Source organism: Alligator mississippiensis, chromosome 1 (genome assembly GCF_030867095.1).
Source record: "Alligator mississippiensis isolate rAllMis1 chromosome 1, rAllMis1, whole genome shotgun sequence".
In the NCBI taxonomy this organism is placed as follows: Eukaryota; Metazoa; Chordata; order Crocodylia; family Alligatoridae; genus Alligator; species Alligator mississippiensis.
The window spans coordinates 432992749-433255459 of NC_081824.1; the positions used below are offsets into that span (position 1 = coordinate 432992749).

At 42.6% G+C, this 262711-nt stretch overlaps 1 protein-coding gene across 1 annotated transcript; it reads left to right on the forward strand.

Moving 5' to 3' along the window:
- The first annotated feature begins 3686 nt into the window (after window positions 1-3686).
- On the forward strand, window positions 3687-243512 carry MICU2 (mitochondrial calcium uptake 2). Its single transcript, XM_059720513.1, has 12 exons — window positions 3687-3953; window positions 119841-119988; window positions 169217-169248; window positions 169366-169441; window positions 175617-175664; window positions 180775-180857; window positions 201716-201781; window positions 215605-215702; window positions 228122-228293; window positions 228575-228683; window positions 239840-239997; window positions 241017-243512. Exons 1-12 carry the CDS (start codon window positions 3708-3710, stop codon window positions 241119-241121), a joined length of 1341 nt encoding a protein of 446 aa, XP_059576496.1. The 5' UTR covers window positions 3687-3707; the 3' UTR covers window positions 241122-243512.
- Window positions 243513-262711: the final 19199 nt, after the last annotated feature.

Here is a 262711-nt window from a genome sequence, read left to right on the forward strand (position 1 = left end):
AGGTAGCACCTGGGCCAGGTGGAACCAAGGGACCCACCACAGGCCAGACAAAGCCCCTCCATAGGCTGGATCTCCCTACCAGGCTGTATTTTGCCCACCCTTGCTTTAAGGGATCCAGAGCAGGCTAATCTGGCTGTTGGGGGCCTGGCAGCTAGGAAGCAAGGTATCTGCTAGAGAGCTAGCTAGCAGAAAGCAGGTAGACCAATAACAAGAGGGTAGGAGTTACCAATTGGGAAGTGGCTGTCCTGGAGTTAGTTGCTTCAAAGCAAGCAGTTAAGAGGCAGACATTTAGGTAGCCCAGGAGTAGAAGTTACAGGCGGGTCATCAGGCCAAAATGGAACCCCCTGAGAGAAGCTGGAGAGCCACCTGACAGGAAGGGGTGGGGCTTTGGAGGTACATAAGGCCAGCATCAGAGACCAGGAATTCAGTCTGGCCCTGCAGGCAGTAGAGCTCCTGAGCAAGATGGCTGTAGGAGAGGGACTGACTGCGCATCCAAGCTGTCCTAAAAAACTTCAAGGATAAGAGCTATGGGGTCTTATAACTTGTGGGGAAATTATGACCCAGTCAGGGGGAAAGTTCTTGTTATGCCAGTGGACTGTTGTCTATGGTCTGATTAAGAAACGTAAGACCTGATTGTGGCTACAGGGGAGATGTGGAGGTCAGGCAGGGGTGCCTGGTGGGGGACTTGGAAGTAAGGAGCCTAGCCTGGAGTCAGGGACCTAGAGGGCTGGTGCAGGCTGAGGCTAGGCAAGCCAAGACCAGTGGAAGCAGCCCAGCCTGGGGTTGAGGACCCAAAAGGTTGGGGCCTGGGATAGGAGTATAGCAACTTTACAAGGGCCAGGGTCCCAGAGAACAGAGGGCTGAGGCCAGAGCAGGTTTAAGCTGAGAGAGCCAAAGCCTGGGGAGGGATTAGGGCCATGGGGCCCAGAGAAAAGACCCTTGCCAGGGCCAGGGGACCAGCAGGCTGACTGGAGTGTGAGAGACAGGCCAGAGGGCCTAGTGGACAACGTAAAGTACCAACTGCAAGGCATGGGTATGGCTACAAGAGTAGAAGGCAAGTGGCACCCTGAGGCACTGATGGGGCCAGGAGGGCCCCGACTTAGCGCTTCATGGGCAGGATGAGTGTCAGGATGAGGGTCAGCTGGGACCTGCTAGCCAAATAGGCTCTGAGACCCAAGACAGCCTCTTTTTTTCAGTGAAATACATCCATTAGGATGTGCAGATGAGAGAAGAAGTGAGGATACCCAAGGAGCAGAAGTGGGGAGGCAGGAATCATATGACCACCAAGAGGTGCCACAGCCACCCCTGAAGCCTGATCCTGCTACAAGAACACCTGAGATATGTTAGGGCCCTACTACACATTCAACTTAAAACTGGATAGGAATGAGCAATAAAATGGTTTATTTATGCTTGCACTTTCAAGCATTAACTTTATAGCTAGATCACCATTTTTATTGTGTGATAGTTACTTTGCACATGTGGGTGGTCTAAATTTATTGTATGATTAACCAGTCAATTGAATAATATACATAATGTGTAGCAAGGACCTTAGTCTTAACACATTACTAGACATTACCTAACACATTACTAGAAAGCATTCTAGATACTCTAGTAATGAGGACAATATAAGAACCTACATAAAATAGAGTAGGAGCATTACCAGAATTGGTATCACTCATGTTTAAAGGACATACCACTTCTACATCATATCCATTGATCATGCAGCTAATTAATACAATAATTAGCATAAAGGTATTTTTATATCTAAGCATACAAGAAACAGGTGTGAATGTTAAATGTTCTGCCTCAAAAACAGGGACACCTTGCTTTGGCGCGGAGAGTTGAATCAAACTAACCCTCTTCTCTGTGGCATTGCCCAATGAATGCGACCCACAAAGCAGAACGCTGCTTACTCACTGATGTTACTCATTCTGCCTCAGGGAGGAATTGAGGCCTACTCCTAATCAATCGATGCATCTCCAGTAAAACCAGGGAGGTGATTCTTCTGCGCTACTCAGCACTGGTGAGACTGCAGCTGGAGTACTGCCTCCAGTTCTGGGCACCACACTTTAACAAGGACGTGGACAGGCTTGAGAGAGTCCAAAGAGCCATCCATGTGATCAGGGTCTTAAAAGGCAAGTCATACAAGGACAGGCTGAGGGATCTGGGACTTCTTAGCCTGAGGAAAAGAAGGCTGAGAGGGGACCTGGTAGCAGCTTTCCACTACGCTAGAGGGGTATATCAATGGCTCAGTGAGCAACTGTTTGCTAGGGCAGCCAAGGGGAAAAACAGGAGTAATGGCCACAAACTCTGGAAGATCAATTCAGCCTCAACATTAGGAAAATCTTCTTCACAGTCAGGGTGTCCAGACTGTGGAATAAGCTCCCTTCAGAGGTGGTGCAATCACCTACCCTGGAAATCTTCAAGAGGAGACTAGACAGTCACCTTGCTGAGGTCATCTGACCCCCACTTATCTTTCCTTCTTGTAAGGTCCCTTCCGGCCTTACAATCTATGAATTTATGAATCTATGAATAAACAACAGGCCGAAGTGACCAACTATTAACATATATCTTCAACCAAAGGAGGCCGCAGTGACAGTGAACTCTTTGATATGTGCTTCTCCATCCACAAGGAGAACATCAGAACCTCTGCTCTGCTTGGATTCAGTACATGTGTTTTACACAGCTTTAGTATATGGAGCTGGTATCCTTCACACATAGGCCATCTTGGGTGTAGTGGCATTGTTTTGGGCTGTTGCTGGCTCTTGAAAAAGTAGTTGTGGGTTACCTGTAACACAGCAGGCGATGCCCACACTTACAACAGCCCTTTTGCTACGCACTGGGAAAGCTGTCTGGAATGCCACAGGGAGGCCCGCTGCCTTGCAGGTTTCACAACCTAAGGCCAGTGCAGCTTGAAAGCCCAGGATCCCCCTTTTCTGAAGAGGGTGAAGCCTGCGACCAGGACTGCCCACGGCCAGGATGGCACCAGGCCTGGTGCACACAGAAAGGCAAACCCCGACACCCAGCCCTTCCCCTGCGCCCAGCATTGCTAGGTCTTAATAATGAAATTATTGTATTGGAAGCTCATAATTATCCTATTTGCTGAAAAACTATTGTACACTGAAAAAATATGCAAATAAATCTTTTTATTTACTATATATTGCTCAATGTAACGTACCAGCAAATGAGTGAGAACTGCTGACAGCAGACCCAAAAGTCAGTTAAGACTCTTTGAGGGCTACCTGAGTTTTGCATATGCTGCATCAATTAGCTGCCTCAAAAATTATTGTACGTTTTGGGGTGTACTTAGTAGCTGTGTTGGTCTGAGACAAAAAGACATACAAAAAACTAGAACTCTTGGTTCCAAAATGATATCTTTTATTAGACCAACTGGGAAATCGCAAGAAAATTGTCCTTTTCACTTCTATTATTATTGATTGTCCATGGCACAGCACAATCATTGGTACAGTTCATTATCCTACACCTGGCAACGCTGCCTGTCTTCCCTCCTCCTTGTGCTCGCCAAAACACGAAAGCACTCCCTCCTGCCAACTGAGGGCAAAGGGCAGGATAAGGGCATAAGCTTCACTCCGCCACAGCGCATGCTCGCATGCACTCGCTCAGAAGGGCGAACCCTGGCGCCCCGCCCTCCTCCTCTCCCCTCCCAACTGAGGGCAAAGGGCAAAAGTTTCACTCTGCTATGGTGCATGCTCGCTAGTGGGCCGAGGGCAGCGGGTTTGACGTCCGCAGCCGTTTCCGGGAAGATGGCGGCGTGGAGAGCGGCGCTGGCTGCGGCAGCCCGGCGCTGCCGGGTGTCCGGCCTGAAGGCGCCCCGGGCGCGGCAGCGTGGTCCTCGCCCTTGGACGGCTGCGGCGGCGGTGGCGGGCGGCGGCTGGCTGGCGGCGGGCGGCGCCTGGCGCGGGGCGAACGGACTCTTGGCGGTGGTGGCTCAGGTGAGTGAGGGGCGGCCGCGGTGCAGGTGCCGGTGGCGCCTGGCCCGGTGCGGCCTCGGCGCTGGGGCTCGGCTCGGCGTCCCTTGGTTCCAGCAGGTGCGCCCGGGCTGGGTCCTGACGGGCGGGACCGCCGCGAGGAAGGCATGGCGGGTCCCAGCCCCTGACTCGGGGCGGTCACGCCCGGGGGCAACACGGGCATCCCCCACGTGCGGACCCCTCCAGCTGCGCCGCTTCCCCGCCACCACCGAGGCTTTCTTTGCTGGGCACTGGCTCTGGCTGGCCTTGGAGGGTGGCGGGGTCAGGCAACCTCTCACCTGGTGTGTGAATGGCAGGGCACCACTGGTGACACGTGCCTTCCTCCTTGGCCCTGCCTTCACACCTGAGCAGCAGCTTCTTTCACTGAGTCTTGGCGCGGTGGCAGTCCCTCGATTCGTGGATGATCTCTGCCCGGCTTATTGATGGGTCTTGAGGCAACTGAAGAGCCACAGACCCATCTGCAGAAGTTTTTACAGGGGAGAGTAGGTCAAAGGCTGGGATTTCCCTCTTCTTTCCTTCCTCTTTTTTCCCTTTGAAAGCATCACCCCTGGGCATCAGAGGTTATCATCAGGATACTACTAACAACAATAAAGCCTTCTCCAAGCTCCAAAATCCCACTTTCCATATTTGTTCTTTTCAGTTTGTCAATGGCTCTTTTTTTTCCCCTCTGCTTTCCTTCGGAGAGGAAATTGACCTGTCAATTTAAGCATGTTTTTATTTAAACAGCTATTTCAAGGGCAGTAAATCTCAATGGAGCCTACTGGTGTTAAAGTATATTGATAAAAACTCCTGTGGATTTCAGTGAGATCAGACTCTTAACGCTCTAACTGGGGGGGGGGGGGAACTACAAATAATTCTTCAAGTATGATAGGGTCCTCCCCTTACAAATTTGTATTTACCTTGGAACACTACGATACCACAGTGATGTGGAAAACCTTACCACTTTATATAATATATGCCTTGTGTACACAGTGTGCATGTGTGTGCATGTCTGTGTGCATCAATATAGATACATATATTTGTAAATGTTTCTGTACATGCACCAATGTGAGTAAATTCAGGGAGATAAAAGGCATACTTGGAAATACAGCCCTTGGGTGAAATTCTTTAACCAAGTGGACAACCATCTCCTCAGGTCACTCTGAAATCAACCTATGTCAATTGTTTTGAAAATTGCCATAGGTACCTGCATCCAGATAACTTTAGAAATCTCACAAGTCCCATTTCTTCCAAAAGCGCTATAGTCTTTTTGCAATCTTGTTTGTTGGGGGTACATATCTACTCTTATGTCCCTCCATTCTGTGTTCTTGAGTGTCAGAAATGCCTGAGAGTTCTGACCTGGGAGCAATTCAAGAACAAAAAAATTGTAGCCCTCTAACTTCTTCTGTTAAATACTAAATATACTGATTTGTAGACAGCTGTGTAAAGCTCAGGTTTTTTGGCTTTTTCTTGAGTACAGAGAGATTAGCATTTTGTAAGTGTTGCAGTTCTTATTGTGGAGAAATGATTTGTTTTCTTCCATTTTTTATGTTGAGGTTCTGGGAGAAAATTTTATAAATTGTTAATTGTGAAGAAGGGAAATTGCTGAGATCTGCTAGCATTCAATAATTTAGCTTGGGTTAATTTGAACATTTTTTAATTGCTGAAAATGAAAGAGTTTTCTGTAAATTTAGACAAAATTCTGTACCACTTATGGGTAAGATTTCTGCACCCAACCTGTAGTGATTTCTGCCCAGATGGGTTTATAGATCTCTCTGAAGCCATAGGAACTGACTTTGGAAATTGTGACTGTGAGGCTTAGAAAGGACTAAAATAAAAAAAAAAAATGGGTTTATAAATCTCTGGACTGAAGACAGAAATGGATTTGAGCATTGCATGTTTCCTTCCTATACTACATCATTAGATTCTAGGTCTTTAGAAATGAAAATTGAAAATATTCAGAAACAAAAATTTGCATGGAGACAACAGTTACAGATTTATTTGTGTTGCGGAACTACGTTTGTAGTAGTCTGTCAACCAGTTGATCAATAATTTAAAAATCAGGCTTGTAATGAAAAAGTATGTTGTTGAATGAAATGTAAACTAGAATTTATTTAAATGTTTCATAGTTCTTCCAGACACCTTTTATGAAAACCTTGCACTTAATACATTTCCTGGTTTTCTTCCACATTTTTTCCTTTTTTCATTCCTTCTGCAGCTCTGCATCTGTTCAAGTTGTAGCACGTGAATTAACTGGTAAAGAATAGTGATGGCTACTTGAGGTACCTCTGTTAGTGACACTATTTAAGAATGACCTGATCTAATCATTAAAATTACATACTGCAAACATAGCTTTGTTAATTGTAAGATTATACAGTACAGTGTCAATGGACGCTCACAATAGCTAATGTTAGGCATGTGCATCGGTCTTTGTAGGATCAGGGCCTAATGTTTTGTCAACTGTACCCTATTCAAGAGCTGTAGAAAGAAGATTTCAATAAATAAACATTTGGCAAATGCAGTCTTTCCGTGGAAAGTACAATATGTGCTCAAAGCTAGTTCTAAAAAATCTCAGCTCTATTACAGATACCTCATTGGTCTTTCTCTGGAAACTGCTCCTTTATCATTTTGTTAAAGTGAACAAAAATAACTCTGGAGCCTATGTTATTCCTTCATCTCAACTGAAATTTACTGTTAACAGATTTGCAAAACAGCCCTGATCCTGACTTTAGTGGGGTTATTACTCAGTCTGTAAAATAAAGAATACTCACAAGTGTTTGCAGGGTCAGGGTCACTAACTTTCTGTTTCTCTTCTGTGAGCTGTGTTCCACATTCTAGCATTTTACACTCTTTATTGTGTTCTAAGCTACAGTTTCCAATCTTCTTTGAGCTATGACCCTACTTGAGGTCAGTTTGTAAACCCACTTCCTGTCTGAGCCTATCCACAATAATGGACTTTCTGTGAGCCCTATAAACCCACTTGCAAGTGCTGTAGCCCCTAGTTTGAGAACTGTTGTTCTAATTCAGCAGGAGTGAGGGAGGGGTTCTTACAATGAGATCTGTTTTCTTCATAGAGACACTTTTTTGTTTTTCTTCTTTTGCTTCTGTCTGTTTTAATCTCTTTTAGTCACACTACACAACTATCTTGGTTTGCTAGGCAGTGATAGATTTGTCATGGACCTTTGCCTCTGCAGTTAGTGGCATTAAAGTGCCTGATACACATTGAAAATCCTAAGCTAGAGTAACTTGCTTATTAGTCACCAGGGTTCATGGTTTCCTCTGATTTAAAAAAAAGAAAATGCAAATTTTCTGATTAAAACCACAAAATTTGCAATTAAAATGAAACGCCACACATACACACACTCTTTTTATCAGTTAAACACAATGTTTTATTGATATTTACAATTTTAATGCAACTTGGAAACCTACCAGTGCCTCAGTCACTTTAATAAAATAAATTGTAAGTACAGTAAAAGTTCCATTAACCGGCACCTTACAAGCCGGCGTGCTCTATTAACCGGCATGCCGGCTTGTAAGGTAAAGTGAAACCAGAAGTGCGCACAGTGGCACTTCTGGTTTCGCCAAGCCCCCACAGCCTGGGGCAAAGCAGCCTGCGCTGCTGAGCCCCCATGGCCTGGGGGCATAACAGGCTGTGCAGGGCCCGCCTCCCTGTCCCGCAGTGCCCACAGGGCCCCGCGGAAGGGTCAGTGATACCACAGGAGGGGCAGTGACGCCCCAGACGTGGAGGGAGAAGCGGCGGTCCAAATAGGCAAGGATGTCTGTTTGGGTCGCTCACTTACCTGGCATATTTTGTTATCTGGCATCCCCCATTCTCGGGGGATGCCGGATAACAGAGCTTTTACTGTACCTATAAATTTTGGTATTTGATTTTTGGGTTTTTTATCATGGAAAATCAGAGCACCCCCTGCACACTTCACTCATAGAAAGCAGGTCCAGGCCCTTCACTCCCAAGCCACAGCCCCCCGGCCCTGCTGGTGCCCCCCACAGCCCCTCTGCCCTTTATTTCCCACCCCAGCCCTGCCAGAGGGGGCCTCCAGCTGTCAGGGCTGCAGGGCCAGGGACCTGGTTCTGCAGCCCCCTGCCCCCGACAGCATTGCCTGAGCAGGAGGTGGTGACTGCTGCAGCATAGTGGAACACAGCCTGGCTTCCCCCCTCCTGCATCCCCCACCCCCATGGGCAGCAAGGCTGGCAGAGCAGAGCCCATGGAGGACGGGTGTGGGCTGCCTGCTTTGGTTTCAGGAACAGGGAGAGGGAGGGGTAGGGGGAGGCAGCTCCCTACTGCTGTGCACTTGTGTGCCCCTTGCCCATCTTGCAGCCATGAGGGGCACAACCCCACACTGCCACTCCCACTGCTGCCAGACGGTTAGGGGCTATGTTGTCAGGGCAGCACAGAGCTCACTGCAGGAAGGAGCTTCCCTGCTCTGCCCTGCCACACTGGATTCCAGCCGCTAGACCACCAAGGCCTCAGGGGAGGGCAGCAGAGTGTGGAGCCCAGGTCCACAGTAGGTAGCCCACCCTTGGCCCATGCACAGATCTGGGGGGCAGGGGTCCTCCCTTACCCCTCAGGAGTGCATGTGGTGGTGGGGAGCTGGCCGCATCCCCCCGCACCCTGGACAAGCTGCCCACAGCCCTGTCTCACTCCACGCCAGGGCCCTGAGGCTGCACATTCCGGCCCTGGGCCCTCGGTCCCACGTACTGCCCATCTGGGCAATAGCCCCAGCCCTGCCGAACTCCTTCCTTCCCTGTGGATGCCTCAATTCTTGCCCCCTGCCGCCCCCAGCCGACTTACCTGCAGGAGCTGCTCTCCAGGCTGCCTGGGAGCCACATGCATATGCATGCACATGGTGCCCCGTACCTGACCACCCTCCTCCCATTCTCCCCAGCCCTTGCAGGCTGGAACTCTGCCAGCCTGCAGAGCACTCTTTGCAAAAGTGCAAAGTCCACATGATTCTCTGTTAAAATAAAAAATCCACGTTTTCCTCAGGTAAAACAGGAAATCTGTGTTTTTTTCCATTTTTCCATGGGAAATGAAAAACCTGGATCCCTGCTTATCACCAATAAGCCCTGCAGCCAGCCATTTCTACTATATGGCTATACTTTTCACAGCGAGTCTAATTACAGCTTCCAAATAAGATGCACTAAACTTTTATCAGTATGTATCTAGTGATAAAAGATGCATAGTGCCTTTTTCTATACTTTTTGGTGTAGGGCTATATCATTTGTTGCAACCCCTTTCTTTGGAGAAACGTAATAGTACGCATTGGGTATGTCTACGTGATACCCTACAGCAACGTAGTGATGTTATAGTAAGGTGTTAGCAGTAAGGTGTGCTACAGTGACATAGCAGTCACGTGGGTCTAGATCTCCAGCTACGTCGGGTCGCTGTAGAGGCATGCTCACCTGGAATGGCATCTGCTATGGCGACAGCAGCGAAATCTACCCATGCACCATACACATGGCACAGTAAATGCCTGTACTGCACCGTGCTTTAGTACTTCCAAAAGGAAGTACTAAAGTATGGCGCCATAGCAACAGTGCTGTGTGGTGACACATAAACGTATCTATTGACTTTCAAATTTTGATCCTGAGATGAAGTAGAACCTAAAGGCAATTCTGGTTTTTTTTGTTTGCTCTTAACATAGTCTGCTACATGATTGTATTCTAATTGTTGCTCTTTGTCTTTCTACTTTCAGTTTTCTATACATAATGAGCAGTGTGCTAGGTTTCTTTCAAATTAAAGAAGAAAAGATCCCTACCCTGGACTGCTTACACTAAGAACATATAACAATGATTGCCTGTAATGAAGAATTTTAAATGAGGTTATGCTGATCTGATAACAGTGTCCGACTCTCAGTGCCACTTATTTACATTGTCATCTAATATTTATATCCTCCTAATTATTAATAAAAATGTACACTTCTTCCCTAAAACAAAGTGGTGACTTATTTTTTTAACAAGCTAAACAACGGGGGGGAAATGCCAAATAATATGGGTTCTCATATCCTTGAGATTCTAGTGAATACTTTGTTTCACTTCAAAATGTATGGAAAGCCTCACTTCTGTCCTTTTATGCTGTTTGAAAAAGACAAGATGAGTAGAAGCCACATTTTTACCATAGCAGGCTTCTTCTGGGGCAAGCCTTACAGGAAACATCTGTAAAACTGACCTCTGAGGATTCCTTGAAAAGCCATGGAACGGCAGGAATTCCAGAAAGTATTGTAATCCATAGGGTAGTCACAGGGAGACTGGCATAAATTAGGCTCCAAATTTATCTAGGTTATGCCAGGCACCCTGAAGTACCCAGGATTGGGAGGATGGGAAAATGGTTTAAAGCTTTTGTTTCCTTTTTTTCCTCCTCTCAGGCTGTGCATATTCTATGTTGTGCTTCTGAGAGGTGCAGCCCAGAGTCGAAACATTCGGTGTCGGGTGGGTGTGAAGCAAGTACTTTTGCTGTGTGAATGCGAAATGTTCTTTGTGTGTTTAAAGTAAAACAGTTCCTTTGTATTGTTTAACACTTAAATTGATATGTTCAATCAGTAGGACTCAAATGTGTGTGAAAGTTGTAGTTTAAACCAATAGGAATTTTTTTCTGGTTAAGGTCCATGAGAATGGTACCTTTTTTATTCTATATTTTGTTTTTAACTTTGCATTGTCCCTGCAGTGTTAACCTGTATTTTGGATGTTGTTATGCCAAACCACCTGAGAAAAAATAACTTTGATAATTGACGGCAAAAATTTGTAAAATATTTTTTTTAATTGGCTGACAGATTTTTTTTTTTTTAATAGTATGATAAAAAAAATCTGAGAGATTAATTATTCTAACCTGTCGTACACTTGGACCCAGTTGGTGGCCTCAGTTATGCTCATGAAGCTTCCAAGCCACATTTTCTCCTATAGTGCACTTAATAATGGCTAATAATAATAATAATTATTATTATTAGCCAATTGCCCATCAAGAATGACGGGAGTGGGGGGAGCGGGCGGGTATGGAGCCCCATGTTCCCCCCCCCATCCCGTCCGGGCTTGTTCCCCCCTTCTCCGCTGTGGTGGCAGGGGAGGAGAGGAGCAGGCCCGATGCTGGGGGTGTAGGGGAGGACCAAGCCCAAGTGAGAAGCCGGGGAGGGGGGGAGCAGTAGGCCCAGGCTGACACGGTGGCAGTGGGAGGCCGAGAGGAGCGGGCTTGGGACCAACGTGGGAGAGAGGGCATGGGGGAAGAGTGGGCTTGGGACCAAAGTGAGGAGGGGAGGCCTGCTCCTCCCCTCCCCTCCCCCTGCCACTACCGCATCGGGCTGTGCCCACTGCTTCCCCCCCCCACCACCTCCACTGGCATGGTGGGCCAGCTTCTCCCCCGCCCTTGGGCCCATTTTCCCCCCCGCCCCCACAGTGGGCCCAGGCCCACTCCTCCCCTCCCCTCCCCTCCCCACACTGCTGTCATGACAGCCGGAGCTCATTCTTTACCACCCCCGCGGTGCACCCGTTTTCCCCCCCCCCGTGTCAGCCCTGCAGGAAGCGATGGCAGAGGTGTGGAGGGGCAGGGTGAGGCCAGCAATGGTGGCCTTGCCCCACACCTCTGCTGATACCTCCAAGGAGCAAGGGGAGGGAGGGGGATAAGGCCGGCTCTGGTGGCCTCACCCCCCCCCCCCCCCGGCTCCATCGTCACTGCCTGCAGGGAGCAGTGCAGCCCTGTGTCCCTGTCATCATGGTGATGCTCCGCCGTGCTGCCACCTTCTGTCCCAACACTGTATATTCATACTGTGATTGGTTGTTTCAGTCAGCCAATCAGAGTGCGAATAAAGTATTATGGACAGACAGACAAGCAGATTAAGGCTTTTATAATATTAGATTATTAAATAAAAATGGATATGTGTAGAATATACACAGATGAGAATAATTGTATGCAAGGTGCTTTATCCTCTTAGTGTGTAAACTCTTATGCATGTGAGAAGTCTGTGTGTTCAGTTAAAATTTTCACTTGTGTAAACTTAAGCACATGACTAAATCTTGCAAGACCCAGCACTTACTCTGTAATTCAGTAAGCATTTGTTTAGAATTTAGAGACTTGTTGGACCATACTGCAATATTTAATATGGAAGAGGAAAGTCTTTATCAATTTGCTCTTGCTTTTAATGTATGGTTTCTGCTGAGGTGTCAGTTGATAAATATAGAATCCTGGATAAAATGGCGTAAGCTAGTCTAAACAGGCACCAAAATCTTCAAGTTTATTACCCTATCATGAAATAATAGTAATACATTTTGCTGATTTTGGTTCTTTATCAAGAATTGTAAAACTCTTTCTTTGTGTTTTGGAATTTTTTTAAATTGTATCTGCATTAAATTAAATTTAAAGCTTTATTTCTGGGCAAAATATTCCATGTAATAGAAACAGTTTTCAGTGAAAATGCAGTTTTATTTTATAAGATGCCTGGAACTCTTGTCAACACGTTACTTCCTTGCTGCAATCACAAATATATTCAAGTATCTGCCTTAAATCTGTACTTCTATTTTAACAGGCTTTTGAAGTCTGGTTCGGTTCGATTCTGATATAATCCCTTCCCCCACCCGGCCAAATCAGAAATGACAGTTGGAGAAGCTTGTAGGTCTTGGGTGAACCTCATGTCTGGATGTGACTTGTACTTAAACTTTACCAACCATGCAGATCGGGTATAATAAGAATCTGATTTGTAAAATAGAATCAAGTACAAATAATTGAATTACTGGTATTTTGACAGGATTGTGGCCATTTAAAGTAAGGGCTGGTTTCCTTTGGTGCCACCTGATCATTTTTGTCCCTACCTGAAAGCAAATATTGGGGCCCTCACATCATCCACTGGTGCTTTTAAATCTTCTTTCCACATAAGAATCCCAAAAAATCAGGTCAGGGAGGCAGATTCTGGATTTAATTCCAGATTTGTTAGTAGTAGATTACTTTAGAAATGCCACAAGTCACACTTCAGCACAATGCTGACAGGCTCATGGTTGACATCCAGCGCTCTGTAGAAGTTATTTCTTGCCAGCCTGTGGTAGCAGCCTTCTAGTAACTAGCTACAGGTTTCCCTCACTTTATGCTGTACACGCATTCCTGGAAAACAGTGCATAACTCAAATTCACATAAAGGGAACCCACTTTACAGTGTAACAAATAGGGATACGTTCCAAGGCCTCAGCTGTACTGACCCCCAGACCCATTTTGAATACTTTTACAAGACAGTTTTGGTGCTCACCAACAGCAGACAGTACACACAAACACAGGGCATCATCATAATGGAGATGGCAACTACAGACACACGTGCCACAGACAATGAGGGAGGAGCACAGATCCACGCAGGAGACTATTTGGGTGCATGTCACTCCCACGGTGCACCGCACAAAGCAGCTGACTGCAGGCTTCCACCACACTGATCACATAAGAGTGAATTTACCTTGCATATAACACATTTTTGGTATGAAAAGGGTCCTTGTATAAAAGTGAATTCACACATACAGAACCCGCATAAGGCAAGGGAAACCTGTACTTTGTTTTACTCTCAGGAGTTTATTGCTGCTATGCTTCTTGTTCATTTTCAAATGTAATGAAATATATATTGCAAAACATGTCTTAGATAATGGCAAGGCAGTTGGTGTCCTGGACCAAGGGACACCGTATTTTCAAGTGGTTGGGCTGGAATGACTTGGCTGTGATTGAAGGTAGGCTGCTGCTACTCCTTGCCGCTTAGCCACAACACAGCATGGGTGAAGTACCCAGCCACCCAGATCCGGCTGCTGTGCAGCATGGTATGGCACAAGTGAAGCTGCCTGCTGCTGAATGCTGCTGGAGCCCCTGGCTTTGCTACGTGGGCTGTAGGTTGCTGACCTGTCCTGCACAAAATAAGTACTTTTCGTTTTCTTACCAAATAGTTACTAGAATGTGTTTCAGTGAAACATCCATATCGTAGCAATCTGAAAATATGTGAGATGTGTATTATGCAAAAAAAAATGCCTTAAAATTGTGTTCTTACCTCTGTTGATGGTAGAGAAGCAAAGTTTGTATATGACAACAGTGTTAATTATGGCATATAATTAATAGTAACAATATTAAATTGATTTAATACTTTGTGAGAAAGGGGAAGGATTGTAATGCACATGGAAGATAACTAGTCGATGTATTTTCACATTTTTCAGATAAGTATAGTCTATGACTATATTTGATACAAATTTTTAATAAAAACCATTTGTATTCTTTGCAACTAAGACTTACTGATTAAATATATTACCCCATGAAATTTTTTTTTTTGCATGTTAGGTTTGAATGACCATAATTTTTTTAAAATGACAAAGGAACCAACCTTCCAAGCAGCTAAACTTCTTGATAGTATTATGGCCTCCTCGTTATTTTGTATTTCAATTAATAGTACTCCAAAGTTAGGGAAATATATTCCTTACAGTGTAAAGTAGCTGTTCTACCTTTCTTCAGTAAATATAAATGTCCCTGTTAAATAGAGACCCCTGGAATGAGATTCTCAGTTAGCTCTTAATCCTTTTTTAGGAACTTATATCTTTCTGAAATTTTCTTTTGTGCAGCTAACCAGGGTAACCCTAGCTACCTCTTGTTTAATTCTGTATTTCAGCATGTTTTGGAAATATTGCATGTATCAGATATCCACTAAGTCTAAATCAATAACCAGGAAATTAAATATATCACAAACATCATACTCTGCATTAGTGACATACAGACATTGTCATGCTGTGTGCTCAAAATAGAATGTAGAGTAGTAAGTATGGAATCTGTAGGGCAATGATGTTGTAATTAATTATAGACTCAAATATTACTTATGGGTGTGCATTTGTTTCACAACTTTAAATACATGGTATCCATTTCAGCTTTTTGAGTGTGAGATATTTATATCCTAAAGTTTTGGCTTTGAAAATATTTACATTTACTCCCCTCTCTGGGTGCAGAGAGATTCTTTGTACAGGTGTTTTCATTGATTTTAAAGCAACATGATGTCAAGTCTAATCTTAGAGGTCAGGGTTAAATTTGAACTATCTTTAGTTTGATCTGTAACCTTCTCCTCGAGATTTTCACTGTTCCTGTATGACCTGCATAGCAAAATAATTCAATTAAATGTTCTTTCTGGACAGACTGATCTCTGTGGACAAACCTGTTAATTGGGGACTAATTTGTATGCCTTTAGAGTTTTTAAATCATTTTTCCCCCTTCATTTTTCCCATTCCAATATATACAATATGGCTTTTGGTTTCATACTCTTGTGAACAGGTAGGTCAACAAATTTTCAGGATTCTTTCTTTTGCAAGGACCTGCAGAAGAAAGAAAGTTCTTTGATTCCCATGTGAACTGTTTGCTAATCTCCTGTTTTAAGAAAATGAGGAGATGCATATAAATAAAATACTTAGTATGAGGGACCCAAAGACTTGCTGCGGCAATGCTAAAATTTTCCTCAACAAACTATTTCAGGTACTTTTGAAGTATGCATCATGGCAAAAGATGCGTAAAACCTGCTTCCTTTCTGGTTACTGTACTAGAATGAAGCATTGCTCAACCCCTACTAGATTCACCAACACTAACAAAACAGGAGGATTTCCTTTATGATCTTAAAGTAGGTTTCTGTCTGTATTGCAAAAGCAAAATAGTTTCTGGGCCCAGAAATAGTCCGTTTTCCTGACAAGCGGATTAAATCAAAATTTATTAGATGACATTGTAAACTTTCAGGCCTCAACTTTCTGTATGCAAAGCATAATCAACTAAAGGATATAACTTTTTTTTTCTTTTCCTGTGTCATTAGTTATAAACTGTGTGAGTTGTTACCCATCCTGCCTGAAAACTTTGGTTAGGTAGGGTTGGCATTAACTTTTCAACAAAAAAGGTCAGTTGTGCATACACAGTAGCATCAATTTTCAGGTCATTATTGCGATGTGACTGTATGGATCCAGCACAGTGACACTGCACCACTGCTTCCTGCAGTTCTTGGCGTAAAGGATTAGTCCAGGGATAACGAGGCTTTCCCAGCAGCTGGAATAACTGCTTGAACAGCTGGTAACCAGGTGTAGGCTACTGAGGTAGTTCAGAAGTGGCACAAATTTGTATTAAGTGAACCAGTGAATCCCACAGATGGTACTGCAGATGTGGGTTCTCTTTTTTGCTTTCTACATGAGCATGACTGAAGACTGATGCTGATCCTCTGAGAGAGCCTTTTTCTTCTTTCCCTCCAATTGACCTGGATCAAGAATAAAACTGGAAATATTTTCTACGCTGTTTTCCTAGCTCTTCTCTAAAAATGAAGAAGGAAGTATTCTTTAATAACAGGAATCAGTGTCTTCCCCACTAGATTATACCTGATCTTATATTGAATTTTGCATAGTGTTTTAGCAAGACACTGGCAAAAGCAATCAACTGGAACTGCTGCCTAAGATAGATGAGTGAAGTCTGCACACAGGCTGTACCTTCTTGCCATTGCTCTTGCAAGCATTAATTACACACTGAACCAGAAAACAAAGAGTAGAGCCTTGGACTACTGATACATCAGACAGACTTTGGGGCAGAAAAGCAGTTCCCAGGACTGCTTTCTTGGCTCTTTCGGAAAGAGGCTTGGAGGCCTTAGAATGACGCCATCTAATCATGGCCGAGCCTATGGCTATTAGAGGTAGCTGATGGTTGTAATAAATCAGTATGAACAATTACATTTTTTTTGTTGTTTTTTTTTTTCTTCAGCAGAGGAGCTCCTTAATTCTTCTTCAGGGAAAAAAAACCCTGTAGTCTTTATCTAGACTGTGGTCTAAAAGCCAATTAACCCAGATCAAGAAAGTAAATATTTCCGGTTTCAACAGTTTTCCCAGGAAGTGTTCTCTAATAATGGGAGTCTGAATCTTCCTCGCTAAATTATACCTATCAGAATGTTCTAAGCATGCTTATGTTCAATTATTCTGAAACTCCTTGTTTCAGGGAGCAATACTGATACATTCAACACAGCGGTTCAACTTCTGTCTGTTCTGGTATACACAACTGTTTCTGAGTCCTGAAAAATCAGCCTGGATTTGAAACTGACCTTATCTGCACATGGAAATGAAAACTTGCAACAGGAAATTTGGCTGATTTAAAGTTCTGGAACGTGAAATTTCCTGTAAACAAATGTTGTCAGTGGGTGCATCTACATGAGACGCTAACTGCTCAGTAGCCTAATAATACTGCGCAATAGTGCATCATGGTGTAAATAGTGTTAATATATTACTACAGTATTATTAGGCCGCTGCACAGTGGTGCGCTATAGTAGTGTCACTATAAAGGTGTTCACCGGTGCTACTGCACAGTAACTTGGGTTACTGTGCATTTATATAGTACTTCATTATACATGTACTAATTAAATGCACAGTAATCACTGTGCATTATTGAATGTGTAGGTGCGCTTAGTGTGTCTGGTCCTTCATGTTTTCTAGTTTAATTAAGGGTTTTATATAAACTTATGTTTACCTGTCTCATGTTAACTTTGTTCCACTCTCATTTTTCTTTCTTCATCTGTTCATTGTGTATTGCATTTCTTTTTCTTTGTCAGTTTTAGGCCAAAATAAAAAGGATAAGCTGTCATAGCATATCTGTATGACTTCTGATCACTGTCTGATGAAAAATGACTTGGAAATAGCATCTATTATCTACTAGAGTTGTCAAGGTGAGCACTTATTTTTTTCAGTGCCCAGTTCCAAAGTCCTTTTTGTTATTTAGTCTGTTTGGCTACATGAACCCTTTTCTAAAACTTTTTAAGAATTATAAACAGATACCAAAACTATAAAAAGCCCACAATGGAAAGGAGATTGGTAGACAGCTGTAGCGTAGCTGATGTAAGAGTTTTTCTTTAGTTGTGCTTCTGAGACTCCCTTATAATAGTCCATAGATTTTCATCTGTTCTTTAAGAAGGCAGAGTCAAGCTGGTAACTGGGGAGGGGTGGTTTATAATGCTTCACTGTTCTAAATTGTTTGCAGGCATGCAATGCCCTCCTAATTAGCACAGTATGTTAGAATGTTTTCTTAAGATCATGTGAACTAAGGAAGGTACTGGGATAATGGTGTCATGCTGGAATTATCTGCCTATCTTTATGGTACCTTGCATACTTTGCACACTGAATAGCATCCACTATGGTGCTAAACTGATGAGGAGAATACAACTTTACAGGTGATATATTTGTAGGTAACTGATTCTGAATGGCAGACCCAGGCAGGCACACCATGGTATTTCAGTAAAGATGGGAATAGGAGCAGGCGCAACGACCTCTCAAGAGCAAAAAGAATTAACTCGGATATAATATAGTCTGTGTAGTAAACATGTTTTACAATCGGAACTTCCAGCAGCAATAGAAATTCTGTTATGGAAGTTATTGAGAAGCAAAGGCTTTAATTTTCAATTAGGAAGCTTGACTGCAAATACCAAGAAAGATTGGCCTTCATGGCTACAATTGGAGGTAAAAGGCAAGGGACAGTTGGTGCTGGATATGAAACTGTTCACCAAATTATTTTCAGTTACTTAATAGGTTCCTCCCCTGCTCCTTTAGAAATAGTTCTTCTTGTCTACACTAAAAAACTGTGGGTGTAATTTTAACACTGTTTGCAGTTCCATGACTTTTCTTAATGGTTTGTGCACCAATATAGATCAGAAACAGTTTCTCAAAATGATTCAGAGAAACATGACTTCAAATATGCTGGAAGTATCTTCCTGAAACTGTGTTGAAAACTCTTTGTACTTTACTAACTTTTTTTTAATGTGAAGCTGCAATAGCTGCTTAGAAAATGTTTGATATATTTTTAGCAAGAAACTTGGATTGGGAAAGGAATATTCCATATTATGATGTTTTTCTACAGAAATCATTCTTGTAGGCCTTGGATGTTTAAATGCACCTCAAAAGCAATGAATAATGTAAATAGTCACTGAGGGAATCTGTGAATATGCAGGACATCTGCTTCAATGCGCTGTAATTACAGCGCATCATAGCAGACTCAATCTAATTAGCTAATTAGCACACTCCAGCAGCCTTGGCATCTTGTGTTCAGTGTCCCCATGCTTCCAGATGGTGGCAGGAGCTCATCAAATGAACTTCAGTTAAAGTACCCCTTCCATTCCATCCTTTTGAAGCACAGGACACTGAATACATGAGACATTGCGGGCGCTTTAATTAGAGCAGCTCCAGAGCCACTCTAATTAGAGTGCCCTCCCTCCCACACCCAGAGAACATATAAAGACGCCCTTAAGGATTTCACAAATTCCATTTGTGCACAGCTGAGTTGGCTCTACAACAGCAGTTCCCAAACCTGGGCTGCGACTCAAATGAGGGTCGCGGGGGCAATGCTGGTGGCGCCGCACACAAGACAAGCCGTGCCATGTGCTGGGAGCTTCCCCGCCCCCGCTGAACTTTGCTCCCAGCAGTGGGTCGTAGAAAAAGAAAAGGTTGGAAACCACTGCTCTACAGCATGAAGATGCTTTGCCTTACCCTAATTTGAATTTCACTTGAAATAGTTTTCTTAGAACCACACCTCCAAATTAGTAGGCTGTGCAAGCTGCTAATTTGTCCTATTTAAGTAAAAAAAAATAAATAAATAAACCTTGGAAATTTACTTAAATCTGACAGTCTTCCATGTTACAGCTCACAATGGCTTTTAAGGTTTGATTTACATATTTATCTAATAACTTGGTTTCTTGCAGCTTGTGGTTATAGAAACAAATATTTAAATTGTATGACAAATTAAAATAGTCAAATATCTGATTTTTAATTCATGATTGTTATTCTGTATAGTTGTTACTACAGTGTTTTTTTTCCTTTTCAGCTAAAATACCTGCTCCTTTTTCCCATAGGTTGCTAGGTATGCTGTATTATCCACATAAAACTAGTCACCAGTCTCTCCACCTATCCTCTAGAAACTTGCCCAAGAAGAGTATTAAATGATGTAATAAACCTTAATATGAGTATTTGTATTTGAATATCGAGGCCTGCAGAAAATGAATTGGCAAAAAAAGTAATGCTTCCGTTTCTAATTAAGAAAACTCCCAAACTTTTTTTTTTCTGCTCCGTTGAACTATCATGGGTAGTCCGCAGTATCAAGTGTGCAAAATGAATTTTTTTAAAACAGAGTTCAGAGTTGCTTTTTCTCTTATTCTGAATATGCCTGTTGTATGGAATGTCCTTACTCCAACTTGCATAAAAATCTTGTAGGAAATTATTAACGTATTTTTTCTCAGCTGCTGTTAAATTTGAAAAGCTGACAATATCTTAATGCCAAATAGTATTTGCACTGTTTTTCTTTTAATTCTGAGCTTCATTCTTATTCTCATTTACAAGCCAAAATGCAAAAAAATTAAAATTGTAATTTCTATGTATCAAAAATGGTTCAGAAATTACACTTAGATATACAACTGATAATACAGAAAGTTCCAGGTAGTAGGTTCACATAAAAGCAGGTGGGGCACACGATGGAGCTACAAGCGGCTTGTCCAGGGGAGGAGGGGGTGCCTCCTGCTGCTACGTGCACCCCTGGGGGAGGAATGGTGAGCATGTGTGCCCTTCCCCCCCCCCCGATCTGTGCAAAGGGTGAGGATGGGTTGCCATTACAGGCTGAGGCTCTGTGCTGGCTTCTTCCTGGCGAGGGGCAGGGGTTGGGCCACAGTTGTGCTCAGGGTGGATGGGCGATAGCACTGGGAGAGGGGCTACAGGAGGGGCTATGGCAAACTTTGGGGCGGTTGTAGCACCCTCCCTCCTGTAACCCCTCTTCTCAGCACTGCTGCCACCCACCCCGAGCACAGTCCCTATTCACCCCCCCACCCCCACTAGGAAGAGCCTGGTACCACCCAAGCCTGCAGCAGGAACCCACCTTTGCCCTGTGTGCAAATCTGGGGGCACAGCCCGTGCTGTACACAGTGGCAGGAGCCACCCCCCCCTTTCCTGTCCCCCTAGATGAGCCACTTGCAGCTCTATCCCATGCCCTTCCCCACCCCAGTTGTGTAGTGCCTGCCCCTGCCCCACTCCCTCCCTCACTGCAGGGGGCCTCCATCTGCCCCTAATGCCCCTTTCTCCCACAGACTTACAAGATAGACACTGCTCTTCATGCTGCCAGCATTGAGAGCAGTGTCTCCTGGCCGTGTGCAAGCTGCAGGTGTGCCCATGCACACTGCATTTATCAGCGACATTATTGATCACATCAGCCAAAAAAAAAGCCAATTGCCGATAATGTTAATTTACCTTTTATCAGTGGCAATATGGTATGGACTGATGTATCGGTGCTCCTCTGCCATTTTAACCATTGGGAACTTTGTCTTCATATTGTACATTTACATATAGAAACATATATGTGATTAGGGAGAACAAGTATCACTATCCATTTCTGCCAGACAAGGGTATATACTATTAACTAAGCCAACAGACATCACATAGGTTCCATTCAATCTAAAATTGCTGCAAAATGGAACCCATTTCAGTTTTCCCTCTGCAACAATCATGGAATGGTCTGCCTTTCTGTATTAGTTAAGAGTTGAGTCAAGTAGTGGTGCTCAACCTAAACAGCCTTGCAGGCTGCTGGACTGGTGCAGGGCCAGTCCATGAAGCAAATCCTTAGTTGTGGGGTTGCTCCTTGGGTCTGATTCAACTCAGACTTGGCACACCCTCAGAGTTGGGTCAGTCTGACGGTGTGATCCTACACACCAGATCTGACTGGAAAGTGATCTCGTATGCTTGCCCCTGACCCTGCACACTGGATCTGTACATGGAGTAACCCACCGGGCCATGTTATCTGGTCCACAGGGCTCCTTGTGGTTCTGGAAATTTGACAGCAGAGGAGCAATAACATTGTTAATTGCCACAGTTCTGGCTTTGAGAGCTGTGGCAATTAACCCTGCTATTGCTTCTCTGCTGCCAAATCTTCAGCCCTGTGGGGATCCTCAGGTATGGTCTGCAGGCTCTGGCTGAGCACTAGTGGTAATGTAATGATACAAGTCATTGAGACTGATTTACAGTATGTTCTGGTAGTTGTGGAGCTGCTGGACCCTGGTGCACATTTTCGTACATGGTAGGATGTGATCTTAGAACCCACAAGTTTGTAAATGGCAGAGTACTCAAACATTCTGAGGACACAGTAGGTGATGGATTTAATAGCAGGCATATCATTTATAACCTGCTTAATTCCTCTTTTCTCACATCTGGTTGATGACTGAATAAATTTAGGTAGTACATGGTGGAAAAATCACTTGGAAAATGTAGCTTTTTTATTACATGAAAATGATTCATGCAGTGGATATGACAGTCCTTTGTAACCTCCCTAATATAGGCTCCTACCATTATGTGGTGTTTTGTATAGTTCCTGGCAGAGTGTTGCCCTAAACAATACTAGGGTCTTCCAAACACTATAACAAGACAAATAATGTAATCTCTCTTTCCAAGAGCCATTAATATCTAGATACATGGTGACAGGTAATGAAAAAACTAGGTGGAGCCTTCGATACAGATCTACAAGCAGTCAGAATAGGAATATCTGCTTATGTATTTGGCATGTGGATTTAAGAATAGTATTTTTGACTGTGCAGTGTTAACAATAACCAAACCATGTCTAGACCTTACTGTACCTTATTAGGAACTTGCAGACAATTACATTTTCATGCAGGATTTTTATCAGAATGGTATCAAACAGAAAGGTCAATTTGGATAGATCAGGAATCAACAGTTTTACAGTCTGAGAGCCAGATTTGGCCCATGAAAAGATCCAGTTTGGCCCAGGTGGTTGGTGGTGCTGAGTTATGCTGGTATGACCATCTACTCCAGCACTTCCGTCTGTTGCAGAGGGGTTGGGGATCAGCTGCAAGGGTAATTGCTGGTAGTTATCTGCTTCAAGGGGCAGGAGACTTGCAGTCTGCAGAGAGACCAGGTTGCAAAGGACAGCTCTGTTGGCAAAAAATTGATGACACCTAGGACAGATGGACAAAAAAATGTGACGAAACTTTGAAAAATACCATTACAATGAAATAACAGCATTTTGTGGAAATGTATCAGTGTTGACCAGATGTTGAGTAGGAAGGCTTCCCAAGTCTGGGATGGGGTCGGGGGAGGAAAGAGTTGGGGTGGGGGGGACAGGACACAGAGAATATTCCTCAGAACTTTGAATGTGCTGGTGATTAAGGCATTTTCATTTGGGTTGAGACATGTTTCGTTTCCCTGTTCCAATAAAACATAGAAGTAAGTTGACCTCCATTTCCTACAGGTGAATTCTGTACTATGGGTATTGTGTAGTATGGTGGAAGTCTAGTCAAGCATATCAAATTCTGCAAAATATTTGAAAGGCCTTTTGGTGTTGAATCTAAAAAATACTGATCTTTTATTTTTATTTATTTTGGAAAGCAGAATACTTTTTCCTGTCTCTCTCTGTCTTGCTTTAGAACCTGTATTCAACTTCAGGTATAAGATTAAGACATTTTTATAGAAAGAAAAGCTTTTAGAATTTGTTAAATAGTCTATTTTACAAAACAAAATTGAAAATATTATTATAGATTTGGGCATTGACGAAGTACAATTCTTCTGGAGCCTTTGAAAAAAAGATAGGTGTGGCATTTTATGGATATGTAATTTTAATTCAGGATGAAGTCTTCATCACTTAAAGCAAATGTTCAGTACTCAGAAGACAAATTTTCTTCAAAAAATGTGTTAACTTTTTCTGTACCAGTTTGGAGAGAACTTTCTGAAAACAAAGTAAGTTTGTCCTGAGATTGGTAATTAACAGAATTTCTTTTAAAGAACATTCTGAAGACAGTTTTGTTTGAATCAGTTTCCTACAGTGAGGCACAACAGCTCAAATGTATTCTGCTATGTGAACTGTTTAGCAAATAAGTAAATGTAATGTGTCTGTATCTTTATACATGACTTTTAAACAACATATAGGTGCAAAACAAGGCTTTGAATCCTAATGGTGCCCCCCAAAGTATGTCTCTTAAGATACTAAAGTTAAAAATACAGGGGAGGATGGAAGACATATCTGTTGTGTCAGCAAGGCATGTGGTAGGTTGATGTATAGAAGGAATGTAATGGATATTTTTGGATTCCATTCAATATTCCTGGGCACAAGTATTCTATCTAGGCATTCCAGAGTGCTAAGAGCAATCTTTCCAAAAATGCATAGTTATTCTTTTGTGTAATCTCCCTTGCAGCAACTAGAAACTAGACAATATAGTTTACTTGATTTCATGATCACTGCAACCTCCATATTAGTCACCTTTATCATTCATAATAGAAGAAGGTACTTGACTTCTAAATATTTATGAGAGTCTTTTTTGCATATAATATGGAGACACTGGTGATTCCATATTTATAGTGAGATGTACACTCAGTGTAAGGATTAAACTTTTTTGGTCTTTAGAATGAATAATAAATGGATTTATTAGAGAATTTACAAGTGAATCTGTTCATTTGCTATATTTTAAAGTAATCCTTTTTAAGATTTTTTTTTACTTTATTTTCCTCTACCAAAGACATTTCTGAAGAAAATTTAACTCTTGTAGATTTTTGGAACAGTTTATTGATCTACAGTTCTTAATAAATATATATACGCTATGAGTAGCATGTCCTACACTGCAAAGTTTTTTTTAATTCTCCATCAAAATAATCACTTATTTTAATACCACAGTATTTAATTGATTTCATACTAGCATTAGAAAATTGTACATAAATAAGTTTATCACTATTCAGAAAGATGGGAGGAGGAGAGAGGGGTTCTGTTTCACAGGGCAGTGATTTTAAAGCCTGTGGGGCTGGAAGCAGGCTTGGAAAAAAGCTTCCCAGGCCCTGGTTCCCAACCCTGCCATTACAGCCCCCACAGCCCAGCTGGCACTCCCCAGTTTGGGGAAGGGATAGGAGAGCAGGGGCTGCTGCTCCCCTGCCCTCTCCTCCTTGGCCAATCTGGATGGGGAGGAAAGCAAAGTCCCTAACCTATTCCCCAAACTGGAGGGAGGGGTATGATAGGATGTGGGGGGGGTGTGGGGTGGAGGTTTGTGGGATGGGTACACACACACGCACACATGCACACACACGCACTATACAAAACTAAAAATTTATTTTTGAGTTGTTATGCAGTCACCTCTAAATACAATACGCAACACAAATCATGACAAAAATATTTTTTGTAAAAAAAAAATACGTTATAGTAGGTGTTTGACTTTGTAAATTACTTGGGTTTTTTTCTGGTTCTAAGATGGCAACCCCCCTCTCCCAAAAGGAGCATGTCCAGGGGGCAAGGGGAGGGACTTCCAGTAGCAAAGGTCAGGGGTTAGGGGTGGGACTTCCAGTCCCAAGATGGCGACAAGGGGGCAGGCCAGCTGCCAAGGGACAGGACTACTCATGTGGCCCTCAACAACCTACCAAAACTCATTCAGCGGCCCTCCAACCAAAATAATTGCTTGTCCCCCTGTTCCAGGGGGTTCCACTGACTTGAGTTCTTGGTGAGCATCAAATTGACACAATCCCTCCTTACTGCAGTGCTGGCCATCCCCTTGGCCAGATGATGCACCTTCAGGCTACTCCAACCCTGGGCTAGGACTAGGGCTAATGTAAAAACAACACCAAAGACGCAGCTTCCTTTTTCTGTGAGAGCTTCCACTTGTGGTTTCTTTCCTTTACTTTTTTAATTACTTTTTCTGCTGCATTTTGTTACATTGGGAAAAATTCTGTGGAGCAGAATTGTGGAGTATGTTACAATATGTAAAGAATATGTTAGTCTACTTTACCAAAAAGAATCATATTGCATAAGCCATAAATCCTGTGTAGTAAGTTTTTTTTGAGAGATGAAGCACTGTAGCTTACTAGACATTAGCAATTGCAGTATGTGAGTACAGAGGGCATTTTTCTGTCCTAACAGCAAGAATGCAGTGCTAAGAATTTTCTCCAAAGAAATTGCATTGAATTTGACTCTGTCATTTAACATTCTCTGTGCTTCTTTAACTAAGCTATTTAAGCCCTAGACCTAAATAGCTGTTCACAGCTGTTGCCAGCTGATGATGGTTAGAGCTGCTCACCAAAACAAGCGAAACGATTTTTTTAAATATAGTATTTTGACTAACTTTAACTACTTTGTTTCTTGGTAAGGTTCTTGGTATCGCTGCTGTAGAACTTTTGTCTTCCCCTACCCTTGAAGCTCCATATGAATGCACCTGTGAGAACTGGGACTCAGCTTCATGTTTTAATAAACATAATGAGCCACAAGAAGCTTACTATGATATTACACTTCTGGTCTTTTTGTTTTGGTGCAAATGGGATAGGTTTTGCAGCACTGGTGTAGTCTGGTATAAAGTGCGCCCTGTACTAGGTAGAGCATTCCAGGAAAGAATAGAAATAGACAGTGTTTCATCAACTCTTATTGTCTGGGTTTTGGGAATGAATTATTGCTGAAATATTCTGAATATACTTCTTGCCTGCATTGTTCCCACCAGACTTTATTTGTACCATCTCAAGCATTTATGGTGCCATATACCAAAAGGAAAACAAATGTGAAACTGAAAGGCATAGAATTAAAATATACAAACTCTTCCTGGCCCTCCTTCCACTTCCCTCAGCCCTCCATATCATACAGTTCTATCAGCTGAAAAAGAAATGCAGATATCTTCCATTTTGCATTATATGTGTTTTTGTGTACATGGGAGCAGTGGCCATCTAGAGCTACTGACCTACATTTCTGATGATACATGCCCATGTAACATTCTCCCGTGCTTTTCCATTTTCCATCTCCGCTACTTTGTAGCTTTTGCCACACCTACTCAAGCTGAGAGACTTTCTAAGCTTGCTTTCTTTGTTCTCATATTACATTCCAGTCCAATTTTTTTACAGAAGTTTTGTGCTTACCAGTATAAAATGTTCAAAAATGGCATTTTTTTCCTGCGGGTGAAAAACATTTATAGAAATTAGCAGTTGTATGTGGCCAGTAGCTGTTAGAGGTGCTACAGATGTAGTCGAATAATAAAACTGTCTTCCAGTCCCAAGATGGCGACAAGGGGATGAGCCAACTGTCAAGGGACGGGACTACCCATGAGGCCCTCAACAGCCTACCAAAACTCATTAAGTGGCCCTCAACCCAAAATAATTGCCTTCAGACACTAGTACAGATTTTTTAATGATTTGAATAGCCAGAAAATTCCCTTCCTCACCCCCCGTGAAATAACTAAAATGGTTTATAAAGTTTCAGTAATTAAAATGAAGCTCCAATGTAGCTTTCTTTATAGCATATAAAGTAACATAGCTTGCAGCTGCCAAAGTTTGCACCCCTGAAAAGGTTTATAATTAAATGGATGACAGTAGATTTTGTGCATCTATAAAATGTGCAAGTATGTGCATACAAAATATTATTTTGGAGGATCTTCCATTTTAATGGCTGATTTTCAGTGTGTTGACACTGAAAAGATATTCTACAATTCCTTTTTTTTTTTTTTTTTTTAGGATGCCTCCTGTTAATGCATTCTTTTTTTCTAAACTACTGTATTAATGATGAGGGCTTTTTTTTCCCAACAACCTTTAATCACTAGCTTGAAGCCATTTTCTTTCAAAGGATTAGTTTAATATTTAGACAGATAAAATTAGCTACATGGATAATTAACAGTTTAGAATAATGAATGAATAAAGCTGTTAGTGTAATTTACATGGCATAATCTCTGTTTTCAAACCTGTTCTCTTTAAAAGCATAGCTAATTGAAATATTAAGTTAAATTTAGCTGCATTAGCAAAGAATGCTGAAAGAATGGATTTTGACTGGTTCTCCTTGTAGAGTGTCTTGAATAAGGTCAGGAAGCTTGTAATTCTAACATATAATTATTGTGATCGATTAAAAGAAAGGAAATGGTTCTAGAGCACTGATTTGGGTATTTTTTTAATAAGATTTTAAAAATATTTGCATTTCAGAAGGGAAACTTTTTTTTTTTTTTTTTTTTTTTAAACCAAAATTATTCTTGTCCTTTTGGTGTTATCCTGGGTAAGAGATAGAGAATGCTTGTTTGGAAAAATTTGTATTAATAAAACATACTAGTAATGTCTTCCTAGAGATGAACAGCAAGTATTTTTATCTGCATCTAATATGGTACAATATATTTCTTCAATCAGATTGCATCCTTTTAGTGCCTGTACCATCTATATAGAAATGATAATAAAATGCATGTAATTAAGCAATCTAATGTTTCATCAGGTTTGAAAATTCTCTTTTGATGTTTCTAGATTCTTGCTGAAGTTCTATATGATGTAAAAACCAAGAACAAAGAAGCCATTATATTGGAAGTGGCTCTTGTGTTAGTCATGATTTATGGTTACTTGTGTTTTTCTGGATGTAGTTTTGTGCTCCAAACAAGGTCTTCTCAAGAGGGGCCTTTTTAATCATGACATCAAACAACTTCATCTTGGTTAACATGCTCCATTGATGCTTGAGTTGAGGGAAGCTGATAACATTTATACCAGAGCAAAGCCTAAAGCACAATAAATATTTAAATATGGTACATTATACTCAACTTCCTGTAGCTTGGTATGCCTCCAAATTCATAATTACACCCATGAAGTTTCTTCTGGACTTTGAAATCATCATGAAAAATGGACATTGCTAAATAATATGTGAATGGCATCTGAAAGCTTCTGATCTCCAGTGTTAACTCTTTTGAAGTGAAAAATAATAGCCTAGAAAAATTTGATTCAAGATTACTTTAAGAAAAATTGATTTAATAAGTGGCTGCCTAATTTGCCTGTGACCTGTAGGGCTAGAGGTGCTGGACAGCATAAGCATGGTAAAACAGTGGGGCTAAATTCAAATCATGCTTTTTTTTTTAAACATCTTTCAAATCTATTATGTAGATTGTAATCAAAATTACTCTTGTTTTATCATAAGCTCCAGTAGATAGCATAAGAATTGCTACTTAAAAATTAACAATAAATTACGCCGATTATCATTTGACCTGGCTACTTCTCCGTTCCGTGCTTCCTGCAGTTCAGAGGGGAAAACAAATCTTTACGTCGGCTAATAAATTGGATTGGGTCAACGTACAGCATTTGAAAAATTCCATCCGATGTTACTCTTCATGCCTACTGGTGAATCACCAATACAAGTGTATTTTGTGCTTCTTGTGAGAGTGTATAACAAAGAAGGCTTGACGCTGGATATTGTTGAATGTAAGGTAACTGTTCCTTGAACACTGCTGGGCATAAAGAGGCCGTTGAAATTTATTTGGAGATGCCTGTCATTCTCATTCATGATTATTTCATGATAAATATGCCTTTTCAATTGTCTGTTAGTATCCTTTCCACCTCTCTGTTTAAATGAAGTAAATTGCTATGGCTGTTTTGAATTTCCTAATTATTCTTAGGATATATATTTTAAGAAATTGCTGAAGTTAAATTTACTAGTTTTAATGGTAAGGTATACAAAGAGTCCTTGCTTTTGAATGTTTTGTGTATGATACCTAATGCTTGAAAAAGCTAAGACTAGATAAGGATAAACATTTATTTGTACTGATGTATATGATGTGATGGAGGGATAGCAGTTTTAGGAAGAGATACTGTTATCTCTGACACTTTAATCCTCTGATATATTTGGTTCCTTTTAGTCCAGTCACATACTCATTATTGATCATTAATCTCTTATGCCATACCATGTTCCTATCTGCTGCCTGCATTCCCTGCTTGGGGAATCTCCCATACTTAAAAATATAAAAAGTTTTGTGGATACCATTTGCCCATGAACCAAGAAGCACTGTAAATGCCTGCCCTATTCTATAAATTGTTTCTTAACAACTGCTCTGCGTGTCTTCACAATTTTTGCTATGTATTCAAATGGTTAAATGTATTTCAGAAATGCATGGAGCTCACCTTAAAGACAGTACTTCTTGTCAGATCTGTGTAAAATACTTGGATTTATCTTTAAAAACACACTGACTGCTCACCAAGTTAACAGGCATCACTGGAAGCCACAGAATTATTCCTGATTTCTCTAAATTTGTTTCCATATTAGTAGCTAAGACCTTAACAGATGGAACAGAACATTTTGAATTTGCTCTTATGAGCTAATACAAGAGAATTTGAGGGGACAGTTCTGCTAGGTGGGCTAGACATACAGTAATGTGGTGTATAAAACTGATACTTAACGCTGAGATTTTCTGTTGTTCTCTACTCAAAATCCTCTTTACCATGTTAGTACTAAGAAAAGATTCCTTCATTATAGTGTTTTATAATAATGTTGATTCCTGTGATAGTGGCTGTTTTTCTTTACTCTATTTTGAAACTCAATTCAAACAATTTCCAAAGTGTTTTAAATGTTTATATGTAGGACGAGGGCTAATTTTTAAATGGGGATTTCAGTGTCAGTTAGAAGCATAGAATCTTTTTCTTTTTTTTTTTAAGGGTTGGAGGGGACCTCAGGAGGTCATCTAGTCCAACGTCCTGCTGAAAGTAGGACCAGCCCCAACTAATCATCCCAGCCAGGTCTTAACTTCCAAGGATGGAAATTCCATAACCTTTCTGGGTAACCTGTTCCAGTGTTTTACTACCCTCCTAGAAAGAGTTTTTCCTAATATCTAACCTAAACTTCCATTGCTGTAACTTGAAACCCTTGCTTCTTGTTCTGTCATCTGCCACTGCTGAGAACAGTCCAGCTCCATCCTCTTGGGAACCCCCCTTCAGGTAGTTGAAGGCTGCTATCAGATCCTACCTCAGTCTTCTCTTCTCCAGACTAAATAAGCCCCATTCCCTCAGCCTCTCCTCAGAAGTTGTTACCCAGCCCCCTCACCATTTTCATTCCCCTCTGCTGGACTCTCTCCATTTTGTCCACATCCTTTCTGTAGTGGAGGTTCCAAAATATATCAGGAATCAAATACTTGTGGTGTAATTGTATAAAATGTGTGACTCTACCTTTGTCAGAAAAGATAGCCTGAAATCAGTGAAGCCATGTCATTTGTTCTTACAAAGTACAGGAAAAGACACTAACAACAAATATTTGGACTCCTTTCTTGAAAATTATAGGTTGTTTTAATTTGAAACTAATGGAGTCTATTCAGTGGTAAAACTAGTACTTTGGAGTAGCTGTACAAGAGTTATTGGTTGATATCGTGACTCGTATGGCAGAACTCTCATTGATTTCAATAAGGTCAGGATATTACCCATGACTTTGTGAAAACGTATATTTGGCCTTTGTTTTGTATATGCTATTGACTATCAAGTCAAAGTGACCTTAAATTACTTTGGCATATTGTTCCACTCCTAGAATAATGTGCAAAAAAAAAAGCAATATCTGTTACTTGTATTTTGGTTCACAATTGAGACAAAAGACTGCAGCTAATAGGCAACTATACAAATTAATTAAAGGAATGAGTCTTATGGAAAATTTTGAGTCTCTTGGTTCCAGTGGCAATATTTTTATTTCACCAATAGCATTTAAAAGTTTTAGCACATGTACAATGACAATAAAATATTTGGCTTATTTCAGAATTGGGAAACAATACAATATACACAACAGTACAATGAGGAGTGAATTATAAGTGGTAAAGAAAAGTGTTATTGGTGAATAAGTATGAACAATTACTGAAACAGATCAAAATGTAAGTGGTATGGCTAATAAAATAATAGCAGTTTTGAGGTCTGTAATTCTTTCTTGGATTAGATACATGATATTTTGCTGGCACTGAGTTCAAACACCTATTTCCTTACTACTTGTAATTTGACTTCAGTCATGCATAGGCTTGTTGACAACTACTCACTAGAAGTCTCTTGTGAAATTGCAAGGCAGAGTAGTGCTCTACTGTGTAGCAAAAAAAGTATCATCATACAAGTTTCTATAACTAGTTTTTAACTTTATTTATATATACACATGAGAGAACTGGGAACACAGCTTTGTTCAGAAGTACATAGATGCATCTTTTGGGGCGGGTTTAGTTAACATAATTTGGTAGCCACACAAAATATTTGCATTACAATTGTATCTAATTTGTAAGGTTGACACTGCTCGATACCAGTGTTCAAGCAACTTATTATTTTAAAAGTGTTGTAACAAAATAAAAATATTTTGTATGAAAATTTATTTTTTGGCTAACTTGCCAAAAACTAGATTTAGAGATGGAGCTGCATCTCATCACTTGTTACATACATACATTTTTGTAATGTAGCTTGAAAAATTTTACACTTTATTCTGCAGATGTCATGAGAGAGGGGGTATATTTGATACAATTTAAGTTTGTGGTAGGTGCAAAATGCTGAAATTCAGCAGAGCAAAATGACACAATTCTTGATGTTAGCATACATCTGATATTATGGCTTGTCATGGTGGCAGGACAAATGCTTTTAAACCCCTTTTAGTCTCTCCGAAGTACATCCTTGAAAGGGCGGGTTTCACTGTCTTCACCCCTCACTGGGTAAAACCACTCAGTCCTACCACAATTATCACCTTGTTGCACATTATACTTAGGATGTTTTATTTATATTGTAGTAAGCATTACTATGAGTTAGAAAGTTTTTCTGAGAGTTACATGGTAATGCTTACTTCAACCTAAATAAAACATGTCCTAAGTACCAGAGCTGTTGAAGATTGCAGAGTGCTGTGGAGGCTGAGACCTTGTTGGGCCCAGCATCCAGCACCTACACTGGAGTCTCCTGGTCACATTGCTTCCATGGAGCAGTCAGACATTAGCTCAACACGTTAGATAATGATTTGGAGATACTTTTTGCCAGAAAAGTCCTAACTGTGCTATAGTGGCACTTAGCATGTGTTTTACTGCTTGAATGGTTGGATTTTAGTGATTTAAATACCGTTAACATGTGCTAGATGTTATGTGTGGCAAGGCTTTTAGCCTGAATGTCTGTACTTCAGCTTTCTCTTGCTCATCCCTGTTAATGCAACAAGCCCAACTGTGGTTTGTACTTGGCGGCTTGTGATTTCCCTTTTCCTGTGGGAATCTGTGACATCAACTGATTTGAAGTTATTTAATCCATCTTTTTTTCAAAAGAAAGCATTATTTATGCATTCAAATGTTCATAGATCTTAAGAGCAAAAGGTGAAGAACAATACAAGCCTATATGCATATTTTTTTTCCTGATAACCTTAATCTTTCCTCTTAAATTTCAGTAAAAATAATGTAGCCTGTGACCTGCATTACTGTGCATAGAGTGACACTCTTGTTGCTTCATTATTTGCATCTGCATCTTATGGAGCTTAGTTTATCTGCTGTAAACCAATATCTTTAATCCTAGACTCAGGACTAAGAATATCAAATCTTCCTAGTCTAACTCGCCTATTGCTTCCTTAAGGACCTCTTATATTTGTCATTGTTTTGTTTCCTGTCTACTTCTTCTCAATAACCTTTTTTTTTTTACATCCATGTAGCCTGGGTGACACTGAACAGGTAAACTGAGATGTATATCGTACTTAAAAAAAAATACCGTCATTCTCCATCCTTCATGTCCACATTTTAAACTCTGATCAATTTAAAATTGATAGATCTATGCAACGTCTGATGGTGATATCACACCATTCCTTTCTCCTGTCCTTAAACTTTTGTAAGATGTAATAGCTCTGAAAAGTTGTTGTTTGTTGCATACTATCTACTGTGTTCTCCATAATGAAGGTTTTGTTTTTTATGGGTATGAAGATGCTAAAAAAAAAAAAAAAAGCCAACCAAAAACCCCTCTATTAAAATTCACTTTTTATGTTTGTTTGAATGTTTTTGCCATTGTCTAGAAGGAACTTTTCTCTAACTTTAAGTTGTCAGCTAACAGATTTAAACGCCAACTAAAAATAAATGATGCCAAAGATTATTTTAAATTGTTTAAATTTGTTTCATATGGTTGTATTGTTATGAGCACGTGTAGTAAGGTGCTGACAATTTTAAGCACTTGAGACTTTTGTGGATGAGAATATACTCACTTGTATTACAGTAGTAATAATTAGATGGTGGTTATAGCACAGCAGCTACCTAAATATATTTGAGGTTTTTGTAAGTGTCATGGCAGAGGAAGACTCGGAACAATGTAGTTTTATGGATATTTACAAGGATTTCCTGTCTGGATGGCTTGTTCAGTGAGCTTGGAGATGAATTGGGGAAGAGAAAAAGGCCAATGGGATGAAAGATCATGGATTTTACTAAGATGGTAACAAGTGTTCTACATATAAAATAGTTTCATTATAACTAATGCATCTGTACAATAACTTATATGTATTTTATTAGTATACCTGAGGAAGAACTTGCTAGAATAGTCAGAAAAATGCACACAGCATAGAATTTAATAAGCCTAGACTCCAAAAAAAGGTTCTTTTTAAACAGACCGCACTTTAGTCCATATCTGTTTTGTTTGCCTTGTACATGTAGAGCGCCAGAACAGTGGTTAAGATTTCATATTTCACTGCTACAAAAGAAAATACAAATCTCTCCAAAATGTATCCAGTTGTGTCTGATCTTGACAAATTATGTGTATATGTAATACGTCATACCTTTTTTGGTACTTATTTGATCATCATTAAAGCTGACACAAGCATTGACACCCTCACTTAAGGTTCTGTGATGTTTACAGGTATAAGACCTGGTTTTAAGAAGTTAAACTTTGTGTGGCTGAAGAATCAGCCTTACATTGACAGATGGATGGATGTGTTTGTTTGTATATTTTTGAGTGGAACAATTTCTCAGACCGAGGTTGAGGAAAATATTTTGTACAAATAATTTTTTTCATGAACAAAATCACCATTTTAGTGAGGCTCTAGTGTAGTGATCTCTGATGGGCAGCAGTGCCAAGTAAGTTGTGTGCTTCAGATACATTATTCCTTTGTTCTCACTGGGCACATCTACACAATACGTTTACTGAGTAGATTAATTAGCTTCGTAGTAAACATCTCCTCTCTATACATGCGGCCCTAGTAGGCCACAGGAAACTAATTCACTCCACAGCAGGGTGTGTGTTACTTGTAGTATTTACAAGTACCGCCCTGCTGCGGTTTTTTTTACTGTATCAGGAGGCTTTGTGTCCTCTTCCTTGGATCTCTCAAGCGATGGATTTAACAACCTTTCTGCTTTCTGTTCTTTACTGAATACACGATTCACTTAGAATATTGTTAAGGTGCCAATTAAATCTATGTAAAATTGAAGTAATGTTCTAAGAGGAAAAGCTTTGAGGTGCTGATCTCTATTAAAATTGCACTAAGCCTTGGGGTTCTCATGGTCTCGTTACTGATTGTGGATGTCCAGATAGTGACAATCTGAGAAACTACATTTCTTAATTTAAGAGATTTCCATTCACCATAAATATGGCCCTAGTATTACCTTCATCATCCTGTTTGTAGCCAGCAATACATCTTGTCCATAAATTTGAATGTGCAAAGCGTTAGGGCTGTGCGAAGCTTTGATCCCTAGTTCAATTCGGTGGAGATTCAGCCCAATTCGGTGGCCGAATCTCCAAATCTGAATCAAATCGGAGGACCCTTTAATCTCTCCGAATCTAATCAGGAACCCTCCAAATAGGTTCTAAAAGATTTGGCGATTCAGACACAGCTTTAAATGTTTTTTCTACATACCTCTAGGTAGCAGGCGACTCGTGAATGCTGTGATGCTGGGGCACATGGCATGTCCCACAGAAGCGCAGGGGGCTCCCCAGCGTGCTTGGCAGCAGACCTGGAAGTGGACTAGAAGCACTTCTGGTCCACTTCTGGGTCCGCCAGGGAGCATGTGGGGGACCACCCCCCAGCACCCCCTGGCTTGGTGACTGATGCCTTCTAGGTCTGGGGGGGCGGGGGGGCCACCTGGGTTCCCCCCGCAGTCAATCGCTGAGCTGGGGGCTTGGGGCGGGGGGGCTAGTGTGCTCCCCAGTGGACCCAGAAGTGGACTGGAAGTACTTCCATGGAGTACTTGGAAGTGCTTCCAAGTTCGCTGCCGAGCATGTGGAGGGCCCCGCCCACACTCCTGTGGGACGCTCCATCCCCCCTAGCATCACAGCATTCACAAGATGCGCTGGTACCTCAAGGTATATAGAAAAAAATGTAAATCTGTGTCCAAATTGAATCTTCAGATTCGGATTCGGTCGAATCTAATCATTCGAATCAACAATTCAAATCGTCATCCCTGATTCAGGCCAAATCCGAATCAAATAGGGCCCACTTCACACACCCCTACAGAGCATGAGCTATGAGTTTGTTACTGGAATTGCCTTTGACTGTTAGTGAGTTGGTCAGGTATCTGGCAATGGGGATTAACAGGGGGGATACATTAATTCCAAAACTATATATTTTATGGGTATTATAACTCTTCCTTTGGATCATTCATAAATGATCCAAGCTCACAAAGGCTCACTTAGGGGCATTCTTTTGATTAAACAAGCAAATATAGATTGTGTATATCTACATTTAAAAAAATCATATTTCAGTATTTTCTTTTATTGTACCAAATGCAAGACTTTAGGTTCTGTTCACTTAGTTCTGTTAGGTAAATCATCCTCCCAGTTAGTCAGTTAGCTTGTTCATTCCATTCTTGAAGTAGTTCTTTTTCATTCCTTTAGGACTTCGTACTACTCACTTTGATTATGTCAAGCAAAACATACCATGTTTTTGGCAAGGGTATTAGGCTGGCTTTATCATAACTCGTGGGATCTGGCAATGAATATGGAAGCAGTAAAAGAAATCCTGATTGTGTTGTCTTTCATCTGCATATCATATTTGTCTTTGCCTTTCTCATGTGGAAATGATTTACAGGTCAGAATAATGCCATGAGCTCCCAAAGACAGAAGAATTGGGCCTAGAATTTACCTTGAAGAGAGTACAACAGTGCACAGTCCAAGCGGGTCAAAGAGCTACAAATTGGTTCCTGTGATTTGCACCTTTGAAGAATTCCCTCTTAGCTTCTGCTTTCAAGACACTGATGTACTCTGTTATCATACACAGCATATAGTGCATGGTATATAATTAGTGAGGCCTACAAAGTACTTGCTAATTTTTTATTATAGCAATATCTTTTTTACTTAATGTGCATGAGATATACTGTAATTTCTTTCTATGTTAAGTTCTAATTTTATGATATGTTGGGATGTTCTTTTACAGTAGAGACATGGTCAGCAGTTTTACATGGTCAACAGTTATAGAACTCTTAATTCTTTTGATAATTTGTTTTGAATTGTTTGTGTTCTTGGCTAAAAAAAAAAAAGAGAGAGACCAGTAGAAATTTTCTGGAATCTTAATCAAAGTGAGGTCAAATGAAAGAACACCCACAAGTCTTGTTATAGAGTTAGTTGTGCTAGTTTGTGGTCTTAAGGTTTTATAGATGGATGGAAAGCAGTTCTGAAATGGTATGGCTCTTTTTGATGGTCCAAGACAGGAGGGGTTCTTTTCAACCTTGGTAGTTACTTACTATAACTGGAAAAAAAACCTCTTACTACTCTTGATTCTCATGCTGCTTAGGCCATGGCATGGTCTGCCATCACAAGTGCACAACAAAAAAATCTTGAAACACAATTTAGAAAAAACAGGAAGAGGTTTTACACTTGTATTTACCTCAAGAACTTTACCTGAAAAGTGTGCAAGCGTGTGTCTGCATGAGAGAGATGCAAAATATCACTTGTTCTTATATGATTGTGTTTCATAAAGAGTATGCTCTATCGAGTCCATGATAAAAGTCCTCAAAAATAGAACTGAGAGACTGCTTGTAGATTGTTTTATTTGCTGTTTGTGTATATCTCCCATGATTGCTTATAGTAGTAATTCCATTTCAGAGTCTTCAAAGGGTATGTAAAATGTTTACCAATAAAAAATAATAATAACCATGAAGGGTTAACTGATTGCATATTAGACTCTGTTACAAATCAATATTTGACAGAACCGTGTACATTTGCTTTATGCTTGTCCTAGTTTAGGGCTGTTTTCATTGTTGCAGCCAAATATGATATACATATTCCTGTTTCTATAAAGTGAATGTGGATGTTTTCTAGTCCTAAAAGTTGAGTATAAATGAGATGATGATGTACTAAATCTGAATTATTTCCTTATTTGGAGGGACTTGTCTTGAGAATTGTAACGTCTGTAGCAACTTTCTGATGTCAGTAGGATTCTGTTAATCTTCAGTGCATAGAAAGGCAACTAGAAATAGTATGCCATCTTAACTGGTCACTTATAGAATACGAGTGCTGTAATTTTCCATGTTGAGTATGTTGTCAGAAAAATCTGTTTCTTATGATTTAAGTTTCCATTTGTTTGTCTAGATGAATGTTTCCTATAGTATGTACAGTAGCTTGGTTTCATTTAATCTAAAGAAAAAGAAAAGTTTTATGAAGTATTAACTATACTGAAATAATCTTACAGAGATAAATTGAAAAAAAAACTTGTATGACTAGCAGGGGTTGAATAGTTTTCCCAAATGTAGATGGCACCTTGATCAGACATTATTTTAACTGACTGCCATATGTATCCCCATAAAATATAGATATAAAAAATGGATTTAGTTTATAACATGCCTAATGTCTATAGGATTAATAACTGAAGTCATTTCCTCTGGAATTTATGTATGCATGAGTTTAGGAATCCTTAAGTAAAGGACTGAGTATAGCTCCTCCTGACAGAAGAGAAGTATGAATAGACTGCAGGGCTCTGTCCATCAGCAGTGCCAAGCACTGTCTGGTAATCTCTACCTATCAAATTGATACCTATAGGAAATAATATTTCAGGTTTAATTTGTTGCTTATTTTTCCTTGATGTATGTATGTTCATCAAATTGCCATATGAGAATACTGATAAAAGGAATACATCAGCCTTTAGTATCTATAATAGTGTTTTCCACTGCAATGAGAGAGAAATTTGCATACAGGATAGGTTGCTTTTATGAGAGTGCGCTGATTCCTAAATTTTGTGCTGAACCCCGTCTTGTAGGAGGATGATTTCATTCCCGAGTAAGCAAGTTGGTGGTTTTTATTTTGACTAGGTTCTGAAAGTCCTGAAGATCCTCCCCATCATATTTCAGCTATAATAGTATACAGTGTGTTACCATATACTAGGGGTTTCTGTCTGCACAGCTGTGTGTATCAGGAATCATCTCTCTCCACCCACACCCCACAAACATAGACCTACATGTAGGCAGTATGTTTCTTTGGAAGAATCCCTACTCTCCCAATAGAAACTATGAGTGTACAAGCATTTATGCAGTTTATCCTGGAAGAAGCATTGCCCCTCCAGGAAAAGATCTTCCAGGTCAGTGCTTGGAAGATCTCCTCTATGAGATTAACCTCTCTAGTAAGAATAAATGCCTGTATGCTCCCCTCCCAGTCTAGTCCAGGAGGGAAGTAGAACAGTGAGAGTATAGCTCCCCTTGTTTCCCCAGATCAGAGACTGCTCAATCTGGGCAATGGATGGGGGGTTCTCCCAGTCCAGTCTGGGATGCGAGTGGAGCAGCTGCTGAAGGCCCAGTCCCCTGTTCCCTCCCAGCTGGGAATCCCCATTCTGGGGTGCAGGCTGGAGTTTGCCCTGATGCTGTAGTCCCTTCCTGGACTGGAAGGAGTGGGGCAACTAATTAGTCATCCCTTTGAACAAGAAATAAAATGTCCCTCAGCTCCAGAATGCTCAAAATATATGCTTAAGGTCAAATGTTTTATATTCAGTTAGTCTAACTTAGTCCCATTTGAAGTAACTAAGCCATGATTATAACTTCTTGTCATGTCTTCCTTTTGGCAAGTAAATTATATAAACTTTGAATCACAGGTTGAATTTTTTTTCTGTCTTCATGGTATAAGGAGTTTCTGGGAATACTTCAGGGATAAATTTGACTGAATTAAATTTAATGGGATTTAATTTAACTTTTTTGTAAGGGGGGTAGAAGGGAATGGTTAATTTTTTATGGTGGTTTAATAGATGGTAGGTTCTTCAGCTGCTGTCTGAAGAACTATTAATTTGGTTAAACAGTACATGCTTCTTTCTAATGCTAAAATTGATACTCTTGGAAGCATGTTGGAAAGATCCTTTTATAACAGCAGTGCTTTATTTATAAAGTGATAATCAGCAGAAACATCTCTGTAAGGATCAGGCTCCCATTGTGCTGGATAAGGTATACATGTAGCCAAAAGATTTCTCCTGAAGACTTTTGCATACCAAAAAAACCTTTTTTTTCTTTGTAGTTATGAAATAAGACCAATGTACTTTGGGGGGAGGTTGTTATTGGGGTGGGGGGTCATTTTTTAATACTTTCAAGAAATCCCTTGATTCAGATTTATTTTCCTGCATATTGTGCTTACTATCTTCTGCTAATTTCTCAAGATACTATTTTTTTTCCCATGTCTTGGAATCTGTCTTTGTGTCTGCTGGATTTCCTCTCTTAGTGACTAAGTGATCATTGGCAGGTTTTAAATTAGTCACAACTTTCATGGCAGGAGGCAGAGAGGATGGGGAATATTCAAACCTCCTCCCCACCAGGTTGCTGTTTATGTGCATCTTGTTCTACAATTTCAATTGCTGAGCTTTCCTGTTCCTTTCCATTGGCACTTAAGGACATGTTATAAATGACACTATCAATTTTATTTAGCATCAGACCTGTAAGGCTACTACTGCCATATCTTCTCTTGAGCTTATGATCAAAATTAGGATTCTTGTTGATATTGTAAAATCCTATTTTGTTTCAGTAAGCTGTTGTTGATAATGTTGATTTTATCAGAACAATAGGGAAAGGAGCCAGAGTTGACTGGAAAGGCAACAGCTAAGTAGGTCTGCTTCAAATGATCCAATTAAACTTCCTCTCCATAAAAATGTTACCAAACAGTATTTGTACTGCCGTATGCCATTCTCCCTCTAAGGAGAGCCTGAATTACTTCTCATCATTGTGCAGTGCTTTGACACACTTTATAATCTGTACCTGTAATTGTATAATTCCTTTTTGTTTCCTTTGAATTCACTGACTTTTTTTTTCCCATTCACTTTCCTCCTTGAACTGCCTACATTTAGTTAAATAATTCTGAACTTCTAATAGTTATCTAGCAGTTTGTATTATCGGCGCCCCCTAGTGCAATTTTTCTTTTATTCCTTGTTTTTGGTTTTTTTGTGCTGTTTGGAATATGTCACTTTTTACTTTATACTCTTTATAATCTATCCATTTAACACTGGGTTCTGTTGCACTAGCTTATTTCTGCTGAGTGAATTTTACTTTTTGGCAGCTTTTTTGTTTGATGACATGTTTAGTTTATCTCATGCTATCAAATGTTTTGTATTTCCTCTTTGTAACTTTTAACTCTGCTATTTTACATATTCAAGTTTCAACCAGCCTTTAATAATTTCTGTTAAAAGTTTAAATGCTGAGATTAAATCTCTATTTTCAAACATTGCAATTTTACTGGAGCTTGAGTTACTAGATTCTAATTTTTGAAGGTGGAATCCTTCCTTTCTGTGTCCTTCTGGCAAAGTATTTAGCAGAATTCACGGGTTCATTGGAATCTGATATGACCGACCGACTTCTGCTCTGGCCTTGAGCTTACAACCTCTGGGCTGTCAACCATGAGGCTTAGTGCCCGTGCCATGCCAGCCCCTGAAGGTGGAATGATACCTACACATCTTCAATCACACTCTTTGATCATAAGTCTAAGTAGTACATAGAAAATACTTCTAGAAAATACTTTTTCCCAATCTTTTTCCCAATGATATTGTATAATATTTCATACAATTAGTGTGCCCTAGTTTGCCTAAATAACTTTAAATAATTCAGTGCTTCAATTTTTTTACCAACGTTTATTTCAGCTCTTTCTGCTGTTTCTTCTTTGGTTCTCTATGTCACTCTTTATTATTTTAGTACCTTTATTGTCTTTAGTTCTTCCTGTTTGTGTGTCCTCCAGGGTCTGGTTATTTCTGGAAGGCCTACTTTAGTGTAGTGTGTTCCTCAAGATTTTTGTTTTCACTGCCTTCTCTTCTAGTATTTTTTGGTCTGGTGTACAGCTTTTCTTTATAGCTTTTAGAATTCCAATTGCTATCATTAATTTTGCGTACTAACAGTTCTGTCTCGACAGTGACTACAGTTTAATCCAGCTGAAGTAGATCAAACAAATAAATTCTTTCCCATTTGAGAAGAAGCAAAAAATATATTTTATAGTTTCACTGCAGAAGTTCCTTTGCAGTCCCTGGTTACCTCAATATATTTAGTCTATCAAAAGCATTCATCATTTTATTACTGAAGCTGAAGTTCTTCTGGAATAAGATGTCATTGTCGGTAGGGCCAGAAGGTACCTGAACAGATCATCAAGTTCTACCCCCTGCCATGGGCAGGAAAGAGTGCTGGGGTCAAATGACCCCGGCTAGGTGATCGTTTAGCCTCCTATTGAATACGTCAGCAATAAGTGATTTCTTTCAAATTTAACTTTTTTCACATGCCGCTTTTAGTGTATTTAACTTTTTTTTCCACATGCTGCTTTTAGTGTAGTATACCACAGCAGAAAGTGGGCAGTTGTTAAATGAGAATTTCATTTGATTATTTTGATACCTTTTTAAACAATTTCCATTGCTTGATCCTCTAGCCAAGCACCACAGAGAAGGAAATATAAGGTGAGTGCTGTTCAAAACTAAGTGGTGTTTAGAGGAGACAGGGGGAAATTTAATTGGGCTTTGGAATTGTGTTGCTGTTTTCAGAATTGTACCTGTAACCCAGCATTTGAAGCTTGTATTGAAAATATGGCACTATCTGAAGAAAAAGGAAGCCCCAATCAAGCAAAGATGGATGTTTGTTTTGTACTATTGTGTTTTTTAATGAGACTAGCTTGTTCCCTTTCTGCTGCCTGCTCAAATTGGCTTGTCTTTCATGCAAGAGATTTATTTTAGAAAACTGGTTTTCACTGCTTTTGACAGTGGAAAAAATCTATTGTATGGAAAGCATGGTAAATATGGTACGTTGTATTGCATAAACAAATTGTTTATATCAATACCATTATTTTCCAGTTAAGATAGTGTCAGTTGGATAGTAATTATAGCAGCTTGTAATTCCCAGAAAATTGTCTCATTGTGGTTTTTATCATGAAAAAAGACCAATCACTATACATTTATTTGCCGTTAATATTCATGTGATTTTAGTTTTGAATTGACATAGTACAACATATAATTTATTTTGTCTATTGCTTATGAGAACACTTGTGGAGTGGAGGCCAGTGGGTCATATATATTATGGATATATAACAGTCAATCAGACTGTTACATAAAATTATGAATATAAGGGTTGTTGGTTTGGGCATTCAGGAACTTTCAGTAGGGCTTGCTGTTCAGGTTATTTAATTCTGTTATACTTGGTCTTTAAAAGAAAATCCACAACTAGAATGCAACATGGGGTTCTTCCCTTCTTGGTCAGACAGGATGGACTGATAAATATAATTTTGACACTCTCCAGGATCTCTACCCAAGGTTCTCTGATTTGATTCCTTTCTCAAAGCATTCAGAAGCAGGGCAGGGAACTTTTAGCCAATTATTAAGTTGCCATCTTAGACCCACCATGGATTTTATCTTCTCTACAGTGAAGACTGGGAGAGATACTATTTTTTCTTTTACATATATGCACCTTCGTTCATCTGTTCAGTATTCCTCTGTCTAGATGCATAGATTTCAGTTTAAGAAGTCTGTAAGGGTGAAACAATTTGGAAATAAAACAATGGTTAAAAAAAAATACTGTGGTACAAGAGAATGCCAGTAGTCCCTGAGGAAATGAGTGAGCTAGTAATTGGAAAATGTCTTTGCCTACCTCTAACCAGGTTGGCAGGGCTTATTCTTCTTAGAACTGAGCCTAGTAGCAGAGGGATACTAAACTTCAACAGATGTTAAGTTACAGGAGAAGGGGGCTTGAGGGTGCTGTCAGCAGCAGAAAACAATCTCTGACGCACAAACTTCAAAACAGAGATTGAAGTATGTGATCTGAGTAAAACTTACTAAAGCTTGCAAGGGAAATTTAAGGTATATAGGTAAAAGACAATGTGCATAATAGACTTCTGCCCTTTGCTTGGCATGCTGTGTATCTTTGGGTGAATGAAGAATGCTTTCTTTTGAAGAAAGTGTGTTTGAGTGACTCTAATCATATGCTGGCACATGCTCCTACAAGGAAAAGGCTTGTGCTTGCTGTCTGTTTTTAGACTTATTGAGTTAACATAGCTGGTAAACAGCTGTAGCCCAGAGATCCAGCATAAGGGTGGTAGGATGACCTGATTCCATCCAGAAATTTGGAAGATAGTAACAAACTAACACTCTCAAACAGTGTATCAAATTGAAAGAGCTACTCACCATTTGACACCCATCTTAATGGATTTTGTAATGCCCATGTTGTATCTAGGCAGACAAGGTTCCTTGGGTGAATTTGATATCTTTTATTAGACCAACCCAAATGGTTGGAGAATAGTTATTAAGCAAGCTTTCGGGTTCAAAAACCCTTCGTCAGGCTAAGGAAGTTTCAGCAGTTGGTGTGTGCTCTTCCTGGATGGAATGAAAAGTAAACAAGCCAGAGGCTGGGCTGGGGAGTCAGTTGCCAGGCAGATTATAACCGCTGGTTATGACCTATCACCCCTCCCTTGAACCTGTACGGAAAATCCTCAAAAAATTGCAACCCATACTAGGCAGAGACCCTATTCTTAAAAAGATCTTCCCAGAGCCACCCATCCTAGCCTTCAAACAAGCACCGAACCTCACCAACCTCATCACCAGAAGCAAACTTCCTCAAGCCCAGAACACACCAAAAGGATCCAGACCATGCCATGACAAGAAATGCAAAACCTGCCAACACATCTCCACCACCCCCACTATTACTACACCCCACAACAGAGCCATCAGCATCCCAGGATCTTACAGCTGCACCTCCAGAAATGTAATATACCTCATCCAATGCACCAAATGCCCTGATGGAAGATATGTAGGAGAAACCAAAGAATAACTGCGCACCAGAATGAATGCACACCGGAAATCCATCAAAGACAGAAACACCCAATTACCGGTGGGGGCACATTTCTCACAGGAGGGCCAGTCTCTCAGTCCTGATCCTCAAGGGAAACTTACACAACACTTCCCAGAGATGAGCCTATGAGCTCCATTTCATCAACCTGCTGGATACTAGAGATCAGGGACTAAACATAGACATTGGATTTTTGATACATTACAGTCTGCCTGGCAACTGACTCCCCAGCCCTGCCCAGCCCCTGGCTTCTTTACTTTTCATTCCATCCAGGAAGAGCACGCACCAACTACTGCAGCTTCCTTAGCCTGACAAAGGGTTTTTGAACCTGAAAGCTTGCTTAATAACTATTCTCCAACCATTTGCGTTAATCTAATAAAAGATATCAAATTCACCCAAGGAATCTTATCTGCCTATGTCCTTAGACCAACACGGCTACAACCTAAACCGCTGCATATTGTATCTAAGCACTTTTCAAGTTTACGCTGACTCGGTTTCACTGGATGAAGGTTTCTCTGTTCTCTGCACTGTCTATAGTAGTTTTGACTTAAGAGAGCCCTGCAATTTTATTTGAAAAGCCTTCCTTCTCTTCCAGCTGAGAGATGGACTAGAGGACATGGCTCAGAAAGAAAGAAGGATTTAGCAATTAGGCATAAGGGAATGGGCTATACCACAAAGCAAGGAGGGGAAAGTTGCTCCCCTTTTGGGACAGAGGGCTCTAAAGTCCATTAAATTTTTATTTTTTTATGTATTTGTGTGTGTTTGGCAGCGTTTCTAGATCTAACTTCTTGGTTATTCTGTTGCACTAATTGTTTATGCCAAAAGAATCCGTCAGGTCAGGAATACTTAGGCTGTATATCCCCTAGCAAGCTCTTTAAAAATGGTGCTACATGACAGTCATAGATTTATAGATAACATTTTTTTCTTTAAGCCTGAAGGGAGTATTATGTTAATATAGTCAGACCTACGTAACAGCAGTTTTTGAAGTTCACCCAGTGACTTTTGCAATGAGCATAATAACTTGTGGTTGAGCTTAGAGAGTATCATTTAGGAAAACATACTCTTTTGATTTGGAGATACGCAAGTGAGGAAGAAGCTACTACATTTCTTAACAGTGTTTTCCTATAACCTCCACTGTGGAAGACTTTGCAATTTTTTTCTCAGTTTCAGATTTATTAGCTTTCATATTTCATTATAGAATCCTCTTATGCTTTTGTTGCTTGATTTGAAAAACCTTTAATATCTTTCCATGTAGTTACTCACAGGTTATGATCTTATCTTTTTGAATAGGTAATTAAATTGAACTTGACCTAGCAGGGTGGTTTTGATGTAAATCAGGGTGATTTAAATCATGATTTAAATCACTGGTCAGAAAGCCTTGATTTAATCGCTGTTTTCTACAAAAAATGCATTTTTGTTGTTTGGTTTAACCTTAAAACATATTATTCACAATTCCAAGATAGATGTAGGTTTCATTTTTAAAAGGTACACACTGTACATTTTAAAGCAGTGATTTATTTTGATATTTTTTCAGATTGATTTTGGAGCTACATCAGAAAACTGAATTATGATTTGGTTATTTTATTTACCAAAGCTAATTGAAGCAGATATTTGTGAAGTAAGTGGGGGTGGAGAACATCAAATGAGCACTGAAGCCATATGTTACTCGCTTGGAGCTTTCTTAACTTTCTTCTAGATTTCTTCTCATCTTTTATTTCTTCTCTCTTTTATGGCCTAGCAAGCAAGCCTGCTGCCACGATAGGTTTTCCCTTCTACCATACCATTCCCTCACTAAATCTCAAATCAGTGGAGAGGCTGTACTCAAACTTCTCTCTCAAGACTTATGGAATATTTTGTTCAAAATGGTTCTCTTGTTTCTACTGCTCCTCCCTCTCTGCACTTGCCTCCAGACCCTGCCGCTGCGCAACCCCCCCTCCTCCCCTGGGGAGGCATGCGCCCCCCAGATTTGTGCTCAGGGCAGGTGTGGGCTGCTAGCTGTGGGCTCAGGGCTCTCCGCTCTGTTGCTTTTGCCTTGGGAGCTCCACATCAGCTGCACATCCCCTGCTCTCCCAGCAATTGTGGGGGCAGCGAGTTGTGCCTCCCACTGCACTGCTGGGCAGGCAAGGGACACGCAGCTGATGCAGGGCCCCGGGGCAAAGGCAGGAGAGCGGAGAGCCCCAATCCCACAGCAGGCAGCCCGCATCTGCCGTCAGTTCCGCTCCTGTTAAAAGCATCCCAGCATTTAAAATGGTGGCAGTGGCACTTGACTAAATCTCATTTAATGAGCTTTAGTTCAAACACCCCCGCCACCATTTTTAAGTGCCAAGATGGTGATCCCCTGGACGAGCCACCTGTGGCTCCATCCCATTCACCACCCTGACTGGGCAGCACCCTCAGCCCCTACCCCACTCCCTCCCTCACCATGGAAGCCTTAATCAGCCCCCCCACACCCCTTTCTTCCCCCCATGCCCATCCCCCTCCACAGACTTAACTGCAGAGTTCTGCTCTCCATACTGCCTGGATGCATCCCTGTAAATCAGTTGATCGGTATTGGTCATATGGCCGGTTAATAATTGGCTATAGTTATTGGCCAAGGAGATAGTTATCAGTGCACCCCTAATGTTTACCTAGTCAAGACTATGAATTATTTAATTGGAAAGTCATATTTAGTTGGCTACTTGCAAAGACCTTTGTGTCCTTCTCAGAGTTGCTGCTTTCCAGCATAAAAATCTATATGTATGACCTTGTACAAGAACAAGGAGTCCTTGGGGAAAATTCTTCCTCAAAATTTTCGGAGTTCTGGAGATCAAGAATAAAGGGAAAGCATTTCAGTGAAAGCTTGTGGGAAAGGGATTTATAAATTTATAAATTCTCCATATATAGAATCTAATTATTGCAGGGTTGTTTTATAATCAGGGTTGGCTATTATTCAAGTAAATATTTTATTTTGTTGGGGTTGGCCCTGCCCTTCTGCTGCTGATTGGTGGAGGGAGCTATGTTGTATGGCCCCGCCCCTCACTGCTGATTGGCCAAGGGCTGTCCATCATGTAACCCCACGCCTTACTGCTGATTAGTAGAGAGGGCAGGGCCACATGACAGGCAGCCAACCCTTTCCACCATCCTGCCTGCTCACCTTTCCACTGGTGGCCTCCCTAGTAATTTTTTTTTTAATTATGTTTTTGTTTTTGGGGGTTTTTTTTCCCCTTGGATTTTGTAGAGATTACCCAATTGGAGTAGGTCCCTATTTATATAATTTTCTGATGACCTGGTCAATAGGCATCAAATGCAACAAAGGACCTGAATATAATATTAAAAAATTGGACGCCCAGTGTAAAATAAAGTAAATAAACATTAATTATACAAAATATAAGGTCACTAGCATAATGACTTCTATCAGGATTTTCCTCTTGTTAAGCTCCCAACTGATTGCAGAAATGGCTAACAAAGTTTCCATCCAGGAAGAGCACACACCAACTGCTGAAACTTCCTTAGCCTGATGAAGGGTTTTTGAACCCGAAAGCTTGCTTAATAACTTTTCTCCAACTATTTGGGTTGGTCTAATAAAAGATATCAAATTCACCCAAGGAACCTTGTCTGCCTGTGTCCTTAGACCAACACGGCTACAACCTAAACCCCTAAAGAAGCTAACACACCTAAGCCTACATAAGGCAAATGTGATCCTGGGGTGAGAGGCAAGGATGTTTGTGGGTGATATCTTTTGCCAACTGTGCATTTGGGAAGGATATAGACAACTTTGGGGGTATGAAGTACCTTTCTCCAGATCTCTGTTTAAAGAAAAGAAAAAGGGGGGGCAGGGGAGGGAATAAAAATCAGACACACCAGGAGCTAGAATGCTAGTAAATAAAGTAAAGAATAATGCTGGCACAATAACAAATTAATTGGGCATGAATATATATTTAGACTAGAAATATAGAAGATTTCTAATGATCAGAGAAGAGAAGTTCTGTAACAGCCTTACAGTAGGAATATAAAGGGAGCAAGAAAATTATTTGTTTTTAAGATGGAGCCTTATCAGCTTCTCGAGAGGAGTGTATGCCATGATTGCCTGTGGTAGAAAGAGGGCTGGACTCGGTGACTTAGGGGGTTCCTTCCAGTCCTATGTTCCTGTGAATAAACTAACTACTAGGTGGAACAGGTCCTCAAGGAATCCGTTTCTAAGCACTTGGAAGAGAAGATGATTAGGAACAGTCAGCACGGGTTCACCAAGGACAAGTCATAACTGATCAACCTGATTGCCTTCTATGATATGACTAGCTCTGTGGATACAGGTAGTGAAAGTATTATATTATAACTTAATGATTTTCATAGATTTCATAGAGATTAGGGCTAGGAAGGACCTTGTAAGATCATACGGTCCAGCCCCCCACCCAAGGGGCAGGACGTCATCGAGGGTCAAAGGATCCTGGCAAGATAAGCATCAAAATGTTTCTTAAAAGTGTCCAGAGTAGGTGCTTGCACCACCTCTGGGCAGAGTCTGTTCCAGGCCTTGGGGGCTCAGACAATAAACAAGTTTTTCCTTATGTCCAGCCTAAAATTAGTCTTGCAGGAGTTTGTGACCGTTGGACCTTGTCATCCCTTGGGGTGCTCTGGTGAACAGGTGTTCCCCCAGATCCTGATGCCCCCTTATGTACTTATAGGCTGCCACCCAGTCACCCCTGAGCCTACACTTTTCCAGACTGAAGAGTCCCGTAGCTCTCAACCTTTCTTCATAAGGTCTGTTCTCTTGCCCTGTGATCATGCGCGTGGTTCTCCTCTGGACTCTTTCAAGCTTCTCCACGTCCTTCCTAATTGTGGAGCCCAGAATTGGATGCGGTACTCCAGCTGCAGCCTAACCAAGACTGAGTACAGCAGGAGGATGACATCCAGGGTCTTGCTCGAGATGCATCGGTAGATGCAATCCAGAGTTTTGTTCGCTTTGCCAGCTGTGGCATCACATTGATGGCCCACGTTCATCTTGTGGTCAATCACGACTCCGAAGTCTCTTTCGGTCATGGTGCTAGTGAGTGTAGCACTGCCAAGCCTATTAGTGTGATGCGGGTTTTTATTCCCAAGGTGGAGCACCTTGCATTTCTCTGTATTGAATGCCATCAGATTTTCATCTGCCCACCTTGCAAGCCTATCGAGGTCATCCTGGATTACCAGCCTATCCTCAAGTGTATACACTCTTCCCCAGAGTTTGGTGTTGTCAGTGAATTTAGCCAGTTCACTTCTGACACCAGTGTCCAGATCGTTTATGAAGACACTAAAGAGTACAGGTCCGAGAATGGAGCCTTGGGGGACACCTCTAGTCATTGAGTGCCATGTTGATTTGGTTCCATCAGCTACCACCCTCTGAATCCAACCTTAGAGCCAGTTCCCCAGCCATCAGACTGTTGAGTAGTCAAGGCTGCAATTTCCCAATTTTTCCATGAGGACATACGTCCTTCCATGAGGACATAATGGGACACCAGGACATTAGGAGACACAAGGTTAAAGTTAAAGTTCAAATAAATGATATCAACCTCTTCCCTTTTGTCCAGGTGGTCATAGAAGGAAATGAGGTTGGTCTGGCAAGACCTACCCGCAACAAACCCATGCTGGCTATCCCTCAGAATGTTGCCTTCTGCTAGCCTGTCAAAAAATTGGATATAGTCTCCTACAGCATTTTTGCCAAGCAAGCTAAAGAAGTATGGGTGGGATGAATGGACTGTAAGGTGGAGAGAGAACTTGCTGGATCATCAGGCTCAGAAGGTAGTAGTCAATGGCTCAATGATTAGTTGGCAACTGGTATAAAGTGGAGTGCCCCGGGGTCAGCCCTGGGGCCAGTTTTGTTCAATATTTTTATCAGTGACCTGGAAGATGGAATGGCGTTACGCCCTCAACAAGTTTGCAGATAACACCAGCGGGGGTGAGGGATAGTAGAATGGTGAAGGGTGAAGCTAGGATTCAGAGTGACCTCGAAAAATTAGAGGATTGCACCAAAGGAAATCTCAAGATGTTCAATATGGAGAAATGCAAAGTCCTGTACTTAGGATAGAGCAATCCCATGCCCCAGTACAGGCTGGGGACTGACTGACTAAGCAGCAGCTATGTAGAAAAAGAACTTGAGGGTTACAGTGGACAATAAGATGAATATTAGCCTTGCCAAGAAGGCTAATGGTGTACTGAACTGGATTAGTAGGAGTGTTGTCAACAGATTGAGAAAAGTAATTATTCCCCTCTATTTGGTACTGGTGAGGCCATATCTGGAGTAGTGTATCCAGTTTTGGGGCCCCCCCACTACAGAAAGAACGTGGACAAGTTGAAGGGAGTCCAGCAGAGGACAATGAAAATGGGTAGAGGGCTGGGGCACATGACTTCTGAGGCGAAGCGGATGGAACTGGCCTTAGTCTGCAGAAGAGAAGACTCAGTTGGGATTTAATAGCAGCCTTCAAGTACCTGAATGGTGATTCCAAGGAGGATGAAGCTAGACTGTTTTCAGTGGTATCACATGACAGAGCAAGGAGCAATGGTCTCAAGTTGCAGTAAGGGAAGTTTAGGTTAGACGTCAGTGACAACTTTCTCGCTAGGAGAGTAGTAAAGCACTGGAACAAGTTACTCAGAGAGGTTGTGGAGTCTCTGTCCTTGGAGGTTTTTAAGACCCAGGTAGACAAAGCCTTGTCTGAGATGATCTAGTTGGTGATGGTCCTACTTTGAGCAGGGAGTTGAACTAGATGACCTCCTGAGGTCCTTTCCAATCCAAACTTTCTATGTTAGTAAATACTCTTAACTAGTAGATTCATTCTTGTTTTTCCATCAAGACATCTCTGAATTTTACTTCAGCCATCTACTGTTCCTTTTTCAGCATCCACCTGCCTATTCTACAGAAGGTCTTTTAAATATTCAAAGTTAACAAGTGTATTCTGAGTCCTACTTGGAATTGAATAAAACCGTTAGAAACTCCAGTCTTTTTACTGGATACAAATTCAGTGGACAGTGTGGATATTTAGAGTACCAGATATGACAGCATCGTGCATTGCTATGGCCTGCCTAATCTACAATCAAAAAGCAGGATACAGGTTCACCTTCTAGACTAACTGAATCAGAGATGAATAAGTTTTAGTGAGCCACAGCTCATTTGATGAAGTGCTAGTTTATTTCAGGGTTCATTCAGATTGAAGCAGAGTAACCTCTGGGATATTTCTAGAATTTGCGTTATGCAATATAGTCTTGCTTGGATTCAGCTTCTTGGGGGAAGAGGGGAATCCAATCCAGTATCTCAAAGTTGTAGAATTGGTTTCCAGTGCAAAAAAATCCAAACTTAAGGTCTTGATTTCTGTCAGGAAATCCCTTATGTAAGATGGCCAGTTTAACTGGAAGGCTTTTCTCTTGATTCGTTAGGACTTCCCTAATGCAAATTATGCTTCCAGGAGTTAGAATTCTAGTAGATACTGTCTTCAGAAATGAGACAACAATTTATGTACAAATGTTTATCTGAAGGATATAGTCATACAGGATTCTCTCTAGCCCATCTTCTTTTATTGAGAATTAGGGAAAATTCTCTTTTTGAGGGGTTAGAAAAGAGAATCTTGATCACCATGTTAACTTTCTAATGCTTTTAACTTCCCTTCTTCATCAAAGATGGTCCTCTGCAACTTTTTTCTGTTGTAATCTATAAATATAAAATCTTATTGCCATTTCATTTTTGACAAAACCCTAAATTAATAAAACTAAACTATCCACTCCATTTTGAAGACTGCATAATTACATTAAAAGTAGCATTAACAATAAGAACCAAATATATCACAGTATAGCGCTAATGTGTTTATATGCAATGAGGGTAGGTTTAATTATAGTGCATTTACAATTGGTATGCCAAGGGCAATAAACTTTACAACAACTCACAAAAGTTTTAATAAGCATGAAACATCATAAGAACAATGCAGACTAAACCTTTCTTGCATCCAAAAAGCTGAAATGCAAAGAAGTTTTTATTCTGTATTGCCTCAGGTAAAAAGGTCTGTAGAAAGAGATAAATGATGACAAAGCTTTGATGTTAATAAACCCAAATGGAAGTCAAAAATCAAAGTGTGTAAATGGCTAGGTTATAAAAAGAAAGATGACAGAGTTATACCCTGTAATTAGCTGTAATTTGTGCTTTTGGCGCAGCTATTTGTTCTGCATGAATCAGAGGTTGTCTTATGTCTTCTTGTCCCTATATAATAGAATCACAGTATTGGAACATCCCACTTTAAACCTACACAGGTATTTTCAAAAATGTGTTTGTTTGTTTTTTTGAGATGGGTTTGCTCACATGACCTTTAGTAATATTTTAATCCAAGCATATACTTCAGAGCTTCAAACATTTAATAGAATAACAACATTTTTTATTATTGTAGTAGTTTTTAGTAAAATTCAGGAAAACCACAAATTTTAGGTTTCTGGCCAAAATCTAAACCTCAGAGGGTACTGTGTGTTGTGAAGGCAGACGACATCAAAACTAGCAGCTGGACAACCCAGTTAAATTATTTAAAGATTTTTTTTCTGTAAATGGCTCTCATCTATATTTTAAAATGTCATAAATTGTGATTGGATAAATAAGTTCATTCAGTTGGTTTCTTTCTTTGTGTAACATAAGATTAGTTTTTCATGGATGGGATTCCACCCTCCCCACCCCATATATAAAGCAGGCCAGTTTTGTACTGTTTCTCCTTCATATGAACTGTGAAGACTTAAAAGGCATCTTTTTTCTTTATCTTCAAAAGAAAGTGCAAAAGATTACAGATGCAAAGAATACAACAGGTTTTACTAATGGATAGTTAATATCCTATAGTTGCAGTTAGTATCTGTATGGGTGTCATGGTTTATAAAATTGTTTTCTTTCAATTGGAAACCATGAAAATAGATATTTGGCCATAGAATCAAGGATGGGAGGGGACCTGTCAGATTGTCAAGTCCATTCCCCTGCCATGGGCAGGAGGTAGTTGGGCTCAAACAAGCTCAATGAGGTGCTTGTCCAGCCTCCTCTTGAACACCTCCAGGGATGGCGACTGCACCACCTCTGCTGGGAGTGTTCTTGATTCTAGATACCCTTATGGGAAAGCAGTTTTTCCTTATGTCCAGCCTAAATTTTCCCTCGACTGCATGTCCAGCTGGTTAATTACCTGGTCATAGAAGGACACGAGGTTTGTTAGGTATGACCTCCCCTCAACAAAGCCATGCTGGTTGTTTCTTAATACCCTGCCAGTTACGAGCTTGCAGTTGATGGCTTCCTTGACAATTTTTCCAAAGATTTTTCCCAGGACTGAAGTCAGACTGACCGTTCTGTAGTTGACAGGGCCGTCCCCCTTTTCTTTCTTAAAGATGGGTATCACATTAGCCCTCTTCCAGTTGTTCAAGACCACTCCTGAAGTTCCACAACTCTTTGAACAGCCTTCCCAGAGGCACCACTATGAGGTCAGCCAGTTCTTTCAGGACTCTTGGATGCAGGTCGTCTGGCCCAGCAGACTTGAAAATGTCCAAATGTTCTAAGAGTATTTTCACCTGTTTGGGACTGATTTTATGTGGACTGCTGTCTTCCTCATATTCTCTGGGCCTCTGGACAGGTGATGAGTTTCCATCTGATTTCAAGAATAATGATGCAAAGGAAGTATTTAGAAGCTCTGCCTTTTCGTAGGGATCAACTTTGGGCTGCCCCTCCATGTTCAGTAAGGGTCCAACAGTGGAGCTTGATTTTTTTTTTTTTTCTTCTTGCTTCCTATGTACCTATAGAAGGATTTTTTTGATGTCTTTTAATTTGGTTGCCAGCTTGATCTCAATGCATGCCTTGGCTTTCCTTGTCTCATACCTGCAGACCCTGGCTGTATGTATGTATTCCTCTCTGGATGCTGCACCATTTTTCCCATTTCATATACACTTCTTTTTTCTTTTTGAGAAGTTCTCTAATGTCCCTGTTGAGCCAAGCGGGTCTCTTGGCCCCTTTCCCTCTTTTTGACTGTGGGAATGGCCTCTTTTTGAGCATTGAGAATTGCCTTCTTAAGGAAGGACCACCATTCCTGAACTCCCAAATCGTCCAGTTGCTGGTTGAGAAGGGCCTTTCTAACTAGACTCGTGAGTTTACCAGAGCCTGCCCTTCTGAAGTCTAGGACTTGTGTTCTGCTGGCAGAATTCCCAGCCTTTCAGTGGATGGTGAATCTGATCAAATTGTGATCATTGTTGCCCAGAGTACCTCCAATCTTCAGGTCGCCTACCATGTCTTCCCTTTTGGTCAGCACCAAGTCCAGAGTGGCTTTACCGCAATCAGTCCCTCCACAGCCTGTGTCAAGAACAGGTCGTCTATAGCTGCCAAGAAGTTGGTTGATCTACTGGAGCTGGCTGAATGGTCTTCCCAACAGGTGTCAGAGTATTTGCAGCCAGCACTAAAGACTTGATAGTCATGGGTCACCTCCTCAGTCAGTTCCCTGGAGAATTTTTCTTGGTAGGGAGTTCTATAGTAGACTCCCACCATCGGGTCCCCTTCTTCTGAGCCCCCTTGTATCTTGACCCAGAGGGTTTCAGGGGACCTCTCCATACAATCAAACGTAACCTGCGGGGATGGGTATCACTTTTTCACATAGAGGGCTACCCCTCCACCCTTCTTCCCTACCCGATCCTTTCTGTAGAGCCTCTAGCCCTCAATATCCCCTGCTCAATCATATGTATTGTCCCAGCAAGTCTCTGGCAGCTCAGTGACATCAAATTCCTTGTCTGCCTGAAGGAGACCCAGTTCATCCTGTTTATTGCCCGTGCTTCAGGTGTTCCCATAAAGACAGCTGAGTTCACCCCTAGTCTTCTCAGGTTTTCTGCCCCTCTGCAGTTCTCTCAGAGCATTGGTACTCATCTGGATGCCCCCTACTTAAATATCCTCCCCTGGGTCATCTCAGCTAGAGGATTTATGCCCAGTAGTGGAATCTACCCCCACTCCCCCGGGCTTGCCTAGTTTAAAGCCCTCAGCAAGTTGGCAATTCTCGTAGAGAAGAGCTTCCCTCTGCCCGTGAAGTGGATACCACCTCTTGCATGCAGACTAGTGCTGTTGAACTGCATACCGAGGTCAAGGAATCCAAAACCAACATGGTGACACCATCTCCAAAGCCTTTGGTTTACTTCTTCAATGCATTCCTCCCTACAAAGTTCCATCATGATATCCGCATGTTATAAGCACAAGCTTTAGTACTGGAACATGCTTTTAGGCATGTTATTTGTAAAAATTAGAATTCTCATTTGATGCAGATGTTTAGGATACTGTCCCAAGGTGGCTTTCACTTAAGCTGTAGGAGACTTTTAAGGCAAACTACTGTACCTTAAAGGGGAATCATACCACCAAGCTGATAAACCCATGTTGGTGAAATCAGTGGAGTGGGTACATTATGCTGACAGAGCTTTTTGTCAGGTTAGCTTATCCTATTGCAGAGGTGGGTGTAACTACTTTGCTTAAATCTGAATGGATGTTAAAATAAACTTGTACTTTATGAAGTGAGCTGTGGCTCACTAAAACTTAATCATCCCCAATTCATTTAGTCTAGATTCTAGAAGGTGAGCCCTAGATAGTTCCTTTTCTCTGTGTGTATGCTGTGTCTTCACTTGAGGCATTTATCAACATAGCTATGCTGGCATAGCTATAGTGACAGAAAGACTGTCTATATGCATGCTTAGGTGTGGCGGTGGGAGCATTTTAATTAGAACAGTTCCCAAAGAGCTTCTCTAATTAAAATGCTTCATCATCATGTCTGTTAAGCCTTCGTGAATTTTAAAATGGCCATGGGATGCTTTAGCTAAACCTCATTTGATGAAGGTTGAATGATGAAACAATGCTAAAGCATTTAATTAGAACGTGGAACAGACCCAATTAATCAAGTCTGCTCCAATGCATTCTCGTGAACAAGCACGTGTATAGGCAGCCAAACTGTCTAGTGTAGGTTAAGTCTGACCGCCACAATCCCACAGCACAATGCATGAGTGCACTGCCTGCATTGATTCAGGCTGCTGCTTCCTTTAGGCAAGGGGTGTCAGAGACAGTCTGTGGGCTGGATCTGGCCCACAGAGTCTTATTTTCCAGTCCATAGTGCTGCCTGTGGCTTGCAGACCGTGTACCATGTGTAGCACATGCTGGCCCTGGCTCTGTACAGTGCATGTGGAGCCCATGTCATGCAGGCTGCACACGACATAAGGGCTGGAGCTGGTGTGCATGCTGCACACATCAAATAGGTCAGTCTCAAGTACATGTTGCATGCAGTGCCCATGCCAGATCCAGAGTGCAGGGTCAGTCCAGCGCAAGTACAACATGCATCCTGGAATGGACCTGTGGATGGGGTGTGCTGTCTGTGGGGCTAGATCTGGCATGCACGTTGCAAGCAGCATATGGGCAGGTCCAGGGCACATGCTGCCTGCAGTGCCTATGCTGTCCCAGCCCTGCACTCTAGATCTAGCACATGGGCTCAGTCTCTGTCCATTTTAGCCCACAGACCAGCTCTGTGCCCCTCTTCCAGCCCCCAAGCCCAGATGAGTTTGGCCCCCCATGCTGTAGGCTCTGGAAGGCCCACAATTTATCTTTAAAATGAAACACTGAGGCTGTTTCAGGCTCCTTTCCAGTGGCCACCTTCAGGCCCACTGGAGACGGTGCTTGAGAGCAGGCGCAGATTGATGCGGCTATGGCAGCCTTGCTGGCAGACTTCTGGGTCTGGAGCATGCTTACAGACTCAGGTGCCCGTGGCATGTTTAAGCTTACGAGTTCCAGGACAAATTACTGTTGTTGTATAGACACATCCTTTGTATAACTCAATTATTTTCTCTCTGTTCTGGGCAAGGTCAGCAAGCAGCAGTCCTTGCTTGCTGTAACTGGTGTCTCCCCTGTTATGAGGGAAGAGGCAAATTCTGACATCTCCTTCCCAGAGATGAGAAGAGAAGTGGTTGGATGGAAGAGGAGAGAGCCATGTGCCACTCTGCATTATCTATTTCCTGGGCCTGAGCTCTTTTCTCAATAAGCACTATTTCTGGATTATTTTGTTTTATTTATGTTAGTTGTTCAGTTTCTCTTACTTCAGGCTGCCCTGAGGCTTTGTTTCATATAAATAAATAACCTAATTGGCCAGAAAGCCTAAATGAAATAAAATTTTGTGTTGATTTTCATCAACTGTTAAACATTTAAATGGCAGGATAACTTCATTGAAAGCTGATAGCATATGAATACAATAATGCTTCTAAAAATAACTGTCTTGTTTGTCTTGGAATAGACTACCTAAGGAAGCTGTAGACTCTCTATCATTGGAGGTATTGAAGAACAGGTTGTACAACTGAGATGGAAAAGTACAGCCCAAGGGTCTTTGTTGGGCCTACGGTGGGTTCCTTTGTCCCACCTGCCCGTAGTACATCCTGCCAACCCCTGGGCACAAAGCAGGGCTTAGGAAGCTCTGCGGCTGGTCTGTCTTTCTAGGAAGCCCGGGTGGTGGCAACTCCTTCCAGCTGCTGCTGCCACTGGCCCCAGCCCCACGGTATCAGTGGGGACCTGCACACTCAGCCCTGACCCACCCTGCCCTGCGTCTGCTGTGGACTTGCCTGCGCAGGCTCAGTAGCAGCAGCAGTGGTGGCAGCCGGGCAGAAACTGTTGCTCAATGCAGGGGAAAAGCAGCCTCTCCCCTTCACTGCTGCTGGGCCCTTCCTGCTGCAGCTGCTTGCAGCCTGCACCCAGGTTGCCCTGTGTCTGCTCTGTGCTGCCACCACTGCCCCGCTGGGCAGCCCAGAGGCGGCGGTATCAGTGGTAGAGACTCAGGGTAGCCCAGCCTGGGCTCTGGGCAATTGCAGCAGGAAAAGCCTGGCATCAGTGAGGGAATGGGGCCACTTTTCCCCCACACTGAGCAAAAGTTTCTGCCTGACCACTGCTGCTGAGCCTGGCCAGGCGAGTCCAGAGCATAGATTCATAGATGCTAGGGTTGGAAGGGATCTCAATAGATCATCGAGTCCGACCCCCTGCATAAGCAGGAAAGAGTGCTGGGTCTAGATGACCCCAGCTAGATGCCTATCTAACCTCCTCTTGAAGACCCTCAGGGTAGGGGAGAGCACCACCTCCCTTGGGAGCCCGTTCCAGACCTTGGCCACTCTAACTGTGAAGAAGTTCTTCCTAATGTCCAATCTAAATCTGCTCTCTGCTAGCTTGTGGCCATTATTTCTTGTAACCCCCGGGGGCACCTTGGTGAACAAAACCTCACCAATTCCCTTCTGTGCCTCTGTGATGAACTTATAGGCAGCCACAAGGTCGCCTCTCAACCTTCTCTTGCAGAGGCTGAAGAGGTCCAGGTGCCCCAGTCTTTCCTCATAGGGCTTGGCCTGCAAGCCCTTAACCATACAAGTGGCCCTTCTCTGGACCCTCTCCAGGTTGTCCTCATCCCTCTTAAAGTGTAGTGCCCAAAATTGCACACAGTACTCCAACTGCGGTCTGACCAGCGCCCGATAGAGGGGAAGTATCACCTCCTTGGATCTGTTCGTCATGCATCTGCTGATGCACGATAAAGTGCCATTAGCTTTTCTGATGGCTTCGTCACACTGCCGACTTATGTTCCGATCCCTTTCCGCTTCCGTTCCACCAAGCAGGTCATTTCCTAGGTAGTAGGTATGCTGGACATTTTTCCTCCCTAGGTGCAGCACTTTGCATTTCTCCTTGTTGAATTGCATTCTGTTGTTTTCTGCCCATTTGTCCAACCTGTCCAGGTCTGCTTGTAGTTGTTCCCTGCCCTCCAGCGTGTCCACTTCTCCCCACAGTTTTGTGTCATCTGCAGACTTGGACAGAGTACACTTCACTCCCTCGTCCAAGTCGCTGATGAAGATATTAAAGAGTATCAGTCCAAGGACCGAGCCCTGCGGGACTCCACTGCCCTTCCAGGTCGATACCGACCCGTCCACTATGACTGTCTGGGTGTGACCCTCTAGCCAGTTCGCCACCCACCGGACTGTGTAGTCATCCAAGTCACAGCCTCTTAACTTGTTCACTAGTATGGTGTGGGATACCGTATCGAAGGCCTTCCTGAAGTCTAAGTAAACAACGTCAACCCCTACTCCTGAGTCCAGGTGTTTCGTAACCTGGTCATAAAAGGAGACCAGATTAGTCAGGCATGATCTGCCTGCTACGAACCCATGCTGGTTTCCCCTCAGCATAATTCTTCCTGCTGGGCTCTCGCAAATGTGAGCCTTGATAATTTTTTCAAAGACTTTGCCAAGGATGGAGGTGAGACTGACTGGCCTATAGTTGCCCGGGTCCTCCTTCCTCCCCTTCTTGAAAACAGGGACCACATTGGCCCTTTTCCAGTCCTCCGGGACCTGGCCCATGCACCACAAGTGTTCAGATATTCCCGCCAGTGCCTTCAGTACCCTCGGATGGAGCTCATCCGGGCCTGCCGACTTAAACGCATCCAGTTCCTCCAAGTGACTGCACCATCTCGGTCTATGTATGGTAGTCTGGTGCCCTGCTGCTGCCTCTCTACAATCCCAGTGAGAGACTTGTCTTGCCCCTCACTTAGGAACACTGAGGCAAAGAACTCATTGAGGAGTTCAGCCTTGTCCCCCCTGTCGGTCACCAATTGCTTCTGCCCATTTATTAGGGTCCTATTCCACCCTGGGCCTTTCTTTTACTCCCTATACATCTAAAAAAAAACCAATTTCTTGTTATCCTTAACTTGGGATGCCATCCTCAGCTCCATGGTAGCTCCGGCCCATCTAACTGCCTCCTTACAAGCACAAGCAGAGGAGGTATACTCCTCTTCGGTAATCTCTCCCTGTTTCCACTTTTTATATGCTCCCCTTTTAGCCCGTAGGCTGCTCTGGATTTCTCTGGTCAGCCAGGAAAGCTTTCTGGCCCCTTTCCCTCTTTTTCCTCGCATCGGGATCGTCTCCCTTTGTGCCCGAAGGATCATTTCCTTAAGGCACAGCCACCCTTCCTGGGCTCCCATCTCTTCAAAACTCCTACTCTGCAGTGCATCCTTGACTAATCGCCTGAGTTCATTGAAATCAGCTTTCCTAAAGTCTAGCACTTTTACCCTACTAGTTACCTTACCCACTTGATATCTTATGATGAATTCTATTATTTGGTGATCACTGTCCCCCAGGTGACCACCAATCTGTAGGTCCCCTACCATGTCATCCCCTGTTGCCAATACCAGGTCCAGTAAGGCGTTCCCCCTAGTGGGACCATGTATCTCCTGCGTCAGATGGAGATCCTGTACACCGGATAGGAACCTGTGTGAACGGTGGGACTTTGCCGTCTGCGTCTCCCAGCAGATGTCTGGGTAGTTTAGGTGCCCCATGACTACCGCCTCCTTAGTTTTTATGGTCTCCAAGAGCTGCCTCAGGAGCCCCAAATCTAGCTCTTCCCTTTGGTGTGAGGGTCTGTAGCAGACCCCTACCACCAAATCCCTTTCTCCTTGACTCCCATGTAACCTAACCCACAATCCTTCTACTTTCTCCTCCTTCGATTCTGTCTTAATAAGGGTCGATGTGTATTGCTCATTGACATAGAGCGCAACCCCTCCCCCTTTCTTCCCCACCCTGTCCTTTCTGTACAGCTTATAACCCTCAATATGTACCGCCCAGTCGTGGGACGAATCCCATCAGGTTTCTGTTACACCTACTAAGTCATAGGTGTTCTCTGCAAGCAGGAGTGCTAGTTCATCCTGCTTGCTCCCCATGCTCCTAGCATTAGTATATAGGCACTTGAGCCCTGTGACTGGCGCCTTTGCTGCCCCCCAGCTCTGATTCCCAAAGGGCCCCTTATTGCTTACCTGCTTATTGCTTACCTGTGCTGTTCTGCTGGCTGTCCCATGGATTGCAGGTTCCCGATGTTCTCCTTCTTCAGGCTGGGCTGTCCTTGTGGGTGCCACATGGTTTGGTGGCCCACGGCTTCCACCGCCCTCATCTTCCCCTCCCCCCGACGAACCTAGTTTAAAGCCCGCTGGAGGAGATCTGCCAACCTAGAAGAGAACACACTCTTACCTTTGAGGGACAGGTGAAGCCCATCCCAACTGAGCATGTCCCTTGTCATGATGTGCAGGTCATTGTCAAGGAAGCAGGCACAGGGCAGTCCGGGTCAGGGCTAGGTGCAGGTCCTCACCAGTGCCACAGGGGCTGGGACCAGCAGTGAAGGCCACTGGAAGGAGCCACCACTGGCTGGGCTTCCTAGAAAAGTAGTCCAGCTGCAGAGCACCCCCAGCCCTACTGCGTGCCCAGGGGCCAGCAGGACACGCCACAGGCAGATGGTGCAGAGCAGGCACAGGGCTGGCTGGGATCAGTGCTGTGTGCATGGGTTCCAGCTGGTCTGCTCCTGCCAGAGTGAGTCTAGAGCAGGTGTGGGGCAGGTCTGGGGCTGCACGTTGTTGGCAGTAGCAGGAGGGTGCCGCAGAGCGTGCGGGCTCCGGGCTGTTGTGGGGTGGGGGCAGATGCTGACCAGCTTGGGGGCATGCATGGGGGGGCTCTCACACACAAACACCCACACTCCCCCATACACACCTTACACCCACCCCACCACACACTCCACAACCTCCCACAAATGACATATCCACCTACACATCCCAACAAACACCCCCCACCTCCAATCCCCCATACCCACAGAAAAATTCAAAATTATGCACAGGGAAACTCATAATTATGTAAAATTAATTACTTTTCTTTTCCAAATTAAACTATACATAACACTGTTTGAACCTTCTTCAGAAATATATGCAGGTACTTTCTGTGGTTGGGGGTGGGTGCGAGGTGTGTGTGGTGGGGTTTGTGAGAAGGGTTGTGAAGGAGTATGGGGGGTATGTAGGTGGGTGTGGGGTTTGTGGTGCACAGTCTCCAATGCCAGTGGCTCAGCAGCAGCACATGGTGGGCCCTCAGGGTGCTCATGGCCACGGGAGGCAAAGCCCCCAGAGGCACATGCCTGTAGCTGAGTCTGGGGCCTGCTTATGCTGGCACAGAGCTGGCTCAGCCACCTTGTGCATGCCTCCATGCCAGCATGGGCAGATCATGGCACTGCAGACAGGAGCCACACACCATCAGGCTGGGCAGGCTCTGTACCTCCATGTGTGGCTTCCTGCTGGAGTGCTGGAAGCTCCATGTGGAGGCACGGAGCTGGCCAGCCTGGTCCAGTGGTGTGTGGACCAGGAGCCATGCGCCATCAGGCCGGGCGGGCTCCATGCCTCAACGTGGGGCTTCTAGCACTCCAGTGGGAAGCCACACATGGAGGCAAGCAGGAGGCCACGTGGCCTGATGACATGCGACTCCGTGCCTCCACATGTGGCTGCCACCTGTCCCAGTGCTGTGGGGCTCCTGGTTCACACATCGCCGGGCCGGGCCAGGCTGGCCCTCCATATAGGGCTTCCCACAGGCACCTCCCTGCTCCCTCAGCCCCCACCCACCCTTCTGGCTCTTCCCCCAGCCCTGGCAGTCACCCGCACCAGCCCTTCCAGCCCTGCCGGACAGGGCCCCCAGCTGGCTCCCAGCCCCCTGCAAGCCCCACTTACCTCAAAGACTCCAGGAGGGAAAGTGAGCCTGAGCCAAGTCCTGGTGCCTAAGAGTCTCAGGCCCTACCCCTTTTACCTCTCCTTCCCCCTCAGGACAGGGCTTAAGATTTGCCATGCCCCTTTTTGTAAGAAGCTCTTGCAGGCTGGAACTCTGCCATCCTGCAGAGAGCTGTTTGCAGAAGGTGAATTTCACAGGTATCCCAATTCAAATAAAAAATTTGCTTTCTGTTAAAAGGGAAAATCTACAGGCTTTATTTTGTTTTCTATGGGAAACAAAAAACCTGGATCCCTGGTGGTCACCCTGCTTTACCTGTGGCAGGGTGGTAAGGTCTTGTAGTTGTGTCTTGTGGTTGTGTCACAGTTGACTGTCGTTTTGCTAGTAGTTTAGACCAGGGGTCAGCAATGTTTTTGGGCCCTTCATGGCTACCCTGCTGTCTGCCCCAAAGCATGCTTGACAAGGAAAATACCTTCACATGCCACGCTCTAGCGCACGTACTGGGGGGTTGCCTACCCTGGGTTGGACGATACATTTGTATAGGATAGTTTAGATAGGGATGATTCTGCTTCAGGCATGGGGTTGGACTAGTTGACCTATGGAGGTCCATTCCAGCCTGACTTCTCTATTACTCTGATTACTTCAGTAGTAATCAAATAAAAAGATGGGTGGCTGTACAACAAGGTTTTAAACTCTTCTGAATCATTTAACTTGTATCTATAACCTATACTGAGAAGGCAAGTCAGAGCACTAAGAAAATCAAAGAAAACCAAGTGTTTATTACATGATTTCTATTTACTGAAGAACGTTTAACATGTATCAAAGATGCAGCTTTTTAGTCCTTTTCAATAACCCCCCTCCCATTTTTATTAGACATATTTTGATTTATTTCCTCCTAGCCTTTTTGTGCACGTTGCATTGTGTATTTGATCTTGCATACTGTTATCCAGTAAAATTCTAAAGCCAACTAATCCATGACAATCAGTACAGTGTCACCATTTACGGGAGCAGTTCAATTAGGCCAGAGTAAACTAATTAGTTCTTCTGTAGGATAGTACTGCCTGACATACTATCCTACGGCAGAAATATTTTACTGTAACACAAGTGTAGATGGAGACCAAGACTGGCCAGGTCACAAGGTTGCTACATTGTGGAGGCTGCCTGCCATCTAGTAGTACCGTCATGCCCTGCTCAGCCCCTGCACAGCATGTTGAGCCAGGGCCGAGTAGATCTGGGCTGGCAGGCTGACCCCCCAGCTGAAGGCTGCTATTAAATCCCCACTCGGGCTTCTCTTCTCCAGACTAAATACGCCCAATTCCACCAGCTTCTCCTCAAAAGTCATGTGTCCCAGCCCCCTAACCATTTTCGTTGCCCTCCACTGGATTCTCTCCTAACTTGTCCACATCCTCTCGGGGGGGGAACTAGACGCAGTACTCCAGATATGGCCTCACCAGTGCCGAAAAGAAGGTGATAATCACTCCCCTTGATCTGCTGGCAGCACTCCTCCTATTAATGCAGCCCAGTATGCTGTTAGCCTTCTTGACAGCAAGGGCACACTGTTGGCTTATATTCTGCTTATTGTCCACTATAACCCCTAGGTCCTTTTCTGCAGAGCTGCTGTTTAGCCAGTTAGTCACTGGCCTGTGCATGCACCAGCTTGGTGCATGGGATTGTTCCACTCTAAGTGCAGTTTGCACTTGTCCTTATTGAATATCCTGAGATTTCTTTTCGTGAAATCCTCCAATTTGTCAAGGTCTTTCTGAATCCTAGCCCTGCCCTTCACTGTATCTAGTACTCGCCCCAGTTTAGTGTCATCTGCAAACTTGCTGAGGGTGGACTCCATCCCATCTCAGGTTGTTAATGAAAATATTGAACAAAATTAGTTACTTTTTTGCTCTTTTTTGGCAAGCTATTTAATCAGGTTTTCATTTTAAAAAATTGACTTTTTTATATTATAGTTAAAATTTTGTTTTTTCTTAATTCAGCCTTCAGAGATACCACTTTGACTTGTGTTTTGATTGATTTTTGCTTTGACAATACCTTTTGTGCTACAAAACCATCAACAATCAGTTTTGGCGTAACAAACTAAAACATTAGAAGTCTGCATTATAGAATTGCAGTTCTCTTTGGTTCCACTTCCCTCACAACATCACAACAAAAATACTCTGGCTTTTTGTGGTCATTGAATCTCTGGAGGATAACTTAAAATCTACCTCAATGATTTTTAACAAATGAGGGTTACTTTTGACAAGCCAATAGTTGTCCTGTGCTTTTAATTTGGAGCAGGAATGTGGTGGGCTTAAGTTTAAATTTGAATTAAAAGCTATATGCCAAACCTTCTTATAAATCCCTGCAAATCCTACCACAATGGGAGCTATGGAGTAACAAAAAATATTGTAAAACAAATGCCTCCTGGGTGGCTAATTATTAACATTCTTTCATTTTTAGTCAAAGGAAACCTCTGTATCTTCTCTCAAAATGTTGTCTGACTTGTGAGAGCAAGAATGCTCTGTGGTGGTGAACTGGAAATTGTTAAATAAGAACCACTTATGCAGGAATTCTCATTTTTCTCATTATTTAATTGAAGAAAAATACCAGGTCTAAAAAAGAAGTGTTGCATAGATATGATTTAAGTCTTTACAGCCAAACTATACCAGGAATCTCCTGACCCTAATTAAAATATTATGTAAACAATTTTCTGTACTGCTTGTACTGGTTTATAGATGTTTTCCTTATAAATTCATCATTAATTCTACTTTGGTACTGTCACGTCTTGCTACTAATTTTAGTATATTTTGCTTAGACAAACTAATTAAATTAAATTACTTTTTAAAAATGAACTCCAAAGCTCTTCTACTCATTGTAATGGTGATCCATGCTACTAATGCATTGCTTTAAGGAAAAGCTTGCAAATTAAATTATGCCTTTACAATGATATGCAGTTTTCCTGTGTGTTGCATGGTAAAATATTTGATCATTTCCAATCAGTAGGCATTCATTGAACTAGAAGCTTATAATGTCATAATTGTAATGAGAATGGAAAATGTTAACTCTTTATAAAACCAGGGGAAAAAACAATAGTTTTAAACATGGAGAAGGGCTGCACAAACGTTCAGCCCAGTAGTTCTTTGCAGTATCTGTGTTTGCACAGAGGTAACCCTCCTGGATTCTACTATGTATAGTGTACTCCTCAATTACTTGGTACATTTTATATAAACTTCACAGTAAGATTCAAATTCTGGCACTCTGCTGCAGTTTGTTTTCTGCTATTTAAACCCCCGGAAATCACTCTTAAATCAGTGAAGTCCTGATACAGAAGATACAACAAGAGGCAAATAAGTTGTCTGTGTATATACAGGTTTCCCTTGCTTTATGCGGTACATGCATTCCCAGAAAACTGCACATAAGTCAAATTCGCATAAAGGGAACCCAGTTTATAAGGTAACAAATAGAGATACATTCCCATGGCCATGAGGAAGGGAGGCTGGGCCTAAGGAAGGGGCGTGAGACAAGGTGCAGTGCAGCCCAACAACTGCAGGCAGGTGGTGTTGGCTGCTTCTGGGGCTGCAGCAGGGAGAAAAGCAGAGGGAACTGCCAGTGGATGAAGGGGGCGGGGGGCACAGCTCCTGCTGCTATGTGCACCCTGGGAGGGCTGCGGGCTGGGCTCTTTGGGGGGGGGGGGAGGCATACCCCTGGATCTGCACACAGGAAGGAGCTTGGGGTGGGCAGTGGTGGTGCTGGGAGAGCAGGTTAGGGGGGCTATGGTGAATTTTGGCGTGGCTGCAGCCCCCCTCCCAGTACCACCACTGCCTGCCCCAAGCACAGGGAAGAGCCCGGTGCTGCTGCCAGCCCCAGCTAGCAGCAGCAGCCTGCTCTCATCTTGTGCACAGATCTGGGGGAGCACACCCTCCAGGAAGAGCCTGGTGTAGCCCCCCAGCCCACAACACTTCCGGGGTGCACATAGCAGCAAGATCCGTGCTGCCTTTTCCCTGCCCCGCACCCACTGACAGTTCTCTCCACTTTGCTCCCTGCTGCAGCCCTGGGAGCAACCAACACCACCTGCCTGCAGCTGCTGGGCTGTGCCACGCCTTTCCGAACCCCTCCCTAGCTATCCCCTACAGACCTACCTCGCATATAATGAATTTTGGGTGTAAAAAGGGTCATTGCGTAAGAGCGAATTCTCATATAGAGAGAGAACCTGCATAAAGCAAGGGAAACTTGTAGTTATCTGATCCCAAAAATATAACAGAAAAATTAGATCTAAAAAGTTCTGGTTTGCTAGTGTTGTAAAAATGCACTTAAGCTGAAGTTCAGAAGGCCTGTTAAGTTTACCCTAGCCATCTCTTGTTTACTTTGTCTATATACATAAACTGATCATTTCCTTACTTGTTAGTTTGAAAACAAAACAAGCCCTATTTTTTATTAAAAGTTTCACCTTTTGTGTTCCCTTTGGTCTCAATATTTTACAAATTCAAGGAAAGAAAGTGGAACAGTAGAGTGTTTGTTATATAAGTTTGGGGTTTTTTTTTTTCATTTGGGTTTCTTAAACTCCATTACATCTCTTAGGGGACAGATGCCTTGTAATATATCTCTATTCTTTTCTCCCTTAAAAGAGCTCAAAGCATGTTTATTTTAGTGAAGTAAATGATTTTGCTGGGGGGAGCTTTTAACCCTCCTGTGACCAGGTTTTGTTACTGATATTTCTGGTAATGCACACAACATTCCTGCTTTTCTTGATGATGTCCCGTGGGAAACCTAGAGACAGACCTCTATAGACCTGAACTTTGAAGGATTTTTAATGTGAAATTGTATGAGTTGATCATAGTTTGCAACTTGCTCTTCTGTTTTCAGGGAGCTATTTAGTACCATTTTTGCCAGTCATTACCCAAGGAGTTTGTTAATGCGCAGCAACAATTTTCTAAGTGTAGAATAATTGTCCCACTTTTGCACAACATGCCAGAAAAGTATAATGGTTACAAGTCAAATAATATTAGTAGCTTGAAAACAATTCAGTTGTAATTTCATTAAAATTAAAAATTTTCAGTTTGTCAGACACAAAATATGTAACTAGCAATAAGTTACAAGCTGTTGAAGTGTGTAGCGATTTGAATATTGAGAGATTTTGAGTTTGCCCTAGCTTTCCACTAATGCCCAAGAAACATGAAAAGTGATGGTAATGAATATAACGTTATGATGGGGCTATAAAAACTAAAGACATTTCCTTAATTAAGTCAAAGGTCTGCATTTGTCCAAAGATTCATCAAACTCCATACTTGATTTATAGTGTATTAACTTTTTCAAGAAAAACAGCATAAAATAATTTTCCTTGTAACTTGGTTATACATAAATTCAAAAGCAGGTTGACTTCCAAAAGAAGTTTTATGTGCTATACCTAAAACAATTGCATAGTAATTTCCCCATCAGTCCCCATTAATATTGTGACTTTATGTACTATCAAATTTAAGATCATATTCTTACCTTGTGGGTGTGTCTATATGAGACGCTTACTGCGGAGTAGCCTAATTAGCTCCTCTGTTTAAGTCAATGGAATGTAAATAGTTGCTTCAAGTTGAACTTAAGAGCAAAGGTGCTTTGTTGAATAGGTATGGACTGGAGCACATCTTGCAAGAGCAGACTTTTTTAAATTCAGTTGGATACTACCCATAGTTCTAGGTCAATTAAAATGCCATATGTTAAGTTAGAGGTGCAGTGTCATAGGGATGGTTCTTCTAACATGTTATGCTCAAATCCCATTTCTTAATAACATTAGAAATGGAAACATAGCAAACTAGATATATAGTGTTTCTGTAAATGGTTGCCTTTGACATCGCCCAACTTAATAGTTACCACCATACATCAGTATTTGCAGGACAAAGTGAATAGTGAGTTATCAAGTGACAGTGAAGAGGTAATGTTCTTCTTTCAGCCTTTTCAATACTTAAATCCAGTTCAATAAAAGTAAATTTAAAGGTGCAGCTAGTACATATCAAATTTTTTTTAAAAAGCTTCGATGAATCAATAGCCAGATTAGCTTGATTTTTTTTTTTTTTAAGTGAGTGGAAGAGTCTTGGTGTAGGCTAAGGGTTTTTAGAGAGAACTTTAAAAGAATAATTAAAAGTAATGGAAAAATAACTTCTATAAGATGATACAGTACAGCAGCCATAATATTCAAATACCAACTATATAATTAGAAGCTTAATGATTTTAACGTAGTACAGCATTACTCTTGATGAAGCGCTTATAAAAGTATTAATTTGCTAATTGGAGTTATAACTGGTTTATTTTTTTTCTCAAGATTTTTGAAAGATTCTTTTATTCAAACTAGTGCGCCTCTTCTTTTTAGCCCGTCTCCACCTCAAAAACATGTTTGAAGTGTTGTCAAATTAAAGAGCTTTTACTAAAGGATCTCCTCCAAAAATGGACAAGGAAGATTAGGACAGGCAGAGGTATGTAAACTTGCCTGTGAAAAGTGGTTTGTAAATTCCCTTTCAGGATCAGGCCTGAGAGACTGGAGACAAAGTGGGTTTTTTCTGAGAAATGTGCCCCTACAGGTAGTTGGGTATTATTGTCTTTGATAGATTCTGGTGTGCAGTTTGTGGGGGTTCTGGAGATTGTTGGCAGGTTTTGTCTTTTGAGCTGTAGGAAGTTGGCTTCAGTTCTGGTGATGAAGTTAGGTTAGCAAGGTTTGGTGCTTGTTTGAATTTACAAACCACTTTTCAGAGCCGGGCCTATGAACTTCACTTCATCAGCCTCCTAGGTAGCAGGTACAGAAATTCACTGACTCAATACAGACACTGGGTTTATGACACACTCCAACCTGCCGGACATCTGACTCCCCAGGTACCTCTCCACTTCTACCTGAGCTGCTACATCCCCCTCCCTCACTCCCTGATGCCTCCATTTCCATTTTCACTGGCTAGCTTTCTTGTCTGCATTGCATGCCAGCCTCTGGCTTCTTTACTATTCCTTCCATCCAGGAACAGCATACACACAAATCAACTGCAGGTGCTTTCTCAGCCTGATGAATCGTTTTTCACCGCAAAAGCTTGCTAAGATGTATTTCTGTAACTAACTGTCATTCAGTTGGTCTGCTAAAACATACCAGATTAGATTGAGCCAAAGGAAGGGACCTTGTCTGTCAGTGCCATGTCCTTAGACAAACACCCCTAGCACCTGACCGGAAGGATGCAGGGCTCTGGGCACATCTAAGCCCTAGGGCTGGGGCTGGCAGGAAGCCTTCTCTAGCAGCTGCTGGAAAAGAAGCTCCTGCAGGAAAGGAAAGAAAGGCTCTAGTCTGTGATGGTTTGGCTGCTTGAGATGCTGCCAGTGCTATTGTGCTGCTTACTAGGTTATTACCTGTTGTCGTTTAAAGTGGTGGACTGGATTGAGGCTGTAGGGGAGGAGGAGACCTCATTGGAGCACACTACTGTGTTATGTAGAGGCACCAGCGCCACTGAGGGTGAGCCTTAACACACACACAGTTTCACCCATGTCACGAGTTTTGTTTGTCAGCAGCCTGAGGTGCAGTTTCCCAGAAACCCCTGCACCTATCTCCTTGAAACCTGGCAGTCCTCATGGCCTCAGCAGGGCCTAGCATGCCTGTAGTTTTCACCCTTCTGTGCCTTAACACATACACATGACACAAGTTTTGCTTGTCAGCAGCTTGAGGTGCAGTCTCCCAGAAACCCTGCACCTGTCTCCTTGAAACTGTCCCTACAAGGTTCATCCAAATCAAGCAAGAAATGACAAAGTTAATAGGCAGTTTTGTGCTTTCCCATTATAGTCTATGGGTGAAACGTCAAAACAGCATTTAAACAGCAAAACAGTTTCGACAAAATGAAATGGAACAGTGGTCTCGAAACAAAACTTGAAACAAAACACTGTCCCATCGAAACGTCCCTAATGACCAGTTATAAAGTATGTTGAGGAAGGGTAAGGGATGCAACAGTATGGAGAGCTTTTGCCAAGTTTTAAGTGACTTGTTATAACATTTGTGCCTCTCCAATCTAAAGCAGTTTCCCTACAACATTTTGTTTTGCTGAGGCAATAAATTAGCTTGCCAGAACATTACATGCCCACATCTGTGGATTACTGCTTGATTTACTAGTGATTTAATGTTCTGTGCTTTATATCCATTCCAATACAAATATGAGTTGTATGCACTATTAGTACCTAGGTTGTTAAATTTTCATTTTCTGCCAGAACTGTATAAAATTTCTGGTGTTTATTTCCACTTTCTTGTTTTATCGAATTGTCATTTTCCTTTTACTACAGTAATTCTTTAGCCTATACATAAGTGGCAACTAAAACCTAATAACTATCCTATAATAAAAAAATTATATAACAATAGATTGTGTTTTTTAGTTTGTCCATCAGTTTGCATAGTATAGATCTTATAATCTGTTTAATAGTTAACTCTGTGAGGAAATGGCATCTGTTCAAAAAATTATCATAGTCCTAAAGTGTCATAAATGACATTTGATACTGGTGATGCTACTAATTTTGTTGATAGTTAAGTTTGCTTAGTGCTTTCCTCCATACAGGGGTGATGTGTAGGGGGTGCTGCAGGTGCACATGCACCCCCAGAGCATGGCGGTGCACCCTCTACAAAAAGGCCACCCCACCAGCGGCATCTGCTGGCAGTCCGCAATCCCCACTAGATGCTGCTGACACTGCTGGCGGCATCTGCAGGTGGTCGCTGACCCCTGGTCGGCACTCACCACCCCCCCCACCCGCCCCTGACAGCGCCGGCGGCATCTGTGGGAACTCCCCACTTACCGCTCCCACCACCACTGCCACACTCCCACCACCACCATGCCCCTCCAGCTGCCGGGGGCACGCATCGTTCATGCCTCTATATACCTCTGGTTTCAATTACTCATGTTCCAAAGTTTAACCACTGGGTTTGAAACTTTCCATGCCAAGTGCCTGCCTCAAGCTGAATGGTTTTGGAACACAAGGCTACATTGGGACACAATTAGAGGAGTCAACGAGCAGAAGTAGAAATAAGGATAGATTAAGGCCTGGGGCAGCAGCAGTCATGAAAATGGAAATAAGGACATGAGTAGAGGTGAGAAATGAAGGATTAAGGAAGGAAGAATCACAGGGATGGAAATCGGTTTTGGGGGAGTGAAACAGACTTGAGAAGAATAGGGGCATAAAGGGATAAATAGAAGCTGAAGACATTATATTTGCCTACAGACCTCAGAACAGAAACCTGGACTTCTGGGTCTCCACAGCCCCTGGCACATGTTACATTTGTGGTGCAGTTAACTTATTGATCACATCATAAATTGTCACAGTGCTACAAGTAAAGCCTGTTTTATGGTGCCATAAAGTGGCAAACCTGCCACAAAGATATTCCACAGAAGTATGCGGAACATTTTTGTGGCTTATTTGTATAGTCCCATAAATTGAACATGTAAGCCCCCACCCTTCTTCCTGAACCCATATGCAGGGCCTGGTTTTTAGACATTTGAGGGCACCAGGTCCTTGGGATCAGGGAGTCTCCCCAGTGTCCCTATGCAATGGGATGTTAGCAAACCACATGTGAAGCTGGGCTCCCATGACTTGACCTTTGCTCACATAACTTAAACATGTAATGGTAGTCTTTATCTTTTCATACCTTGGCTAATTATCTTGCTGTCTGCACAAGTAATATTTCCATTGATATGAAAATAACTTACAGTAAAAACATTTTGTTTAGGCATAAAGGCCACTTTGCACTATCCAATTGAATTGATTTCTGTTGAACTCAGTCAGTCTGTCACCCCCTGTGAGGTGTGGGGGTGGCAAACCCTGGTCCTATGCTCACTAGCAACACATTTTGAGGGTGGAGTGGGCGGGCAGGGGAGTTGGCAGGTTGCAGTCCCTTGGGACTCTGCTCAGTGACAGTTCACCTCACTCTCCCTCCTTTTCTCCCTCCTCTTGGAGGGAGGGGAGGGGGCAGAGCACTGTGAGATGCTGGAGTACTGAGACACCCCATAGTGTCTCCTGTCACAGGTAACCCCATAGTGTCTTCTGTGTGCTACAAAACGTAATACAACAGAATTCCTGTTCATCAATGCTATAGGTCACGTATAGTGCTATAAATGTAACATCTATTCATTGCCATAGATGCCTAAGTAGTGATTAGATGCCCAATAAGTATTTTCTGGGTATCTCAGTTTGTAATTGGCTTCGCTATTTGACAACATAGCAATATGTTCTTACTGATTTCCCCCTTGCCTTCCCTCTCCATCAAATATCTGTGTGTAGGTCAAGGATATCAAAGACTGAACTAATTTCTAAATCTGATCTGGTGGAAATTGTCTTGTGCAAAAGTGAGGTGTGATAGTTCCTGTTTGTCAGGAAGCTCTGGCTGTCTAAGAAACTGATACTGGCCTGTGACTGAGTCGCTTGGATTCTACTACAATGCAAATGAAAGCTTGCAGAAAAGGACAATTTTCTTGCCATTTTCCAGTTGGTCTAATAAAAGGTATCATTTTGGAACCAAGAGTTCTAGTTTTCTTTCAACTAGATCTTTGCTGAAAGGGGATAAAAACAGTGTGCTGTACAGTGGTTCTCTTTAATTAGCAAATAAAAAGTAAGGGCATTTTTTTGTTTTGTTTTTTTTTTTACTCTATATGGTGTGTTAAAAGTATGTTGTTTCCCCAAAAATGAGTATTGAATGAAACTATTGTCACTATCATATTTTCTTGATATATTCATTTTTAAATATGAAGTAATTTCTCTAAGACAGCTATGAAACTCAAAGCAAAGAGAATGTTATTGAAAATTACTTCAGTACTTTTCATATGTCATACAGAAATCAATCTAAGGCCTCAAATAAAAATTGTTAACCTGCTTTGTGCTGACTTTAGTTTGTAAATAGCAGTTGCAGTTTGGCTGTGGATTTGCATGTGTACCAATTAAGAACCACTGAATTTTTTTTTAAAATAACTGGTTGATTTATTTCTTGCAAGCTTTCTTTTGTAGATGGCTTTTGAAAGTATGCTGTATTTAAAACCTCAGCCTGGATTTAGAATGGCTTTGAAACTGTTTTCAAGGTGGTAGAATAGAAATAGTGTGACATGACCACTTAATCTCCAGCTGGTGCCAAGGGTTCTTTTTTAGATAATCCCACCATTCTTACAAGATGTTAATGCGATGTATCTAGTAACTGTCCAGCAGTTACAAGGGAACAAAATAAGCCAATTACTTCAAGGGGATCCATGGTACTCACTAAGTTGCTTCTGAAGATGATGGTCTATTATCAAAAACTGGCTCCCTCTCTATTTTCCTGGTGATACTTACACAAGCATAGTATTGTTTTGAAAGCGAGGTATCTAGATCATGCTTAATATAATTTAATCTGATTTTTTTTTTTATCTGTTCATGTAAACTGAAACGAGGGCTATAATGATCAGAAAACAAAGAAAAAACAAAGCACATTCTAATTATCAGAAAACAAAAGGATAAAAATTATCTTTAATTAGTAATAATTGCTCTTTGATTAGCAATAATTTATCAACAAAAATTAAGGAAATTTAAAAATGTAATTATGTCTCTGCTATTGGAATCTCACAGTTATAAATATAGGTGTCACTCTTGTAATTAGCCCACCATTTAGCTGTGTTTTAATAGAACTGATTCTTTCATTTTACCAAATCATTGTGTATAATTTTTCTGAAAACCTGTTAAGTTGATTGAGATCTAGTTAAAATTGCTAAAGAAAAAGGATTTCATTTAACCTTGAAAATTCATTTTGACTTGGTGCTCTTCTACAAATCATTCAAACTTCCTGCAATAATTCCTCTATAATTTCTGTGTAGTTAAATAGGTTCAGTATCCATAACAGGCATGACATGTTTGCAGTGTTAGTCCAAAAGTTTAAATCTTAATAACAGTAGGATCAAAGGACCTACACTGACAGGGGTTTTTTTGGTGGGTTTTTTTTAATGAAGCATGACACAGACATAAATGTTAACCTGGGTTAAAGGCTTTTATAACATGAGTTCTGGATTTTTTTTTTTACTGTACATTAAAATCAATTCTCCTTGTCACAGGCAGAGAGAGAAATCACACACCTTACATCGTTCTTAAACAAATGTTGTCATTTTGTTTGCTCACCAATTTATGAGTCCTTGCTGAGAAAACAGAGGCTACAGCTGTGACAAGCTGCTTGTGTTCTTGCATGCAAAACTGAAATACTTGCATATAGATTTTAAACACTGAAGTTTTAAAAATTAGCAAACGGATCATGTGTATCATGACATTTTAAAATATACAACTCGGAATATTCAACTTGCTTTGGAAGCACTTGTATTGCTTTAAGGTACCAGAAATACTGAAGCTACAACATCCTTTTATTAATTTGGATAAATTGTAAAAACAGCTCAGTGAGTTTTTAATCTTTGCTTACATTTGTCTTGAAAGACCCAGTTGTGTGGGCTTACTTGGTTGTTCTTTGTTCTTTAGATGATTCTTGCTAAGAGTCTGACTCAGGTTTTTTTCTTACTTTTCATTTGCTGTTAACGGTATAGGTTTAATATTGAAATTAAATACCTATATAACTGTGAAGGGTTTCGGATTTTTTATTGCTCATCATAGAAGCTGGTCACTGTGTGCTTGTGCAAAGATTCAAGGAGACACATATTAACTTTTGAAGAGCCGCATGCGACTCTGGAGCCTCAGGTTGGCAACCCCTGTCATGGAGGATAGAAACTTATTTCTAAGTCTGATAATGTGGTCTATTGTTGCTTTTTCTTCTGGTGGACGACTCGAGTGTAGATGCTCAGTTTCATCAAAAACTTGTTCAAATCTTACGCTCATTATAACATGTAAAATTCTAGATTTTGGGAAGGAGTAACTCTTTTGGTTCAAGATAATGGCTGCATCCACATAAGCGTGCACATGAATTTTGTGGCACCTCACAGGCTTTTGAGGCACCACAAAATGCACCCCCCATACATGATTTGGTTCTTGGTGCTGCATATTTGCAGCATGTAGCCAAATTTTAGATACCGGGAAATCCCAGTATCAAAAAAGCAAGAACAAAGCAACACATGGAAAAAAAGGTGCAGCAAACACATATGGCAGTTGCATATGCCTCCTGAAACTGGAGCCTAGCCAGTCAAAGCCACACTGGATCATTACTGCTGGAGCCCCAGGAGAGCCCCAGGACCCCATGTAAGGCTATTGGGGCCAGCCCAGATGGTGGCCCCAGTCTGCCCTACCCCACCTGGAACATTTTTTCCCATGATAACCCCATGTGCAGGAGCATACACCAGGGCAAAAAGCAGCAGCACAAATTTCACTTCTGCTTTTTTCCCCATAGCAACTTTGTGCCCCTGCTCATGGGGATGCAGCCAGTGGAGCTCCTTTTTCTAGTAACATGGGATATGCTGAGTGTTGTAACACGTACTAGTTCCTAGGCACAGTAGTATGGGGAAATCCAAATTGTACAGTGACATTCTGTTTTTTATATATCTTGTAAAATCTGTAAGTGCTCTTTCACTCTAAGGTGTTTTTTTTTCTTGGAATTAGTGTGGGTGGTGGGGGTGTCTGCTGCTGAACCTCAGTCATGTTTAGTTTGGTTTCCCAAAGTATCCAAAGGCAGTAGAACTTACTAGGTATAGTATTCCCAGCTAGTTACATTTTCACAATTATTTTTCAATTGTAGAAACTCAAATGTGTCCCAAATCCATTAGCTTATCTTTCCCCCACCCAACTGGTCCCGCACTCCTGTAACTCAGACTTCCTAATTGAAGGCTACATTGTGCCTTTAGGCTTTAGCTTTGAGTAAGGGATAGTACTGAGGTGCACGTGGAAGCCATATGCCTGAAAGATGAAATGCATGGCAGGACTTCCGTCTGGGGAGCCAGGGTGATCAGATTCATGTATTGCTTATGCCCTGCTCACTTACTTTCACAAAAGAGCATCTCGTGAATCTGCAATCCCTGGTTTCAAAAGCTGTAACATATGCTTGCAAGTATAGGGAACGTTTTCTTCCAGGGCTAGGGACAAGTTCCACATAAACTGGTTTAAGTGATCAAAAACTGGTTTAAACCTGTTATGCAGTATAAATTCAGTGCACATAAACCAGTTTCAAAATGGCCAAAACCAGTTTGAGATAAACCTAGTTGAATGTAGTATCAGACTTAACTGATTCAGCTCAAACCAGTTTATGGAACTTCTATCCCAGATCCCTTCCTGGTTTAAGTTAACCCAGACTCCCCCAGCATCCCAGCATGCTTTGCAGCCCTTGGCAGGGCTGTGCTGTCTGCTCCAGTGAAGCAGGGCTGGCCCCATCCCTCTGCTTCCTAGCCAGAGCATGAGTGGGCAGGGATGTAGCCACATGCCAGCCCCCCTAAGGCGAAGGGGACATGGAAGATGTTTATTCCCTGTTCCTCCCTGGCCCACCAGCATGGACCTGCCAGGTATTTCTCTGCTCACTGCTTCAGAGGTAGGGGCATGGCCAGCTGCGGCAGTAGCCTCAAGTGAACTGGCCAGGAAGGGGGTTTAATTCCCCCCTCCCTGTCCCACTGGCAAGGACCCAAGCCAGGGTCTGCCTGGCATTTCCCCCTTTTTATTCCTACCTCTGCTCCTGAGAGACTGCAGCCAGGGTCTGCCAGCCCCGACTGCTGCTGATCGCTCCCTGCCTGGGGCAAGCGGTGGGATAAGCTCTTTCCCTGCCTCTTCTGCCAGATGCCACATGGAGGGCGAAGATAACCCCCCTCCCTTCCCCGTCACCTAAGGGAACCATGTGAGCTGGCCTCTGGCTGTGCCCCCACCCTTGTCACTGGAGCAGTGAGGGGGCAGGGACCATGACAGGGCAGCACCCCTGTCATGGTTTCTCAGGGACCTCAAGCTTCTTCCCAGAGAGGGGCTGTGGTGTGGGTGGGAGCGGGGCAGTTAGAGCCTCAAGAACTAGACCTTACTGAAATATAATATATAATCTATTTATGTAACTGCTGTCATTTCAGCAATGAGAAATTCAATAAATTCTTTATATATTATAACTGCATTCAGAATTATATGTTCAAAATACAATATAACTGATTTTTAATGTCTGTGGAACTCTTAGTTTAAATGGTAACATGCATGACCTTTTTTGTGATTTGCTATTTTCTGCTGCTTTTTTCCTAAGAATGTAAGATTCCCCTGTATGACTCACTGTACACACTCCAGTTATGTTGTACGTTTCTTCTTGTACAGATGGAGCTAAAAATTATAGAACTTGAATAGCGGTAGAAGTATAGCTTTGGCTGTAAGATAAAGTCAATAAAAAGATTAATTAATTCCTTGTGAGATGGGAGTATATTATCTATACAGACAGACTGAGGTAACTTTGTATATTTACATCTTCTTTTTGAACTAATGATATATGCTGCATAAAGTTGTATTTGATTAACAAAACTACTATAGATCTTTACAAAATACTCTGTTAATATTAAAATTGTTGATTTATTTTTAAAGCTAATACTGTCATTTTGAGAATGTTCATCTGCATCATTCGCTTTTAGTTCTACATTATAGTGACATGTAACTTACACTGCAGTCAGCCCACGCCAATAAAAATTTTTTTAGATGCTTAATATATCAGTATTAAGAAAAATGGACTTTTTCAAGTTGGTCCTTGACAAGTTATAGTCATAATTTCCAAGCATAGTGTCAAATAACTCTACAGAACAAAGATTTCTCTGTTAATGTTGTATATTGTTTTTATGACCTATTTATATGCAATCTCGGAAAGGCCCATAATTTGCTTTGCTCCTGGTTTAGCCATAGAATTTATTCATTCATTCATAAAGCACCCTTTGAAATGTACTTTGTAAACAAATACCTTTTCTGTTCATAAATATTACACAAAACAATAATTGTTTGTATTTTTTTAGCCCTTAACCCAAGTGCTGTTTTAATCTTCCAAAAGAATCACTTAATTTGGCCAGACAACAGTTTGTTGTATTTACACTGAGTTATATTTTGTTAAGTGTTTAAGTTCATATTTTAAAAATTTCTTTCGTTTGCCTTTTTACATTTGTTAAATACAAAACCTTCTTAGTGAAAAGGTTTAGTAATTGCTATATATTGAGTGATCCATACCTGTACTAGCCGATGAACTGCCTTGAAGACTATTAAAATAAACTTTTTAACTATGGGTAGCTTTATAGCTTTACACTGTAGTCTCTTGCATATAATATAAACTATAATTCCTTTCCCAAAAGAACAAATTTATTAACAGATTAATATAGATATAGATTTTGTAGTTAGATTAATCTGTCTCTTCTGAATACCAACTGAATTTTGCATCCTCACTGAATCCTTACCACTCATTTACAGTACATCATGTTTTCTAGTCAGACTATTAGTACGTTAATTAATTTACTTTTAATCTATTCTAGATTTAAAACTTCCTTTTGATTTAGTATATTCTTGGTCAGAAATGGTAATTTTGGAAGCCTATTTCTGCAGAGATTAAATCTGATAACTCTACCACAGTAAACATGCTAAGGACTCCTTAGGAGACGGATAAATTCAGCTTAATTAACAGTTAACTATGCCCTATGCAGTGTCTCATTCTTAAAGTGTAGTATAAGATATAAACTACTTTAAAGAGCTTATAGTAAGTGTTTTGGTGTTTTTGTCTTGTTTGGGACTTTTTATTTGCATCTATATTGATACATTTAGGAAGAACTGCAGAATTTTACCGCTGAAAACATTACTAATATTGCATTAATACTCAGTAAATAACAGCTATAGCAGAAAAATCAATTAAGAATTAAGTCAACCATGGTGTAAAGCTTGAAATCTATACAGCTAATTCATTCATACTTACAGAACTATAGTGTGAAGCAGCTGGTATAATCCAGTTTCATAGCATTCTGTTTATGTAGTTTCTATGGTTTCTACCACAAGTGAAAAGAGGAAAAGTGCTTTTGTCCAATCAACACTGGTAACACCTGTCTATCAGCAGTTTTCTCTTCTCTTACCCTCTCCTACTTATGTTCTTGCAGCTAAAGTACTTAATGATGTCTGGTGATTTGGGGATGAAATAGCAGGCAACAACCCTATGTCATTTTGGTGTGGATTTCATGTTTTGGAGGGAAACAATCTTCTGAAAGTGTTCTTTACAGGTTTATATTTACAGTATGTATTATAGGTCACATTAATGTTCCATTACACATGGTAGGAAGTATACCAGCATATTGTTTACAGTTGTGGATTACTGTGTGTGCAAAGAATTAGAGTTACCCCATTTGACTAAAGGAGGAGCGGGCAAAATACAGCCTGTGGGTCGGATCTAGCCTGCCAGGCCATTCTGTCTGATCTGCGGGGGCCCTCCAAAAGGCAGTTCTTGACAGAATTCACCAAAAAAGATTAACAAAAAAAAGTGATATGCTATTTCAAGGTTGTGTAGAAAGTACATAGTATTTGACTTTAACAGTTGGAGGCATTACCCATTGTATAATACTTCTGTAGGCTAGCTATAGTAAGTGGTTTTGAAGTAATGATGCTCTGTTGAGCCCTGTCACTAAAATACTCCATATCCATATTGTTGTTGTTTGTTGCCAAGCCAGCACGATTTGATACCAGTTTTTAAGATTTCAAATGGATGTTAATACTTTTCCAATAAGTCACAGACTGACACGAGGTATAAATATATTTAGAGTTATTTAAAACATTTAAGTCTCAAGTGTTACATTAAAACACCAAAATCATTTTACAGCAAAGGCATTAATGGTAACGAGTGATGAAGACTGCATGAAAGAAATCATTGAAAGCAGGCAACTTCTGTTAAAACATTCCACTGGTTTATAGCCCTAAGACTAACAGGTGCTTCAACTTTGTTCTTTCACACTTGTGGAAAAGGACAATTACGATGTGGGGCTGCAGTCTTTAAGCTACCAGGTGAGTTCAGCAGTCCTGCCTGTTAGGTTCGAGCAGTGGTTCTCGACATTTTTAGACTCAAAGCACCCTTCAGAGATTGTCAGGTCTTAGTTTTCACTAGTCTCTTTGCAACAGAAGTATTCCATAGCCAAGAACTCAAAGACAACAATAGGTCAGAATGTTATTGACACTATGGCTATGTACATACAGTCAAAAAGCCCAAGGTTGAATCAATTCAGTCTTCGCTGTTTAGTCTAAATTGCACAGATTAAATTGAAGAAGAAATGAATGGACATTTACCTTTGATTCAGGAAATGTAGCCACATGCCTGCAGTGGCTCAGGCCAGAAGCCAGGGTGCACTAGAGCATGGCTCTCTGGCTGTGTGTTCACTTCCTCTTCCTGCTGCCCCCAGGGTCTCTGGGATTTACAGTCCAGAATTACAGCAGCAGGACTCTGCAGGGTTGCTCATTACTTCCTGTTCTTGCTTCCAGGTGCCTCTGGGATTTGTAGTCCACAGTCACAGCCAGCAGTAAGTTTGAGTGGGGGAAGGGGTGTTTAACCCTCCCCCACTCCCCAGGCCCCAGCCAGGGTTTGCCTGTGTTTGCAGTCCCTCCCTCCCCACCCCCCAAAATTGGACTGCATTCCCAGCTGGGTTTGTCCCTGCCCCTTGTCAGCCAGGCCTCACTGCTCCAGCTAGGGAGCAGAGGAGTGGGGCCAGCCCTGCTCTCTGAAGCAGACAGCACAGCCCTGCCCAAGGCTGCAAAATGCTGGGATGCTGGGGAACTGTGATTTAACCTGAACCAGGAAGAGCTCTGGGGCAGAAGTTTCATAAACCAGTTTGACACAAATCAGTTAAGTCTTATACTACATTCAACCAGGTTTATCTTAAACCAGTTTCAGCCATTTTGAAACAGGTTTATGTGCACTGAGCTTCTGTTCTGTTACGGGTTTAAACCAGTTTTTGATCACTTAAACTGGTTTATTTGCAACTTCTGTCCCTAGCCTATGGGTTCCCATTCGAAATCTGTGGATTTATCTTGTGAATCATGTGTAGATGTTTGCATACCTAACAATGTTTTAGTACCCTGCAGCATCTTTCAAAGGATTTCATGGCATCCTGGTTGAAAACTACTGAGAAGATAGAAGAGCTCTATTAAACCACTACATTTAACTTTACAGACTTTGTAATGAAAATCCTAAAGTACTTTTGAATATATGTGCAATTCACATTTTGCATTAATTTCCATCTTTTAAAAATTTATAATGAAGTGATAGTTCGTATTTCAAACTGTTTTGGGATTTTTTTAATTGTGAGGTTAGTATTGGCAGAATTTAAAACAGACTAGACAGAATGGTTAGTAATTTCTTGAAAGATGTTCTCTAAAAAGTTCAAATTTTACAAGAGAAATCACTAACCAATTTGCTTTTTTGCAAAATAGTGCTTTTACTCCCTTTTTTCTGATTTTATTTATAGTTGTGGCTTTGTTTTCAGGACTGATATTTCACCCATATTTTCTTCCCTTCAAGCAATGTGAAAGGCTTCCAGTAGCTTCTCTAATGCCAGTTAGTTCAGTCAGTATCCTGAATCACTTTTTGGGTGGAATGAGTGAATTCCCTTGATATATGCCAATGCTATTTTAATAAGCAAAATGATAATGTCTGCCTTTCAGAAATCTCTACAAATAACCTAATATAACTTTTCTATATTTAGTGTTATAACTTTAGTCTGACTGCTGCCAGAATTATAAACCAATTGTTATATCCTGAACAAAGGGAATACACAGATTTCTTATTGCTAAAATACATGTTTCTAGTCTTGCTGAGGTATGATAGGCCACAGATGTCAGGATTTCAGGGCTGACTATGGCTGGTTATGCAGCTGAAGGAAGCATAATTTGGGGCAGCAGGATTACATTTAGGGAGCAAAACATTTTTGTGGCTTTTTATGGCATCTGTTTTAAACTGTCTTCAGAAGCTTGGAGTGTTAGTAGTCCCAGTAGATAAGGATTAGTAGGAAAAAACAAGTGAGGTGTTCAAAGATGCATTGATAAATTGCAAAAACATACAATAAATTACATTGATCCCATGCATGTGACTACCTTATAAATAATATGTTTGCACATAGATCTCTCAAGATTTTGTGCTTTGAAAGTGGTAAAACTCAGTTCAGTGAGTTTAGGACCAATACAGTTAGCTATAAAAGGGTTTAGATCTGTTTAGGTGACTGGGCCAACAGCTGGTAAATGCAGTTCACTGTGGAAAAATATAAAATAATTAGTCTGGGAGCAAGAAATCAAAGGAAATGCAGTATGTGCTTAAATGGAATAATCATTCAGCACACTGCCTAGGAAAAGGATTTGAAGGTTATTGTGGAAAAATCATTGAAACCATGAGGCTTGTGCACAGCTGCAAGTGAGTGAGTTACTAGGTTGTATTAGCTGAGGGGACAGCATACAAAACAGGTGATATGGTTACAAGAGTGTTAGACTCCATCTGGAATGCTTCATACACTGTTGGCCACCATGCCATACAAGGAAGAGATTCTTGCCTCAGGAGAAAGTGCAATAAGAAGCATCAAAGATAACGTAATTTTTATGAATAAAGTTTAAGGGAGGTAGGCTAGTGAAATTCATATTAATTTTTCTTACACGATAAAAAATTAGGGGCAGTCCCAAGAATTGGAAAAGTAAATAAAAATGGGGAATCTAGGCAGAACTATTTAATGCAGTGTATAAGGAATAAGTTGCTTCAAAAATACTATTGATAATACAAAATACAGGCATATTTTGTAGAGTCCTACATATAGGATTAAAGGGAATGTCAAACAATCAGAAAGGTGTGATTGAGTTAGGCCTGTGAGCTAACTCTTATTTTTTCTAAAAATTCATGCCTTTTGCATGGCTATGTTCTTCAACATGATGAACTTACTATGGCTTGTAACCCAACTATATTTTCTGCCTATGAATTATGTTTCCACATCTGCTAACACTGCTTTTAAAAGCACGTGGGAGGAACCTCGAGCCTTTATGTCGCATGTTAAGAAAAGCATGTTTTTATTCTTCATATACTGTTCTAGATCTCCAAATCTAGCAGCTCAAAATGAGGAATGAACGTTTAGTAGTATACATTCATGGAAGGCATAAGAGTAGCATAGTAGGAATGGTGAACTTTTGCACAAATGTCAAAACTTTGTAAAAATGTTTTAGACAAAAATTTCTGTTTGTCACCTTTTTCCACCTGTGGGCTACAATGAGAAAGGTAAATTTAAAATAATTGTGTGTTCTATGGTTAGGGCTGGAAGGCATGTACTTGAAACGAAAAGAATGTATGCTAAAGCATGTGAACTATTTTAAGTAATAAAATATTACAATATTACAAATTTGGGAGAAACCCTTCACTATCCAGTACTTGGCTGTACAGGAAACTTAGCTCTTCTTTTTTTCTAATGACTACCTAACTTTTGTAGAAATAATAAAATAGTGTCAGTAACATGAATAATGTGTGAAATAACTAGTTAATCATTTGAATTTTGTTGGAGAGAATGTCATGCTCTTTTATGGATGAAAATTCTCTGCTTCAAGCTGTCTGCAGCCAAAGATCAGAACAAGATCTTGCAGAATAGTTGTGAAGTTTGTCAAACTCCAGTACATTTTAAACAGTGTTGTCCTCCTTATACTTGACTGAAGATCTCTCATATTTATCTTATAAATAACTATAAAACACATGATCAGTCCAGATTTCTGTATAACAGTGATTCTCAACCAGGGTGCCATGAGATCCTTTGAAGGGTACCTCAGGAAGTATGAGGAGATAAGCGAGGTGTGAGGAGAAGGTGAAGGCAGGCTTAGGCGTGAAAAAAGGGTAAGTACAGATGGTCAAAAAGCTGGAGGCTGAATCGATTCAGTCTTTGCAGGTTAGTCTAAGCTGCACAGATTGAACCGATAAGCAAATAGACATTCACTTTTGATTCAGGAAATGCAGCCACATGCCTGCAGTGGCTCAAGACAAAACCCAGGGGGTGCTAGAGCATGCCTGCCAGCCACTGCCAAAGGGAAGGGAAGAGGGAAGCCCTTCAAGGCTTCCCCCTACCCAGCTCCAGAGCAGGGGGCATGGACAGACGCCAGCCCAGGCTAGCCCACTGGAGGGTAGGGACCCCATCCAGGGGGGTGGGGGCAGTGCCTGCCAAACTTGTGCACCCCCTGACTCCCCACTCAAATGGGGGGAGGGGAGGAGGCAGCCACTGCCAGAATAAGGGGAGGGGGGGAGGGAAAAGGTAGTGGCATTGAATTTCTAAAAGCTTGAACAAGAACAGTGCTTTCTCTGAAGCAAGCATATATTAAACACAGCACTTTGCAACCTCAAGCACACGAAAGAACAACCAAAAACCTTTGCCTAAGCTAAGATACAGCCCAATAAAACACTGTGAAAGCACACACGGTGTAGTCTAACTTCAAATGTATGCAAGAAACCAAAATGACAAGAAAAAGCCTTGCATAATCCTGAGGGCAAAGTGTCTCCTTACAGCCAGGTGTTCAGCAAGTCCTTCTTTAGGTATTCTAGTCTCCCACCTTTTACAAGTTCCGCTTTATAAGTAAATGTAGTTCTCTGCTTTCTTTGGTCACACTAGCTCAAACTGCCTACAACCCTCTCCTGTTCCTCTGTTTCCAGCACATACATGTGATGATTGTGCCAGGTCTTTGCCAACACCTCCCACATCAGTCTGCTCCTGCAAGGCTTGGCTCTGTGCTCACAGGTAGCAGGGAAATTATGCCCCCTCCCCTTCTCAACTGCTTGTAGTTCTCTGCTTTCTTTGGTCACACCAGCCCAAGCAGTCGCACTCCTGTTTCCTTAGTTCTATCTCCAACACACACGTAATGATGGTCTTTGTCTTTGTCAACACCTCTTAGTCTGGTCCTCCAGGGCTTGGCGCCAGCACACTGAGCTGGGGAAGTGGGGATTAAAACTTCCAGGTCCCAGCCACAGCTTGCCTGAGAGGGGCTGTCCCTTTCAGGCTGTTGCCTGCCCACACCCTGCACTCTACTCCAACAGAGAGTAGGGGGTGTGGGCAGCACACGGAGCTGGGGAAGGGGGAATTAAGGCCCCTTCCAGACCTCAGTTGGTGTTTGCCTGGTGGGGGGCAGTCCCTCTAAGACTGTTGTCCTTTCCTATGCCCCTGCCCCCTCTGTTCCAGGGGGAAAAGGTCTGACAGGGGCTGCCACCTCCCTCCCCCCCCCCCCCCAGGCAAACCCGGCTGTGGTCCTCAGCCAGGTTTCTCAGTCCCCACCCTGTTGTCAGCCAGTCCTTACTGCTAGAGAGCAGAGGGGTGGGGCCAACCCTGCTCTCTGGAGTAGACGGCACAGCCCAGCCCAGGGCTGCAAAGCATGCTGGGGGACTCTGATTTAACTGAAAGAAGGAAGGGGTCTGGGACAGAAAGGGTTAAATCCCTTTTCTGACTGTCCACTTCTGCAGATCTTCTGGCCCTGTTCCAAATGCACTACTAAAATCACTTCTGGACAACAACTTCTTTATTTCCTTCCATCTCCAGAGTGACCGGAGAACTAAAGGAGATGGAAGAAGCAGTAATCTGGATGCACATGATGCCATATTATAGTATGAATACTGACCCACAGCATATTCCTCCCCGCTATACAGGTGGTATAATTACCACAGTTAATGCCAGTGTCCTCAAATATCCCCATAGAAGCAAAGCCTTACAGTGGACTGCCATAAACCAATAATAAACAAGCTTCTGCTCTAGTGAAGGAATAATTGTTTTACAGCTTGTGGTTAGGAAGAGATGTGCAGATCTTCTGTTGCCAAAACCAGGTGGACCATTCAGCAGATCTACTTTGCAAAATGGTTCTTTTCCTAATATTTCTGGAAGCAATGGAGCTTTATATGTATTATTATTAATCTTACTTCATCTTTTCTGCTTATTATTATACAAGGAAAATAAATTAATTTTTTTTAAGCATATACACTCAATCCTTAGTGCAGCATTTTCCTACCTGGCATACTGAGACTATTCAGATGTCTTTTGAAAGGATCATGAGAGGAAGGAATGGGAAAACAAAAGAAGGGAAAGGAGAAAGAACAAGTGCAAGGGAAGGAAGGAAAAAAAAGAACAATTGTAGAGTATCTTTTACGTTGTTAGACACGTAATTGTATGGTTGTCTTCATAGATTTCATAGACATTATGGCTGGAAGGGACCTCAGAAGATCGAGTCCAGCCCCCTGCCCTAGGGGCAGAAAGTCAGCTGGGGTCATAGGATCCCAGCAACATAAACATCCAATTTTCTCTTGAAAAAATTTTCAAAATAGGTGCTTGAACCACCTCTGATGGCAGGCTCTTCCAGACCTTGGGGGCTTGGACAGTAAAGAAATTCTTTCTTATGTATAGCCTGAAATGGTTTTGCAGGAGTTTATAACCATTAGACCTTGTCGTCTCTTGGGGCACTCTGGTGAACAAACGTTCCCCCAGATCCTGGTGGACACCCTTTACAAACTTCAGATCGCCCCTGAGCCTGCACTTTTCCAGGCTGAAGAGTCCCATAGCTCTCAGCCTGTCATCATAAGGTCTTTTCCTGACCTCTGATCATGCGCGTGGCTCTTCTCTGGACTCTCAAGCTTCGCCACATCCTTTTTGAATTGAGGAGCCCAAAACTGGATGCAGTGCTCCAGCTGCGGCCTCACCAAGGCTGAGTACAACAGGAGAATGACGTCCCAGAATTTGCTTGAGAAGCATCTATGGATGCAAGCTAGCATTTTGCACGCTTTACTAGCTGTAGCATGACATTGAAGGCTCATGTTCATCTTGTGGTCAATGATGACCCCTAAATCCCTTTCATCCATAGTGCTAGCTAGCATAGCACTGCCAAGCCTATAAGGATGCTGCAGGTTTTTCCTCCCAAGGTGGAGAACCTTGCATTTTTCAGTGTTAAACACCATCAGGTTCTTGTCCGCCCATTTCCTGAGCCTGTTGAGGTCAGCCCAAATCACCCTCCTGTCCTCAGGTGTGGATGCTTTACCCCAAAGTTTGGTATCATCGGCAAACTTGACCAGTCCGCTTCTGACTCCAGTGTCCACATCATTAATGAAGATGTTGAGCAATATGGGTCCAAGGACAGAGCCTTGGGGGACCCCACTGGTCACAGGGCACCATGTTGATTGACTTCCGTCAACCACCACCCTTTGGGTTCTACCACGGAGCCAGTTCCCCAGCCAGCGGATCGTGGTGGACCCGAAGCTGCAGTTGGCCAGTTTTGCCAAGAGGTTGATCATGGGATACCAGATCGAAGGCTTTTTTAAAGTCAAGATATACAACATCAATCCCCTCTCCCTTGTCCACGTGCTAGGTCACCTGGTCATAAAAGGGAATAATATTGGTCAAGCAAGACCTACCCGCAACAAACCCATGGTGGCTATCCCTCAGGATGTTGCCATCGGCAAGCCTGTTAGGAATGGCCTCTTTGATAATCTTTTCTAAGACCTTCCCCGGGATAGAGGTCAGGCTGATGGGCCTGTAGTTTGCCAGATCCACTTTCCTCCCTTTCTTGAAGATAGGCATGGCATTGGCCTTCCTCCAGTCTTCGGACACTTCACCAGAGCACCAGGAGTTCTTGAAGATCCGTGCCAGGAGCTGAGCTATGATGCTCGCCAGCTCTTTGAGTACCCTGGGGTGTAGATTGTCAGGGCTGGCTGACTTGAAGGTGTCCAGCTGTGTTGCTTTTATTATCTGTCACAGACGATCATAGGTATATAGCAGTACAGCAAACCTAAAAAGGTGTGTATAACCCAAAATATTTGAGAACCACTGCGTTAGTCTTTTAAACTTACCAGGTTATCACATGAGAAAATCAAGAAACAGCTTTTGTGACCAAAATTAATCAGTTGGGCCTTGAATGGCTAGTTGTAGGAAGATGGAGAGGGACTTCGCAAAGGTCATATTACAATAGCATCAGAATATGAGGCCCCTTAAACCAGTGCATGTACTTTTTAACAAGTTGTGAAGTAAAATCACAGGGCAAAAACTCGATTGTGTGCTCATATATGTGTATATGCACACACACACATATATCAATACTGTAATATAGGTTGTAGACTCACAAAGATGTTGCTTCTTCAAATTTGTAAGGATGACCCCAAGTTGACTAAGATCACAATTAACAGATTTTCTATAGTAATCTGTGTTCCTTTGACAAATAATGTCTTGATTCTTCCTCTCTCAAAATAAAATATTAGAAACCTTTACTTCAGTTCAAACTGGATAAAAATACTTTGGTGTTCATATTTTAAAAACTAAAAGACTGTGTGTATATCATTATTAGAGCCTAACTTCTAAGGATTTCATTTCAGCTGTCTGAAGTAAATGCCTGTTGAAGCAGGTGTCTCTTACAATAATTTTAATTGTTCTTAAGAGAAATGCTGGGCTCTTCTAACTGGTATCATTTCCTGGTAGTGGGGCCAGCAGATTTAAAATTTTTTACTCTACAAGAAGTCTGGCAATCATAAAAGCTGTATAGCTGTGTTTGAGATCAATGAAGTGTAAGAAAACATTTCAGTGTTAGAGTGCAAACATATAGTTTTAAATGCATGGCTGTACAGTTTTGAAAAAAGCAAAATATATAGCGAGCACAATGCTTTTATTCAACTTTAAAAATTTAACAGTCATTTTACCAAGTGTCAATTTACAGCTTAAGATAATGGATTTTGGCAGTGTGCACAGCTATTAAGTACAGTTTATTAAAATGGATTAAAAAAAACTGAGAAGGTAGCTTGTAAAAGAGAATTTTTTAAACACTGGCTGGTGGAGTTGTTGCGTGCAGATCTTCTGCTAGGTCTCTAGTGAAAATTAGTTCAGTAATCTCATCCTGTAAGTAGTTGTTAATACAGCTTTTCAGAGTTGTTGTGGAAATATACCAACCTAGCAGACTCATCCACCTTCACTGTACTGGTGTAATCTTCATGATATTATAGTGAAGTTATATAGGGAAATAAGCAATTGCAGCTTTTTAAGTTTTCATTTACTATCATAAAATCATCACACAACTTGGCATGATAGAATCTAAGCATCTGTTCAGAAAGGCACTTAAACTTAATTATATCCATCCCTAAAGCATTTAAATAAGCGTTCAACCTTAAGCATACAGTTAAGTCTTATTGACTTAAATGAGACTTAAGCATGTGCTTAAGGTTTGTTGGGGGGGTGGGGGGGGGGGTTGATTGGTTACCGGTTGGGCTTTTTGTTTTGTTTTTCCCCCTCCCCCCGCAAATAAGAAAGCTTTCTTGAATCTGGGTCTCTATTAGGAGGTCACAGGAATAGCTGACATTACAAGATATAGCTAGCATGTATTGCAGAGATTTGTGCATAGCCTGCATTATTATTTTGACATATAAAATGTTTTTTTATTATATATTTTAACTTAAGATGTAACAGAAAAGGTATGTAATAATAATTTGAGATCATTGTAGCCAAATCCAAATGTTTCTGATGGAAGCCCAGTTACTCGGCTGTCCTCAGTCTGGAGATTATTAGGGACATCAGGGAATATAGTGCGTATTATAAAATCTCAGCTTCTATACATTATATTTTTCTTTGTACATCTGAGCGGTTCCAAAATCCAGTTTTAACCTTGACATACAATACCAGGCATAAAAAAATACCATCTCTAAAAAGAGATATGCAATAGAAGAAATTTTCAAACATGCAAAATTCCAAAGTAAATCTACTATTTTTGGCAAGATCCTAGATATCAGAGATCAAACACTGAATTATATCGAAAGAAAAAGAAATAAGGATACTCAGTAGTCTCCTATGATACTTTTTCTCCTATGCTTAGAATTAAAGTTCTCAAACAAGAAAGAAAAGATATGTTGCAGTAATAGCTAAGAGTAATGCTAACGTTTATAGATACGTACTGACATATTTGAAAAATGTAGGAGTGCCTGGGCTCTTAGAATGTTTGATCAATTAATTTATTAAGCAAAGGAGATGGACCAATATAGACGTAACTTGACTCAACCTGTTTCATGCATAATTTTATCCCTCTTGAAATAAACATTCTAGTAAAACTATTTTAGGAAATGATAGTTGCTGAGTTGCAGGAGATGGAGAGAAGATTGTATCAGATTGAGTTCTGGACCTCCCAAGGAAACATAATGTTTGTACTGTCACCATGGTCGTCTTCCAGGAATACAGCAGCTCCTTGTAAATTAAACACCACTGATAGCCATGGAGGCCTGTGGCTAGGGGAGTCAGCAGATGCTTGACTACCTGAGTAGGTGATGTTACAGCCTAAAAACAGTCCATTGTGGTGTCAGCAGGATAACAGAAACCAGCTGCATCTTGGGTTTGAGAAAACATTTTAAAAAATTGTAATAAAGTTACATATTCAACTTATTGCTCTCCAATACTGTAGAGAAGGAAGAACCCTTCATTGCTCTGTTGCATCTTCCTGGCTGCTTAAATTGCAGTAGTTATGGGTTCTGAAGAGAGGACTAGGTGAAACAAATCTGACCTTTCTCTCTGGCAAGGAAGGTCACTACATAGGGATGAAAGTTTTGTGCATTGTAATAAAAACAAAAAGGTGGTAACTACCATGCACTAATCAAGAATGCACAGATTTCTTATTCTGTAATAACTCCAGCTACTATAACATTGCTAAATATTTATGGTGCCTACAAGGCTTCATGTTAAACCCTTTTGAAATCCTGACAGAATTATCCTTGAAGCTTCTAACTTTAGAAGTGATCATTTTAATTCCTGTAATTTGAACTGTGGCTATAAAGTCTTTTGATATCCAGATTTTTAGACATAATATTTGCTTGGTTAAACTTTAAAATGTATATATATTTTTTTTTACTTTGAGTTTGCAGACAGATCATTTCTTATCCTCTGTCAGTTTCTCTGTCATCCATGCTGTCTTCAACCTTTTTCCTTGTAGATGTTTTCAAAAACTGTTTAGTTATGGCCCAGCCATAATGCTTTGTGGAAATCATAAGATTTTTTTTTAAACTAGTTCTTATCATTGTCTTTTTACAGCATGTATGCAGCCTAGCCTTTTCCTTTAAATTTTTGAAAATTCTTTGAATAACTAATTAGTTAAATAGGATGTGCTTAAATAAAATCCATCTATTGTGGCAATTTGAACATGTTGCATTCTGGGGTTGGAGGGCAAAATGCTTTTCTTTCATACTTTGAAAATATGGCCCAAACTGTAAAATTAAGTATTATACCATTTGAAACAAGAACGGTGATAAAAGTGAATATCTATCCTAATAGATATTTAAAATTTTTCCACTGGTTTCCATTTTCACAGCAGAAGGCAGCAAAACTTTAAACTGAGCATCATACTGGTTTCTCAGCTGTCTTTCTTGATCTTGTCTTTCTGTTCCCTTAGTAATCTTTTTGTCACGTAAAATATGTTGGTAAGCATATAAAGGGAAAAAATTGTGTAGGTAAAAAGTTTAAAAAAATAATCAGCAAAGACCAGGGAAAACGTCCACTTATTGGCAAGTGTAATGCATTTTAAGACACATAAAAGTTTTACACCATGCATGCCCTAAGAACACTCACTCCCACATAAAACAAATCACTTACTTGAACGTGAAGTCAGCAGCTTTATGGGGAAATAAATATATTTTTACAGCCTAATTACAGTATAAACATTACTTACAACAAAGTCATTTCAATTGTAAGAGTTATTTTTGTACCAAGCTTATGAGACATTTCAATGTTTTTCCTGGTCGCTGTTGGGACCAATCTAAATCCTCTGAACACAACTCTGACCCACATACTGAAGATCTTAAATTGTTAGCTACTCATGGCTTTTATAACATGTTCAAACCTTTTTTTAACAAACAAACTTCCATTTGGTTCTGTTTTCCATTTGCTTTTACATGCTATTATACTCTGATTGATTTACCACTATAGACATTTTACCAATTAGTGACAGTTCGCTATCTTTAAAAGTGAAGGATTTCACACTTTGCAGATGGTGTTTAATGCTTTATATGAGAGGTAGTAGTACTCCTTTTTATGGCAACTGAATCAGTTCACTCCACATCAATTATACCAGCTTTATAAAGTACCAGACACTCTAAGTTGAGAAACTGTATTGTATGGTATGGCTAATAATGTAGTTTAACGTACAGTAGCCTAAATTCAGAAAAAACGTTCAGCAATCAACTTCTGTCAACAATTTCTTGGTCTTAGTTCCATAGTTTGAGAGCACACCATGAACAGACTATTTCCCCCCTAACAAATTTTTGTTATTTTAACTTGGAAGATATCAGACTTCTAAAAGAAGAAACATTTTGTGTCTCCTGACAATTAAAGAAAAGGTTTCAAACTTATGGAAAAAACATAAAAACAAAATTAAACGGACTTAATGAAGTGTTCCTTTTCAATTGACAGCAGCATATCCTAAAGCAAAAGTACCATTTGCCTCAGAAAAATGCAGTTTCTTCAAAAACAATAGGAAAAAAATACTTAAGTAATAATGTACCCCACTTTTCAATAATACATCAGCTATCATATATGAGATGAGCCTTTTGCATGTTCTTATGAATTAATATTTTTTTTAAGAATTGCATTCACCAGTGATGGGCACGCCATTTTTTAAATTTTTTATTCTAAACAGTGAATTTGCTGTTTCAAAACATTTGCAGCAAGCGGATGTTTTTGTCTACATCCAAATAAAATTGTCCATGGAGTTCTGTGTTTGTTTTGTTTCATTAAAAATATATATTGTCTTCACAAAAGATTTTTTTTAGCTGTCATCCTCACCTTCTTTACTGAGAGTTAGTCCAACGCTTGTAAAATAACTTTGTATTGCAAGACCATCTTGGTCACCTGTCACGAATACTGAGTTCTGGTATTGCTAAATGCAAAGCTGGATTTAAAGAAAAGGCCCTTGGAACATCAACGTCCAGGGTTTGTGGCTGAGAAGGCCGCTGCTCTTAGAAGTAAGCTCCATGCTTATTTTTCACAGACTTGAACACCAGCCAATGGGGCTTAGCTCAAAAGACTCAACAGCATTTTGGAGCCACCTGAGTTTCTCTTTCATGTGGGAAGCGTCAGGAAGAGAGGCCATGAAATTTGGGTTAATTCAGAGCAAGCCCTATTCTTAAACCACAGTTGCAGTCTGATTTGTCAATTAATACTGCTCCTTAAGGACTAACTGAAAACTAATAAAGGTGTGCGTGCTTTTTTCAGTTAAAAAATTCAAGATTATAAATATCTTTTATCTTTTTCAGGGTGATGGGGGGCCTTATTATTATGAGCCGTATTTCCTGTTTTCTTTATTTTGAGTTACATAGTCCATATGTTGGAACCAGTATGTAGATCACTTCTACTACAGTAAGACCACAAAAGATGCTCTGCCTTTTGGGATGCTTATTACTCATAGTGGAGAACCTATTGTCCCAAAGTCTACAGGTTTCAAAGACCAGGTAGTTATTTTGATCAGCAGATGTTGTATGTGTCAGTCTGCTCTGCAGCTAAAACTGAAGGTGTATTTCTTGTAATGCAATCCTGTCATTGTGCTGCAGAATAAATCCCTGGCACAGCAAGCACAAAGTACCTAGGTTAAAAATTGACAGATTAAAGGATATGCATTTTAATGTCTAATTATATTTGGCACACTGCATGTTTGTAAGAGCTGATATGGAAATCTAAGACTATTTCTACTTGTACCATTCTGAAAGGCACTGTGTATTAGTCACTGTTTAAAACATTATGAATGTGCAAACATGTTAACTATAGTGCTTATAAATGACAGGTATTCAGATAAGTATTTTGAAAATATGCAAACAGGCTTTTCTGAGAGCAGGCAAACAGTTCCTTTCAAAATGCTTCCCTCAAACTATGTAGATTGTAAAATAACATACCAATGTAATACCTCTTCAGAAATATTGTTGGCATATAGTAACGGCATGGTATATAGAGCAATTGGAAATGGAAATACAATTCACTGAAAACTCTGCTTATAAGGTTGATAAAGAATCTTTTTTCCCCCAAAAATCTTTCTACTATCAGCAGTCTCATCATTTCTGTTTCCAGATCTGTTTAATTACAAAAATATATTCATCATTTTCCTTGACACTGTTCTCTAGTTTCTTGCATGTTACTGCCTCAGAGTCAGGTTCCTACTCATCTCTTATCCACCTCTGTCTTTTAACAGTACTTTTACTTTCTCCTAATCCTGCTCTGTGCTTGCTTTTATTCCTTTAAATCACTTTCTTTGTCATCTTTCCCCATACTTGGTTTGTGAATGTATTCATTTAGATGTTGACCAGTCTCGCACTTTCTGTCCATCAACTAGGCACTACCTTCTCCTTCCTGTTTCCAGGATTAATTCCTATCTTCTGAACAATAGCCTTTTAAAGGGCTATCTCTCATTGAAGCCCATTAGAATTTTTTTTTTGATGTGCACTTCGACTAAGGACAGACAATCAAAGCCCAAGGCTGAATTGATTCAATCTTCACAGTTTAATCTAAACTGTGTAGGTTGCATTCATAAGCAAGTGAACAGACATTCACTTTTGATTCTGGAAATGCAGCCATATGTCTGCAGTCTCCTTGCTCAGCTGAAGCAGACAGCTTGAGCAAAGTGGCCCATCCACCCTGTGAGAGGAGGTTTGCAGGGGGGTACAAAGCATCCCAGGATGCTGGGGGACTGTGAGTTAACTTGAATCTGGAAAGGATCTGGGACAGAAGTTCAATAAGCCAATTTAACTTAAATCAATTAAGTCTGATTCTATATCCATGCAGATTTATCTCAAACTGGGTTCAGCCATTTGGAAAGTAGTTTGTGCGCTGGACTTCTGTTCTGTTACAGATTTGAACGAGTTTCTGATCATCTATACCAGCTTATGTGTAATTTCTGTCCCTAGCTTTTATGCAAAGAAAAGGGGAAAGAGCCCCTACAGTGAAGAGCTTGTAACCATATTAAACTGACATGACCAGGGATCCTGGTTTTCCCTGATTTAAAAAAAAAACACAACAAAAAAACCCCCACAAATCCGTTATTAAAATGAAAGGCTCCTCACTCCCCCACAGAACCCACCTGGCCCTGCTTGTGCCCTTTGCTCTCCCTCCTCCCCCCCCCCAAGCCTACTGCCACTTGCTCCCTACCCACAGCCTCTTGCCCCCCAGGCCTGCCAGAGGAGCCCCTAGATGCCAGGACTATGGGGTCAGGGACCTGGGTCCACAGCTCCCTTCCCCCAACAGGAGGTAGCAGCTGCTGCAGTGGAGCAGAGCTCAGCTCCCCACTCCACTGCCTACCTGCTGTGGGCTTGGTTTGCGGGGGGAAGGAGCCTGGCTCCATGACACTGCATACACTCCTGGGGATGCAGGGGGGACCCATGCCTTCCTATATCTGTGTGTAGGGTGGGGGCAGGCACAGGCTGCAGGCTTGGGCTCCAGCCCTGCTGCCCTCCCCTGGGGTCTCCACAGCCCAGCAGGTACAACCAGGCGCTGCAGGAAACAGCAGGGCTGCACAGGGAAGCTTGTTGCTGCTGCAAGCCTCGTGCTGCCCTGGTGACATGCCCCCTGCCCGTGCAGCGGCAGTGAGGGCCACAACCCCACACTGCTGCCACATGTGCAAGGGTTGCCTCGCCAGGGCAGCGCAGAGCTCACAGCAGTGCAGAGCTTCCCCTTGTGGCCCTGCTGTGCCCTACAGTGCTGGGCTGCACTCGCTGGGCTCTGGAGGCCCCTGGCAAGGGCAGCAGGGCTGGCAGCCTGCCCCGCACACAGATCTGGGGGGTATGGGTTCCCCCTTGCCTCCCTGGGAGTGCATGCAGCATCAGGGAGCCAGCCCCCCCCCCAACTCTCTGGTCAAGCTGCCCACAGCCCCGTCCCACTCCCCACCAGGACCCTGCGGCCACATGTTGCAGTCCCAGGTGCCAAGCCCTATGCACCACCCAGCTGGGCAACAGCCTCGACCCTGCCCAACTCCCTGCCTCCATATGCCATATGGGGGCCTCAATCCCCACTCCTCCTTACCTATGGGAGCTGCTGTCCAAGCTGCCTGGCAGCCATGTGCATATATATGCACATGGCGCCCCCTGCCTGACCACCCTCCTCCCATTCCCTCCCAGCCCCTTGCAGGCTGGAACTCTGCTAGTCTGCAGAGAGCTCTTTGCAAAACTGAAAAATCCATGGTTTTCTCTGTTAAAATGAGAAATCTGCATTTTCCTCAGGTAAAGGGGGAAATCCACATTTTTCTCCTTTTTTTTTCCTGGGAAAGGGAAAATCCAGATTCCTGGACATGACTGGCAGGCTGTATCTCAGTGTAGTGGGTCATATCTTCAGGCTTAACATTGTTTGGTCTGGACTGCTACAGTTTAGACAAATTAGAAAGCTGTTGGAAAAAGGCACCTTCTCGCACCAAAGCAAAGTGTTGTGTGGTGTAAACCACAGACTAACGTGTGCAAGCCCAAGATCATACAAGCACAATATCCATGGAAAAGTTCAGCTTTTCTCTTCCTAGGCCTCTGCCAGTTGCTCTTAAGTCAGCTGAAAAATTGTGGGGAAGAAAAGAATGGCTGCAGAAAATATTATCTTTTCCCCCAAAATCAGGGAAGCAAATAGGCAAGAATACCTTTTCTTGTTTCAAATACACCCACCCTTTCATTTTATATGTGGTACTGTAGTAAACATAAGAATTATGAAGCAAATAATATTGCTTACCATTTTAAATTTGTAGGAACAAAATAGTATGTAGTCTATATGGATACACCAGCAATACATTTGTCCACTTATATCAACTAGCAGATTATTAGGTATTAAGATTGTTTATTGAATTTTCTGAGAACTCTACAAACCTATTTCCTGGTACCTTTAAAGTGTTTATGTGACTTTCCCTTTTTTCTGTATATATTTAGTACTTCTAAAGAAGTGTGCACAAGCTGTGTATTATTGAAGTAGTGGATTTTATCAGCAGCACAGTGTGATAACTTGCAAGTTGAAGTGTAAATTTATGGTGTGTTAAATGAGTTAGTTCTGTGTCTTGTTAGAACTTGTGGACTCTGCCTGCTTTTGTTATGTTCTCTTTGTGAAAATGTGTTTTAACTTCATATTTTGACTTCACCTTGTGGCTAGGGACAGAAATTACACACAAACCGGTATAAGCGATCAGAAACTTGTTCAAATCTGTAACACAACAGAAGTTCAGTTCACATAACCTACTTTCAAAATGGCCAAAAGTGATTTAAGATAAGCCTGGATGGATGTAGTATCAGAGTTAACTGATTTAGGTTAAATTGGTTTGTTGAACTTTTGTCCCAGACCCCCTCCAGCTTCAAGTTAACTCACAGTCCCCCAGCATCCCAGGATGCTTTGCAGCTCCCCCACAAACCCCACCTCACAGGGTGGGCGGGCTGGCCTTGGCCCAAGCTGTCTACTCCAGCCAAGCAGGGAGGCATGCTCTAGTGCACTTCCTCCTTTCCCCCTGCCCATTCCCTTCTGTCTTTGGCCACTGCAGACGTGGCTGCATTTTTGCAATAAAAAATGAATGCCTGTTCACTTACATGTTGATCCAATCTATGCAGCCCAGACTAACCTGCAAAGATTGAATCTATTCCATCTCCAGCTTTTCTGTACTTAGCCTACGAGCGCAAAACAGCCAGAGATTGTGGGAATTGAGTGGTAAGAGTTAAAAAGTTTTAAACTATGACTAAATAACATGGTATTACCCCTACTGCAGTAGTGTACAAAAGCCCCAGTCAGGCTTTGGAGTCAGTGGGCTAGTCTCTGTAGAACACAAGTGAAATTTGCTCTCTGCAGCAGCGTACTTAATCCAAGACCTATCCACAAGTGAAAACAGAGCCAAAACAAAAAGCAGCAGTGCTGAGGCAGTACTGAGTGTCATCTTGCTCAAATCTTGGGTGTTTGCCTCCAGGATTGAAATTCAGATATCTGAGTTAGGTGCCCAGGGTTGCAGTGCTTTGAACAGAGAGCACTTGGAATATGGATTCACAACAGCCTGTGGGCTCATCAAGATGACAGCTAGATCAGTCAACAGTAAATATGGGAAAAGGGCACGCATCTTAAATCTCATCCTTTTCCCAAACTTAGGTTGTGGCTAGATGTTCCTCTAGAACCCTAAGTTAGTTAGTTTGGGATTCACAGCCTGAAACCCCACACAGACCTTGCCACATAATTGGAAGAAAAGGCTAACCTGTTGCTGACTATCGTAGTAGTTAAAGCACTCCCGAGTTCTAGATCCTCATTAGCCTCAGGGTTTAAACCCACATCAACCACTTTCCAGGTGAGTACTCTCACCACCAGGCTATGGGCTGGGCAAGGCTTAAGGCAACCTTAATGCTTCCTGTTGAAGTAAGGCAGCCAAGAGTTCAAAACTCTTAAAGCCAAATGAGAGCAAGGAAGAAGGAGCTTGACTCCATAAACCCAGTAAGGAGTGCAGTGTCCTTGGAGGGAGGGAGCCCTGGATTATAGCCCCTAGGGCTACTTACGCATTTTTGCATTGTTTAGATATTGGGTAAAAGGCATAAACAGTTCTTGAAGTGGGAGATGCAGGTTCAAACTTCCTTGAGCTAAGGAGGGTCTAAAACAGGTTCCATTTTCTGGGCAAGGGCTCTAACCACTGGACTATATGGCAAAAGGTGGGGTCCTTCCCCATTAAACATGCATATTAATCAGATCCCTTAGGAGATTTAGGTACAGGGATGCCTAGGTAGTGAATCCCAAAGAATCTTGGGTGTGATTAGAATGGTAGTGTGCACACATTCAAAATGACAGCTCTCATGGGCATGTGGGTAGCTGCACTTTAGACGTGCAAGTCAGTCTTATCCTGTATCCAAGTGTTTAGGTAGAGCTTTCCTGAATTGCTCAGTGGGACTTAAATGTATAAGTTCTTCCTAAGCCACAACTTAATCATCTAAATCTTTTTTTTTTCTTTAGCCCATAGCAGTGTCAACACATACATACTCAACTGCAGTCTCATCCTTAGCTATCATTATAATCATCATAGCAGAAGTGTCTTAAGTGACATTTTGAAGAAGGAAGAAGCTAGTGGTCATATGTTTTCTTTAATAAGAACTGATCCATCTAATTCAGGGGTGAGCAGTTATTTTGACTAGTGGGCCACTTAATGAGTTTTGGTGAATTGTCAAGGGCTGCACTCATATTCTTTCAGAAGACATCATTTTAACAAATTAGACATAAAAACAAATCGTATACTAAAAATCAAACATTTACTATAACATTTTAAAATTTTATTTCAAAAAATATTTTTGTCCTGATTTATGTTTTTTTGACTAGTGTATATAGAGGTGATTGCATAATAGCTCAAAATAAAGTCTTACTCTTGTATATTGTGTGTGTGTGTGGGCAGGGTTGGATGTGGGGGGTGTGCGTGGAGGTGGGTAGTTGTGTGTAGGCAGGGCTGGGGGGTAGTGAGTGCACATGTGTGGAGGGGGCTGCCCATGTGTTAGGCCCCAGGAGCCTGCCAGGGGTGGGCTCATGCAGCAGAGCTCACCCGGGGGGTGCAGTGCAGGTACAGTCCACCTCGCCCCTCATCTGGCCTGCGGCTGTCCCCACAACACTCCACATGGGGTCAAGCCCCACCTGGCCCCACTGTGCGTAGCCAGCACCACACTTTCCCTGCACCTGTTGCCAGCCCCAGCACCTGACCAGCATGCACAGGTCCCTGGCGGAGCTGTTTCTGCTGCTGCTGGGTACTAAGCGCCCTACGCCTCCAGCAACTCTTCTTCCTCCTGCCCCTTCTGCACCTCTGTGGCTGCCTCCCACTCACTTGGCTGCCCACAAGTGGTTGCTCATCGTGCCAATCAGGCAGAGTGGATGGAGGGGGGCCAGGAACTGGAACCAGAGCCCCATGCGCTGGGGCAGGAGCTACCCATCTGCAGTTTCCCCCGTCCCTGGCTGGTGGGCGTGTGATGCCTGGCACACATCCCCACAGCTGCTGTTTCCTTGCATTTCCTGACACTCCAGGTAGCAGGTAGAGTAGGAGCTGCTGGAGGCAGGGGGAGCCGAGCAGTACCCAGGTGGCTGTAACAGCAACCTTACTGGGAAGCTGTGCACACTGGCTGAGGCTGGGGCCAAGGCAAAGGCCATTAGTGGGTGTGGGCAGGAGGAGCACAGTGTAGGCTGCCCCAGGCTGGAGCAGGCAGGGCTTGGCCCCAAGCAGGGTGCCACAGGAGGAGTCGAGGGCCAGATGCAATCAATTGGTAGATCCAGCCCACAGGCTATGTTTTACCTACCCCGACTTAATTTCATTTTCTTTTACTTTGAGGTTCAGTAACTCAAGTACCCTACTATTTCATTCTTAGAATGATGAGTTGCATCAGCTTGCTTCGGTAATCTGTTCTAAACCTCAGGGTTTTTTCTGGGAAAGTTTTTATAACAATAGCATTTGGAACTGATATGGGTGATAGCACTACAGCATTAGTGCATTTAATTTTATGTTGCTAGACATAGTATTCTAAATGGATAGAACTTTTTTTTTTCAAATGGAAATCATTAACTTTTTTCTGGTTTGGTTTGTTTCCAAATTTGCAAGTTGATCTGTTGGGTTAAGCCAGAGAAATATAAAATGGAAATGAAATCAAGTAGACTAATTCACTTCAAAATAATATTTTACTTCTGATCTGGTCCCTTTGATTTGATATTGATTTTTAGTAGCTTTGTGAATTTGAGTAAATGTTTGTATAACATATGGCTCAGTCTTCATCATATAAAATACATAACTTAAATGCATACCTTTTATGTATTTCTTGTTAAATCTTTTTCACTTATGAAAGTTTTAAACTTTAAACCTGAGAACTCCAAGCTTTAATTTCTTGTTCTCTTTGTTCATCATGTACTAAATATGTTAACTTTTGAAGCATAGATTAAGGATGAGTTGGGCTTTCAGGTTAGTTTTAGATTTCTGTATCTTGTTAGATCCAAACTGGATTTGGTTGGAATTGATGTTACAATACTCACACAAGTTAAGTGCACAGTTTTCATAAGATTCATGGAAATCTAAGACAGACTTGCTTAATCCATCCCTGGATTTACAGTGAATTTATAGATTCAGACCCAGTGTTCCAGAGGATCTGGTGGCACCAGCTAGGTTTTTGATATTGCCCCTGCTTTAGTTGTGGCAGGGAGGCAGAGTTAGTGGAGCAATCAATACACTCTGTCAGATCTTGGGAGGTGGAAGAAAGGATTGCTCTTGCCTTTCTGTCTCTGAGGGGAGGAAGAAAACATCTTGTGTCCTTTTCTTATATCCAAAAGGAAAGAGGAGAAAAGAGGATCTCTCTCTTGTGTGCACGCACACACAAAAAACTTCAGCTAGAGAGAAGGCTGGGAGTAAAGAAAGAGGACGTAACATGGATTAAAACCCTAAGAAAAAAATAACAGGTTAAGAAAATGGGGAGGAGAGGGGGGAGACCTGGACAGAGGCCAAATGAGAAAAGTGTCAAAGGGAACAAAGAATAGAATAGGAAGAATAGTTTTTGAGAGGAAATCATTCAAAATTAGACATTACTGAAATTACAGAAAAACTGGACCAAGGAGAGAAATATATCAAAAAAGGTGATGAACATAACAAGACACTATGCTCTGTACAAAGGAAGAAAAAAGAAGGAACAATCGATATAACTTTATAATGATATGTTAAATGTAGTTAAATTTATTAATAATTATTTAGATTGAAATAGTCCACTTGTACAAATACTGAGTCTGTGTATGCATATGTTCCACATATTGAGTGCTTAAATCTTTCCTTAAATGCTGTACAGGATTTGTGTTGCTTAGCTACATTGTCATATAAACAAAACCCTGTTAACCCCTTCTAACTCTCCACTGTTAAACAGGTATTAGTTCATAAATAATATTCAAAAGATATAACTGATTTTTGTTTGCAGAAGAACACGTTCAAGCAAGGTCTATTCTTTGTATTTCTGTACAGTGAGCAAATGGGGGAAAAAGTGCTGGGAAGTGGGTCCCTGCTGGTGAGAGTATGCCTTTTATAGAGACCAAAATAAAAAAGGAAACCTCAAATATTCTTCACTAGCTTTCAAAATAAATGTCGAAGGTAAGCAAATTTAGCACGTAAATTCAAAAATGATCTTGAAGGACCAAAAGCATTAATGTAAAAAATTGCCTTAAGTATTTCTCAATGCAAGCAGCAGACCATGATCTTCAATAATGCTTACAGACGCCAGTAGTTACCTGAGAACTGATACTCTGCCACCTCAACAGTGGTGGGAAACACTTGCGTCATTAGAGGGCTCTTTTGATGTCATTCAAGTCTAATTCACCATTAACTATTATAGCTCTACCATTAACATTCTCAAATTAACATTCAAGGTCTGACTTAAAACCACAAAAGCAACTAAATTCCAAGTTAAGGCTGAAGCCCCATCCTTAATTCATTCAGTTGTGCCCTGTATTGTAGAGCATGTGGTATGTGGGAACACCCACTGTTTGAAACCCTTGCTGTATCTAGGCACAATAGAACAAGCTAAGGATGGAATTTCAGCCAGAGCCTTGACATTAATTTAACATAGCTTCTTGTGGTTTAATTTTTTCTTATGGGGGACTGTTAAGACAAAAGTAAGCCCAAATCCATCTAGCAGTCATTTTCAATTATGCATACAAGAGCATTTTGAAAAACTAGTATTAAGTCCTTCTTTCTTGTCTGAATAAATCTGAGTGAATTGGAATTTTGTATCCTACCAGTTATTAATTTGGGCTATTAAAATGTTCACTCATAGATGTTTTGAAATGCAAATTATATTCATAAAATATCTTTATACAAACACAAAAATATTTCCTGCAGTATGTTTGTAATTACTTGTTCACAGTCTGAGAATAACCTAAGAAGGGGGGGGGAAAAAATGTTCCCCTTTTTTGCTGTCAGCTGAACAATTTGTAGTTGTGGTGGTTGTTTTCAAGCAAAAGCGTTGCTGTGGTTGTTGCCTTTTTTTTTTTTTTTTTCTTAAAATTGTCATGAGTGGCCTGTCTTATTCTCTTCCTTTCTTTTCTTTTCTTTTCCTGGTTGAAGGGACACTTGGAAAACTCAGAAAAATGTGCTGGGGATCTTATTCATCCTTTAAACACAGTGGGAAAGGTGTTAGGAGAAAAGAACCCTTTTATAAAGTTTCAATGTATTTTAAGTGGTATTAACAAAAGCCAAACAAGGAATGTTTGATATAGTTAAATGTGATATCACCCTTTTATCCCCTGAAACCAAAATTTAATTTAGTCCTTGGTCACAAGTTTTTAATGCTTTTAATTATGCTAATTTTCCAGTCACCTATGATCTTGCAGATTAGAATAAGAGCCTAACTTTTAGTGTAGAAAAAGCAACAAAAAAAAAAGAATAAACCTTGTGTTTCTTTACAAAGCCATCTTTTATTATTCAAGAACCATCATTGGCCTAAGACATGCATCAAAAAGGACATATGCTGGATGTACAGTGAAAGAGTAAAGAGTAACTGAAAAGAGGGCAGCTTCAGTAAAGCTTCTAGGTTGCCACGCTTTACCCGGTAAAACTTAGCATGTACCCAGTGGCCTATACTACTTTAGGATATACCACTTCACTGCTTGTCTCCTCTGTTGCTCACCACAGCAGAACTATGTTTTCTGTTCTGACCTTTGCAACAAGGTATTCTGGATTGCTGGGCATAATAGCCCCAAAACTACAGACATAATTAATTGGAAAGAAACTGTTTAAACTAGGCAATCAAGGAAAATAATTCAGCAATCCTGATTTGAAATATAAAGGCCCACTCATAACGCAGAGTAGCTTGTCAGAGAAAATTTGTGGCAAACAGTATTCCCCATGTTGTTTACCAAGAGTGGATATGTTGGCTTCATATAGTAAGTTCAGGGAAGAAGACATAGTTTCTTCATTGCCTGGATAGAAAGAAATGGGATATTACCAAATATCTAATGGCTAGACTAAATACAGAAGACAGGCAAAAGGTAGGGCAGGAAGGCCCCTTAGAGACTAACTCTCTCAGAGTGGCATAAGCTTTTGTAGGCTACAATCTACTTTGTCATAGCATCTGACAAAATAGTCACTTGCGAAAGCTCACGTCTCTCTGAACAAGTTAGTGTCAAAGGGACCACCACCCTGTCCTTCCTTCTGCCTAACTTGAGATAATACAATTAACTACCATATTTATTCAAATATAGATGACCCTGAAGATGAGATTACTCCCCCCCCTCCCCCAATTGGATGCTGTACATGAAAAATGTATAAATTTGTTATAATTTTCCAGACAAGGCTCTTTGGGTGAATCTGATATCTTTTATTAGACCAACTTAAATAGTTGGGGAAAAAAAAATTAAGCAAGCTTTCGGGTTTAAAAACCCTTCATCAGGCTGAGGAAGTTTCTGCAGTTGGTATGTGCTCTTCCATCTTCCCTGGGGGTGATTTCAGTCTAAAAAGTTCAAGAACCACTGGTCTAGAAGGTGGCACCCTGCCCTAGGCTTCTTGACTAGTCTAGATATTAGTCTAGAATTCTCTTGCAAAGACCATTTTTTCTCATCTGTTCCACTTAACCAGGGTGTCCTTCATTACATCCTTCTACTGGCTCTCCCTTCTCTAAAGTGTCAAACATAAGCTGCTAACCTTCACTTTCAAAATGACCAAAGCAACCTTACATCATGAATTTGGGAGAGTGGACTACACACATACTAGATAGGTACAGATGGGGGTAATTCAAAAATCATATGAGAAAAGATATTGGAAAAAACATGTAATATCATCTTTGACACAAATCCTGAAGTTCTTTTTTTTTTTTTTAATTGCATGATTATTAGGACCTGACTTGATTTTTTGAACTGTTGGGGTTGGCAGTATTGATCGTGATTCAGCGGCAACTTCGGATGTCCTTTGGTTGTTGACCTTGTAAGTCAGGGGTGAGTAATTATTTGGGCTGGAGGGCCACTTAAGGAGTTTTGGTGAGCTGTTGAGGGCCAGCAGGGTGTGGGCACCGGAGAGTTGCCGACTGATCCTGTCTGGCCTGCCCAGAGCCTGAAGAAGGAGAGCTGTGCCCCACACATCTCTGCTGTGCTGGGCCCCCTTACATCCAGCCTGCCCTCCCCCCCCCCAGGTTTCCTGTTGGCACTGAAGCTGTTCAGTCCTGTCATCGTAACACCAGCAGCCGGGCCTTCAGGGACAGGGCTCAGTGCAGTGTACAAAGCAGTCTTTTCCCCTACCCACTGTGATGAGCAGCTGCTGCATCACACCAAGAAAGTCAGAGGCAGCTGCCCCAGGCTGATCCTCACCCTGCAGCCAGCACAGCCTAGCAGCAGTAGTGGCTTATCGCAACAGGCGGGCAGGAAACTCCTTAGCATACTGCATCACATCATGTTCCATGTGGGCTTGGCTCCTGGCAGCCAAAGGGCCAGGACTGGTCCTAACTATGGCAGAACAGAGTGATGTGGGGCACAGCCCTCCTCAGGCTCCCAGCAGTGGCCAGCAGATCAGATAGGATTGATTGGCAGGCTGGATGTGGCTCACAGGCTGTATTTTGCCCACCCCTGCTCTCAATTCACTATTTGGTGGGTCTTCAAAAGAACTCAGAGAAAGGCTAAAGTAAAATCAAAGTATTCTAGGGTTGGCAGAAAAGTGGGGTGCTAGAGCATGCTTGCAGTGGCTCAGGCTAGAAGCTGGAGGGTGCTAGAGCAGCCCTCCTTTTCTCCAAGGAGCTGAGCTGAGGGGGGCATGGCCAGGCCTCAGCATGACTATCTCATTAGGCATGTCTGCCTGCATGGTCCCAGGCTTTTCCCCGCTGGTTGCTCAAGGGACGGGAGTGTTGCTAGCCCCCAGCAACTAGCACTCCAAGGCAAACGGGGGAGGGGGGGCAGTGCATGCATCTGTTGATGATATGGAGCTTTTCAGTCTGTCTCCCTGCTTCCTTATACTAGCTGCAGCAAACTGACAGGCAAGCAAGCCATCTAGGGTATGATATTGATAACAGTCTTTATCACCCAATTAGCAAAACAATGACTTCTCTTCATTATTTCAAGCTTCTTAAATAGCTTACTGACTTACCGGTTGATTAGCTCCAAATAGCCCTAAGCAGACACACTTCTGTCTGCCTGTCCCAGTGAAATTGGAGAGGGAGACACACAGACATCTCTCAGCATTAGCTAGCATACCACATGCCTAGGGTCTGTGGGCTAGAGTCCATGATGTGGGAGATGGGAGGGAGCAGGGTGGGATTTCCTGCTTGAGCAGCAAGGGGCGGGGGGAGTAAGGCAGGGGGAAGCAAGGCAGACCCTGCTGTGTTTGCAGTCTCTGCTGGAGCCTTACACAGCAGTGACTAGCATACCACATGCTGGCTATGGTCCATGCTGTGGCAGAGAGGAAGAAGGGATCCCTGCTTAAGCAGTGAGTGGTGAGGGGTGGTGGGAGGGGACACAGAGAAGCCAGCAGACCCTGCTGTGCCTGCAAGTCTGCCAGAGCTCTGGCCAGGGGGCAGAGGGCAGGGGCCAGCTCTGCTGTGGAGCAGATAGCTCTGCCCAGTCCAGAGATCATGCTGGGAAACTGAGAGATTCTGATTTAACTTAAATCAGCAGGGGATCTAGAACAGACATTGCATAAACCGGTTTGACCCAAATCAGTTAAGTCTGATACTGCATTCAACCAGTTTTATCTCAAACTGGTTTCAGCCATTTTCAGACTGGTTTATGTACACTGAATATCTGTTCTGCTACGGGTTTAAACCAGTTTCTGATCACTTAAACTGGTTTATGTATAATTTATCTGTCCCTAGCCCAAGAGTCTTGCCTAGCTGCTCTCTGAACTGTTGTCAGAGGGTGGAGTTGAAGCCTCCTCCCATCTTTGTTGGGTCACTTGCAGGGAGGGAGAATTAGACCAAGTTTGCTGCTCAGCAGATGCATCAAATAAAATAATGGTACTCATTTAGCAGCATAAATACTAATCTAAAACACTTTGTCATTTAAAATTATAGCTTAAATAACATAACCATGAGAGTCCATACTTTTAAATTGATTTTTATTTTCCTAATACCTACGTTTGAGTTGTGGACTAGAGCCTAACTGTGCTGTATGCTATACAAAACAAAAATGTTCACTGCCCCACAGAGCTTACCACCTACGATGAGAGGAGTATTGGTTGATGCATAGGGAGTACTGGAAAGCAGTGACATATTGCTGTGCTGAGAACGCTCCTACCATGCTGACCAGCAACCCAACTGGTGTTGTGTTTTGTATGCATTTTGGTAAATGAGAGTAGAAAAGGTGGGGTTTGAAGGAGCAGAATGAGATAACTTGCAGATGTTTTAGGGAGAGCTTCTGCCAGAGAATGGGGGAGTATCAGAAAGCTGAGTAGTATGTTTCTTTTTTTGCTTATTCATGATGTATGAGAGGACTTGATAGATTTGATGCATAGGTTTTGGGGGGAAGAGTGTGGAGGGCTGTTCTTTTTTGTTAGTTTTTTTGGTTTTATGTTTTTTTTGCTTGCTGATATTCAGTGCTAAGGAAAAGAAACTTACCTAACTAAGAAAGTAACTTTTCCAGGCTGTTGACATGTCTCTGCTTGTTTAATGCCTAAAACATTCCAAGAGAAATGCTTATTTCTGGGGACACAAAAGTACAGTCTGGCACCTTGGAAAAGTAGAGATGGGTATAAAAAGCCCCTGCTGGACAGGTTAGACACTTCTTTAAATTTGTCACTGGGCAAGGATGAATTGAATTAGCATTTGTACAATATTTGGAATACCTTTGTTTTTAATTCTAGTTGTGCAGGGTCTTGGACTTTGTCTCTTCCAACAACAGTATGTTTTCAATAAATAAATGTGTACAGCAACACATCTCAAAAACAGTAAAGTGTAAGAAGATTCAGATGGATAAAAAATTCTGTTTAACCTTATCTGGTTGCATCAGTTAAGCGGTTAACTGATAGCTCATACCTAGTTTATTGATCTCTGGTAGGAGTGGTCCCAGCCCCTTATCTTTGCTGTGTGCCCGGCACTGTGGGCCCCAGGCCACTGGAGGGAAGCTGTGGGCAGGGGGCGGCAGGCGCTGCTGAGCTACTAGGGCTCCTGCCCAGCTACAGGGCTGGGGCTGTGGATGGAGCTGGGGCTGCAGACCTCTTCTGTGCCCACTGGGACCAGAACCCCCTTCCCCTAGGGCGAGCTGGGGAGGTCCCAGCCTGGCAGCATGGAGGAGCCTTCCAGGTCCAGGCCCCAGCAGCTCAAGCACAGCAGGAGATGCAGGGAACCCATCATCCTGCCCATGCCCCACCACTGCAGGGGGGGGCCAGGCAGACCCACCATGGGGCCAGGAGTCTCACTGCTGTGGAGGAAAGGCCCCACCTGACCTCCGTGTGGGGCCCAGCACCTCCGTCCCACTCTGGCAGTGGGATCCGGGCACAGGAGTGGTCTGCAGCCCCAGGCCCTGCCCATGGGAGCGAGGGGATGCCACAGCTCTGCAGCTGGGCAGCACCCCCAGCCACTCAGTCGCACCTGCCATCCCCTGCCAGCAGCCTGGGGCCTATACAGTGCCAGGCATAGGATGAAGATATAAGGGGCTGGGGCCATTCCTACCAAAGGTCACTAAACTGTAAATGGTAAACAATAAATGATATAAATATAATCCTTTTAAACCATTTATATCCCTATTAAATATGTGCTCATTGCTTTCCCAAAACCCCATTTAAGTTGATTCAAAAGCAGACCAATGGATATGGCTGTTGAATTAACATCAGGTAAATTTGTTATCAATTTATTATCAAACCTTACATGATATAAAAGTGTGTGGTATATTTTGGACACAAAGCACAGTATCAAGAAGTTTTTGAAACTATTGTCCAGTTGAAATTATAAATCAGTATTGAGGGATCCAAATACATAACAAAGGTTCCCCTTTGTTGCCTAAGCTTTAAAAAATTGATGGATGTTATATTAAGAGATCCCTCAAGTAACTAAACAATGCTAAGGGTCAGAGATACTCAGAGAAGCATCTGTTGGCACAGTTAGCTGTTGACAGTACTAGTTTGTAATTATTTATTTGGGTCAACTGAGGTAAAGGTATATTTTTTTTACTATCTGACATTACATGCGAAATGTCCTAGTTTTATTTTGGGGTTTCAGCTGTTTCAGTTCCATACCCTATCTCATAAAACTTTACTGTATCTTTTATCAAATGCATTCAGGAAATGGCAACAGCAACAGTTAATCATTTTTAGAAAAACACAAAGGGTAGGAAAAATCCCAGCAAGCAGCACCAAGAAAAGTAATTTATTTTCTTGATCTTTGTGACTAACATTTCCTCTAGCCTTTTTTTTATGTAATTCATCAATGACACCTTTAAATATGGTTAGAAACAATAGAAATTAAACACATTTTGGACACATGCCAGTATTTTTCTTTTGCTATTTTGAGTAGATCCATAAATATCAGGAAAAATTAAAATAGTATATTAGAAATCATTTGTTACGCTCAGTAGTAATTTGACACAATTAGTCTTGTCAGACAGTTAAGCCAAAATCAGTATAACTTTCCAAAAGACAAGATTTGATAAAAGAGGCTGTAAAAGAAGTATGGACTAATTTGAGGACACGAAATAGAGGATCAAATTCAAAGAGGATGAAATCTTTTCAAATAGTTCTTCCTTTTAATTTAGACAGTCTGCCTATTTTAGGGTTCCCTCTATTGTCCATCACTCTAGCACAATGGTTGGATGAGTGGCACAGGGCTGGTCTGTAGACTGGATCCCTTGTGGGGTTGCCACCCTATGCCAGCCCAGTCCCACATGCATGTCTAGTATGCAAGACCATGCTGTCTTGCCCACTGGGCTCTCCACAAGGAGGAGTGGAGGGTGGGAGAGTGAGAGAGAGCATGAACACACTTTCTGAATCATACTTATTTTGGTGCAGAGCTTTGTAAAAAGAATAACAGCTCTGGAACTCCTATATTACTAAGATTTTTAGTAACCTTTAATGTCCATAACCATCTTTCATGAAAATATACCATTGAAAAAGTCATATTTAGCATATTGCTTTATGTTTTTTCTCAATTAGTATGGTCCTCTTCCAGACCTTCAGTGGTTGAAAGTCTTCCCTATGCTGCTATGTGAATGGAGAAAAGAATGAAATAGAAGAACTATAGATGTTTCATTTTGCATTATGCTCTCTCTGCACAATCACCACTGTCAGATTATACCAACTACAGAATTAGCCCATAACTTCAGAACTTGGGGTAATAAAAGAAAGTTGTTTTTTTTTTTAAAGAACCCAAATGGTTCTTTTAGCATCTAACATCCTCAGACTAGATAGAATTATGTGACCAAAATTTTTGCTCCCTTCAACCCCTTTTTTTATCTTTGTGACATGGCTTTTAAATGCTTAAAACATCAACCCTTATTTGACCATTGCATTTTAGGGCTGTTTCCCATTCTTCATTAGACAGTCCCTCAGCATTTAGAATCCAATTTCAATGGCCAGAATTAAGTTTTTCCTTTTGATGGCTAGTTATATTTTGCCATATATATTTATAATTGTTAAGGTTGGATAAAAATCAATTATTTAAAAAAAAATTAAAAACAGATTTTTTTAAAATTTAAATCAGATTTTTTATTTCATTGTTTGCTTGTTTTTGTTAAGATGCTTTTAAAAAAATAAACCTCTATAAAGATAGATTTAATTTATGTTAAAGTTCAAATATATCATTATGGAATGGGATTATAACTTCTAATTTATATACTATTTAAGACTATTTAGGTACCTTTTTAGAAAAGTTTTATAAATAGGTCACAACAGGCCATGGGCTATATTAGGGGCTCAGTCTTATGGGGTTCCCAAGGACTCTTCTATATATTAGTAAAGATTGAAGAAAACCAGTCTACCCAATGGGACTCAGTGCTCAGTCTAGAAGATCCCATTAAGCTTCTCTGTGATGCTTAGTTTCAGCTCTCAAACTGAATTTGTGTATCCAGAGATAACATCCTTCCTAACAGTATTATATGGAGATGAGCGATAACAGACCTGATTACCTACACAACGTATTTGTCTCTCTGCAAATTTGTGTACACAGAGTCAAGCCCTTAACTTTCTCTAAAAGTGCAAAGTTTCAACAAGTTAAATGAATAAAGGATATCAAACAAGAATGCACTTTTTATAGAAAACAATGATTAAATTGAGGCTCCCTGACCCTTGATTTAAATTGTGATTCAAATCAAGATTTAAATCTATTTGATTTAAATCAAATCCACCCTGTAATTGTTCAAGACTTTTAGTTATGGCAGTCTAGATTGTACATTTTAGTGGTCAGAGTGCCACAAAGAACAAAGAAGAGATTATTTTTAATGTTTTCCCATCTGAATGCACATAAGGAATATGGTAGTGGTTTTAAATATCCTTTATCGGATCTTTCTCTTTTACATCTCCGCACCCTATCATACACACTATTCCACTTATTTTAGTGTGGTACCAGTAAATATCAGAAAGCAGGAAAATGAGGTATTAACAAGTCACCTGTAGGACTGGGTCCAACTTTCAGCTGAAATAGCCCATTTTTGTTAATGGTGCAAAATTTTTGTGGAGTTGAGAGAGATTCAGTGTTGCTAAGACCAAACATTCAGAAATTATACAGTAGACCCCAAAGTATCACTGAATGGTCTTTAAACTCAGGGAGTTTTTTTAATGATTTTTTTGGTGTGTAGCAGAGTTTTTGACCTTTTAGGATTCATACTACATAATAAAGGAAAGGCTAGACATTTTCTGATGAGAAAACATAATGACACTATTCCACAAGTTAAAATATTTAGGGAAAACAAAATGTTGCAAGATGCACAATCAAATTACAAGAATTTGCAAAAGTAATGTATTTCATTGTAAGGATTGACTGTTAGCTAAAGGTACTTAATATAAAAGCTTTCTTAAGAAATGGCATTTGTTTCCAAAATTGTTTCACAAGCATACAAAGCTAAATTCATATCAGGAGCACAGTCCACTGAAATATATATTCATAATTTTGCTAAATTCTATTTTCACACATCAAGCATGTCCAGAATCAAACTTGCATATTTAAATTGATTATTGTTGAAGGTTTAGTATTTTTATTATCACTAAAAAGGTATGTACTAGATAGGGCTCAAACAAATATTGCAGTATTTTATTAACCTGAAAATCCAATTGGTATGGACAGTTGCATAATTGGATTAACTTTGTTTTTTTCCATAAACTTTTACTATTTTGTTTGTGCAAAAAAGATTATCTTTCATTCCATAATTTCAATTAAAACATCACTATAGAACAATTTTCTATTCTTAAATTTCCTTCAGGGCACAAACTGTTGACATTATTATGAGAAGATGATGGCTTTAATAAGAATACTGAATGTTAATACCCCACAAATATGAACTATTTACTTGATAGCTGAACCAGCATTTGTTGAAGCTTGTTAACAAGATAGTTCTATAGTCACCAGTCCAAAAAGTTTTAAACAGAAGAACGCAGGAGGAATTGAGACTTGTTACATTAAACTTGTTTTTCCCCAAGAGTATGTGAATCTGATTAGTAAAAGAATAAAAATGCTATTTATATCTTAAGCTCCCCCTCTCCCTTTTCATGTGCAAGATGAAGCTTTGAAGGAATACTGCTTGCTTGAAACATGGCCACTTTATAGGTAGTTAAAAAGTGGCTTATGATGCTAACTTACCCTGGACTCCCTCTGCCTGAAAAATTTTAGGTTTCCAGAAATATTTGCTAATTCTAAGTTTTGTTTTCCCTATCCCTGCTGCTGTGTGAAAGACACAAGGAAGCAAAGGAAAAAGACTAATGACGCAAGGAAGAAAGTGACCCTGACTATATGACCGTGTCAGATGTGAACTTAAACATTTTGCTGTGGACCATGTTTCCGTTTAAAAATAGTAACAGAATTTGTAGACTATAAGAAATATTTAGTGTTACAGTCTATAAAAATAACTGATATTATAGCAACAGTCCATATTAGACAAGGAAGTGTAATGGAAGGTTACACTTGGTTAGGCTGTTATGTCTTGTGGCTGTGTCAAGATTGACTGTGTAGTTTATTTAATACAGGGTCCCTGGCGGCTGGCTGGCCTGCCCAACTTGGACACGGGGAAGTGGTACGCAGCATGCAGTGGCAGCATGGAGTCATCTGTGGTGGCAGCCCCACCCCCCGCGCCACTACTTCTAGGGAGGAAAGAGAAGTTTGCAACCCCCTCGTCACAATATGAAAAAGTTTAAGAACCCCTGATCTAATAGGTTAGACAACAGATTTGTATAGGATAGTTGGATAGGAATGATCCTGCCTCATGCTGTCCTACTTTTCTGTGATTAGGTGATCACTTCCATAACATCTGTATTAATCTGTTTACAGACATGGAAACTCCATCCCCCCCCCCCCCTCCAAAAACAGGGCTTTACTTTAAGCTTGGTGCGTGCCCGCAATGAGCACAGCACTTGTCCAAAAGAGGCATCACATTAGTTTGATCCAGCTCGCCCAACATCTGCATAGATTGCATACTTCAGCAGGGCTTTTTGATGCTTTTGTCTAATAACTGATTGAATCAGCTATTAGATAAAAGCACCAAAAAACCCCACAGCAATACCCAATCTATAGAGATGCTGGGGAGCAGGGTGACCTGCACGCATGGCTGTGGGCATGGCAGGGGTAGCTCTCTAGCTCCCTGACCAGCCAGGTGATGAACACAAGCTGAGCTACAGCTGCAGGCTCAGTCTGTATATTATCATAGCCCAATGGGTTGTTCTCCCAGCGAGTACACTTAAACTTCTTGCCGTGCTCTCTCCCGTGTGGCACACGCGGTCCCCTTGCCTGGCCCCCCTGGGCAGGAGCTTGCAATTAAATAGAATGACAGGCATCAGCAGTCTTAGAGTTTGGGGCCAATGCCCAATCATTGCCTACTGATACCTCCTTTTGTATTTTCTTTCTCCTGATGACCTCATTTCCAGGTACTGTTGATCGGTTTTCTTGTGGTTGTCATGCTGTTTACATTCTGCCCTTTCAGCATCATCCTCTGTTTTTCAAACGCATCATGTGCACACATCTTAATTTGGTCATTTGCCAGTACCGTCATTTGGTCATTCCCAGTCTCCTAATTTGGTCGTTCCTCCAAGACCGGGGATCCCAGGGACTTTTTGCCATTTTCATTTAGTCATTGTGACCTGATGCTGAATTCTGCATTTTCCTATCTTGTTTTGGTTCTTAAAGGAACACTGTGGTTCATGTATGTGCCTGTCTGTATGCTAATCTTGGACCCTTGGTGTGTCTATACATGTACTCCGGGAGAGTGGGGGGTGCTTTAATTAGAGTGGCTCCAAGAGCTGCTCTAATTAAAGCACCCAAAGCATCTCATGTATCAGTGTCCCCATGCTTTAAAATGGCAGTGGGGGCACTTTAACTAAAGCTCATTCAGAGACGCTGGAGTCTGCTGGAGTGTGGTAATTGGCATGCTCCAGCAGACTCAATTAATTGAGCCTGCCCTGACACGCTGTTTTTACAGCACGTCGGAACAGCCTCACTGCTCGTGTATAGGCACTCCTAAATGCTAAAAGTGTTGAGAACATGAATCTGTTACCTTGAGACTGTTGCCACAAACATACTTTAGAAACTAGTTGACCCTTGCCATTCCCCTGGACCATTGTTTTCATGCAATACATACTCTTCCTATGAGCCAATTTCTAAATATCATTCTCCAGCCATCAACTATCACCTCCTATGTCATGCACCTAATGCTTCTGTGGATGCATCCCAAACCTGTATTTGCCTTTTGAGCAGCTGTATCACACTGCATACTCGTGTTGAGTTTGTGGTCTACCAAGACTCCCAGGTCCTTTTCCATTGAGCTAGGTGTCACCCGTTTTATATTTGGTTTTCAGATATTCCTCCCAAAGTGTAGCACCTTGCATTTTTCTTCACTGAACTTCATCCTGTTATCTGTAGTTCAACTTTCTAATCTGTCATCATGCTTCTGAATTGTGCTCACGTTCTCCAACATGTTTACAATCCTTCCTAGTTTCATTTTGTCTGCAAACTTGCTCAAGAAGCTTTCTGTGCCAGCATCCAAATCATTAATAAATACATTGAACAGCACTGAGTCCAGGATGGAACCCTGTGGAACTCCTCTCAAAACCTTCTTCCATTTTGGTATGGATCCATTAATAATTACCCTTTCTGGCTAGTCCTTTTGAGCAGCGTGGAAGATGGATGTATACCCAAGGACATGCTACAGTAAAAGCTGAGTTATCCGGCACCATACAAGCCAGCATGCTCTGTTAACCAGCATGCCAGCTTGTAAAGAAAAAGTGAAACCGGAAGTGCCCACTGTGGCACTTCTGGTTTAGCAGAGCCCCCGTGACCCGCAGGAAAGCAGCCTGCCCTGCCAAGCCCCCATGGCCCGGGGCATAGCAGCCTGCACCAGTCCCCCCTCCCTGTCCCTCGGGGCCCGTGGGAGGGGCGGCGATGTGGCGGGAAAGGTGGTGACACCCCAGATGCGGCAGGACAGGCGGTGGCCCAAACAGGCAAAGACGCCTGTTCAGGCCTCTCAGTTATCCGGCATATTTTGTTATCCAGCCCCCTCCATTCCCCCTGGGTGTCAGATAACAAAGTTTTCACTGTATATGGGGAGCTGTCGGAGGGAACAAGAACAATAGGACATCCCAAGCTTTGCTACAAAGATGCATGTAACTGAGATATGAAGGTACATGGAATTGATCCTGACCAATGGAAAACCTTGGCAGGCAATCAGAACAAGTGGCATCATTGTCTCCACCAGGGCATCAAAGTCCACAGCAGGAACAACAGCTTGAAGAGAAAAGAATCCATAGGAAGCAAGCACCCCCTGAACTACCCAACCATGACACATACACTTGCAACCACTGCCACAGATCATGCAAATCTCAGATTGAACTTTTCAGTCACATGAGATGCTACAAACCATCTGCGTCATAGGCTGCAATATCTACCATCTCTCACACATGAAAGGATGCCAAAAAAGGATACCAAAAAGCATGCAGCTATTGAATCACCTATCTAGCCACCATGTGGTAGTTTTATCCAGCCCACATTTCTCCAATTTGTTTATGAGAAGTTCATGTGAGACCTTGTCAAAAGCCTTGCTGAAGTCCAGATACACTAAAACTGTAGCATTTGTCAAAGGAGGAGATCAGGTTTCTTTGACACAATTTGTTTTTCATAAATCCCTGCTGACCGATTTCAGTCAGCCCTTCCTCTTCCAGATGTTTGTAAATGGCCTTACTTAGGATATGCTGCAGTACTTCCCAGGTATAGAGATGAGGCTAACCAGTCAGTAGTTCTCAGGGTCCTCCTTCTTGCCTTTATTAAAGATAGGCATTATATTGGCTCTTTTCCAGTTCTCTGGTACCCAGCCTGTTTCCTGTGACTTCATGAATTTCATTGCCAAAGGCTCCAAGATCTCCTCTGCTAGTTGCTTCAGGACTCTGGGTTGAAACTCATCCAATTCTGCTGACTTGAATTCATTAAGATCCAACATAAGCTCTCCAACAGTCTCTTTTGTTATCTCCTCCCTCAGCTTGCTCCCTTCCTTATCCATGTAAATCCTTAAAGACTGAGATAAAGTATCCGTTGAGTAGTTCCACCTTCTTTGCGTCTTTAGTTATTTGAATAGTTAGACAGCTAGGAGGGCCGTTTTAAATAGTGACACATTAAAACCAAAATACATTAGGTGTCATATAAGTAAATGAGGAAAAGCATACTGATCACATGTGCAAATCAGGGCACTAAATCATTTGCATAACATCTCCAGATTCCTAGATCTTTATTCTTAACAGGTAAGCCAGCTGGTGCCTGTTAGGATTTACAAGTATGCTGCTTATAAGTGGTGTTAAAAGAGCTTTTAAAGAGTACCCACAGGACAAATCAGCACTCCACTTATAACCTATTTATGTGTATATGACACACACCTTCCTCCCCGTTCCCTGAAAATCACCTGGTAAAAATGAGGGCATGGATCTTAAATGAGGAAGTATGGATTAGGAGTTCCCCCCCAGCTTGTTAACAGAGGACCCACAGGTTCCTTGGTCCTTTTTTCTGACTGACATAGAGCCTCTTCTTGTTGTCCTTAACCTTCTTTGCCAGGTACAGCTTGTTCTTGATTTCCCCCTTACTGATTTTGTTCCTGCAGGTTCTTGCTATTTTCTGATATGCTGCTTCGGTGACCTGCCCATTCTTCCATTGCCTATACACTTTCCTTTTGCATTTCAGGCATTTTAAAAACTCCTTGTGCATCCACATTAGTCTCTTGCCATTCTTCTTGTGCTTCCCTCATGTTGGCAAAGTTTATTGTTGGGCTTCCAATATTGTGCCCCTTAGACGCTCTCAGCCCTCCTGGGCATTTTTATCCTTCAATCTGTCCTCCAATGAAACCATGCCTATTAGCTCTTTGAATCAGACAAAATTCACCTTTATGAAATCTAGTTTCCTAATTTTGCTGACCTCATGATTTCCTGTCTCAGGATCTGGAATTCTGTCCTATCACAATCACTTCCTTCTAAGTTAGCCATCACTTTCACATCCTCCAGAAGGTCTTCCATGTTAGTCAGGACAAGATTCAAGATGAAGGATCCCCTAGTTATATCCTCTGCTTACTGAAAGAGAAAGTTATCCTCCACACAGGTTGGGACCTGACTGAACATTTTATGTTCAGCTGCATTATTCTTCTAGCAGATATCTGAAAAATTGAAGTCTTCCATCAGTGCCATCCCATAGCTTTTTGGATAGATTTGCCACCTGCTTTAAGAGTGCCTCATCCACCACCTCTTCCTGATTAGGTGGCTTATAATAAATCCCCACCATTATATTGGTGCCACATCTTTTACCTTTCATATTCACCCAAATGCATTCTGCTTTGCCAACTTTCTCCTGAACCAGGGGACAAGTGTATGTATTTCTAACACATGAGGCAACACCAGCACTGTTTTTCCCCAGCCCTGTCCTTCCACAACAGTGCTCCTCCATGTTGCCATTCCAGTCATTAGAGCTGTGCCACCAGGTTTTGATGATGCCAATCAAGAAGTTCTTTTCACAGGCTGCAGCTGCCAACTCATCTTGTTTATTCCCCATATTTGCATTTGTGTATGTGTGTCAGAAATATGTGCATTTTTACCTCCTTGCTTCCCTTTTGCACCACTTGTTGCAGTCCTGTGGCCCTCTGGCCCTTTTCCAAAGTTGAATGGCTTCTTCAAGACCTTTTCCTTCTGGACTGTGTGCTCTGTTGCTGGAGGGCTGTGATTGCAAAGGTCCTAAATTGAAGCAAGGAAAATTTAGGTTTGAGATGAGAGAGAACTTTATAACTCTGAGGGTGGTTATGCATTGAAACAGATTACTTAGAAAGGCTGTGGTATCTCTAGTCTTGGAAACTTTTAAAAGCAGGTTAGACAAACACTTAGATGAAGTGATTTAGACTGGGATGATCTTGTCCTTTGAGCAGGAGGTTAGGCTAGATAATCTCCTGAGGGCTCTTCCAATTCTATTTTTCTTTGATTCTGTGATAATAAAAGTCATCATATGACCCTGCCTTATTACAATTCTGGTCTAAAAACCAAAACATATTTTTGTTGCATCAATCTTTTCTCTGTTTCAGAAGGAAGATGTTGCTGATGAGGAAATGGCAGAAAAATTGTCTATTCGAAAACAACGCTTTATGCATTTTGCATCATTGGAGTATAATGGAGAATATTACATGACACCAAGGGACTTCCTGTTCTCGGTGATGTTTGATCAAGTTGGGCGTAAGTTAATTTTTGTTCAATACATAGTACCATATTTCCTCACTTACCGCATGCCCCTGAGTAAGACACACACCTCGTTTTTGAAAGGTGGAATTAAGAAAAAAGATCTTTCCTTGAAAATACCAGTAAGTACAGTATTTTTGCAGGGAAAACACAGGCAACTGCAGTAGGGGAAGCTCAAAAACCTGTGGCTGCTCTGTAACTTGTTTACCTGCAGGATACAGCCACCCCAGCCTGAAAAGATACAAGGGGCCAGGCAGTTCAGTTTCCAGAATCCTGCTGGAGCTGATCTGGCCAGCCCCTCTTTTTGAACCAGATGGGCCTGTACCTGACAGCAGGTGACACTAAGTATCTACTCAGCTTAATGTGGAGTTTGGCTTCTACAGGATTGGGCCCTCTGCTTCCCACACTTCCCCATTTAAAGCTCACACCTCCATTTTCACCAGGTGATTTTCAGGGAGTGGGGGGAAGGTGCATGTCATGTGCAAGTAAATATGGTAGAGGTGAAGGATTGATGGTTTATCCTGTGGGTGCTTTTAAAAAGGCATTAACCTTTTGACATAATTTATAAACAGCATACTTGTAAATCCTAATAGGCACCAGTTGGCTTACCTGTTAAGAATAAAGATTAAGGAATCTGGAGATGTTATGCAAATAATTTAGTGCCCTGATTTGCATATATGATCAGTGTGCTTTTCCTCATTTACCTATATGACACACACAATTCAGTTCTAATACATCAATATTCAAAATACAGCCCTCCTAGCTGTCTAACTGTTCCACTCACTGATAACTTGACCTACTTTGGAGGAGAAGGCAGTAATGGGTGTGCCTTGAATTCACAAAGCAATGAGGGAAAGGGTGCAGGGAGATGTGGACTTCAGCCCTGGGCTTCATTTTGCAACAGGATATCTCTTGTACAGAAGTGGAGCTTGTACGAAACATACTGATATTATGTATGTATTTAAAAAAACTTTATTTTAAAGTTTGTCCTCCAAAATTAAACCAGTAGGCAACATAGTAAGTACATGTGGTATGAAGCTGTTTTCCTTTTGCCCTGGGTTCAAGGTATGAATTCAGGTGTCCTGGCCAAATCCTAGCCTGGTTAACAATTAACTCATTCTGCAAATTCAGTTTTAGCTATCTCTTCAAGCTGTCTCTTCACTTTCTTGCCACACAGTGTGTGACAATGTCACAGCTGGAGTTTCCTGCTTTTAAAGCAGTAATCTCCTTTCCTTTTTTAGGGCATTATTAAACATGCTGTGAAGGTGGGGGTAGGGGATCACTTTAATTAGAGCAGCTCCAAAGGCCGCTCTAGTTAAAGTGCCACAGCATCTCATGTATCAGCATCCTTGCACTTCAAAATGGCAACAGAGGCACTTTAACTAAAGCTTATGAAATGAACTTTAGTTAAAGCACCCCCGCTGCCATTTTGAAACATGGGAACGCTGATACACGAGACACAGAGGCTGGCTGGAGCACACTAACTAGCACACTCCAGCAGGCTCGATTAATCGAATGTGCTCCAAGCAGCCTCCCATACATCTACAGGCACCCTTATAGATCCAGTGTTCCTGCTGCAGATTCTGTCAGGTTATAGAGATCTACTCTCTGCAGTCTAATGTTCTTCCTTCCTCCAAGTCTGTGGCTCTTCCCTGTTGCATGGACCTCATTACATCTACCCTCTCTGCAACCTTTAGTTTTATGCAATGGCTTTATAAGAAGCTTGATGTCCTTCTTGGGGGGCTGATAAAGTCCATTGTTTAAGAGCCCAGAAGAGGGTGCCCACAATCTATGAGTTGTCTGGGAGAAGGAGTAGATTTACCAGGTAAGAGTGATTTGTGGTGTTTGCATAGATTCGTAGGTTTGACTATAACAATCCTGATGTATTTTAGTTTAATATACATATATAAATATGATGTATTTGATGTGTTAAAGATTGCAGCTGTTTTTCCACCTGTACATTTACAGCCCCTTAAAAATACATACATTTTAAAACACCGTAAAAGTAACCTAAGTCCTTGAACCAGTTTTCTGGCTCTTGGTTGGTTTCACAAATTGAGTTAAACTGCTTTAGTCTTGGCGTAGCTGTTATAAAAACACAAAATGGAGCAGGGTATGCATCTTCCAGACACTTTTAGTAAATGTGACCTTTTCAAGCTTTGCATCCTTGCAGGTTGTCTCTAATCTTGAAGTTGACCTTCTCATGTAACAACAAGTAATTACTCCCACAGATCAGCATGACATTGTCAAATGCTCTTAATATTCTAAAATAAAATTTAAAAAATTTAAATGTGACCATATATAGTTTATGCTTATAAAAGTTGAGTCATGCTGACCCTAGCTGCTTATTCCTTTTTAAAAATGTGTGTTTAACATTTTTAATAGGGAAAAAATTGTCCCCTTTTTGCTCACTTTCCAGTAACTTAAAAAGGTGGAAGGGATTTTCCATGAGTTTTCCAAACAAAAATACTAAAAGACGCTGAGCCTAGAAAATTTTAGCTCTGAAGCTGCGTGCTTCAGAAAGTTGTGTGTAAAAGTAAGGTTATAATAAGAAGCATCTTAGCAATTTCTCCTTGGGAGGAATAGCAGTTGCTCCCACCAATAGCAATTGCTACCAGAATCGTACATATTCATTGTTTTCTCCTACAACATTCAGGTGTTCAATGAGGTGATATATGGACAAGATTCCTTTGTTAGATGAAGCCATATTAAATTTAGGTATTTTACTGATTGTATAGGACACAGTTATCTTAAGACAACAACTTCAAAGAAAAAAAAATAAAGTTTAGATGCAGTAATGTGTATTTCACATCCCAGTTTGACTTCAAACTTACTAATGGCTAACATGCTGCAAAAAGAAAATATTTTAGAAGTCATAGATAAACTTTACTATATGCACACACATTCTTAATGCTTTAATAAGTGAACGTAACCAGTGAAGGCACATTAACCTGAAACAGATTTAGAACTGTAAGAATTAATTTTTGTCCAATGTTATAGAATGCTAGGCATTCTTACTTGTAGCTAGTAATAGCAGTTTTCCATTGAGAATTTGAATCATTTTTATATTCAGTTACTTATCTCAGAAAAAAGTACCGTTCCTTTTATTTAGAATTATCCCCCTGGAGGACAGTCTGCTTAATATTACAAGCTCTTAGCCATTTATATTAATTAGTGTACCAGGCAGATGAATTTCTTAACTCATGTTGTAATTGATTTGGACACTCTCCCTGCTTATACCACACAATTAATTCACTTTTATCCTAGAGGCATACCAACAAGATATTTCAGCGCTTAAATTTGGATCTGTCCCAAGATTTTTTAAGAGAAAACTCAAATATTTCACCACTGATCTCATCAGGTCTTTTAGTTATTTGTTTATTAAGGCGCTTTTTATCTTTCAGTAAAGGTGTACACTTCAATATTTGATTCTATACTTGAGCAACTATAACTGTTATATCTGTATATAAAATTATTGTAATTCAGAAACTCTTGATTTGATTTATTTTAGACTTATCTTTAAAAATAGCCCATACAAAAGCTTGAGAACTCTGGCAATAATTAGATTTATAATAACCATTTGTTCTCATAAACACTAATTTACAGATAAATTAACACTGCCAGCTGGCAGCCATAAATAATCAAAATGAAAAGGAGAGTTTACCTCAGCTGGTAAACAGTAAAAACTGCTGGAAAGTCTGTTGCTCTCAAAATATACCCAGCAGCTTAGGCTCATCCTTCTCCCCAAAGCCCTGTTAAGTAAACAAGGCTTTTGCAATATGCCTAGAGGGGTCACCAACTGGAAGCCATGCTGAACCCATGTGGGGGAAAGCTGGAGCCTTTTGGAAAGCAGCATCCTGTTTCATCTTACCATAGGGACACCTGTGGCAGTATGTGACAAGGAGGGAGGAGATCTCTCAGGGGTTGCCTTTTGTAAGTCATGACCAACACTTTCAGCAGTATTCAGAGATCAGTACAGATCCCAGAGCTGTAGTATCAATGCTTCCCTTGCCCCACTCTATGGATCTTTTCAGAGAAGGAATATCCAGGTAAGATCTTACAAGAACTCTGGGGGTTGTGCCTACTTTTCATACAGTTTTGATGCATGTCATCTTCATGCAAAAAAATACTTTATTTTTTGCATACCGCATGCTCCCAAATAACACATACCCGAGGCATTTATACACACATTTTCATCCCACTAAGTGCCAGAGATCCTCTGCTCCACACGCAAGCTCTTGCAAACTGCAATGCACCACGTGCAGTTGTATAACTGGTGAAATGCGGGTCAGTGCACAGAAAATGGCAGCAGTGCACTTTTGAACTAAAGTACCTCCTATGTGTTTTAGTTCAAAAGTACGCCACTGCCATTTTCTCAGTGCTGACACGCATTTCGCCACTTATGCATCTGCATGCACTGCAGCGCCGGGCACTTTTCACAGCACCCACCGCTACAGTATGTGCATGTATACAAATACCCCTTAATTTTGGAAGGTGGAATGCAAAAAACAAGATTTTTCCAGAAGTCATGGTGGACTTTGTGACATAGAATAAGTTCCCCTGGAAATATAGTGTCTAGAAAGCGAGATAGTCTGAGTGAAGCAGCAGGGCCTTCCTGGTTAGTAGGACATCAACAGAGCTAGGCTCCAGACTCCTACAAAAGCAGTAGCAAGACTATTATTTCTTTCCTGTAAATATTTCTTTATATAAGTTCCTGTAAAGATTGGAGTGTTGTTTCCACACCACTAGAGTTACCATACATCCAGGTTTTCCCGGGCCTGTCCTCTTTTTTTGGGTCCTCCCAATTCCTTCTGGGCATTTTTAAAAAATGCCCAGAAGTGTCGCTGATTTTGAGTTTGCTTCCACTTTCCCAGCACTTCCCAGTTTGCCCCAAAAAGAGCTGTTTGGGGCTGGGGAGAGTGGAGGAAGGTGATTGGAGGCCAGGGCATCACGTGATCTGTGCACGGGCCCTGGCAACTGCAGGCAGGTAAGCATGTGAGCACATGCATGTGTGCCTACTGGCACTGGGGATGCAGCAGGACAGGAAGGTAGAGGAAGGGAATGGGAGGTTCTTCAGGGCAGCAGGGAGCTGTGTGGGCAGCAGGGCTGGGAGAGACAGGGGGCTGCGGGTTGGGAGTGAGGGGTGCTGGCAAGTCAGAGTGGGGAGGAGGGTGCAGGTCAGGAGTGAGGGGTATCAGCAGGGTCGGGGGGCTGCTGTTTGGAAGTAAGGGGAATCGGCATGTTCTGAGGGGCAGGGTACTGTGGGTCGGGAGTGAGGGGGCAGCAGCAGGGCTGGGGGGTCTGTGGCTTGGGAGTGAGGGGCAAGAGCAAGGCATGGGCATATCACTGCCCCCCACCACAATCATACACCCCCTTCCACTTCTCTTCCCCCCCCCCCCCCCCGAAATTCTCTTTTAACTGGACATATGGTAATACTACACACCACAAATCTCATCAGGATACAGATTGCATGCAGCAGCTCACTTGCCCTGTACCAGTTTAGGTACAAGCTACAGTGCTCAGCCAATAGCTATGTTAGCTTTGAAAGGGTTAGCACAGCACTCAGGCCCTTCTTGAGGGAACCGCAAAGAAGCAGCAGCCATCTTGGCAGTATTAGAGCCAGTGTCTCCCTGCTTCTATTCTAATGAAGAAAAATCAGCTTCCCTACTGAAGATGCATACCCCAATGGGGGAATGGTGCATGTGATATGTAAGTAAATATAGTAAATATGTGAGACCATTTGTTGTAAGAGCCAATTTTTGTCCTAGAGGATGAAATTGTAAGAACTAAGTTGCAAAAGTTCTACTGTTCTTGTAGGAAAGCTAGCTTGTTTGCTCTCTCATCTGTTGCATTTGGGGGAGAAGGTGAAAGGTTTGTGCCCTATTTCCAGCAACTTCAGAAAGCATCTTCCTTTCACTCCTGTTACGGAGTGTTGTCAAGAGCTTTTCCATTTTCTCTTACTGGAGATATGGGATTTCTCTCCCAGGTCTCTCTTTCTATTCCTGTGTTTTCTTTCCTGAAATACCTATTTCCTTTTATTTTCTGCCCCTTTCCCCCACCGTCTCTGCCACCTCTTGTCCTCTATCTGATTCCTCATCCTCTTGTCCTCCGTCTGTCTTTTCCTTGCAAAGTAATGGAAACATTTCTTTCTTAGTCCTCCTGTCCTGGTTCTGCCTGCTTATAGGTCCCTAAAGAAATGGGTAGTGAAAGAAAACATAACATGCATTTAATTATGTAACATTTAACTGTGGACTGCTGATGTAACTGCTGGGTGGGAGGTGACTGCTATACTTTTCTGTCTCTTTAAACAACAAGGTGATAGCAGGTCTCCTTGCTTAGAAAATCAGCTCGTACCAGTAGGAAGCTGAACTTTTTCTTAAAAAAGGCAGCATTTGCCAACCATGGAAGAGAGAGGTCATTCCCTGGACAAGATAAGATTCATGCCCCCCATCAGAAGAATTGAAATTAATAGCTGCTCCCTCAGTTGCTTCTGGGAGAGTAAGGATGCATGACTTCTGGAGGAAAATGGCAAATGTCAGGTGCTCCATTTTCAAATAAGCAGTGATGATTTAAACTTGTGTTATGCAAATGTGGTGCAATTTTTTCCCAATTAAGAAGCAGGTTGGCACCATAGCAAGAACATTTTCAAAACTTTTGTCCACACACCCTCTTAGAATGATGCACTTCATGAAGTTAATTGTATTTTGTCATTTTAGCTTTGATTAGCCTTTTTAAAACTTGAAACCAGGTAGAAGATGCAAGATAGCTTGGAAGAACTGTATTTACAATTGAACTTCAAAACTACTGTAATCCTGTTTGTTTTCCTTCTGTTACTCCAAATTATATTGGAAAATCCCACACTGAAATTACATCCAGTACATCCACTACAAGAAATTAATCCTGTATAGGTTTTTTGGTAGTTGAAGTATTAGAGAGAGAAAAATCATTGTCAGATTGGGGCACTCCCTTTCTTTCACTGTAGGAAAATTAAGAAGAGAAAGTGAAGCATCCAGCCCATCAGAAAATGAACATATAAGGGTAAAACTTGAAACTTTGACATTCATCTTAATTTCAATCCTTTTTCATCTAAGAATCAGTTTTCTTTTTTTCAGGTTCTTCCCAAGGAATTGGGAACTCTGTCTCTTGTTGTTTGTTAGAGAAACATATTCCAAGAAAGTTTTTAACAGTTATTACTAGTAATCCTGGTAGAATGAAAATCTAAAGCTAAAAGAAACTAAGACTGCAGTTCTAATGCGTACAAGCTTGGTCAGTGGGGCTTCATATACACAACAGGCCACCTGCAGGATCTGGACATAAATATTTATTATAGGGAACATTTTCCTTTTTACAACATTGGTATTTGGTTCCTAACTTAGTGTTTACTCATTTCAAGGAGTTTACAATTTAAATTCAATATGAGTTTACAAATTAAATTCCATTCAGTAATGAGGTCCATAAACAGGTAAAACAATTAAGAGGTCAAAGGAAGGACTAGGATGACAGGATCAATTGGTTATATAGGAATGGTTGTTACCCATTTTATTCCTTGTAGACTGCAGAGGTAAGAGCTTGCTTTTGGAGAGTACCTAGGCACTTAGGGTGCCTATACATGAGCAGGGAAGCTGCTACGACACTGTAATTCTAGCACATGGCAATTACTGCACTCCAGCAGCCTCCCATGTCTCATGTATCGGTGTTCCTGCACTTCAAAATGGCAGCAGGGGCGCATTATCTAAAGCTCATTCAATGAGCTTTAAAGTGCTCCCGGCGCCATTTTGAAGTGCAGAGATGCTGATACACGAGACGCTCTGGGTACTCTTACCCCCCAGCACCCCCAGAGCATGTGGATAACCACCCAGGAAGTTTGCATTCATTAGGATAAGACTTAAGCAGGTACCTAACTTTAAGCATGCTCTTAAAACCCATTGAAGTCTCCTGGAAACCAACATAATACAGTAATACAGTTTGTCTACCTAAAATTGAATTTTAAGCCTCATTGCCTTCAGTTAATCCATTGGACATGAGGAAATAAAACCAAAACAAATATTGTTGGGCATTCATTTATTTTCCTAAAGGTATTTTAACATTAAAAACAATCAATTAAATCTGTTTAGTAGCTTTTAAAGCAAAATCACTTTACAGCTGTTGTCTGAATAACTCTTTTGGTTGAAAAGGTCAGCTGGTCAACTCTTCTCATTGTCTGCATATTCTTAGGTGTTTAGTGATCTTTTCAAGTAGAGAATTAAGACAGTCATTGTCAGTCCCCATCAGTTATTCATACATTAATGTTGAGTGGAGACCCTTAGCCTGATGTGTCAGTTTGAGCATGAAAACACTGCCTTTCTTAGCAAACAGGAGTTGCTATTCCTGATTTCAACTGATAAGCATGAATCTGTAATTTGTTGTGGCTGGAGTAGCTAATATAATTGCAGCAGACAATTAAAGAGATGCTGTTAAACAGCATAAAATTAAAGAGAGCATGAATGAAAGATGTTAATAGCTGCCATCAAACATGTCTTTGATCTATCCGCAATCACAGACCTCAGTGAAGATGGTGGGCATACTAGCCACCCTTTCTTCATGCTAAGTGAAAGAAGCAATTAAATTCCTTTTATGGTATAAGGTACCTGGGAATAATGGAAACCACTACTCAGAACACAAAAATGTGCAGTTCCTCAGTGTCTGTCAGTGGTGTTTAGGCACTTAAGGCCCATTGACTTAGGCATGAGCTAGGAATCAAAATATGTTTTGAAGATCTGGACTGAGGCAATCAGCCACTAAGCTGTTGGGGCCATATGGTTTTGGGAGACTGGTACCAAGAGCAAGAGCTGGGATGTTGATTAATTGGAGCTGAATCTGACAATCGAAAGGAGAAGGTAAAGAAGACATGAGCAGAAAGCCAGGGAAGCAATGATAACCTTTTCCGTTAGAGGGAATAAAGCCTGTTCCTTGTGGCACAGGACAGGCTGGAAAAGCAAGTTTGGAAGTTGTAGGCATATGGGCTCCCTGCTGTTTCCTCAAACACAGTATGAATGTACAGAAATATACAGTTCTGCACCAAGGAAATTCCTGACACACATCATCGATTTCTACTAATGGAAACAACCCCAGAAAATCCTGATCAGTTCATTCCTAGAATCAAATGGGAACAACATTAATCCTCCCCCCTCTCCCTACTAGCTTCTGGGGGATTCCCAAGCACATGTTCATAGCATATACAGTGAAGCCCACATCACTTGTAAAGTTACTTCCACCAGTCCAACCTGTTTTAAAAAAACAAGCAGTTTGGTTTGTTTTTTTTTTGCAGCTGCATATGTTCTTTATGGCATCTCTCTTGGTTTTGTCTGCATAATATGTCCTTAAATAACCTTAGTGTTTCCAGTGGTTGAAATTATAGCTGTAGAGAAGCTCATCACCTCGGCTGTGTTATAGTGTGAGTTAGTTGAGAAGCTAGTATTTTATCATTATTCTTATCTTTGTTTCAGGCTGTTAATATCCTAAGACTTACAGAATCAGAGAAGAGCTTAGAAAGAATATTGAATTTTTAAGGTCGGCAACATATTGGTGATGTCCACTTTAACTGTTTTTCTTTTAATATACTTATACTATAGTTTCTTATATTCACATTTGATACAATATATTATTATAAGATTAATTTTATATATTTTTTCACATACCTAACATACATAATTTAACTAGCTTTTCAAGTTAATTGTTGGTATAGCACTGTTTCACTCAATAATTTTCACTTGGTGAATTACTTCATGTGCTTTGTTGCTTGTATACTTTTATATTTTCTTTCCACTTGAATGTAATTCGAATTTAGAAGAGATTAACTAGTGATCTGTATAACAGATGAGTATTCTTATTGACAATCTTTTAAAGACAAAAAGGGCATTTATAGACATGCTTCAAGAGTGGCAGGGAGGGGCACTTTTAATTAAAAGCATCCCTCTCGGAGGCGCTCTAATTAAAGTACCCTGAGCATCATGTGTATCACATTAAACTAAAGTTCCTTGAATGAGCTTTAGTTAAAGCGCCCCTGCCACTGTTTTTCAGTGCAGGGACACTGATGCACATAACGCTGGAGTCTGCTGGAGCGCGGTAATTACCACATTCCAGCAGACTCGATTAATGTAATTGCAGTGTGTCAGAGCAGCGTCACTGCACATGTATAGGCACCCAAAGTGTTAAAATTATAACCAATATCAAACTACCTTAGGTATATATGGATTGCCAAAAGGATTTCTACATGTGGTTGGGTAGAATTTATTACTGAAGTAGTATTGTGTGCCCTTTGTCAGTGTTTCGAAACATGCAATAAATGGGAATTTATTATACAACACTTTTCAAGATAAGAAAACTTAGTTAGATTACATAGGACTGGAGTGCAAATACATGAACTGTCATAAAATATAACCCAAATGATCTTGAACTCTGTTTTGATGAACCTTAGTTCAACAATTTTGTTCCTTTGCTTCCTGGTACATGAGTTTTTTATTACTGATTTTGTTTAATATAGGCAAAAATTGTGAGATTCATGGCATTTTTCTATTGATTAAATCACACCTGTAAAGTTTGTTATTTACTGTCAGGGTGAAAATGAAGAAAAATATTTACAATCCTGCCATTTAAAAGAGTATGAACTGATACCAAATACACAGCTTTTTAACAGACTTATTTTGTTTTGCATATTGACACAGTAAAGTACTCAGAATGGCAAGGTCCAAAAACACTTGAGTGTGCTGTCTACAAGTGGCATTGAATGTTGCATTTTAGCTGAAAATATTTGCTTTATTCTGTTATAGTTGTTTGCTTAAGGAAAGCCCTGTGCGCCAATTTTTAATTACTAGCAAAAGAGTAAAAAAGTTCTGATGGCCTGACAGCATCTGTACCTATGCTGGTCTCTTGCACTGATCAACTTAACACATGCAGAATGTACTTTGGGGGACTTTATTTTTATGGATACATGCCAGATACTCAGTGTTCAAACACTGCAACCACAGGGATATTAAGCAACTCTAGCAAGACATTACAAATTATAGTATGTACAACATTTACAATTGCATATTTTATTCCTCTGTTTAGCATATTGCAGAAACTTCAGAATGTACTCTGTACTATTTTGTAATGAAAGTATCAAAGAATAAATTCAGCATACTGTGGTATATCATAGACTTCTAATGTATTTTAAGGGTAATTGAAAATGTTACGCATAACAAATAAAGGCCTAATTGGCTTTAGATTTGTTTTAACAAGAAATTAATTTTCATTGAGGTATACTTGATATTTTAAAAAGACTTGAGGTCAGCTTCAGTTAAGCCTTGTATTTTAAGGAACCATTGCATACAATTAGAAAAGATTCATGTTTCAATTTATACAGACTTTTATGATGTTGGTCCTCTTACCTTGAGAGAAAACAGAAATATTACCTCTCCTATATTATTTCTATAAAATTTGACAAATATCTGCTTAAATTTTTAAAAGCGCTGGTGTAACTACTTGTAAATTAGCATTTCAGTGTAGAATAAAAAATTACACTACCTTAAAATTAGGCTTCCTTTTATTCAAAATCCTTCCAGTTCCCAGATATTGAACAAAAAGTTAATCCAGATGTAAAGTACTTTAATAAATTTCTTAAAAATTGAAATAGCTTTGGTCATTGTATATTGCTTAATTTACTTTTGCTTTCTTTTTTTAATTATGCATTATTTATGACATGCCTTTTAAAGATCTTAAAATTGCATTTATCTATATGGATATGTTTTCTCCATATTCTTCTTGGGAAATGCCTCCTTTCCTTCCCATCATTCCCTTCCACATGGAGTGTCAAATCAGCAAGGTTTTCTTTCTCTCAAAATCATTCCTTAATAAACGAGAGCCCTGATCCTGCAATCACTTATGTATGGGAGCAGTCCCACTGAATTTGACATGGTTGTCAATGGAAATTGATGGGTTCTAAGTTTGTCTATGGAAGCAAACTTGCTCATTGTGATATGTTATCGAATTGTAGTTACTATGGGACTTGATGTTTAACATAATACTTCACTATATGTTGCCTTACTGTGAATCTCAAAAGTGAATTTTGGGGGAAGAGAAATAAATCACAAGAATTGTTTGTGCTGTGGCGGGGAGAGGAAAGGGAGGATGAAGGATCACTAGACAATGAAAAATATTCCAAAAATAAAGAAATGAGTAATAATCCTAATGGACTATTATGGTGTTTCTTGATACCCAGGGCCTATCTTAATGTTAAAATTGTATATTAAATTGGAGGTCTCAGTCTTTTCAGACTCAGAAAATTATGCTCCCTTTATGTTCCATCTTAGATAGGGTCTACATGTCTAAGAAAGGGGAGCATAAAGGAAACATAAGAGTAAAGCAGAGCAGAGAAATGATAATATTTCATGGAGGGAACTAAACTATTCCTTCCCCTAACTCTAAGGGAGAAGATTGCGAGGGTATAGATTATCTCTCTTCATTTAAAATACCCGGCTTCCTAAAAAGCAATTAACTAAAGGTAAAATTCCTACCTCCTCTGCTCTTCGTGGGAAAAATATGTATCAGGTCTAAAACTCTCTCCAAAATGATTGCCCAATACAATACAATGGATGAGACCCAAAGATGACTATTCTACTTTTCAGTGTCAATAAAATGTCACTGATGCAAACTGTACATTTGCCTGTAGCATTATTGCACTGATGAGCATAAATGCATTTATTCCGGCAATATCCCCATGAGTCCAACAGTTCTCATATAATGTTTGTGATTATATTCCTTCTTCACCAAAATGGACACTTCAGGGATGCAGAGCTGGGTACAGAGATTAAGACACATTTTCAGGTAACTAGATTGGAAAACTTGATTTTTAGTTGCCATTATTTAGAAAGTTAAAAGTATAAAACATGAGTTTAAATATTCATAAAGCAAATCTTTGGCTACAGCTAGAAATTGAATCCAGACTTCCTGAGCCTGTGCTTCACAGGAGACCATCCTACCACACCCTCTCCATGGTTGGTATGCTTTATCTGTTGTTATTATCTTTTAATCTTCTGGTATCACCCAGATTCTCCAGACATTACAGAAAAGGATTGAGGCTGTATGGTGATAGTCATGATTTTGGCTCCAAAGAGGCTAGCTGAATTGAACCAAAATAGTGAATTTAAAACATTAGAGGACAGAAGAGGAGAATGAGGTAGAGGGAGTGACTTAATGGCTCTAGAAAGTTATTGGAATTTTATTTTTATTTTGGTTTTATACAACTCAGTCTTTCTGACCACTTAACCATCATCTGCCTGATTTTCGAAAGTAAGTTTTTTGGGAAAAGAACATAATGTGCAGCTGGAATGGTGAACTAACTTGCTTTTACATTTTCACTCTCATTAAATACATCTAAAATTTAGAGAAGAGAAGAAATGTGAAATTGTTCATGCAACCCTGTCTTACAGCTTCCACCAGCTGCATATACCAATGGTCTTTCCACATGAATGTTCATCCACCTTCTCCCTCCCAAATCAGATCTGGAAGCCCAACTTCAACTCAACAAAATATTTTTAATTTTAAATGTTGTGATAATATTTACCTTTGAGATTGTAATGCAATTTAATTCTTTAAAAAATTGTGTTTGATATTAGAATATAATTCCGACATGATGGGTTAAATAATAGAATCTTCCTGCACAGATGGTCAAATGGATGAGCTCTTCTCTACTTTGCCAAAAAAACATACTGTTTTGTACTTTTCTTATTCCCCAGCATGACATAGCATTATTAGTACTGGTACCTCAACTGTACAGGGGTAAGAAATTTTAGCAGTTTATCTAATTGTGCAATTTGTTGTAAATGTGCTTATCAAGAAGTAATTGAAATATTGCAGGCTTCCAAGTTTAGTAGCATATCTTGGTGTGTAATGTTTTTTATAGCATTGAAGTCAAAGCTGTTGCATTTTAGCAGGTGGTGAGTCCAAGTATCAAGCATCAGAATATATTTTTTTCCAGCATCACATCTGGTCCCCTCAGCCAGCCAGTTCTTTTGCCTTTTGGTGTATTTAACTGCTAGCAGTTGCAGCAGCAAAAAATTGACTTTGGGTCAGGTGTCTGGTTACTATACTGACTGTATGCTTGGATGCCTTTGCCTTTTCAGTCATACTTGTTTGTAAGGAGTATGCCCTTAATTATACTTCTGAACAAAGTAACTTGTAGGTTTTAGCAGTTTCATTGCCTGCTGTGGACAGGTGCATTTGTTTCTTGTCTGAGAACTGTTATTTAGATCCATGTTGTTATAAAACAGTGGTAAAGATTACTTAAGAGCAAGTCTGCAGTACCGATTAGTTAAAGCTTTTTGGCCTTTTTTGTTCATACTAACTGTATTAGAACTGCATTAGTTAAAGTCATATTCTTATATCAGCTTAAAATAGCAGTGAGATTATAGTGAGCTTTGGAAGATTTTTGTTTACTTTTTTTTTTTTTTTTTATTTCCTTGTAATGCTGCTGAGTTTTGTTCAAGAATGAAGTGGAATAGGAGTTCTTATCATTCTTAACTTCTGCTGATTATGAAAAAAATGTTTGGCAGAGAGCAGTGTTATTAGCTATTAAGCCCTTGGGGAAGCAGTGATTGTCAATGAAAAGATGTATACAACTTCTCAATGAAGTAAAACAATTTTATTTAAAAAATATGAACAAAAGAATGAATATTAGAATTTTCTCTACTTGAGAATTGTTGTAAGCAAGAGGCAAGCAACCTCTGGTACAACACCCCTTGAAGGCTTTAGTTATTTAGAGTGTAAAAGTTATTGAGTGTTTAATAGCATCTGCATGGAAAACAGATTCTTTAAAACAAAAGAAAGTATCCCATCTACATATCAAATACTTGTAATACCAGTAATGGAAATATCTAGTTATTAATAACAAGAGTCTGCTTGTTGTATAAACATAGGCTGCTTTAGAATTTCAGAGGTCTTACAGCAGCTCCTAGTTTAGCTCACTATTCCAGTTTTGTGACATATGACTATAGTAGAAGATTAGTAAGAAAATGTACTTTTCTTCTTTATAGATGTGAACAAGTCTCAAGAATTCTTAAAATAATTCCTCCCTGTGTAAATATTTCTCTTATTTGTAATTAATTTTTTGTAGTGCACTGTACACCATTTAGATTGTGGCATGCCTCAGAAAATAACAGGGATTTTTCCTGCTGTAAATACTGAATCACTTCAGCAGATTACTTCATTATTTTTTATTTTAATGAATGCAGTGGAGTTCTGAAACATCCTGTTTAACTGACAATTAAGTCTTAACAGATGTAGTGTGAAAATCAGAATCCTATTTTTTTTTACTGCTGTTGCATGAATTTAACTTCTTGTAGCATATATCTTTTGCAAGTGGCAAGTATTGTTGCAATTCTAAGAAAATAAGATCTGTGTTTAAACAAAAAAACTGGTTGTATTGGAATAGTTGAGTGTTCTCACACAATGGGGATGAAAGGTAAGGCAGATATGTGAGTCTGTACATGCTAGGATACATCTACAGTAATCCATACTTTATTACAGTTGAATTCTAATTTCCATTCTAAATTTCCCTTTTCAGTTTTTCATACTTACTTATTTTTAAATTTTCCAACCTTGATCCTAAACAAAAGGTGATTTTTTTAATGAAAGTTATAGTCAAACTAATATAGCCATATTGAAAGATTTTGATGTATAGAACAGATTATTTTTCCATATGGTCTTATTAGAAATGTTTCATTCTGATTTGGTTTTGTTTTGTTTTTCTTTGGTTTTTTAAGGCTCAAGCTGGAAGTATTAGATATAGTTTCATAGTTATTAGGGTCAGAAGGGACCTATTAGATCATCGAGTCCAACCCCCTGCACTGAGCAGGAAAGAGCACTGGGGTCAGATGACCCTAGCCAGGTGTCTGTCCAATCTCCTTATGAATATTTCCAAGGAAGGGGACAACACTACTTCCCTTGAAAGCTTATTCCATATTTTGGCAACCCTCACTGTAAAGAACTTTTTCCTGATGTCCAGCCTGAATTTGCTCTCTTTTAACTTGTGTCCATTGTTTCTAGTTACCCCAACTGTTGCCCTGGTAAACATCATATCCCCCACTTCCTGCTAACCCCACCCCCGATGAGTGTGTTGGCAGCTCCAGGATCACCTCTCAGCCTCCTCATGTGGAGGCTAAAGAGGTTCAAGTCTCCCAATAGGTCCACATAGGGTTTTTTCTGTAGGCCTTTAACCAGATGAGTGGCCCGCCTCTGAACCCTTTCCAGGTTATCCACATCCCTCCTGAAGTGCAGCAACCAAAACTGGACACAGTACTCTAGCTGCGGCCTGACCAATGCCGCATAGAGGGGAAGTATCACCTCCCTAGACCTTTTTGGGATGCACCTACTTATGCAAGAAAGAGTGCAGTTAGCTTTACTTATTACCTCACATTGGTGACTCATGTTCATTTTGGAGTCAGTTATGACTCTGAGGTCTCTTTCTGCAGTTGTGCTGCTTAGAATGGTCCCTCCCAGACTATAGGAGTCCTGATGATTCTTCTTCCCCAGGTGCAACACCATGACACTTATCCTTGTTAAACTTCATCCTATTCTGTTCTGCCCACCTCCCCAGCCTGTCCAAATCCGCTTGGATTTTCTCCCTGCCCTCTATTGTGTTTACCCCCCCCCCCCCCCATAGTTTTGTGTCATCAGCAAACTTGGGCAGGTTGCTTACTGCTCCTTCATCCAAGTCACTAATGAAAATATTGAATAGTACCGGTCCCAGTACTTGGGGGACTCCACTGCCTACATTTCTCGAGGTAGAAACTTACCTGTCTACCACCACTCTCTGGGTGCGTCCCATAAACCAATTTTCCACCCACCAGACTGTGTAATAATCTGCATTGCAGTTTTTTAGTTTATTTATAAGATATGGGTGTGACACTATGTCAAAGGCAGACAAGGTTCTTTGGGTGAATCTGATATCTTTTATTAAACCAACTTAAATAGTTGGAAAACAATTATTAAGCAAGCTTTCGGGTTCAAAAACTCTTCATCAGGTGAAGGAAGTTTCAGCAGTTGGTGTGTGCTCTTCCTGGATGGAATGAAAAGTAAAGAAGCCAGGGGCTGGGCTGGCCTGCATACAAGACAGGTAGTCAGTGAAAATGTAGATTGAGGAGTCAATGGGTGAGACAGGCGGGGGTGGGGGGTAGAGAGAAGGGGGATGAATAGTGGAGAGATACCTGGGGAGTCAGATGTCAGGTAGGTTATAATGTGTCATAAATCCAATGTCTATATTTAGTCTATGATTTTTAGTATCCAGGAGGTTGATGAAGTAGAGTTCATAGACTTGTCTCTGGGAAGTGTTTTGTAAGTTTCCTTTGAGGATCAGGACTGAGAGATTGGAGAGAGAGTGGTTTTCTTGTGAGAAATGGACCCCCACCGGTAATTGGGCATTCCTGTCTTTGATAGATTTCCGGTGTACGTTCATTCTGGTGCGCAGTTGTTGTTTGGTCTCTCCTACGTATTTTCCATCAGGGCATTTGGTGCATTGGATGAGATATATTACATTTCTGGAGGTGCAGCTGTAAGATCCTGGGATGCTGATGGCTCTGTTGTGGGGTGTAGTAATAGTGGGGGTGGTGGAGATGTGTTGGCAGGTTTTGCATTTCTTGTCCTGGCATGGTCTGGATCCTTTTGGTGTGTTCTGGGCTTGAGGAAGTTTGCTTCTGGTGATGAGGTTAGTGAGGTTCGGTGCTTGTTCGAAGGCTAGGATGGGTGGCTCTGGGAAGATCTTTTGAAGAAGAGGGTCTCTTTCTAGTATGGGCTGCAATTCTTTGAGGATTTTCCTTACGTGTTTGAGGGAGGGTTAATATGTCATAACCAGCGGTGTGCGATTTGTGGGGGGTTTTCTTCTGTACTGCAGCAGTTCTTCACGTGGTATCCGGGTGGGTCTTTCAAACGTCTGATCTATCTCTCTGGAGGAGTGTCCCTGTTGGGTGAAAGCATTTTTAAGATCAGTGAGGTGGCGATCCCAGGTGTTCTCTTCAGTGCAAATTCAGTGGTATCTGAGGGCTTGGCTGTATATCACAGCTTTTTTGGTGTGTTTAGGGTGATTGCTGGTTCTGTGCAGATATGTATGTTGGTCTGTGGGTTTCTTGTATAATGTGGTCTGTATTTTATTATTCTGGATACTGATCATCATGTCTAAAAAGGAGATGTTGGTGCTGGAGTATTCTAGAGAAAGTTGGATGGAGGGATGGTGATTATTGAATTTCTAATGGAATAGACAATGGGAACAGCTGTGGACCATGTTCCCATCATCTGGAGGAAGTGTTGGTTATTAAAAGTGAAATTGGGAACAGCTATGGGCACCAAAATGTCCCCACAGTATTCCAACCTTTTTATGAGCCACCTGGAAGAAGACTTCCTCAAGAACTGCACCATTAAACCCTTGTTATACTTAAGATATATCAATGACATCTTCATCACTTGGACTGAAAACCTACAATCTCTGATTGAGTTCCATTGGAAATTCAACAATCACCATCCCTCCATCCAACTTCTCTAGAATACTCCACCACCAACATCTCCTTTTTAGACACGATGATCAGTATCCAAAATGATAAAATACAGACCACGTTATACAAGAAACCCACAGACCAAATGCATATCTGCACAGGACCAGCAATCACCTAAACACACCAAAAAAGCTGTGATATACAGCCAAGCCCTCAGATACCACCGAATTTGCACTGAAAAGAACACCCGGGATTGCCACCTCACCAATCTTAAAAATGCTTTCACCCAACAAGGACACTCCTTCAGAGAGATAGATCACACATTTGAAAGAGCCACCCGGATACTACGTGAAGAACTGCTGCAGTACAGAAGAAAACATTGGATTTATGACACATTATAACCTACCTGACATCTGACTCCCCAGGTATCTCTCCACTATTCATCCCTCTTCTCTCTACCCCCTCCCCCCAGCCTGTCTCACCCATTGACTCCTCAGTCTACATTTTCACTGACTACCTGTCTTGTATGCAGACCAGCCCAGCCTCTGGCTTCTTTACTTTTCATTCCATCCAGGAAGAGCACACACCAACTGCTGAAACTTCCTTAGCCTGACGAAGGGTTTTTGAACCCGAAAGCTTGCTTAATAATTGTTTTCCAACTATTTAAGTTGGTTTAATAAAAAATATCAGATTCACCCAAAGAACCTTATCTGCCTATGTCCTTAGATCAATACGGCTACAACCTACACCCCTGTAACACTGTGTCAAAGGCCTTTTTAAAGTCTAGTTAAACAACATCTACCTGTGATCCCTCATCCAAGCATTTTGTGACCTGGTCGTCTCACTAGGTTGGTGAGGCAGGATCTGCCTGCTGTGAACCCATGCTGTTTGCCCCTTAGCATTATTTTATCTGCTGGTCCCCCACAAATGTAATCTTTAACTATTTTCTCAAAGGTCTTGTCAAGAATAGAGCTGAGGCTAACCGGCCTATAGTTACCTGGTTCCTCCTTCCTCCCCTTCTTGAAAATAGGGACCACATTGGCCCTTTTCCAATCCTCTGGGACTTGTCCTGAGCACCACGAATGCTCGAACAGTTCTACCAGCGGGTCTGCTATGACTCCAGCTAATTCCCTAAGTACCCTAATGTGAAGATCATCAGGTCCTGCTGACTTAAATACATTCAGGCCCCCCAGATGCCCCCTTACTAGGTCTGCATGAACCACTGGTGGGTTGGTATCTGTCCTGGGCTTGTCTAAAGTCCTAATGGGATGCATATTCGTATTCGTGTCCAGGAACACGGATGCAAAGAATTCATTTAGAATCTCTGCTTTAGCCATCCTATCTGTTACCAGTTGTCCTTGTTCATCCTGAAGTGGTCCAAAGTTATCCTGCACTTTCTTTTTGCTGCCTATGTACTTAAAAAATGACTTTTTGTTATTCTTAACTTTTGTTGCCAGCCTAAGCTCCATCTCCGCTCTGGCTCTTCTCACTGCTTCCCTGCAGGCTCGAGGGAACATAGGACTTTCTCAGTGTTCATCATTATGGGTCAAGGTACAATCTACATGGGTTTAGCTCTGCCAGAAGTCTGTATAATGATGAATGCAACCCTGTGTGATGGGGGAACTCATATGGGACCTCAGGCCAAGGAATCTGTCTGAACCTCTTAGACGGGTGAGTAATAGAGTTTCTCAGGTCCCTTTGAGAATCCCAGCCATTCACTATTAGTGGGCCCACCATTCCTTATTTCATCTACTGAAGTAGAATAATAGCAAATGCATGAATAAAGGCGTCAGAATCAGAAACATGGCCCTGCCCTTCTCTCAGCGCCATATACTTCTTTGGCAACTCTAGTAGTCAGGCTCATTGTCCTATATATTGCAAAAGGATTAACAAATCTGATCAGATTGCACTATCATGGTTCCATATATAAGAGCAACTGTTTGCAGTCCAGTCCAGCAGAGAGAGCATATTATAATCATGATGCCCTCACCCATAAGCCTGTCATTCTACTGACTGGGATCAATATTTTCATTAATGATCTTGGCACAAAAAGTAGAAAGTATGGCAATGAAATTTTCTGATGACAAAAAGGTGAGGGGCATTGCCAGTACAGGAAAGGATCAGAATATCATACATCATCTATCCTGTTATTCTACTAGATAGTGCTCTGGAAAATGCCTTTCTCATCAGATCCCAGGATGGTTAGGAGACCTAGCAGTATCAAGCTTTAGTAATCTCAGTTGCATTTTATTGACCCAGTGTTCTTGTTCTTCCAGATGGAATTGTCAGCATATCTTGTACATATTATGTTAATCGTTGATCTCTTTAGACCTTGTTCACTAGAAAGCTCTTCATGGAATTGAAAGTAAAATATGGTCAATCTTGGGTACTGGATTTATTTCATTCAGAATCTTCCTCCAACCAGCTGGAGGAACTAATGTTCCTCTTTGGTACAAAAGGAAGATGACAAACCCTTGAATCTTCAGAACTCTGGAACTCTTACCAGACTATTTTTAAGAGACTTAAGTTTCTTTGAAAATATATTTTAATGGCCTTGGCATGGTACAATTTGCTTCTGGTCTGCTGCTTTGTTGTAGTTCCCATTTCTGAAAACTTGATTTTCTGATCTATGTGGAACAGTTGAGGCTCATTGCACTCCAAGCACATACTAGATCACTTTTCAAGCATTGCATAAGGTATCCAGTATTTACAGAACTGATTAATTCTGAATTTTTTCATTTTTTCCTTCTCACGCTTTGGTTTTGGGGTTTTTTTGCCAGGGAGGGGTCTCCTATTCACTGCTTCCAAATGATTTCAAGCCTGATGGAAGAGATGTTCATAATAGAGAATCTCCTCTGAATGGGCAATTCGTTTTCCCATCAGGACTTGCCCTAGCTTATTGTGTTGAACAAGCAGATACTGGTAACTGATTCTTCTTAAACTTTCTAGTTGGTGAAGAAAGGAAAAATCTGCTTTTGAAGTAAGTTCTTAGTAGTCTCTAAGTGCATGAACTTCCCTCTGTATTTTCGGTATATAAAACTTTCATCTGGTTTATTTTCCTTTAGCCCTGAACTTGATCCATTTATTTTTGCATGATATTCTGATCCTCCTCTGTCTTGACAGTACTTCCCAACTTCTTGATGTTTGCAAATTTCATTGGCACATTTTCCACGTTTGGGGCCAGAATCATTAATGAAAATATTTGTACCAAGACTGGTAGAATTCCCATAGTAACTTGCTTCTATCCTGGTAATTTCTATTTCAGAGGAGAAAAAAAAAGCCTTATTCTTATACTAATCCCTGCCACATTAAATGCTTAACTAGAGACCAATTATGTCTATCATATTTCTATTGTCTAAAGATATCAGTTGCCTCTTCAAAGAAAATCAGATTAGTCTGGCATAAACTGCCTTTGATGATCCTGTGTTTCATTCTGTCTCTATGCATTTGTTCATTTCTTAATTATTTTCTTTAAAATGTGCTTTAAAGCCTTGCATGCTATGGTCAGACTAACAGTTTTCTATATACCTGTTTGCAATTGCCTGATCGAACTGTACCCCACTTCTGCAAATAGTTACTACATTTCCTCTTCTCCAGTCATACAAAAACACCCCTGATTTTGTAGGTATATTAACAGACTTTACTACCAGCCTTCTAATTTCATGTACCAGTTTGTTCAAAATTCTGGGAGAAAAGCTATCCAGTACCCTAAACTTAAGCAGATCCAACTCTGAGTTTTACTTCTATAACTTAAGTCTTGTATATTCTTCTTAATTAGCCAGACTTTCTTTGTACCTGTAATTTCCATCACAACCCTCATCAAAAAAGAGAAGGCAACAATTCATTTATACCTTGGATTCTGCCCATGGGGATTTTCAGTTTAAATAATTCTTTGATTTTCTTATGTTTTAAATAGTAAAAAATAATTTCTTGGTGCCACTTGATTTGCAGGTAAGAATTTTGAAGCTTGTCAGAGTGATAATTAAAATCAAACATAAATGGACAGGTATCCAGGTTGTAGCCATATTGGTCTAGAGGAAAAAGCAATCGGGGCTGGCGGACAGAGGTGATATCTTTTATTAGACCAGCAAGATTTTTGCAAAAAAAATTATTTAATTGCAAGCTTTCGGGCACAAACACCCTTCATCAGGCATCTGAGAAAAGATTGTAAAAGTTCTCCTGGGTAGAAATCAGAGTTCAAATATAAATGGATTAACTTGTCTGGGTATTAAAATACCCTAGAGCCCCTCTACACATACACAATGGTAGGAGGCACGATTGTGGGATCACCCATTAGATCCTATTGCACCTCATCAGCGGTGCAGGGGAGCCTGAGATCATGATCCTAGGATCCCCCTCCACTGGCTTCTGTGATTGTGAGTCCTACAGCTGACATGGGCTGCTGGGCTCACAGTGGGGACAGCACTGGGAAAGCTGCCCCCACGGCAAGCCTCATCAGCTGCAGGGCTCACAGCAAAGCCGCTGCAGGTGTCATAGTGTGTGTAGGGGTCTCAGCAGCAACAGCTTTCTCCTCTCTGCCCTCACTGTGCGCCCCACACTTCACAAGGCCCACAGCAGCAGCAGTGTTCTTTCTACTGTCCCGGCTGTGAGCCCAGAACCAGATGACACTGCCCCTGCTGCAAGCCTCACAGGCCCAGAGCTGACAAGGCTCACAGAAGAGGCAATGCCAGGAACTCTGGTCAGCCTTGCTGGCTGCAGGGCTGGCAGCAGCTGGTGCACCTCAGTGTCTGGGAGCCCTTCAGTTGATGGGGCTCCCAGCTGTAATAATATGTATGGATGTCAGAGGCAAAACCAGCAGCAGCAGAAAGGAGGAGTCTGAAGGAGGAACAGGAAGTGAGGGGGAGGAGACAGGAAAAGAGTTAGAGAGGCTGGGGGAGAACAGCAGGCCCTGTAACAGCTCTGTAAGAAACTGATATAATAAAGACACTGTTTATATTAAGTAGGGAGCTGTTCCTTGATTATCCACACACGGTCACATGAAACATGGTGGCAGCAAAAAGTCTGCTAGGAAGCCCAAGACAAGAGAGAGACCTGGGCCCCAGCAGTGATTCAAACAGATTGTGAGAAGCATGGAGGGACTGAAGCACCCAGGACAGCTGGATTTTAACACAAAGAGCCTGGCACAGGCATGGACACAATGAAAGCAAGAATTCAGTTTGTATTCAGAGTTAACCATGGCTGATAAAGAAGAGAAAATGAAAGTAAAGCTGTTTTACTATCTAGTGGGGGAAAATGGCCATGAAGTAAGTGTGACACTCATGCCAGGGAACCCTGACACACTAAAATAGTTAATAGAAGCGTTTGATGCATACTGTGACCCCAGGAAAAATGAGACTGTAGAGCGATATCAGTTTTTCATCTGAAACCAAGAGGAAGGAATAGAGACCTGTATCACGGCACTGAAAATTCTGGCATCCTCGTGTAACTTTGGAAACATAAGACTCCCTAATCAGGGATAGGATTGTGTGTAGCACACGGGACTCTGCCCTGAGGGAGAGACTACTAAGAAAGGTAGATCTAACCCTGGAAAAATGTCACCAAACTGCAAGGGCAGCAGAATTGTCTAAACACTGAATCAAAACGATATCAACAGCCACATGTACAGAGCAGGTTCACAGGCTCAACTTAAAGGACTCTGGAAAGCAGGAACCTGACAGGCCAACTGCAAACACCAACAATATGATTCAATGCATGTACTGTGGGAAGCTACATGAAAGGCAGAAGGACAAATGCCTAGCCTATGGAAAAAAGTGCAAAAAATGTGAAAAAAATAATCATTTCAGGGGTCAGCGTCATAGACACCCAAATAGAAGGGGGGAAAAACAGTCCACACAGTGATGAGGGATCAGGGGACTACAGATGGGGAGGAAGGTTTCAGTGTAAATTTGACAGATTCACAGACTCAGAGGATACACGCATTACAGAAAAAAGTGGGCAACAACTCAGCCATATTTGCAACAATGATGCTAGAGCAAAGACATATAAGATTCCAGGTGGATTGTGGAGCCACTTGCAATGTCCTTCCTGTGAATCTATTGAGTAGCAGCATCAGAATGGAAAAATATCACCAAGTGCTGTTAATGTATAACAAAACAACTGTGAGGCCACTGGGAAAGTGCCGGGTGACTATAATAAATCCACGTAACGAGAAACAGTACTGCCTGGAATTTATAGTGATTGACAGCTGGGCAGCCAGGCAGCACAGGCCGTGGATTTAATTACAGTGCAACACCACAACATCCTCCAGGTCACAGAGGAGCAAGAATAGTCATTAGGTTCACTACCTAACATTCTGTTAATATATGGAGACATATTCCAGGGCGCTGGACTCTTTGAAGGCAAACTGAAGTTAGAATTAGATCCACAGGTGAAACCAGTATGACTACCAAAACGCAGAGTTCTGCTAGCCCTGCTGGAGCCACTGAGGAAAGAATTAACAAACCTGCAGAAAAAAGGCATCATCACACCAGTTGAAAAAAGCACTGACTGGATCAGCAGCCTAGTAGTAGTAAGGAAGCCATCAGGCAAACTGAGAATCTGCATTGATCCAAAAGCACTTAACAGAGCACTCAAAAGAAGCCGCTATCCACTGCCAACGATTGAAGATGTACTTACTACCTGACCTGTCTAGGGCAAAAGTGTTCACAGTTTGCAATGTCAAGAATGGATTTTGGCATGTGGAGCTAGACTAATCTTCCAGCCAGGTGATAACCTTTAGTACACCCTTTGGCAGATATCGCTGGTTAAGGATGCCCATGGGGATCAGTCCAGCTCCGGAAGTTTTTCAGCAGAAGATGAACCAGGAGCTGGAAGGACTTCCAGGTATCAAGATTGCGGCTGATATTCTTATCATAGGAGAAGGGGATGATAAGGAAGAGGTGATCCGTGACACCAAACTGCAGCAATTCCTTAACAGATGCTCGGAGAGGAACATTAAACTGAATGCTGACAAAATACAGCTGAGAAGAACGGAAGTACCCTACATTGGACATCTGCTGACTTTGGAAGGACTATGGTCAGACTCAGAGAAGGTGAGAGCCATTATGGAGTTGCTCAGGCCACAGGATGTCAAAGGCGTCCAGCACCTTATTGGGATGGTTAACTGTCCAAATTTTGTGCACACTTGTCTAATGCTTGTGAGCCACTCAGGTTGCTAACACACAATGATGCAGCCTGGGAATGGGCACAGACCCAAGAGGAGGCATTCGAAAGAATTAAAAAACACATCAGCAAGGCCCCAACACTGAAGTACTACAACACAGCTGAGCAACTAGTACTATAGTGTGATGCATCAGGAGATCTGGGAGCAGTACTGATGCAGAACCAGCAGCCTGTAGCTTTTGCTAGTAGAGCAATGACTGAAACTGAAAAGAGATATGCACAAATAGAAAAGGAGTTACTAGCGGTATTGTTTGGACTGGAATGGTTCCATCAGTTTACCTTTTGACAGAGAGAAGATGTGCAATCAGATCACAAACCGTTAGAGATCATAATGAAAAAACCCTTGCTGAGTGCTCCTAAGAGATTTCAACTCATGCTGCTGAGACTCCAGGCTGATGATGCAAATATAAAGTACTACCCAGGGAAGTCCCTGCAAGTGGCAGACACACTAAGTAGAGCATAGTGCAGCACAGATGGACCTGTAGAACAGGAGAGAGTCCATTAATATGATACAAGACTTACCCATCTCCAAAAGCAGTCTCAAAGCAATACAACAGAGTACAGAACAGGATAGTGCGTACAAGCAGTTAAACAAACCGTCCTAGGGGGTTGGCCACAGCACAAGGCACAAGTACCACCAGAAGTTGCTGCATATTACCAATGGAGGGATGAACTATGTACACAGGATGGAATTCTGTTCAAGGGAGACATGGGAATAGAGTCATGCCTGAGGAGAGCATGGGAGTGCATCTACTGGCCGGGCATGAATGCCCATTTGAGAACATACATAGAACAGTGTGAGGTGTGCAAGGAATACAGTGACAAACAGCAAAAAGAGACATTGAACTCTCATGACATCTCCTCTCGACCCTGGAAGAAGGTAGGGACTGACTTGTTCGATGGTGATGACAGAAACTATATGGTCACCGTAGACTACTATTCCAATTTTTGGGAGGTGGATAACTTTACCAAGCTGAAGGTTCATTTTGCGCAGCATGGGATACCTGACACTGTTATCAGACAATGGCCCACAATACACAACAAGAGAATTCAAACAGTTCTGCACTAGATGAGAATTCCAGCACAAGACATCATCCCCTGGGAAACCCACAAAGCAATGGGAAGGCTGAATCAGCGGTAAAGACAGCCAAGAGACTCTTGTTGAAGGCAAATAAGACTGCATGGGATCCCTACCTGGCTCTTTTGGACCATCGCAACTCACCCTCCCAAGGAGTGGACAGTAACCCAGCCCAAAGATTAATGGGTCGGACTAAGACATTACTCCCCATGAGAGACTGTTTGCTATAACCCCAGGGGGAAGGGGGCGACAGTACATGAAAAAAGCAACAGTCTCAGCAAGTATCACAGTATAACAAAGGAGCCAGGGATCTGAGACCACTGTGCAGAGGAGAAAGGTCTGGGTACAACCAGTAAGTCCACATGTGAAAGAATGGCAAAAGGCCACTGTTGAGAGTGCAGTTGGACATAGTTCCTACAAAGTTTTCACAGATAGTGGACAGTGACTGAGACATAACCAGAAGCAGCTATGGAGATCTGGCAGAGCGGAAATACAAGTGAGGAAAAGATTTCAGGATCAGGACCAAGACAACTTTGACAACTGGTCAGTTATCAGTGAGCCCCAGATAGGGGAGAAAGACGCCATGGACTCCAGAAAGGAAAGAGATACACAAGCAGAGTCCAGCCCACAAAACAACAATATGGACAGAACAGAAGCAAGCGTAGCACTCAGGAAAATCAACCAAACAAGAAGTGGGAGGCTGGTACAATGACCAGAACACTGGGATGACCATGAGCCCTAAAGAACACAACAGACCATCAGTAAAGGCTCAGTCTCCATGGTGGGCTATGTGCTAGCAACCTCTGGCCCAACCAGGGGAATAAGTTAATCATCTGTTTTGAACTGTTGAAATGAAAGATATAACAATATGTATGGATCTCAGAGGCAAAATGAGCAGCAGCAGAAAGGAGAAGTCCGGGGCAGGAGACAGGAAGAGAAAGAGTGTTAGAGAGACTGCGGGAAAACAGCAGGCCCTGTAACAGTTCTATAAGAAACTGCTATAATAAAGACACTGTTTATATTAAGTAGGGAGCTGTTCCTTGATTACCCACACAGGGTCACATGAAACACCAGCCACAAGGGAGCACTTGGCCACACATTCAACTAATAGCTTGATTAGAACAAGCTACAAAGTTATTACACATTTTTTGTGGAATAACTGTGTAGTGTGTTGCTTTTTTTATCAAGGCATTAATTGGTTGAACTTGTAGCTGGGTCACAACTTAAAGCATGATTGACAAGTTAATCACACCTTAAGTGTAATGTGTTGAGGGGGCTTGGTACAACTCTTTGACCTTTCAAAAAAGAGATGTTATTTCTGAATTGATTGGTTTTGAGAAGCTCATTGTTTCAACTGTACAGATTAATTTTATACTGCACATTAACATTTTATTTACAGAAGCTATATTATGAAATGCTTTGAGTTAGTTCATATGGCTAAAGTTAAAATAAGTGATACAGAATGAAAGCATGAAAGGGCTGTATTTGCCTGGGCTGTGAGGATAGGCATATGCAAGACAAACAGTTTCTACAGTATCCAATGTTTCTTTTTAAAATATTAATATGAATTTAATATTTCACTTATTTTTGCCAAGATAACTTTGTAAATGACCAGCTCAGTGGTCTCTCCCAGAGTCTAGAAGGACTTGATGTTAACTCTGTTGTTTCTTATTCATTATCATAATACAGCAGAGTAAAATTTAACAAGACTAGTTGGCTTCACTGACATTCAGAAAATTTTAAGCAACAATGACACTTGAAAGAATTGTATAAATTCTTTTCTGCTGCTACTTAGAAAAGTTGATTTGGTGGTAAATAAAAGAAATATGGCAAAGCTAGTAAGTATGTTTACAGAAATGGGGAAATGTTAGAAGTTGAGAGTTGAAAGCCAAGGATTATACCAAGTTATTACTAATAGGCAAATGTGACATGTAACTTCTATACTAATTCAGGTTTTCTCATATAACGAATTAATCTATTATTATTGGTATTTATATCAATTTTTAATTGTTTGCTGACTTTGTGCAGTAACTTAAATCAGAGCTGTCCAAATGGCAGCCCATGGGCTGCATACAGCCCCTAAAGAGTTAGCCCCTGGGTTCCTGGTCTAGGTACCGTTCCTCTCTTTGTAGTCTTCAAGATGTTTGAAAGACATAAGACTGAGTGTTTCAAGTTCGCAAGCATCTTGTATTGATCTTTACATACAAGGGGGAAGCTGGAAATGAGAGCCAGTACCTTTGCTGGTGCTCCACAGATAACATTTCCATATACAGAGTAAAAGTTGTTCTGAAGAAAGAAAAGTTGCATTTGCTGCAGGAGGTTATTACGGTAGGAGGAAAAATAAAAATATGGATATCGTTGCTAAGGCAGTCCTGGAAAATGGATCCAAATATCAGAGGCTGCTCATGGTTAAATAAGAGGAATCATTATTGGGAACTGGGATCTAAAGCATGCTTGTGCTTTGAGGGTGCTACTTTCATGACAGGACCTACCTGTTCATTTATGAAAGGGCTCTTTCATTATCAAATTGTTTCTTCCACTGTCTCAACTACTGAAATAGCTTCCTCCTTTTTTGGCTCGCATAATAAAATATTTTCTCTGGGACTTAGCAAGCTCCCAATTGTAGAGTATTAATCACTTTTTTTTATCATAAAATCAAAGTCAAGCTCAGAAATGCCTGCTTAGGAATTCCTTATCAGAGGCTAAAAATTCACGGAAAAAATATAGTATTCCTTTCACTGGGTAGGAATGGCCCTCTCTAAAGAAAGGAGAACTTACATTTTTTAGTTCTTTTTGTTCTTTTTAAGTTGGCCTCTATGCTTTGCTTTTGCCAAGGTATATGCTAAAAAAAGATTTTGGAGCTGAGGAGATAGTGGAAGTTCTGTGCTGCTTTAAATTTCTCTCTTTTTTTTTTTTGCTGTAATCTCAAGAGACATTCATCTTCCATATCAGGAAACAGTCTGAGTTGTCTTAAACTTAGAAACTCTTGCAGTTGTCGCATCTAATTAGAAAACTAAAAAATGAAATTCAGGCCTTGATGTTCTGGATTAGTGTTTCTCAACCCGTGGTATGCGTACCCCTGGGGGTACGCAAGACACTGGCAGGGGTTATGCGGGTGCTGCGTTTTGGTTTTTACCTGCTCGGGATGGAAGTTCCAGCTACCGCCCCTCCTGCTCTGTCCAGTGACCCAGGGCTTTCACTCCCCAGCATCAGTGTACCAGGGGATAGGGAGGGAGGCCCCGCGCAGGCTGCTTTGCCCCAGGCCATGGTAGAAAAAGTGGGACTCGGCTCACGTCGGCAAAACCAGAAGTGCCATGGTGGGACTTCCAGTTTCGCTTTTGCCGCATCGATCTCCAGGGACCACATAAAGTACCGAAGGTTGAGAACCACTGATCTGGACCACCATTTTAAGTGGTGCAAATCAACTGCTGAAGGGAATCTCCAATAAAGCATAATGAGGATTCTGAAGGAGGAAAAGGTACTAGAGATCTCTTAAGGAATTTATGAGGCTGTTTAGCATAGCAGGAGGTGCGAATGTTGGGATTGTGAATCCGATCCCATCACACCTGAACTGAATATTTGTCAGCAGCCAAGGTTCAAATTCAGCTCTGTAGAAAACTGCATTTATGCTGTTGCTCATTCTGATAATATTTCAGTAGTGTAGACAAGGAACAATTTTCTCCCTAAATAAACATATTTATTTCTTTTTATTACTTACTTTTGTTGCTAGAGTCGTTATCAGTGGAAGAAGATGGTAACAATAGAGCGGGGTAGTGGTGGGTGATGTTTTGGCAGGGAAGGATTTAAGGCAGCGTTATAAAGAAGAAAGTAAATTGCTTGCACTTGATGGGCAGAGAAAAAATGAACAGCATGAAAGGGGGAGCAAAGTTTTCCATGACCTTTTAGAAATTAAGGACAGAAATCAGTCATCTTGCTTATGAGATTTCCAGATCTCTTAATAAACATGAAGCTGGACCCAAAGCCATCTGTTCCAAAGGTCTAACTGTGGATTACTGAGATGCATGATCTAAAGACTGGGGTGGGAGATTCTCAAATTGATTATTCCAGCAGAATTCCCCTGTACTTTCCAACAAATTTTTACCTCTAGAATGTAAATTATTCTCTGATATTTGTAAAAAGTTTCACTTCATGCTGCTGTAATAAAATAAATTAAACTTTAATGTTTTCTTTTTTGTTAAAATAATATTTTTAAAGAAACTGTAGATAATTTTGATATGCAATAGAGTGAAAGGAAAAATAATGCATAGACTACTAGGTGAACAGAATCCAAATAGCTTTTATGTTTACAGGACTCCTGAGACTCCACTCAATTTATGTGAAATGTCAGTGCTCCTGGTTCCTTATCCTCTGAAGTAATTTCATTTGGCTTGATGGACTAATACATCTGCTATTTACTGCTTGGACAGAAGCACAATATATGATCTACATCTGAATAGTATTATGGGAAAAGCACTACATTTTTCATACTGATCCCATGAATACCTTGAAATTTTTCATGAGATGTTTGTTTCATATTTTCATGTCAAAATTACATTAGGTCATTAAAGTTTTCAGCTGAAATGTTTTCAGTTAGTAATGAGCAACATCAACATTATCCTGATAGTTGCACATAGTTTAAATTTTAAAAATCATTACAACTTGATTATCTTAAGGTAATAATTAATACCCAAAACTGTTTTTATTAAGTGTATAATAAATATGCATATACATAGAAGAGCGAATGCATAATTCTTTTGAAAATAAATGGTCATATTGAATGGTGGCATTTTCTAGCCTGGAGTTCTTCTATGCCAAAATACTCTTTACATAACAGAGCAACAATTAAAGCATATATTTGCTTCACATAATTTGGCTCATAGATTCATAGACGTTAGGGCTGGAAGGGACCTCAAAGATCAAGTCCAGCTCCCTGCCCCAGGGGCAGGAAGTCAGCTAGGGTCAAAGGACCCCAGCAAGATAAGCATCCAAGCGTTTCTTGAATAAATCCAGAGTAAGTGCCTGCACAACCTCTGGAGGGAGTCTATTCCAGGTCTTGGGGGCTCAGACAGTAAAGAAATTTTTTCTTATGTCCAGCCTCAAACGCTCTTGGAGGAGTTCATGACCATTTGTCCTTGTTTTTCTTTGGGGCGCTCTGGTGAACAGACATTCTCCCAGATCCTGGTGAACACCCCTTGTGCACTTATAGGTAGCCACCAGGTCCTCCCTGAGCCTGCGCTTTTCCAGGCTGAAGAGCCTCTCTTCATAGGGCCTATTCTCTTGCCCTCTGATTATGCGCGTGGCTCTCCTCTGGACTCTCTCAAGCTTCTCGACATACTTCTTGAATTGTGGGGCCCAAAACTGGACGCAGTACTCCAGCTGCGGCCTCACCAGGGCCGAGTACAGTGGGAGGATGACATCCTGAGATTTACTAGAGAAGCATCTATAGATGCAAGCCAGAGTTTTGTTTGCTTTACCAGCTGCGACATCGCATTGGTGGCTCATATTCATCTTGTGGTCAGTCATGACTCCCAAGTCTCTTTCAGCTGTGGTGCTAGCAAGCATAGCGCTGCAGAGCCTATAAGTATACCACGGGTTTTTTTTCCCCAAGGTGGAGTACCTTGCATTTATCAGTATTGAACATCATCAGATTTGTGTCCTCCCACTTACTAAGTTTATCCAAGTCAGCCTGGATCACTAGCCTGTCCTCAGTTGCGGATGCTGTGCCCCAAAGTTTAGTGTCATCGGTGAACTTAGCCAGTGTGCTTCTGACATCAATGTCCACATCTTTATCAATGATGTTGAAGAGAGCTGATCCAAGGACAGAGCCTTGGGGGACGCCACTGGTTACAGAGCGCCATAATGACTCGTTGCCATCAACCACTACTCTTTGGGTCTGACCTCAGAGCCAATTTCAGTTTGATATGATTTGTAGTTTCTATTTAGAGGATAAATAAGATCAGAGCAAACAAGAAGATAAAAGCCCCTTTAGGAAACATTGGGTGCATCTACATGAGATGCCTACTGCGCATTAGCCTCATAACACTGCTCAGTAATGCATCACAGCACAAACCGTGCTAATAGCCTACTGTGCAGTGTTATGAGGCTGATGCACAGTAAGCATCACTAAATAACCATGTGCTGGTGCTACTGCACAGTAATTCTAGGTACTGTGCATTTATTTAATATTTTATAAAGGAAGCACTACACTAAGGGCATTTTTACATGTGGTTCAGGACGCAGCACCAGTCACTTTAATTAGTGAGCCATGCTAATTAAAAGTGCCTGCACGTCATGTGTATCAGCATCCTTGCACATCCCCATGCTAAAAAAATGGCAGCAGGACGTTTTGAACTAAATCTCATCAAATGTGTTTTATTTCAAAGTGCCCTGCCGCTATTTTTTCAGCACGCAGATGCTGATACATGACGTGGAAGGCTCCCAGAACACATCAATTTCCATGCGGCAGCAGACTCAATTAATCAAGTCCTCTCCAGCACACTGGATATCCAGCATGTCAGAGCAGGCTCCATGCATGTCTATAGGAGCCCTAAATGTGCAGTACATAAGACATATTAATGAATGTGTAGATGTGCCCATTGTTTTCTGTTGCCCACAACAGATTTAGGTCTTGATTCCCTCCTGCACTCTACTCTGATGCACATCTTTTCATCTTCATACTCCAGGGGTATCTGAGTAGCTTTATATCAGTGCTAAGTTCACATGAAAAGGGACAAATTAACTGCCACTCATCTTCACGAGCACAGAAGTGCCATTAGCCAGCCAGAGAATCCATCTCATAATAATTAGAAGTCTCTTAAACTGTACAGGCATTTTTAACATTTTGTTAGTTGCAAACATAAAATAGCAGTGATGTGTCATATGAATAAGACTTACAGTTTCAAACATCTATATAACAAGTTTCAATTTGGGTAAGGATAATTGTGAACATCTTTTACTATCTGGTCAACTTTCTGAGCCAAAGCAATTTCTGAGATAGTGATGTGGTTTGTAGACTAAGTTTCAAGCTTTCAAACAAGTCACTGTCTTCTCTACAATGCAATAAGAAGAATTGCAATGCCCTCAAGACTCTTGCTTTTTTCACACTTTTTTTTGAAAGAACAACCAGAGTGTCACTAATATCAGTGTGCTTTTCTGCATACTTTTTCATTCTATCTGGGTATCTTTCATATCCATTGCTGGGTTTTCCCCTTTCAAAACTTGATCTAACCTTGCCACGTCTTATGCACCCACTAAGAGCATTAGAGTCCCTAATGTTTTTGTTTCTTTAAAGCTTGATATCATTTTCTGTGTTTGCTAGTATGGGGCAGTAATAGATGCTGTGCACAAGCTACATACAGTTAAACTCTTCAATGTAGGGATCGTGGCCTGCAAAGGTCCAATCTGGTACGAGGGATTGGTGGCATGGAGCTCCACCATGCTGCCCATCTGGTCCACAGCATTCCCCTCTCTTGGAAGACTTATGGCTGCACCATTTCTATGTTTCCTTCACTGCAGAGGGGTTGGGAACCTGCAGCAAGAGTGAGTACAGGCAACTTGGTGCTCCATAGCAAAAGGCTGCTAACCCCACTGCTTTAATCACATAATCATTACTGTTACTTTTGTACTATTCAGGCTTACCTTCCAGAGCTTGGGTTGAGTCCCAGGCTTGAGATTCTGCTGCTTTAATTGGTGGAGCCCATCCACCAATGAGGAGGCAGCAAGAGAAGTGAAGTCATGCCTCTTTCTGGGGGAGGGGGGAGGGAGAGGAGCTCCCCCAGACCTGACTGTAGACTGCAACACTGTGAGGTCTGGAAGACTTCAGGGGCAGGGGCAAAGCCCTGGAGAGTAGAAAAGGAACTGCATGCCCAGCACAAGGGAGATGTGTCAGGGATGGAGAAGAGAAAAGAGTGGGGCTTAGAACTGAGGAGAGCTGCTCAGCATGTCAGAGCAGTAGCCCAGAAGACTCCTGAAGACTTCCATCGTCAGGGAGCTGCAGATGGCTCCGGTGGTTAGGCTCTTGGTGCACAGCACGATTCATGGAGTTTGGACCCTGGGAGCTGCATGAGGTGGCTTGGGTCTGCAGCCTTTGGCATGTGGCCAGAGACACGATGCACAGCCTGGTGCATTGAGCAGGATCTTTGGTGCCGCTTGGGTGGCACAGGTCCCCAGCTTCTGCACGAGCCCGGGAACTCAGTGCAGGAGGCGCTGCATGGAGGGTGAGAGACCCTGAGAGTTGCTTGAGGTGGCTTGGGTCTACAGCTGCTAGCACGGGGCAGCAGTTCATTGCAGATGACATCACACAGAGGGTCCTGGAGCAAACTGAGCCCTGGTGCTGCACAAGGCTGCCCGTGCCTCCAACCCCTAGCACAAGGCAAAATGCCTGCTACACACAGTGGTGCATGTGGCCCTAAGATGGGCCAGTGGCAGCAGAGTCGAGCAGCAGGAAAACCTGGCAGGAACAGAGCTCGACCTGGAGAATGGGAGGCAACCCTCCGGGATTGTGGAGTAGTATGTGGAAAGAGGGTCCCCACAGGGGAGGGACCCCCAGAGTTGTGAAGGGGCACCACGTGGGCTGCTCTTGGGTGATAGGAGGGGCTTAGGAATCTTTGGAGTCTCCCTCTTCTTTTCTTTCCCCCCCCCATCTCCTTTCCTGTAGTAGTACCTTAGGAGTGGGTCCCCTACCCTGGAGGGCACCCAGGCAATCTAAGGATTTCTTGTTATATTGGTAGGCTGTGCCTCATAGTTTATATGAATAAGTTGAAGTAATAGTTTGTATAGTTTTATACAGTTATAATCTTGTCCGATCGGTCTCCTTTGTTCTGGGTTGTTCTATGGTTTACTTGTATTTTTTAATAATAATTGTGTGTGTGCGCATATATATGTATGTGTGTATATATAGAAAGAGAGTATAGGGTTTATTGTTTTGGAAATTTGTATGTATATATAATCTATGTCCTTACCCTTTAATGGTTTTGTTGTACTAATAAATTTGTATATAGTTAAGTAATTGATTGACTGGGCCTGACTCTCTATAGGGGATGGAGGCAGCCTCTGAGCTGCTGTGTCCCTCCACAGCACACTACCCTGCCAATAATTCTCTCAATTGAAGAGGAGAGTACAAACCTGTGTACAGCCCGGCTATACTATCCTTTACATTTTCTCCTATTTCTGTTGCATGCTTTCTTTGGCTTTGTCTATACACCCATGCCTGTGCACATCCATGCGGTCTGGCAACTCCGTGCAACTCCACTAAGCAGCTATGGAGCAGAATCAAAGATCTTGAGTGCAGGAGCTTCAGGGGAGCTGGAGTAAGAATGAAAAGAAAAGAATTGTGCTACTAACTTGCCACCCTTTGGATTTAAATGCAAAGTCCATATCTTGAATTTAGTTTTTCCACACAATTATAATCAAATGTATCTTTGCAGGCAGAAAAGTATAGCAAGTTTCTTGGTAATGTTTATGTTGAAGATGTTCTCAGGCCGATTGTTTGGCAACCTTCGGCTGACAGACCTGACCCAGCCCACCAAGTGACCTTTTCCAGCCCACAGAACAAGGACATCAGCAGGAATTTGGTGTCAGGAAAACTGGCAATGGGGAAAGCAGCAACAGCAGCAATCAGGTTGGAAGCAGCAGTCTAGCTTCTGTTCAAGCTCCGTTAATTTGGCCTGTTGCTCCTAAAAGGTTGCTGACCCCTGGCTTAGGCATTACTATGAAGAGACCGCTGAAAATACCTAGGGAGTCTAATTAGTTACATTCAGTGAACATTTCTGAAATACTCATTTAAAGGATGGTTCATATCACCATCTCTTTAAAAACTGAAGAAAATCGCCTTGCCCTGAAAATTCAGTCAGATAGAATCATCCTTTGATGTTATCTCTCTCCTTCAGCTTCCTGCCCTGTCTACCCCAGGCTGCCTCACTCACAAGGAGATCTTCTTGCATTGCTGAGATGTGATGCAACACAGTCTTCTGAAGTAGAGATTTGCCAACTTTGGCCTCAGCCCAGGAGTCTGTATAAGCTCTAGTCACTTCCTCAGAGGAACGATTGCTCTGAACAAAGAATGGCATTCATGTACATCTCTGAAGGTTGCAAACGTTTTTTCTATAAATCATCACATCAGAAATTTCTGAAATTCTGTCCTATGGAATAGGACGTTCCATACTTGTTTTTATTTTAGAGCTGCTAATTCAAGTGATTAGGATGGTTTTTATCAATTACTTTTATATTTAGCAGTATGTAGGGTCAGTAAGTTATTTCTAAATTAAGTTGGTTCTTACCAGATTGTTTAACAGTGCTCTCATTTATTGATCAAATATCAGCTTTTAAGGATTTTTCACAGAAATCTTATCTGTTGCTTAGAGTCTTTGAAAACAAAGATTGTTTTGAAATGTTTTTAGCCTGCCACTGTTACCAGAATAGTGTTTCATAAGGAGAACATAACAGTAGCTGATCTGAGTTGTCTTTAAATTATTTTTTAATTATTATTAATGAGCCTTAAGTCACAATTAATGACTTGGTCTCTCTTATGCCAGAACAGTACAAACAGTAAGAGAAAGTGCTTGCCCCAAAGAATTTAAACAAAGAAAATAAGAAAAACAGAGGCAGAGACATTAAGTGATCTGTTAAGAAATTTGTAGGTTTCCTGGTAAATGAACCCAAGCCTCCTGACCTTTAATTTGTGCCTTTGGCTGCTTGTACACACCACGGGGGTTTAATTCAGTTTAGTTCTCCCTAAAATGAAATGGTGGGTTTTTAAAAACACCACTTCAATTTAAGGAGAAGTAAATTGAACTAAACCCCCATGGCGTGTACACAAGGGTGAGGGGCCCAATCCTTACCTGCCTCTCTGGCAAAGTTTCCCAAAAACATCTCCTAAGAGATTAGTGATTCCTCAAAATAGTTTGTGGTGAAAAAAAATTCTATGTTAAGAGCCCTGTTTGTGAAAATCAGTGCCCTTCAAAGTGTCTCAAGTTGTGCACTCAGAAATTTAGGAATCTGCAGTTCTAGCTACTTCTGTAAGTATAGGTCCATGTGTATATTCAGTGGCCAAGATAGAACTCAGCTGGCAGAATGAATCTAGGTATAGAACAAATGTTAATAAAAAGCAATGTTATCCAAGTCCCAGGTGAATAGTTTCAAGCTCCTTATGAGAAATACGAGCAAACAGTTGACTTAGTGTTGCTGTTTGGATAGGTAGGAGCAGTTTGTGGTGGGGGTGTCCACAGTCAACCCCCAAACTGTGAATCTCTTGAACAAACACCTCAAACACCTTAGTTGCTCCATCATACCTCCCAAGAACTTCCCCACAAGATTCACCTTTAGTTTAACCAAACTTAAACTTCAGCTAGGTCTTCGTGCCTCTGCAAGACCCTGCTTCAGTGGTATTCTTCTCACATAAGGATCCAACTGCAAGGCTTATTTTCCAGAATCAGTCTTTGTTAATTGAATTGTCACTTTAATTCATTCTAATCTCTCATTTAAAAAATAAATAAAAACAAAAGCAACACCGGATTACTGCTGATGTGATTTGAATTTACCAGACTTCAGCAAAATAGCAGTAGATGGCAACAACTAAAAAGTAGATATTGAGCAAAAATAACAAGACTGCTTTATTCTCTAGGCACTACCATGTCTGTATTGGAAATATTGCCAGAGATGGCATCCTAAGAAAACTTCCATAAGTTACTATATTTACTTGGTTCTAAAATGAGGTTTTTCCCCCTCTCATTTAACACTGGGGAGTTTGTCTTGGAATCAAGTATGTGGCTTGGGCTCCAGCCCCTACCCAGGGTTGAGGGCATAGTCACAGGTGCAGCTGCTGCCCACCCCCCACCCCCCCCGCCATATACCCTTTGCTCTCCCCTTCATGTCTGCATCCCACCATCTTCTCCCCCCCACCCCCCGACATGCGTCTATGCATGATGTAGCCTGGGGCACTGAGCATAGTCCCAGCCTAACCGCAAAACCGCAGCATGCAGGCCACACAGCTCCTATGGGCTAGGGACAGACATTACATGTAACCAGTTTAAGTGGTCAGAAACTGGTTTAAACCTGTAACAGAGCAGATGCTCAGTGCACATAAACCGGTTTGAAAATGGCTAAAACCGGTTTGAGATAAACCTGGTTGAATGTAGTATCAGACTTAACTTATTTGGGTCAAACCAGGTTATGCAATGTCTGTCCCAGAGCCCTCCCTGGTTTAAGTTAAATCAGAGTCCCCCAGCATCCCAGATGCTTTGCAGTGCTGAGCGGGGCTCTGCTCTCTGCTCCAGCTGAGTAGGACTCACCCCTGTGCTCCCTGGCTGCAGCTCCTGCAGAGACTTCAGGTACAGGGCATTTGCCTGGCTTCCTCCTGCTCCCCTCCTCCTCCTCACCACTCCCTGCTCAAACAGGAATCCCCCCCCCACTGCATTACACAGGCACCTCTCAGCATTAGCTAGCATACTGCATGCTGGCTGTGTCCATACTGTGGGAGAGGCAGACAGGACAGGAGGAAGGATGACCCAAGTAACTATAGGCCTGTAAGCCTCACCTCAGTGCTTGGGAAAATCTTGGAGAGAATCATCAAGGAGCACATCTATGGGGGGACCTGCAGGGGAGATCATGCTCAGGGGCAATCAGCATGGATTCATCAAAGGCAGGTCCTACCTGACCAACCTGATTGCCTTTTATGACCAAGTAACTAAATCCTTGGATGATGGTATTGCCGTAGACATAGTCTTTCTAGACTTTAAGAAGGCCTTTGACGCTGTCTTTCACCCCATCCTCATCAATAAATTAAGCGACTGTGACATTGATGCCTACACAGTTGGATGGGTAAAAAATTGGTTGATGCAGCGCACCCAGAAACTAGTGGTGGATGGGTTGTACTCAACCTGGCGAGATGTGAGCAGTGGGGTACTCTAGGGCTCAGTCCTTGGGCACCCACTGTTTAACGTCTTCATCAGCGACTTGGACGAGGGGGTGGAAAGCACTCTGTCCAAATTTGCTGCTGACACTAAGATGTGGCGCGAGGTGGACACACTTGAAGGGAGAGAGAGGCTGCAACTAGATTTAGACAGACTACAAAAATGGGCAGATGAGAATAGGATGGGGTTCAATGTAGGCAAATGCAGGGTGCTGCACCTTGGGAGAAGGAATCCACAGCATACATACAGGCTGGGGAGTTCCCTTCTTGAAAGCACGGAGGCAGAAAGGGATCTTGGAGTCATTATTGACTCCAAGATGAACATAAGCCGCCAATGCCAGACTGCAGCCAGCAAGGCCAGCTATACCTTGTCATGCATCCAAAGGTGCATCTCTAGCCGGTCCAGAGAGGTGATACTCCCCCTCTATGCGACTTTGGTCAGGCCGCAGTTGGAGTATTGCGTCCAGTTCTGGGAACCGCACTTCAAAAGGGATGTGGCCAGCCTGGAGAGGGTTCAGAGGAGGGCACCCACTTGGTGAGAGGGCAGCAGGACAGGCCCTACGAGGAGAGACTGAGAGACCTGAACCTGTTCAGCCTCAGCAAAAGGAGACTGAGGGGGGGACCTGGTGGCTGCCTACAAGCTCATCAGGGGAGATCAACAGCAAATTGGTAGAGCCCTTTTCTCCCCAGCACCACCTGGGGTGACAAGGAGCAATGGTTAAAGAAGCTGATGGAGAATAGGTTTAGGTTAGAGATCAGAAGGCAAGATTTTACAGTTAGGGTGGCCAAAATCTGGAACCAACTTCCCAGGGAAGTGGTCCTCGCCCCTACCTTGGCCAAATTGAATAGGAGGTTCGATGATCACCTGTCTGGGGTCTTGTGAACCCAGCATTAATTCCTGCCTGTGGCAGGGGGTCAGGCCAGATGATCTGTTCAGGTCCCTTCTGACCCTAGCTACTGTGAAACTATGACAGTGTCCACTTAAGGGGTTTTGGAGCTAATCAACAGGTAGCTGGTAAAGTCCCTCTGTTCATTCCTTGGAAAAAGGTGTTTAAGAAGAGCCTGAACTAACGAGAGATTCTTTTGTTTTGCTGATGGACTGATAAATGTTCCCTGTGTAACTCCCTGCTGTGAAACTAAATGTTATGTGATTCCCTGCTGGCTCCCTCACTGACCAGTGAAGGGGGACCTCAATTCAATTCAATTCAGGCTCAGGCTTTTTGAGTGTCTGTCCCTAGCCATGGGAACTGGGCTGGGACTGGGACTGTGCTCTGTGCCCCAGGCTAGGATGGGGACAAAGCCTACTGACACAGAGCAAGGGTAAGGAAGGGAGGAAAATCGGGGAGCAGAGGCTGGGAGGAGGGGACAGAGGTTGCAGGGAGGCAGGCACAACCAAGGGGCAAACTGCTGGATCTCCCCACACCACCTGCATCCACACTGCCTGTCCCACAGCAACAGCGGAAGGTATGGATTAAAGATGGTCTTCAATAATTAGATTCTGTACATGGAAAATTATAGCATTTATAAAATTGTCCATGTATAGAATCTAATTATTGGGGGATCGTTTTAAATTCAGAAAAATCTTTGACTCAAGTAAATGTGGTACTTTGCTAAATCAAGGTGATGGTAATCTATTGCTAATCTGATTCTAACAGCCACTTAGTAATGTTCTAAATTGCATGTGGACATTTGGTGGGTGGGGGGGTGGTCTCCACTCCAAAAAAAAAAAAAAAAAAAATCCTACCCAGTCATATGCATCAAAGGTCTGGGTGGCCCTCATGCATACACCATGATCCAGAAGGATCAACGGTTGCCACCATATATGTATTTATATATATGTGTGTATGTATGTATATTAGGGCTGTGCGAAGCTTCAGTCACTGATTTGATTCGGCAGAGATTTGGCCCAATTGGGAGGACGAATCTCCAAATCCAAATCAAATCAGGAGACCCTTTAATCTCTCCGAATTGAATCACAATCCTCCAAATTGATTTGGAGAGGTTTGGAAAAATTCAATGATTCAGACATAGACACAGTTTTAAATGTTTTTTCTGCATACCTCAAGGTACCAGGCGGCTCATGAATACTGAGATGCTGGAGCGGATAGAGCATCCCACAGGAACGCAGGGGGATCCCCAGTGTGCTCGGCAGCAGATCTGGAAGTGGACCAGAAGCAACTTCCAGTCCACTTCCAGGTTCACTGGAGAGCGCACAGGGAACCCCCCCCCCCCCGACCCCCAGCTTGGCGACTGGTGCCTCCTGGGTCTGGGGGGATACCTGGGGTCCCCTCACAGCTGGTCACCGAGCTGAGGGGGCACGGTGGGGGTCCCCCTGCGTGCTCAGCGGTAGACCCAGAAGTGGACGAGAAGTACTTCCCGCCCACTTCCAGGTTCTCCGCTGAGCATGGGTGGGGGCCCGCATTCCTGTGGAACGCTCCATCTGCCCCACCGTCGCAATGTTCGTGAGCCATGCCTGGTACCTCGAGGTACATAGAAAAAATATTTAAAGCTGTGTCTATGGCCAAATCATTGATTCTCCGAATCCACTTTGAATCTTCAGATTCGGATTCAGTTGAATCGAATTGGGACAGTGTTCCGAATCAACAAATCAAATCACTGTCCCCGATTCGGGCCGAATCCAAATCGAATACAGCCCATTTCACACACCCCGTGTGTGTGTGTGTGTGTGTGTGTGTGTGTGTGTGTGTGTGTGTGTGTCTCTCTCTCTCTCTCTCTAGGTGTATATATAGCAGGGATGTACGAAACAGGCCATATTCAATTTGGATTCAGCACGAATCAGGAATAGTGATTGGATTTATTGATTTGAATCACTGTCCCGATTTGATTTGGCCAAATCCGAATCTGAAGATTTGATGCTGATTTGGAGAATCAGCGATTTGGCCATAGACACAGCTTTAAATGTTTTTTCTACATACTTTGAGGTACCAAGCGCGGCACATGAGCACTGCGATGGTGGGGTGGATGGAGCGTCCCACGGGAGCACGGGGGGGACCCCTGCATGCTTGGCAGTGGACCGGAAGTATTTCCAGTCGACTTCCGGGTCTGCCAGGGAGCACCTGTGCCCTCCCAGCTTGGCAATCAGCCCTGGGGGGACCCTGGGTGCCTTCCCCCCCCCCAGACCCACCAGTCACTGATCAGGGGGGTCCCCTGTGCAGTCCCCGGCAGACCCAGAAGTCGACCAGAAATGTTTCTGGTCCACTTCCAGGTCCACTGCCAAGCACGCTGGGGACCCCCCCTACGCTTCTGTGGGACGCTCCATCCACCCCAGCATCTCAGCATTCACAAGCTGCCTGGTTCCTTGAGGTGTGTAGAAAAAACATTTAAATCTGTGTCTGTCTGAATTGTCAAATCTCTTAGCATGGAATTCTCCCTATAAAAATAAAATAAATTGAAAAGTTCTGCTTTGTCAGAGAGTGAATCATGTTCCTTACCCTTTTTGACATTTGATTTTTATTATCATCATAGTTGATCTTAGTGATTTTGTTCATAAGATTCTTTTGCTGCAAACATCTTTTGTCAGTTCTAAGCCTTTCCTAATTTTTAGAGAGTAATGGGTGTTACTGAGTGCGAGTACGCACTTGTTTAATTCAGTACTGGCCTAATACTAATCCCAGTACTGATGTCAGGTTCATTCTACATGTTGCTATAAGGAGATGATAGGTGATGGAAACATTTCTATTTCTATTGTCAAAAAATTACGTGACAAAAGACCATCCATGCTGATGGCAGATTAAAGCAAAACTAGCTGCTGTTGGTGTTTTCTCAGTTATGGTTGTCAACTAACTTCATTTTCTTGGCTGAAGGCAAAGAATTTTTTTACTTGCATGTTGGCTGGGTATTTCAATAAAATAGGTTCACTTACAAAGTTAAGGTGTCCTTTGCCTCTAACAAGATGTGCCTGTACTTGGTTGCTGGTTCATGGATCTTCTGTGAATAGTGAAAATCAGATGGTGGAATTTCTGAAATAGGTCAGTGTGCGGGCCGGGGGCGAGCCGGGCCCGTCTTTGCGCACGCGGACTGTGGCCAGCAGCCCGGGCACGCAGGGCTAGAGAAAACCGCGGGACGGTTTGGTACGCGCAAGCTAGAATTAGTCACGGAGGCGTAGTGGTTGATTGAAAAGATTATTTACGTACACCCAAGATGGTCGCGGTGTAGGCTAGACAGCTTTCCAGGTGCAGCTCCGCTTGAGTCCTCGTTGGAGGACTCTGACAAACTCGGTTCTTTGGCCCCGGAGTGGTTTAGGCTCCGCGGGTTTGGCAATTCTTTCCTCACAAAGTTGCTGAAGCTCCGGGGGTTCGGTTCAGTTCCCAGGTCCCCCGGAGCTGTTAAGACTCTCTGGGTTCGAAAGTTGGGTTCAGTTCCCTGGCCCAGGAGCTGCCAAGACTCCGTGGGTTCGAAAATTGGGTTCAAAGGATAGGGATACGTCTAGGATTGCGCTTGGCGACAGGGAGAGGCCAGAGGCTGATCAGACCTCTGTTGCCTGCTTCTAATGCGTTGGGTCCGTAAGGATCCGCAGCACTTAGAGATCTTCACACAGGGTGAAGTCTCCTCCTCCTGGTGTTCGTGGAGTCCTCCGACTTGGGCGGAAACCACTCAAGCTCTTTATACGGCTAGCAAGCCAATCGCTAGCCGCCACATGTGCATAATTTAGAACTAGCCAATAATGGGGCTCGAATTATAATACAAATGGCGGGAACTCTTTGCAACGAGCATCTCCTCTGCAGCAGAGAAATGCACCCTGCAAAGAAAGCTACAAATTTGGCGGGAAATACTCCGTTGCACCAGAGCTCTCCTCTGCAGCAGAGAGCTCTACCATGCAAAGAAGCTGCAATTTAGTGGGAAAAATAATTTAGCGATGCCAAAGCACACACAAACAACAAATCACAACTTTGGGTTGTGATAGTCAGGAACTTTGAAAACTTTCCTGAGCCAAAATTCGATTGCAGGCTTGGAAGGTCAGTTGAAAAAAGTAGTTTCCATTCTCTATTGCTCAGGACAATAATATTTGCACTTTAAGGCATGGAAGTTAGACTGTTATAATTGTAAATATGTTTTCTAATACACCTTTGATTTGTATGTATGTAAAAAAAAAAAAAAAAAAAAAAGAAGAAATTACATGTGTAAGCTTTCTTACTTGGCAGACTTTGATCTTAGTAGATATATTTTTACCTGCATTTCTGAGATGAAGGGTTAGGTCCTGAAAGCATATTGATAGGTATCAGGAATGAAAATTTTAGCAGGTCCCCAGATTCAGTTGATAAGAAAGCAAAGGGACCACCTTTTCAAATAAACTGTCTTAACAGAAAGGTCTGAGGCATGGCTGATCCACTCCATAAAAGTTTGAGAACCATGTGTCAAATGTATTTTCCAGTAGTGGAATGCCACTGGTGGGATCTGCTATGATCAGATGTAAGCCCTCAGGATTTAACAGGACTCACTGTTGTGCTGCTCAAATCTTTTGTTGTTTGTTGAACAAAGTGGCTTCCAGGAGATCCATCATGACTCTTTAGTATTGTCACATACCCCTGAACCAAGGCCTTGTCTGCATGGTCTAGAGAACCTGTTAAAGCCTCTCTAGTGAACTATGTTGAAGCATGGCTTTTGCTAAGCACTAACCCTATTTTTCTAACCAGTATAGACAAGGAACCACACATTTGATGAGTCATTATATGATACTAATGAAGATCTCCTTATTGGAGTTTTACACTGATCTTGTGAGAGAATGAAACATGGAAAGGATAAGTACTAAGGGCTAAATCAGCATTTAAGCAATATTATGAAAATGACAATAAAAATAGTTAAAATTTGTGGTGCAAAATAGGAATTACATTAAGTATTCACAAATGATCCATATGGTTAGTGTATTCACAGGATAGTTGGTTTTAAATAGTAGCATATATTAAAATTACAGTTTTGGGAGAAGACTCTTGTATGCAGTTCAAATTATGATATGGACTGCAAAATCCTTTATTGTGATAGTTTATACTAGTTTTACTGTAATATGAAAAATGATAGTAACAAGAAAATGTTGTTTCTTCTCAGCAGTTACTGAATTACCAAAGGGTCCCAAGGCTCATTATGCCATCTTTGTTAGAATAAGTTGAAACATATATAATTTTAGGCCCATTTACAGAGACTGTATTTAAACGAACAAAAAAAAAATTACCTGCTGTACTTGCAGTATGTCCTGCATGAAGAATAGCAGTAATATCTTCATTTGCTTGTCAGCCCCTTTCCTCACCCTCTCCTGCTCTTTCTCATTGTTTTTTTTTCCTATCTGATAATCAAGTCTTTCCTCCCAGTTTGGCTACTCAGTCTTTCAAATCCAGCCTAGTTGGTATTGCTCTTCTTTCCTCGTCATTCTGTTCATATGTCCAGTTTGGTTGATGAGATCCCTCCTTCCCTAGTGTGCAAGTTCATTCATATGCCCGTACTTCTGTGCACTCTCCATGAAACTGGTCTCCATTTTTTTGGAGGCTCTGTCTCCCTTCATTTCTCCTTTTCTACTATGCCTTGGGCTAAATGCACATAGACCTCCTCCTTCACCATTACTTTCTTTTTATCTTAAAGAAAAGTCATATGGCTTGTCAACATCTTACATTTTACTGGGAAAATGGGTGGAGCAGAGTTGGAGTATCATTATGCAGGATGGTATTAATGGGTCCCATCAACCAAGCTGATCTGTGACTGCCAGACAGAAGAAATGGACCACAAGTGGTTCCCCTTTTTCCCTTTCTGGTTTTCTGATATTCACTTATTAGGGTTTTTCCCATTATTAGAGCATTTCCTACAATTCTGAAGCTGGCTTAGTGGAGTACTCAAAAGATACCAGGGTCTATATGGACAAATTATCAAGGTGAGTAGAGAGCCTCACAAGATTGACCCATAAACTGTTATCACAGCTGTAGCTTCAAGAGTACAGCAGTTAACAAGCATGTTTGTATTATGGACTTCATAGATCTTTCTAAAACATAACCTGGCACAACAGAAGATTCTTCAGCAAATGATTCCTCAACAGCATAAAAGCTTTATCTGCATTGAGGTCACCTATGTAAGCATGGGTACATCTGTACTTGGATGCAAGGGAAGATTGAATCCTGCAGACAGTGATGCTGGCATGAGAGGTGGCACTCTCCCTTCTTTGTCATTACCTATGTTTCTGTATAGTTTTAGAGGATGGTGGTAAAACCTGGCCACACAAGAGAGAGGAGGGCAGCCTAGCCCCAATCCAGCTGGACAATAGAAGGAGGCTTGGGACAGCCCCAGCCTAGCCCCATGTGGGTGAGGGGTTTGACCTGGCCACAGTCCAACCCTGCAGCAGGGTATGCCTAGTCCCGCAGGAGGAAGGGGGCAGGGCCCAACCCCAGCCTGGCTGTGCAGAGGGAAGGGGGAATGGCCCAGCTGCCTGGTGGCAGAGGAGGTATGGCCCGCTCCAACCTGGTGATGTGGGGCAAGTTCGTGGCCCAACTCCTACCCACCCCATGGGGTTTAGAATTTTGGCAGTAATGAGTGGTGATAGTACTGCCACTGCTCCCCCACCGCCAAATTTCCCAGCCCATGGGAGCCCTGTAAGCCTGATTCCCAGACTCTGCAGGTCACCGTTGGCCCATGGGCCAGAGGTTGAGCACCCTGCCTTAGGAGATATCTCATCTGAAAGATGCTAAAAAATTGAGGTCTATACCACTTAGTTCATTAATAAATGTCTGATGTGCTCCTGTCAACTCTAACAAGAGCTAGGGGTGTTAAATGACAATGTGATTATTCTTCCGACTGCTACTGCACACAGTAAGCTTCTTCACGTCATGCCTCATGCTGTTGTGAAACATTCTGATGCTGTGCTACCTATCTGTCATATCTTGCCCAAAAGATAGCTGTTTCAGTGCTAGTATAAACAGAGCTCATGTAATAATATTCTGGTGGTGTTTTAGCCTTGTTTAACACCTTTTATTTCAAATACTTCATTTTGCTCTCTTTAAGTTCTATATCTGTCTGTAAAATGCATGCAAACGTATATTCATATATAATAACAGGTGGTGTTGACAGCAGTGCCTGTAGTTAAAGTCACCATGAACTTTCCATTATGACTGGAGACTGGGGCTCCAATAGCTTTTAAATTTGCCAAACTGCAGCCATTGGGATTGATATGTTCTCTGCCAGATGTCTGCCATATGCTGAATTTTTTTTCGGACTGTTTCAGCAGAAATGGTTCTGCCATCTCAGATAACAAAGACAGAGGAAAAGGCATTGTTCAGCCCACATTTAAAAATGTATCTTGCAGTCAGTTTGAGACAAACTAGTGCATTCAGGCTTTGAAAGAGGAACTTACAGTTTGCCAATGGAATCTCCCTGGTGTTAGGTGTATAACTTTTAACATCCATGTAGAAAGTCCACCCATATTTGGCCAGTGTATATGCTTCCAAAGATAGCAGATTGTCTGCCATGGGCATGCTGTGCTCCCATACAACCCCTATCTCAACTGCACTGTAATACCTACTCAGAGCAACTGAGTGTTCCATCCAGAGACTCCAGGGACTTAGCAGATAGGTAGTTACTCCTCCCAATTGTCAGTGGCCATTTACTCCTCCCAATTGTAAGCGGCCATTGTGGCACCAGCCTGTGAGACCAGGAATGCTTACGTCTCTGTTCTAAGTCTCCTCTGCTGGCAGAAGCAGCAGCAAATTGACTTGAATTCAAAGGACTTAAAAGCCAGGGGATTGAAAGCAACAGGAGAGTCAATGGGCTGGGAGCAATAGTAGCCCAAAGGGGACAGAGATCAGAACTGTGGGGGGGAAGACAGCAGAGAATGGGACAGGCTGGGGCAATAATGATAGAAGAGGTCAGAACTGCTAGACTACTTCCATCCAGAATGTGAGATTGAACTAAGCATTCATGAGGGTCCTTATGTTCTGTTACTGTCAAGCTGATTATTATGTTGGAAAAATGAAACATCCCTCTATAGTGGCTGGTCCCCACTGAAGAACAACCTACTACTGCCACCCGACTAAAAGTAATGGGGTGGTGCTGGGCGTCAGTCTGGTTCTATAGGATGGAATGTAGTTGTTTTCCTTTTCCAATCAGCTGAAGAAATAATATCAAAAGCAACATTAAAAGAACTCTAGTTCTGTCATTTCTTATCTTAAGAATGCTTGATTCTGCATTTCAAGGTGGATTATAATTACATACACAAATGTGTATGTAAAACATCTAATTAAGCTTCTTCCAGTAATACCTCCAATTTGGGATCCAAGGTGCAGGTAGCGCACACACGCACGCACACACACACACACACACACGTCATAAATAGCTGAAGCAGTTTATGGTTTCATCTAGCTTGCAACATTGAACAGGCTGTTCATGTTATTTTTTTAACATTATCCTTCTCTGTTCAGCATGGGAATTGGAAACAAAATGCCAGCTACAAAATATTCTGTTTCACATTACTTAACATTTTCCCATAAAAATATGAAAAAATGCTACAGAACTTGATCAAAGTTTTAAAGTCAGTTATTCAATAATGAAGATTGTTTTTTGTTACAGGTAAATCTTCAGCCAAGAAACTGACAAAAAAGGTAAGCAAAGTATTCTTTCTGTTTTTCAAAAGAAGTTGCATTCTTTCTGTTACTAAACCTAATGGACTCCTCTTTCACAACTGTTTTTTGTGTGTGTATGTGTGTTTGTATTTAAAGGAGGTAGATGCTGCACTGGCATGTGTTACAAAAGCTAAACCAGGACCAACCTTTTTTAGAGACCTTGGCGATAAAGGTAATACTACACTTGGCACTGAAAAATAATTTTTCTTTTTACTAATTGAATGTAAATCGAATATATTAAAAGACATTTCTACAAGTTTTACCTTACTGCAATCTTCCAAGGAGTTAAATCCCTGATAAGGTATTCCCCCAGCTTTTGAAAGAAGAATAAAGGGACACCAAAGGCTATTCAGACACTTCTGGGATGCTACAAAATGTTTATGTCAATAAATAAATAGATAAATTCTATTTGGTGTACTCAGAAGGAATAATGGCCTTTGGAAGAAGCAAATCTCCACACCTTGGAAGAGTAGGTCGTAGGCCAAATTGGCCTTTGTTCAAAAATTTTTTTTTTTTTTTTTTTATGTAATTTGAATAGAAGCTAAAACTAGAAGTGATGTCGGTCCCCCTTCTGGAGCATCCTTATTCCATGACCAGAAAAGCTTGTTCATCCCTCTTCAGGGACTGCTTCAGAACAACGGGTCTTGGATTCTCTGTGTTCAGAGTGTCCACCTTTAGCCATGTATTTACACGGGCAATAAAAGTTCTGACCACTTAGATGGTACCGGTTATAATAGGAAATAGTGACTAACAAATAAACTCCTTATGATCTAATTCAGAGCATCCTTATTTCCCCCAGACTTTTTCAAATATAGATCAGAGGATCCGAGCTCCTTTCATTCTTGAATCATAGATTCATAGATGTTAGGGCCAGAAGGGACCTCAATAGATCATCGAGTCCGACCCCCTGCATAGGCAGGAAAGAGTGCTGGGTCTAGATGACCCCAGCTAGATGGTTATCTAACCTCCTCTTGAAGACCCCCAGGGTAGGGGAGAGCACCACCTCCCTTGGGAGCCCGTTCCAGACCTTGGCCACTCGAACTGTGAAGAAGTTCTTCCTAATGTCCAATCTAAATCTGCTCTCTGCTAGCTTGTGGCCATTATTTCTTGTAACCCCCAGGGACGCCTTGGTGAATAAATACTCACCAATTCCCTTCTGTGCCCCCGTGATGAACTTATAGGCAGCCACAAGGTCGCCTCTCAACCTTCTCTTGCAGAGGCTGAAAAGGTCCAGTTTCTCTAGTCTCTCCTCATAGGGCTTGGTCTGCAGGCCCTTAACCATACGAGTGGCCCTTCTCTGGACCCTCTCCAGGTTATCCGCATCCCTCTTGAATTGCGGTGCCCAGAATTGCACGCAGTACTCCAACTGTTGTCTGACCAGCGCCCGATAGAGGGGAAGTATCACCTCCTTGGACCTATTTGTCATGCATCTGCTGATGCACGATAAAGTGCCATTGGCTTTTCTGATGGCTTCGTCACACTGCCGACTCATGTTCATCTTAGAGTCCACTAGGACTCCAAGATCCCTTTCCACTTCCGTGCCACCAAGCAGGTCATTCCCTAGGCTGTAAGTGTGCTGGACATTTTTCCTCCCTATGTGCAGCACTTTGCATTTCTCCTTGTTGAACTGCATTCTGTTGTTTACTGCCCACTTGTCTAGCCTGTCCAGGTCTGCTTGCAACTGTTCCCTGCCCTCCGGCGTGTCCACTTCTCCCCATAGCTTTGTGTCATCTGCAAACTTGGACAGCATACATTTCACTCCCTAGTCCAAGTCGCTGATGAAGATATTAAAGAGTATCAGTCCAAGGACCGAGCCCTGCGGGACCCCACTGCCCACACCCTTCCAGGTCGAAGCTGACCCATCCACCACGACTCTCTGGGTGCGACCCTCCAGTCAATTCGCCACCCACCGGACTGTGTAGTCATCCAAGTCACAGCCTCTTAACTTGTTCACCAGTATGGGGTGGGATACCGTATTGAAGGCCTTCCTGAAGTCTAAGTATACGACATCCACCCCTCCTCCTGTGTCCAGGCGTTTCGTAACCTGGTCATAAAAAGAGACTAGATTGGTCAGGCACGATCTGCCTGCCACGAACCCGTGCTGGTTTCCCCTCAGCATAATTTGTCCTGCTGGGCTCTCGCATATGCGAGCCTTAATAATTTTTTCAAAGACTTTGCCAAGGTTGGAGGTGAGACTGACTGGCCTATAGTTGCCCGGGTCCTCCTTCCTCCCCTTCTTGAAAATGGGGACCACGTTGGCCCTTTTCCAGTCCTCCAGGACTTGGCCCGTGCGCCACAAGCGTTCAAATATTCAAATGGTAGAGGGAAGAATCCTCTTCCCTCTACAATTTTTTTTTTTTTTTTTGCAGCAGCAGATATTGCATCTCCCCGAAACCATCTGTAAACGAGCCTTATGAATTGGCCAACATGATATGGTTGTGTAGGCAGGCAGTACAGCCTCCCACTTGCTACATCAAACCTTAGCATGTAAACTCAACAATACGCCTAAAACCCACCCATCCAGAAAGTTAGAAATCGATGGCCATTTATACACATACTTTTTTGTCCTGTGACGTGCCGGAGATCCGCCATTTGGGAGAGGACTCAATCAAATCTGCTCTGCACACAAGCTGAGGCGAACTCCACTGTGCCACGTGCGGTTGTATGAGTGATGAAATGCACGTCAAAGTGCAGAAAATGGCAGTGGTGCACTTTTGAACTAAAGCACCTCCAATGTGTTTTAGTTCAAAAGTGTGCTGCCACCATTTTGTTTTAGTGCTGATGTGCATTTCGCCACTTATACAACTGCAAGCATTGCAGCACTGGGCACTTTTCAAAGCACCTGGTGCTGCGGCACTTGCATGTGTAAGAATTCCATATAAGGTGAGCACATTAGGGCTCAAGTAAACCAAGTAAAGGGATGCATTTGTGTAAATCTTTGTCCTGCTGAAGCAGAGCTGGGGAGTATGCAATCCTGACAGGCAGATAAAGAACTAAATACCTGCAAACTGACCTGCTTTTGCATACGTGATAAGAATGGGTAGTAATGCATTACACTGATACATATGCTGCATGGATCCTTCAACTTTAATTGCTTCTTGCAAGACTCCAGCAGAAGCTTTTGCTGAAGTGCACATGTTATTGTGGAGTCACTTTGACTGCCAGCATACTGGAAAAGTGTTCCTATAGCTTTTGCCCACATGAGCAGACTTAGAATTTGATCTACTACAAGCCTCCTTATTGACCCTGAATTCAGCTTCGTTAAAAATAAACCCTATAAATTAAAAAAAATAACAATAGTACATTTGCAAGTGAATAAAGACTCCACAGCTGTTTTGATATGTAGCTGGGATTTTTTCTACTGTTAAATGACTCTTGAAATATTCACTGGAGAAAAACTATCATTGGTTCAGTTTGCAGAATATCAAGCTAGGACATTGTGCCTTCTAGTGGACAATTTTAAAACTAACTTTCACATTCTTGTGTACATAGTTGTGATTGAATGTTATGATTATTTTATTTATTAGCAACATTTCCTCTATTCTCAGCTTATCAGTGAAGATTCTTTTTGAGGCAGTGGGGCAGAAGGGGAGAGGAAAACACTCTTGGGAAAATACACATTTTTTATCCCATTCTAAAAGAAAGACTCTTGTTTCCAGTTGTGCCCAGGAATAAGTACTTTGTGGTATATGAAGCTTTATTCTTTTAATTCTTATTTGAATGTAAATAAAATTTGTTGTTTTTTTTTAATTTGTCTACTGCAGCTATTAGACATAAACTTTAAATGATTTTATATGTAATCTCTGAATTTCAAAACATTCACAAAAAGATTTTATTAATTTTACATATAAGGTAAAGTGGTCATATTTGTATAAAGTAATATAAACAAAGTAAAAATTGAGAGAGAGATCCATGTAGAAAAATAAAATCTGCTTCATTAGCCAGGTGTATGCTGATTTCAGTGTAATTGGTTACAAACAGGGAATATCAAATATAATATAGCTTTCCTTTAAAGCAGAGGTAGGTTTGGAAAAACAATTAGAAATATTTTTTACTTTTTTACCGTTTCTTACCTTTTCCCTGTTTCACTTAACAGCAGAGGTTACAGTCTTTCACTCAAACTTCTTCCCTTCACTCTTCACTGTAAGCACCACTGTGTTGTCTGTGGTGTAGGTCTGTAAGAGAGCATCATCTTCCATATGACGTCTCTTCTCTGGATCTTCGTATCTTTCAGCCCATATGTAAATTGTACGGGTTCTCTAAGATGTGACCTTGTTATTTATAACCACTACCACAAATCTCATCCACGCTTTCTTCAGCTTATGCCTCTCTTGCTGCTACATCTTCTCAGAAACTGGTAAATGCAGCCTTGCCCCACACTTACCCATTCAAAATGCAAAGATCATTTACGTTGCTGCTCACCTTGACCATGTCACCTCTCCCTTTGCATCCCTTCACCGACTCTTTCTTCATCACTTCCAATGCCTTTTGTAGGTTATCCTCATATCTCTTACACTGCTAAGATGCAAACTCTCAAGCCAGCGATACCAGACTTTATTACTCTTTTTGTTCAAATATTCAAGCAAGTATTTTTCTGCTATTTCCCATGTTACTCTACGTGTGTGGAGTTCACTTGTGTGAAGTCATTTCATTGTCTTCCCTGAACCTTTCCTTAAAACTTGCTTTTACCATAATGCCCACAAAAAGAACTTAATAGTAGGCAGGAATAAGTTATGACCACTGCCTATCATGGCATTGAATATTGTCTCATTATTTCTTTGCGCTCTCCAAATTCATCTGTGAACTCTTTCTTGTTGTTGAACTCTGCTGGTACAGTGACTAGCATAGGGCAGACCTTGTCCAAGACCAGGGTTCCTAAGTGCTACAGCAGCAGTACAAGTAGTAATTTATGTTTTTTCTGCCAAAAGACTAATAAAGTATTTGTAACCAGAATCCCTGAAATAATACCCACTGTTTGCATAATGTGTTACAAGGTCAAAGCCATTATGTAGACACAAACACCATAGTCCTCACAATCTACTCATTTGGTTATGTGAGTTAACATTTCTCTCCTTTTTATACAAGTAGTGAAACTGAAACACAAGGTGTAATGGTTTACTGACTCACTGCATGGCTTTGGGTGACAGGATTAGCATTCAAACTTCTGACTCCTAACCCTGTGTTTTTTATGCCATGCTGCTTTCAGTGAAAGAATACTTCTAAACTTTGGAAATGCACTAAAAAGCAAATTTAGTGTTAAATTATTTCACACCCACTAAAAGCATTGTTGGCTTCTTATAGTAATTAATCAGAAGTTAATTGTTTATTGCTGAGGCTTAAGGTGGATTTCTTATCTATAAATTAAGCAAATATAAATTTTAAAAAGTTGTTTATCTTTGAGCAGATAGGAATGTTTAAAGTATGCCATTTGAAATAGCTTCAACATTATATAGTGTTTAGTTCACATGTTAAAAGTAGCTCTACTATTTTTAAAAAGTGTTTATGAAAAAGCCCTTTAATTTTTTTTCTTAAAACATTATCATAGGACAGATGGTTAGGATTCTGCTGTTAACCACCTTCTTTATGTACCCTCTATCTTTAGCTTGTATGCAGCTATTTTGACACTTGTCACATCTTCGTGTTTTTTCAGGCTTTTCATTTTACTCGGTCTTTCAAAGGAAAACACTGGAATTTTCCTTCAAAAGGAGGGGGGGGTGGGGAAGAGACACTTTCACCTTGTAGAAAGGACATGTTCCTATTTAAAAAAAAAAAAAAGACAACGACGCCTCTTGGCACAGGGCCCAGCAGTACTATCAGTGCAATCTAGCAGCTTGGCAGCTTTGCGTGTTGCCATATTCCCCTTGAGAATTAGAGAAAAGCTATTCTCCGCCTTTTCAAGGCTGCCAAAGGATGAAATACTTTGATCCTTCAGAGGAACATTAGAGTAGTTTGCCTCCTAGGTACTATATATGACAAAATACATTTAATTTATTCATCTTCATATAAATACTGAATATTTTCAGTGAAAATCCAGAGATTTAATGCAGGCCTTTTATCAATACCAATAAACCTAACTCAATTAGATTTGAATGTTGCTGAGATACTGGGAAAATAAATTCATTTCCAGAGCATTGAAAATGCAATAAAACAATTCTGTTTAAGTAGCAATGATCAAAGAAAATATTTATTTCTAAGTTATCATTACTTAATACATTGATATTTTACTAAATATTTAACATTATAAGTTTACAAAGATTGAATTTGCAAGTCTTGTTATAACTACTGCAAAATAATATGCTGATGTTATAACTTAAAACTTCTGTCTCTTTGGTGCTGTTTTATTTTAGGACTGATCTCATATACAGAGTACCTGTTTTTGCTGACAATCCTCACAAGTAAGTATTTTGTTATATGAAGAAATGTCTCATTTGTAACACTGCCCAATATTTCAAATTCTTATTACTTCTAACTTTTGCCATCACAGTGCTGTCTGACATGGTTTTATAGTGAAATATGTGGGTATGAAACATTAAGGAAATAATGTAAATGGATATTGCCTCAGTTGGCTGTAGCCTGGTTCCAGGTATTATCTGTGGTTACTGATAGCACTTTGAAGATCTTGATAAGCCCTGCAAGACAAAGTCAAGAATTGGATATGTAGCCATTTACAAAAAAATGGGCAAGGGCAGAGCTAAGGAGTCTTTTTAGTAGCAATGTGTTAATTGTATTTGATAATGAGATGTATATGAGGAAATAGCCTCATTCAGTGGTATAACATACTATCACAATGATACAGAAGAAAATGAGTGGTCTGTCATTACTATGCTCAAGACATTTTGTAGGACACTATCTAAATAGCTCCTGTTCAGAATATTTTTATTGAAACTTCTGTTCCCACGTGCCACTGCCTGAGACCATTGTTATCCTGGCTCTTTTTTTTTATCTGTTTTCTCCTCCTCCTTTCCGTTGGTTCCATTTTTCCCCTCTTTTGTGTGTTCTTCCCTTGACTTTTGTTTCCCTTTCTCCCTTATTTGCAATCAGATTGCTCGTCTTGCCTTCTTATCTGTTGGTAATTTCTAATAGCACTCCTGACTCACCAGAAGGTGTAGAAGCCATTTATTTGCCTGTCACAAGACTGAGTTGAATGCCATAGGAGCAGGGAGGATATAGGTGAGATGGCTGGAAACTCTTAGATTCCAATGCCATGGGCAAAAAAGTACTCTTTCACCCACCTTCATAAAGACAGTGTATCAAGCTTTCCAAGGAGCTGCCTGATACTTTAACTGCAAATGTGATGGCAGCTCTTTGTCATACAGGCATGTGTGTGAGGACTGATCCTGTCTGGACATGTGTGTGAGGGCTGACAGGCTGAACCTGTCTTATACTTCATGTAAGCTGCCTCCCCCTTGCTAGTCTGATGGGCTGTACTGAAGGTTGAGAAATGTTAATGGAAGGTTTCCATAAATGCATATGATATTATAAAGTGAGGCTTGTGACTAGCTGTGGTATAGTCCAACTATATGACCATATAGGCTCAGTCTTGTTAGCTAATGCATTAAACCAAAAATTTTAGAGCTCTGGATGTCAGTGGATGCTGAGCAGCCATTCTCATCTTCATGGACCTTCCTGCAGCTTTTAAGACACATTCACGAGATGTTCTTCCTTCACCCAAGAGAGATGGCAGGAATCTAGGCGACTGGTTGAAAGTGGTTTTGAACTCTTCCTTAGAGGACGCACCCAAGGAATGGTGCCACCAGATCTACACTTTGTAGGGTGCCTCAAGCATCAATCAGTTCTTTCTGCTCACTATCTACATCAGCTGCAAGTGAACTGCTTTGACAACGTGGCCTTGTGTGCCAGTAACATGCCCATGAAACACAGCTCTAGTCACCACATAAAACTATCCCACCACTGCCCAGGTGGCACAAAGAGATCGGTTCACAAATGAAAAATAGCTGATTGAAGCTGAACTCAGGTGAGAGAGGGATTATGTTTGTAGGCAGAAGAAAGAACTTTGTGGAATTCACAATCACGGTACTGTCTCTTTTCACTAAAGATGCAGTGGTAAATTGTACCATTTGTACACTGAGGAGCACCCCAGATTCCACGGTAACTCTAATTTCTCACATCCAGTATATTTGTCTGGGAAAACATGCTACTTGAGATATTTACCCACCTTGGTTTTATACCTTTCATATTTATATAATGCTTATTCAGCTTTTTCCACCTCTGTTGAACTAGAGCAGTGTAGTATATCTCACAGCAATCAGCCCTCAGAAAGCTCCAGCCGGTACAAAGCATACCGTGAGGCATATAGCATCAGTATAACCAAGCAATCATATAAGTATACTGCCGTCCTAAGAAATAGTGACCATCTAGTGTTGCATCCAACAGCCAGAATGTGAGGAGCATTAGATGCATAATAGGTGTTCAGAAGTGTATCTGAATAGGCAGTGATTACCTAAAAGAATTATTGCTAAGTAACATCCTGTGTAAACTAGATAGGAAGAGAAGGACACTAGTAGATATGAAAGAAATTTTTAAAGAAAAACTGCCTTGTTTCTTTTCATATATTCCAAAGAAGGAGAATGCCCTTCCATACTAGCTGAATTACCTGCCACTGGTTTATTGAATGGGGAGGTAGTGTATGGGATTCAACCCATTAGGAAAAATCTAACAGTCATTGCAAAAAAGATCATTTCATTGCAACATCTTTATTTTATGTAGTATGTTATTTAATTAAAAGTTAGATAAATAGGGTAGCAAAAGATCCTCCTTTCAATTCAAGGGTTGTTAGGTTGAGAGTAAGACAGCACTGATGCTTTGGCTCAAATAAGAAAGTGAAGCAGCATCAAAGTAACCAGTTTCTACTTTTGAGACAATCCAGCAGCATTTCAGGATTTGCCATATAGGAGTGGATTGAATTGCAAAAAAACAAAGGAACCTTTTTATGCAGAATGAAAATCCAGTAATAATTTTGCTTCTTAAATTACACGAAAGGTTATCATATACATCATTCTGAAAGCAAATGTCAACAACTGTTAGTCCCTCCATCTGTATCTAAGAAGTATCCCATGTCAATCAGCTCTGGATATTTCATAGTTGTGTAGCCTACATGTCTGTGAATCCTTGCATCTTCCTAGAAACAATTAGATTATTCAAAGTTGCTCTCTTGTGTTTTTTTAATAAGGTCTCCCAAATCCCATACAGTTGTCTGGTTCAGCAACTTAGTAGGGCCTCTCCCTTGTTTCTGTACATCTGGTGGTGGTGGTGGTAGTAGTAGTAGTAATAATAATAATAATGCCTGTAAATGTAATTATCCCAGTTTTCCAGTTGAAGAAGCTGAGGCAGAAGGAAGTAGAATGAGTTCTTCAAGGTCACCCAGTAGCTCACCAGTAGAATAGACTCTCCAGATCTTCTGAGTCCCAGTTGAGTCCTGTATTTACTAGGAAACACTGCTACCATCTATATTCTGGGTATTAAGACTCATCTTCAAAAATGTTTGCCAAATAAAGGCCTTATGTGATCCATTGCAGTATCTATCCCCTTTCTTTTCACATGTGCCTTGACTACACAATGTCTTTTTTCAGGAATGCTAAACTGTGTTCCCTTTTTAGGGATTTCTGGAGCCTCTTCCTAGTGAGAGACTATAAACTGAGTATGATACCTCTACCAAAAGCTTTATTCCAATTAGTACTTATAAAAGCTTGAGATAATTAATGTTTGCAGGAAAGGTACTCAGTGTAACCTACCTATGCAGATTAACATGAAGATCTGATTTTCAGATTCTACAGTTTTGTCTGACTATGGAGTTAAACACAAATATGTTTGAGCACTTTGAAGTATGCTTATTTTATAAATGCATACCATAAAGGGTTACATCATATCAGATAAGAATGGCATGTTGTGAACTATGTGAGTGGCTTTAGCTCCTATATTTTAAGAAATATAAATTGTGACCCAGATGTTATGAATCATTATATAATAAATCAGTACACTTTAGAGAATTAAAGTTGCTATAGCATAGTTTCCTGATGCTGTTTAATAAGTGAATGCTGTTGGTGAAACATATAGAAAGAAACATTTCTATAAGGTGGAAGCTAGCTTAGCTCATCATATCATCACTCAATCAGCTTGGGGGTTTTCTCTAGAGTTCTGATTAGTACACTGCAGTGACATTTATAAAATATTAGGGTACTTAGTAACTTGAAAATGTTAATTAGCTGATGGAGAGGTAATGACATATAAAGACAAACTATAATATTTTTATTACATTGACTATAAAGTAGTAAAGAACATGTCAATATTTTTCACTCTGAAAAAATATAAGCTTTTTTACCATAAGGTTAAAAAAATGTAGATTTTTGTCAGTCATTGGCTAATGGACTCTGTCTCCAAAAACTTTCTGAATGGCCTCATGGGGTCTCAAGGGATGTCATGTTTCATTGCGCTTTGGACTAAACTTTAATTTTTTAAGGCATTAGTGTCCCCACTGAATGAAAGCAGATGTTCCACGTTCACATCTGACTGGTTTGTCTAGGGCAGAATTACTGATAGAGTTGCAAATACCCCCCAAATTAACTGTGCTGGCTTGCTCCTGCAGTGGTCTTGAAACACATTTTATCACTATATGATTCCTGTGTAGTCCAGCTAGTAGGGCAATCCATTAATGGGTCTGGTCATCTCAAATCAGCAAATTAAGACCAGTTCAGGCAGCTTTGTATTTTCTTAATGCTCTCACACAACTCAGACCACATGATTTTTTTTTGGTTGAAAAAGTGGCACCAACTTTGTGAAATAATTACAAAGTATAATTCTGCCAACTGCAAAAACTTATAAAATTTAGGTTTGTTTGTAAACTGAGAGCTAAAAATTGTGTAGAGTGAGCTTTCTCCTAAAAGAAGTTAAAAATATGGTCCTAAAAAAAAATATGTGGGTTGGCTCAGTGATGCTCTTGCTAATTCCCATGCTACCACCACAGATAATTTATTGTAATTTTACAAATCCAATCTCTTGCTTTCTAAAGCAGTGGAGATAGAAAAAAATGTTTATTGTATACCCTGTCTATAAGAGGACAATATTCCTGAGACCACCCTATGGTGAATCATCTAACCAATTTGGGAATATTGATTGGCTTTCAAAGACACTTCCAGGTCACTCCAGGATAAAAGTAGAGCTTAATAATGGTAAGGGACAATGGAGACATATAAAAGGGATGCACAGAAAAAGTTGCTAGGCCATTAATTTTCATAGAAGTTAAGAAAAAAACATTGTATTTGTATTTAGGCACTATTCAAGCTTCCTTACCCACCACCCTATCAACCATCTTCTGAAATTATTATTAAATTATTTTCCATTGTTCATATAATAGTTGTTATGGTTCATGTGGTTTGTTAGAAATATGAACTACCTGTCTAACTATGGAGAACTGAAGCTGCAGGCAAGGTTTCAGCTGCCTTAAATATTCATATAGAAATGTATATGTATTTTTGCACTTCATTACAGAACCACAGTCTGGATTTCATATTGCATTTAAAATGCTGGATACTGATGGCAATAAACATGTAGAGAAGAAGGAATTCTTTAAGGTATGTGCATTCATACTTGATTTTGAAGTGTATACACGGTTTTACAAATTTTATCCACTGAATGAAAATATATTAAATTATTTAAGTATATTCCTTTGCATCTAAGCTATGATCATATCTCACAGTACAGAAAACAATATTTGCTAATACAGATTATTATGAGAAGGGAGCATATAAGAAAGTATCACTGTAGAAGTTTAAAATTAGTTCAGTCAGGCCTGAGTTAATTTTGATAAAGCTTACTTTTCGCCTATATTTACAAGACACATACAGATATCTACAGCTCTGTTAATGGGTTGATAGTAGTAGACTATATCCCAAGTTTGACCTATCTTTAAAGACCATCAAAGGAAAGTCTTCTAATTTCTGAAGGGCTGAAGCAGAGAGGGAGCTGCTATGAGATAAGCAACTCAGCAGCAGGACTGCCTTGAGTCCTTGACTCGGAGTGTCTGATTGGTGCTTTAGTGTTTGCCTAGTGCCTGCTGTGTGGGGGTTTTTATGGGTTTTTTATGGGGGGGGGATTGTTTGTTTTTTACCCCCTCTGTAGTGACTGATTGACAGGGCTTCCTCTGTCTAATTGAAGGATGGAGCTAAGCTAAGCAGCCTTATAAAAGGCAGCCCCTTACAAAAAAAAAAAAGAGCAAGGAACAGAAAGGGAAGGAGTCTGGGCACAGATTTGGGTGTTTAGTTTGTGTGGTTTACAGCCTACATATTCTCCAGGGGGTAAATGAGTCATAAATGGTGGCTGGGTCAGCAGTTGTGGCCTGCACACAATATGCCATGTTTGTGTTCCTCCCGGAGGTCAAGACACTTCATCTGCATCTGGTGTCTGCCCTGGAGGAAAAAAAATCAAAGGTTGGAATCATGGATATTCACACTGCATTTTATCAATAAAAAGGAAGTTTACTTGGACAGGAGTTATGTAAGGCTAGTACTGGACAGGCCAAAAGGAAAAGGGGAGATGGCAGCATGTGACTACTAAAAGGAGGAGAGTCTCCAGAATTGAAAAGGAGCAGACTGAGTAACCACTTTCAAGCACTCTGTGGTGGAAAGGCTGAGGAAGAGGCAGAAGATGAGAACATCTGCAGGCATCATGCAGAGCACTTGGCAGTCTAGAGAGCAGGAAATACAGGGTCCCAGAGGTGGGGGGTCTAGGACCACTGCACCAAGAAGGAAAAGAAGAGTGGTGGTCGTTGGTAACTCCCTTCTTCAGGGAACAGAGGCACCAATTTGTCATCCAGATTTGGGGTCCCAGGAGGTGTGCTGTCTGCTTGGAGCCTGAATTCAGGATGTCAGATTCCTTCTTGTCCATGTAGACACCAATGATGCTGCCAAGAATAATGACAGACAGATCAGAGGCAACTATGAGGCTCTTGGCAGGAGAATTAAGGAGCTTGGAGCACAAGTGGTGTTTTCATTGATCCTCCTAGTAGAAAGCAAGGACCCAAGCAGGGACTATCATATCCTGGAAGTAAATCTGTGGCTAAGGTGGTGGTATTGGCATGAAGGGCTTGGGTTCTTTGACACTGGATGGATGTTCTAACTAGAACTGGGAACAGCATCTTTGCACATCATCTGGCTAACCTAGTAAGGGTTCAAACTAGGTTCCTTGGGTGATGATGAACAAAATTATCTAGCAACAGAGCTAACAATCCAGAGGGGAAGGGACTGGAAAAAGCAGCTCAACTCTCAGAAAGGGCCAGGGAGCCACAGGACAGCAACAAGTGATGCAAAAGGAAAACGAGTACGTTGGAATGCAAAACGCATCTAATGTATGTATACAAATGCAAGAAGTGTGCGAAATAAGATGAGCTGGAATTGGCAGCCTGTGAAATGAGCTATGACCTGATTGGCATCGCATACACCTGGTGGGACAGCTCTTATGACTGGAACATTGAGAGCTACGCTCTGTTTTGGAAGGCCAGGATTGGTGGAAAAGGTGGTGGTGTCACTTTGTGTGTCAGAAATGCATACGCTTGTTCCCTGGTTCAGGAAGAAAAAGATAACAGAGCAGAATTCATTTGGGTGAAGATAGAAGATGAAATGAAGCATTGATATAATGGTGGGGATTTATTATAGGCCACCAGTTGAAGAAGAAGCAGTAGATGGGGCATTTCTTAAGGAGGTGACAAAATTAGCCAAAAACTATGTGATGGTTCTGATGGGAGACTTCAACTTTCTGGACATCTGCTGGAAGAACAGTACAGCCAAACATAAAATGTCAAGTCAGATCCTAACTTGTTCGGAGGACAGCTTTCTGTACCAGGGAATCATATATCTTGGATCTTGTCCTGACCAATAGGGAAGAACTGGTGCAGGACGTGAAGATGATCAGTAACTTGGGAGCGTGATTACAGTTTGATAGAATTCCAGATCCTGAGACAGGGAAAGCATGAGATCAGGAGAACTAAGATGCTAGATTTCACAAAAGGTGGATTTCAGCTGATTCAAGGAATTAATAGGCATGGTGCCATGGGAAAAAAGGAGGGCTAGAAGCTTCCAAGGTGCACAGTATTGGAAGCACAGCAAGAAACTTTTGATACAATGGAAGTACAAGAAGAATGGTAAGAGACCAATGTGGCTGTACAGAGAGCTTCAAGGTTGCCTCAAATGCACAAGGAAAGCATACAGGCAGTGCAAAAATGGACTGGAAACCAAGGAAGCATACCATGAAATAGCAAGACTTCAGGAACATGATCAGAGGCAAAGATAAAGAATGAGCTGCATCTGATGAGGGAGTTTAAAAACACCAAAAAGAGGTTCTATAAGTATGCCGGCCAGAAAAGAAAGCCCAAGGAAACTGTGGGTTTGTTAACTAGCCAAGGGAAACTCTTAACAAAAGATGCAATGAAGGTGGCTTTATTCAACAGCTACTATGCCTCAATCTTCACAAAAAAATTAGGCTGCAACCCAATTAAGATTATTTGGATAGGAAAAAGGACAAGCTGAGGAACAAGATAACAAAAGAGACTGTCAGAGAGCTTATGATGGGTCTAAATGAGTTCAAGTCAACAGAGCCTCATGAACTTTATCCAGGGCACTGAAGGAGCTGGCAGAGGAGATCTTGGAGCCCCTTGCAATTAAGTAGTGAGAGATGGACAAGGTACCAGAAAACTGGAAAAGGGCTAATGTAGTGCCCCTCTTTAAAAGATCTCAACAGGTTGGAAAGCTAGATTGGAAAGCTGGACTGGAGTTAACAGAATGAAATTCAATGCTGACAAATGCAAGGTGCTGCACCTCAGAAGGACTAATCAAAAACAGGAATAGAAAATAGATGACACGTGGATGGATGATGGTGCTATGGAGAAGGATCTAGAACGGGGTAGGCAACCCCCAACCCCTGGCATGCGTGTTGAGAAAGATGCGAGGCCATTTTGCTCGGGACGCCACAGCCAGCCCCGGCTCTGGGTAGCTGCTGCCAGCAATGGAGCCTGGGCTGCTCCCAGCAGGGCTTGCAGCATCCCAGCTGCCTGCTGGGAGCAGCCTGGGCTCCCAGTTGGCACCAGCTACCCATAGCCAGGGTCAGCTGCAGCTGGGAGGCTGCAAACAGCTGTGCCAGGCTCCACAGCTCTGGCATCAGCTCTGTACCAGCATGTGCAAGTGCGCCTCGGAGCGGGCAGTGGGGGAGGGGCGTGAGGCAGCACAACCCCAGTCTCTCCCCCACTCCCAACATGGAGCTAGTGACTGGGCTTCAGAGCCCGGCACAGCTGTTTGTAGCCACTCTGGGCAGCTGCAGCAAGCATGGAGCTGATGCCAGAGCTGTGGAGCCTGGCACAGCTGTTTGCAGCCTCCCAGCTGCAGTCGGCCCCAGCTCTGGGTAGCTGCTGCCAGCCGGGAGCCCAGGCTGCTCCCAGCAAGCAGCTGGGATGCTGCAAACCCTGCTGGGAGCAGCCCGGGCTCCTGAGCTACCCAGAGCTGGGGTAACTGCTGACAGCTACAGAGCCCAGTCTAGAGGGCAGGGGCTTTGGGTGGGGGGCAAGGGGCAGCAGGGCTAGGGGGCAGGGGCTTTGGGTGGGAGGCAAGGGGCAACAGGGCTGGGGGGCAGGGGCTCTGGGTGGGGGGCAAGGGGCAGAAGCAGGGCATCCTGCCATGTACCCCCTGCCCTCATTTTGTTTTTCTGGTTTGCCAGCACCCTGGCACCTTCCAAGGTAGGCATTGTGGTGTTTTTCGGCACGCCGGCCAAAAAACGTTGCCTACCCCGATCTAGAAGTTGTGGTAGATCACAGACTCAATATGAGCATCATGCAGCTGCACAAAAGGCAAATGCGGTTTTGGGATGCATCAATAGCAGCATTAGGTGTCAAACATAGGAGGTGATAGCATCTCTGTACTCATTACTGATTAGACCTTATCTGGACTATGGTATAGAGTTTTGGGCACCACGTTTTAAAAAAGCTGTGGAGAAGTTACAGAGGTTTGGGGGGGTGACAAAAATGTTAAAGAGTTTGGAAGGCGAGACATACAAAGAGAGTGAGAGTTTGAAGGAAATAGGCATGTTCAGCTTGCAGAAAAGGTGCTTAAGAGGGGACATGATAGCAGTCTTCAAATACCTGAACAGCTGCCATAAAGAAGAGGGAAAACACCTTTTCTCACTTGCTGCAGAGACTAGGGCACGGACCACTGGCTTGAAGATGGAGCAAAGTATATTTAGATTGCATATCAGGAAAAAATTCTTCACTGTTAGAATGGTGAGGCAGTGGAATAGACTGCCTAGGGAAGTTGTGGACCCTTCATCATTGGAGGTGTTCAAGAAGAGATTAGACAGCCACTGGTCGGGGATGATCTAGGTGTAACTATGGGTATTTTCCATGTTTCTGGGCTTTACTGGTTGCTGCATGGGGTTAGGAAGGAATTCTTTCTCCTCCTGTTGCTGTGTTGGGAAATATTTTTTTTTAAGCCTTTCTCAGAGGCATTGAGCGTTGGTTGCGACCAAGGCTGGGGTTTGACTCGTGTGTACCAATGCTTGTGCTGGGACTTAAAATCAGAGGTTCCTGACTAATGGGTGTTGCTCCTCTTCTCAGAGTCAGACTAACCACCATATTTGGGTCAGGAAAGAATTTTACCCCATGGTCAGATTGGTATGGAGTTGGGGGGGTGTGTTACCGTCCTGGGATCTTTCAAGCATATTTTAACATCCCTTGCAGCAGCAGGACATTGGTCACCCTGCCTTACCTGTGGCAGATTATGTCTTGTGTTTTGTCAAGGTTCACTCTGTTGTTTTGCTATGGATTTGATTTGTAGAAGTCTTCTAATTTCTGAAGGACTGGATTCAGTGACCCAGGAGTCCCTTCGTATTCTGTCTTCTTAATATTGACTTTAGAAAAATCCATCTCTCCCTCTGAATTGTTCATAATCAGGTGTGTTTTTCTGCAATGGACCCTCTGCATGTGCAGGTAAAGGCTCAATGGGATCTAATTCACGATCTACATAATTGTGCTTCCTGCCATGCCACATGTGCATGTTAGGAGGTATGATTGTGGGATCACGAATTAGATCCCATCATGCCTTATTACTGGTGCAGGGGGAGCAGCTGCAATCTTCCAGCCATGGGGATGCGCAAAGCAACCCCTGCAGCAGGGAGCTCTGTCAGCTGATGGGGCTCCCACCCACAGGGCACAGACTACACATGCAAATTAGAGCTGGGTAGAAACCAGCTCTAAAGTTATTACACATTTTCCAGCAGTAACTTTATAGCCGGTTGGACCTATTTACAGCACCATAGTTAATTTGTGTGTGTAGCCAATCTAAAGTAATTGCACAGTTCATCAGGTAATTGTATAATATATGTAATATGTAGAGGAGGCCCAAGTAGCAAAGAGATATTGTTTTCAAATTGCTGTGCAATAGAGGGGGAAAAAATCAGTATTCTGCAAAAGGAAAAGAAAAATAGGAAAAAGGTTTATTGTTAGGCTTCTAAAAATAATGTTAATTACATAGCATGTAAAATCGGTATGTAAGAGGGTCTTTACGTAAGAAGGTAGTCTTAAATAATTCACGTCAGAAGTAAAAAGTGTTATTAATGGAACCCCTCTTTTAATGAACCCAAGCATAATCCCTGTTGTTGGCTGTAAATACATTTTTAAAGAAGCAAAAGTGACTTCCATCCTACTTTATGAATTGTTCTCCCTAATGATACCCAGTACTATGGACAAAGTCAGAAATACAGTAGAATCTGTCAACTCTGAACTTTAATAAAAATCACCTGCTTGACTGGGAAATTGCCAAAGATTCCACGGAATATATTTCACTGACTTTAAATTTTGGAGTACTAGCACAGCAATTGCTGGCATATATTTCTTGCTGTCAGTCCTTTGTGTGGTTTTTACTGTTTCCCAGCTTGCACATGGTTGTTAACTGAATCCAGTTCACCTAAATTCTGTTTTTAAAAGTATTTTAATGCCTAGTGGTACCTTTTTTAAAACTGTTACTGAAACTGAACAATGTTTCCCAGGGTAGCATTCCCATAAGCCTCTAATTATTGTGACTTAAAAGTGCCACACACTCTCAACAGTTTCAGTGTAGAAACTCTCATGGCTGTGAAGAAGTTGTTCTGTTAAAGTGTTCATATCACTCTGCTGATGAAAAATAAGACCAAATTACAGAACAGTTGCTGGGGTTTTTTCCTTTGTATTTTTCATTCGTACTTACTGATCCTGTTAATCCTAATGGATGGGAATCAGGGCAATTTAAAAATACTTTAGTCATTGAAATGGCTATTACAGCTATATTGTTCAACTAAAAAGTAGCAGTACGCTGAGGCTAAGCATAGGCACTCATTTCTAGTGCTGCACATTTCTGAGAAAAGGCAAGTTTACAGGCATTCTAACCTGCAGCTACACCTTCCTGGCAGGCAAGCTGAGGCTGAGCTTTGCCCTTGAGGAAATGCCCTTGTGCCATGACTAGGTCTGAGGAAGGAATGGAGGGCAGTGACAGCTTAATTCTTCCCCTTCTCTGGGAGGAAGAGAGCTGTGGAGATATGCTCTGTGCCTTCCACAGACTGGGATGAGTCAAGCTGCTGCTGCTTCCTGCCCCTTCCACAGGGTACCCGGCTCACCCTGCTCTGTGGAAGACATGGAGGCAGAGTGTGGGGGATAGCTGCAGCTTGTCTCATTCTGGTCCCTCCATTCCTTCCTCAGACCTAGTTATGGCACAAGGGCATTTCCTCAAGGGCAAAGCTCAGCCTCAGCTTGCCTGCCAGGAAGGTGTAGCTGCAGGTTAGAATGCTTGTAAACTTGCCTTTTCTCAAAAATGTGCAGCACTAGAAATGAGTGCCTATGCTTAGCCTCAGCATACTGCTACTTTTTAGTTGAACAATATAGTTGTAATAGCCATTTCAATGACTAAAGTATTTTTAAATTGCCCTGATTCCCATCCATTAGGATTAACAGGATCAGTAAGTACGAATGAAAAATACAAAGGAAAAAACCCCAGCAACTGTTCTGTAATTTGGTCTTATTTTTCATCAGCAGAGTGATATGAACACTTTAACAGAACAACTTCTTCACAGCCATAAGAGTTTCTACACTGAAACTGTTGAGAGCGTGTGGCACTTTTAAGTCACAATAATTAGAGGCTTATGGGAATGCTACCCTGGGAAACATTGTTCAGTTTCAGTAACAGTTTTAAAAAAGGTACCACTAAGAATTAAAATACTTCTAAAAACAGAATTTAGGTGGGCTGGATTCAGTTAACAACCATGTGCAAGCTGGGAAACAGTAAAAACCACACAAAGGACTAACATTGGCATTGATGCCTGCACAGTTGGATGGGTAAAAAATTGGCTGATGGGGCACACCCAGAGAGTAGCGATGGATGGGTTGTACTCAGCCTGGCAAGATGTGAGCAGTGGGGTACCCCGGGGCTCGGTCCTCGCACCCGCACTGTTTAACATCTTCATCAGCAACTTGGACGAGGGGGTGGAAGGCACACTGTCCAAGTTTGCTGATGACACTAAGATGTGGGGCGAGGTGGACACACTTGAAGGGAGAGAGAGACTGCAACTAGATTTAGATCGACTACAAAAGTGGGCAGATGAGAATAGGATGGGGTTCAACGTAGACAAATGCAGGGTGCTCCACCTTGGGAGAAGGAATCCACAGCATACATACAGGCTGGGGAGTTCCCCGCTTGAAAGCACAGAGGCGGAAAGGGATCTCAGAGTCATTATTGACTCCAAGATGAACATGAGCTGCCAATGCCAGACCGCAGCCAGCAAGGCCAGCCATACCTTGTCATGCATCCAAAGGTGCATCTCAAGCCGGTCCAGAGAGTTGATACTCCCCCTCTATGTGACTTTGGTCAGGCTGCAGTTGGGAGTACTGCATCCAGTACTGGGCGCCACACTTCAAAAGGGATGTGGCCAGCCTAGAGACTGTTCAGAGGAGGGCCCCCCACTTTGTGAGAGGGCAGCAGGACAGGCCCTACGAGGAGAGACTGAGGCACCTGAACCTGTTCAGCCTCAGCAAGAGGAGGCTGAGGGGGGACCTGGTGGCTGCCTACAAGCTCATCAGGGGAGATCAACAGCAAATAGGTAGAGCCCTTTTCTCCCCAGCACCACCTGGGGTGACAAGGAACAATGGTAAGAAGCTGATGGAGAATAGGTTTAGGTTAGAGATCAGAAGGCAGTATTTTACAGTTAGGGTGGCCAAAATCTGGAACCAGCTTCCGAGGGAAGTGGTCCTCGCCCCTACCTTGGGCATATTCAAGAGGAGGTTGGATGATCACCTGTCTGGGGTCTTGTGAACCCAGCGTTCATTCCTGCCTGTGGCAGGGGGTCAGGCTAGATGATCTATTCAGGTCCCTCCTGACCCTAACTACTATGAAACTGTGGTCCTTGGAAAAAGTCAAGCAGCAGAAAAATGCCCCTCTCACCAGTACCTGAGACCTGTCAAGCCATAGGGAAATTGCCTCCAGTGACCCTGGTCTGTGGAAGGTGCAGGGGCAGCATATAGCCAGTAAAAGTAAGTCCATTAAAGGAGATAAATTTGATTCCTGGCTGCATGCAGTTTAGTGCACTGAAATGTTACTTTGCTACCTCTTTAACTATATACTGCTTCAGGAAAGCAAGAAAGGAGAAACCTTCAGAAATATATTGCAAGTCACTCATGTTGTACATGATAAATCATCTCTAATTGTCATTGCGTGTTTCAATTAATTCTGATTGAATTATCCAATCCAATATTAACAGCTGAAAGTCATCAAAATAGGTGATAAAAAGCACAATACAATCAATAAAAATAATGTGATTCCTCGAGAGGCAATCATATTAAGTGGAAGTCATTGTAGATTAAGTTACTTTGTATTTCTTCATACTATATTAAGGAATTAAAATGGGAGTGGTGAGAACATATAAAATGTAATGCAAGCTTATGAAAATCATTGCATTCAAAATTGTCCCTAAGGATATGAGCAGGCCATAGAATTGCTTCACCAGAAAAATAGCTCCAGAAATTAGATGAGATTTGTTTTTCCTGCTGAGTGATCTTATTTATTATTCGGGAAAGAGCAAGGAGGGTTCAGAGCAGGACGTGAAAATAATCACTGCAGGGAATCTTATTGTATGACTACATATGTAACATTTATGAGAAGTGAATATTTTACTGCTTGTGCAGTCATAGCTTCCAAGATTACATTTAAGCACTACAAAGAATTATCATAAAGCCTTAAATGTTACATATCAGCTATAATGTAATGAAAGAATGTCCTATTCCTCAAGCTTTCAGTGTGAAATTGAGAATTTTTATCAAAATACAACTAGTGCTGGTTTATCAAAACCTCATTTAAAGTAACTTTTTTTTGCTTTTATTTTCTCCACTTTTAATTTATTTTCTGTTTCTTTTTTCTTCTATGAAGCCCTCAAGCATCTATATGGCTAACTAATTAAAAAACTTTAGCCTAGATCATGTTCCACCTATTAGGTCTTTAAGTACAATCCTATTAGACTCTACTTAAGTCCCTGAAAAACCCTTAATGCAAAAGATGGGTGGGTCTTCCTTTTCCTTGTTGCTTAAAGCTAAGATGGACAAGATATATGTTAATAGCTTCTCAGAGACTTGAGCAAGGTGGAATAGAATCAGAGTTGCACACCTAGTAAGTGAAATTAGGATCTTGCGGTAAACATGCAACAAACAAAAATCCATTGGCCTTTATAATGCCATGACTGGCATCCAAAGAAAATCAGTCACAACTATTTCCCACCTAGTTTATTTTGCCTCTTGCTTGGTTTCTTAACTTCCAAGGTAAGTGCAGACAATTGGGGAGGTTAAATCAGGTTCCAAATGGCCACCTGATTTAAACTTAGCTTCTCCCAGTGAAGACCTTACACTTACAGACCCTGTCTCAGTGACCAGCAATCAGTCTAAATCTGTAACTGTACAGAAGTTCCATGCATACAAACCAATCAAAAAATCGCAGAACCCAGTTTAAGATGAACTTAGATCTATATAGTATGAAACTTACTTGATTCAGGTCAAACATGAAACTCCTGCAGGCTTTCCCTGCGCAGCCCCAGGGCTGGGAAAACCCAGCCACTGGCCCCAGCTCCAAGGCTGCTCTTTTCACACACCCCCCCATCCGCTAGGCTATTTTTTGCCCCCCTGGCTCCCCGCTCCCAACCAGCCAGCCCTCTCAACCCCCATCCCACAAGCTGCTCCGGGTGCAGCCATTTTTATCAGTGTTCATGGCTTTCAGAACTGAGCTAGTATAAGTCCCAGTGGGAGGAGAGGCAGGAGGAATGGGGGGTGTAGGTTTGCAGAGGGGAATCCCACACCACCCATGGGTTATGCCTTCTCCCCAACCCCCCCACAGTTTGCACCTGCCCTGCCTATACCTCATGAATTGCACCTCCCCCCATCTACCAGCAAACCTCCCAACCCCCACCACTCGCCCCCCATTCCAACTTACCTGATATCAGGCAGCCATTTTGAATCCATTTAACTCCCTAGTACCCCAAATATCTGCACTTAGCCCCAGTCTCCATGAAGTTGTCATGTATATTTTGTATCATATCTCTAATTGAATTAGCAAGTGTTGTAATACTTTCTCTTCCTTTCTAATTATGCACAGACTAAAAAGCTACTTACTGCATTTCATGGAAATATCTTTTGAAGCATAGTTACTTCCAATGTATTTCCCAGTAAAACTGATCAGATTTAAAGCAACTTCTCTGTAGCTTGTCAAAGGGGGAGAACATTCAGTCTTCCTAACCAAATTCCACTCACTTACACAATTAAATTCATTTCTGCACGTGCTACAAGAGGTTCACTTCATCACTTGGTATATGTATCCATATTCTTCAATCTTACGAGAGCCAAAAAGGAATGTCTAGACCCAGTAAGCGTCAAATGTATAGAAATGTCTGGTCCCTGTTCAAAACAAGTACTGTAAGGTGTCTTACAAGTTACTGCCCACTCCCTCACCTTAACTTTGTGGAGATCATAATGAAGGATTCTGTCAATTTATGCAGCATCCAAAATTTTCTCATTTTTTGGAGCATAGCTGGATGTGACATTGGAAAATGCCTTTAAAGTTGGTAATTGCCTTATATGACTTTTGTCCACTATCATATCCATGCAAATAACATTATCTCTATTAGCTTGCTCCTTGGGGAGCATCCTAAATTATGACTCTGTTATGGAACATGGGAATGATATCTAGAGTTGTTTGAAAGGTGATTTGAAGTCCCTAAACTAATCTAATTAGTGGAATGTTCTCATCCCTTTGTTCATTGTGTAAGTAAAGCTACTATGGAAGATTTTCATGGGAGGGAGGAAAGGAAGTGGAGGGAGTTTGGTCTGGGAGTTTTTCAGCCTCCACTGGAAGGTAGGCCGGGTGTATTGGAGCTCCCTCTTACCCCCATGGTGGGTGGAGGGGTCCAATTCATCCATCCCACCCTCCAGTACTGGCTGGGGAACCCCTACAATGAGCTCCATCTACACCCTTCCCCCCATCCCATTCTGAAAATTTTGCAACCTGCAGGGCCATTGCTAGGGGAAACTGGCTGCAGGCTGCAGCCAGAAGTTAGATTCCCCTCCCCCTGAACCAACAGTGAACTTCTGTTTGGTCCAGGGAGGGGATCGTTGCAACTCAGAACGCTTCCTGCAAAGCGTTCTCAGTCACAGCAGAGAGCTGCACTTCTGTGTGTACCCTAAGACAGCAGTCCTGGCCCTGTTGAAGTCAACAGCAAAACTCCCTTTGACTTCTGCAGGATCAGAGTTTTACCTTACGATTGAATATATTAGCTAACTTATTAAAAATGTACCTTTTATCTTGGCATGGGTAGCCATGATGTCATAAGTTTTTTTTTTCCTGTAAGTGATGTAATTGTGTAATAACTTTATGAAATGAGTTGTCTCAAATCAAATGACAGATTCCCTAATGATGCATCAGAACTTTATACTTGTATAGAGCATAAAACACATCTAGGCCACATATTAAACAATTGTGTGTATTAAGAGGAATATGTGATACAGTTCATGAATGTAATAATCTTCTGGCAAAATTTTTAGTGTTGTAAAGCAGTAAAAATGGGAAGTGATTGGTCCAAAATTTTATTAAAATCCCAGTGAAACTTCATAATATCAGTTTAATCCTCGAACTGTCTCACTAATCATCACAGGACAGTTAAGGGGGAAAGTGGTTCTACGAATTCATATAGAAAAAATTAGGGTAAAGAAGAGGACTGTTCAGTATAGGGAAAGTGAGCCAGTGAAAATTTGTAAATAATAAATATCTTTAACAGTTTGTCCTGGAATATAGGAAAACTTTGTGCAGTATGAAGGGAAATGGTAGGGCAGTACTGAAGATGCAATAACTGAAAAAATAAAAACTGAGATAACAAAAAGGGTGAAGTAGAAAGCGTGTAACAAACACCAGTGCTTGTTCAGGTACTTGCTTTGTCATAACTAGGCATCTGGGTTTTCCATTTGCCATGAAAAAACATGGTAAAACACACATTTTCTCCTTTAAAGGAGAAAAACCCTGGAAACCATGGATTTCCCCTTGCAGGCTGGCAGAGTTCCAGCCTGCAAAGGGCTGCTTGGGGCTGAGGGGAGCAGGGTGCAGGGGGCATCATGTCTGCACACACCTGTACACATTGCAGCTAGACAGTGTGGTAGAAAACAGCTCCTGCAGCTCCCTCCAGGTAAGTCTATGTGGGTGGGGGAGCATAGGGGACAGCGGGGGGAGGGCACAAGCAATGGCACCGGGGGGGGGGCACATGACCAAATTTCTGTGCCAACAGTAGGGCATGGGGCTGCAGCCTGGCTGGACCAGCTCCAGGCAAAAGCTGCCGCTGCGGCCCAGTGGCCATGACCCAGTGCAGGATGGAGTGCTACATCTCCATTGCCACAAAGATGAGGCACCCCCTGCCTGCCCAACAGCAGTGGAGGGCAGAACTCCATGCTGCTGCCACAGCTCACCTTGGCAACCACGGCAGCACAGAGCTCCCTCCCACACCAGGTCCCGCCTGCTGGGCCACAGAGATAGCTCCTGTCCAGAGCTGGTCCAGCCGGGCTGCAGCCCCACACCCTGCTGTGGGCACAGAAATCTGGGGACTTATTCTCCGCACCCCCTCCATACACCTGCCCTTCCTCTCACACCCACACTATTCCCCACACACCTACCTCCTTCCTTGCACACTGGGAGGTCTGGAGGTGGGGGGCAGCAGGTCAGTTTGAGGGGCACCAGCAGAGCTGGGGTGGGGAGAGACTGGGTTGGAAGGGAAGGGCACCAGCACTGCCAGGGGGTTGCGGGTTTGGGAGCAAGGAGCACCAGCAGGGGTGGAGGGGCTGTGTCAGGAGTGAGGGGCACTGTCAGAGACAGGGGACTGTGGGTTAGAAGTGAGGAGCCTCGGTGGGAACAGGAGACTGTGAATCAGGAGTAAGGGGCACCAGCAGGGCCGGGGGCTATGAGTCAGGAATGAGGGGCACCAGCAAGGCTTGCGGGGACTGCCAGTTTGGAGTGAGGGGCAACAGCATGGGCAGGGACAGGGCACTGGTATATCAGAGCTGCTCACAAAGCAGTGGGAGGGGACAGCCGCAACTGGACCCAGATCCTAATGAGAAAAAGGGGCAGGGACAGTTCTAATGTTCCATGATAAAAAACCAAAATCAAATGCCAAATTATATAAGTATTTAGAATTTATTTTATTATAATGATTGAGGCATTGGTAGGCTTCCAAATTGCTTTAAAATTGTAAATATAGCAATAAAACATTGTGTTCAACTGACCCCCCCCCCCACACACACACACATATGTAGTGGTGTTTCATTTTAAACTTGGATTTTGGGTTTTTTAATCAGAGAAGTTTGGATTTTTAAACAGAGAAAACCAGGATCCTTGGTCATAACTCACTATCTAGCTGTTTTCTGCTAGTTATCTATTTAGACTGTAAATTTCTTAAGGTGACGAATTTATTTCTTTAATTGTTTGCAAAATGCTTATCATACTTTGAATTTTTTATAACTGAATATGGCCAACAGTATCAAGAATGTAGCCAGGCACATGGTTTGCCGTGCAAATCATTCAGGGGAATGAGGAGAACAACAAAAACAGGAAGCATTCCATAGGAATCTGGCATCAGCTGTATACAGTAACAGCCTAAAGAGCTTTCTGGCCAAAACGCCAGACTGATTATAAATGGTAGTGCTCACTTCCTGCTGAACTGGAATCAGTGACACAAGAACATAAGGCCACAGGAACTGCAGATGCTATCTTGCCCTCTAACAGAAAGACAAGCACATCTGTCTGTTCTGTTCAGTAAGTTTTACTACACCCATCACGTAAAAGTTGAAATGGATAGCCTTTCATTCATTCACTGTGTGCCCTTAGGCCTTCTGTAATGCATGCCATCCAAACCTTACACCAAATACAACATTATTAGTTTTTTCATGGGCATTTCTATAGCGCTCATTATCACCAGAATGCAGATCATTGTATCTGAGAGGTTCTCAGTCTGCTTAATTTACAGTGAGTTGCTAGACTGTGGGAAAAGAATTCTGCTAATTGTGGCAGCTTTTACTTCAGTACTTCTCCATTCAGCTGGAGCTCATCAGTGATCCTTTCCAGCTGACTGGAAAAACCACGCCTTTTGAAATAATAGCCACAGCAAACAACTGGAACACTTCAGTGGTCCCATGCAGTTGTTTGCTGCAGCTAACTGTACCCTCCAACCAGTTGACCAAGCCCTCATCTGTTCAGGGGGTAAAGGAATCTATCCCTATGAAGACCGTGTCCAGGTTCTTCTGTTGTAGCTGAATGTTCCACAAATCTTAATTAATTCATCTTCAAAACACAACTAGAAAGTTTTTATTAGTTTTTTTTACCAATAAGGACGTAGGCATGGAGAATTGTCTAAAGCATTCATTGGTTCAGTTGTTTGAGTCTAGATTGTTTTTTCTTTAAAGTACTTAGCGTTACTTCTATTTGCTAGCCTGCTCTCTGCATGGCCTTTCATTAGCGTCTGATGTGTTATCTATGGCTCACAGAAGTTTATACATCTCTGATTGAGTTAGTCTATAAGGTACACCTCTACCTTGCCTTCTGCTATGTTTTGATGACATTGTATATGCTTAAGACACAGCTTCCATTGGCTTCAATTTGCAGGTGAGTGCCAGCATTTCTATAATTCCAGTCCCAGTTGTTTGAAATTGGGCACCCAGAATGTGATGAATACACATTGGCCACCTGTTAAAATGATTCCTATTAGGAACTCTAGGACAAAGGCAGGGAGAAAATCCAGTTTTCTAAGCCAGCATTAACAGCCTGAACTGTGAGATCCTTTTCTCTTCCTAAAATGCAGTCTTCTTTTACTGCACACTTTCCCACTTCTGCATCAAATGAATCAGGATGCTACATTTAACCCCCTTGTTTACTAAAGAGCCCTGTTTAAACATCATCTGTCTGGGAACAGTGGGAGGTGAATATATGATCGTGTACTTAGACTGTATTAAAAACTATACACACAAAAGAAATGAATGCAAGCTAATTAATTCAGCCATTACCTGACTTTTGAGCACTTGCCTTTTCAACCTCCACATTAGTGAAGAGGCAGACATAATTTCCTTTGAAAGAAAGAATTCCCTCATGTGAAGCCATGATGGCTTCCAATGTGGGACATCATTTTTTAGATCTACAGCACAGATATCTACATTTGTTAAGGGTAGCTGTACTAAGCTGGTATCCCCTATAGGGCTCTGATGCTAATGGAGGACAAGGAAGAATAGTGTGGGTAGCAAAATTTGGGGTTTGGGGAGGTGAAGGTTCTTAAAGGAAAATGTAGATTCATATTTGTGAGAGAATGAGAGCAAATAAATGCCCTTTGCACTTGGAGCAGAGACCTGTGTGTTTCTGATTTTAAAGGCCCGCTTCCAACCTGCACCTGATATTATACAACTGGACCCAAACCCGCAACCCACGTTAGCAAGTCTTCTTACCCACATACCAACCTGGCCTGCTTTAGGTAAACCCGTGACCCGACCTGTGCTGCTGACAAACATGGAAGAAAAAAACAACCACAAAAAAGACCCCTGCACTTTCCCAGAAGCAGCAGCATGTTAGTTCAGCCTGGCTCTACAGTGTCTGTATAGATGGGATGTTTTAGTGGGGCTTTTGGGCACTTTTATCTAAAGCTGATTCAATCAGCTACTAGATAAAAGTGCCAAAAAACCCCACTAAAGCGCCTGATCTATACAGACATTAGGCAAGCCAGCTCAAACTAACACACTGCCTCTTCTGGGCATGTGCTGGGCAACTGCTTGCAGATGTGGGGGGAAAAAACATGCTTTACTAAAAGAAGCAGCGCCTTAGCGTTCAAAAAGTTCTTCAAAGGAGATCAAACAAAAGATGGATCAGGGAGTGACACACCCTGATCCATCTTTTGTTTGATCTCCTTCACAGCCATTCTTCCTTCTTTGTTTGATCTCGTTCACACTGCTTCTTCCAGTAAAGCACGTTTTTTTTCATGTCTGTCAGCAGCCAGTGGTGAGGCTTACCCAACCCAAGTCTAACCTGAAAAAAATTTTCAGACCCACACCTGAACTGCAAAATGTGAAGTAGTTCACATTCCTACCTGAATCCAACCTGCTTTGCGGATTACCCATGGGTACCCGACCCCATGCAGGACTCTACTTGGAGCTAAACAAATGAAGTTTGTGATGGTTCTGGGAGAGACTGTTTCACATCCTAAAATCAGCCACCACCAAATTTCTGTCTCCCTCACAGATGATGAGCTTTACCATTATTTTGGAGAATTCCTCTGTGCCAGAGGAACATAGCTGTTGTTCACAGTCTTGATCCTAGAGTTTGACGTGGTCTTTTAGATATCCTGGACCAGAGATCTCCTTGAAGATAAGGAGTGAGACCTTGAACTTGAAATACCTAAGGGGCTAAAGCAGGTTAAAGTTATAAGCAACTAAAATTGGGTCTTTATAATGAAAAAAGTTTAGGGTTAATATTTAGACAAATTGCGCAAAAGTCTATCAACAATAAACCTGAAGAAAAAAACATTGGATCCAGTAAATATAGAAAATTAGAATGGTAATGAATGTTTAGTAATCTTCTTTTTCCCAAACAGTACACCTGTGCACACATACTCCACATACAAGTTAGATTTTATTAAGATCATGTGTGACGTAAATTGTTGATCTCTGCAGTTCCTGTTGGATGAGTGAACATCCCTAAAAACTACAAATGTCCAGGACTAACTGCATGTACAAAAATGAATTACCATTACTGCTTGAGTTGCAACATACAGTCCCCAGAGCTATCAATTCTGTGTCCTCCACAAGCACTGAATTCATTTAAACGTTTAAAAGATGAAAAATTGTTTTTCAAAAATGAAGACCTTTACAATCTACTAAAGCTTGTTTTCTCCTGAGAAAGTTTCTACTTAATAATATGTATCTTTGTAGAGGGTCATCAATTATGTATAATATGCCTCAGCCTCTTTGAATTACTTTATTTAAAATATGATGGCCATTAGTGTGTAAGACTGATGAGCAGATATAAATATTAAATACAGGTAAGTGTTACAGTGCAATAAAGACAGTCTTGGAGCTGCTGAGTACTAGGATCTCTTGCTTAAGGGCACAATTCTCTCATTCTGCTGTGAACACCGTACCATCTTGCTGCCTTCGTTTTCCAGGAAAAATATATTCAAACTGATGAAAAGGCTAATTTTCTCAAAGAATGGATATGAACTTCATAGGAATTTGTATAGTTAAGAAAATTGCAAGCATAAATCTTTCAGAAAACCTTAAATGAAAATTGCACTTTAAGCATATACACGCTATTGCTTTCAGCAGATTGTCTCCAGTGATGTCTTTTTGAAAAAAATACAAATAGCTAAAGAAAAATCTTGGTCTCGTGGCAGAATAAAAGTTGTGTTGCTTCATCTCTCTGTTTTTATGTGAACATAGGTGGTAAAAAATGTGGTTTTCATGGTAAAAATTCATGATTTTTTTCCACTTGTGAGCAAAATTCTGCTATGAACACTTGGTCCATTACCAGCAAGAACTTCATGACCCTAAAAAGGCAGTTTTTAACCATGAATTATTTATACTCTTAGTTGAAAGGATTAGGGGGGGGAATCAGAGTAATGTTATTGTTTTGTTTATATTTAATGGCACCTAATTGTGTTTTGATGCTTAACACTTACTGTGTTAAGCATCAACACATAGGAGTCTCCATGTCCCATGGAGCTGAAAATCTAGGTTTATTATATGATGCAACCGCTGAATCAAATAAATGAGCAGGATAAAAAGGGGAAGGAGAGTAGCTACAGTGCAAGCAATAGAAGAAGCTCATGGGGCACAGACAGAAGTGACAATTTCAGCCCAATCTGGCCACAGAAAGCAGTTTAAAGCTGTGACCAAACACATGCCTGGCGTAACTACCTACCTAGCCACTGAGAGCTGGTTCTGCTGTTTAGAAGCTTTTCCCACTCACAAAGTGGTAGCATAAGAGCTGGCTCAGAGGTGTTGAGAGAAACAGTGGCAGAAGACAATGCATAAGTTTTAAACCATCTCTCCTAAGTGACTGCAAATTCACAATGCTCTATTTATATCCAAGCTTGTATACTAAATGTAATAAGTCTTGTTCTTTTATTTTTGCTTTCCATTTGAGGACTGGGGCAAGTGCCCATGAAAGGTAGGTGAGCTTTGTTCAGTACCACATTAAATTGCTCATTATGTGAGAACATTGTCCTTTCAACTTTCTTTTGAGTAGTTATAAAGTATAAATTAATGAGGAGAGCTTGCTTCAGCGTGTATTTAGAAAGATGGGCTTAAACACATTAGCAAGACTCAGTATAGCACAGCTGGTATGTTTGCCTGACACTATTACTTTAGGGCAGGCAGGGCTGTCCAGCTTCTGAGTGGCCAGGGATGCACCATAGCACTCCCAGGGGCAAGGGCAGGAAGTGAAAGCTGGAGAGAGGGGGAGAACCTGGAGATACTAGTGGCAGCAGCAGCACGAGTGAGAGGAGAGAGCATCACCTGGGCAAGAGCCTGTGGGCTGTGAGTAAACCTTTTGGCCTTCAGGCTGCTACTTGAACAGCCCTACTTTAAGAGATGCCAACAGTTTTGAAAAGTACATAAGCCTGCAATGGTAAATTTATTATTCCTGGTGGCAACTCCAGGCAGACTGCCTCCTCAGCCAGCCTGTATAACTGTTAACACTGACAAGACAATCCATTTGGCGACGGGCTAACTGGCAATGTTGCTCAGTAATGCCAATTATCACATCTCAAGCTCCATGTGGAAATGAGCTGCATTGTTTCTGGTTTAGGAGGCAGCCTACCCACAGCATCGGAGAATGTTTGAGGCTGCCTGCGTTGGGGACTACTACATTCATTTTTTAGACCAGTGTATCTCAGACAGGGTACCTTCAGCAGGGTACCTTCAGACCCTTTCAAGGGCACTGTGGGGTGCCATGCAATGTTATCATTTCAAACATTGTTTAGAAGATAAGCTGAGAGATTTCAAGTAGATTTCCATAATGTTAAAAACATTCTGACCTGTTGTGGTCTTCCTGAGTTCTCTGCAACAGAAAAATTGCTCTATTATTTTTCTATAGTAAAAAAAAAACCTAGTGAAAATTAGGAACTGGCATTTTCCAAGGGGTGCCCTGAGCATAGCAAGAGGTGCCTTGAGCCTAAAAAGGTTGAGAACCACTGATATAGACAGCCATAAACTCCCAAATCACTTAGTACATGTAAAAAATCTACTTTCATGAATGTTCCTATTTAAAAAATAAATAGTTCAGTTCATATGTTGATTAAATAAAATTTTGTTTTTATCTAAGAAATCAATTGTATTGGTTTTGGTATTAACTTCTCCTTTTAACCATCCAGTATATGTTTAAACAGATGAGCCTTTCTTGTCTAGCAGATCCTACACATTTTCAGAAATATTCAAAAGTGTTTAAGTGAACTTTGTGCAAACAGCGTGAAAATAAGAATAGGGGAAACAAACCTGGATTTCTCCTAAAGTGATCTGGGATATAACATCCCTGAATACTGACATGTTTTTAGGGGTGGACTGTAGGTGAGATACTCCCAACACAAAAGAATTTCTGCCAGAAACAGAATAAACATTAGCAATAACTGGAAAAGCAGCTGATTAGGAAGTGCTCTGCTTGAGTAACAAGAACTATGAGGAAGTGTTAATATCCAAGTAACCTGTCTTCAAGTATTTAAAGGGTTTTTTAATACTAAATAGCTTACAATGGTCAGAAAAACACAGCAATAGAAAAATGGGGGGGGTTATAATTAATAAAAGATGAAGTTAATATATGCCCTTGGAATACAAGAATATTAAACAATCAAATATGTAATTACCCTGTTTTTTTATTACATTCAGCTACAGAAAATCATTGGGAAGCATGATGACTTCAAAACAGCTGCTGGAGATGAAGCAATATTGCAGGTATAGCTGTAGACATAAATAAATATCTTTTCTTTCTTCTTGCTATGAACACTTCTATGAATTCTATTTGTTATGTTTTACCAAACTCATAGATGAGTGTCAAGTCATATGTGTCAGTTGTAATACTTTAAATGAAAGTGCAGGGTCTGTCAACTCTGCTTTTTAATTTGGGGAAGAAAAATGTTTCTATAAATGTTTTTCAATTTAACTTCTGAATACTTTATAAAATATAGTAGTCACTATGCTTTATTACTATGTAGGGATTTCAGTTTATAAAGCCTAAGCCTATATTTAAAAGCAATATTTTTAAATCAGTGAAAAAAAATACATTGTTGCATAGGGGGAGAGGCTATTGATGAAGCAGGCAAGTAGCAAGCCACAGAACACCTTTCAAATTAGAATCAGTGCCTTAAACTTACCGAAGAACCAGTCAGTGGTCAGTGCAGGACATATTCTATATATCAGGTCTGTTTTCTGAGTCAGTTTACAGTGTAATTCTCCTCTTGAAGTGACAAAGGCATAGATTACTTTACATGAGCAGAGAGTGGTAGTTAGCAGTATTAGCTTGAAGTCAGGCAGAAGGCAAGGTAGACTTGCATTTTAGGGCACTTTTACTTGTGCTTCAGGGATGGGGGGGGCGTACTTTAATTAGAGTGGCTCTGAGAGACGCTCTAATTAAAGCACCATAACGTTTCATGGATCAGCATCCCCACACTTTAGAATGGTGGTGGGGATGCTTATTTTGGCATTTGATTTTGAATTTTTTTTTTTAATCATAGAAAATCAGAGCTCCCACTGCCCCCTTTGCTCATCAGGATGCATGTCCAGCTGTGGCTGTTCCTGCCTCCACCCCCACAGCTGCCTTGTGGGCTGAGCAGCCCTGATACGGTGGTGCCATGCCATTGCCCCTCACTCCCAACCCATAGCCCCCCATCCATGCCAGTGCCCCTTACTCCCAAACTGCAGCCCACCCCCCAGCCCTACTCATGCCCCTCACTTGCGACCCATAGCCCCCTGCCCCTCCAGCCCTACCAGAGGGGAACCCCAGCTACTAGTGCTATGGGACCAGAGCCAGGGTATGCCGGCTGGAGCAGAGCCCATGTGGGGGAAGGATGTGGGCTGTCCACTCCCCGCTTTGCTGCCCTCCCTCGGGGGTCTCCATGGCCCAGTGGGCAGGACCCAGTGCAGGAGAGCACAGCAGGCCAGGGAGGCTTGGTGCCACTGTATCCACCCCCACCCCATACACACATCGGGGAGGCTCATGTCCCCCTCCCCAGGAGTGCGTGCAACAATGGGGAGCCAGCCCCTCCATCACCCCCTAGATGAGCCACCCACAGTTCCTTCCTGCTCCCTGGCTGTGCGCTGCAGCCACACATTCCTGCCCCAGCCCTGGGCCTCACACACCGCCCTGGCTGGGCAGTGCCTCCAGTCCCAGCCCTATTGTGGGGGCTTCAGTTTGCCCTTCCCCCACACCCCTAGGTTTACATGCAGGGAGCTGCTACACACTGCCTCGCCGCCACATGCATATGTGCATGTGCACATGGCATCCCTGGCCTGATCACCCTATTCCCACTCCCCCCAACCCCAAGCAGCCCCTTGGAACCTGAAACTGCCAACCTGCAAGGGGGACCCACTGTTTTCCACGTTTTTCTCCTTTAAAAGAGAAAATCTGTGATTTTTTCCATGGCAAATGAAAAACCCGGATCCCTGGCTGTCACTAAGTAACAGGAATATACAACATCTTAATCCTAAATGGAGTTGTACTTTAAATGGAGTCCTACGATAGGCCTACTCACAGGTATTTTCCACAGAAGTCCTTTAGGCTCTTGTGTTAAGCATATATTCATAGTCAATACCCCTTTTACTTGTAAAAGTTCTTTTTGCCAGCTTAGGTTTGGGAAAGAGATGATGACTTTATGTTATTTAGTCATGTCTTCATCACTTCTCAGCTGGTCTACAGAGTGACCATGAAACGTTTTGGCACTTAGAAAAATTCAGCTAGTACAGAACACTGTAGTATATCTCCCCAGCAGCACAAATTATCATGGACACATCAAACCTGTGTTCTGTTTCCTGCACTGGCTTCCCAAAAATCACTAGTCAAATTAATTAAGTGGCAGATGGCAGGTAAATAAAATATGATGGCATAGGCAAAACAGAATCTGTTTGGATGAAAACCATGTTAGGAAGGAATAATAAAAAAAGACCTAGAGCAGCAGTTCCCAAACTGTGGTATGTGTACCACCAGCGGTACGTAGACAACCTGTGAGTAGTATGTGGAAGGCCAAGGGGAGGGGAGGGGAGGGGCATGCACGTGCACACAGACACCCAGCCCAGCCTGCTGCAGGCAGCCAGGAACGCAGCCCAGCCACATGTGCAGCAGTGCCCAGCAGGTAAGTGTGTTGAAGGGAAGGGCCATGGGGCAAGAAAGAAGGGGGGGGCGCAGATTGAGGTCCCCACAGTGAGGAAGGGAGTGGGGCAGAGGCAGGGACAGGGGTAGGGGTGAATGGGGAACGGTGGGAGCCCTGGGAGTTTGTCCAGTGGCATGGGGTGGCTCCTGCCACTGTGCAAACCCCCTTTCATCACAACATGCTTAACAGAAAGGAATACACAAGAACACAGGTAGTATATGAAGTTTTATTTATTGTCACCAGGTTTAGAATTTGTAGAAAACCTGGTATTTACTGGAAAAAAAAAAACAAAAAAGCCACATTTATCATTATTAATTACTAGCAAATTGCCCATTGAGAATGATGGTGGAGGGGATTGGGGGCGGGGACAGAGCCCTGCGTCCCTTTCCCCCTCCCCCCCCCCCACCCCGATTCAGGCCAGGGCTGGGGCAGGAGCCGTTCCCCCCATCCCCCCGCTGCTTCAGGCAAGGGCTGGGGCCTGGATTGCTCCCTGTCTTCCCCCTGCTGCTTCGGGCGCAGCCACCAGTAACCCCCCACCCCTTCCTGCTCCCCTCCCTCCCCTTTCCCTGCCGCCTCCCCTCCCTACTGGCTGTTGTTGGGGTGGGAGGGGGAGTGGCGCCAGCCCCTGACTCCAAGGAGCAGACCCCCTGCTGTGTCCCCTCCATTATGGCAGCACTCTGGTTCCTTTTGTCCCCCTCTGCCTCCAAAGAGCAGGGGAGGGGGGCGAGGCCAGCTCTACAGCTCTCAGTCCCCACTGTAATGGCATCACTCTGCTGTCTGTCCCTGTCTGTGTAGGGCACTCTGGCTGCCGAGACAGCCTATCAGAGCATGAATAATACATTACAGATGGACAGACTTAGGCTTTTTTAATATTAGAATATTAATATGCAGCACGTCCTGACATGCACCCCCTGCCCCAGTTTTGTTTATCTAGTGTGCTGGCACTCTGGCACCTTACAAGGTACACCTTGTGGGTTTTTTGCTTCTCCAGCCAAAAATGTTGCCTACCCCTTATTTATGCTGTCTTTTTTCCAATTTACAATTGTTTTACATGGCTACCATAACTGATAAAATAATGTTTTATGATTACTAAAGGTTTTGATGTTATTTTAATACATAGTCTGTTACCTATGTATATGAAAAAAATTGCAGGTGGTACTTAAGGCTGTAACATTTTAAATTGGTGGTACTCTGGCAGAGTTTGCAAACTGCTGACCTAGACACTGGTTTAGGAGTTTACTACAGGCCCCCTTCCCTCCCCCCAGCTCAGTTCAGACTTGTAAATGGATAGGGCTGTCTACAAGGTCTTAAGAGATTTCATTAATCATGGAAGTTTTTTAATTATGGAACACTTAGTTTCCCTAACTTAGATTTGGGTAGTGAACACTACACATAATAGTAGGTATAGATATTTTTGGACAAGTGACCAATTGATTTCTTTATCAAGTGGCATCTGGTGATGAGAGGGAAAGCTAGCCTAGATTTAGTTTTTTGCTAGTAGCAAAGATCTTGTAGAAGAACTTTGTGGGAAATAAACTGGAGTCAAGTAATTATCAATTGACTTGGTTTAGATTAAATTACAGGGGAGACAAGAGCAGGATCTTGGAAGATCTTGAACTTCAGAAGGGCTAATTTTGGGAAATTAAGAAATTAGTTGAGGTTGACTAGATTTCAGCACTAAGAGACATGGGTGTGTAATTGATGCAGTATTATTTTAAGGCAAAAAAAAATTTTGGGGAGCTTACATCTGAGGCAAAAGGAAAAAAAAATTGGCATGAAAGGACTACAGACCTACATAGATCAGGGGTTTTCAACCTTTTTTTAATAAGTGTACCCCAGCAGCCAGACATGAAGCGGGGTGGGAGGGGGTGAAATTTGGCTGGACGTGGAGTGACAGCAGTGCAGGGTGGTAGATGGTGGCCACCATAGCATGCAAGCTTCGCTTCCCCCTACCGCATCTGGCCAGCCGGACGGCACCTGTGTGGCCTGCAGAGGGGCACCACTGCCCTCATCCCTGCCCTCCAGCCCCAGTCCTGGGAGGCAGTAGCATGGGGTGGTAGGTGGCAGCGCTCCTTCTCCACCCGCCCATGTGTATCCCCTAGGGCCTTCAAGCATACCACCAGTTGACAACCCCTGGCATAGAAAAACAAACACCTCAAATAGGCCATTAAGAATAAGCGCTGTACTTTGAAGAAATAAAAATGGAAGGAAGAAGGAATACCTGCCCATGTCTAGGAATGCAAAAATAAAGTGACAATGGCCAAAGGCTTAGTTGAGCTTGACTTTGCAAGAGCCATTAAAGTTTATAGCAGGATTGGCCATGTAAATAAAAAGAGAACCAGGAGGAAAGAAGTGAGCAGCTATATGCTGAAGGAAGGAATGGAGATGAAGGACATTGTGCAAGATCTAAACAAATGCTTTGCCTCAGTCTTCAGTAAGGATTAAGATGTAACTGAAGATATTGGCAGGCTGCCATATCTGAGTGAGAATTCATATCTGAAAATTTCTACATCAGAGGAAGAAGCAAAAAATAACAAATACAGTTTGGATACCCAAAAGACTGCCTGAAGAACTGTGATGAAGGCTGCAGTTGACAGCTACATTCCCCGGGCACAAGTAAACACTGTACAGTAAGGATAAAGTTTGTCTGTGTGGCAGACAGAACTTTCTCCAAGACTGTAAAATTAATCCCCCCACAATTTTGAGCCTTCATAATCTTACCACTTTCCACTTCAAGTGCAAGGCATGTTCCTTTTCCTTGCCTTCTCTAGCATAGGTACACAGTAATTCATATATTGGTGGGAGAAAAGGCAAGGCAACAGGCACAGACAGACTGCCGTTGAATTTATAATATAATTTGAGATTCTAAGACCCAAGTAATTGGATATATACAATGAGCTAGAAGTATTAATGCATTCCCACACACTCCAAAAAAAGCTGCAATTCCCTCTTACCCACTAAGGTCCCAGACTGTGGTAGCTAGCTATAGCTGATCTTCCTCACCAATTTTAATACCAAAATATTAACTTAAAACTCTTGCAAAAATGCTTGATAAGATCCTGTCCCAAATCATACACACACCTCTGTTTGACCTATAACTACAACCCTTTTAGCTTAATAATAACAAATCAGGACAGGCCAGAGTACAGAATCTTGCTTTATATTGATAATACTGTGATTCTCTGATCAGAACCTGAAGATCTCGTTCCTAGCTATATTAAACTTATTTAATGTGTTTGGACACCTTTAAGGATGTCAACATTAATTGGACTAAGTTGGAAATTGTGAACATAACCAGACATGTTTATAGAGGAATATGAGCAGAGGATTCAGAGGGGGTGAGGTGCCATGGTCACACCTCCCTTTTGGGTCATGCTATGGGAACAGCAGGCAGGGATTGTTTTTTTAAGTCTTCAAAGCAGGTAAAAATCCCCCCCAACCCCCAGCACCCCTTTCCTTCCTCTCCAGGTTCACAGCATGTTTCCTCTCTTCCTTCCCCCTGCCCACCGCTGCTGTTCCCAGCTGACCCAGGAGTGAAGTGAACTCTGGGGCTGGTCCTGCCTCACTCTGGCCAGGGTGCATGTGGAATCAGGCTCTGCCAGGGATAGCAGCAACAGGTGAGTTCCCTCTCCCTGCCCAGTCCTCCTGGGTGTTCTTCACGCAGCCTGGCAGGAGCTGGGCAGGAGTGGCTCTGGAGCTCCCTAGCCCCTTTGTCATCTGGGAACAGTAATGGAGGGTGAGGGGCAGGGGAGTGGAATGGGAGGGGAAGGGATGTGCCATTGAGCATGAAGAGAAAGGAAAGGGATGCCAAGAGATGGGGAAGGGAGATTCTTACCTGCTTTGGGACTTAAAAAGCCCTGGCTGCAGCTGTTGTAGCATAGTCTGACCACACTGGTACCTGCAGAAGCTACAGTATACACCCTTTGACAAATGAGACTGTGGCTGGAGATTTGGATCTTCCAGAGCTATGCTGCCTTGCCTGTTGTGGCACTTTCCCATGATACAGTCCTTTTGACTAGAAGTTTGTAGGAGAATTAATTTGATAATTGATACACCTGTTAAAATTATTTCCCAGAACTTCATTTTCAGATATATCCCAAACTCTTAAAAACTCTCTAACTCATATACAGTTTGGTTTTCTAGAGAAAACAACTTATCTTGCAAAGATTGAAAAGTGGATTACTTCCAGAGATAGAAGCATGGTATAATGATTGATTTATAATGGCTGACCTACCAGCTGTAGAGTGGGTAACATTTCAGAGATGAGGGATAACAGATAACTTTTTTTAAAGATTTGGTCTGATGTTCTAGAAATACTTGCTAAATCACTAGTAAACAGAAACTAAGATGTCTGCCCCCCTTCCCTACCCAGCTCCTTTTTCTCTCTCCTTTCTTTCCCCTTCATTTTCTTTTTCTTTCTGTTCTCCTTTCTTTTTCTGTTCGCTTTCCTAAAAAAAAATTCCAATCATAAAAAAACCTACAAAAACAAGACCCTTCACTGTCAGGCTAGGGGCAGACATTCAGAAAGCCTGAACCGGACTTGATTCAATCTTTGCAGGTTTGTCTAACCTGGCTAGGCTAAATCAGTTTTGTAACTGGACAGATGTCCCACAAATGCAGGCACATGCCTGCAGTGGCTCAGGCTAGAAGCTAGGGCACACTAGAGCAGCCCTCCCTTCCTTCCACAGCATGGAGGTGAGGGGGGCATGGCTAGGCTCAAGCAGGAGCTCTGATTAGCCCAACAGGGAATTGATAACAGTGTTTATCACCCAGGTAAGAAAACAGCAGAGGGACATTACCAGCTACTTGTTGATTCTGTCTGTTTATTCTACCTGTTAATTCAGCAGGGACCATAGCCAGCATGTGGTCTGCTAGCTAATACACGGTTACCTCCTCAGCGAGGCAGAGGGGAGGGGGGAATTCCTGCTTAGCAGGGAGTGGTAAGGGGAGGAGAGAAGCAGCCCACAGTCTCTGGAGCTCTATCCAGGGAGCAGAGGGGAGGGCCCAGCCCTGCTGTGGAGCAGAGAGCCCTGCCCAGCCCAGAGAGCATGCCGAGATGCTGGGGATGTCTGGTTTATCCTAAACCAGCAAGGGGTCTGGGACAGACATTGCATAAACCGGCTTAAGCCGAATCAGTTAAGTCTGATACTACATTCAACCAGGTTGATCTCAAACTGGTTTATGTGCCCTGAACATCTGGGCTAGGGACAGACATTGCATATAAACCAGTTTAAGTGATCACAAACTGTAACAGAACTGATTTAAACCTGTAACAGAACAGATGTTCAGTGCACATAAACCAGTTTCAAAATGGCTGAAACTGGTTTGAGATTCAAACCAGTTTATGCAATGTCTGTCCCAGACTCTTTGCTGATTGAAGGTAATAGGAGACTGGTGCCTTCTGAGTCAGAGGGAGCACTTGCGCCCCTCCCCCAGTGGCCAGTCAGCGACCAGGGGAGGGGCCCCCCCACAGCCAATCACAGTGACCCGGTAGTGCCACCCATGCTTCTGCTGGTGCCCTCACTTCCCAGCCAGTGCTCTCGTGGGGGCATCAGCGCTCCCGCCTGCCCATCGCCTAAGCGGGGAAAGGTGGCTCTCAGGGGGTGCACCAGCACTCTCAGAGAGTGCACGTGCACCCCCTACACATTGCCACTGTTTAAGGTAAATCAGAGACCCCCAGCATCCCGGCATGCTTTCTGGGCTGGGCTGGGCTGGGCTGGGCGGGGGTCTCTGCTCCACAGCAGGGCTGACGCCACCCCTCTGTTCTCTAGCCAGAGCAGGGACTGGCCCTAGCAGAGACACCAGCCGGCATGGCTCTGTTAAGGCAAAGTGGGCAGGGAGAAGGTTAATTCTTCCCTCCTTCTCCTCTTCTCCTGCTGCAGCCAGGGTCAGCCTGTCTGCCCAGGAGCAGAGGGAAAGGGGCTGCAGTGGTGGCCCCTGTAGCTGGCAGATCCCAGCTGCAGGGAAGGGAGGGAGAAATTAATCCTTCTTCCTGCCCCCTTGACCTTAACGGGGCCATGCTGGGTAGGTTGTCCTGCATGGTTGGGAGAGGGGCTCTGTCCCATGTTCTGTCCCCTACACCCCCATCCTGCCCAGCTGAGCTCTGCACTCAGGGCTGCAGCCATGGAGGAAGTGTGTGCAGCCATGAGGGGAGTCTCCTACATCCCCCACCCTGCCCAGCCAAACTTCACACTCGGGGCTGCATCCATGGGGGGGAGTGTGCAGGGGTCTCTACACCCACACCCTGACCAGCTGAACTCTGAGTTCCCACTGCCCCTCTGGGGGGAGGAGGAGAAGGAGGAAGAGTTCTCCCCAGCATGGAACAGAGCCTCCCTGTGCCCTGGGGGTGGGGAGAAGTGAGGGGAAGATTCCCCTCTAGGGCTAGGCAGCCTCACAGAGCCCCCCCTTCCCACCCCACGGTGCCGGCAAGGGAGAAGGAGGAAAAAGAGCCCCCCAGCACCGAACAGGGCCCCACTCCCGGCCCTGTGGAGGTCGGAGAGAGGGAAGAGGGGGAAGAGTTCTCCTCTGGGGCCGGGTAGTCCTGTGTGCCCAGATTGCTCCGGGCTGTCAGGGAGGCACTGGGGCCTGGCCAGGCCCCCCTCCTCAGCTCATCTTCCCTTTGGAAGGGAAGGGAGGGCTGCTCTAGCACCCCCAGGCTTCTGGCTTGAGCCCCTGCAGGCATGTGCCGAACATCTATCCACTTGTAAACTGGTTCACTCTCTGCAGGTTAGAGTAACCTGCAAAGACTGAATCAGTTCAAGCTTCGGCTTTTTGAACGTCTGTCCCTAGCCCTGTTCTGTTACTGTTTTAAACCAGTTTGTGATCACTTAAACCGGTTTATGTCTAATGTCTGTCCCTAGCCCCAGAGAGAGAATAAAAGAGCGAATACAACACAAGTCAGTTGCGTTGCATATTGGATTAGTGGAGAATGCTCAGTGATGGATGCAGCATACAAACCTACCTGCAATAAATAGCCTGATTTGCTCATTATATAAAAATTATTTAAATAATTCTTGTACTTTGTTCTGAACACAGAGACTGTTACTGCCTATCACTTTCTGGCTTGTACTTGCCATTAGACTTGCATTGAAGGTGCCAAACCTTTGGTTCATTGGCATTATTTATGCAAGTTACAGCTACACTTAATTATTTGCAGCTTCAAGACCTCTATTAGTATAATTTTTAGCAGTTTCTGTGATTAATAAAATAATTTTATCTGAGCCATCAAGTTTTCCGTATTAAGAAGGACATTTCAGGAGTTAAAGTAACATTTTGAAAGAACTGTCACTTGGGAGCATAAGTTCTCAAAAAAAATTATGCTTTTATTTTCATATAATAAAAATACACTTAAAACTATAGGCTTTTGCAGTTGTAATATATACTGATTCTATGACATAGGTTACTTTACCATTTTCTGAATTTCAGAAGCTTGGAAAGAGGAGCATACTTTGTAGATGCAGACTAGCATGATACCTAGGATTAGTGCTTGGGGTACTCCTAAGAATTTTTCTGTTCAGCACTTTTTGTAGGTATAAGATCAGGTTTCCATCTCACTTCCATGGTGGAGATAAAAAGTTTCAAAATATAAAATTGTTCTTCCACCTAACCTCAGGAGTATGCATTGTTGGAAATATTAATACATCTCTCATAACCTCTTAACAAAGAATAGTCATGTTGGTACTAATTTATAGAGTTCAGCAGCAAAGGTACTTAACAAGTCTATGGACAAAAAGAATTATGTACTAACATGTACCCTAATTTAATAGCATTAAACTTGGCAAAAGCAATCTTTTCAAACTACACCCTTAAGCTGTAGTCTCTCAGGTTTCCTATTGCATATTCTGCTTTAAAGAAATGTACTGTTTTGTAGTTTTAAAATATACTTAACTCCTGCTAACATAGTACTTGGATTTGTGCCAATTCCACCTTGGAATTTCAACTGATAAAGAAGGGAGCAAACAAGTAGGTGCATATCTTTTATAAATCCAGGGATAGGCTTTGTCATCTTAGATAAGATGAGATGGGTATTATTTATATGTCTTCTAGCTTATAAGAAGAGAAATCTGAGGAGAGGAACAAACCTGCCTTTTTTGTTGCAGATTGAGTCTTTAAAATGTTATTGTAAACCCTTGATTTTCAGCCGTTTTTCAGTGCAACAGAAGAGATTTTTGTTTAGATGTATGATTAAATGTGAGTTATTGAAAGCTTTGTTACTAATTACAAATTAATTTTTAAATGATATCACAAGCCTATTATATGTACTTTATAAATCCATCTTAAATTGATAGTACAAGGACAGAATAAAAACTAAAGTATGCTGATCATCCTTTGATGCTTCTTGGAAAACCTCGGATTCTGACATGACAAGCACAAATTTTGCTTTTGACTTTCAAATAAGCATGTAGGAATGTTTTATGCATCAGTCATGGTATTTGTAGCCTAAAGCACTTTGAATTCTGAAGCATAAACCTTGCGGGTATTTAAATGTTCTACCTGCCATCAAATGATAAAATGCAGTAAGTGCAGTCACATGTGCCTTGGATAGATTTTTTTAAGTTAGCTCATACTTAGCTCATATTACTGGCATTAGGTGAAAGGTGGCATGGAAGTAGAAACAGGGAATGTTACCTTTTTAACTATAAAATACTTTGTCACATATACAGTAAGCATGAAACACAGTGTACTTGTTACTGATGATGCTGAAAGCTAAATAACCATTAGTATTAAATCTTATGAATAGACTCTTGTCTTTCATCTTACCTCTTCAGCTGGATAAAAGTCACAGAGGCTATTTAGATGTCATAAGAATAGTTCTGTTGAAATCCTTGTGGACTTCCAAAAAAAATCTCTCTTCATGTTGCTTAGTGTTTTGTTGTGTTCAAAGAAATGCCACTCTGCTAGTGGTGAAAGAAGAATGTAACACAGAAATCCACCACATTGTGTGGGTTTAGGCTTTATAAAAATGCAGTAGTTGAACTGATGTGTATCTTTTGTTTTTTGTAGAGCTATTTCCTCCCAAATAAAAAAAAATACAATAAAATACTAAGCTGTTTATAGTGGTGTAAGAAAACTGAGATCTAGCAAATAGTCTTATAACAATATAAAAACATTTGCATAACTGCTAGTTGGCGTTTCAGACAAATTTATTAATAAATTTGTTACAAAACAGAATCAACAGGTTGCTAGAAATTAAGTTTCCCAAAATAACCCAAACGATTAGCTGAAATGCAAATACAAAATTGATTTGAAAGAGAAGATTAACCTAAACATGAAGGTTGCTATGTATTTAACCAACAGTTGTCTTAATAGCTAATAACAGAAAATGCAGAAAATTATTTCTGAGCTTTTTGAGAGAATTATCCTGGCGCATGTCCATGAGGGACCAGCAGGGGAGGTTATGCTTAGGAGTAACATGGGTTCATTAGAGGCAGGTCCTGTCAGACCAACCTGGTGGCCTTCTATGACCAGGTCATAAAATCCTTAGATGCAGGGGTAGCAGTGGACATAGTCTTTCTGGACTTTAGGAAGGCCTTTGACACTGTCTCTCACCCCATTCTCATTAAAAAAAACTAGGGGACTGTGGCATCAACACCTACACAGTCAAATGGGTCACTAACTGGCTGGAGGGCCGCACCCAGAGAGTGGTGGTGGATGTGTCATTTTCGACCTGGAGGGATGTGAGCAGTGGGGTCCCCCAGGGCTTGGTCCTCGGACCTGCACTGTTCAGCATCTTCATCAGCGACTTGGACAAGGGGGTAAAAAGCACCCTGTTCAAATTCGCAGACACTAAGATGTGGGGGGAAGTGAGCACGCTAGAAGGGAGGAATAAGCTGCAATCAGACCTAGACAGGTTACAAGGGTGGGCGGATAAGAACAGGATGGGTTTCAACACTGACAAGTGTTGCAGGTACTGCACCTGGGGAGGAGGAACCAGCAGCAGACCTACAGGCTGGGGAACTCCCTCCTCATCAGTGCAGTGGCAGAAAAGGATCTTGGAGTCATTATTGATGCCAAAATGAACATGGGCCAACAGTGTGGGGACATGGTCAGGAAGGCCCAACTGTACCTCGTCATGCATCCACAGATGCATCTCGAGCAGGTCCAAGGAGGTGATCCTCCCCCTCCCCCTCTATACGGCACTGGTCAGGCCGCAGTTGGAGTACTGCATCCAGTTCTGGGTGCCGCACTTCAGGAGGGATGTGGACAACATTGAGAGAGTCCAGAGAAGGACCACTCGCATGATCAGGGGGCAGCAGGGCAGGCCCTACGAGGAGAGGCTAAGGGCCCTGAACCTGTTCAGCCTCCACAAGAGAAGGCTGAGGAGGGATCTAGTGGCCGTTTACAAACTAGTCAGAGGGGACCAGCAGGCATTGGGGAAGTCCCTGTTCCCCGAGCACTCCCAGGAGTGACAAGGAGTAATGGTCACGAGCTGGCAGAGGGTAGATTTAGGCTAGATATCAGGAGGTGCTACTTCACAGTCAGGGCGGCTGGGATCTGGAACCAACTTCCAAGAGAAGTGGTGCTGGCTCCTACCCTGGGGGTCTTTAAGAGGAGGTTAGATGAACACCTTGCTGGGGTCGTTTGACCCCAGTACTCTTTCCTGCCATGGCAGGGGGTCAGACTTGATGATCTGCTGAGGTCCCTTCTGACCTACAGACTGTGAAACTGTGAAACTATTTTGTGCCATATTATTCAAGGTGGCACTACCATGCTATTTAGTGTCATGTCGATTATACAATTTAACTAAAGCAGAACACCTATAAAACTAGAAAGCAATCTCCATTTTTTTTGAAGACAGCTGTTAATTCCTATCCTAAATTAGTACTTGAATTATACTATATCCTAAACAATCAGTGATAAGTAATTTTAAGTTGCTATTGCCAGGTCAGTTAGCTAACTTAATACAGTGTTTTTGCTATAACCAGTACATGGCAGTTCCCTTGGACACCTTCATATTCGGGCTTATAGCAGGAAGTTTAGAGTCTGACAAACAGTACAATACTTTTTCTTTTTAAGTGCCTACTGGAGCAAACTACTACGTCATGAATTATGGGAGTAAAATCAGAGAAGTGATTTGTTTCATATGTAAACCATAATTATCCTCACATTTAACCCCATGATTAGTGTTTTACCAAAGGAAGAGTTAAATGATGACCCTGGTTATGTCCATTGTTTAGTGCTGCTTAGCTGCTACATCTTCTGCTTCTGATAGTTCAAGTACAACACAGGTCACAGTTCATTGCTAAAGAGAATTGTTCAGCTTTTCTTTAAGAGTTTGTATTTGCTGGCTGCAACAATAGCAGAATTGCAAGCAACTTCTGGGACATTCTAACTCAAATAAGCATTTGTAGGTTTGTGTTGAATTGATAATAATAATAATAATAACACAAGTGTATTTAATTTGTTTTATAGAAGCCAGAGCTGGAAGACTCAGATGTTAATACAATGTTGCTGGTACACTTCTTTGGAAAAGCAGGAAAGGACAAACTTCACTATTCTGAATTTTGCAGGTAGTGTTTAAGCACTGGTAGTCATTGATCACAGTCATTCTCTATAGCTCCAGATTATGTAATTGTTATCAGTTTGTTTCTGCCTAGTCAAATCACCATATAAGGAACTGAACACCCGTGCAAAAGCATAATAATGTTACCTCTCATTGCTATAATAGTGGGATACAGACTCTCCCTATTTCCCCAAAAGAATAACATTTTAAACAGGAGGTTCTCTCTCAAAAGACTCCAAATTGTTTTACAGACTTTACATGTATACCAATCATTTCACCCACTGAATTGCTCTTGGAATAGCACTATGCTCATGCACAGAACTCAAATTTAGGACAGGAAGCAAGGAATACTATATCCAACTGAAGCTGCAGTGGACTATCTTGAGATTTTCTTCCCTGAAAAGTGACAGCATTTCCTTCAGGATGCAAAATATTTGTTCTCTTGCGCAGCAAGCATTCTCTTCCCAAAGGTTATAATGGAAGTCAGAAATCAACAAAGAAACTCTAAGAATAACGACAGTCATTCAGCTTATTAAAGCAGTAATACAAAATTAAGGATTGCATATCATTTAACTAGAAACACACTCACTGCTGTGTTGTGTTATTGTTATGGTCAGAAAGGATGATATTGTCCTCTCGAGGCAGAGTCTCCTTACCTGGCCACTTTCAACTTGACAGCCCAACAGCATAACTCATCTCAAGACACAGATGCAGCTTATCCTTATCAGTAGCTAAACCCAGCACTTTAACACCTTAATTTATTATGCTTCAAAAATCTCTGGTACTGTGGGACAAAAATATTTGCAACCATATCAAGGGTACCACATCTTCACGTGTAGCATTGACCCCCAAAGGTATTTATGTACCTAGCTCTCATTGAAATGTTTCACAACAGTGAATTGAGAGTTAGACACCTAAGTAAAAGTGAGGTGCTTAACTCTCATTGGGGATGTTAGCCCTTGGTCTTATGTTATGATCAAAGAGAACAAATTATTTACACTATTGTTAACATTGTTTTTCAAAGATATTGACTGATGATTCAAATCTGCTAAAATTCAAGTCCCATAATGTGTATCATTCAGTTTCTGTTCAGCTAAAATGTAATTATATTCAATCTGTACTATTAGGAATAAATGCTGTTGCTCTCAGCAGAGGGTTTGGAAAAGCCAGAACAAAAAGTGGCATTTTTCTTAACACTATAAAATGTTTCCTCTCCACTGATTTGGGCACATACCCATCTTCCAATAAACAAACCTTTCTCTTTTGAAGCTCTTGTCTCAGTAGAACTCTAAATGAGTAAAATTAGGTGCAACTTCTCTGTAGCTCCCTTCTCCATAAATACAGTAGGCCCGCTAATGAAACAAAGGACAGAAAGCACCAGTAAAAGGTTGTGTTTGCATATACAGTATAAACTGGAATGCCTCAGGTTTTAGATAAAATCCTACACTGACCCAGTGAGGCATGACATTGATAAAACTATGTACCTAGTACGTTCAGAAAATGTAGGTTAAAGACCTTTGCCTACCACACAGATAGAGGCCTGTAATCAAAATCAAACTCCCACATCTTGCTCTTAAAGTTTGTGGGATAAGTGTAAGGTTTAATGCAGGTAATTTTTCAACAGTGGCAGTTATTTTTCATAGAGCTGGAATGTGCCTCTTTATCACTGCATATACACACTCCATTTAAGTTGCGACATGACAGCGGAGTTTGTTTAACAGAGAAGGGTGAATAAAAGGATCAGTGTCTTTTTAACCTGTGAGGAGATATCACTTTTCACATGATTTTATTTGCAAGTAAATCAAGCACATCATTTCTGCATTGCTATTGTTCAGGGAAAATGCGATTTCTATCTGATGGCCTCTCACAACATTTTACCTCACACGGGAAGCTATTGTTGGCTGTTTGATCAAAGTGCCATGCTGTTTTTACAAGAGATGACTGATGAGCTATACAGACATAGATCATTGTCAAAAGGGAAAAATAACGATGGCAAATGCTTTTATCATTTTCCAAGTACTTGCTAGAAAGCTTGTCCATTGATCAGAGCAGTACCTAAAAAAAAAGTTGAAATGATTAGATTTGTTTAGGACATATTAAAACCTGTCACACCAGTTAAATACACAGGTATCCATGTGGTCTAGATTCCTTAAAATAAAAAGGGTATGCTTCCTTGATGAAATGTCACCATGTTTATATTAGGTTAATATATTTTCTTTCAGAAAGTTGAAATGAATTTCCTCACCTCATTACTTACTTTTTAATCATTCTCCTTGCTCAATTTTTCCGGCTGAATTTAAGACACCCTTTGTAATTGTGCAGTCACCTGTATCTTCATTTACACCAGTATTATCCAGCCTTTTCAGCCTGATGTCCAAATATTTTAAACAGGTCAAAGGGCCATGGTTGATATTTCAGGGAAGAACCTCTCCAGCCAGCTCAGAGCTGATGTCAGGTCTTGCACCTCCATTCATGCAGCCCCTGGCACAGGAGGCATGTTGGGTGCAGGAAAGGAAAGTAGGTGGAGCATCCAGGTGATACAAGAAAAAATAGGCTCTGGACTGCTTTAACCTTTGCCAAGACTGAGCTAGAGAATCAAACTGGTTGTTGGTTCTACACTTCTTCTTTTCTGTCTTTCCTGGGCTGGGCTAGTATGGCATGGTAGAGGGGAGGGACCACCTTTAGATAGTTTCATTCTACCTTCCATATTTATTTGATTCCAAGTCAAGGTTTTCTTTCTCCTTTTAATGTAGTGGGGGAAAAAGCCCTTCTTCTTGGACTTGAGTACAAGCTGGCAAGGGGGGCAGACAGCTGCTGTGGCTGCATACCCACCCCACCTTCTTGCGGCCTCAGGCCCTCTGCCTCCCTTCCCCCTTCTCCTCAGCCCCGCATCCCTGCAGCCTTTACCCCCACCCTCCACTTACCCTTGCTCTGGCTTGGGTCCCAGCAGGTTCTGTCTCTGCTGTAGTAGCCTGGGGCACAGAGCATGTGTTTGTTCCAGCTCCAGTGTGGTCCCATAGCAGCAGCAGCAGCTCAAGGTGGGTCCCAGAGCTGGAGATGTCATGCCACCGTTGCTGCTATATGGGATCATGCTAGGACTAGAGCAGAAACATGCTCCGTGCCCCAGACTCTAGCAGGGACAGAGCCTGCCAGAGCCCGAGCCACAGGAAAAGTAAATGGTGGGTGGTGGGGGGTTGGGGGACAGACAGGGGAGCAGAGGCTGCTGGGAAAAGGGGAGCTGAAGATGCAGGGGGCAAGCTGTGGGGGCAGACAGGAGGCAGGGGGAAAGATGTTGGAGCGGGGCAAGGGGCAGGGAGCAAGCATAAAATCCCCCCACTGTCCCCTCACCACCTCTCCCACCATTTTCCCCTCTGCACCACCGCTGCCACCTCCCCTGCCTAGCCCCCCACCACCTGTACCCCTAGTGTCCCCTTATTGCCTTCCCCCCTGACACTGCTTTCCCCACTGCAGTGATGGCAGAGATGAATTTAAGATGACTCTCCAATAATTAGATTCTATACATGAGAAATTCTAATTATATATACACATTTTCCATGAAGATAATCTAATTATTGGAGGGGTCGTCTTGGATTCAGGGTTGTCTTGGATTCAGGTAAATATGGTATGATGATCACCACTGTGTGTTAAACCTTGTAGGTAACATCAGACTTGCTAGACCTCAAAAGGAAATGTTCATCTTCTGGGTTATAAAATTCTAAACTTGGGAACAGAAAGTTATAATAATTCCAGAAATGTTTTTGTCATACACAGTATCTGTCCCTCGGGTTTTAGAAATCCAATAGGCATTTTTAGTCGTCTTCTGTCAATAAAATGTTTTATGTGCTATGCATTTCAACGATGTTATGTGCGCTCTTTCTGTCATCATAGCATTTTCCAGGGAGAGCATGTGTATTTTTTGAATGACCAGTATTTTTTCCCTGAAAATATCTAGATTAAAAATTGAAGAAAATTTAGCTCCAAATAACAGAAGGAAAAACATACTTAGTATCTGGCCTGCAAACATGTTGCTTGCTCCCCTAAGAGTTTAGAACTGCTTTGAATCTTGCCACCCACAGCATGATATGTAAAACACTTCTCAAACCTACCTCTCCTGAAATAAGCCACAATGTCCCTCAGTCTCCCCAGAAAATGAAATAAAAATGTGAAACAAACCCACACCAATAAAATAGAGTATACCAAGAGCTTCTATATTTTTTTTCCTGGGGTGGTTTGTAGATGGAAACCTTTCAATAATGGTTTCATGTTTAGTTGGCTTTTAAATGTATATAAAAATTAATTTTTAATCGTAAAAGTAACTTTCAGTTCACCTAAGAAGTTTTCTTACCCCTTTTTTGGTTCTAAACTTTCACAGACAAAAATCTCTTTGCCACTAAATTCTGCTTATTCACAAGTTATCTACATCTGTTTCTGTTCACCATTTTGGTGGGATTTTTTGCTTTCTCACTTCTGAAGTTGTTAGTTGGTCAGTTTTAGATTTAGATCGGAAAATGATGGGCTCTGTAAACAATTTCTGCATCATGCAGGACTGAGTTCTAGTGCCGTGGTGCTCAACCTTTTTGCCCAGTGGGCTAGGTGGGCAGTGCCTGGTCCATCCACAGGCCGGATCTAGCTGGTGGTCCCAATCCAGCAGCTGGGGTAGACATGGCGGGGCCATATCCAGCCACGCAAAGTCGGGGGAGAGAGCGGCAGCCCAGCCCAGCCCCAACTGGGTCCCGTATGGGGCTTGACACAGCCCCATCCAAGCTCTGTGGCCAGTGGGGGAAGGGAGGGGGTGGCCTGGCATCAACCCATCCCTGTGTGGAAGAGAAAGAGGTGTGGCCTGGCTCCAACCCAGCCACGTGGTGGGAAGGGAGCCTGGCTCCAACCCACTGTGGGGCTTGGGGTTTGGGAATTTGAAGCAGGGGAGGGCGGCAATATTAATTGCCACTGCACCGTAGGGTGACCACCCATCCCTAATTGGTCAGGACAGTCCCAGATCATCAGTCCCACCATCAGTCCTGGGCTGCATGACTCTGGGACAGCATTTGTCCCAGATTTGCAGCATCACACAGGGATTCTATTTTCCTCTTGTAGGCGGGCAAGGGGATGCAAGGGGTGCTGCTTGCACGTGTGTGCCCACATGCATGCACATGGCTGGGAAAGAGGCAGGCAGCCTGGAGAGCAACTCCCTGCAGGTAAGCCTGTGTGCAGGTAGAAGAGGTATGGGGGGGGGCAGATTGAGGCCCCCATGATGAGGGAGGAAGTAGGGCAGGGGATGGAGGTGCTGCCCAGCCAAGGCAGTGCATGAGGCCCAGGGCCAGGACAGTTTTGAATGTTAGAAGACCCTAAATGAGGCCCAGTGTGGCAGGATGCCTCTCCAAGGGTGGCTGTGAAGCCCCTGCAGCCCTCACATTGTGGGCAATTACTCTGTCTAGCCCCCCACTACACCTTGATGTTTGTTATTTTAATGAGAGAGGCTGCCCTAAATTGTTCTTCCAAATGACAACCAGGTGCATGTAGTCTCTGCCTTATGGGCTAATTGCATGGCTCCATTCCTTCCCTAAACCATGCCCCATGCCTCGCAAGTGACATCTTCATTGATGTTTTCTTTCACTTAAGCCCCCTTCTGGGGTTCATGGACCCTCACTGGTCCCACACTCTCAGCTTCTCACTAGCTAGCTAACCTCCCCCCACCCCAGTTAGCCCTAGCCCATACTTGCCAGTGGCTTCACAGGCTGCCTGGCCTCTTAAAGTGGCAAGCACCCCAAGTGCTGTGCCACACTCAGTATTTAAGTGAGAACCAAAGCAGAGGAGGATGTGTCCACAGCAACTTTTCTTGCTAGGTTTGCAGGCAGCTGCCTTTGCATCACTTGGATCTTTTTGAAGGGATGAGACTTCTTTTCTACGTAAGAGTCCTTGCAATTACTAGAGAGTGCTACCTTCATATGCCATGACACTATGGAAACATTCAGCACAGAAGTAAAATTGTAAGGAGGAAACTTTCCCTAACCTTTTTGTGGTGTTTCATCTTGCTACTTCGTATGCTATAAGGAAAATGGAAAGCTAGCATTTTATTTCCACACTAGGGGAAACGCTAGAGCTCTGAGGTTCCCCAGTTTCATTAAATTTTCACTTTTATTTAAAAGTGAGTTATTGAAGGATTTTTAAGAGACTGTCTCTGTATGTAAAGCACTTTCCAGAACAGGGCCCTGGGCTTAATAGGGTTTCTGGATGCCAGCATGACACAATTTAATTAATTACAAATTAAGCTTTTTGGCCTTCAGCCTGGGTATTTTGATAAAACAGGCTAGAAATGAAATACTGCCTTCCCTCTGCCTTCTTTCCTGTAAATTATTGATTTCTCTAATTTTTCTTTTGTTTAAATCTGGCCTTGATTCTAAGCTAAGAAATTTTCCTGTGGAAATAATTCCATTGGATTTACTAGTAGCATTATTTTGGATTTCTACAGAGGCAGCTGAGATCAGAAACCTTCTCCTATAGTAAAGTTCTAGTTGTGTTGAAATACACGGCAGTGCTCCTGTTGAAATTATCAGAGCCAGGATTTCACCCTATTTTCTTAATTTTTCCTTAGGAACTATGCACTGTTTAAGGAATATAAACTTTTTTTTTTAGTTGAGATTCACCGTTTTGAATAAGCTTATTCAGAGGTCTAGGTGATGCATGGAAATACATTCATAATAATGTGTGTTAATGATACAGATGTGAACAAGCTTATCCCATTTTGAAGGTTTATAACTTAGCTAGACATTTTTCAAATAAAAGTTATTTTAAACAAATCTTATTAGGATTTTAAATTCTCACATTTGGGAATAGAAATGACCTAGAATGCTGACATGATGATTTGTATTATAGTAACTTGAAATAAGGGAGAATATTGAATCTGAATGTTAAATTGCATTGTTCCACTTTTGTCCTGAGTAGTATTGGGTACTATATGAAATCTTCCCACTCAGGCTTGGCAAGAGCAAACCTACTAAGTTAAAATTAATCACCCCTTGAATTCTTATAGTGCCCATCTTTAAGAAAGGGAAGGAGGAGGATATCGGGAACTACAGACCAGTCAGTCTCACCTCAGTCCCTGGAAAAATCATGGAGCAGGTTCTCAAGGAATCCATTTCTAAGTACTTGCAAGGAGGGGGAGGTGATTAGGAACAGTCAGCATGGATTCACCCAGGGCAAGTCATGCCTGATCAACCTGATTGCCATTTATGATGAGATGACTGGCTCTGTGGATGTGGGGAGAGCAGTGGATGTGAAATACCTTGATTTTAACAAGGCTTTTGATACAGTCTCCTGCAGCATTCTTGCAAGCAAGCTAAGGAAGTACGGGTTGCATGAATGGACTTACAGCGGGTGGATAGAAAACAGACTGGATCGTCAGGCTCAGAGGGTAGTAATCGGTGCTCAATGTCTAATTGGCAGCTGGTCTCAAGTGGAGTGCCCCAGGGGTTGGTCCTGGGGCCATTTTTGTTCAATATTTTTCATCAATGACCTGGGATGGAGTGCACACTCAGCAATTGTGCAGATGACACCAAGATAGGGGTAGGTATACTGGACGGTAGGGCTAGGATTCAGTGTGACCGACACAAATTCAAGAATTGGGCTAAAAGAAATCTTACGAGATTCAATAAGGAGAAGTGGTAAAGGACTGGAACAGGCTACCCATGGAGGTTGTAGAATCTCCATCCTTAGAGGTTTTTCAGACCCAGGTAGACAAAGCCTTGCCTGGGATGACCTAGTTGGGGCTGGTTCTGCTTTGAGCAGGGAGTTGTATTAGATGACTTATGAAGTCCCTTCCAATCCTAATTTTCTATGAGTCTATGATTCTTCACACATAATTAAGCAGTGCTCACCTCCACCTCCATATGGGTCTGAGTACAGCAAGGGACATTTGGCTTGGCCACAGGAAGAAGGCACTGTTTTCTGAGGGCAGGCAAGAGTCTGTACCCAAGAAATACCTCACACTAGTTTCAGTGTATCAGACATGATGATTTTTTAGATGAGAAAAGGGTTTGGGATAGAAGGGAAAAAATGCCAGTCAGCCCCTTCCTCCTCCTACTGGATTTGCTGCCTTCAAGTGGCAAAGGACTAGGAGGGGTTCTCCCTCAGCAACCTGCAGTCCTCTGAGGTGCAGATGCGTTTTGTTTCAGTTACCCAACCCTCCTTCTGTGTGTAGTAGCTAGTGATCTGTGCTGCTAGGAGCTGAGTTTGACCAATTGCCTGGAGTATTTAGGGATGAAGATTTTTTTCCCATTATGCAATATTGGCAGGTGCTTAATGGGTTTTTCACCTCCCTCGATGCATTGTGGGGGCACAATTGCAGCAAAGACAATCTGGGAGTCTTGTGTTTAGAAATATAGGAATATAGAGTTCATCACATTTTGTGCCTGGTGCTTAGTGGGGTGTTTGTCCAAGTTTATTAAGAAATAAAATTACTTCAGCCATAAGTGTGGGTAAGAGTGTTGCCATGTGAATATAAGTTAAAGTTGTGCATGAATTGCCTTCAGCAGATTCAAGAAAAAGAAAGTTTAGATTATCATGTGAATATTCAGTATATTCATATATCTCACAGTTAGTGTAGATAAAGGCTAAAATGGTCATTTCCTACAGGTAAATGAAACCAAGGTTTTAGTGGTAGAACTTGTACCTTTAAGGGCAAGGGGGTACTTAAGGTGTTGTCAATCAAAGATTTCCTCTGTGCTTTCACAGGCAGGTGGGTTAGAGGTCTCCATTGAACAGATTCCTGCAGGCAGTCATGGGAGGTCTGTCAAAGTTACTGGTTACATGATGAAGCCCTGCATGACTGGCACCAGTCAACTCCTCTTGGAGTTTAGTTAATAAATTTGGAGCCTGCCACTTAAAATCCATTCCACTGTCTGTCTGTCTTTCACCTGCATTTCCTAAGCAATGAAGCCTTGTTCAGGCACACCTCTGCCTATACCACTCTAATTATATGGAAGAAATTACAAGAGGGAGTTTGTTGCAGAGGCCATTTCCCCACAGACAACACGGAGCTCCAAACTGCTAATTGTCCAAGTGAACTCATTAAAAACTAAAGATAGCTACACTGACTAAAATGCCTCAGTTTCAATGAAAATGAGGCCATACAAACAGAAAGCAAAGGAGTATCTACCAATACTATTTAAGGCACCTGACTACTGTTCTCTTCTCCCAGTACTTGTTTTGTCTTAATATAAAGGTACTTGGTTTTATCCTATCTATAGTTAGTTAGTACAGATCAGTAAAAAGTTTGTATGAAAATCTGCAGGCATAATAAAGAAAGTAGGGACATGGTAAAGGGACTTTTATGTCCCATGTAACCACTTAGAAATGTGACCAACAAACAAAAACAGAATTAATAAAATAGGAAATAAAAGGTATCTGGAAATGGGAAATGTTTGAACACAGTCCATGCTCATAGATTTTAAGAACAGAAGGAATAATTGAGATCGTCTAGCCCAAATCAAAGAAACTCAAAACCACACCTATACTTAAAAGTTTTAGGGTCTCTGGCCTCTAGTTTCTATCTTTCATACTTTATCTACCTTGTAGGGAAAAAAAACAAATCCCATAAAGTTCAGGCCTTTCTTGTTCAGATTATGCTCTTATTATTTCCCAAATATCTGTGACATCCTTTGCCGTACTACTAATGTCATATTAATGCCATATTACTCCATATGCTAATGATCACGCGACTGATTTCCCAGTCCCTCCTCATAGATATAACCTTTCTTGCTCTATCTTACCCTTTATATGTGATTTCACATTTCTATCATCTTTTAAGATTGGGGTTCATGTAGCTTGCGATTGCTACACAATATCCTATTTTTGCCAGGTTACATTATAGCTTAGGAGACTAGTGGGGGAGGCACTAAGGGCCCAAAAGGTAGAGGAGATGGGAGTCCACGAGGGATGGTCGTACCTTAAGGGGGCAATCCTCCAGGCCAAAGGGTAACAGTCCCTGAGAGAAGCAAGGGGGGTAAGAGTGCTCAGAAACCCCCTCGGCTCAGCAAGGGCATTCAGGAATGCCTGAGGACTAAAAGGGGGGCCTACAACCAGTGGAAGGGAGGAGCTATCACCAAGGAGGAGTACTCCTCCTTGGCCTGTGAGTGTAGGAGGGCTATTAGGAAGGCCAAGGCAGAGATGGAACTCAGGCTAGTGTCCAGGATTAAGGACAACAAAAAGTCCTTTTTCAAGTACATTGGGAGCAAGAAGAGGGCACCAGGCAATGTAGGGCCCCTTCAAGACGCACATGGTAATCTGGTGGCCACACCAGACGAGAAAGCTGATATTTTTAACAGTTTCTTTGCCTTTGTTTTCCTGAACAGGGACCAGGATATCCCACCTACCAGAGGTAGGGACAATCTTGGGGATAGCTCTGTCAGGCCTTCAGCCAGTGCAGATGTAGTTAGGGATCTTCTGGAAGGGCTAGACATTTTTAAATCTGCAGGTCCAGATGCCCTCCACCCAAGGGTGTTGAGGGAGCCGGCAGGAGTCATCGCAGAGCTCTTGGCCTGGCTGTATGAGCATTCGTGGTCATCTGGCCAGGTGCCGGGGGATTGGAAACTGGCTAATGTGGTCCCTATTTTCAAGAAAGGGAGGAAGGAGGACCCAAGTAATTATAGGCCTGTAAGCCTCACCTTGGTGCTCGGGAAGATCTTGGAGAGAATCATCAAGGAGCACATCTGTGGGGGGCCAGCAGGGAAGATCATGCTCAGGGGCAATCAGCATGGGTTCAGCAAAGGCAAGTCCTGCCTGACCAACCTGATTGCCTTTTATGACCAAGTAACTAAATCCTTGAATGATGGTGTCACTGTGGACATAGTCTTTCTAGATTTTCAGAAGGCCTTTGACACTGTCTCTCACCCCATCCTCATCAGTAAATTAAGCGACTGTGGCATTGATGCCTGCACAGTTGGATGGGTAAAAAGTTGGCTGATGGGGCACACCCAGAGAGTAGTGGTGGATGGGTTGTACTCAACCTGGCGAGATGTGAGCAGAGGGGTACCCCAGGGCTCGGTCCTCGGGCCCGCACTGTTTAACATCTTCATCAGCGACTTGGATGAGGGGGTGGAAAGCACTCTGTCCAAGTTTGCTGATGACACTAAGATGTAGCACGAGGTGGACACACTTGAAGGGAGAGAGAGGCTGCAACTAGATTTAGACAGACTACAAAAATGGGCAGAAGAGAATAGGATGGGGTTCAATGTAGACAAATGCAGGGTGCTGCACCTTGGGAGAAGGAATCCACAGCATACATACAGGCTGGGGAGTTCCCCTCTTGAAAGCACAGAGGCGGAAAGGGATCTCGGAGTCATTATTGACTCCAAGATGAACATGAGCCGCCAATGCCAGACCACAGCCAGCAAGGCCAGCCATACTTTGTCGTGCATCCAAAGGTGCATCTCAAGCCGGTCCAGAGAAGTGATAGTCCCCCTCTATGCGACTTTGGTCAGGCCACAGTTGGAGTACTGCGTCCAGTACTGAGCGCCGTACTTCAAAAGGGATGTGGCCAGCCTGGACAGGGTTCAGAGGAGGGCCACCCGCTTGGTGAGAGGACAGCAGCACAGGCCCTACAAGGAGAGACTGAGGCACCTGAACCTGTTCAGCCTCAGCAAGAGGAGGCTGAGGGGGGACCTGGTGGCTACCTACAAGCTCATCAGGGGGGATCAACAGCAAATAGGTAGAGCCCTTTTCTCCCCAGCACCACCTGGGGTGACAAGGAACAATGGTCATAAGCTGATGGAGAATAGGTTTAGGTTAGGGATCAGAAGGCAAGATTTTACAGTTAGGGTGGCCAAAATCTGGGACCAACTTCCCAGGGAAGTGGTCCTTGCCCTAGCTTGGGCAAATTCAAGAGGAGGTTGGATGATCACCTGTCTGGGGTCTTGTGAACCCAGCATTCATTCCTGCCTGTGGCAAGGGGTCAGGCTAGATGATCTGTTCAGGTCCCTCCTGACCCTAGCTACTATGAAACTATGAAATAGCCAGCCTTCTTTTTAATCATTGGCTAGCAAAATTGCACATAATCTTCTGGAATATTCTATAATATTTCTGAAAATATTCAGAATCATATTTGATGCACTTTGCTGCATATTCTTTTCTCAAGGTATTAAGTATATGCTAACATATCAGTACATGTATTTCATTCTGCAATATCCAGTAGTATATGTAAGACTTAGAGAGCACCCTAGTGGTATAATTATTGAAACACACATCACTACAAACATCTTTACATACACAGGTAAAATTAGATCAATTGTGAAGTAAACTAGTGCAACACTAGTATTTGTTACTATCTAAACAATTCCTGTTTCCCCTAAATAGTAGCTATGTTAGTGGTAATAAAAGTACTACTTAATAGTACTTTTGTTATACATTGAACTGTATTTGTTTACATTTTAGATTTATGGAAAATTTACAAACAGAAGTGCAAGAAATGGAATTCATACAGTTTTCAAAAGGCATGAACTTCATGAGAAAAGAGGACTTTGCAGAATGGTTACTATGTTTCACTCATGAGGAAAACAATGAAATTTACTGGAATAATGTGAAAGAGAGAATCCAGGCAGGAGAGGTATACTATTTTTGTTTTGTTCCTTACTTCAAATTCAAATGCAAGATTCTAGTTATGAAACTCAACCAAAAATGTGCATCTTGGCAGACAGAGAAGCTCTTGTCACTTTTTTGAAAATTATTTTATATCAAAAGGATGATGCTTATTTGACAGCGAGAAAATAGAAACATAAAAAGTGATCAACACTGTCTCATGTAAATACTAGGTTGCAAAGTAAACAGATCTACCTTATCTTGGATTTATTTTCTAATATACCTAACTTAATTTATTTGGTACTCTAGAATATCAGTTTGGAAGAATTCAAGACTTTTTGCAAGTTTACAAACCATTTGGAAGACTTTTCTATTGCAATGCAAATGTTTACAGTAGCCAGTCGTCCTGTTAAACGGGGTAAGTTTTACACGGTTTTGTGTACATACCTTTAAATGTAGGAAGAAAATATGCTGCATAGAAATCAGTGTAAATAACTTCTCTTGAATTAGTACTACAAACTCTGAAAACTAGTATTTTATTAACTTTTATTACAAATGTATTTACCCTTCATAAAGAATATATGCACCTATAACCACAAGTCAATTTAATTTCTAAACACCAAAGTGTGCTGTAACATATTATTCACAGAATTACTCACAAGAGTCTGAAATATCAATGAGTAGATTTGATTTAAAGATTTTAATGGAGATGCATACTTGCATAGTAGGTTTATATTAATAAGACCATTAACTCTGAAGAAACTGACAGTAGGGGTTTGTTCTTGTAGCAGGTTATAACCCCGCTGTGTTTCTCGCTTGTTCTTTTCATTCATCACTTTCTCTTTTTTCCTAAAATGTATGTCTATCATTATATATTAATTGCTTAAGAAATTTCTTCACAACCAAATATCAACATTTTGAAGAAAGAAGCTGCTGTCATTACTAAGAATGACAAATATCTGCCTATAGGAACTTTGTTCTTCTTTTTGAAATAAACTCATTAGTAACTGAAGCATATGAGATATGTTGCTCTGCTTTCTGCTCCCTGCATTATCTGCAGCTACGCTGTCTGTCCCATCCCCAGTCTGCCATGTGTCACATAAAGAGACTCCCCGTGCTACTTGTGGCACTCATGCCGCAGCCTGGCCACCCCTGAGTTACAGAATGAGAGACAACATAAAAGAGAAACTCATTTCAGGCTCTGGGGCCTGGGAGCATGGCGACCTCCCCTTGCGGGGTCTGCTCCCTTTTGGGGTCTCTGCCACGCCAGCTGGAGGAGCTCCAGGCCACAGTCCACAGACTGCGTGCCATCAGGGACTGCGAGCAGGAGATAGACTCCTACTGCCAGGCCCTTCTCCCCCGGGAGGCAGAGGGTAGATCACAGTCTCCCTCCAGGCCAGAGGAGGACTCTGGGACCTCCTGCTGTGTCCAGCCAGGGGCATGGACCAAGGTGGTCAAGGGCCCTAAGGCCCGCCGCACCAAGGCCCCTGCCCCGCCAGAGCTGAGCAACAGGTACGCACCTCTTGCTGCCCCAGCAGAGCCTGCTGAGTTGCCGGCCCCCACAGGCAACATGGGCCTAACTGCAACTCCCGCCCCTGCTCTCCCCAAGACAAAACGTAAGGTGTTTGTTGTGGGAGACTCCCTCCTGAGGGGGACAGAGGGGCCAATCTGCCACCCTGACCCCTTAGCCCGGCAAGTCTGCTGCTTCCCAGGGGCCCGCATCTGGGACATTGCAGAGAGGATCCCCAAGCTCCTCAAACCCACAGACCACTATCCCATGCTCCTTATTCATGTGGGCACCAATGACACGGTTTGGAGCACTCCCAGCCAGGTCATGAGGCGCTACAGGGATTTGGGAGCGGGTCTTAAGGGTCTGGGGGCACAGGTGGTGTTCTCGTCGATCCTCCCAGTCTCAGGCTATGGGCTGAGAAGGGACAGGAGGATCTATGTGGTCAACCAAAGACTGCGGCGCTGGTGTCGTCAGGAAGGCTTTGGCTTTCATGACCACAGCCCGCTCTTTGGCGAGAGAGGCAGTGAGCTGCTGGGAAGAGATGGTCTCCACCTCTCTCCCCTAGGGAGGAGGCTCTTCTCAGCCAGACTGGCTGACCTGCTCCACCGGGCTTTAAACTAAGCCCGCTGGGGGACGGGGGGACTACCGCCACTGCTGGCCCGCTGAGCAATCCTTGCAAAGCCAGCGGATCACGGCACTCAAGGGAGCCCACCCCAGCCCCAGCCCTGGTAAAATCTGTGGGCAAGGAAGGAGCCCCCCAGGGGGCACTTGCCTGCCTGTACACAAATGCCAGGAGCTTGGGGAATAAGCAGGGGGAGCTCATCCTCCTGCTCAGTGCAAACAATTACGATGTCATAGGGATCACGGAGACCTGGTGGGACTCCACCCATGACTGGACCACGGGGATAGATGGCTATACCCTGTACAGGAGGGATCGTGTAGAGAAAAGGGGCAGGGGTGTAGCTCTCTATGTTAAGGAAAGCTACGCGTCCCTGCAAGCCGATATTGGCGACCAGGGTGGATGGCTGGAGACCCTCTGGGTTAAAATCCGTGGGGAACACAGCACAGGGGACACAATGGTGGGAGTCTATTACAGACCTCCCACCCAAAGTCCTGAGCTAGACCAGGAGTTTGCCCAGGAACTGGCTGAGGCAGCTTGCTCCAGGACCATGGTTGTCATGGGTGACTTCAATTACCCAGACATCTCGTGGGAGGATCGCTCAGCAAAATCTGAGCGGTCGCAGAGCTTCCTCTCGTGCGTGGATGACCTCTACCTGACTCAAGAAGTCTATGGGCCAAAGAGAGGCAAAGCGCTGCTCGACCTGGTGCTGGCTACTGGGGAGGACCTAGTCGGCGACCTAGTGATCGATGGGAAGCTGGGTGACAGCGACCACGAGCTGATCACCTTCACCATCCGCCGAAAAGCTGGCAAGTCAGTCAGCAACACGGAAGTCCTTGACTTCAGGAAAGCCGACTTTGACAAGCTCAGGAGGCTTGTCAGTGAGGCCCTAAGGGACTGTGACCACAGGGAGAGGGGAGTTCAAGAAGAGTGGTTGCTCCTCAAGGGAGCGATCCTCAATGCACAAACTAAGTCTATTCCATCTCGGAGGAAAGGCAGCAAGAGGGCACAGCAGCCCCCCTGGCTCTCCAGGGACCTAGCAGACCTCCTGAGGCTAAAAAGAAAGGCCTACAAAGGATGGAGGATGGGAGTCACCTCCAAGGAGGATTATTCTGCACTGGTCCGATCCTGTAGGGAGCAGACCAGGAAAGCCAAGGCTGCAACTGAACTCCAGCTAGCTTTGAGCATCAAGGACAATAAAAAGTCCTTTTTCAGATATGTGGGGAGCCGGAGGAAAAGCAGGGGCAACGTTGGACCCCTGCTGAACCAGATGGGGCAACTGACAACTGACGCCCAGGAAAAAGCCAACCTATTAAATAGGTACTTTGCGTCGGTCTTTCATCAGCCCCATGGGACGCCCATGCCCGCTACAGGGCCCGGAAGTCCGGGTGAGGGTGATCCCCTGCCCTTCATTAATGCTGACTTTGTGAAGGAACATCTTGAGAAGCTGGATACCTTCAAGTCAGCCGGCCCTGACAATCTTCACCCCAGGGTACTCAAGGAGCTGGCGAGCATCATAGCCCAGCCTCTAGCGCGGATCTTTGAAAACTCTTGGCGCTCTGGTGTAGTGCCCGAAGACTGGAAGAAGGCCAACGTGGTGCCTATCTTCAAGAAAGGGAGGAAAGTGGATCCGGCTAACTATAGGCCCATCAGCCTGACTTCTATCCCGGGGAAGATCTTAGAAAAGTTTATTAAGGAGGCCATCCTTAATGGACTGGCCGATGCCAACATCTTAAGAGATAGCCAGCACGGGTTTGTTGCGGGTAGGTCTTGCTTGACCAATCTCACTTCCTTCTATGACCAGGTGACCTATCACCTGGACAAGGGAGAAGAGATTGATGTCATATATCTTGACTTCAAAAAAGCCTTCGATCTGGTGTCCCATGATCGTCTCTTGGAGAAACTGGCCAATTGTCGCCTTGGGTCCCCCACGATCCACTGGCTGGAAAATTGGCTCCGGGGTCGGACCCAGAGGGTAGTAATTGATGGAAGTCACTCATCGTGGTGTCCTGTGACCAGCGGGGTCCCCCAGGGCTCTGTCCTTGGACCCATACTGTTCAACATCTTCATTAATGATGTGGACACTGGAGTCAGAAGCGGACTGGCCAAGTTCGCCGATGACACCAAACTTTGGGGCAAAGCATCCGCACCAGAAGACAGGCGGATGATCCAGGCTGACCTGGACAGGCTCAGCAAGTGGGCGGATGAGAATCTGATGGTGTTCAACGCCGATAAATGCAAGGTTCTCCACCTTGGGGAAAAAAAACCCGCAGCATCCTTATAGGCTCGGCAGTGCTATGTTGGTTAGCACTATGGAAGAAAGAGACTTGGGGGTCGTCATTGACCACAAGATGAACATGAGCCTGCAGTGCGATGCTGCGGCTAGTAAAGCGACCAAAACGCTGGCTTGCATCCATAGATGCTTCTCAAGCAAATCCCGGGACGTCATTCTCCCCCTGTACTCGGCCTTAGTGAGGCCGCAGCTGGAGTACTGCGTCCAGTTTTGGGCTCCACAATTCAAAAAGGATGTGGAGAAGCTTGAGAGAGTCCAGAGAAGAGCCATGCGCATGATCAGAGGTCAGGGAAGCAGACCCTACGATGACAGGCTGAGAGCCCTGGGGCTCTTTAGCCTGGAAAAGCGCAGGCTCAGGGGTGATCTGATGGCCACCTACAAGTTTATCAGGGGTGATCACCAGTATCTAGGGGAACGTTTGTTCACCAGAGCACCCCAAGGGATGACGAGGACGAATGGTCACAAACTACTACAAGATCGTTTCAGGCTGGACATAAGGAAGAATTTCTTTACTGTCCGAGCCCCCAAGGTCTGGAACAGCCTGCCACCGGAGGTTGTTCAAGCGCCTTCATTGAACACCTTCAAGATGAAACTGGATGCTTATCTTGCTGGGATCCTATGACCCCAGCTGACGTCCTGCCCTTTGGGCGGGGGGCTGGACTCGATGATCTTCCGAGGTCCCTTCCAGCCCTAATGTCTATGAAATCTATGAAATTAAAAAAATATCCCAGACTTGGTTTTGTTCTAGCCCTGTAATGGGTAATAAACACATAATAATCCAGGTTTTGCAAAACCTGAGTCAGTTTTGATTTTTCAAAAATTCAGTCCAGTATTATTGACATCCGGGGTATACTTTTATCTGATGCCTACAAGTTTCAGAACGTGTGTAAACACATGTGCACGTACATGCACACATGAGACACAGAAAAGGACAGTAAAATTACCGTGTTTAATATCAGTAACCTGGGGTGAACCTTATGGATTTGGCCTACCTCAAGACCTGTCAAGTATCAGTGAGAATTTTAGGAACACAGGAGTCGTCCTTTTGAGCTGGACCAATTGTGGGTCTCTGGTTTCTGTTGGTGGCTGGAGAAAACTACTTTTAAGACCATAAGACCAGGTGCTAATGGGGAAAGTTTCTTCCTGACCAGCAGGCAGTTGCTAATTAACTTATGCATTGAAATAGAGCTTACCATAGTATGTTACTTCCTATTTAAGGTAATTGCAGATGTTATCCTGCCAGGCTCTTTAAAGGCCTCACTGTTTTGTGTGAAGTCCATAGTTAACTATGAGTTAAAACGATTTGCTTTATTCTCTTTCTATTTCTCATATACTTCAACTTATACTTCTACATACACTTTTTTTCTTTTTTTACATCTTTAGTCATTAGCTATTTGTTCTTTGGGTTCCTTTTTAGCAGTCTGGCTTTCCGTTGACATTTTACCAGTGATAGAATGGGTTTAAAGATTTTTATATCAGGCTGTTTAACTATAGTCCCTTTTTAGTTCCTGTGTTGTTTAGAAATCTTCACATCTTCTCCAATCAGTCAGCTTAAACAGCTTTTTATACTTACAATAAGGATTAAACTCTAAAGACAAACACATCTATTTAAAAAAATAATGCTTCATTATTTTATGTCACTTTTAGCTTCTGGTACAGTCCTTTGTACAGCCATAACTACCTTAATTACATTTTAGGCACTATTATTGGCTGAGCTATAATTATTGCAGGGGTTGATAACCTATTGCAGGGGTTTTCAACTTTTTTTAGGAAGTGTACCCTTGGTGGCCAGATGTGGGATGGGGCAGCTTCATGTGGAGCTGGGGAGGGCTTGCACCTGCCACCCAGTGCCCCATACTGCTGCACCCTGCTTTCCCACATGTGGCTCTGTGGGCTGCTGATGGGCCTCGCATGTGGCCAATCATACACCGCCTGTCAGCAGCCCACGGAACTGCATGTGCAACCGGCTGTGCAATAGCGGCGTCGGGCAGTGGATGATGAGAGCAGCTGCCGCATGCCACCTTCCCCCTCACATCCGGCCAGCTGGGTGGCATCTGTGTGGCCCACAGAGGGGTACCGCTGCCCTAGCCCCCTCTGGCCCTGCTCCTGGGAAGCGGCAGTGCAGGGTGGTGGGAGGCAGCACTCTGTCCTCACCTGCCTCTAGATCAGACCTTCACAGGCTGGATCAGAGTTCTTTGAAGGCTGGATGCTGAGCCCTGACTTACTGAATTATCTTCTGTCCATCACTGAAGACTACTTCAAGAGTGTTCTCTCCTCTAACAGTCTCTAAAACTAACTTGGATTTACTTCAGAGCTACTAACAGGCTCTATAAAGATTCCATACGGAATTCCTCTGTAAAGATTGTATAAAGATCCAGTGTCCGTGCATGGACCTGCTTGTAGGAGCAGCATTGTGTAAATGAGAGGAGCTTCCGCTTAAAAATCTGTAAAACTATAATTCATAGATTCATAGATATTAGGGTCGGAAAGGACCTCAGTAGGACATCAAGTCTGACCCCCCTGCCCTGGGCCGGAAAGAGTGCTTCTCCAGTCTCCTCTTGAAGACCCCCAAGGTAGGGGAGAGCACCACCTCCCTTGGAAGCCTATTCCAGATTCTGGCAAACCTTACTGTGAAGAAGTTCTTTCTAATGTCCAACCTAAATCTGCTCTCCATCAATCTGTGGCCGTTGTTTCTAGTTACTCCAGGGGATGCCCTAGTAAATAGAGCATCTCCAATTCCCTGCTGCCCTCCTCTGATGAATTTATAGGCAGCTACAAGATCACCTCGCAGCCTTCTCTTGTGAAGGCTGAAGAGAGCTAGGTCCCTCAGTCTCTCCTCGTGGGGCCTTGCCTGCAGGCCTCTGACCATACGAGTGGCCCTCCTCTGAACCCTCTCAAGATTCTCCGCATCCGTCTAGAAGAGTGGCACCCAAAACTGGACACTGTACTCCCAACTGCAGCCTGACCAGTGCTGCATAGAGGGGGAAGCATCACCTCCCCGTATTTCATCATGCATTTGCTAATGTGTGATAAAGTGTGGCTAGCCTTGTTGATCACTTCACCACATGGACGACTCATGTTCATTTTGGAGTCAACTATGACTCCAAGATCCCTTTCCACTGCTGTGCTGCTGAGGTCATCCCCCAGCCTGTAAGTGTGTTGGTGGTTCTTTGTGCCCAGGTGCAGCACTTTGCATTTGTCTTTGTTGAATTGCATTATATTTCATTCTGCCCATTTTTCCAACCTGTCCAGATCCACCTGGATCCATTCCCTACCCTCTGGTGTGTTAACTTTGCCCCATAATTTGGTATCATCTGCGAACTTGGACAGGGTGTTCTCCACGTCCTCGTCCAAGTCGCTGATGAAAACATTGAATAGCACCGGCCCAAGGACCAAGCCTTGCTGGACTCCACTGCCCTCATCTTTTCAGGTCGATATCAACCTGTCCACCACAACTCTCTGGGTGCGACCCCTAAGCTAATTTGCCACCCACCTGACCTTGTAATCATCTACATCACAGCCTGCCAGTTTATTTACACGATACTGTATCAAAGGCCTTTTAAAGTCTAGGTAAATGACATCTATCTCAACTTCTGTGTCTAAGCATTTTGTGACCCGGTCATAAAAAGAAAGAAAGTTAGTCAAGCAGGATTTACCTGCAATGAATCCATGCTGATTTCCTTTCAGCATTATTTCCCATGCTGGGCTCCCACAAATGTGATCCTTAATGCTTTTTTTCAGAGTTTTCCCAAGGATAGAGGTGAGACTAACTGGCCTATAGTTTCCTGGTTCCTCCTTCCTCCCCTTGAAAATAGGAACCACGCTGGCCCTTTTCCAGTCTTCTGGGACCTGACTAGAGCACCATGAGTGCTCGAACAGCCATGCCAGCAGCTGTACTATGACACTGGCCAATTCCTTCAGCACCCTTGGATGAAGTTCATCTGGGCCCGCTGATTTGAACACATCCAGCCCCTCCAAGTGCCCCTTCGCTAAGTCTGCACTAACAGTTGGTGGGCTGGTGTCCCTCCTTTGTCTATCTATGACCCAATTGGGAGATTTGTCTTCATCTGTGTCTAGGAATACAGATGTAAAAGACTAATTGAAGAGCTCAGCTTTGTTCCCTACTCTGTCACCAATTGCCCTAGTTTGTCCTGTAGGGGTCCTATGCTACCCTGTGCTTTCCTGTTGTTCCCTATATACCTGAAGAAGGACTTTTTGTTGTCCTTCATTTTTGTCACCAGCCTAAGTTCTAATCCTGCTTTGGCCTTCCTCACTGATTCCCTGCAAGTGCAAGCCAGGGAGATATACTCCTCCTTGGTAGCTACCCCCTGTCTCCACAGCCTGTATACCTCTTTCTTTGCCCTTAGGCTTTCCCGGACTTCCCTGTTCAGTCAAGAGGGCTTCTTGGCCCCTTTGCCCCCTTTTATGCGCAATGGGATTGTCTCCTTCTGCACCCATAGGATCACTCCCTTGAGGAACAACCACCCACATTTCACCAATGCTCTTGAGCTTTAATGTCACACTAACTAATCTCCTGAGCACACTGAAGTTCATAGTTGGTAGGGTCCGAAGGGACCTGAGCAGATCATCAAGTCCGACCTCCTGCCATGGCAGGAAAAAGTACTGGGGTCAAACAACCCCAGCAAGGTGTTCGTCTAACCTCCTCTTAAAGACCCCCAGGGCAGAAGCCAGCACCGCTTCACTTGGAAGTTGGTTCCAGATCCCAGCTGCCCTGACTGTGAAGTAGCACCTCCTGATGTCTAGTCTGAATCTACCCTCTGCCAGCTTGTGACCATTATTTCTAGTCACTCCTGGTAGTGCTCGGGGGAACAGGGACTCCCCCAATGCCTGCTGGTCCCCTCTGACTAGTTTGTAACAGGCCACTAGATCCCCCCTCAGCCTTCTCTTGTGGAGGCTGAACAGGTTCAGGTCCCTTAGCCTCTCCTCGTAGGGCCTGCCCTGCTGCCCCCTGATCATGCAGGTGGTCCTCCTCTGGACCCTCTCAATGCTGTCCACATCCCTCCTGAAGTGCAGCACCCAGAACTGGACGTAGTACTCCAACTGTGGCCTGACCAGCGCCGCACAGAAGGGGAGGATCACCTCCTTGAACCTGCTTGAGATGCATCTGTGGATGCATGACCAAGTGTGGTTGGCCTTCCTGACCGCATCCCCACACTGCCAGCCCATGTTCATTTTGATGTCAATAATGACTCGAAGATCCTTTTCTGCCTCTGCACTGACGAGAAGGGAGTTCCCCAGCCTGTAGGTCTGCTGCTTGTTTTTCCTCCCCAGTCTAGCACTTCAGTCCTGGTGGTTAATTTACCCACCCTTCACCAGATAGTGAATTCAATCAATCAGTGGTCACTATCCCCTAGGTTAACTTGTACTGCAGATTCCCCACCAAGTCATCCCCTGTAGCTAACACCAAGTCCAGCAAGGCGTTTCCCCTAGTGGGGTTGTATACCTCCTGCGTTAGGTGGAGGTCCTGTGTGCAGTTTAAGAACCAATGTGAGTGGTTAGATTTGGCTGACTGCTTCTCCCAGCAGGTGTCAGGGTAGTTTAGGTCACTCAATTCTGCATTATTCTCTTCCAGATTCCTCTTCCATTATGGCTAGGGACAGACATTACACACAAACCAGTTTAAGTGATCAGAAACTGGTTTAAACCTGTAACAGAACAGACATTCAGTGCACATAAACCAGTTGCAAAATGGCTGAAATGATTTTGAGATAAACCTGGTTGAGTGTAGTATCAGACTTAACTGATTTGGCTCAAACCAGTTTATGCAATGTCTGTCCCAGGCCCCTTGCTGGTTTAAGATAAAACATGAGACCCCCAGCATCCCGCCATGCTCTCTGGGCTGGGAGGGGCTATCTGCTCCAGCCCAGCCAGGCTGGCCCTGCACCTGTGCTGCCCAACCCAGGCAGAGACAGGTAGGGGTGGGGGTCTGGCCAGAGGGGGGGTTTAATTCCCTGCTCCCTGTGCCACCAGCAGGGGGGGATTAAACCCCTCTCTGGCCAGTTCAGCCTGGGTTGGCCACACCCCCCCAGCACAGCTTCCCAGCAGCTGAGGGTATGCTCTAGCGCCCCCCGGTGCCTGGCCTGAGCAACTGCAAGCATATGCTGACATTTTCTCAGTCCAGAGCGGATGTTTGTCCAGTTACAAGTCAGTTCAGCCTACACAGATTAGACTAACCTGCAAAGGTTGAATCAGTTCAAGCTCCTTTGAATGTCTGTCCATAGCTGATGTCTACAAATGCTTGTTGCAGGCTAGGCTGTAGGTGCTATGATTTGCTGCTTTTATAGTCACCGTTTTCATTTCACTGTTGCCTTGTTCTCCACACTCATACCCTTACCTGTGCACATTTCTGATGAGCCAAGACTGTGAACCCTTTGTGCATGATTAAAAAGAAAGTAAATCCTTCATCCCGCAAGTACTTGTCCCAGCCTGTTGCCTCTGGGCAACACAGGTAGATTAAAACCATGTGAAAAGAGGAGTATGCAATACTAGGAAGAGAAGTGGAGGCTAGAGTTGCATTGATAATTTTTTTCTCCATAAGTTCTATTAAACCATTCTTCTCTTCTACACATTCAGGTATGGGCAGTACAATTCCTAAGGCCTGTTACAAAACGCAGCACCAAAAGCACACAAAACTATGTTATAAACGCTGCCTTTGGTGGCTGCAGGTTAGAGGATTGTTGGGTGAGGTGGACCAAGTCCTTAGAAAAACATCTTCTAGACAGCTTGAGACTGGTTCCAAATAAAATGTTAGGCTTTTATAAGCCTTTTGTCGGGCAAGTGCTTGTAACCCACATGCACATGTGTCAGCCAAAAGTAGTTAATTCTTAAATATGCAGCTATTTTCAGCCAAAATTAATGATTACTAGTTTTATTGTTGCTTCAGAAGAAATAACATATTTTAAAAGCCCATAATATAAGCAGTAAAGATTGCCTTGAAATATAAAGCAAGCTCAAGGGCACATGGATTGAGATCTTCTAATATAGTTTACTAGTTCACACATCCCAAATATTATAGGGTAGGATATCCAGGAGACTCGATATATATTGGTATTTAATCCTAGTATTTGATGTATTTTAGTATTTCTTCATGTCACAGTGACGTATGCAATATAATGTTGTTTTTTTTATTAGCTGAGTTTAAGAGAGCTGTGAAAGTGGCAACAGGACAGGAGCTCTCTGATAATGTCTTGGACACTGTTTTCAAGATATTTGATTTGGATGGAGATGATTGCCTTAGCCATGGCGAGTTTCTGGGAGTTCTGAAGAACAGGATGCATCGAGGCTTAAGGGTAACAAACATTCACATTATCTAAAATAAATTACTATTGGGACGTTATAGAACTTTTCTTATAAATGCCTGTAGAAGTGCAAGCACAAATAGCAGAAAGATGTAGATGAATCCTACTATACAGGAGTCCTAGACAAAAACTGCCCCATTTTTTAGATTTCATACTGCTCCTAAAAATTCAGATGCTGCTTACAGGTCTGCAATATACAGTATGATGTGTGTCCATCTGATGTGAAATAAAGAACACTGAAAAAGTCACCTAAGAGAACACACTATTAATGACTTTTTGTTGAGGGCTGCAATGTGTGTGTACATGCCTGCACTGAGTATGCTTCCCCTTCGTTAGCATTCTACTCCTGGCTGAGATCATGGCACACCTTACACAGCAAATGTATAATTTTGTTTGAAGTGTTATCCATGAGTACTCATGAGAATGTAAAAGAATGTAGGAGAAACTGACGATTTCTAGTATCCATAATGGAAATACAAAGGAACCACTTTCTTAATAGCATTCACTTTTTTTTCCTTTTTTTTTTTTTTTTTTTTTTTGCAGGGGGTAGAGGGAAGAATGTAATCTTGATGATCATTTTTTTTTAATTCTTTTATGGCACTGTTTTGGTTAACATGAACTAACTTCCCCACTACCCTTCCATCTTCCCTTCAGCCTGAACTCCCTGATTAATGAAAAAGTTTTGGATCCAGATTCAAATGGAAGTTCAGGCTTAGGTCTAATTATAATAGAAATAGTCTATGAACAAAATAACCGTCACCACTCAAACCTTCACCAAGAAAGCAAGAGGATGAATAAAATCAAATTTACAACACACTGAGGAGTCCTGAGGGCTGGCTGATTGTTGTAGATGTAGTGATGTGCTTACTGCAATACTTGGGATATCCATGTGAATTGTGGATGTAGCAGCATCTTAGTCAGATGTTTTTGTGTTGAACAACATAACAAAGGAAAGGTATGTTCTTTGTAAATGTGGAAGAACACAGTGTAACTTCATATGTTGTTAACAGGTACCACAACAGCAAGGTGTGCAAGGATACTGGAAATGTGTGAAAAGAGAAAGCATTAAAGGAGCAAAAGAAGTCTGGAAACAAACTGGGAGAAGTCCTTTTTAAAGAGAGATCTTTGTTCTATTGCTATAAATTTTGGGGTTTGGGGTTTTTGCATACATTGTTTACATACTGGCTAAATCATAATTTTTATGCAATTTAAATATTTAAGCAGTCCAATATTTGATGCGGTAATCTTACAGTATTTTTTTGAATAATCAGATTTGATTCTGTTAGCACTTCTGACTTCCATACAAAAAGATGGTAATTCCAGGAAAAGCTGAAGTTTACAAAAATGGGCATCGGCAAAATTCCTGTGTGGAACCTGACTCCGTATTCTAGCTTAGGGGCGTCTGAGTTAGTACTGGTCACTTGATGATTGGGCTGAACACATAATTTCTTAGTCAGAGGTAGGAAGGTCTTCTCACTCAGCCAAACTATGGCAATGTTGGCCTATCAGAATGTAGGCAGCCCTTTCCCCTTACAAGGATTAGAGTAACAACAGCTCAATGTTATCCATGCAGTCTCTCTGAGACCAGTGTTGGTACTGCAAAGAAAGCTCAGCCATATTGTTTAGTGTGTTGTCACAATTGCTTGTATGTTTGGTGCTGGTAATGAATAAATGTACTTTGTATGCTCTCATGCTAATAGAATGTAGAGATCTTAATCCAAACTGGAAATATTAGACTGTTTGTACAGACCTTGAAATCTGTAAGCTGGTTTGTGAAAGTGCTTTAGACTCTTTACGGTTTCCTCAACAAATAGAATAAATTAGAAAATTAGGAGCAAAGACCCTCAGTTGAACATTGTATCCCAAATTGCTTATGATAGTCATTAATCATTTGGCTTGAATCAAAACTCAAAGGGTAAATGTTTAACTAGGAGAGTGTTACCTTTGTTCTGTCTGCTTCCTACAATTATTTAAACAGTTTCTTAACAAAGGTGTGATAGGAGGCCTACAATATCTCAGGATCCCAAAGTACCAGAGCAAAATAAGTCCAGAGGGAGATAAAATTAAAATGTAAGTCTTGAATACAGAACATACATGTATATTGTTGCTGTGTATTTGCTGTAGTTGCTGTGTATCAAGCATACATGTATGTGTACAAATGCAAAACTGTGTAAAATTTCCTTTGGGTAACAGTGGGCTCCTGGAGCTTTGAGGCAGGGTTAGCCAGGAAGGAAAGCAGGAATATAGCCCTGTTTGTAAAGGCTGGTCCCTGGGCTGCTCCCTGGGCTGCTCGTCCCATTTTCTAGTTTGCTCAGGCCAGTGTAGAAAGTTTAGCCTTTCAGAATGCCAATCTAGCCTTCCTTGTGAAACCATCTAAAAAAACCCCATCAGACTGAGCAAATACTCATCCCTTCTTTTAAAAGTGATTGTTACTAATCACCAGCTACTCTTCTCCAGAATACATTTGAGATCATTAGAAGAATCTTTTTTTTTTTCAATTTTTCCAGAAGAATTATGTACTAATCGTTCCCAAAGATGAAGAATGTAAGGAACCCATGATAAAATCATCATCATCATCATGTGAGGGGTATCTTCCACTACTCAGTTTTAAAACATAAAGTCCAGTCAGTACTTGAACAAATTATTGCTCAATGTTGGAGACCTCAAAAACAAACATAGATTGTTCTCTTCTAAGCAAATTAGTCAAGAAATAAGCTAAACCGTGATGTCATCTGTCAGCTACCAGTATCTTGCACCCCCTCAGTCCTACTTCAGACTAATTCAAAGAGGTAACACTGTCTCTGGATACCCATCATGTGGAACATCTTATTCCAGTGAGCCCCAAATACTCCTTTGCCACCTCCACAAAGCTACAGGGATGAAATAAACACTTCGAACTGCCTTCATTCCTTTCTCTGAACCTGAACCTAGAGGGTTCTTATAGGGAACAAAAAAAAATTGAATTCCATGATTAAATATTTTGTAAGTGCTCAGACACTGTGCTAATGGGGGAACAAGTACTAGGGAGATGACTCCACAGGAAGACAAAGTGCTTTAGGGTGCTTTTGGCAGCTGCAAAAACCAAGAAAGCTAGCTTTTAAATAGTTTCCACTACACTAAGATGTCTCCCTCCAACTATCACGTCCCAGCCCATCAAGGTCCTACAGTTATTGTTTTAGGACCCTACAGGGCCAAAAAAAAATTATCTGTATCTTCCCCTCCAAGACACTTCTTTAGGACAAAGCAGAATTGCATTCCTTCAGATGCCTTTTGTTCAAATTCTGGATTTAATGGACAATGCCTTTGAGATTTGCTTTATTATTTATATCTTAGAAAAAAGAGTTGTTGTTTGGGGGTGTTTATTTTCATTTTGAATTCTGACTTGTTCAGAGTTTTCTCAGTAGTCTATTTTACACTTTTGCTTGCGTGGGTTGTTTTCTAATCATTTGTTGTTTGTCATATCAATACTTTTTGAAAAATAAATTGGTCCAACTCTAGCAGTGTAACTAACGCCTCCTTGACCATTTATTCCTGGATCTGGTCAGTAGTGTAATGAGGGGTGCGTAACCAGGGCACCTGGTCCAGGCGCCCACTTTACAAAGGGTGCAAGAATGGCAGCTGCCACCACCACCACCAGCCTGGCCCCTGCCATTGCTGCTGCCTGGTAATCCAGTGCCTCTGGATCTACTCAATCATCAGTGGCACGGTTTGGCAGCAAGTTCATTAAAAAGTAATGTTTGAAGTTTATAGGTCATTTTTAAGGCAAGGTGTATTTTATATTTCAAATTCAGATGAAAATGAAAGCAGCAGCAGTTACTTGCCATACAGTTTCATATAAGAAACGGAATCACTGACAGGGAATAGAAATCTTCTGTGAATCCAACCTATAAGTATACCCAGCAGAGAGAGCCACTCAGAGCTGGGGAGACTGCTGCCTGAGAGCCTGAAGGATCTGGCTCTGTGATTAATTCTTTTCAGCTATTTTTCACTTGCCATCACTAATAATTTTTTTAATACAACCCCTAAATAACACCAAAATTGAAAGTGTTGTTCACACAGGCAGTTACATTGGCCTTTTCTTTTAAGCAGTCCACAGTGGCCTTTTAAAAACTTAATTCAGCTCTCGAGGGAAGTAACATAGCTACAGTAACTGTATATTCATTTGCAAGCTCTGTCATCATTACTTAAAATCTGCTTTCTAATTAAACAGTATTTGAAAGTTTCTGCACGATGCCATTTGTATCAGTTAAACATTAGGATTAATTTGGTTCTTAATCTTCTTATCTCTTCTTCTGGCTATGAACAGAATATTACAGCATACAATTTATTTACGAAAAACTGTCCTTCCAAATGTTAGGTGAATACTGGGATGATGTGTGCTATAGAAAACAAAAACTAGATATGTTTTTTGTTGCCAGAGTCTCAAAAGTTGGATGAACACTTCCTCAAAGACACTATACATCCTACCAAGGCAAGCTACGTGCCCTTTTACTTGGATCTAAGGTTGGAGGATGCAGATAATTGTGCCACTAATGTTTTATAAACTTTTTATATACTTGGTTTCTGAAACCCAAATCCATGTTTTAATGTGAATCCATTACACTCTACCCAGATATTATCATTACACACTACACTGCTTTACTTGAACCAGTTTTGAGTCCCTAAACTTTACAGGAAAACTTTTTGCTTCCCCTTTTGATTACTACAGTTTAATTTTTATTTCCTAATGAAGGTTAAATGAACCCTAACTTCTATAAAACCTCACAAACCCCAGAGCAATGAGCTGAGTGAATGAAGTGTGAACAAGAGTCATTGGTTTTGTTGGGAGGTTCTTTTTCACTCTTTGGGTTTCTTAAAAGTGAAAATCCCTAAGGATCAACTCTAGTTAGACTTCCTTGCTTTTATGTAATGAGGTCATTTTCCTTTGCTTATGTTGTTCTGTGATGTTCGTTGTATGTTAGGCAATGATGAAAGTAAAGTGTAATTTGTCATTTGTACCTTCTAAATTATAAATGCCATACATAACAATATATGAGTAAATAGCAAAAGTAAATCTGATGATTTATTCTTTGTTCACATACCTATATTGGGAACTACATTAACAGCACTTGTGAATGTATTTGTGCTTGAGCAACCACCATTTATCATAAAGGATTTTTCTTATCTGCTTTCCTAATTAGTATGTGCATTGAACTAATTTTAACAATGCAGAACACTACCTTCATTCATCAATTCCAGCCTTTGTATTGAAGGAAACACCTTTTGTCTGTTAATGCCATTGCCTACCCTAGAGGCATATGTGTTCACCACATAGTCTCTTGTACTTTTCATAAATCAGTGATTCTCAACCAGGGTGTCAGGGCACCCTGGAGTCTTGTCAGATCCTTTGAAGGGTGCTGCAAGGTATGAGGTGATAAGCAGATATGGTAAGTAAATAAACTCAGGCTCAGGCTTGTCCCTGTCTGGACAGTCCCCCACCCCCACTGCTCAACCCCTCTGCAAAGAGGGTAGGCGCTGCAATATATAAATCAGTGTTTGAAATTGGGTGCTAGTTTATCCACAAAGTTATGGAGGGGTGCTGCGAGTTCAGTGAGAAGTGCCACATGTCCAAAATAGTTGAGAGCTACTGCCATAGATTCATAGATGTTAGGGTCGGAAGGGACCTCAATAGATCATTGAGTCCGACCCCCTGCATAGGCAGGAAAGAGTGCTGGGTCTAGATGACCCCAGCTAGATGGTTATCTAACCTCCTCTTGAAGACCTGCAGGGTAGGGGAGAGCACCACCTCCCATGGGAGCCCATTCCAGACCTTGGCCACTCGAACTGTGAAGAAGTTCCTCCTAATGTCCAATCTAAATCTGCTCTCTACTAGCTTGTGGCCATTATTTCTTGTAACCCCTGGGGGCGCCTTGGTGAATAAATACTCACCAATTCCCTTCTGTGCCCCCGTGATGAACTTATAGGCAGCCACAAGGTCGCCTCTCAACCTTCTCTTGCAGAGGCTGAAAAGGTCCAGGTTCTCTAGTCTCTCTTCATAGGGCTTGGTCTGCAGGCCCTTAACCATACGAGTGGCCCTTCGCTGGACCCTCTCCAGGTTATCCGCATCCCTCTTGAATTGTGGCGCCCAGAATTGCACGCAGTACTCCAACTGTTGTCTGACCAGCGCCCGATAGAGGGGAAGTATCACCTCCTTGGACCTATTCATCATGTGTCTGCTGGTGCACGATAAAGTGCCATTGGCTTTTCTGATGGCTTCATCACACTGCCGACTCATGTTCATCTTAGAGTCCACTAGGACTCCAAGATCCCTTTCCACTTCCATGCCACCCAGCAGGTCATTCCCTAGGCTGTAGGTGTGCTGGACATTTTTCCTCCCTAGGTGCAGCACTTTGCATTTCTCCTTGTTGAACTGCATCCTGTTGTTTTCTGCCCACTTGTCCAACCTGTCCAGGTCTGCTTGCAGCTGTTCCCTGCCCTCCGGCGTGTCCACTTCTCCCCATAGCTTTGTGTCATCTGCAAACTTGGACAGAGTACATTTCACTCCCTCGTCCAAGTCGCTGATGAAGACATTAAAGAGTATTGGTCCAAGGACCGAGCCCTGCGGGACCCCACTGCCCACACCCTTCCAGGTTGAAGCCGACCCATCCACCATGACTCTCTGGGTGCAACCCTTCAGCCAATTCGCCACCCACCGGACTGTGTAGTCATCCAAGTCACAGCCTCTTAACTTGTTCAGCAGTATGGGGTGGGATACCGTATCGAAGGCCTTCCTGAAGTCTAATTATACGACATCCACCCCTACTCCTGTGTCCAGGCGTTTCGTAACCTGGTCATAAAAAGAGACTAGATTGGTCAGGCACGATCTGCCTGCCACGAACCCGTGCTGGTTTCCCCTCAGCATAATTTGTCCTGCTGGGCTCTCGTATATGTGAGCCTTGATAATTTTTTCAAAGACTTTGCCAAGGATGGAGGTGAGACTGACTGGCCTATAGTTGCCCGGGTCCTCCTTCCTCCCCTTCTTGAAAATGGGGACCACATTGGCCCTTTTCCAGTCCTCCGGGACTTGGCCCGTGCGCCACGAGCGTTCGAATATTCCCGCCAGTGGCTCTGCAATGATGTCGGCCAGTGCCTTCAGTACCCTCGGATGGAGCTCATCCGGGCCTGCCGACTTAAAGGCATCCAGTTCTCCCAAGTGACTCTGCACCATCTCAGGGTCTACGCATGGTAGTCTGGCACCTTGCTGCTGCCTCTCTACAATCCCAGTGAGAGACTTGTCCTCCCCCTCACTTAGGAACACTGAGGCAAAGAACTCATTGAGGAGTTCAGCCTCGTCCCCCCTGTCTGTCACCAATTGTTTCTGCCCATTTAGCAGGGGTCCTATTCCTCCCTGGGCCTTCCTTTTACTCCCTATATATCTAAAAAATAATTTCTTGTTGTCCTTTACTTGGGATGCCATCCTCAGCTCCATGGTAGCTTTGGCCCATCTAACTGCCTCCCTACAAGCACGAGCAGAGGAGGTATATTCGTCTTTGGTGATCTCTCCTTGTTTCCACTTTTTGTGTGCTCCCCTTTTGGCCCTTAGGCCGCCCTGGATTTCTGCAGTCAGCCAGGGAAGCCTCCTGGCCCCTTTCCCTCTTTTACCCCGCATGGGGATTGTCTCGCTTTGTGCCCAAAGGATCGTTTCCTTAAGGCACAGCCACCCTTCTTGGGCTCCCATCATTTCAAAACTCCTACTCTGCAGTGTGCCTTTGACTAATCACCTGAGTTCATTTAAATCAGCTTTCCTAAAGTCTAGTACTTTCACCCTACTAGTTACCCTTACCCACTCGACGTCTTATGGTGAATTCTATTATTAGGTGATCACTGTCCCCCAGATGGCTACCAATCTGTAGGTCCCCTACCATAGATAATACGTTGGATACAGAAAACCAAAGAGTAAGTGCACATAAAGGGGCAAGCAAGAGTGAAGAGAATTAAACCTGAATTATGTACTGCTTCATAGCACTATACATCTTTGATGTGTTCTACAAAATGAAACCTTGTGCACCAGGGATTGTGTGCCATGTGCGAAGATGATTAGACCAAGAGAACTAGAAAATATTTTTAAATTGGATATTTCATTCACATGTTGATTTGGGAGTAGAGATGAAGTTTTAGAAATGCTGTCTCTTTCTTGTCCTACAATTTAAGAAAAATCTGCAAATATGTCTTAGCCCTCAAATTTAATCTTGTCTATAAAGTGAACAAAACAAAGCTTGGTCAGGAAAAGACTCTGGTGCAGAAACAAATATTCTGTAATTTCTTTGAATAGAAATTATGTAGTTAAGTGATGGCATGGTCATTATTAGTCGGTTCCAATCTGACCTAGCAACAGCTCCTGTAACACAACTGATAGCAAAGAAACATGAAGATGATATTGACAAACTTAGACATACACTGTTAGCACCCAGCCAACCAAATAAATTCCTCCTAGAGAAACTGAAGATGTCGCCCAACAAGAGGTGAAAAGGCCCATTCAGAAAAGGAAACCTGAGAGACTGTGTCATGCACAAAATTAATCTGCAAACAAGGGCACCTTTCTTCCACTCTCCTGCCATTAGAATGTTTCCTACTGTCCTTGTTGATTAAACAATTCCTAGTTGGTTCAGCAATGTAAGAATTAGTATGGCATATGTGGAAAAAGTTTTCCCATTAGGCTAGTACTGGCTTAGTTAATGGTGTTTTCAGTTCAGCAACAATAGTGCACTAGTGCAGAACTCTCCTCATCCTCATTAGTAACTACTGTGCTGTTTGTGCAATCTAACATCCAGAAGCCTGGGGCTTGTTAACAGCGCACCCACCTGCATAGGGATTATAAATAGTGTCCCATTTTTTGAAAGGCCAAAGCAGTAAAGTTTTCAAGCCTGGATGTCCAAAACAAACTCCTAAATTCATACTTAGGCACCTAAATTGAAGTGGCCTGATGTTCATGATTTCTAGGTAACGGTGGGAGCTGTGTACTCAGCATCTTTGAAAAGCAGGTTGCTTTTATTCAGGATTCTGAATAGACACGTAGGAAGCTAATGTCAAGCACCTAGGTTTAAAGGCTTTGTCTATAATCTTTAATTGTCCCTGAGAAGGGCACCCTCTGTAATCATGCATAATTCCTATTAAATTCCAAGGCTGTGAAGAGTTAGGAGTCTTAGAAAGGAAAAGCTGGAAAGTTCTGCAAATTTGGGTTTAGGAGCTGGAGAGGGAAGTATATTTTAAAATAGTTTCACTCCACAAGCAGATTACTGATAGCAGAAAGCAATGCAAGTCAGTGCCATGGCTACAGTTCCACTGGGGGACAATTGTTAAAGAAACAATTTCTCAACACTGATTTGCACAGTAAACAGCTTGTTCTCCTGCACACAGGGAGAGGCTGTTTCTCAGGACTTGCCTACTTGATAGACTTTCTTTTCTTTGCTTTCAAGTATATCTTTAAATTTTTCAGCATTAACGCCTCTGTGTCCTCATGCATTCTTATATTTTTATGTAGCATCTTGCCCCTCTTCTACCCGGTTTAGAAGCAACCTAATGTTACTTTGAAATGAGTCACTTTAGTCAAAAGTTTGGATGCATCCTTAGTCTTTGATAACTCATACAGTGAATTCATAAAGCTACAGTGGTTCATCTACATAACTATACTGCCATAAGATTGAGGGAAAGGCAAGGAACCAAAAAGTGACCCAATGCTATTAAACTTTAGAAAGGAAAATTCAGTAAAATTGAGATTTATTGTTTTTTTGGTCAAAAAGGCCCTGCAGTTAAAACACTCAGGAAACGTGCTGCTGAACAAAAGGGGTAGTAATAATCAATAGTGTAATTCATGGTGGGGGTGACCGGGGCACCAGCTCTGGGTGCCAACTTGTCACAGGGCAGTGGGGAGAGGAAGGCACAGTAATAGCAACCACTGCACCACTGCTGGCATTTAGGCTGTAGGCGTTGCCCCTCATGCCACCAACAGCTTCGACACAGAACTACTCAATTGCACCTCTGACAGTATGTTCATATGTCTAAATGGCTGTGCTTGCAAGGCACTTTGAGCCAAGAATAAATCCTTCAAACTGTGAAGGTTAAATAGAAAAGCCAAAATACAGCAGCATACATTACAGGAGGTGTAAAATGGGGAATCAGATGGATCAGACATGAGTCTGAAAAGCAAATATGTAAAGGTGAATGAAACATTCTGGACAATGGACATCAGAAACAGCAAGTTTCTGAAAGCATAAGGGAGTCTGCTGGATAATCAGATTTTAAAAGCAGAAACTGTAAGGACTGCTAAATAAACTAAATTATGTCTTGGCATTGGCCCTCAGCATAAAGAATCTTGGGGAATTTCTTACCCTGGACCTGCTCTTTTTTGGTAAGACTGAAGTGCTCTCAGACTGAGATGAAAGAAGAAAGGCACTAAAGAAGGGCAATCATTTAAATTGCAGTAAATTATCAGGTAGTGGGTGCATCTACATGTGCTATAAATGCACAGCAATAAACCCTGATACATATGCCAGATTTTACCACTCCCAGGTGTTGTGTTTGAATAGCATTGCACGTGTAGATGCCAAGACATTTACTGCAGAGCTAATTTGGCACCTGCAGTAAACCTTTTGTGTAGATGCGCCCAGTAACTGTAGTTTTGGCAGAAAATATTTTTGCAATATCTTGTTTTAAAAAATTTGCGTACTAGAAAACTAAAGGGGCGCATCCACACATGTAGGCACATGCATTTGCAGCCACCAATGTGGCCCCCCCAGCAGGGGATCCACAGCTATGCACAGGCAGCTGTGGGGTGACCCAAAGCCATGGGGCCTAGACCCTCCACCACCAGCCCTTTCAGCTCGGGTGGAGGGGCCCCTTTTCCGGCGCTCACCTGCAGGCACAGGGTGAAGTGCCAACTACCCGAGCGGGAGAACCTGCACTTTGAGACCTGGGTGTAGGCCCTGGCTTGGGTAGTGAGGGCATGCAAGATCATGGCAGCCTCCCGCTTTCATGACAAGGAGGTCTCTTTCCTTGCCTCAGAGGCCACCACACAAAAGGTGGTGGAGAGCAGGCATATGGCGGAAGGCAAGTACATTCCCCATGAGCCTCTAGAAGAGCTGTGGACCAGGGTGATCCTCAGCTCCATCCTTCTCTAGATCCCTAACTGGGCCCTGCTCCCCCTACTCCAAACCCTGGGGAGAGTTATCACCCTGGTGGTGGCCCTTTCACTGGGAGGCCGAGACCCCAGCATCTACCACATGCACTTTTTCTGTCGCCAGGTTATGATCCAGCTGGTGGCGGGACTGCGGCTGGAGGATGAGGGGTGCCTCGTAATTCCTTTTCAGGGGGCCCGGGTGAGGGTTTTCTATATGCTGGGGGACCTGCAATTCTTCCAGGGCCATGCCCCAGGGCACTTGCATCATGAGTGCCCCATGGGCCAGGAGTAGAGGGCATCCTCAGGTCCCACTGGCAAGAGGGGTGCCCTTGCCACCAGTACCCCTCTCCCCTCAGGCCCCCCTGGCACCCAAGCCACATCATCCAGCCCCACTTTGAATTCAGGAGACCTCACCCCCAAACCAAGTTTCACGGGGTCCCATGGAGGGCAGCAGCAGCCAAGGGGAGAGAGGGAGTGGGGCCCCCCTGCCCTTAGTCATTCCCTTACTGTAGCTGCCCTCCCCCACCCTCATCTCCTCCTACTGGTGCCTGTCCACCTGAGGACCACCCAATGGCTGAGTGGATGCAGGTCCCCTCTGGGCGCAAAACCAAGAGGAAGGCCTGGGTGCAGCTGGAGCCCTGTGCCATGGAGGACTCCTCTCCCCCTCCCACGACCACCATACAAAGGGAAGGAGTGGCCCAGCTTCCAGGGTCTTCCCTGGCTGCACCTGACACCCCACCCCCAGGAAAGATCAAACAGGTGACCTGCATGGAGGAGGTTTCAGGGCTGCTGGACAGCCCTCAAACCGGAACCCATGGAGGAAGCCCCTCACTCTGCTGGCCAGGGCCTACCCCCTGACGCCACAGGCGCTGAGGCTGACCCTGACCCAAAAGAAAGTCCGGCAGCGGAGCCCTCCCCCTCTGATGATCTTGGGGAGACAGGGGCCCTGGGGCTCATCCCAGTGAGTCCTGAGGGAAGTCCCCTTTCCCAGGACTCCAAGGCAGACACCGAAGCCACCCCAGTGCCTGATGCGTCTCTTCCCTCCCCCTCCCAGAAACACCTCACTTCCAGCCTGCCCCATGGTCCCACACCAGAGGGGGTTGGGGTGGGGTCCCCTGATCAACAGGCCAATCTTTTCAGGCACCCCACACAGACCCCCTTGGGACTTCACCCCTGCTCTACCATCTTGTGAATGAGCCCCACCCACACCATTACCCCCACCCCTGTCCCAAGAGGCTGCAGAGCTCTCCCAAGCCCAACCAGAGTCCAGGGTCTTAGCGAACCGGGGGGTTCAGACGATGCCTAAGGATCCTGCTGAGCCCCAAGACCAAGAAGAGGATGCCCGAGAACTAGCAGGCTCCACGGAGCCTGCAGACCTCTCAGTCCTGGTGATCCCAAGGTGAGCTACTTGCATTTCTTGACTGCAAGTACACCTGGCAGTCTGCCACCAAGGTACAGCTCACCTTGACCCGCTGGGGAGATTTTTGGCAGCATCCTCACCACTACGAGGCTGCTGGTGGGGGAAGGTAAGGGACCCAAAAGCTGCAACACCTGGATCTGTAGGCAGGCCCGCAGTTTCATAGACACCCTCTATACTTATGGGAGGGTGCTGCGCAAGCCAGCAAACCCCACACCAGGTGTTAAGATGTGCAAGGCCCCTGCTGAACTGTCCACTCTGCCCCCCCCCTTGCGCCATGAGGTAATTTAAGATCATAGCCATCAATGTCCATGGCTGCATGAAAGGTCTGTGGAGATGCTGGGTGCTCTCCTTCCTTCAGGAGGGGGGGTACCCCATGATATTCTTGCAGGAGACCCTGACAACTCTGACTCTGACTGACAAGCCTAACTGGCAGCTGGAGTGGGGAGGCAGGGTCTGTTTTAGTCACCTCTTGGCCACCTCTTGTGGAGTGGCCAACCTGTTCTTCCCAGGCCTGCAGCTGGAAGTTCTCCAGGATGTTGAGGTGGTGCCAGGCTGCATGTTGCACCTCTGGGTCCAAGTGCAGGGGCTGGTCCTAAACCTTCTTAACGTGTACACCCCTGCGAAGGACCCGGAGTTGGTGGGTTTTTTCCATCAGGTGGCTGCTTACATTGGCACCATCAACCTTCGCAACTGCCTGGTCCTTGGTGGGGACTTTAACATCACTCTAGACGCATGAGACCAGTTGGGCAGGGACTGGAACCAGACCACCGTAGGCATCTTTGGGGAGATCCTGCTCCCTGGTGGATGTCTGTCATGCCTGTCACCCTACCAGTACCCCTGCCTTTACCTATGTGAGGGTTGGGAAAAAGCAGGCATGCCACTCACAGTTGGTCTGGGTTTATATCTCTTTGCTGCACTTTGCCCAGGCCCACTCCTCTGGCCAACCCTTTCAGCTACTCCACCCTCATCCCACATGCCACTGGGGACCTCAGCTGGCAGCTCCTCCATGGAGCCATCGCCACGGGCCTGTGTGTGGCAAGCTTTGCAGACACCCCAGTCTCCTGCCACTTCTGCGGGCAGAGGGACCCTGGCGCACATGACCCTCGAGTGCACCAGGCTGCAGCCCGTCCACTTCCACCTCCAGAACCTCCTCCTGAAGTTCTGGTTGAATTTCACCCCGTACTTTTTTGGTTTTGGTCACCCCATCCATGGCCCCACCAAATCCCAGGACCTCCTGGTCAACCTCCTCCAGGCCCTGGCCAAATGGGCCCTGTACTTGACCAGGAAGGAGGCTCTGGCCAGGAAGGTGCCCAGAAACTACGGGGCTGTTTTCCTCCCGCTCGTCTGAGCACGTTTCCAGGCAGAGCACCAGTGGGCAGCATCCACTGGCTCCTTGGATGCCTTTGAGGACTGATGGGCATGGCCCAGGGGGCTCTGCTTGGTGTCCCCCTCCAGATAACTTCTTTTCACGTTTGACCCCCACATCACTCCTATCCTGTTTATGCTTTTGTTATAACAAGAAATTAGTTGCATCTTTCACCCTTTGGCCCCACAAAGGAGCTATTGTGCTGGGTGGGCCTTAAGGCCCATGTTAATATGGAGGATACAAATAGGAGCTTCTGAGGCCCAGCCAGTTGGTGTCTGGGGACACTAGCCCCTAGTACCAGCTGGACTGCTAATGCAGCCCTAACCTAGAATGGCCCCTGCACCCTCTACCCACTGCAGCAGTCTGGCAGTGGGGGCTGCTGCCTGGCTGTGACCTGCTGCCACCTGCAACAGCATCCACCCTCTTGGACCTGTGGCCCCATGGCTATATGCCTGCCAGACCCGGACAGAGACCGCACAGCTGCCTGGGCTGTGGTATGGGCACTTCAACAAAGCCTCCTGCCCCTCTACGCCAGCTGCCAGTGGGCCACTGCGGCACAGTTGGCCTTTGAGTGGCACTGCTGTCATGTCTTCTGGTGCCCCTGCTCTGCCATCTGGGCAACTATTTCCCAGAAGATGTGCACATTGTGGTGGCCTGCTTTGAACTATCTAAGCATGTCCTCTTGGCCCCAAATGGCCAGGTCAGTCACCTTGTCTGTCCCCCAGATCTTGCCACTTGCCTTACCAGCAGAGATCCTGGTGTTCCCTGTTTAAAAATTGCAAATCCTCTTATAAGAAACCTAAATTCTCTCATTAAAATACACAAAATCCATGTTCTTCCACAAATAGAATGAAATACCACTATATAGAGCGAGATCAGTTGGGCAATGTCTTGTTGATATATTTACAATTTTAAAGCAATTTGGAAGCCTACCAGTGCCTCTATCATCATAATAAAATGAATTCTGACTTCTAAATATCTATACACTTTGGCATTTGCTTTTGCTTTTTATCATAGAAAAATCAGAGTTTCCCCTTCCCCCTTTATTCACCAGAATGTGGGGCACTGAGCAGCACTGATATGTCAGTGCCCTGCCCCTGCCCTCGCCTCTCACTCACAAATCACAGCCCTCCCATGTGCCCCTCACTCCTACCCACAGCCCCTGTCTGCCCCCACTAGCTCCCTCCCAGCTGCAGCTCTGTCGCAGCATCAGGACATGAATCCAACTGCAGCTGTTCCGCCCACTGCTTTGTGGCTCTGAGCAGTGCCAGCCCGTGCTGTTCTCTTCGCTGTGCCTGTGCCCAGGCCCCAGCAATCCCCATGTCATTCCTGGGAATCCCTCAACTGGGGCTCAGGGACTGGGCTGGGTCAGGGACCCTTCCCTTCCAGGCTGACCCTGCACAGGCTGCTCTAGGAAGGCAGCGGCTCTAAGCCTGGCTCTGACAACCTCTCCTACCTGGAGTGCTCCCCCACTCACAACCCCCAACTCCTCTCTTTCACATACATCCTACTGCCACCTCCATCCCTCTCCCCAGCCCACCACACACCCAAGTGGTTCCTAGGACCAGGAGTCCTCCCAAGCTGGGGCCACATGTTCCAGAACTGGTGCAGGCATGGGGCAGGGCTGCAATGTGGCCATTGACCCTGCAGCCATGGCTCCTGCCAACAGGTCCTGCTCCATCCTGTTTAGTGGCTGGGCATGCAGAGTGCAAGATGTGTTGAGGGATGTGTCATTTGGAGAGGTGTTGGGGAGGTTTTGGGTGGGTGTAGAGTTTGTGAGGGTAAGGTTTGTGGGGAGGTATAGGGCTTCTGCGGAGGTTTGGGAGTTTGGGGTTTGTGAGGGTGGTTTGGGGGTGTGGGGCTTGTGGGTGGATTGTGAGGGGGGTTGGGTGTGGGGGAGATTATGGGGATGGGGGGTGCTTGGGAGGGGTGGGTCCCCCCTGCATGGCGCACAGCCCCCCCTTGCAGCAGTAGAGCCCCGACCCGGCGCCACCTGTTCGACACAGTGCCGACCTGACCTGGCACAAGGGTGCACAGTCCCTGCACGTGGTGCCAGGATCCCAGCTGACAACAGGAGCAGCCCGATTCTGGTCAAGGGCACACATGAGCAGGCCAGGCTAATGTGGTGCCATGTCGCACAGGTGGCACCATGTCAGGGCCTTGCTAGTAGCCCTGACAGCCACTGCTGCTGCTGGGGGGGTGGGGGTTGGGGGAGCAGCTGTGTGCTGTGCAGGGAGGCAGGTGGGGGACCCACCCCCCTGAGCAGTCCCCCCCACCCCCCCACACAAATCCCCTCACCCCAACACAGCCCCCACACCTCCAGTCCTTGCTTATTTGGGACAGAGCCTGGGTCCATCCACCACTACAGCTTTGCCCTGCTCCTGTTTCCCCCAGCACACTGCGAGAGCCACTTTGAGAAGCTGCAACAGGCATATGCGCCCTCGTCTGGACACACCCAATGATAGCAAATAGTGTAGACATATTTTTAAAGTGTCTAAGGGTGTCCTAAGGAATTACACACAAGGAAGTCTGTACCTGGCTAATTCTTTGAATTGATAATTATAATATCGTGGCATTTGAGATATTTTTCTTTTTCTAAGCTTTAAGCAGGGCAGCTTTTGCAGAAGAAAATACTGCTTCAATATTCTCCCAATCCTTGGAATTAATCAATGTGTTTGTGGATCAAGATGAACCTGTTGATACTACTTAAGACTTTTAGAAGGCCTCCAACAAGCCTCCATACATGAGGCTATTAAAGAAGGTAAGTGGTCCTGGGTAAGCAGCATTGTCATGAATCAAAAATTTGCCAGGAGACAAAACAAAGACTAGGATTAAATGGTCCCTTTTCATCACAGGGAAAGGTTCTGCACTAGGTCCCATTCTATTTGTTTTATCAACAATCAGGAAAGGAAAGGTGAGTGAAGTGGTAACATTCATAGATGAGACAAAGGGAAGATCCAGCAAAGGATTTAGGCACCTAAAACAGAATTTGGGCAAACCTTTATATGCAGAAGTCCAATATCACAATCCAAAACCTGCCCACCCAATAACCCCCTAATCCTTGAAATGTCTAAACCAGCAATTCTCAATCAGGGTGTTGCAAGATCCTTTTAAGGATGCCACAGGATGCTGCTCAATATTAGCAGTGTTAGTTGTGCAAACACCTCATGATTGAAATAAATAAATAAATATAAATATATATAGAAAAAACAAACACAGAAACTTAAAATAGGAAGCTTTTGTGTGAAAAGCATTTTGACTTGTAATCTTTCTTTGCAGCAGAATTGCTCTAGTATTTTTCTGTAATCAAAATACAAATGAAAGCAGAGAGATGGCATTTTTGAAGGGGTGCCTTGAACCTAACAAGGCTGAGAACCACAGATCTCAACTTAATAACCCCTTCTTTTTGACCTGAAAGTTCCCCTGACCCCTGCAGTTGCACTTCTGTACATGTCCAGCACTGTTCTAGCCTAAGCAGTTCAACACTTAACTAGCTTCTTCCTAAGCCCCACTGGGGTCCAGAAACTAGGCAGAGTGATGTCTAAATTGTCAAAGAGGCTTGATCTGATAGGCAAGCTCACAACTTGCCTAATACATGCTGACAGTATCAGGCCCCCCAAGATGCTTTATTTTAGCATTTAATGGGAGAAGTGGTGATGTTCAACAGATATAATTATTATAGCAGTAACCCAGACAGTGAGAGACCTGGGTTGTCCTAAGCCTGAGGGGGTTCAAGTCTATACCTGCCACCACCAGGTTGTATGCCCTAACCACTAGGGGTACAGAGAGAAAACTCCCATGCTAGCTAGCCTATTTGTTGTAGACAGCTCTATTAAATCATCCATTCAATGCACAGCTACACTCAAAGAAAGTTCAGATAACGCTAGGATGCCTAAGTGATAGGATGGGGAATAATATGGAATATAATGCTTTTGATATGCAGTCTTGTGTGGAATACCAAACGCAGCACTGCTCACCTGTCATAGGAGAGACATTACAGAGCTCTGAGGTATAAAGAGACAAGTATCAGATAGTGAATGAATAGTACATTAAAAGTTGTGGAGGAATGAGGAGGAGAGAGGGAGAATACCTTAGATACTAAGTATGAAATTGAGAGCCAAAACCCAGAGGTAGATAAGTAAAAAATATCAAAGGGGGTTCAGACATTTCATGTTTTAACTATTCAGCAGCTTCAGAGTCAGCAGAAGGGAGTTGTGGAAGATCTGACAGAGCTGCTGCACACGATGCACACCATTCTCAGCTGCACTGCAGCTATGCAGAGAGCCACTCCTGTGTCCTCAACTCTGGTCATGTCACACACCTCACCACTATACCCCCACCTAAAATGCCTGATCTTGCATCAGGGATTGTGTGTCAGTTGGGAGCCATGAAGTCTCTTCTCAGGCTATATGAGGAGGAATTTCTTACTGGAGTTTCTTGTGCAGTGAGCAGAATAGGCAAGAGACAGAGTGGCAGTGGTTAGGGGCAAGCCCTGCTATGGACCTGTGGGGCTGGCTATGCCAGCAAGAGACTTACCCAGGCAGGTGCAGAATTGCTGCACACCTCCGGCACCCCAGGGAAAAGTGGAGGGAGAAGTCAGAAGGCAAGCAAGCCTCCAGGGGCACTGGACTACATGACCCAGGGAGGCAGCTCTGATTGGCTGAAAAAGAGTTCTGGGAGTTTAAACAGATGCCAGAAAGACCTTCAGTATTTGGCATCCCCAGGAATAGAGAAAACACAGTGGAGTCAGGAGCTGTGTAAACTGGGACAGAAGAAGACTCCAACAACCTAAACCTCCCAAGTCACCAAGGCCCAGGTGAGCCCTGAGTGAAGATCCAGCCAGCCCTTTAGGAAAAGCTAAGTAACGTGGGCCACTGGGCAGGGAGAGCCATAGTGGCAATGCTAGAGACAGGGTCCAGCAGGGGGCTTTTTCTCAGGGCCTCCAGTGGGGGCCAGCAAGGGCGAGCCAAACTGGATCGTGAAAACAGTGATGGGATTTAGAGAAAAGCCAAGGCAGGTGAAGGCCCCAAGGCAGGTGAGCTACATAGTAAGCACAGAAAAGGAGAAAAAAAAGAAAAGGGATTGAGTTATACACCCAGCTGGGATTTTAGGGAAGATTTAAAAAACATGATTAATTTAGAGACTTTGGATGTATTTGGAACCTGATTGGGGAAATAGACCATAATTTACTTTAATGGGCAAACTAAGTATAACTGTGAAGGCTAGGCTCATGAGCTATTGATATGTTATTGCAAGGACCCTACAACTGGGATCCAGGAGGCATCAAGAGCATAAAGTTGTAAAGCCAAGGGATAAGTTGTAAAGTTGTAACATCAAAGGATAAGCCAAAGGAAAAATTAATAAATAAGTTGATCTAAAGGACTAGCTAAAGGAATTCCTGCGCTACATAAGGAAGATGCAGGATAAGTGAGTCATAGAGACTATAGTGAATGCCATACATGTGGGTGAGCAAGTAGCTTAACCATGGATAGAGATTTCCCAGGAGCCAGGACAAGAGTCAGAGAGTGATGGACCAAGAGACATGCAGAAGCTCAGAGATTCGATCCACATAGGCCTCCCCACGTAAGACCACGAGGACTTTTCACCACATGCCTGAGAGGAAAGGGGCAAAGTGTAGGGAAGATGGAGCCCTGCAAAAGAACCAGGATCCCACCAAACAGATCTTCTCCCAAAGAATCATCCAATCTCCCTAAGAGAAACAACTCAAGGCATGGTAAGAGGGCATAATGAAGATCCATAGCATTACAGCACAGTGGTAGGGCCAGAATACACACACACTCACAGACAGTATCCACTGTGGAGATGTTTGGTTATATAATACAAGTTGTCTTCTACTGATAAGTTGGTGGTAAGGTGCCTTCCAGATGTCTTTGAAAAGTGGCACTTGTGGTATCTCCTGAATTTTATGTAGGAGATTCTTTGATGTAATACAACGTTTGATGTTGGAAGTGGAATATGTAAGAGGGCTAGTAGCCGCTCGGTGTTTGTTAATCTCATAGATTCATAGATTCCTTGATGTTAGGGTCGGAAGGAACCTCGGTACATCATCGAGTCCAACCCCCTGCCCTGGGCAGAAAAGAGCACTGAGTTCAGAAGACCCTAGCCAGGTGCTTGTCTAGTGTCCTCTTAAAGACCCCCAAGGTAAGGGAGAGTACCACCTCCCTTGGGAACCCATTCCAAATTCTGGCAACCCTTACCGTAAAGTTATTCCTGATGTCTAGCCTAAATCTGCTCCCTGTCAGTTTGTGGCCGTTGTTCCTAGTTACCCCAGGGGATGCTCTGGTAAACGGAGCATCTTCTATTCCTTGCTGCCTCCTCCCCGATGAATTTGTAGGTGGTCACAAGATCACCTCTCAGACTTCTCTTGTGGTGGCTGAAGAGATCTAGGTCCCTCAGTCTCTCCTTGTAGGGCCTTGCCTACAGGCCCCTAACCATACCAGTGGCCCTCCTCTGAAACCTCTCGAGGTTATCCACATCCCTCTTGAAGTGAGGTCTAATACCAAGGACCCTCCATCTCATAGTCCTTGTTGTTGTCATATTTTGATTCAGTAATATATCAACTAATTTTCTTTGGACAACCTTAACCAAGAAGGTGCACAGTATTTTCTAACCAAATAGTAGAAGCTTAATGTCAGTTTATACAGGCTGTAGCACATTAACTCCATAAGTGGAGACTGAAAATAATATTTAGGAGGCCATTTCTGCTCTGAGCTGTCTTTATTGAGGTGATCCTTGTAGATAAAGGTGTAGTCTAGAGTTACTTCTCTATACACTGGTCTTAGGTTAACCCATGCTAGTCCAAATAAAAAAGCAGTGTAGGAAGTTTCCAATAACAGTGAAGGAGGCTAAAAGCATTAGGCCTCCTGATGAGGGAACCCAAAAAGGTACAAGAACAGCTACTTCCTTTTTGGGTCACCTCATCAGGAGGCTTGTGACAGATCACAAGACTCTCTCTTACTGAGAGTTTCACTACTGGCAGCCACCCAACCTTCATTTGGATTGAGGCTGCTTGCCTAGCCAAGGGCATGTTGTCCAGATCCAGATCTGTTACTCTGAGCCACGCAGCCTTGAATCCAACTTTCTCCCGTTTTGTTTTGTTTTTAATATTCAGCAATAGGGTGGCAAAATGCCCCACTTATCTTGTGCCGTTATTTTAACCAAACTAGTTCAAAACTAAAAATGTAATTACACTATTTTTATAATACTTTAAACTGTTTAATTATTCCTGTGGCTGCTTTTTCTCCCATCCCTGATTTTTCCCCCTTCTTCAGCAGAAAAAAGGAAAAAGGGCAAAAGGCTGAGAGTGGGGGAATTAAAAATAAAATGTTCCACAAAAGTTTTACCAAACTTTTTGTGATTTCTTTTGTGATTTATGATTTCTTTTCCCAGTGAAATCTGCATTTAAATTCTTACTTTTCCTCCAAAAGGCAGCTCCCTCTTCTGCAACATCAGTTCAGAGCACAAGCATCTATCTCCAACCAGGAAATAAGGGGTAATTACTGAAATACCAGAACTGAAGAGTTGTTGAAAGGCAAATATTTATTGTAGCCAAAATGGGCTTAATCTTATACTTCTCCCATTCCAACTCCTTGATCTTCCCTAATAGAAAAAAATGTCACTAATGAAGAATGCCAAAGAGCAATGCCCAATAGGAATCATTTTTTTCTTAATCAGACTACTAAGGTTTTTGTTTTGTTTGGGGTTTTTAGCAGGGGGACAGAAATCCCACAGAACTGTTAATCCCTCCTGAATGTGTTGCTTTCCCAATTACCCTTTTTATCAAACAGAAAAGTGTAATGGAAGACACATGTGTGGCTCTTGTCAGACCTTGCTGCTCAAAAATAAGCCCCATTCACTCAGAAGTGCATAAGGCCCAAGAAATCAAACCATTTGTCCCATTGTCTTCTTGCATCCTTTAAACTTTGTGAGACAAAGGAAGCTCTTATCTCAGATTTCTTCGGTCAACTAATTTGGAGCCAAAAAATCGTTTACACTACACTACTCTTGATCTACTTCATCCTTTAGAGTTATAGGAATTATTCTGAATTATTGATGAGGCTGACAGTATGCAAATCACAGCATAAAAGTATAGTAATCAGTTGCTCTTCGATAGTGCATTTAAACTGAAGATGACAAAACACTTCACAATTAATTAATTAACCTTCACATCACATTTTAAGCTACATAAGTATAGCCTTCTCAGAATATAGGAATTGGACACAGAGGTCTTGATTTACCATTGCTTTGCATCTTGCTATTGCCATCACAGTAGAATCCTCTTCCTGTGTTACACCAAGGGTAGTATTTTACACTCGCATTTCACAGATGGAAAAGAAAATGCAGTGTGCAAGCAAGTGGTGAACTGAGCCCAGATTGGTCAAAAATTGTACAATAAATTGAAAATGTCATCACACCCATCCCCCTTGTAAGCCAGGATCAATTACACCTAATCCATTCCTGATTGATATTCATGAAACCTGTTCTTTTTATTAAACGATCATTAATGAATCTGTGGGAAGAGATTCCAGATCCCCTTTGGTTTTAAAATGCAAAACCATCCTTCCTGTCCAGCACTCAGCAAAGAGAAGAACCGTCAAACTAGAAGTACTGATAGCCTCCACTTTTTAATCTCATAATTATTGTCTCAAAATCATGTTCAAGCCATTAGTATTTGTTTGTAGTGTCATAATGCCCATGAGCCCATCATGAACCAGCAGTCCACTGTGCTAGACACGGTACAAAT

What these genes read in the sequence shown, in the direction of transcription:
- MICU2 (XM_059720513.1), top strand. Translation starts at nt 3,708, where the DNA reads ATGCTCGCTAGTGGGCCGAGGGCAGCGGGTTTGACGTCCGCAGCCGTT. An exon ending in TCTTGGCGGTGGTGGCTCAG is followed by an intron (nt 3,954 to 119,840) that starts GTGAGTGAGGGG and finishes TCTCTGTTTCAG; the next exon opens with AAGGAAGATGTTGCTGATGA. An exon ending in GATGTTTGATCAAGTTGGGC is followed by an intron (nt 119,989 to 169,216) that starts GTAAGTTAATTT and finishes TTTTTGTTACAG; the next exon opens with GTAAATCTTCAGCCAAGAAA.